Source organism: Callithrix jacchus, chromosome 8 (assembly GCF_049354715.1).
Source record: "Callithrix jacchus isolate 240 chromosome 8, calJac240_pri, whole genome shotgun sequence".
In the NCBI taxonomy this organism is placed as follows: Eukaryota; Metazoa; Chordata; class Mammalia; order Primates; family Cebidae; genus Callithrix; species Callithrix jacchus.
In genome coordinates this window covers 58,341,110-58,589,220 of record NC_133509.1, presented here as the reverse complement: position 1 = coordinate 58,589,220, position 248,111 = coordinate 58,341,110, and the positions used below count along the sequence as shown (strand labels likewise).

The following is a 248,111-nucleotide window of genomic DNA, read 5'->3' as shown; positions in this document are numbered from 1 at the left end:
CTGCTCACAGAAACTTTCATTTCAGCCATGGAAGATTTTAGAAGTCATCTAGACCTTCCATTTATTGAAGGCAGTGAGTGAACTGGGGCCCCAAGAATCCATAAGATGTGAAGTTAGACCTCAGTCCTGGTATCCCAAGAAACCAGAAGGAGCAGTGTTCTTCATGGCAGCCCACTGTGCTTCTCTTTGACAAGGTTTCAGTCATCTTAGAAACATAAGCCACAGAGTACACCGCCCAGGAATGGCACAGTCACTTTTGATTGAAGATAGAAGAGATTCAGAATGTGAGAAGCCTGACACTGGAGAGTACTAGGACATTTTGAGGAATCAACACTCATTCAAAAACATTTGTTTTTTGAAACTGTCCAGCACCATGCAAGATACCATGGAACACTAGTTGAATTGGTGAGATGGGCGCTACAGTAAGGTTTACCCAGAGTGCCCTGAGGATACAGGAGGAAGGAGGCAACACCCCTGGAGAAGTGAGGAAGGGGCGAGACTAAGCAGACTTGTAAAGGATGGGCATGGGGTGGGGGTGGAGGTTTTTTTTTTTTAAAGGCAGGTACTAAGACACAAAAGTGGCAGAACAGCTAGAAGTTTGATGTGGCTTACATTTAGATTCGATATGAAATACACTTCCAAATAGAGTGGAGTAAAGATATATGATTGACACTTAAATTGTGTGTGATAGGTTTCCACTGAGGATCCACCTTAGACCCTAAGTGATTTATGAAGTACTGCCAAGGGAGACCAGTAAGCAAGATTGGTAAAGCAATCACGAGCACCCTCTCAGCCTCAGAAAGCAGCTTTGGCATACTGTGAGCGAACAGCTTTGGAGTGTAAGGCCTCAGAGTAGTTCCAGCTTGGGATGAGGTTTTCCTGGGCTTTTATTCCCACCAACACAACCGACAGCACATGGTGCTCAGTGACCATGGAGCAGTCACCGGGTACACTGCCACCCAGGGCAAAGCAGTCCTCCAAGAAGGGCTGCAGCTGCCAGCCTTGAAAGCATAGAGTGGGAAACTGGCACAGTGGGTCATGCCTGTAATCCCAGCACTTTGGGAGGCTGAGGCAGGTGGATCACTTGAGGTCAGGAGTTAAAGACCAGCCTGGCCAACGTGGTGAAACCCCATCTAGCCTGTGTGGTGGTGCACACCTGTAATCCCAGCTACTCAGGAAGCTGAGGCAGGAGGATCACTTGAACCTGGGCGGCACAGGTTGCAGTGAGCCGAGATCACACCACTACACTTGAGCGAGCCTGGGCGACAGAGTGAGACTCCATCTCAAAAAAAAAAAAAAATTAAAAATAAAAGAAAGCACAGAGTGGGGTGTCATGCACAAAAAATGGAAAAAGCCCAGGGGGGATCTGGGCAGAGCATTAACACTGTCAGCTGCAGGAGGATTTAAGCAGAAAATTATCAGATTTGAATTTTGGAAGTTCACTGGGGCTGAAGTGTGGGGAGGATGCACCAGAGGGAGGAGAGAGGCAGGCACAGAGGAGTGACCAGAAGGCTGGCCCAGTATCAGTATCCCTAGGATGTGATGTAGTGAAAACGCGGGCAGATGAGAGATTGTAGGAGGCAGATTCAACAGGGACCTGGGACTAGCGTGGGACTAGCGTGGGACTGCAGTGGTGTTATCCCTGGCTTGAGGGATGACATGAAACCAGCAACAGGCACTGAGAAAGAATGTGCCTGAGCAGTGAAGGAGAAGCCGTTCTACCAGACGTAGCGCTGGTGGGGCACTGAGGGCCTGACCAAGATCCAGCCTGCCCCCTCTGGAGCAAGTCAAGCTTCTTGGCTGGCCCCTGAGGATGCTTAATTCCTCAAAGGAGCCCAGGGAGAGAAGAGATTTTTGTTTTGCACCGTTACTTTTTTTTTTTTTTTAACAGTTTCACTTTGTTGCCCAGGCTGGAGTGCAGTGGCGTGATCTTGGTTCACAGCCACCTCAACCTCCCGGGTTCAAGCAATTCTTGTTTCTTGGCCTCCTGAGTAGCTGGGATTATAGGCACCTGCCACCACGCCCAGCTGATTTTTTGTATTAGTAGAGACGGGGTTTCACCATCCTGCCCAGGCTGGTCTCGAACTCCTGAACTTAGGTAATCTGCCTGTCTCAGCCTCCCAAACTGCTAGGATTACAGGCATAAACTACTGCGCCCAGCCTGTTAATTTATATTTTTCAGAGGTAACACAGTCGCGTGGCTTAGAATCCAAAAGGTATTGAAGGATGTACAGTGAAAAGTCTCCTTTTCATCCCTGCCCTTAGCCCACAGGCAGCCAGTGCTACCACATTCTTGGGTGGCCACAGAGAGAGCCCATGCCTTATAAGCAAACATCTAAGATACTCAGAGAAGAGATTTGCTGCATGCAAATCTGGGCCTCTGTCTCCAGCAGAGGGGTCATACGTTCCAGTCTGAGGCCCACTCTGGCCCTTGTTTCCCACACTTCTAAGTGGGCCCAATGCCCCCACCGCTTCCCAGGTCCTAATGCAGCTGCTCCCATCACCAGAAACTTCCCTACCACACCAGCAGGGAGGGTAAGAGAAAAGTGTGAAGGCTTAAATAGAGACTAATGACAGCAGAGAAGCAGTGAGAATGCCTAGAAGAGACCAGCCTGAGTGGCCCAGCCCAGCCCCACTCTCCTCCAAGGAAGTGGACTCAAACGTGGCTGTGAGATGCATGTCACACGGAGATTCCTCTTTGTAGAACAACTACCCAAGCATTATGGGGTGTCAAAATGAGGCTGTGGAGCCTCTGTCCCCAGGTGTCCCTACTGATGTGAGTTTTGACCAACTGGCCTACATTAAACAGGAAAGGGATAGGTGCAGGGGTGGGTTGAGGAGGGATCAGTGACTCCAGGGTTATGGATAAGTCACTGAGGAGGAGTTTCCACCAGTTCCTAAAGGCCCCTTTGGGCCCATAAGTAGGATGGGAGGTCTCTGGCAGGCCAGAGAAATGAGGAGGCGATGTGAGTGACAGTGGGGTGTGATCCAGACACGTAGAGTGAGGAGCATCCATGAGGGCCCCACGGAAGCCTAGGCCCCATGGACAAACCCAGGCAGGCGGCTGGGCTCAGGGCTGCCCTTTCCCTTCCTCACCCTGTCTCCTAACACCCATGCCAAAGGCCTTGGCACTGTCTCAGAGGCATCTGTCTCCTACTACCCACACCAAAGGCATTGGCATTGTCTCTGAGGCATCTGGTCCCTTAAGCTTTTGGCCTCCACATCCTTGGGGAGAGCCCCACCCATGGCCTCAGAAGTCCTTTGCCGAAGTCCCTCCCTGTCACCTCCAGTCCCTGGTGTTCCCCTCCTTGTTTGGCCCATCCCCTCCACCAAGCACAATCCCCTGGGCCTTGCTGCCTCCACCTTCTCAGGCTTCCCCTCCTTGCACTGCTCCTCCCAACCCCTCAGCCCCATCACCTGCCTGTCCTCACCAGCCCCTGTGCTCCAATCTCCTCTTTAATCCTCCATCTCCTGGTCAGCTGTGTTTGTGCAGCCTCCTGTGTGCCCAGCCCTGGGCAGGGCAGGGTGACGGGTACAGGCAAGCCTTATAAGACAAAGTTCCAGCTCTCAAAAGTGCTTGCAGTTAGCGTCATGAAAACATTAGGCAACCATTGCAAGACCCAGGGTGGGGACTCAAAGGATCGGGAGGGGTCGCCACAGCCAGGCACCGCCCTAGGTTGGACACAACCCTCATTCCATTCAGGTTTCACCTTCCTGGGGGTGATAGAACATTCTTATCCTTGCCTTTCTCTGTCAAGCCTCACCTCTGTCTCAGCTCCTGCCTGCAGGAAACCAAGGGCATCCTTCCCCACTCAGTGTGTCCTGATTCCCTGCCTGACACCCCACTCAGTTCCTCCAACACACATGCCCATGGGTGCTCTGGCCTAGGGTCCTCCCCAGAGTCCCATGGCTGCTGGCTTGAGCAGGCTGATGGGCCTCATGTTGAGCAGCAGAGGAGGCAGGAGCCACCTCAGGACTGAGCAGGGGCTAAGAAGAAGCATGGGATGGGTCTTCTGCAGGTGGTGTCAAAGAGAAACAGCAAATGTTAGTTAAAGCAGTGAAAGCAGGCTTTATTCAGTAAATACTGACAGTAGGGGAAAGAGCCAAGCTCCATTCTGTGCACAGGTGATCTGGGAGCTTTAAAGGAGGCAGAGGGTTAGCAGAGCCTCGTAGAGTGAATGGAATGAGGCCAGCTTTCTCTCTGGCTGCTGTACTGAGTGTGTGTGCGTGTGTGTGTGTGTGTGTGTGTGTGTGTGTGAGAGAGAGACAGGGTTTTGCCATGCTGCCCAAGCTGGTTTGAACTCCTGGTCTCAAGTGATCCGCTGCCTCAGCCTCCCAAAATGCTGGAATTACGGGTGTCCACTACCATGCCTAGCCTTGATGAGTATATTTTAAGGGAAAACCTGATGCTTCTGAGTTGCAAGAGATACATATTTACAATTGCAAGCCCTTTTGAGTAAATGCTCTAAGAAAGTGAGGTCAGGGGCCTATCATCAGGTGTTGGCTAGAACAAATAATAAAATTTTCTGGCAGCGCTGAGCTTCCTCAAGGTGGCACTTTACAAGGGGCTGGGGTCATCCTAGGGATACAGCCTTGTGATGCTGAAAGCTGATCTAGAGTCTGTTCAAGTCTCTTAATTCAGAGGCTTGGACAGAGTTGTCATGCACTGCGAGTTCTGCAGTTCTCAGTGGGATGCCGCTGCCCACTGCCCTGCGCCCCAAACTTTTCAGGGAACTCAGCAGTGGGCCAGCTGTGGGAGTGAACAGTTTTCCCAGCCTGGGTCTAGGGGCAGGCTCAGGCTCCGCTTGAAGCAAGGCCAAGGGATCACCAGCCGCCAGGACTTGAATGCCAGCAGTGGAGAGGAACTGGGAGCTGCCTGTGCTTAACTTGACAGTGGCGAATCTGGAGGATACGAGGACCCTTCCTTAGACCCTTGAGAATGGAGAAGCCCATGAGGAATGCTGGGAAGGAGGCAAAGGCACGAAGTGGGCTCAGTTTTGTGCAATTTCTGTTAGCAAGTACCAACACATATGCCCCCTACTGGTGAGTAGGGAGGTCTTGGCAACCTCCTCATAGGAGAGGCAGTTCCAGAAGAAATGAGCAAAGCCAGAACAGACACAGCCTGAGCATCCCTAGAGAGGCTCGTGCAAGAGGGAGCAAAGGTGCCTTGGCTTTGGCCCTTCACTGTCACATTAACACCCTATCATCAGAAACCTCTGTTCTTGTAGGGGCTGAGAGAATTCAGGTTTATTGGGCACCTGCAATGCCCAAACACTCTACCTAGGTCCTACTCTTTTCATCTGCCACATGAGGTAAGTACTCTTTTACAGCTGAGGAAACTGAGGCTCAGAAATGCTAAGAAACTTGTCCAGGATTGCAAGTCTTTACAGCGAGAGTCTGGATTCAACTAAATCTGTATAACTCTGTATAAAAGTGTGAGCTCTTTCCCCTGCATCATAATACCTCTGCTGCCTTGTATCTGGTTTGGTTTTGATTTTTCTTGTGGTTGGTTGTTTTTTTTTTTTTTGAGATGGAGTCTCGCTCTGTCACCCAAGCTGGAGTGCAGTGGCACTATCTCGGCTCACTGCAACCTCTGCCTCCTGGGTTCAAGTGATTCTCCTACCTCAGCCTCCTAAGTAGCTGGGCTTACAGGGGTGTGCCATCATGCCCAGCTAATTTTTATATTTTTAGTAGAGACGGGGGTTTTGCCATGTTGTCCAGTCTGGTCTCAAACTCTTGGCCTCAAGTGGTCCACCCGCCTCAGCCTCCCAAAGTGCTGGGATTACAGGTGTGAGCCACTGCACCTGGCCTCTGGTTTGATTTTGACTTGGAGGCCTTCTACTTTGGGTAGAGGAAGGGTTGGGCACTGGGCAGAATGGCGAAAGCATTTCCAAGTTCACCAAGCCTAAGTACCTCCTGGCCAAGTTCAGCCTTATTCCTCCCTGAACTTGACTACACTCCCTTTCTTCTGCACCTTTGCTCCAGCTGTTCTGATCTCTGGATTACCACTCATTCTTCTTTCACCCAGCCCCCAGCCCCATTTTGCCTGCCAGAATTCATCTAGCCAGGACCATCTCAAGGTCCTGGGACGCCATCTCCTAGAAGCTTCTCATGGCATCTTCTACCCTTGCTTTGCCCCCTTCCAGAGAACCTCTTCCTATGAAATTCACTTCACTTTTGACTAGTGTCAGAGCCATAGATGTCCTCATCCATTTCCTGGATAAGGATGGCACCTTCCCAAAGTTAGGGATTAGGTCTTGGACCCTTCATCCTCCCTTCCCCTTCTCCTGCTGTCTCCTTCCCCATGCCCAGAAATTTTGAAACCTTCAGCACAGAACTGCACAGTACCTGGGGCAAACCCAAGGTGTGGCTGAGGTCACAGGCCCAGTGGTGAGAGCCTCACCCTTCCTCCCTGCGGGGAGGTACACTGGGCCAGCCGTGGCAGCGTCTGTATCCCAGGACTGACCCTCTGAGGACTCACTTCTCTTTAGTGTCCATCAATCCTTGGTCTTGGCCCCACATACCACACCTCAGCCTCAAAACCCCTGCTCAGGGACCTGAGAGAGAATTTCCCAACAGTGCTGCACAGTGGGAGCCTCAGGTGCCTCTGCAGGGCTACTCCAGGTCCTCCCTGCCCCTCTTCCCCTCAGTGTCCTTTGCCAGGCACAGAGCTCAAGTCTGAGTCATGATTGGGCCCACAGAGGGCTCGGGAACACAGCATTGCTCCTGTCAGCAGTTTCCGGCATACTCCTTCACACTGAATTCTGAGCTTCAGAACCACTCCCTGTCCACTCCCTCCCAATGCTGCAATGCCAGGCCCTATGGCCTGGAGTGCAGCCACCCCAGACCAGGCTCCCTGCCCTGGGCTCGAAGATCCCCAACTCCTCCTCCTAAGCTCCCACCCCAGCGCAGTGGGTGCCTCCACGGCTCACCATTTATTCATTCATTCATTCTTTCCCAACTAGTCTCAATACCCTGTTTTATTTCCCTCATGGGCACTTAAGATTCCCTGAAGTTGTCTTTTGTGTATATTTACTCCTATCGGGACTGTCTCCCCAACTATAATATAAGCCCTATGGCAGTAGGGACCTTGTCTGCCTTGGTCACTGCTGTATATTGAGCTGTACTGGTGCTCAATAATTGTTGGTTGATAACTGACTGGCTAAATTATGTTAATGTTTGTTGTGCAACCACCATGGTGCAGGCACCTTGCTAGGTGAGAGGAAATGCAGTCAAATGAGTTCCCTTGGGTAGGCAGTTCACAGCAGGAGCACAAGTGAGGTGCCAGCACCCCATGTGATGAGCTATAATGCAGGCCCCACAGGACCTAGTGCTGAGAGGCACAAACGAGGCACTCGATGGAGCCCCACGTCAGGGTTCCCGCTCACTGACAGCTCCTGCTCACACTCGCCTCCTCTAGGAAGCCTACCCCCATCCCCAGACAGGGCAGCTCCTCGCCAGGTGCTCACCCACCACCACATGCCTCTCCATAAGGGCAGAGCAGTTGACAGAGTTGTACTTCTACATTTGCTTATATAATTATTTCCATCGTTTGGAAAGTTTGACTAAACAGCCCAGGGCTAGCTTGTATGCTCCGTGAGACAGAGACTGTGTCTGTGCTCTGCTTACTGCCATAGCCCCTGCCCTAGCGTGGATCAGGCACAGAGGGCCCTCAGTCGTTATTTGTCGACAGATGAATGGGACAGGGAAAGGGTGACGGCCAAGTCCACCCCCAAAATAGCAGTTCCTCTTTCCTCCCCTAGAGGAGCCCGTCCTTCATCCCCTGTGTTCATCTACCAGTGACAGTATCCCGTCCTTCCCCAGGACCCCACATCTCACCTAGCTCCATGGCTTCTGTTTCTCATCTGACATAGAACGTCAGGGCTTCTGCCTTCTGGTACCACTCACATATATGCCCAAAACAGAATGCGATTGTACCCCCTGCAGTTGGGCAGTGGTCTTGCCAGGCAGCAAGCTTCTTGGCTACGTTCCCACCTCCACCAGTATTCTGGGCAATTTTTAGCCAACATGTCATCATCATCACCAGTCACCATGCAGTGCCTGGCTCCTGTCACAGAGGCTTCAGTTCTGGCTGGCTCAGGAAGTTTTTCCAGCTTTTCAGCACCATTTCTTGATTGCTCTTCCTTCAACTCTTCACCAAGAGATGCCAACCTGACTCAGCACCAACCACACCCTGGGAGAGTCAGAATGGTCTTGTGGGGACTTTCCCTTTGGGGCCCTTCTGTCTTTTAGGGCAGCCTTGGGAACCTACCCTCCCTTTTCACTGGCTAACCTGTTCCGTCTTCTTCTTCAGCCAGGAAGTGTGCTACATGCACATGGCTACCCCCATGGGCCATCAAGGAATTTCTCCAGCCTGACTCAGAAGGAACTGGGGAGCAGGGAGAAGAAAAAGAATGTAAGCCTTTAAGCCAAGTATCCAAGGGATGGGCAGTGTAGGGGAATGGGCAGTGGAGAGGATCTTGTTGGGCTCTGAGTTACTCTAGTCCCCTAGTCCATCCCAGGGATCAGAATGTTTCAGGACTTCAGAGGGGAGAGACTCTGGCCTCTGAATGTCCGCTACTACATTCTCACAAAGTGGTTGACCATCACATGCTTGATTACCTCTCACACTGGCGAGCTCACCACCTCTCACTGAGGCCCATTCTACCTTTGGGCAGCTTTAATTATTAGAAAGTCCTTTCCTCATAAAGAATCTACATCCACTCTCTGGTCTTTCTTCTTTGCTCTCAAGATACACAGAATCAATTAGGTTTCTATTCCAGGAGTTGGAAGACCATTATCATCTGTCCCTTGAGTCTTCTCTCCCAGTTCAATGTCTTCATGTCCTCCCTCTGGTCATGGGCTCCTCTTACCATCCTCATTTCTACCTCTAGACTCTACAGTTTGTCTCTGTCCCTCTCAAAATGGGCCACACACTCCTAACAGGGTTTGACTCTCACAGAGTCTGGGGCCTATAAGCCCCATTGTTGTGGATACTAAAGCTTTCATCGTGCATCCCAAAGTCATGGTAGTGCTTTTGGCAAGCAGATCACAGTCAACTCTTTCCAATCCCATATAACCAGAGTCTTCCTGTCTTGATATACTATTGTTCTTCCAACCCCTCACATATCTTACTCCTATACAGCTGATTATCCGAAGACCAAAGAACCAGACTGTACTCCTGTCCCTATTCAATTCCAGGTGACAAATCTGGCCCAACGATCTTGCCAGATGCCATCATCCAGTATTCCTCCCAATTACATGCCAGTGACCTTCGATTATGAGAATGGCATCTGTGCTTATCCCACATGTCACTGAAAAAGTGCCACCACTAGGGAACTTCCTCCAGGTTGACAAAGACACATTAATTCATATTATTCAGTGATGGATGTCCTACCCATTACAACCATATCTACTATCCTATCACCCCACCCACAGTTCACCGTTTCGTTGTTCAACATATCCTATGATAGTACTGGTGGGTGCAAAAGCACTAAGACAGTCATTTGAAAACCTAGTTTCCAAACCTGGCCACACCTCCAGATGCGTGACTTCACTGAGTATCTCTGGGCTGCTGGAGACCTGTCAAGCCCTGTCTCGCTCTGATGTTCTGTACTGTGATGGTCAGAGTTATAAAAAATCAGGAAGCTGGGGACGGAGAAAGGTCCCTGTTCCAAGAGATAAGAATCAGGCACTTCTTCTTGTGCCGTGGGTAAGCTTTACTCTGCTGTCAATGACACACACCAAGCGCCCAGCACGTCTCTTCCCGTTTCATTTTCTTGACCCCAACTTGTGCTGGAACTCAGACTTCCCTATTTCATTTCCTCTGGATCCCAAGAAGATCCAGACCATCTGGCCCGAGCTGCCTCCCCTTTCTGGCCCCTTCTCCACAAGGCCAGCATCCATCACCCCCATCCCAGCTTCCCAGAGGTCTCTGGACACCTCCTTCCACCCTCCTCCCACACTCCTGGCCCTGGCTGTGGCTCCAGCAAAGCATGGTGGGTGAGGCAAGCCTGGAGGAAAAGCCAGAAATAGAGCATATTCTGGAATCCACCTGAGCATGAGGCCTTGCACTTATCACTTCTGGCCTTGCAGCATTGGGCAGAGCTTCAGTTTCTTGCCATCATGGCTATAAAGTATTCAGTCATTATAATCTCTCATTAAGTATAGCTTCAAGAGCACAGAAGCTCTCCTCCTCTCTTCACTGTCCATTTCTTCTTTTGCTCTCCACTGAGGCTTCTCCGCCCCGCATCCTCAGCCCTCAGCCCTGCCCTCACTACACTCTACCAAAGCTTGTTTGTGGGTTCCCTCACCTCCCCTCTCCCCAGAGCACCCATTCTCTGCTGGGGTGTAATTACTACCTGCACACACCTGACGCCCACGCTGACCTCTTCTGCCTTGACCTCTCATCCTCTCTCCAGGCAAGGATTTCTTGCTGCCTCAGGACATCTCCACATCAAAACTGAACATGTGAGTAGTTTTCCTCTTTTCACACAACCATCCCTCCCTGCACCCGTGTCCTAGGACCTCTGTAGACACCACAAATTCTCAAGTCCTTGACTTTACAACTCACATGTCTTCCTCCAAGTTGCCTTCATCCCTGCATCTCAGTCTCACCTGCCACCAAATCCTTCCTACTTGTCCTCAAAAACAGTCTTTCACCATCCCATTCTCAATGCCCACTGCAACCCACAGCCACAGGGACATTGATGTGGATTCTAGGTTCTGCCAAAGTATCCCTGAGGTGGGGTTTTCTAACCTCCTTCCCCACATTTACCTCCACTCTGTGTCTCCCATCCCCCACCAAACCTCTTACCCATACCTGTGTCTGGGACAGTTTTAAAATACGAGGATCAGAGCTGTACATTCATGATTTGTGCACTTTCAGTATAACACGTTATGCCCCATTGACAAGTTTTACAGGAAGAATAGAATAAGCATCAAAAGTTAAAGAGAAAAAATGTAAACCATTACATATCACCAGATCTAAAACAAGTTCCTCTTAACCTGAGTCTGCGTGAGGTGTCCCTTCTGTGGGCCCTATGCGCACCTGTCCTCCTACTCCAGCTTACATGTTTCACCCAAGAGACGTGCTCTGTCCAATACTAACCACTAACCCCATGCACTTATTTACATTTAAATTAGGCTGGGTGTAGTGGCTCACAACTATAGTCCCAGCCCTTTGGGAGGCTGAGGCAGGATGATTGCTTGGAGGCCAGGAGTTGGAGAACAGCCTGGGCAATATAGAAAGACCCTGTGTCTAAAAAAAAATTTTTTTAATTAGCCAGGCATGGGCTAATTTTTAAAAACTGGCTGAGTGTGTGCCTGTAGTCCTAGCTACTTGGAAGCCTGAGGCAGGAGGATCACTTGAGCCCAGGAGTTGGAGGCTGCAGAGAGATATGATTGCACCACTGTACTCTAGCCTGGGCAACAGAGCAAGACCCTATGGCTGGAGTGCAGTGGCACAACCTCTGCTCACTGCAACCTCTGCCTCTTGGGCTCAAGCAATTCTTGGCCTCAGCCTCCGTGTAGCTGGGACTACAGGCACGCGCCACCATGCCTGGCTAAGTTTTGTATTTTCAGCTGAGACAAGGTTTCACCATGTTGGCCAGGCTAGTTTCAAATTCCTGACATCAAGTGATCCACTCTCCTTGGGCTCCCAAAGTGCTGGGATTACAGCACTACGGCTGGAACCTGGCAAAAAAAAAAAAAAATGTTAATTAAAATAAAACAAAACTAAAAATTCAGTTCCTCAATTGCACTAGCCACATTTCAAGTGCTTAGTAGTTCCATGGGGCTACTGTCAACCGTGTTGGAAAGCACAGCCACCAAACACGTCCATTGTCCCAGAAAGTTCTATTGGACAGTGCTACACCCCACCATAAGCTCTGGAAGACAAAGACTTGTCTTTGTGGTCCAGTACTGGCTCCCTGGCACCGACATGCTGTGAGGCCCAGCACAGATGCTGAACATCAGAGAAGTGAATGAGCACACTGCCGCACACCGCACATGGCCCGGCGGCAGCTCCATGACCTTTCTCCCATTTGCTTCCCCTGCCTCCAGACTTCCCCTGCTTCTAGCCAAGCTTTGACCCAAGGTCCTAACCCAGGGCTCATAGCCCCTTCCCTCCCTCTAAACTATCTCTGATCTGTGACAGGCTTAGGGTCCTGGAGCCATTATATGTGAGTATGTGTGTGTGCTTGTGTGTACGTATGTTGGGAGCAGGAGTAAAGACTGAATTGGCAGGGGTGAAAAGATGCCAGGGTTCCAAGTCTCAAGAAGCTCAAGTTCAGGCCTCTGGCAATGGCCACTGTCACCTATGCAGCTGACTGGATTCTGAATCTCCCAGATGTGTGACTCTGGACAAGAAACTACCCTCTGTGAACCCACTGTATTCCCTGATGCTTCACTGTAAAATATGGATAGTAATACCTACTTCATATAGGTAGTGAGTGCAATAAATAAGATGTCTGGGGCTCTGTTGATACTCAATCATTGTTTGTTTGTTTCTATACAGAGAGGGTGGTAAAATCTCTTCTTCGAGCATCATTTAGATTGTGGCTCTCAGACACCTGCATGGTTCCCACTTATCCCACAAAGGAGGCCAAGTATAACTCCTGACAGCTCCTTTTGCCTTCAAGCAAGAGGCTTGTCATCAGTTCCATTGCTCTTATCTCCAAAGGCACCTGGCTCGGCCTCTCTCTGCCAGCCAGCTACGCTTGTTTGGCTTTCTCTCCCTCACCTTCACGTCATATTACATACCTGAAATACCCTTCCTGCCTGTGCTTTCCAAAACCCAGGCCCTGCCTTCCCTGACGCAGAGTTTTTCATAAGACTCACTTCCTCTCTTAAGCTTGCTTGACTTAACCTTCTCAGTTTCAAGATTGCTAATCACTAGAAAATATTTCTTCCCTATCTCAGCCTCCAACCACCCCCCTTCCTCCTCTCTTAGTGACTACAAAGCAAGGCTGTACCTGGCAAATCTGCACCTGAGGGCATCTGTGTTCCCAGGTGTCTAGTTGCGCCTGTGAGTGTGTGCAGAGCAGGAAGCAAGACAAGGTGATGACCAACAACTGAAAAAGGCTGGTGGTGAGGTGGGAGGGCTGCCCGACTAGATACAGGTCCCATTTGGCCACTTATTACATGGTGGCCCTCAACAAGTTACTTCATCTTTCTGAGCCTCAGTTTACTATTACTATACTGAGCCCTTACTTAGGACAGACACTATTCTAAGTACTTTACACAGATTCTTTTATTTCAGCTTAACTTCAACAGATTAACTTCAACTGCAGCAGGTAGATAATATTATTTTTCCTATGTTACTGTTGAAGAAAGAGACACAGAGGAAGCTCAACACAGAAGTTGAGTAACTTGCCCCAGGTCACCCTGGGACAAGTAAGTGGCAAAGCTAGGATTTGTAGCCAGGCAGTTTGGCACCAGCATCCACGTTCTTAATTACTCTGCTAACTACCTCCCACCTGTAATTCTGTGTATGTGCACATACATATATACCTCATATATATGCAAAGCTCCCATCACAGTGGCTGGCACAAAGAGAACCAATAAATGGTTTAACTCTTTCCTCGCTGGGATGGCAAATACACAAGGATAGAAAAAAAAGTCTCTTTTCCTCTGTAATTTGTTATAGGAGCTAGGAAAGAAGTATATAATGGGCACTTTACATACATTTCTAGGGGCTGAGAGAAGTGTGAAGGATTTATAAAGATTTAAAGCACTGGCTGGGCATGTGACTCATGCCAGTAATCCCAGCACTTTGGGAGGCTAAGGCAGGCCAATAACCTGAGGTCAGGAGTCTGAGACCAGCCTGGCCAATGTGGTGAAACCCCCTCTCTATTAAGAATACAGAAACTAGCTGGGTGTGGTGGCACATGCCTGTAGTCCCAGCTACTTGGGAGGCTGAGGCAAGAGAATCGCTTGAACCCGGGAGGCAGAGGTTGCAGTGAGCCAAGATCGTGCCACTGCACTCTTGGCGTGTGTGATAAAGTGAGACCCTGTCTCAAAGAAAAAAAAAAACAAAAAAACGATTTAAAGCACTACCTTCTTAACCAGGTGTGAGTGCCACATGGACACACTATTCACAAAGACATCACACACATATACATGAGGTGCACACACACTCACTAGACACCTTGAACCCCATAAAGATTCCACCAGAAAACCTTCCTGAGCTGCTCCAGGCCATGCAGATCTCTCCTATTCCTGAATGCCAACAGAACTCATTGTTAGGCCCAACCAAGCCAGCCCTCACTATGTGATATTTTGTTTGTTCATTCAAATTGCTAGTGAATACCTACTGAGAATCAGGACTAGGTATCAAAGAGGCAAGATCAAAAAAGTATGGTTCCGGTCCTCCAGGAACTTTCAGTATGACAGAAGATACTGGCACACAAATCAAGACTTCTGGGGAAAGAAGATTTACAGTAGGCACAGGGGAAAAAAGCACTGCCTTTGAAAGTACTTGTAAAGGTCTATCAGATTGAACAAGGGCATTTTAGAGAACTTCTGAGGTGCCACTTGAGTTAAATATTTTTTCTTTGTTCTGTGGAGTTCAAAAAGTTAAATCTTAGAGATAAACAGGAGTTACTGTGGCAAAGGAGGGGCACAGAGAAAGGAGAGTGAAGAAGAGGGAAGAGGCTAACATTTAGGGAACTGCATGTATTTCTGTAGGCTGTCATGAAGAGTTTTTAGCAGGGTCAGCAGGACGTAGGACCAGAGAGTAGGCAGAGCCCAAACGCCAAAAGGTCTGATGTGCTAGGCTGAGAGATTACAATTCTGTCCTGAAAAGGAGCCACTCAGGGCTTTTAGGCAGAGATATAACATCAAATCTGCATTTTAGAAAGACTGATTCAGCAGCACAGAGGAGGTACTGATAACACAAGGGACGCAGTGGAAGACACTGAAAAGACCTTCAACAATCTGGAAAAGAAATTTGAAGTTTGAACTCTTAAAGGCAGTGGAAATAGAGAGTATTTAAGCGAGTTTAAGAAGTGGGGAGGAAATAGTGCCATTCGCTACAATAGAAAACATAAAGGCCAATGTTGAGACAGGATGGATGAGAGACAATTTATACCTTTTGGCTTTTGGAGTTTGAGGTGTCTCTGGAACACTCAGGTGAAATGCAATAGGTGTTTGAATATGTATGTGCATGTATATTATTTATTGTTATTTAAGCTTCCAAGACATCTGGGCTGGAGATATAATTTTGGGTGTCATCAACTTATAGGTAGTAATTAAAACAATGAGTGTGGATGATGTCACCCAGAGAAAGTGTGATGCCAGATTTGTGGGCCAAAAGAGAGAGCTCTGCAGAACTCCAACTCTAAGCAGTTGAAGACTTAGATTTAAACATTCTCCCAGTAACAGTGTATGCAGTGGAAAAGGGGTGAGGAAAGGGCCCTGGAGATCACCACATTTAGGGGAGCAGGTGAACAGATGAGAAGAGAGAGGCAGACGTGCGGGATGAGAAGCCAGAATGGGAGTGCCAAGTGTAAAGAAGTGGGTAGGGTCAAATGCTTCAGAGGTAAGAGAAAATGACAGGGAGTTCAACTCCACCTGTTAGATTTAACTTCTAGAAGGTTGTCGGTGTGGCCAGGGTAAGGTCAGTGGAGTAGTGAAGGTGTGGGTTTCCAGCCATTGGAAAACCTTTTCCACTAACTACACTGCACTTTGAGTTACCAACCAGCATGGTCCGCCCCCATTTCACATGCACGCTACAGTCGCACGAGCGCACTCGTACACACCAGGTGGCTAATAGGTACAAGCGTGTCCTGACACCGAGCGCAGAGCCCCCGCGCACGCGCCTCCGAGCCGCCTCCTCCGCCGCAGGCCCTTCCCCAAGCCTGCAGAGGGCGCTGCGCTTCGGTGAGCCGGGACGTGGCGCCGCTCTAGCCAGCTCCTGGGCTCTGTAGCGGGCGCCGCAGCTCTGCGTCCCCCGCGCCTCCTCCCAGCGCAGGTGGGTCCGCCCGCGGGGGGCGGGGGTGCCCGGGAGCCGTGGGATGGGCGGGTAGCGGCAACCTTTGGGGCGCAGAGTGGTCTCCATCGCCTAGGTGTCCCGGCTGGGGCTTTGGCCGTGGCGAATCCAGCTATGGGAAGGGCCACACGGATGGAAGTCCTAGTCCGGGTATTCGCCTCTTCCTGAATGTGCAACACCTGTCCCAGGACCTCTTTACACCCTCGGGGTCTCTGCCCAGGCACGCTTGCTGCTTCCGGGACACAGCTGAGGGCGGAGCTAGTAGGGGCGGGGCTACGTGATTGACACCTCTCTCCTCAGACTTCCAAGGGCTGCTACTGGACCCTTACCCTGTCTTGAACCCTGAGCCGGCACCATGGTGAGAACCCTGAGCCCCGCCCTTCACCTCCGCAGGCCCGTGCCCTCACCCCGAGTGGCTGTGCCTTGGTTGCCCCGCATGAACCTGGGGCTCCACAGTGTGGAGTTTTTGCAGGTCAGCTCCTGCAAGGCAAACTGCACTCTTCCAACCCGTTCATCCTTGTAGCACGGACGCCTGAAGGTGAAGACGTCAGAAGAGCAGGCGGAGGCCAAAAGGCTAGAGCGAGAGCAGAAGCTGAAGCTGTACCAGTCAGCCACCCAAGCCGTATTCCAGAAGGTGGGGCCCTCAGAGGTAGCCCCAACCCCAGGAGGCTACCTCAGTATAGTACACAGGTCAAGAGCTGGTCCCTAGAGTCAGACTGCCTGGATCCAATTCTGGGTTCTCTCACTTATAACTATATGACCTTGGACAAGTTGCTGAATCGCTGGGCCTCAGTTTGCTCCTCTGTAAAATGGAGCTAATAATTGTACCTACTGCATAAGGCTGTTGTGAAAATTAAATGAGAGAATACTTGTAAAGCCATAAAGCATGGTTCATAGTACCTGTTGTATAGTGTGGGATTCACAGAATATTGGGTGGTTCTATATTTATGTTATTTAGTCCTGTAGTGGGCAAATGGTATGATCTCTGACCCTGCTACCTGTCTTCTCAGCGCCAGGCTGGTGAGCTGGATGAGTCAGTGCTGGAACTGACAAGCCAGATTCTGGGAGCCAACCCTGATTTTGCCACCCTCTGGAACTGCCGACGAGAAGTGCTCCAGCAGCTGGAGACTCAGAAGTGCGTAGGGGTTCAGGGTCTTAGAAGACTGCCCTGGCCCTGCACCTGCAGTGCCTGGGTCCAGGGGTGGAGGAGAAATGTGGCAGCCAGTGGCATAGATGGAGGACAGTAGGGGGCTGGGTACAGAAAGTGAGGGGTGAGCTGAGGTTGAGTGTAGGAAAGCCCTGACCCTGCTTCCCCTTGGGTGCAGGTCTCCTGAGGAATTGGCTGCTCTGGTGAAGGCAGAACTGGGCTTCCTGGAGAGCTGCCTACGGGTGAACCCCAAGTCTTATGGTACCTGGCACCACCGAAGCTGGCTGCTCGGCCGCCTGCCTGAGCCCAACTGGGCCCGGGAGCTGGAACTGTGTGCCCGCTTCCTGGAGGTCGATGAGCGGAACTGTACGTTCCTGTAGATTCTGTCCCCACAGTCTTCACCTGCCCACATTCTGGTGCTGGAGCCTCATTAAGGCCCAGAATGGGGATGGATATCCAGGATGGGTCCACTGAGCTGGTGCTGAAAGGGATGATGGAGTCAAATGCATCCTCTGTGAAGTGCACTGAGGTGTTTCTAGGGGTTCCAGCCAGGTAGCTCCTCTTGCCCTGCTTCTAATATACGCTGTCACCTCTCCCCTCCAGTTCACTGCTGGGACTATCGGCGTTTTGTGGCCTCACAGGCAGCAGTGCCCCCTGCAGAAGAGCTAGCCTTCACTGACAGCCTCATCACCCGAAACTTCTCCAACTACTCTTCCTGGCATTACCGTTCCTGCCTCTTGCCCCAGCTGCACCCCCAGCCAGATTCTGAACCACAGGGACGCCTCCCTGAGGATGTGCTGCTCAAAGGTAAGCAGGGTCAGGGGTGCTCGGGAGGACTCTGCAGTGCCACCCTTCCAGCCCCCATGCCTGACCCTATTCCTGAACCTGTCACTCGGATTTATTGAGCACCTACTTCATGCCTGGCTCCATGAGTGCCTAAGACTCAGTCCCTGGCTGCAGAGAGCTCAAGTGTCTGATGGGGAAGATAAAATTGACATATGCAGCCCCTGTGCAAGGACAGCATATAAGTGAGACTGGGGGTTGGAAGTACTCCAAGGAGAGAGTAGGGTGTTGAAGTGGCCAGGAGCCAACCATTGGCCTAACCACAGCCCATGCCTCCCGGAACCCCACAGAGCTGGAGCTGGTGCAGAATGCCTTCTTCACTGACCCCAATGATCAGAGTGCCTGGTTCTATCACCGTTGGCTCCTAGGCCGAGGTGAGCAATGAGGAAAGGGGCTGGGTATTTAGGGCTTGATAGGAGTGGGAGAGGGTTTAAGATCTGATGCTGTGTTTCCCCGTAGCTGACCCCCAGGATGCACTGCGCTGCCTACATGTGAGCCGGGATGAGGCCTGTCTGACTGTCTCCTTCTCTCGGCCCCTCCTAGTGAGTCCTGCAGCTTTTGTCAAGAGCACTGTGGGATTGTGGGCCTGGTGCTGTTGGGGCTGAAGTCTCTCTTTGTCCCTTGTACCAGGTAGGCTCCAGAACGGAGACCTTGCTGCTCATGGTTGATGAGTCTCCCCTGATTGTGGAGTGGAGGACCCCAGATGGCAGGAACCGGCCCAACCATGTCTGGGTATCCCAGGATTGGTGGGGCAGAACTGGGGGTCTGAGGCAGAGCTGGGTGGGGAAGTCAAAAAAGTGGTTATTAGGCCCGGGCATTTCCTTGACCCAGCACTCCAAGCTCTGTGACCTGCCTGCCGCCTCCCTCAACAACCAGTCGCCCCAGCACACGTTTCGCGTCATTTGGACAGAAGGTGATGTCCAGAAAGAATGCGTGCTTTTAAAAGGTGATGGAACTTGCAGCCTCCACCCCTTGCAGCAGCCCCCATCCCTTTCTTCCTCTGGTGGGTGCACCCCACAACCACCTACTCTTTCCCCAGGCCGCCAGGAGGGCTGGTGTCGGGACTCCACCACAGATGAGCAGCTATTCAGGTGGTGACAGGGAAACACAAAACAAGGAGAGGGGCTCTGGGCTCTGGGCAGCAGGCAGCTAGGACAGGAGCCGGCATCTCGGGAAGATGTTTCAGGGTAGATTCTGGGGATTTGACCAGTACTGCAGGGCTGCTGGCCTCAACACCTCCCCACCCTGCCCACCCTCAGGTGTGAGCTGTCAGTGGAAAAGTCCACAGTGCTACAGTCTGAGCTGGAATCCTGTAAGGAGCTGCAGGAGCTGGAGCCTGAGAATAAATGTGAGGCCCCATTCTGTGAGAGCCTGCTCCCAGAGCCCACTGAGGAAGCCCCTTTCCAGTGTGGCCCTGAGAGGAAAGCAGGAGGGCCTCAGGTGGATGGGAGCAGAGGAGGATCCAGGAGAAAGCCTCCTTTTCCCCGCCCTTTCCTCAGGGTGCCTGCTCACCATCATCCTGCTGATGCGGGCACTGGACCCCCTGCTGTATGAGAAGGAAACCCTGCAGTACTTCCAGACCCTGAAGGCAAGTTGTGCCTGCAGAACAGGCCAGGGGGAGGCCCAGCAGGCAGGAGGCAGGCAGCTGACATGCATACCCTGCCCACCCCATCCACTCCAGGCCGTGGACCCCATGCGGGCAGCATATCTGGATGACCTGCGCAGCAAGTTCTTGCTGGAGAATAGCGTGCTCAAGATGGAGTATGCCGAGGTGCGCGTGCTGCACCTGGCTCACAAGGTATGGGTGCTGCATGTGCCTTCCCCTGGCCCTCATCCTGCTGGCCTCCCCATGTCCCTGATGTTGCCCCAGTCTCAGATGCTTTGGTGGACTTCCTCCCAGTCAAGATGGAGTTCATTCCTTCCTCCCAGCTTGCTCCTCTTCCAGTCTTGCTTTCTGTCACTCAGCCCATTTTTCTTTTTGTCACTCACTTTCAAATCCCGAGTCACCAGGACCTCCCTGTGCTGCTCCTTCCCCAGTCTGCTCACAGCTTCATCTTCCTTCACAGTGACACCTACCCCGCCCCTCGTACACATTCCAGCACGTCTGACCTTGGAGCAACCCCCAACACCTGAAAGTCAAATAGTTTCCAGAGATTCCTGAGAAGCTGTCCAGGCTCCACTTTTCCTAGTCCTTCCCAACACATCAGTTTCATCACATCACTACAACGTACCTCCGTTCCTGCCAAAGTCATCTCCTGCCTCATCAGAATCCAGTCCCTATGGTGTCTTTCTTTGCCCAGCACCCTCCATTGGTCCTTGTAGCTCCAAGCTCCAGGCCTCCTCCTCCTTGCCCACTCCACTGGTCACTCCACTCGCAGCACTCACTGTCTGTCCCACGTCTGTGACATGTAGCATGTACTACTGTGGGCTATAAGGTCAACTTCCCACCTGCTCCCATCCTCTCCTTGGCTGGGATCCCCAAGGGCTTGTGGGGCACAGAGGGCATGTGCCTAATAAACACCGGCTGAGGACCCTCTCCCAGGTCTCCTAGGAAACCCATCACTTCCTTCCTCCCTTCACCCCCAGGATCTGACAGTGCTCTGCCATCTGGAGCAGCTGCTCTTGGTCACCCATCTTGACCTGTCACACAATCGTCTCCGAACCCTGCCACCTGCCCTGGCTGCCCTGCGCTGCCTTGAGGTAAAGTACCCATGTCTCCATTGCTGTCATGGGTGGTTCTTTTCCCCTTCCTTTACCTCAGAAGTCTGCTTATCTTACAAAGAGATGTCCAGGACCTTCCACCCCTAACAGATGACTGTGTGCCTTCTGCCTCCATCACCCAGCCTGAGCTCCTCTGTGTGCTATGGGCCCATCAGCCTGAGCTTCTCAGTTGCTGAACCATCCCTGGCTGATGGCGCCCACCCTGCCTTGTGCCTTCCTACCCCCAGGTGCTGCAGGCCAACGATAATGCCATAGAGTCCCTGGACGGCGTCACCAACCTACCCCGGCTACAGGAGCTGCTATTGTGCAACAACCGTATCCTTCCTTCTGGGTGCCTTTCAGACAGTGGGTAAGGTGAAGTGCCACCCTGGGAGGGACAGACAGCAGGCAAGGTACATGCCACCCTCTGGCAGGTCAGGAGACAGGGACTCTATAGTGTGAGTTGAAGAGGGAGAGCCTGGGGCTCTTGGGCTATCACTGACTTGCACTGGTGGAGTTTTGCAGTGTAAGTGACTTCCTCAAGTCAGAGTTCACAAATGGGCAGCCTGCAGATGTTCTTCAGGACCATGTAGTTTTTTAAAAATCAGGAAGTTTCATACTTAAAAAAAAATCTGAGTTCTGATTCCTCTCTTGGAAGTTAGAGCAACCTTTCACTAGTATTTTCATGCAGCAGCCCTGCCCTGGATCATTGCTGAATAGTAAATGTCTCTTTGGACCAGGCTAGATTTCCACCTTACCATCCCCTCCACCACTCCTCTCATGCTATACCAGCCTGCGTGGGGTGCTGCGGCTCATTCTTTTCTGTCTAACCCTGTGCGCAGGCATTTGCAGTCCCTGCCTAGAGCCTGACTCCCTCCAGGGAGCATATGAGATGCCCATCAAACATACTTCCAGGCAGCAGTCCCCAGCTCTTGAGGGCACACAGGAGCAAATGGATTGGGAGGAACCTGCCAAGCTTTCCTTGACTCTCCTGCACAAGGCCTCCAGCAGCCTGCAGCACTCCAGCCTCTTGCCTCCTGCCCCAGGCTGGTCCTCCTCAACCTGCAGGGTAACCCGCTGTGCCAATCAGTGGGCATCTTGGAGCACCTGGCTGAACTGCTGCCTTCAGTGAGCGCTATCCTCACCTAAGAGGCCCTGCGGCCTCCCCTTGCCCTCTAATTTATTGGGACTGAATAAAGAATGGAAAGGCGTCCTCAGGCTACCAAGCTGTTATTGTGGCTACCACTTCACCATTGCCTTCATCACTACGGCCATTTATTTTGGCCTTGGTTGCCCCATATGAACCTGGGCCTCCACAGTGTGGGGTTTCTGCAGGTCAAAAATCTTGGGAAAAGAAAGGGAAGAGACATGGGGAGACGTGCGGTGTTCCTGGCTCATTCTTTCTGCACCATCCTGCTGTTTCCTCTCAGGGACAGCCAAGACCTCAGTGTTTGGGCAGAATTCAGGATGGGGGCTGAGCTTGAGTTTACCTTCTGGTTTAGGGTGGGACCTGGATCTGGGTCTAGATTCCAAGCAGGAATAGGGCTTGGGATCAGGTTCTGGTTCTGGCTGAGCTGCAGAGCAGCTGTGAGTTTCTCCAGCTGGAAGCATCATACAAGATTTTCCTGTGACCCCTGCACTTTTCAGATGTCCTCTCTGCCCTGGCCCCATTCACCACAGCCAGGGAGGTTCAGGGGCTTCGTGTTCCCAGGAGTGGGCCAGTGTGCCCTTGCTCTGCCCTGCCTTAACAACTGTATCAGTCCCCGTGAGTAGCATTCTATGGTTGAAGTACCCTTGAGCATACTTGATACCATTTGATTCTCACAGGCTTTCAGGGATCGGATGATTAGGCCCAGTGTACTGATGAGGAAACTGCCATTGAGACTTACCCAAGCTTGCTGAACAAATCAGCACTGAAACCAAAGTTGTCTCTACCCTTGGTCTAGGACTCTAGACTCACGTTCTTGCTTCTGTATTGCTAAGGAATGATTGGGCAGCAGCCTGGCCTCGGCTCCTTCAGGTCCTGAGCTGAGTGTCTACTCCCATGGTGTCCCCCCACACATACCATGTACACACCTTGTCCTGACCTAGAGAGGCCTGAGTGTTGGTGGGGGAGGGGACTGGCTCAGGGGTTAGGGCACTAACTCAAATATGGCTGGGTGGGGAGAGAAAGACTAATTTTAGCTAGAGAGAGTGTGACAAAGGCATCTTCCTGGTTGTCTGGGATCCACCTGGGCCCACATGTGTTCACACACATCCGGACAACCAGGGCCCTGCCCCTTCCCGTATCTGCAGTGATGCACAAACACCCAGCCCCAGCACGAAGCCCTCTGGCTGACCTGCCTGGAAGTTTGATTTCCCCTGGTGTGCCAACTGAGGGTGTTGGAAGTGGGGCAGACCTGTTCCCCCCCACCTCCCTCCGGGCAGGTTCTGGTGCTGGAAGCTGGACAAGAAAAGGCAGTGTGGGTGTGGAGGGCTCCCTGCCAGTTCCTGGGGCCTCTTTGTCCCCAGTCCCCATGGCACCGCCCTGCCTGATGCATGACCAAACAGCCCCTCCTGTATTCTGCTTCCTTGTGTCTTTTTATCAACCTATTTTCACTGTCTTCTGCTCGGCGGCCCATGGGCAGAGCTGGGATACCAATGGGAAGGAAGGAAAGAAGGAAGAAGCCCTTGGCTGATGAGCCCAAGAACAAGACCCGAGGAGAGCCTCCCTGAAGATGGATAGCCTCCTCCTCTCTGCCCTGGGATTGCCTCAGTGCCATCCTTGGTGTTTCCCCAGTTCTGGGGTGGAGTTAGGATGCACACAGGACAGGGGCCTGAGCCGGTTGGTCTGGATTCCCAGGAAGAATTCCAGGTTGGAAAAAGGAATCCTCAAGTCCAGCTGAGCAGAGACTCCTCGCAGTGAGAGAAGGGGGTAATCTGCACCCCTGGAAGGGGGACTCAATTTCCACCCAAGCCTAAGTGGAAAGACCTAAGCCTCCCTCAAGCCCCCAGGCTACAGCGGGTGTGGGGGTGTAAAGTGAGATTGCTCCTACTCTGATCCCCCTAATCCAAAACTTGGGGGTCAGCTCACTCATGCCTGGGGCTGTAAAGCAACTGAGGAAGAAGGGACAGACTTAGGGGTTGGGGAAGTCAGAATATCTGGTAGAGCCAGCAGGTTAGGGGTTAGCTGGTGGAGCCAGTCTGAGGGCCTGGCTGCTGATGTCACCAGTCTGCAGCCTGGGATTCTGGGACCTCCCTGGGCAGGATGAGTTCCAGGACCAGGCCCCTGGGCCAGTTTCACAGGGCTGAGCCTGGCCTGGGTTGTGTGGAGCTCGGCAGCAGGAGCCTGTGAGAGCCAAGGTAGGCAGCCTGTGCATGGGACCAGAAGGTCGGCCAGATGGGGCTGTGGGTGGAAGGGCCTGCCTGCCCCACTGTCCTTGCAGCTTCTTCATTTGGGAGAAGGGGCTCCTCACATGCCCCGTCTGGTAGTTATCAGCCTGGTGCCAGGAGTCATCACACCCTGGTGGATCCCACTAAAGCCCAGCCTAAGCCAGACAGATCTCACCCCCGTTTCCTCTCTAGCATCTTCTCCCTGTTCCCCGCCCAGAGGCCTGGCCTCTTTCCTCCACCCCCCACAGCAGTTTGGCCCCTCCCTCTCACAAAGTCACTTACCAGGCCTGTCCCGGCAGCATCCAGTCCATAGGTCCCGTCCCATCCATCCTGACCTGTTCCATCTTGACCCCAGGACCCAGCGCTGTGGTTGCCAACACTGCTGCCAGGTGAGGGACTCCCATGGGCAGCAAGGTGCTGAACCCAGGCAGCCCATACTATCAGGGGCCATGCTGGGATCCAGCAAGGTGGGGTGTGGGCCAGCCGTATACCTGTCAGCCCCAGCTAGGCTGTTCCCCAATACCAAGACTCTGCTTTCCCTGGGGGGCACAGGCTCCAGGCACCTGCCATGCCCTACTCTTCCTGGCAGCCCCAAATGAAGTCTTCCCAGACTTGGGAATGCCAAGGACCCCAGGCCTTGGGGCCCCATCTGTCTTCTGAGAAGCCTTGAGTTGGGGGATTTCTGCTAAGAAATGAGTCCTAGAGGCTGTGAGCGTTGTGCACCTCTACCTTTAAACTGTGGAGCCAGCAGGTGGAGGGACCAGGCCCAGGGATGCTGGAGCACTCTGATGTGTGTGCAGCTGGGTCTTGAGGCTGTGACATGCGTCCATGTAGGGAACTGTGCATTTCCTGGGACAGATCTTTGAGTGGGTTTCTCCACTGGGGAGTTTTTTGGATGTGGTTTGGTGGGGTTGAGGGGAAGGCTTTTCTCTGCAATGTGAGAAGCTTCTCTGGGTGTCTAAATGGTCTTCAGGGAAGGTCTCTGGATGTGTCTGGGGAATCTCTGGGCCATGGTGGGACTGTCTCAGTCATCAGGCTGCGACTGAATCAGCTGCCTGGATGGAGGGTTTCTGGGTCGGCCGGCTGGGGCTACCTGGGTTAAAAAGCCACCTCTGCCTCTTCCTAACAGGCATGATGGACAGGCCACGTTCCGACGTGGGCCGTTGGGGTGGGAACCCCTGGCATCCCCCTAGCACGCCTTCGCCTTCGCCAGAGCCAGAGCCAGAGAGACGCTCTCGCAGAGGAGGCCGTTCCTTCTGGGCTCGCTGCTGTGGCTGCTGTTCGTGCCGAAATGCAGCAGATGATGACTGGGGACCTGAACCCTCTGACTCCAGGGATCGAGGGTCCAGCTCTGGGACCCGAAGGCCTGGCTCCCGGGGCTCAGACTCCCGCCGGCCTATCTCCCGGGGCAGTGGTGTCAATGCAGCTGGAGATGGCACCATCCGAGGTGAGACCAGTCTGTCCTCAGCTGAGAGCTGAAAGGCTTTAATGGGACCAGAGACTCATTCTGGCATTTCTGGGGGGATCGGAGGCTAAAGATGAGGGCCTGGGTTCCCATGGGGCTTCACTGACCCGAAGCTGTGCCCTTGCAGAGGGGATGCTAGTAGTGACTGGTGTGGACTTGATGAGCTTGCGCTCAGACCGGAACCGCAGAGAGCACCACACAGACGAGTATGAGTACGACGAGCTGATAGTGCGCCGCGGGCAGCCTTTCCACGTTCTCCTCCTCCTGTCCCGGACCTATGAATCCTCTGATCGCATCACCCTTGAGTTACTCATCGGTCAGTGGGGCCTGGAGTGGGAAGGCCCTATATTTGGTGGGGAGAGGCTGGCATTAGGGTCAGAGAGGTCTTTAGGATCCTCCCTGCCCCACTCCTCACCTCTGCCAGATAAGGCAGGTGCAAGTGTGTGGGTGTGCCCCTGGGGGCGTGTCTCAGAGAGGGTCTTGGTGTTTCCCTGTTTTCCAAGCCCACCCTCCTTAAGCCTCCTGCGGCATCCGTCTCAGAGTACTCCTCTTCAAGGCCTGCCTTGGTGCCTTCTTTGGCATTGCTGCTCTGTCCTTTCGGTGTCTGTTCTCTCTTCTCTCTGTCTCTCCCTCTCTCCTTTGATGCCCCTCATCTCTGCCAATTTTCTCTCTCTGTCTCTGTCCCTCTGTCCCTCTGTCCCCATGACCCAGGGCAGGTGCCTCCCTCACTGCGTTGCTTGGTGGAGCTTGACTTCTCAGGCTGGTGATTATGCTGCTGCCTGGGGCAGGCGACTCCTTTTACCCTTTGATTAGGGCTTAACCTTGCCCACCTCAGCCTCTAATTTCCCTACCAGGGATGCCCTGGGCTCTGGAAACTGCAGCCCCAGGGAACAGGCAGGGTTGGCCTTCAGGATCTGGACTGCCCTTTCTTTTTTTTTGAGACAGAGTCTTGTTCTGTCGCCCAAGCTGGAGTCCAGTGGTGCAGTCTCGGCTCACTGCAACCTCCTCCTCCTGGATTCAAGTGATTCTCCTGCCTCAGCCTTCCAAGTAGCTGGAACTACAGTCACATACCACCACGCCTGGCTAATTTTTTGTATTTTTAGTAGAGATGGGGTTTCACCATGTTAGCCAGGATGGTCTTGATCTCCTGACCTCATGATCTGCCCTCCTTGGCCTCACAAAGTGCTGGGATTACAGGCATAAGCCACTGTGCCCAGCCTGGACTGCCCTTTCATATGGGGCAGGTGGATCTGCACCCAGCCAGGATGGCTCTGCCCCTCCAGCCCAGGCACTGCAATAGTCAGGCAGGCAGAAGGTGACAAGAGCCCTGATCTCTCCTCCCCACCTCAGAGTTCAGTGTCAGGGGAACAGGTTTGGGATGTTGGACTAGAGCCCTGCCCTAACATGTGGGCAAACATCAGGTGGGAACAGAGCTCCTCTGAGGAAGATTGTCAGAGAATAAGGCGATGGCCTAAAGCAGGGACATACACAGTGGCTCATACACATTTTGGGTGGGGCCAGAGAAGTCCCAGGCTCCATCCCTTCTCCTTAGGGAGGCCTCACCAGCTAATTGCCGATTCCCTACTCTAGGAAACAATCCCGAGGTGGGCAAGGGCACACACGTGATCATCCCAGTGGGCAAGGGGGGCAGTGGCGGCTGGAAGGCCCAGGTGGTGAAGGCCAATGGACAGAATCTGAACCTGCGGGTCCACACCTCCCCCAGTGCCATCATCGGCAAGTTTCAGTTCACAGTCCGTACACAATCAGATGCTGGGGAGTTCCAGTTACCCTTTGACCCCCGCAACGAGATCTACATCCTCTTCAACCCCTGGTGCCCAGGTGAGCAGCTGGGGTTTGGAGCAGAGGGTAGGTGGGAGGGAAGGACAGGGCAGGGCTTCCTGCCCTCCGATGCAGCAGGGTGCCTAGGTGGCTGACCCCAGGAGAAGCCAGCCTCCCATCGTGCAGATGAGAGGACCGAGGCCTGATGCAGAAAGGTGGCCAGCCCAGGGTCCCACAGCCAACCATACCGCTCCTGGTGAAGGCCTCGGCTATGGCCAATCTCCTCCACCATCTGTCATGCTCCCCCTGTCCTCACGCTGCAGTCCTGTCAGGCTAGGAGCATCCCCACCTTTTTTCTGTGGACGCAAGTCCTGTAGAACTGGCCAAGGAGTAGGTGAGGCCCAGGGAGAGAACTGGAGGGAACCAATTTTGTATGTTCTGGGGACACAGAGGACATTGTGTATGTGGACCATGAGGATTGGCGGCAGGAGTATGTGCTTAATGAGTCTGGGAGAATTTACTACGGGACCGAAGCACAGATTGGCGAGCGGACCTGGAACTATGGCCAGGTATGGTGTAGCTGGCCAGGGTCACATGCAACCAGGGGAACAGGGGTGGATGTGGGGGCTGTGGTATTGGAGCAGGGTGCTAGCCTAGGGTTCAGGCTGTCACCTCTGCCCTCTGTCCCTCCTACCAGTTTGACCATGGAGTGCTGGATGCCTGCTTGTACATCCTGGACCGGCGGGGGATGCCATATGGAGGCCGTGGAGACCCAGTCAGTGTCTCCCGGGTCATCTCTGCCATGGTGAGCACCCTCACGTCTCTGAGCCCTACTGTGTGTCTGCCTGCTCCCTCACCACACCCCCACCCTCATCCTGCCCTTTCTGGATTCCTCCAGGACCTCCAGCCCTTCCCCTGCACTTGCAAAGGATACCTCAGGAAGGGGTCTCGCCTCCTCTTCTCTCCCTTGACTGCCCCCTACCCTGCCTTTCCTGGCTCCTGTCCCAGCTTCTGTGGAATGTAGGGCCAAACCCAAAACTTGGCACACCCAGGATTCACATTCCTGTGTCAGAGCCTGGGTGGGAGGGAGGGGGCAGATGGCTCAGGGAAGGGCTGGGTGGCGCTCAGGCTGATGTCTGGATTATGAGGCATTTAGGGGCGAGGGGTGGTTGCAGGGTCGGGGCTGGGCCAGGGATCATATGGCAGGTCCTGAGCCCCTCCTCCACATCAGCCCCGTCTCATCCTGTCCTGGGCAGGTGAACTCCCTGGATGACAATGGAGTCCTGATTGGGAACTGGTCTGGTGATTACTCCCGAGGCACCAACCCATCAGCGTGGGTGGGCAGCGTGGAGATCCTGCTTAGCTACCTACGCACCGGCTATTCTGTCCCCTATGGCCAGTGCTGGGTCTTTGCTGGCGTGACCACTACAGGTAGTAGAAGGACTGGGACAGGAGTGGCCTGGGCCCTACAGGGAGAAGGGAGGAAAGCCGGGCTCCACTGTCACCCAGCCCTGCCCGGCTGTGGCTACAGTGTAGGACGAGGCAGGTAGATGATAGGCTGGCCTTAATTATCATTAATTACTGTTAACACAGAGAGAGGGAGAGGGGACAAGCAGGGACTGAGCCAGGCAGGTGGCCTAGCTTCCCCTGACCCCAAGTGCTTTGTGGCCCAAAGGCCTTCTGACCCCAGTTACCCTGAACCTGGCAGTCCGTGCCCAGCGTGGCAATCCCAGTTTCCCTTCTCCCCCGATATTCCTGACACAATACATCACTTGCCCTCACCCATGCCTTGAACGCCAACCTTGGCTCCTCCACAGTGCTGCGCTGCCTGGGTCTGGCCACCCGTACTGTCACCAACTTCAACTCCGCCCATGACACAGACACATCGCTTACCATGGACATCTACTTTGATGAGAATATGAAGCCTCTGGAGCACCTGAACCATGATTCTGTCTGGTGAGCTGGGATGGACTGCCCGTCTCTGCTAAAGAACGATGACCTGAGCCTTAGAGGTGGAGGGTGGGCAGGGCCAGGGCGCTGGGGAAACCCTGGACTCCTGACCCCGGGGCTCAGACCCAGCCCTCCCTCCATGTCTATCCAGGAACTTCCATGTATGGAATGACTGCTGGATGAAGAGGCCCGATCTGCCCTCGGGCTTTGACGGGTGGCAGGTGGTGGATGCCACGCCCCAGGAGACTAGCAGTGGTGAGGCAGCCCCCGCCCCCTGACTCCCCACCGTGCCCCTGCTCATCTTCCCCTCCTGAGTAACATAGTCCAGAGTGTCAGTGCTGGGCTAGGAGAGAGTCAAGCCCTGCAACCCCATGGCTTCTTAAACAGGTTTATCAGCTGAGCCACCAGGTGGCCGTTAGTTTTTACCTTTCTATATAACTCTCTATTTGCCTAAATTTTACTTATTTATAATGGTTTATTTTATTAATCATGGTTAATATAGAAGGGAGTTTCGAAATTCAAAAGATGTAAGAGTATTCAGTGAAAGAGAATCCATATTCACTATTCTTACTTGCTTTTTAACTTACATATCCTGGAGATAATTAATTGAAGGACCCTTTAAAGTTATTTTTATAAGTAATACATGTTTGGAAGGAAAATAGTATAGAATTGAATAACACAAAATGTAAAGGTTCCCTATTCTCTCTCAGGAGGTATTTGGGTTTTTTTTTTCAAAAATATTTTTAAAGTACATTTCTAGGTTCTACCCCAAACCTGATATATTAGACTTTCCAAGGATAGATGCTAATAATGTATATTTTTGAAAGTTCTTCTGGTGATTCTGAAGATCAACCAGATTTGGGACCCACTCCAAAGGGTGGCCAGAGAGGTGGAGTGATCTCCTCCAGGGCACAGGGCAGTAGGTCAGCAACAGAGCAAGTCTAGTCTCACATATACTCTTGCTTTCACCAACTTCCTTCCTATCTGTTCCATTGCTCACTGGGAGTTATATATACAGTATCGAAAAAAATCAGGGCTTAGATAGGTTTAAAGAAGAAAACAGCCCTTATGACCCAGCCTTAATATATAATCACTGTTGATATAACCCACAGGTCTCTCTTCTGTGTCCATATACACATGTTTCTGCAGAAATTAGAACTATTGTACCCTCTGTTCTCAAACAAACCCCCACCCCTTCCTACTGTGATACTCCAGCCCCAGGCCACCAGGCCCGCCCTGCCAGCTGCCTTGTGTCCAGCCTCTCCCTTATTCACCCTAGGTCAGAGAGCCCTCCCCAGCCTACATTCCTCCCCTGGCCTCTTCCCAGTGCACTGCCTCTCACTCATCTATATGAACGCTGCCCCCTGAGCTGTGCAACCCAGTGATGCCTGTGATGCTGAAACGGCCTGGCCCAGACATTGGCAGATCTGAGCTCTTGCCCCCATCTCTGGGAGGAAGTGTGGTGGACATCAGGCAGGGAGCTCAGGGACAGCCAGACGGGGGCTTGATCCCAGCCTGATCACTTCTCAGATGTGTGCTCTTGGGCTAGGACCTCACACTTTTAGGCTTTGGTGGTTTGGATGCAATTTGGGGATAGTATATACCATATAGGGTGATTGGGAGGATTAAATGAGGACTCCTGTATCTGAAGGGACCAGCAGCATGTCGGGAGCATAGTAGCTACTCAAAAAGTCTTAGCTCCTTTCATTCTCCCTGCACCGCCTGTCTTGTGGAATCCTGGCATGCACTTCGGCTTGCTTTCCCTGTCTTTAAAGGAGTGTGTAGTGTTAGGTGTTGTCTAAGATTCTTTCCTGTTGGATGGTACTAACTTCCCACTCCGCCCTCCCCTGCCAGGCCTCCTCCTGTCAGCCTGTCTCTTCTAGGCAGCCTCCTGAGTATGATAAAGGCAGACTCTATTTCCCACCAGCTCCCCCAAGTAGAGAAGGCAGCAGGCTGCAGAGCTGTGGGTTGTTCTGAATCTTTCTGGAGTGGTGGTGGCGGCGGTGTCCTTGCACTCCCAGCCAGCAGGCAGGGCCGCTGGGGACTGGGTTGGTTATAATAAAGGATGGGGGGGTCCTGTCCTCCGGGGATCACAGATAGTGGACATCCAGTGTCAGCCAGCCATGAAAGAGTATACCCAGGACTTGGTTATCAGGCAGGCTAGTCCGCACATCTGTACCCTGCCCCTGTCCTCCAGCAGAGCAGCCTGGGCTGAGGAAAGTGGACTGAGAGCCAAATGGAGCTGCTCTCTCTTTGTTTTCCATCCCTGTGTTGCACTAGCTGTCAACTGACTTCCAAGCGCTTGGGTGAGGGCCTATGACCTTGTTCCAGAGGCCACCAGGCAGTGGGACCAGGCCTGGGGCCCTGTATGGACCTTACCCAAGGTCTGAAGGTCCCTCCCGGCCTTCTCAGATCTCTCACCTGTGTCCTCACTCCCTAGGCATTTTCTGCTGTGGCCCCTGCTCTGTGGAATCCATCAAGAATGGCCTGGTCTACATGAAGTATGACACACCTTTCATTTTTGCTGAGGTGAGGGCTGGGCTCTGGGTACTTTCTTGGGCTTCAGTCCTGGGTTCTCTGGTCCCGACTTCACCGCTGACTGACCAGCTGTGCAATCCTGGGCAAGTCACTCATTATACAAGTCAGTTTCCTCACCTGTAAAATGGGATAATCAAGGCTGCCTTGCTTCCTGTACTCAGGATCAAAAGAGATAATGGGTATGAAACTGCTTCACTAGTCATAAAGTCAGCCAATGAGCGTGAAGTTTGACTGTTATTATTACCAAAGTACACTGCAAGGAGCCTCCCAGACCAGCTTCTTCCCTGCACTATGGCCTCGTCTGGCTCATCTTGGAAAGTTGCCCCTTGGCTCTGCCGGGAAGCTCCCATCCTTGGGACCATGCCCTGTCCCCAGCTCCAGGGATCAGGGGAAGGAGGCCAGGAATCAGGCATCCTCAGTCTCTCTGGCTCACTCATTCCTGCTCACTCCCACCCCCCCACCCCCGCCACAGGTGAATAGTGACAAGGTGTACTGGCAGCGGCAGGATGATGGCAGCTTCAAGATTGTGTATGTGGAGGAGAAGGCCATTGGCACACTCGTTGTCACCAAGGCCATTGGCTCCAACATGCGGGAGGACATCACCTACCTCTATAAGCATCCAGAAGGTACCATTCCCCCAACCCAGCCAGCTCTGGGCCCCATGACAAGTGTTCCTGCTGAGTGCTCACCCACCCAAGTGGGAATTGGAACCTCACCCTTGACCCTCAACCCCCAGGCTCAGACGCGGAGCGGAAGGCAGTAGAGACAGCAGCAGCCCATGGAAGCAAACCCAATGTGTACGCTAACCGGGGCTCAGCTGAGGATGTGGCCATGCAGGTGGAGGCACAGGACGCAGTGATGGGGCAGGATCTGAACGTCTCCGTGATGCTGACCAATCAAAGCAGCAGTCGTCGCACAGTGAAACTGCACCTCTACCTCTCAGTCACCTACTATACTGGTGTCACTGGGACCATCTTCAAGGAGACAAAGAAGGAAGTGGCGCTGGCACCGGGGGCCTGTAAGTGTTCCTTACCCAACCCTACCCACTGGATGGCTGGGCACCCCAGGGCTGTGGAAATGGAGACCCCAGGAGCAGCGGGGAGTCCCTGCGGGAGGCAGTGTGTAGGAAAACGGGCCTCAGTGATGCCATGCCTCTTCTCCCCAGCGGACCATGTGACCATGCCTGTGGCCTACAAGGAATACCGGCCCCACCTTGTGGACCAGGGGGCCATGCTGCTCAATGTCTCAGGCCATGTCAAGGAGAGCGGGCAGGTGCTGGCCAAGCAGCACACCTTCCGTCTGCGCACCCCAGATCTCTCCCTCACGGTGAATGCGTGTTGCCGGGGCGTGAGGGGTGATTAAGGAGTGAAGGCCAGGGGATAAGGACATCAGAGGAGGGCGCTAAGCCAGGAGCAGGCTGGCCTGATGAGCCTTTGTAGGAGAAAATCAAGGACTGGCTCTGGGGCCTCAGTTTCCTCATCTGCAGCATGGGATCTTATGTCTCTGGTTATGGGACAGCCTTTGTTGGGGAGTAGGTTGGAGTTTCTTCTCTGACTTTCATTCTCTTAGGAGGATAAATGTGGGGTTCAGGAGGAGATTTTGCTTCTAAGCAGCTTCTCCTCTGGTGCAGTATATGGTCCCCATGTGTTTGGCCAGAGTCTCTGATGTGGGGGATGGGCCTATTTTTCTCTCAGTTACTGGGAGCAGCAGTGGTTGGCCAGGAGTGTGAAGTACAGATTGTCTTCAAGAACCCCCTGCCCGTCACCCTCACCAATGTTGTCTTCCGGCTTGAGGGCTCCGGGTTACAGAGACCCAAGATCCTCAACGTTGGGTGAGTCTGGCCTCTCCCCTGCCCCTGTTGCCACTCTGGCATTCCCTGCAGGCTGCCCTGGCTCCCAGCTTTGCTTCCTCTCTGTCTGGATAAGTATGTTCTGTCAGGGCCCAACCAAGCATCTTGGGGCCAGCTGGCAATACCTCCCAGCTCAGTCCCACCAGCCTTTAGGGAGACCTCCTAGGCACCTGGTGCTGTGCTGTGTCCCTGCCCTGCCTCACTATCTAATTAGGGAGCTAAAGCCCCACATAGGAATGGTTAGTAACTCATTGCTAATATAGTTGCCCAGTGCTGAATTGACCAGGCACTTTCAGGAATATTATCTCCTTTGGACAAAAAACTCTTTAAAGTACATTAAAAGGTCAGGTGAGGTGGCTCATACCTGTAATCCCAGCACTTTGGCAGGCTGAAGTGAGTGGATCTCTTGAGCCCAGGAGTTGGAGACCAGCCTGGGCAACATGGTGAAACCCTGTCTCTGTAAAAAAATTTTTAAAAATTAACCAGGGGCCAGGCATGGTGGTTCATGCCTGTAATCCTAGCACTTTGGGAGGGTGAGGCGGAGACCATGGTGAAGCCCCATCTCTACTAAAAAGTACAAAAATTAGCTGGGTGCGTGGTGGCACGTGCCTGTGGCCCCAGCTACTTGGGAGGCTGAGGCAGGAGAATTGCTTGAACCCAGGAGGCGGAGATTGCAGCGAGCCGAGATTACACCACTGCACTCCAGCCTGGCACCTGGCGACAAAACAAGGCTCTGTCCCAAAAACAAACAAACAAACAAACAAATTAACCAGGTATGGTGGTGTGTGCCTGTTGTCCCAGCTACTTGGGAGGCTAAGGTGGGAGGATCACCTGAGCCCGGGGAGGTTGAGGCTGCAGTGAGCCATGTTTGTGACACTGTACTCCAGCTTGGGAGACAAAAGTGAGACCCCACCTCTCTCTCTCTCTCTCTCTCTCTCTCTCTCTCTCTCTCACACACACACACACACACACACACACACACACAAAGTTTTGGAACCCTAAAGATGTGGGTCAGGTCCCAGCTCTGGCACTTACCGGCTATATGCCTTTGGGCAAGCAGCTTCTCTCCTTCGAGGCTGAGTGTTCTCATCTGTAAAGCAGGGATAGCAATCGCCCCTGGACCTAGGGTCTTCTTGGCACAAAGTTAGTACTCCATTGGTAGTTGTTATTTTTATTATTGCCATTATCACCCCCACTCACAGATGGGAAAGCCGGCGGCCATGTCACACACAGTCTCACAGTTTGTAGAAAAACTGTTCTTCCCACTGTGGTGTACACCATGCACAGGCTCTCAAAGCTCATTGCTTATTTTGTGCCATGAGGGCCAAGTAGCAGTTCCAGAGAAGAGAACCCCATCCCTCAGGCTCTTACTGAGCCTATCTGGGCCTGATCCCCAGCTGGGCAAGCCCCTGGGTGCAGTGAGGACACACACATGCTGTGTTCCTGGGCCTGTAGCTGTCATCTCTGGTTCAGACTCACACATGGTCCCCTGTCCCTTCCTAAGAAAAACACAGAGAGAAAGCAGAGCAAGCCAGAGCCTGGCCTTCTAGATCAGCCTTCTGGGACATGGGCAGGCTTCGTCTTCATATAGAGGACTCCTGAGAAAGAGCAATGGCTTGGGGCGGGAAACTGAGGAGAGGAAGCAGAGGATCCTCTGCACATTCTGCCCACCCCTCCCTTACACATAGCAGCTCTCATGGTGGTGGCCACCACCTTCGCCATTAGGCCAAAGCTGAGAAGGCAGCTATGTTGATCTTTGCCCCAGCCTGGGCCCTTGGAAATACTTTGATGTGTCACAAAGGAGGGCTTTCCTCATGTCACCCTACCAGGGTCTCTGGCAGCTCAGCAAGGGGAGTCTCTGACGCCCCCCCGGATAGCCTGCTCTGCTAGTCTTGCCTAGCAGACATCTCTTACCCACACCCTCACCATGGTAGGGAGAGGTTCCTTGTCCTAAGGGATCCCCAGAGCTGGACTTGCCTCAGCAGCCCCACCAGGCCTTTGCTTCTTGCCCCTGCCTGGAAGTAAGGAAAGGGCCGCTGTGTTGAGTGTTGGGGGACCTGTCCCATCTTTAGCTATAGGGCTTATATGAGTCTCCCTATAGTAAAAGACAGGGTTGGATAATAGTTTCTCAAGGCAGGTCCTCCCTGGACAGTCTGTGGCTCCATAGCTGCTGTGAGCCCAGACCAGAGCCTCTAGAACAACTGGGAGCCTCCAGGGGGACATCTCTGAGCTGCTGGTTCAGATACCTAAGATTCCAAGATGGGTGTACTTTGCCTCTCATTTGCACATCAAAGGCTGTGGCATGGAACCCCATTATAGCATAAGGTGTGCCACCCCAGCGTGGTGACTGGCCACTTAATAAACATTCTAGAACTCACTCCTCCAGATGGCTGTTGTCACCACCAAAAGCAGTCACCAGGGAGGCTAGAAGTCTATTCCAAACCCTTTCTGGGAATTTCCCTCAGAGCCTGAATCATATCCTCTAGAATGTCATCAGAGTGGTCACTCTGCCTTAGAGAATAGATCTAACTTTGGGGACAAACCTGAAGTCATTTAGAGCTAAGACAATAAGACAAGTGAACAGGTGGGTAACTGCCCTTTTCCATCAGAACCAAGGCACACTGTGAAGGAAGGACAGGCTGACTGTTTCATCACTGTGTGTGTGTGTGTGTGTGTGTGTGTGTGTGTGTGTGTTTTAATGGCCCTGAGGAAGAGTCCAGGAGGAGTTTTTTAAATTTTCGAGCCCAGGGAATATGATTGAACAAGTACACAATTGGATTTTCATTTCAATGAAAATCTCATTTCAATGTTTAAGTTCTGGTGTCCATGTTGGGGAGTTGGTTTCATGACCAACTCAGTTCCAGGAACATCCCAGTTTTAGTAGATAGCTTGTACTCAGCTTCAACTCACAAAAGAGGTGTGGTAAAGTTCCCACCTCACAATGAGACCAGAGCAGGGAGAGATCTTGACATTTCCACCTAGAAAACAGTTTCTCTTGGAAATAGTTATTGCAATGTAAAGGTTACTTTCTGAAATATTACAGTTCAATTTATGGTATAGATTAAATAGACTTCTGAAGGCTAGTTGAGCTTGAACAACCTTGAATCTTTTATGTATGAAAAAGTGAGCAAAAATTAAGAATGCAAATTTGTAAGCAGTCAGGACATAGCCTATCCATTAAGTTATAGACTTACTATCATACTACATTCTATTATATATCCCTACTTCCCTCCTTCACGGAGCTCAGAAGTACCTTCAGGACAATCAGATCCCACTCCTCCTTTTACTTTCATTTCCATTTTATGACCCAGAAAGTGAGGATCAGAGAAGTTAAGTAGCTTCTCCTAAACCTCACAGCTAACAAGTGGTAGAAGAGGGAACAGAGTGGTCCAGGGAAACTGCTCAGAACCAGACTCCAAATGCTTTTTTTTTTTTTTTTTTTTTTTGAGACAGAGTTTCCCGCTTGTTATCCAGGCTGGAGTGCAATGGCGCAATCTCGGCTCACGGCAACCTCCGCCTCCTGGGTTCAGGCAATTCTCCTGCCTCAGCCTCCTGAGTAGCTGGGATTACAGGCACGCGCCACCATGCCCAGCTAATTTTTTGTATATTTTTTAGTAGAGACGGGGTTTCACCATGTTGACCAGGATGGTCTCGATCTCTTGACCTTGTGATCCACCCGCCTCGACCTCCCAAAATGCTGGGATTACAGGCTTGAGCCACCGCGTCCGGCCCAAGCCAAATGCTTTGCCCTGAAAAGAACTCATCCTTGGAGTTAGGGATGTTAGCTCATTCTCTTAGAGGACAACAGTGACTGTACAAGTTCTATGTCTGGAGACGGTCCCCAAGGGCAGGCTTGGGTTAATAGAGGGCCAGAGGTAAGGTTTAGGCAAAGGCAGGAAGGACAGATTCCCACAGGCATAAGCAAATGCAATAAATGCAATAATGTTCAGTGCATAAAGTGAAACATGCAGATTGCTGGAGGAGCTCAGAGAAGGGTGAGATTCCTTTTCCTAGAGGCAGGAGGTGCTCAGGGGAGCCCTCACTGAGAAGTGGTATGTCAGGCCTTGGAGGAAAAGTAGGCCTTCACAAGTCCACCCAGGGTGGGGAGGCAGAGCTGGATGCTCATTCAACACAAGACAGACTGCAAAGCATGACTGTGGAGGTGAGTCTGGTTTGTCTGGGGAAGAAGGCATTAGGTTGCTCAGCAGGAGGAATGGTGGGGGATGATGAGGCTGTGCTCATAGCAGCGGCTGAGTCACAGTGAGCCTGTGTGTCAGGTTAGAGAGCCGGGATCTCATGCCACAAGCACCAAAGGAGCCAAGCCCTTGAAGGATTTAGTTCACCTCTGAGTGGTTAGCAGAACAGAATACAATAGTAGGATGGGAGTGAGGGGTCCCATTAGAGGACTAGTGAAATCATGATTCCCAGGGAAGGTCTGGGAATCAAGTTTTCAGAGGCCCATGTGGAAAGGAGAAAATGAAAACACTGTAGTAGAGTATGTGTGTGTGTTGTGGTTTATGCACCCGCCTGTCACACACACACACACACACAAGGGTTTATGTCCATTTAAAGATGTCTGTTGTCTGTTCTTGGGAAGGGTTTTTCTTGGAACAATGATCATAGCAAAGAATAATTATGTTTCTTCAACCTATGCTCTTGTCAAAACTGAAAGTATTTGGAAATATTGTATTGGGTTCCCAAAGTCTCATTTTGAAGTTTTCTTCGTTTTGGAAACCCCAGGTGAGATGAGGATATTCTGTTTAGGGCAGGAGCAGTAGTGATGGAGGGGATGGCATGAGAGGCCTCTGGGGTGGCGTCAGCAGTCTTTGTCCAGGTGGATGTGGGGGCAGGGAGGGAGGAGTCCCAGATGATGGGGAGAGTTCCAGCCCAGGCAGCTGGTGGGTGGCTGCTGATCTGGCTATGCAGAGGCAGCCCTGGGGCTCCTGGTCTTGGGTGTGGAAATTCCAGGTGAGCCTGGAAATGTCTGAATGGTTCCACCTCCTGCTTCTTCCTCCTGACTGCCCTGGATCAGTTCTTACTCCCCACTCCACCCCCAATTACTCCAGGCCCATGACCTTGTCTCTCCCCACAGGGACATCGGGGGCAATGAGACAGTGACACTGCGCCAGACGTTTGTGCCTGTGCGGCCAGGCCCCCGCCAGCTCATTGCCAGCTTGGACAGCCCGCAGCTCTCCCAGGTGCACGGTGTTATCCAGGTGGATGTGGCCCCAGCCTCTGGGGACAGAGGCCTCTTGTCAGATGCTGGAGGTGACAGTCACCTGGGAGAGACCATCCCTATGGCATCTCGAGGTGGAGCTTAGCCCTGTGCCAAGAGCAATGGGACTGGAGTCAGATAAGCAAGGACACTGCCCCAAGATGGGGGCCCACTGCAGAGCAGCTCACCAGAGCCTAGGTGGGGAGTCCAGGGCTCCTGGAGAGGGAGTCAGTCTTCACTTGCACTGGGGACACAGGTGCTAATAAAATATTTTTTAATGAAGCTGCTGTTCTGTCCATCTTTCAGTCCATGCCACACCAAGACAGATGAAGCCATGGTCTGCCCCAGGGCAGCACATGGCCTTTCAATATCAACTACTGATAGGGGCTGGTGTCCCTCACCAGAGAGGGGGACCACGAAGGAAGTTGAGGCTCAGAGAAACAGAGTCAGGACTCTTTGTATAACTCTCTTCTACCTGGAAATTTTCCTGTGGATGTGTTTTGGAGGATTTTGGCTTTGGTTTGAATGAAACTGTTCCCTTACCTCAGGGTTCTTCAAATGTAGTCTCTAGACCACTTCTATTACAATCATCTGAATGTGTATTAATAATCCAGATATATGGGCCCTAGGACAGACTCTGTGTATCAGAATCCCTGTAGCAGAAGCCCAGAACAAACTCACCAAGAATTTGACTCCTGTGCACACTAAAGATCAAGAACAACACCCTTTCATTTTTCTTCTCAGCTGTTCTTTCTGCATTCCCACTGCCTATATTATTCCTGGGCCAGCAATAGCCATGAGATCGTGCACCTGATATTCTGGTCCTGAATTCACATGTCTTCTTGAACCTTTGAGTTTAGAAGGCTTTCAAGACAAAGGGCTCATGGGGCAGAAAAAAGAGAACTAAAGTTGAGCCGTAAACAGATGAACAAGGTGCACACCTTGAGGCATCAGTAGCATAACATGCACAAGGAAGAAACAAGCCTTTCCCGTAAGGTGCTCCTGCCAGTGGGGGTGACAGAACATTCTAAATACAGTAAATGCATATATCACACTTACGAGGAGCCAGGTTCCAAGCACTTTATGAATTCATTGAATCCTTACAATAGCCTTATGAGATAGGGTCTGCATGGTAGTAGAGGGATGTTCAGGATGCTGAGGGGCCCAGAGAAGGGTGACTCTGCCTGGACTGATGCAGAAAGGCTTCATGAAGGTGATTACCAGATGACCCATGAAAGATGAGAAAAAGTCAAGTCCAAGAGGCAGAGGACAGAGGAATCATCCAACATGTGTGAAGTACAGAAATACGAGATGACACAGTATATTTGAAAAATGCAGACAGCTGGATGAGGACTGGCATATGGGTGCATGATGAGTACAAAGTGGCAACAGATGTGCTTGAAGAAGTAAGCTTGGGCAAGGTCACTAAAAATCCTTTTGCCATATTTAGGAGTCTGGACTTTCTTCTGAAAGTAAGGAGGAGCTTTCAATTAGGGATGATATGATCAGTTTTGCATTTCACAAGATTCATGATGAAAGCAACATAGAAAAGAAATTAGGCCAGGCGCGGTGGCTCAAGCCTGTAATCCCAGCACTTTGGGAGGCCGAGGCGGGTGGATCACAAAGTCAAGAGATCGAGACCATCCTGGTCAACATGGTGAAACCCCATCTCTACTAAAAATACAAAAAATTAGCTGGGCATGGTGGTGCATGCCTGTAATCCCTGCTACTGAGGAGGCTGAGGCGGGAGAATTGCCTGAACCCAGGAGGCGGAGGTTGCCATGAGCCGAGATCACGCCATTGCACTCCAGCCTGCGTAACAAGAGTGAAAGTGTCTCAAAAAAAGAAAGAAAGAAAGAAATTAGAGGGGTTGGGCTGGAGGTAGGAGGACTAGAGTCCTCTCAGGATGAGAGACAGGAGAACCTGAAATGGGATAGAGGCAGTATGAATGAAAAAAAGGGGGGTGAGTTTGAAGGCTGTAGAACTAATTAGACTTGGTAACAGATTCAATTTGGAGAGGAGGGAGGACAGAGAGAAGGGTGGTGGTCCGGGTTTCTGACTCATGGGTGCCACGCACAGAAATATGAAACCCAGGAGGAAGATCATATTGTAAAAGGAAAGATAATGAGCTCTGGTCTTTAGTCTGGCCCCTAACAAGGTTGGGAGTCCTTACTCCTGCCCTCATAAGAAGCTGAACAGACTGAAAGTCAGTAACCTGTTAGATCTATCAGAGAATTGAGGGCACAGAGAAAACTGCTGCCCCTAAAACTGGAGAGACAAAAAGGCAGATACAGAGAATCACGACTTCATAGCAGAAGCCCAGAAACAGAAACTTCTGGGAAACGAGTACCAGGGTAGGAAAACTTAAAGTGTAATTGACTCATGGCTGGAGGTTTAGGGTGGACAAATTTGAAGGCCAAAAAATCTACAGGCATGGTGGCTCAGGCCTGTAATCCCAGCACTTTGTGAAGCTGAGGCAGGCAGATCACTTGAGCTCAAGCGTTCAAGACCAGCTTGGGCAACATGGCAAAACTCCATCTCTACAAAAAAGACAAACAGTAGCTGGGTTTGGTGGCACATGCCTGTAATCCAGCTACTTGGGAGGCTGAGGTGGATCACCTGAGCCTGGGGAGGTTAAGGCTGCAGTGAGCCAAGATCATGACACTGCACTCCAGCCTGAGTGACAGAGTGAGATGGTCTTAAAAAAAAAAAAAAAAAGATTATAGAGGTCCCATTCTTAAGTGGGCACCCCACACTTTTTTGTTTTGTTTTTTGTTTTTTCTTTCTTATTTTTGTTTTGCCCAGGCTAGAATGCAGTGGCACAATCACAGCTCACTACAGCCTCCAATTCCTGGGCTCAAGCGATCTTCCTGCCTCAGCCCAAGTAGCTAGGACTACAAGTGCATACCACCATTTGCCTGGCAAAATTTTTAAATTTTTTTGTAGAGACAAGGCCTCGCTATGTTGCCCAGATTGGTCTTGAACTCCTAGCCTCATGTAATCCTAGGTGTGAGCCATGGCACATGGCCATAAGTTTTACCAGGATCCCACAGTGAAAACCGAAGCCTCTCCTGTGAGTCTGGCAGAGGGGAGGAGGAAAGTAGCCATTTTGAAATACATCCATTGCATTCTGTTCTTGCTCTGTCACCAAGGCTGGATTACAGCTCACTACAACCTCGACCTCCTGGGCTCAGGCAATCCTCCCACCTCAGCCTCCTGAGTAACTGGGGCTACAGGTGTATGCATCCAAGCCTGGTTGGTTTTTAAAATTTTTTTGTAGAGACAGGGCTCTCGCCATTTTGCCCAGGTTGGTCTCAAACTCCTGGGCTCAAGCAATCCACCTGTCTTGGACTCCCAAATTTCTGGGATTATGGGAGTGAGCCACACTTGGCCCTGTATTCCATTCTTAACAATGCCTGCCCTCAGGAGAAACTAACTCTATTCATTAAGAGAGCCTGCCTGATCTGGAAAAGGAACATGTCCAGCTCCAGCCAGGATAGCATATTTCTAGCATTTTACATGGGGGAAGAAAAATACCCAACTCTTGTTTTCCCTGCATGTGAGGAGACAAAGGAGGGAGGGAGCAGGGTCTAGAAGCACTTACGAAAGTCACAGCTTCCAGCACAGGCTTACTGAAAGACAGAGACGTAATTACAGTACTACAGAATGCTTTCCCTTACTACTAACAGAGTTCTCATATATTAACAGGGAATACAACTGAAATAACTGCACATCTTAGACCTTATTTCAGAAGTCTCTAGGGAACACCGAAGATGACAGGGGAGACGGTAACAAGGACACCAGAGAAAATTTTAGCTGATACCTACAGCTACATCAAGCAATAAACACAGCCTAACCCCTAGCCAGATAAACCTCACACTAAAGGTTTATTTGCTTGTTTCTTTTATCCATATATAACAACAACAAAAATCACATGGCACACTAAAAGACAAAAATACACAGTTTGAAGAAAGAGAAGGTGTCAGAACCAAATTCTGATGTGGCAGCGACACTAGAATTATCAGACCAGGAATGAAAAACAACTATGGCCAATATGCTAAGGGCTCTAAAGGAAAAAGGGGACAACATGAAAGATAATCATAAGCATTATGTTTGGTGGATAATGTAAGCAGAGAGAGGAAAACTCTAATGAAAAAACAGAAATTCAGAAATAAAAAACACTGGGCCAGGTGCGATGGCTCACGCCTGTAATCCCAACACTTTGGGAGGCCGAGGCAGGTGGATCGCTTGAGGCCAGCAGTTCAAGACCAGCCTGGGCAACATGGCAAAACTCCATCGCTACTAAAACAAAAATTAGCCAGGCATGGTGGCGCACGATCTGTAGTCCCAGCTACTTGGGAGGCTGAAGCACCAGAATCGGTTGTACTCGGGAGGTGCAGTTTGCAGTGAGCTGATATTGAGCCACTGCACTCCAGCCTGAGCAACAGAGTGAGACACTGTGTCAAAAAAAAAAAAAAAAAAAAAAAAAGTACTGTAACAGAAATGAAGAATGCCTGTGATGGGCTCATCAACAGACTGGACATGGCCAAAGAACATGGTGTACTTGAAGGAGTATCAGTAGAAATTTCCAAAGTTGGGGCTTCCAGCCTCATCGAAAAAAAAAAAAAAAAAAAAGGAAAAGCTGAAATGCAAAGAGGAAAAAAAAAATGAAAAAGAACAGAATATCTGACAATTATAGAAGCTGTAGCATACACATAGTCAGAATGGCAGAGAAGAAAATAAAGAAACAGAAGAAATGAGGTGATAATGACTGAGAATTTCCCCAGATTAATGATAGACACCAAACACAGATCCAGGAAGCTCAGAGAATACCAAGCAGGATAAATATCAAAAACAAAAAAATATAGACCGGCCTGGGCAACACAGCGAGACCCCTTCTCTACAAAACACATTTTTCTTTTTTCTTTTTGTAGAGTCTGGGTCTCACTGTGTTGCCCAGGGTGGTCTCAAACTCCTGGCCTCAAGTGATCCTCCCAGTTGAGCCTCCCAAAGTGCTGGAATTACAGGCATGAACCACCACACCCACCAATTTTTTTTTTTTTGAGATGGAGTTTTGCTCGTTGTCCAGTCTGGAATGCAATGACGCGATTCGGCTCACCACAACCTCTGCCTCCCGAGTTCAAGCGATTCTCCTGCCAAGTAGCTGGGATTAATTACAGGCATGTGCCACCACATCCTGCTAATTTTGAATTTTTAGTAGAGACGGGGTTTCTCCATGTTGGTAAGGCTGGTCTCGAACTCCCGACCTCAAGTGATCCACACCCCCCACCCCCAGCCTCCCAAAGTGTTAAGATCACAGGCACGAGCCACTGCGCCCTGCCTAAATTTTTTTTTTTTTTTTAATTAGTCAGGGACTGGGTGCAGTGGCTCACTCCTGTGCTCCCAACACTTTGGGAGGCCGAGGTGGGAAGATGACTTGAACAGGCACCTGCTCCCCACCCAGCTAATTTTTGTATTTTTAGCAGACACGGCGTTTCACCATGTCGCCTACGCTGGTCTGGGATCAAGTTATCCTCCTGTCTCGGCCTCCCAAAACGCTAGGATTAGACCCGAGCCACCGCGCATGGTCCGTATTTTATTTTTTAAGGGCGGGACGCCCTCTTCTGTTTTATAAAAGAAACTCCTACTGGAGGCGATGCGCGCCAGGGAAGGCTCTGTAGACGCCGGCTCAAGGGACATAAGGAACCGAATTTCGATGGGTGAAGACAGTGGGAAGAAGCGGTGGCATGATCCTCGTTTTACAGACTAGGAAGTCGAGCTTCAGGGGAGTGACGTGGCTTCTCCGCTGGCTCCACGAAGAAAGCGGGATAGGGAAGACCAAGACCATCGGGCCCACACAGACTCAGCGGCCAACTCAACTCAGCCGGTAGAGGGCGCAAGGCGCTGAACGCGCCTGCTCCGCCGCGGCGTGGCCTTCTGACGCGCCGTCACACTTCCCTCTGTGGCTGCCCATTGGCCGCCTCTTACCGCCCTTTTCCGGGGCAAGAGTAGCTAGTCACGGAGCCGGAAATAAGGCACCGTCGGGCTCGAGACAGCGGCGGCGTTTAAAGCTGGGCGACCCGGTGCCGTTGGAGACAGCCAGCTTCGCCACTCAGGCTCCTCCAGCTCGAGCAGAATCCCCCCGCGCAGAACTCTGGGTGCCTACGGAAGGGAGCCGAGCCAAATCGCAAACTACCCAGAGCCGACTGATCCGTACCACAGAGCGTTGCCAGAAGCCCCGCCCCTAGGAGTGATCGGGAAGCCTCACTCATCCGGGTGAGGGACCGCCTCAGGGCGGAGCCCGCCGGCCATGGCTACGCCCCCGGGGACCGGTCCTGCAGCTCTGCGCTTCGCCGCCGCAGCTAGCTGGCGGGTAGTGCGCGGCCGCTGTGTGGAGCATTTTCCGCGAGTACTGGAGTTTCTGCAATCTCTGCGCGCTGTTGCCCCTGGCTTGGTTCGCTACCGGCACCACGAACGCCTTTGTATGGGCCTAAAGGCCAAGGTATTGGAGCAAGTAGGACCTGGAAGGGGAAAGAAAGGGGCGGGATGCGAGGACCTGACAAGGGCACACAAATTGGGGATGAGACTAGTTGGAAAAAGTCACCTTGCCCCGAGGTGGGGATTCTGAATTCAGTACCGTACAGGTGGTGGTGGAGCTGATCCTGCAGGGCCGGCCTTGGGCCCAAGTCCTGACTGCCCTGAATCACCACTTTCCAGAATCTGGACCTGTAGTGCGGGACCCCAAGGCTGTGAGTAATCCCTGGAACAAGCCCTGACCCCAGTTACACTTGGTGCAATAAAGTTGCTCCTCCTGTCTACCGGATTTTGGTGCTGACTTGTCTGATATCCTCAACAGACAAAGCAGGATCTGAGGAAGATTTTGGAGGCACGGGAAACTTTTTGTCAGCAGGTGAAGCAGCTGTCAGACGATCCTGTGGATTTGGCCTCGAAGCTGCAGGTGAGACTGGTTGAAGGCTGTTAGGTGGCTCCTATTTTCTCTAACCCCCCCCCTTTTTTTTTTTTTTTTGAGTCTCACTCTCCCCCAGGCTGGAGTGCAGTGCCGCTATCTCAGCTCACTACAACCTCTGCCTCCCAGGTTCAAGCAATTCTCTTGCCTCAGCCTCCAGAGTAGCTGGGATTGTAGATGCCCAGCTAATTTTTATATTTTAGTAGAGATGGGGTTTCACTATGTTGGCCGGGCTAGTCCTTGAACTCCTGACCTCAAGTGATCCGCCTGCCTTAGGCTCCCAAAGTGCCGGAATTACAGGCATGAGCCACCATGCCTGGCCACTAACCCACTTTTGACCTCCTACTCTCCCTGCTGCAGGAACTTGAACAAGAGTATGGGGAACCCTTTCTGGCTGCCATGGAAAAGCTGCTATTTGAATACTTGTGTCAGCTAGAGAAAGCACTGCCTACACCGCAGGCACAGCAGGTTTTGTTGGGGCAAAACATGTAAGGGCAGAGTGTGGGGTGGTTGTATCAAGGACGGTGGTCTTCATACCTCTATCCCTGCCCACAGCTTCAGGATGTGTTGAGTTGGATGCAGCCTGGAGTCTCTAGCACCTCTTCTCTTGCCTGGAGCCAATATGGCGTGGACATGGGGTGGCCGCTTCCAGGTACTAGGAATTTGGAGGTGTAGTGTTAAGCATGAGATCTTTTGAGGCAGCCTATTGGAATAGTTTCATGGGCTCCAGGCATAAGAAACCAGTTACTCTTGTTACTTTCTGTTCTCTTTATAAGGGGCCTCATTTTCTTTTTCAGAGTGCTCTATTACTGACTCAATGAACCTGGCTGAGCCCATGGAACAGAATCCTCCTCTGCAACAAAGACTAGCACTCCACAATCCTCTGCCCAAAGCCAAGCCTGGCCCATATCTTCCTCAGGGACCATCTTCAAGGACACACCCAGAACCTCTAGCTGGCCACCACTTCAATCTGGCCCCTCTAGGCCAACGAAGAGTACACTCCCAGTGGGTGTCTGCTAGGGGAGGCCATAAGGAGCGCCCCACAGTCATGCTGTTTCCCTTTAGGAATCTGGGCTCAGCAACCCAGCACACATCTAAGCCTGAGAGCAAGAAAGAACATGCGATATGCACAGCAGACCTAGCCATGAGCACAAGAGCAGCCCCCACTGGGAAGTCTAAGAGTCCAAGCCAGACCCTGAGGGGAAGGGCTCTGAAGGAGAACCCAGTTGACTTGCCTGCCACAGAGCAAAAGGAGTGAGTGGAACAGAGTTAATTCTCCTTACTAGGAGCACATTCTTTGCCTGCCTTCCTTTCACCCTATTCTCTTTGCTTGCTCTCACCTCAGGAATTGCTTGGATTGCTACATGGACCCCCTGAGATTATCATTATTACCTCCTAGGGCCAGGAAGCCAGGTAGGTAGTCTGAGTCAGGATTGGATAACAGCCTCCTCTCTTGGGGACTCTCAAGAGCCTGTGTTCATCTAGAGGTAGTAGTTTGATTCTGGTTTCCCTCCTACAGTGTGTACTCCATCTCTGTGCAGCAACGTCATTACCATAGGGGACTTGGTTTTAGACTCTGATGAGGAAGAAAATGGCCAGGGGGAAGGAAAGGTGAGTAGGAAGGAGCAGAAAGCTGGGGAAGTGGATGGGCAGAACAGGACTGAGAAATCCATATGCTTCAGAATTCAGAGGGCTCAGGCAATGGTTTCATTTGGTGGGATTTGCCTGCTCCCTTCTCTACAGGAGTCTCTGGAAAACTATCAGAAGACAAAGTTTGACACCCTGATCCCCACTTTGTATGAATACCTCCCCTCTTCTGGCTATAGTACCATGCCTTTCTATGACTGGAGAGATAGCTCTAAACCCCTGTGATAGAACTAAAGTGCCCTCTGTATTCTGCCTGTCTCCTGCCTCCTCGGTTCTGCAAGTAGTTTAGTAGGAATGAAGTGGAAGTCCAGGCTTGGATTGCCTGACTCCACTGCTAAAAATACTTTGTAATGCTTAATAATTAAACTTCAGATTTGTTAAAATACTGCCTTGATGTGAGGGAGGGGAATTAAGGTTTCCATAAGGTCAGCATAAGGCATGCCTTAGAAACAGCTGGCCCTTCCAGACTGGAAGGATCCCTTTGCCTTTTTTACTTCCCTTGGTAAGTGTTGTTCAGCTGTGCCCAGAAGGGTTAACAAGGTTGAGAGCCAGGAAGAGATCCTTTTGCTATTCCGGAAATATGTGTCCTAATGCCAGAATATACTTTGTAAATTCTCATGCTTTCAGATTATCTGGGGGTGGTGGCACTAGAATGGAGATACTTCATGGGAATAATACTCATTGTCCTTGAACCCACTGGGTCACTGACCCTACCGCCACCCACTCTGGAGCAGCAGCCAGATGCTAGCCTTGTACAGAAAGCCCCAGCATCTATTTACAGTCAATGAGCTCTTTCTTTATTGAGGTATTTCAAATATACTTCTGAGCTTTTTAGATATGTGAAGGTCCCATTTAGTGAAGCTGATTAACAAAACATGATTCTAAAAGCCTGCCTCCTCTAAACCAAAGCCATGTAAAAAATTTATGTATCAATCAGCATCTTTTCCTTTTAATAATCTTCAGGTGTCGGATCCCCAGATTCCCATTTGATTATCTTGCGTCATTTTCTCAGACTTTTCTTCCTTGCTTCCTCCCCAGTGAGTGCCTTGGGCATTTTGTGTGTGCAGATAGCGAAGTACAGAGTTACTGCAGGAGCCCTCAGGAGTGAGCCAACAGGAAATGACAAGGTAGTACAGAGCTGCTGTAGCTGGGATAGGTGAGGAGCCCACTTGGGATGCCCCATGGTAGAACACTGGTGTCTTGGGAGGGCAGAACTGCTCAGATCTAGCTCACATCACTGAAGATTGGATTCACCTGCTGGGTGACTCGGATGAATGTAGTTCTCCTGCTCAACTCTTTGAGCTTAGCTGCTCCCACATAGGTACACGTAGAGCGGATCCCTCCTAGGATGTCTCGGATGGTATGTTCTACATCGCCTTTAAAAGGAACTTCCACTGTCTTTCCCTCTGAGGCTCTTAAAGTAAAAAAAAAAAAAAAAAAAAAAACTTCTGGATTCTGTGAGCCCAGGGACTTTTCCCCAGACCCTGGCATTGAGCCCCAGTTCACCATCCTTCTCAGAGAACTGTACCATCTCCCTCCCAACAGCCATGAGTTCTGCCTCCATACTATTACCAAGTTCCTGAGCTACCACACATACCTGTACTCAGCCACACCCCCAGAATACTTCTTCATGGCCATTTCAGAACTCATTCCATAGAAGAGCTTGTACTTCTTGCCATCCCTCTCGATAAGCTCACCACCTGACTCACTATGCCCAGCCAGCATGCCACCCAGCATCACGAAGTCAGCTCCTGCACCTGCCACCATCATGGAGGAGGGAAAGAGATTATTAATATGGCCAAGGTGCCCGCATGGCCACCCTCAAAAGCAACTCACACCACATTCTCAGTCCTGACAGATTCCAGCCTCTTCCTGGTTGTGATTCCCTAGCTGACCCACAATCCATGCAGGCCTCATCTGCTCTGGCTTCTATTCCTTAGTGAGTATGATTTCCCCAAGATTTAAAAAAGAGGCTCTGGAGAGTCCCTGCCTGGCACTTGCTTTCTCCTTTTGCTGTTTTCACCATCATCATCTGGTCATTTCATTTTACTGTGCCCAGCTAAACAAGACTCATTTCATGTGTGCCAAGAGCAAAGATCTCCAACTTTAATGGGAGTAATTATCTCCTGGGAAGCTGTACAAAATAAAAAATGCAGATTTGCTGCCCTATTCCTCAGAGCCTAGTATTTTTTTAGGTCTGGGTGGGGCTCAGGAGTCTGCACTGTGCAACAATCTAGGAGATGATCAGATGGCCATTGCCCACACTTGGAGAGTTTCAGATGTCCCCTGCTGGCCACCCCAGGTGATACCATAGACTTCAGAGTCACTAATTCATATTATGAAAGAATCTGAATGACTTTCTGAGCCTCTCTTACCCTGACCCTAGACCCTCAGAGGAGACTCATCCTCTTATAAAGAATAATCCTTCTGTGCCCTCAGGCTTCTTACCAAAAGCCTTGGCCACATCCCCAGGACAGCTGCAACCTCCATCCTGCAAAGTAAGGAGCATTATGAACACACAGCATTGATTTTCTAAGCCCTCAGTGATGTCCCAACAACCCAACTCAAAGCCAACAAGAACCCAGGAATTCTAGTCCATCTCTGCCACCTCCATACCCTGCAGAAAACCCAGTTCATACCCTACCCTGTCCTTGGGCCTTACTGAAATGATGTGGCCTTTGAGGCCATGGGCAGCATCTGCACACTCCATCACAGCACTGAGCTGTGGATAACCCACTCCAGTTTTCTTCCGAGTAGTACATACAGAGCCTAGGAAGAACATGACAAGGGTGAGAATAATGTGCTCCATAGGTATTTGCCACTGAAGGGGTCACCAGTGGCCCAGGTGAACCAGCTTACCTGGCCCAATTCCCACTTTGATGATGTCAGCCCCAGAGAGGATTAGCTCTTCTACCATCTCTCCTGTTACCACATTCCCTGCCTGAGACAGAGCAATTGAAATACAGCATCCTTAGGGCCAGAAACAGGTCATGTATTGTCATATACCATATGCCTGGATCATGACTTTCCAACATTATTTCTAAGAAAGGATACTTCAGTCCCCTCTACTGGGCCTTCTGAGGGCTTTTACACTAGCCACTTTAGAGAACCCTGCTCCCTACCCATTCCCCCAACACCAAGCCAAAGTAGGGAGTGAGTGGCCAATGTCACCACTGAACCTAGGGTAAAGCCAACATCCAGGATGCACTTTTCCTAAGACAACAAGGTGCTATGATCAACAGGGACACGTGAAGTGGCATGGAGGAGCATTCAGTGAGGCAAAGGGAACTACTGGACCAGGCTCACATCTGATTTAAAGTAGATTTATCTCCCATTCCTCAAGAGACCAAACATACTCTGTTAAGCCATTCTGTCATAGAACCTGTCTGTCTTCAGGAAAAGGGAGAAGGCATGGTACTGTAGGCTGAAGACCCATTTGACCAGTTGTACTGGCTTCTGATGGTCAGTAGACACACCCCTCAATGAAGAAAATGGGGGCCTGCCATCACTCTGCTAAGGTTGTAAGAAAATAAATCATTGTTGGCTGGGTGCGGTGGCTCAATGCCTATAATCCCAGCACTTTGGGAGGCCGAGGCGGGTGGATCACAAGGTCAAGAGATTGAGACCATCCTGGTCAACAAGGACAAAAATTAGCTGGGCATGGTGGTACGCACCTGTAGTCCCAGCTACTCGGGAGGCTGAGGCAGGAGAATTGCTTGAACCCAGAAGGCGGAGATTGCAGTGAGCCGAGATCGTGCCATTGCACTCCAGTCTGGGTAACAACAGCGAAACTCCGTCTCAAAAAAAAAAAGAAATAATTGTTTATGTGACCCCTTTTATGTGATTGTAGTATGTGTCCATTTCAGTGGGCAGATGTCTATGTGCCACAGGTATGTACAGTGCATAGATGTTCCATCATGGTTTGGTGAGTGATGTCAGGGACACTAGATTTACAAAGACTATGAACCAAGCATTAGAGATACTGCACTGGCCAAATAAATGGACATTTTAAGCTTAGAACTATGGATAATCATCCAGCATCATGATTAAATGGACTAGGAATATCGTAATGCAGCAGAGAACTGGACTGATGTAGCAAAACGGAAAGGCAGTAAAGTGGAAAGATAAAAAGCACCGACTATAATAGAAACATACCATGATGGTGTGCTGGGGGAAGCGCTTCCGTACATCTTTTACAAATTCAACGAAGTGTTCAGAGTAGCCATTTGCCACATCCAGGCATATATAGTTCACCTGGGGAATAGCATCCAGGATCTGTTCCAGCTGCTCAAAGTCAGAAGAGCCTGTGCCAGAGCTGGCAGCCAGATACTATGGGATAAACAGGACCATTGGCCTATCAGAGATGATCTGGTGAGCAGCCAATGGGTCAGTGATGAGGGTTTGTCCCTAGAAAGCCAAAATATAATTGCTGGAAAACTAGGATAAGGAAGGGAGCAGGGTAGGCCCAGTGTTACCTCAAGACAGTCAGGATTCTGGCTAGCAAATTCTTGCCACTGATCGAGGCTGTAGTGCTTATGGACAGCAGTGAAGAGAGAGAACTGGGGAAAAGAAAAAGAAGCATCAAAAGAAAGAAAACTTCATTAAGGTCTCTTTCTAGAAACAGACCTATTCTCTCTGAGAGAGGAAATAATTGAAGCTGGGGAGGAAACAACTGGAAGAAGTCAGGTTGAATTGGGATTTGAGTTCAAACTTTCTTCTCCCTACAAATACTGGTAGGGCTTTTTACCATAAGCTAGTACTTGTCAGATATTCCCACCAAAGTACTGAGTGATCTATGATTTCATCTGCCAGCACATTTACTGCTTCTGACTTTAAAGGTGACAAGCTGTTGGTGCAGTGGGACAGGCAGTAGACATGAAAGAACCATGAAGAAGTTGGATGGAGCCTGTGCTTCTCTGCTGTGACTCAGCCCCTCCTCCTACGGTAACCCAGGACTAAACTATTTTTGGTTAGGTTCTCATTCATTTACCAGCAGTAATTCAGCAGGTCTGGATGCCCACAAAAGGCAATGCCTTAAGGTTGATAAGAGCGGATAAGGTGCTACCCTATCTCCATCTCTAGTGGAAAAAAGGACAGATTTCCTAGTTGAGGACATGGATCAAGCTAAAAAATGTTTCATTCAATCAATTTTAATAAAGTTCAAGGATATAATGACTCATCAAGTTCATATTCTCTAGCTCAACAAATGGCGAACAATATCTCAATAGCTGGAGAAAGGCATTCAAAAGCTATTATGAATGCTGGTGTTTGTGCTTTACATGTCTACATGCAAACAGACAAGAGACAGCAGTTGGCTGAGACAGCACAAAGACATCTGACAGAAAATGCAAGGAAGACATGTATTAGCAATAAGCAAGTGCCCTACATATGTACTCAGAGATCAACACTAGCTCAAGCTGATACTGAATTCTGCTTTCTCAACATTCTACCATCAACATACTGGTAAGCAGAGAAAAATCCCTATAGGATAGAAGTCAGCAGACATTAGAGATACACTGGCATAGTGTGGCATGATGAGCACATCAAATTACATACCAAGCTTAGAAAAAGAAGTTTGCTTGCATCCAACCTTTTTATTACTATGAGACTTGGCTCTATCTCTAAAATCTGATTTCTTTACCTCTCATCAGCAACACTGAAAGCCAGGCTCAACATAAAGCATCAAGACAATCCCCAAAAAGGTTCATGTATTACAGCATGTCGGCTGACTGTGCAGTCAGAGTCGCCATTTCTGAACTCTGCTGGTCAGGGCAGATGGACAATGGGCAACACCAAGATTCCTAAGCAGTTACTGAATGGCAATAAAAATAAAGTAAAAATAAAACTGCATAACTATCAACCTCAAAGAAATGACAAGACATTCCACAAAGACACAGCAATCAAAAATAGAAAAAAGGATATGAACTCCTTAAGACTAACGAGCCACAAACAGTAGCAGAATCAACCAGGGCTACACAGATCAACCAGCAGAGTGCGTATATTCTTAAAGTGCCCAGATAACTTTCTACCTTCTCGGCAACAAGCATAGAGGCAGGTATTAGTACTGACAGGAGCAGCATCTTCCATTTCAAAGTGAACAACTTGTATATAAGAAAAACACATCCCATTTGGGGTACATCCCAGAAATTCCTAGGAACCTAGGACTTAAAGAAGAGGAAGATTAAAAAAAGAAAAAAGAATGGCAGAATTATTCTTTTATTAATGAATTGTTCTTATTAAAGAATAATCAAAAGAAAATAAGTTCCTTCTCCTAGGATCTTCTAGTTAGGAATTTTGAATGCTTAAACTGTGGTTTCTGGACTAAAACAGTGAATGCTTAATGTGGACAACTGTGTAACTGAAGAGATGCATGTGACTGGGAAGGGGTGACCTGGGTGGTGGGAAAGTTGGCAAGGTGTACAAACTGCTAGACAGGACAAAAGGGAAAATTCTATTCATGTATCAGAAAAATGGGGCAAAACGTAGCTCTGAATCTCACTAATTCAGATGGCCTTTTGAACTGAAAGGGATTTAGTAGTGGGAAAAAACTAAATTAGAGCATCCTGACTGCTAACTGCCAGAGAGCTGACTGGGCATGGGGGTGGGGATGCAAACACCTCTGCAGTCAGCTGGGATAACGACACCAATAGGGATGGGGCACGAGGAAAGCCCTACCTTACAGAGAACCCTGGCCATCTCAAAGGTGCCCACAGTATCCATATTGGCAGCAATGATGGGAACGCCAGTGTACGTCTGCTTTGAGTTCCGAAATGAAAAGGATCTTGTGAGATCCACCTGCAGATATGAAGAGGAAACTGAGCATTTCATTAATCCAAAAAACGTACCGTATTAGGGCAAGGGCAGGCGTCTTTCTTGGTTGTGGCCCACCAGGAGCATGGAGTCAAGAAACAGCAAGTAGAGAGGCTTGCTCACCTCACTTCGAGACTTAAGGGTACTGCGTTTGGGCCTCAAAAGGACGTCCTTGAAGTCCAGTTTCACATCATTGTCGATATGAGGCATGGCGCCTAGCCTCGGGGTAGCGATGAATCTGAGGGCTGGAAGGCAGGAGGTCATAAGGACCAATCTTCCGCTGGGGTTTAACGCCCCGTTACGGCTGGCAGCCTCTGCTTTCTTAAGTCGTGGAAGGTCGGGCAAACGCCGAAGTGTGGTTCCTGAAGCCTGTCACCTCGACCCATCCCGTGGCTGCGATTACCCTAGGGGTCTCCATCCCAGGTACTGTTTGTTGGAAAGAAGAGCTGGGAAAGGGTTGTGAGAGACCCTGACGGTGCATTCCTTACCCCGCTACACTTCCTTCTTCTATCCCTGCAAAGAGCAATGAGACAAGAGGCTGATTTAGGGGGACGAACGAACGTGGGCGACGGGGGGCGGGGAGGGTTCATAACCAGCTTCTGGAATAGGGGTACTCACTTCCTGTTGCCTTGGTCCCGGTGGCAGTTGACCAAAGACCACCTTGCTTAGCGACTAGCCTCGTGCAATACCGCTGAGCCTTCTGGGCCACGCCAACAGGCCCCTCTAGCTACCGGCAAGAACTACTAGGCGACGAATTCCAGCTTCGGCGACGGCCGGGCGAGGCCTTCTGGGTAACAGAGTTCACGCACTGAGGTCGCTGTTGGATCCGAGGTAAGGGAGACTACAACTCCCACAGTGAAATGGGAGGGACCGCCCCTTGGCACGATGGGAGATGTAGTTCGTTCTGCCCCAGCTTTTCGCTAACTCGGGCTCGCTAGGGACTCTCAGAATCGCAGAGTTCTCGTCTCCGCTGTAGCTAAACTGGATGCCTCGTTTTTATTTACAACGTCACGGAACCGAAACACAGGAGCACTCCTGAGCCTTTCCGGAACCCAGTGGAAAGCGGGGGGCGGGGTGGGGGGAGGGAGAGGGTGGAGCCAGACAGTGACCCGGAAGCAGAAGTGGCCCTCGCAGGCAGAGTGCTGGAAAGCGGCAGCGGCGACCTGAGTGATAGGAGCAGCAATTTATCCGTGTGCAGTCCCAAACTGGAAAGAAGATGCTAATTAAAGTGAAGGTGGGAGCACCTCCAGCCTCGCCAGGACGCAGTAGTGCTGGGCTGGTAGCTGTGCCTTACGGGAGACGTGGGGAAGGAAAACCACGCCTTTCCAGAGCCTGGAGGGCGCTGACAGCATTAGGGCTCCGCGCGAGGGGTGATGGGAAATAGGGGGACCTAGAAGGGCTTTGAGAGCGGGGCCCAGGTCCCACCTACCGACCCTGGGGTCTTTTGCCGTCCCTGCTTTTTTTGCCAGAACTCTGTTGTCACCCAGAAGGGATTAACTTTTGTAGGATCTCACTATTCGAACCACCGCAGTCATAGAGAAGGCCTAGCAGCGGCTTGACTCCCCCTTCTCTCAGATTCTGGGAATAAGCGTTGCTCTCCATTCTTCATTCCCAGGTTACCTGCTTCTCCCAGTCCCTAACGTAGGCTGCCTCCGAGCACAGCCCTAAAACGTTAGGCCGGGGAAACCGGGGCCTCCCAGGGGCTAGACTATGAGCCTTTACTGGTGGTTGCCAAGGTGTGGTATCTCAGCCGTCCTACAGGAGCCAAAGAGGGGAGTGTGTTCAGTCAGCACCTGCCTTTCTGAGCCTGGCATCCTGGACCAGCCTCACTTCCTTGACAGAGGCAGGTTAGTTACTGCTGCCCTAGTTCTTGGTACTAGCCTTGGTTTCCTTCATCTGCATCTCTCAACTCCCATGGTGGCTCTTCACCAGTTTCCAGCCCTTACTAGTCCTAGTGCTGTTTCCTCTTTTGTGCCTTCAGACGGACAGACGCCCTGACCTCCCCCACTCCAAAAGAAACAACTGCTGACAAATGATGAAGTCCAATGCTAGTTGGGCCTTTTTGTAGCTAAGTAAATCTGTCGTTATTTCATCAGCTTCTTAGTATATTTTCCGTACTTAACAGTCATTCTTAACCTTCTCTTCTCCAGTCCTTCCAAACTATTTCTCAACCTTCTCTTCCCCAGTCCTTCCCAGCTACTTCTTAGCTAAGGTGTGAGGCCAAGTATTAAAATAGTATGTTAAAGATGATTGTTTTTCAAACTTTGAGTAGCGACCTATGTAAGAGTCGTGACATCAATTTAATAGGTGAATGGATCACTGCCACCATTAATAAAAGAAAATAGGCTGGGCTCGGTGGCTAACGCCTGAAACCCCAGCACTTTGGGAGGCCAAGGCAGGCCGGTCACTTGAGCCCAGGAGTTCGAGACCATCCTGGGCAACATGGCGAAACTCCGTCTCTACAATAAATACCAAAAATTAGCCGAGGGTGTGGGTGCACGCCTGTAGGTCCAGCTATTTGGGAGGCTGAGATGGGAGGATTGATTGAGCCTGGGATGTCAAGGCCCTGGTGAGCAGTGATGGCACCACTGCACTCCAGACCCTGTCTCAAAATAAAAGGCCAGGTGCGGTGGCTCACACCTGTAATCACAGCGCTTTGGGAGGCCGCGCGGTGGACCGATCACCTGAGGTCAGAAGTTCAAGACCAAGCTGGCCAACATGGTGAAATCCTGTCTCTACTAATAATACAAAAATTAGCCAGGTGTGGTGACGGGTGCCTGAAATCCCAGTTACTCGGCAGGCTGAGGCAGGAGAATTGCTTGAACCTGAGAGGTGGGGGTTGCAGTGAGCCCAGATTGAGTCATGGAACTCCAGCCTGGGCAACGAGAGTGAAACACCTTCTCCAAAAAAAAAGAAAAGAGAGAGAAGAAAGGGAAATATCAGTATAGTGCTAGGTAAGGATATTGTTTTGTGAATTTTTTTTTTTTTTTTTGAGTTGGAGTCTCGCCCTGTGGCCAGGCTGGAGTGCAGTGGCACAATCTCAGCTCACTACAACCTCCGCCTTCCTGGATTCAAGCTGTTCTGCTTCAGCCTTCCAAGTAGCTGAGACTACAGGCACACACCACCATGCCCAGCTAATTTTTGTATTTTTAGCAGAGACAGGATTTCACCATGTTTGTGTTAGACACATGAAAAATTTGCTATTTGTGATATGCTCTGAAACTTCAATTCTAAGTTGATTTCATAACCCACTGATGGGTTAAGACCTGCAGTTTAAAAAATAGTGTTGGAAAAAAAATCAATGCTGTGTGTGGAAACTTGAAAAAAGAAATACGGTGTCCTATCACCTGTGGTCTTGCTAAAATGCTGATTATGATTCTGTGGGTCTAGGATGGGGCACAAGTTTCTGCATTTCTCACAAACACCCAGGTCATGTTGAATGTCTGAGAACTACACTTTGAATAGCAAGATTCTAGATTTTGGCTGTTTCTTTGAATCCATATTTATCTAATACTTCTCCAAAATTTGAGACAGGTTCTCACTGTCACCCAGGCTTAAAGTGCAGCTTTTTTGTTTGTTTGTTTTTGGGTTTGTTTTTTTTCAAGTTGGAGTCTCACTCTGCCACCCAGGCTAGAGTGCAGTGGCGTGATCTCGGCTTACTGCAACCTCCGCCTCCTGGATTCAAGTGTTTCTCCTGCCTCAGCCTCCTAAGTAGCTGGAACTACAGGCACCCGCCACCACACCTGGCTAACTTTTGTATTTTTAGTAGAGATGGGGTTTCATCATGTTGGCTAGGCTGGTATTGAATGCCTGACCTCAGGTGATTTGCCCACCTCGGCCTCCCAAAGTGCTGAAATTACAGGCATGAGCCACCGCACCCAGTCTTACTTGTTTTTGTTTTGAGACATTCTCACTGTCTCACTACTCAGGCTGGATTGTAGTGGTGTGATCTCAGCTCACTGCAGCCTCCATCTCTCAGGCTCAAGGGATCCTCCCAACTCAGCCTCCCCAGTAGCTGGGCTTACAGGTGTATGCCACTGCACCTGGCTGATTTTCTGTATTTTTAGTAGAGACGGGGTTTCACCACATTGCCCAGGCTGGTCTCAAACTCCTGAGCTCAAGCTATCCGCCTGCCTTGGCCTCCCAAAGTGCTGGGATTACAGGCATGAGCTACCACGCCTGGCCAAATTATTCATTTTCAACTGCTGTCTCTGTATAGCTGACTTCTTCCATATTTTTCTGTAAGATTTTACAATTTGTCCTAATTTAAATCTTCTCTTGTCACCTTGTCTCTGTGGTACTAAAATTAAGTATATAATCTTCTGTCATAAACCATATCCCAATACCAGTCTCATATGTTAATCCCATCAATCGCTCAGGTGTCTGGAATACAATTCTTTAGAGTGATGTAAAATTACATGGTCCTTTTATAGGACCTAATTTTTCAGTTAAAAACCTCTTTGTTTCATTTTTCTTTCCATTTTCATTACCCTTATTCTGGTCTGGGGTCTTATTTATATCTTTATTTCTCCAATACTTTCAATCAGGTTGTCCTACTGTCATAAAGTAGAGAGTCTAAACTAAGAGATGATGTACAAAACCATAATGTACAGGTCTTCCTTGAGCTTCTTTTTCATTATATAATGTCCTAACCCCAGATCCTTCATTGATTTCCTCATTGCAGATTACTTTGGCAACTGTCTTTACTATGTGAACCAGTTTTCTCATTCATGTTTTTTAACATACAATAAGATGTACAGTTCTTGAGGGTTTAGTTCAGTGAGTTTGTTGTTGTTGTTGTTGTTGTTGTTGTTGTCGTCGTCGTCGTCGTCGTCGTCGTTGTGGTCGTCGTTGTTTTGAGATGGTATTTCCCTCTGCCGCCCAGGCTGGAGTGCAATGGGGTGGTCTTGGCTCACTGCAACCTCCGCCACCTGGGTTCAAGTGATTCTCCTGCATCGGCCTTTTGAGTAGCTGACACTACAAGCATGTGCCACCATACCCAGCTAATTTTTATATTTTTAGTAGAAACGGGGTTTCACCATGTTGGCCAGGATGGTCTCTATCTCTTAAACTTGTGATCCGCCCGCCTCGATCTCCCAAAGTGCTGAGATTACTACAGGCGTGAGCCACTGTACCCGACTAGTTCAGTGCCTTTTTAACAATAGCATACATTCATGTAATTACAAAATATAAACATTTGTATTCCTACCCCTCAAGAGTTTCATAGATTAGTTTTACTTGTTTTAGAATTTTATATAAATGGAAGTATACAATGTACAGTTTTTGTATCTGGCTCCTTTCAGTCAGTGTAATGTCTGTTGTATGTATCTGTGGTTTATTCCTTTTTTTTTTTTTTTGAGACAGTGTTTCACTTTTGTTGCCCAGTTTGGAGTGCAATGGTGCTATCTCAGCTCACTGCAATCTCTGCCTCCTGGGTTCAAGCGATTCTACTGCCTCAGCCTCCCAGGTAGCTGGGATTACAGGCATGTGCCATGCCCGGCTAATTTTTTGTATTTTTAGTAGAGACGGGGTTTCTCCATATTGGTCAGGCTGGTCTTGAACTCCCGGCCTCAGGTGATCTACCCACCTCGGCCTCCCAAAGTGCTGGGATTACAGGCATAAGCTACCGCACCGGGCTGGTTTATTCCTTCTTATTACTGAATAATACTCATTGAATGGAATACTATTGATGGATAATTTGTTTAGCCATTCTTCTGTTGATGGGAGTTTGAGTTATCTCCAGTTTCTGGCTATTATGAATAAGGCTTCTATAAACATTGTTATGCAAGTCTTTCTGTGAACATATGTTTCAGTCCCTTTGGATAAATACCTAAGCACAAAATAGCGAGGTCATATGGTAGATATATGTAACTTTAAAAGGAAACCAACATGTTTTACCATTTTATATTCCCACTTGCAGTGTATGAGCATTCCAGTTGCTCTGTACCCTTACTAGCTAGTACCCTTGCAGCACCATAAAAATCCTGATGTCAGTCATTTTTATTTTGGCTATTAGTGTTATAATGCTGCATAATATAAATTAAAACACTATATATATAGTGTTATATAATGTTATCTCATTCCAGGCTTAAATTGATGACACTGATTTTCATTCACCATAGCACTTTGTTATTACCCCTTGGTGTTTGCACAATAGCGCACTTCCTTATTTTTTTATATTTAATTTATTTTTATTTTATTTTATTTTTATTTTTGAGACAGTCTCCCTCTGTTGCCCAGACTGGAGTGCGGTGGCACAGTCTCGGCTCACTGTAACTTCCAGCTTCATTCAAGCGATTCTCCTGTCTCAGCCTCCTGAGTAGCTGGAACTACAGGCATGTGCCACCACTCCCAGCTAATTTTTTGTACTTTTGGTAGAGACAGAATTTTGCCCTGTTGGCCAGGCTGGTCTCAAGCTCCTGACCTCAAGTGATCCATCTGCCTCAGCCTCCCAAAGTGCTGGGATTACAGGCATGTACCACCACACCCAGGTAATTTTTTTTGTATTTTTAGTAGAGACTGGGTTTCACCATGTTAGCCAGTCTGATCTTGAACTCCTGACCTCATATGGTGTGCCCACCTCGGCCTCCCAAAATGCTGGAATGATAAGTGTGAGCCACCGCACCCAGCTTAGGTTCATCTTATACTTGTTAAAATAGCATTGAATATGTCAGATCACAGTGTGATACATCAAGAATGTCTTCTAAAATTGTTCAGTTACTTTAAAACAGCTTTAATTATGGACAGGTTCAAACACAACAGCAAAGAGAAGGGTGTATGTTTGGAACAAGTTCAATGTATAAATCTTCTTTTTCAATTACAAATTATGAAATGTAAATATAGGTCTAGTATTTATTTGGGATGAAAATTTACCATTTGATTTTTTTTTTTTTTTCTGAGATAGGGCCTCACGCTGTCCCCCAAGCTGGAATGCAGTGGCACAGTCACCCCACTACAGCCTTGAACTCCTGGGCTTGGGCAGTCCTGCCTCAGCCTTCTGAGTACTCTGTTGCTAGGACTACAGGCTTGTGCCACTGCGCCTGGCTGATTTTATGGTAGAGATGGGGATCTCACCATGTTCCCAGGCTGGTTTCAAAACTCCAGGGCACAAGCACTATTCCCACTTCCCCCTCCCAAAGTGCTGAGGTGGGAGGGTTGTTTGAGCCCAGGAGGTCAAGGCTGCAGTAAGCCAGGATCACCACTGTACTCCTGCCTGGGTGACAGAGTGAGACCCTGTCTCTTAAAAAATACTCAATGACTGCTTATGTGTCAAACACTGGGAAAGTTTAACACTTAAACAATTAGCTGTAATTGGTATATTAATATTGGAAGTATTAATAAAGTATACTGGGAACTGGTCTACACATTATACAGGAGGAGATCTTATATGAAAGGGGTCTTGAAGTTTGGAGAAGGAGCAGGGGAGGATATTGCAACAAGGAAAACAGTAGAAGCAAAGAAATGCCTGTAAATTAGATGAGTATGGTGTTCGTGGCCTGGATCATTGTAGACTAATGCAGATAGAGCTTTAAGAGCAGGAGGAATGGGAGATGAGAATGCGTGGAACACAGCATTTGTGATGGCATAATCAGTATAATTATTGTGTTTGGGTATCACAAGCCCTTAACCTATGGCAGAAGTCAAGAAGATAAGAACCGCAGGCAGGCAAGGTGGCTCAAGCCTGTAATCCCAGCACTTTGGGAGGCCAAGGCGGGTGGATCACGAGGTCAAGAGATCGAGACCATCCTGGTCAACATGGTGAAACCCCGTCTCTACTAAAAATACAAAAAATTAGCTGGTGGCACGTGCCTGTAATCCCAGCTACTCAGGAGGCTGAGGCAGGAGAATTGCCTGAACCCAGGAGGCGGAGGTTGCAGTGAGCCGAGATCACGCCATTGCACTCCAGCCTGGGTAACAAGAGCGAAACTCCGTCTCAAAAAAAAAAAAAAAGAGCTGTAATTTAGGATTTAGGTAGACATCTATAAAGATATGGGGATGCGATGTTGACTTCTAGTCTTTTTTTCTTTTTTTTTTTCCAGGGAGTGGGGGGTTTGACAGTGTCTTCCCCTGTTACCCAGGCTGGAGTACAGTGGCACAATCATGGCTTACTGTTGCTGCCTCTAACTTCTGGACTCAAGTGATCCTCCCACCTCAGCCTCCTAAGTATCTGGTACTACAGGCATACACCACTGTACTCAGCTATTTTTTTTTTTTTTTTTTTTTTTTTTTTTTTTTTTGGTCCAGACTGGTCTGGAACTCCTAGGCTCAAGTGATCCTCCCACCTTGGTCTCCCAAAGCCTTAGGATTACAGGTGTGAGCCACCATGCCCAGCCAATTCTAGTGTTTTTGAAAAATTGCTTAGAGGTGATTTCTGGTGTCCTCAAGAATTATTTGAATTATCTTAATATTAATTTTTAGCACTGATATTTATAACAGAACAAGGTCCTTCTGGCTTTTTTTAGATGCCTTTCCAGCCACAGTCGCTCATGCCTGTAATCCCATCACTTTGGGGGGCTGAGGAGGGCAGATCACCTGAGGTCAGAAGTTCGAGACCAGCCTGACCAACATGGAGAAAACCCATGTCTACTAAAAATACAAAATTAGCTGGGTTTAGTGGTGCATGCCTGTAATCCCACCTACTCAGGAGGCTGAGGCAAGAGAATCGCTTGAACCCGGGAGGCAGAGGTTGTAGAGAGCTGAGATCACACTGTTGCACTCCATCCTGGGCAACAAGAATGAAACTCTGTCTCAAAATAAGTAAATAAAAGATACCTTTCATTGCCATATCATCCAAAAGAATGCCAATATTCTCACTGATTTTGGGGGACGGGAGAGGCAATGGAAGATGACTCACGGGATTATGGGAATCAGATGATTCAATGAATCTTGCTCTATCAAAGTTGTTTACAGCCTAAAAATATTTGATGAATGTAGGTATGTTCAAAGCCTTCTAATTCTCCAAAGCAGTGCTGCTGAGAATATGCATCTCTCAGAAGGCAGTGGATCCCAAAGACCAAGATAGGATGTTTTACCTAAAAGACACATTGTACATTGGGCTTTAGGACTCATGAAAGAAACCCTTGCCTGTTTCAGACGCTGACCGGAAAGGAAATTGAGATTGACATTGAACCTACAGATAAGGTGATGCATGCCCAACTTCTTTTCGTATACTTCTTGACGTGTATATTTGTTTGCGTATGCTTATGAATTTGGTCCTTTTGATCTCATGCTGTCTGCATAGCCCTTGTTCTTTCCATTTCCATGGTCCTACCCCTGAGCAGCTCCTGACTACTTGTCTCTCTAAAGGTGGAGCGAATCAAGGAGCGTGTGGAGGAGAAGGAGGGAATCCCTCCACAACAGCAGAGACTCATCTACAGTGGCAAACAGATGTGAGTTTGGAGTGAGAATGACAGCATGGCGATCTTCTGTGAAGATGAGAGGGGCCACATACTGAGGTGGATCAGGCCTGCCTTTTGTTTTTGGTGCCTTAGACCCTTTGGCAATCTGGTGAAACCTCTAAGCCCCTTCTCAGAATAAGATTTTTTCAGGCATAAAACAAAATATATAGAATTACAAAGAAAACTAATTATATTGAAATACAATTATCAAAATACTAAAACAAATTTGCAATATAGTGAATATAGTGATATATGTGATTTTTTATTAATACATGAGATCTAATAGCAGGTCTAATATGGCCATAATTTTGAAATATTTTCAAGATACCTACAAACAATTATGATATGAAAATAGCTAATTTCTATTGTTAACAAGTTAATGTACTGCTAATATTGCTGTAGTTCTTGGCCTATGTTTAAAGTTAGAAGAAATGTTAAATTTTAGTTGTGGGTTAGTAAAAATAAAGATGGGATTTTTTTTTTCCTTATTCAAGTTCACAGACTCCAAAAGAGATCCATGAAATTTAGGTTAAGAACTCCTGTTCTGGCTAGGCGCAGTGGCTCATGCCTGTAATCCTAGCACTTTGGGAGGCTGATGAGGGCGGATCACCTGAGGTCAGGAATTTGAGATCAGCCTGGCCAACATGGTGAAACCCTGTCTCTACTAAAAATAGAAAAATTCGCCGAGTGTAATGGTGGGTGTCTGTAATCCTAGATACTCAGGAGGCTGAGGCAGGAGAATCACTTGAACCCAGGAGGCAGAGGCTGTAGTGAGCCAAGACTGCACCACTGCACTCCAGCCTAGGTGACAGAGACTGTCTCAAATACAAAATAAAACAAAATAACTGTTCTAAGGCTTTTTTTTTTTTTTTGGCTTCCTTTTCCTGCAGGAATGATGAGAAAACAGCAGCTGATTACAAGATTTTAGGTGGTTCAGTCCTCCACCTCGTGTTGGCTCTGAGAGGAGGAGGTGGTGGTCTAAGGCAGTGATGGACCCTCCATTTTACCTTCTTACCCTGTCGCTCATAATGAGGCATCATATATCCTCTCACTCTCTGGGACACCAGAGCCACTGCCCCCTCCCCTGGATACCCAGTAATGTATGTCTACTGGTGGGAGACTATGAGGACCCCAGGATGCAGTATTCCTGGCCCAGAGGGACCTTGCTGGCTATTGGGTGTTAGTTTGCAGTACTGTGTGCTTCCCTCTCTTATGGCTGTGTCCCTGATTGTCAATAAAATATTTCCTGGCCTCCTGGAATCTTTCTTCTGTTGTATAAGCTGACTGAAATAAAAATGTACCTAATGCTTACTCAGTTAGAACAGGCTGAAGGAGCAGGACAATGGAAGGGATGGTGTTCCCCCACCACCCCCGCGAGACGGAGTTTCACTGTTGTTACCCAGACTGGAGTGCCATGGCACGATCTCGGCTCACCGCAACCTCTGCCCTCTGGATTCAAGCAATTCTCCTGCCTCAGCCTCCCGAGTAACTGGGACTACAGGTGCACACCACCATGCCCAGCTAATTTTTTTTTGTATTTTTAGTAGAGATGGGGTTTCACCTTGTTGACCAGGATGGTCTCGATCTCTTGACCTCGTGATCCACCCACCTCGGCCTCCCAAAGTGCTGGGATTATAGGCATGAGCCACCACACCCTGCCGGGATGGTGTTCTTAGAAGGATTCTGAGACTCTAGGAAAGCCTACTTAGTGGTTTGCTGGAGCCAGTTCCTAGTGGTTCATGAGAGCCAATTATTGGCCCCTCTTTCCAACTCAATAAGCAACTTCATGATGATAGCTTGAAGTTGGCCATGGTAGGATTATTTACAGAAATTGGCAAACAATACAGGTCAGTTCCTCCCCACAAACATCTACCAGTGTAGTGGTGACATGGATGGTGGAAACCTTAGGAGAGTGAATTCTCTGACTGTGGCTTTAGTGGACATTTAGGCCTGGTTGGAGAAAGCCCTCAAGGGTTTGGCTGACACTACACTCTGGACAGAATATTACTGAGGGCTTTGGGTTCTACGCTATGGAAAGGTTGATAATGGAGAAAGACTGAGTGGCAAGCTGTGATTTATCACTTGGTCTCGAGAAGAGGCAGATGCTAGAAAATGCTTCTCTTCTTCCCTGGCTTCTTTTTTTTTTTTTTTTTTGATATGGAGTTTCGCTCTTGTTACCCAGGCTGGAGTGCAATGGCACGATCTCGGCTCACCGCAACCTCCGCCTCCTGGGTTCAGGCAATTCTCCTGCCTCAGCCTCCTGAGTAGCTGGGATTACAGGCACGTGCCACCATGCCCAGCTAATTTTTTGTATTTTTAGTAGAGACGGGGTTTCACCATGTTGACTAGGATGGTCTGGATCTCTTGACCTCGTGATCCACCTGCCTCGGCCTCCCAAAGTGCTAGGATCACAGGCTTGAGCCACTGCGCCTGGCCTTCCCTGGCTTCTTTATAGAATCCAGCAAGGCTGGATGGAGTGGGGAAGTAGGGAGGATGCCTGTGGCCAAATGCCTTGGAGAGACTTGACTGCTACAGTCGTGTTGGTACCTCACTGCAATCCTCATCCCCGCCCAGCATCAGACGGCGCTCTTGCGCTGTCTCCAGGCCGACGACGCTCTGAGTGGCGACGCTCTAGTCGCCATTTGTCTATGGCAGGCCAGTGGCTGTGTTAGCTGCTGGAGTTGCCGCTCTCTCTACGGCCCTGGGTGAAGCCCCACCTCTGCACAGCACCGGCGGTGCGGGTCATGGCGCGGCTACCGAAGCTGGCAGTCTTTGATTTGGGTGAGGGACAGGAAGGGGAGAAGTTCGTAAGGCGCTGTCCTTTTCCACATTCCCTAACTGCAGCTCTCGAGTCCCTGCGCCCCCGCCCCCAGGCTGAACCTCCCTCTCCGTCCTCTCGCAGATTACACTCTATGGCCTTTCTGGGTCGACACGCACGTAGACCCCCCGTTTCACAAGAGCAGGTGAGGTAGGGACGTGGAGGACTGGGGCGAGGTGGGGCCTGGCCAGGGCTGAGTGCACTCTTGCCCTCTCCAGTAATGGAACTGTACGAGATAGGCGGGGCCAAGACGTCCGACTGTACCCAGAAGTGCCTGAGGTCCTAAAACGATTGCAGAGCCTTGGGGTGCCCAGTGCAGCTGCTTCACGGTAAGAAAAGCAACTGACAAAAACTGATAGTTTAATGCCGAAGGGTGCATGCATGAGACTTATGGTGAAACCCCTGGGCTACAAAAATAGGGGCGGTGCAAGTTTGCAAGTATTTGCATATTTTTTCTCTTTGTATGCTCTCCTGTGCCTTTTAATTATTAAAAAGTGGGGCCGGGTGCAGTGACTCACACCTGTAATCTCAGCACTTTGGGAGGCCTAGGCGGGAGGATCACTTGAGCCCAGGAATTTGAGACCAGCCTAGGCATTAGAGGGAGACCCATCTTTACTAAAAACGAAATTGTGGTGGCATGCACCTGTAGTCCCAGCTACTTGGGAGGCTGAGGTGGGAGGTTCGCTTGAGCCCAGGAGGTTGTGACAGCAGTGAGCCACGATTGGGCCACTGCACTCCAGTCTGGGTGACAGAGCTAGACCCTGTCTCAAAACAAAAACTAAAACATTGGCCCAGCACCAGCCGTGTCAAACAGGAAGGCAATGGAGTTAAACAGAGGCTGAGGATGCCTGTCCATCCTGGAAAAACAGCAAGTTGATTTCCCCCACTTATACTTATTAACTTTGCTTAACAAGTTAACGTAGCCCTGGCCCTTCACTTTGCTAATCCCATCTTTCACACCGTTTTGCAGGACAGGTGAGATAGAAGGGGCCAACCAGCTACTGGAGCTCTTTGACCTCATCAGGTACTTTGTTCATCGGGAAATCTATCCAGGCAGCAAAGTCACACACTTTGAGAGGTATGTGGAGATAAGGGAGGAACAGGGTGAGAAAGTACCAGAGAGGCTTGGGAACCAAGATACTAGCTTGGTTACCCCTGCTCTATCTTGCACAGGTTACAGCAGAAGACTGGAATTCCTTTCTCCCAGATGATCTTCTTTGATGATGAGAGGCGGAATATTGTAGACGTCAGCAAACTGGGTACTGAGCCATGAGGACAGCCATTTGGGGTCCCTAGGAGGGATTAGATACATACAGGATGGATAGTTTGCCCTATAGGTGGCACCCCCAAAGGTCAGAGTAATAATGGGGAGCCCTGAAAGCCCGATGAAATGTGACTTCTTATCTTTCTAGGTGTTACCTGCATTCACATCCAGAATGGAATGAATCTTCAAACTCTAAGTCAAGGGTTAGAGACATTTGCAAAGGCCCAAACTGGGCCTTGAGGATGAGCCTCATTTTAGGCCTAAACTGAAAGGAAATCAAGAAGGCATTTTCAGGTGCATTTGTAATTTATTAAAGTTCATCTGTGTGTGATAGAAGAGATTTTGCCAACAGTGTGGGTAGTTTCTATTTTTCTAGCCTGTGAACTGGGGTTGGTTGTCCTGAGGTGCAGAGACCAGAATGTGAGTGAGGTATTAGACAGCATCAGGTTTGCCATCTAAACTTAGGGCAACCCCAAGTGCTTGAACCCATCCCATACCATTTTCCTGAGCTCTGTAAAGAGCATGAAGAGTCTTCCCACTGACCCCACACATTGAGGTGCCATCACACTGTACATTTCCCTCAGGAGAATAAGCACATACTCTGGGGTGGAGACAGGACTGCCTTTTTATGTAATAGTAAATGATGCGGCCGCTTTAAGAGGAGCATGTAGGTCTGGGGCTGGCGGCTTGGGTCACGTGACAGCGGTGGTCTGGTTTGCGCTTCTTGATGATGTCGCCGCGGCGCCCTAAGGCGGGATTGGGCAAGGCTGGTCCCTGTGTGATGAAACATCACCCTCCCAGGAGCAAGGCAGAAGTCTGGAGGACGCCGAGTGGCGAAGGCGGGAGAGGCGATGAGTGGTCTCGGCAGGCTCTTTGGGAAGGGTGAGCCGGGGTGGCACTGGCCAGCCAGGACGCGCTGGCTGGTGCTGGGGAAGAGGAGACCCCGGCGAAATTCGGCCAGACTGCTGCACCGGACAGGGGTTAGAAACTCGGGAGACAGGCTGGAAAACCCCGGCCGATGGCAGAGCAAGGCTCATCACAGGTGGCAGAAGGCACACCTTGTCAGGGCACCTTGTCCCCATCCGCCATCCTTCCCCGCTCTCAGAGGGGAGAACTCAAGATCCGGGAGGGGACTTGAGGGCGTGGCAGTCGTGCTGGCTCCCACTGTTCAGGCTTGAAGACGAGTTTCCTGCTGTCTTCAGCCGGCTCCAAAACCTTGTTCTAAAGTACTTTGTGCTGGGCAAGAGGGATCTAAGGTGAAAAAGAAATACTGCCTTATTGCTTGGACGTGGTAGCTCCTTGTAATCCCAGCACTTTGGGAGGCTGAGGCGGGTGGATCATGAGGTTAGGAGTTCGAGATCAGCCTGGCCAATATGATGAAACCCCATCTCTACTAAAAATACAAAAATTAGCCGGGCATGGTGGTGTGTGCCTGTAGACTCAGCTAATCGGGAGGCTGAGGCAGGAGAATCACTTGAACCTGGGAGGCAGAGGTTTCGGTGAGCCGAGATTGCCCCACTGCACTCTGGCCTGGGCAACCGAGCAGGACTTCATCTCAGAAAAAAAAAAAAAAAGAAAGAAAGAAAAGGCAGCTAGGAATAGCAAAAAGAATATTGGTTTTAGAACTCCTACTGCCACATTTTGATTCCTGCACAATCTCTTACTAGTTGCCATTTTTAACATCTTTGTGGTTGTTTTCACATTTGGAAGTGAAGAGATGGCACATTCATTGTAGAGATTTGGGGATTAGCAGTAACACAGTCAGGTGCCTAGCACATACTATGCATTCAATGCTTGGTGGCTAATATTTTTCCTTCACAAAATTTGGGCCTACTTCATTGGACTCTTCAGGGAAGAAGGAGAAGGGGCCAACCCCTGAAGAAGCAATACAGAAACTGAAGGAGACAGAGAAGATACTGATCAAGAAACAGGAATTTCTGGAGCAGAAGATTCAGCAGGAGCTACAAACAGCCAAGAAGTATGGGACCAAGAATAAGAGAGGTAATGAGGGAAAGGAGCCTATGGGGAGGGCACAGATGGGAAGCAGGTGCTTCTGACTCTTGATGTTCAGGGTGTGGGCTGGGTCAGCTGCCCTACAGGCTTTGCGGAGAAAGAAAAGATTGGAACAGCAGCTGGCACAAACTGATGGGACGTTATCCACCCTGGAGTTTCAGCGTGAGGCCATTGAGAATGCCACCACCAATGCAGAAGTTCTTCGTACCATGGAGCTTGCTGCCCGAGGCATGAAGAAGGCCTACCAGGACATGTGGGTACGGGGGGGGCGGGGAGGGACCCAGGCACTGGGAAGAGTGGCTTGCTACCACACTTTAAAGCCTCTCAGAATGTGGATTTACAGTACGGATGTTTGTGATGGCTAGACCTCTGTCTGCCTCCTTGTTTCCTATAAGATTCTTTCACTGGCTGGGGCATTCTAGGGAGGAAAGATGCCTCCTCTAATTCTTTTTTTGTTTCGTTTCTTTTTTTTTTTTTTGGAGATGGGAGTTTCGCTTTGTTGCCCCAGGCTGGAGTGCAATGGCACGATCTTGGCTCACTGCAACCTCCACCTCCGGGGCTCAAGTGTTTCTCCTGCCTTACCCTCCTGAGTAGCTGGGATTACATGTGGGGGCCACCATGCCCAGCTCATTTTTATATTTTTAGTAGAAATGGGGTTTTGTTATTTTGGCCAGACTGGTCTTGAACTCCTGACCTCAGGTGATCCACCTGCCTGGGGCTTCCAAAATTCTGGAATTACAAGCAGGAGCCACCGTGCCCAGCCACTTTCTCTAATTATTTCTTTCTTTCTTTTGTTTTCACATCTGCAACATTTATTTTTTAAAGGAATGGATTTTGAGAGAAAACTATGTGGCACAGAAATATGGAACAGAAAACAAATGCAAACATAGGCTATTTTGCTAATTGTTTTTATAACCACAACGAACTAGTACAGAGAATGCCCTGTACAAAACACAAAGGTTCAAACATCAAGGCATTCCCTTAGCAAGGCTGAAAATTTCAGTCTCTGGTATTTGGAATTTAGGCTGCAGTCCTTGTTTTTGGATGGATCACTGGCTATGTGGCACAGTCCATGTTTCTTTTTTTTTTTTAATGAGACAGAGTCTCACTCTGTTGCCCAGGCTGGGGTACAGTGGCCTGATCTCAGCTCACTGCAACCTCCATCTTCCAGGTTCAAGTGATTCTCCTGACTCAGCCTCCCGAGTAGCTGGGATTACAGGTGCACACAACCACTCCTGGCTAATTTTTATATTTTTAGTAGGTTTCACCATGTTGGCTAGGCTTGTCTCGAACTCCTGACCTTAGGTGATCCGCCTGCCTTGGCCTACCAGAGTGCTGGGATTACAGGTATCAGCCACCACGCCCCGCTGCCTTCTCTGATTCTTAAAGATCCTTCAGGAAAGAGAATGCAGCCTGTCCTCTCCAGGGTGGCTCCTTGCTATTTCTTAGCCCAGATTTGTGTCTTTGCAATTTTCCAGGGATCTCTTCTACTTGATAGCTATGGGCTTATCAGTGTGACCCTACAAGGCAGGAGGGGTTTCATTCATGTGAGATGAAAAAGTCAAGGGGGCATCATTTCCTGATTTCTTAGCTGTCTATCTCATTCTCAGGGACATTGACAAAGTAGATGAACTGATGGCTGACATCACAGAACAACAGGAGGTGGCCCAGCAGATCTCAGATGCCATATCTCAGCCTGTGGGCTTTGGAGATGATGTGGATGAGGTGATTGGGGGTGAGGGGTAGGGGAATGTTGGAGTAAGGATGGGACTGGCCAGAAGGAACACCCAAGAGAGGCTCTTGGAGCAAGTTTTGGAGAGAACTTCAAAAGTGGTATGTTTTTAGAGGTAGAAGTTTTTTTCTTCATCTTGAATGGTCTTGTTTTCCCCATCCAGGATGAACTGCTGGAGGAACTAGAGGAGCTGGAGCAGGAGAAATTGGCTCAGGAGTTGCTAAATGTGGGCGACAAGGAGGAAGAACCCCCAGTCAAATTGCCGAGTATACCTTCTACACATCTGCCAGCAGGACCAGGTATGCAGGGTTGTTCTGTTGTCTTGAGGACTTAGAGCATGGGAGAGTGACCACATCTTTAGGGTTTTTGCTGGGGAGAGAGAATTCAGCAGACTCTGAATGTCATAGCAGGGGATGGTTGGAATTGCTGAGACCTTAATGCTTCTTCTTTCTTTTCTCTGGGCATCTCTGTCCTCAAAGCTCCCAAAGCGGATGAAGATGAAGAAGCACTAAAGCAGTTGGCTGAGTGGGTATCCTGATAAGTCTGGGCTTGTCTTCCTAACGCTACCTTTGTTGGTCCTTTTTCCTTAAGTGCCAAGTACTGAGCTAAAGGAGGATAAGTTTTTGGGGAAGTCCTGCTAAGGGTGGCAGTGTGATCCTGCCTGAAAAAAGGGTCTCTTGCCCTCCCAGCCCTGGCTCAAATCTGAAGAAGGATCTTGCTCCAGGAGGAGCCCTTGGGCTCCCTCCTTTTTGATAGCAATTATAATGTCCTTGTTCCCAATAAAATTGGACAGACAGAATCTTCGTGTCTATACTGCCTTGTTTACCCCTGAAGCTCTCCCCCTGGCCCTTGTCCTCAAGAGCCTTATTTCAAGCAGTGAATAATTAGAGCAAAGAAAGGGGTTTGAAACAGAACAAATGGGCATTCCTAATATCTCAACTTATGTCCCAGGCAAGCACTGTTTCGTCTTTCAAGTTGGTTTGTCCTAGAGTTGCCCAGTTGCTGAGATTGAAGAAACTGCTGTCCTGTCTACCACTTATCTTAGAACCATGTGGAGGCATCTCTGAGTCTCCCCTCCTCATTGCTTTCCACTCGTCGTGCCTCTGCCAAGACAGTCCCACATTTCTTTTACAAAGCCCATTTTCAAGAAAAAGGAGGGAGAATACCATGGAAGGAGCAAGTAGCTTTACTACTTGGAATGGAAGGAGCAAGTAGCTTTCCTTTATCCAGAGTCCATAGTTAGTAGCTTTCACTACTAGAAGGGTTCATTTGAATTGAGTCTGGGAACAATAGTGTGAGGAGCCTTGTCTCCCTGCTATTGTTTCAGTAGTGGTTAAGGTGACACTGGAAGAGGGAAAAGGAACCAAAGTACTTCATACACCTGAATGCCCATTTCTTTTCTGTTTTTTCATTTTTTGAGACAGAGGTTCATTTTGTCACCTAGGCTGGACTGCAGTGGTGCGATCTCGGCTCACTGCAACCTCCGCCTCCCAGGTTCAAGAGATTCCTGTGCCTCAGCTGGGCACCACCATGCCCGGCTGGTTTTTGTATTTTTAGTGCAGCCATGTTGAACAGACTGGTCTTCAACTCTTGACCTCAAGTAATCTGCCCGCCTCGCCCTCCCAAAGTGCTGGGATTAGAGGTGTGGGCCACCACACCCAGCTCGAATATCCATTTCAAAAAGAACTAACAGTGCCATCACTTTGGACTATAGACAGGCAGAACCATAATCAAAGTGGAGCAACCAGGGCTTTTGCCCCACCACTTAAGCATTTAAACAGCACAAAGGCGTAAAATAATGAGCATATACTGAGTTGAATAATAAAGCGTCCCAAAATAGTGTTAATCTGAGCACCCCATCCCCTCTGAGCCACATCAGTAATTACACTATTGATTTAACACAGTGTCAAGATTATTGGTTACAGGCTCTGGGCAGAAATCCCTCTCCTATCTCAGCAGTGTTCCTTGCTATAAGATTCCCTTGAGAAAAGAATGTCTTTGATCCTAGTTGATGAAACTAAATCAGACTTAGATTTATTTTTGGTATAAAAGGTTTTTAGCCCAAGACTCTCCTGCTTTGCTCCTCTCTCAGCCCCCTTCTTCAGCCATTTTCAGGTCGTAATTCTAAGGATTGGTGACGATTAGTGGTGGCATGGGGCTGGCACATGGCCTCAAGCAGCCTGATCTCATGGGTGGGTTGCTCAGGCTGGAACTTGAGCACCCAGGGATCCTTAATGATATCCAGAATGGTGACACGCTTAGCAGCTTGGCACAGCATCTGAAGGACCAGGTTCTAGAGCAGGGGAGAGAGAGGAGGTCTTGCCTGAGTTTTTCTCCATTGTGCCACGCAGGCAATGAGCAGCTCGACCTAAGAAAGAAGCAGGATAGCCTATCATACCACTCTTGTCAAACGGGGTGTGGCTCTGATTTTATCTTGGAGAGCCAGGCAATTAACTCCCTGGAGGGGGAGTGAAAAGTTCCTTGGGAGGAATGCTTTCCATAATCCCCTTCTGGCCTAAAGAGGCAGAAGCTGGAACCTGCATATCAAGCAAGGTTTGGAGCCTACTGGTTGGCCCTTTATGCCTTCCATACTTTTTTTTTTTTTTTTTTTTTGAGATGGAGTCACTCTGTCACCCAGGCTGGAGTGCAGTGGTACCATCTCAGCTCACTGCAACCCCCACTTCTTGGTTCAAGCGATTCTCTGCCTCAGCCTCCTGAGTAGCTGGGATTACAGATAGGCACCCACCACCACACCCAGCTAATTTTTGTATTTTTATTAGAGACAGGGTTTCACCATACTGGTCAGGCTGGTCTCGAACTCCTGATCTCGTGGTCCACCCACCTTGGCCTCCCAAAGTGTTAGGGATTACAGGCGTGAGCCTCCACACCTGCTGGCTCCATTCTATTATAGGGCAGGAGCTAGTGTGTGAAATGGCTCTGGTGTGGGAAGAGCCTTACCCCAGGGTTGGGAGGCCTAGGTTGGGTGACCTAGGATGGATATTCACCCCTCCCTGTGGGTCATCCCTGAGGCCTCAGCCCTCCTGCAGTAGCCAGTACCTTGCACTCCTGGGAGACGGTGAGGTTAGGTGGGAAAGTGACCTCCTTCTGAGTCTCTCTCAGCAGCTTTTTGAGATTGGTGTCGTCAAAGGGCAGATGAGCAACCACTAGAGTGTAAAGGATGACGCCCATGCTCCAGGTGTCAGACAGGAAAGGGTTGTAGGGCAAACCTAGTAAGATCTCTGGGCAGGCATAAGCAAAGCTGCCACAGTAAGTCTGGCTAAGGTGGGAAAAGCAGTTCACTTGGCGGTAAGAAGCGCTATGACCCACATGGTTGTTAGAAGGCACCATCTTGGCAAAGCCAAAGTCCGATATCTTCACACTCTCCCACTTGTCCAGCAACAGGTTCTCCAACTTTAAGTCCCTACCAGCAGCAGAAAGGCTGGGCGTCAGGCTGGGGAGAGGGCTTAGTTTTAGACTGGGAGCTGAAGGGCCAGGGGTCAGAGGGTAAGGAGAGTCCAAAGTGAGGAGAGAGAGAGGATCGTATCTGAAGACCACTGGGAGCTCACCATCGTATTTCATAAAATGCTCTCCAGGATGGGCGTGGTGGCTCATGCCTGTAATCCCAGCACTTTGGGAGGCCCAGGCAGGCGGATCACGAGATCAGGAGTTCAAGACCAGCCTGATCAACACGGTGAAACCCCATCTCTACTAAAAATATAGACATTAGCTGGGCATGATGGCATGCGGCTGTAACCCCAGCTACTTAAGAGGCTGAGGCAAGAGAATTGCTTGAACCCAGGAGGCGGAGGTTGTGGTGAGCTGAGATCACACCAGCATGGGGGCGACAGAGCAAGTCTCCATCTCGAAAAAAACAAAAGCTCTCCATAGAGTGAGTACTTTATTAGTATCCTTAACCACATGATTATAATAGAGTGCATGAATAGGCCTAGATATTAAGGAGGGAGTTTGAGAGAGGAAAAAAGGGAAGGAAATGAGAGATGTGCATAAAACCCCCTTGAGAGCAAAGGCCCCAGTCTGGGTGGCAGCGACCTCACCGGTGCACGATGCCCTTGCTGTGCAGGTAGGCAATGCCCAGGGTCAGCTGGGAGAACCACTTGCCAGCAAGGGGCTCAGAGCAGGCCCCGTAGCGCTGGATCCGTTCAAGGACGTCACCACCCTGAGCCAGCTCCAGAATGATGTATACTCGAGATGTGGTCTCAATGGCCTGATAGAAGTTGATGAGGTACTTGTGCCGCAAGACTTTCATTACCTGACCCCAGAATAAAGACCCATCAAACCTGGGAAGGGAGAACCCTGACTCCATTCCCAGCCATCTCCTACCCTTAGCTACTTACTTAGAACTTTGCAAAAGGATCAACCCCTGAACCCCAGAGAACTAGTGGCCTGTGGGCAAACCCTATGTTTTACACTTTTACTTTTTGTGGGGCTAGAGGTGAGTGGGTGGATGGGAAAGAGGTTTAATTTACATAAATCTTCCTAGCTGCTTAGTGAGACATTCAGTTCTGGTTTAGGGGTTTCTGGCCCCACCCCTCCTGGCCATACCCCTTCTGAGAAACCTCAAGCAGCTTAGTACCAAGCTTCAGTTCCCTCTTCCAGCCCCCTTTCTAACCTGTATCTCACGGGTCATGAACTTGTTAAGATAGTCATCAGAGGCCTTTTTCTTTGAGATGATCTTGACTGCCACCATGATCTTCTGCTTTGTGTAGAAAGCCTCATATACTGTCCCATAGGAGCCATTGCCAATGACCTTGCCCAGCTCATAACCATATTCATCCATGATGGAGTGGTAGGCTGTGGCTGTGGTGGTTGGTGCTGCCTCTGAGACATCTCCCTTCCCCATGGTGTTGGGTTTGCTAAGAGCAGGGAGCTTTACTACTTGGAAGCCTCCTATTCAAAGCCAACACCTTGAGCCGCTGAAGGCTAGGGTATCAAAGTGAAATAGGTCTCCAAATGCTTGCCTATATAGTCACACGAGTCTGGGATGCTTGGCTCAGCCCTCCACTAGGAACTTGGAGGGGGAAAGAAAGAGAAGCAGTTTTTGTCTCTACTGGCTGTTGTTACTTCCTCCTTTTGGTTACGGAACTCCTCAAGGTCCCATGTTCCAAATACATCACAATCCACCTCCTATCCGTTTTTGGCCACAAAACTTAAGAATGAACTACAGTGTGAAACATACTCATTCCCAGAGGTATCTTCCAGTCTGGTGACACTCCTCCTAAAGATCAGCCCCATCATTAATATATGAGAACCGACTAAGTAACAGTGTGCTGAGTACTTGGATAAAATGTCACCCAAATGTCATGCCAGACCCTTCCTTCTTCCTCAATCCCTACATACAATCTATCATCAAATCCTGTCTCTGCTACCTCCTACTTATCTCTTTAATGATACACTCAAGACTTTCTGAGCCTACTGCAGCCCCTTAGTTCAATAAGGCCAATAGAGACACAATAATCCTAGAATTTATAATGCAGCATGAGAAATATGAGTGTGAAAGTATTATAATTGTAAGGTGTTGAACATGTTCTAGGAAAATCTAACCTTGAAATGCATGCTTATCATGACCCAGAACTCTCTAGTTTTCCTCCACATCCTTCTGGTCATTCCTCAGCCTTCACTAAAGCTAAATCTTTCTCCATTCAATCCTGAATCATATCCCAAGTGTTCTATCATAAGTTTTATTTTCTCAAACCTTCACATCCTCCCTTAATGATCTTGTCCATACCCATGAAGTCAATACTACATTTATGCTGACTGCTCCTAATTTCATCTCCATCCCATGTGTCTCTGGAGTTTAGATAGAGCAGCCAATATTATATGGCCATGTCCGTCCCAGGCATGGAACTTACCATTATCTGCCTCGAACTTAGCCATATCAAAAATTGAACTTATTTTCTTCTTACAGACCTTTCTGTAAGTTGTACATTAATCACCCTTAATTTAGACACTCAAATGTCATCCCAAACCCTCCTGCCTCAGCCCCTACATACAATCTATCACCAAATCCTATCTCTTCTACCTCTTGATTATCTGTTTAATAATACTCGTATGGCTTTCTGAGCCCACTGCCACTTCCTTAGTTTACACCTCTATCAGTGAACAGATTGCCCCAGCCAGCCTTCTGCTCCCCTCCAGTCTGTCCATCCTTAAGACTAAAGCATAAATCTGATTTTATTTCCATTTGAAACAATTAAATACCTCCTCATTCTCCTCTGGATCAAGTCCATCCAAATTGTTTCATGCAGCTTTAAGTCTGATCCTGCTTGCCTCCCCAATTTTATTTTTTAACACACAAATATAGAAAAAAAATTTTTTTTTAACACACAAATACAGAAAAAAATTTTTTTTCTGTATTTGTTTGCCACCAATACAGAACAATATTTGTTTGCCACACATACAGAAAAGGAGTTGTTTGGTTTGCTTCATCCAAATAACTGCTTTTCTGTATTTGTGGCAAACTTGTACTCTTCTTGAGAACTTGGCATAGGAGCTGTTTTAAAGAAGACTTTACTGACTGCTCAAACTTCATTTAGATATTCCTTCTTCCTGGGTGCTCCAATACTTTGTCACAGCACCTAACACAGTGTCTGCAATTGCTTCTCTTGCTTGCATCTCCCACTAACCTATATAGGGAGGTCAACTGATCAGAAGAGACAGATGAATTATGGAGAACAGAAAAGAGCTGGTTTGGAAAATAAGCAGCATTGAGGGCCCAACTGAGGTTGGAGAACACAGCTTGTCCAAAGACACATATTATAGTGTTGTGATTCTTTTTAGCATCTTGGTTATAGGTACTTGAATGCTGATGGATGATTTAGGGTTTTGCTTGGCAGCTGCAATGAAACAACGGGAGATGGGCATCAAGAACATATGCAAGAATGTGGCTGAAGCCTTCCCCCGCCCACCTAGCGCTGCTGGGCCTGCAGGTCTCTGTCGAGCCACGGATGCGGGTCTCTATTCCGCAGGATGGGGTTTGTTAAAGTTGTTAAGAATAAGGCCTACTTCAAGAGATACCAAGTGAAATTTAGAAGACGACGAGAGGGTAAAACTGATTACTATGCTCGGAAACGCTTGGTGATACAGGATAAAAATAAATACAACACACCCAAATACCGGATGATAGTTCGTGTAACAAACTGAGATATCATTTGTCAGATTGCTTATGCCCGCATAGAGGGGGATATGATAGTCTGCGCAGCATATGCACACGAACTGCCAAAATATGGTGTGAAGGTTGGCCTGACAAATTACGCTGCAGCGTATTGTACTGGCCTGCTGCTGGCCCGCAGGCTTCTCAATAGGTTTGGCATGGACAAGATCTATGAAGGCCAAGTGGAGGTGACTGGTGATGAATACAATGTGGAAAGCATTGATGATCAGCCAGGTGCCTTTACCTGCTATTTGGATGCAGGCCTTGCCAGAACTACCACTGGCAATAAAGTTTTTGGTGCCCTGAAGGGAGCTGTGGATGGAGGCTTGTCTATCCCTCATAGTACCAAGCGATTCCCTGGTTATGATTCTGAAAGCAAGGAATTTAATGCAGAAGTACACCGGAAGCACATCATGGGCCAGAATGTTGCAGATTACATGCGCTACTTAATGGAAGAAGATGAAGATGCTTACAAGAAACAGTTCTCTCAATACATAAAGAACAGCGTAACTCCAGACATGATGGAGGAGATGTATAAGAAAGTTCATGCTGCTATACGAGAGAATCCAGTCTATGAAAAGAAGCCCAAGAAAGAAGTTAAGAAGAAGAGGTGGAACCGCCCCAAAATGTCCCTTGCTCAGAAGAAAGATCGGGTAGCTCAAAAGAAGGCAAGCTTCCTCAGAGCTCAGGAGCGGGCTGCTGAGAGCTAAACCAGTTTTCTATAAGGATTTTTCAGATAAAGACAATAAACTTATGGACAGCAATTAAAAAAAAAAAAAAAGAATGTGGCTGAAATGATGGAATGCAGACTCTAAGCTGCATGGGTGAAGAAGATTATATGAGGCTGGGCACAGTGGCTCAAGCCTGTAATCCCAGCACTTTGGGAGGCCAAGGTGGGTGGATCACGAGGTCAAGAGATGAGACCATCCTGGTCAACATGGTGAAACCCCGTCTCTACTAAAAATACAAAAAATTAGCTGGGCATGGTGGCGTGTGCCTGTAATCCCAGCTACTCAGGAGGCTGAGGCAGGAGAATTGCCTGAACCCAGGAGGCGGAGGTTGCGGTGAGCCGAGATCGCGCCATTGCACTCCAGCCTGGCTAACAAGAGCGAAACTCTGTCTCAAAAAAAAAAAAAGATTATATGGATCATGGAGGTGGATTTCTCATGAATGGTTTAGCACTGTCCCTCTTGGTACTGTCCTCAGAATAGTGAGTTCTCATGAGATGTGGTCATTTAAAAAAAATGGATAGCACCTTCCTCTTTGGCCTCTTGTTCCTACTCCTACCATGTGAGATGCCTGCTCCCCCTTCGCCTTCTGTCATGATTGTAAGCTTCCTGAGGCCTCCCCAGAAGCAGATGCCAGCATTATGCTTCCTGTACAACCTGCAGAACCAGAAACCAATTAAAGCTCTTTTCGGCAGAGCACGGTGGCTCACGCCTATAATCCCAGCACTTTGGGAGGCCAAGGTGGGTGGATCATGAGGTCAAGAGATAGAGACTATCCTGGTCAACAAGGTGAGACCCTGTCTCTACTAAAAAATACAAAAATTAGCTGGGCATGGTGGTACGCGCCTGTAGTCCCAGCTACTCGGGAGGCTGAGGCAGGAGAATTGCTTGAACTCAGGAGGCGGAGGTTGCGGTGAGCTAAGATCGTGCCATTGCACTCCAGCCTGGGTAACAAGAGGGAAACTCCGTCTCAAAAAAAAAAAAAAAAAAAAAAGGTCTTATAAATTACTTAGTCTCAGGTATTTATTTATAGCTGTGCAACTGACACAGAAGACAAGCTAGAAACTGGCCAAACAGGTGGGTGGTGGGTGGAAATTGCAGGTCTCTGTGGAATGGGAAAACAAGTTTGGTCACAGAGGAGTTATTTAGATTTAAGATTCTGTAGCCAGGTGCAGAGCCTTATGCCTGTGGTGATCCCAGCACTTTGGGAGGCCAAGGGGGGTGGATTGCTTAAGGTTAGGAATTCAAGACCAGCCTGACCAACATGGTGAAACCCCATCTCTACTAAAAATACAAATATTAGCTGAGTACGGTGACAGGTGCCTGTAATCCCAGCTACCTGGGAGGCTGAAGCAGGAGAATTGCTTGAAGCAAGAAGATGGAGGCTGCAGTGAGCCAAGATCACACCACTGCACTCCAGCCTGGGCAACAGAGTGAGACTCTGTCTCAAAAAAAATAAAAAGATTTTGTGTGCTGGGTGTATTAGGCCATTCTTGCATTGCAATAAAGAAATACCTGAGGCTGGGTACTCTTGCTCATGCCTGTAATCCCAACACTTTGGAAAGCCAAAACAGGTGGATTACCTGAGTCCAGGAGTTCAAGACCAGCCTAGGCAACATATCAAAAACCCATTTCTATTAAAAATACAAATATTAGCCAGGTGTGGTAGTGTGTACCTATAGTCTCAGCTACTCAGGAGGATCACTTGAGCCTGGGAGGGGAAGATTGCAGTGAACCAAGATAGCATCACTGCACTCCAGTGTGGGTGACAAAGTGAGAATCGTATCAAAAACAAACAAAAACTTGAGACTGGGTAGCTTGTAAAGAAAAGAGGTTTAGGCCAGGCATGGCGGCTCACACCTGTAATCCCAGCACTTTGGGAGGCTGAGGTGGGCCGATCAAGAGGTCAAGAGATTGAGATAATCCTGACCAACATGGTGAAAACCCCTCTCTACTAATAATACAAAAATTATCTGGGCATGGTGGTAGGTACCTGTAGTCCCAGCTACTCGGGAGGTTGAGGCAGAAGAATCGCTTGAACCCAGCGGGTGGTGGTTGCAGTGAGCCAAAATATACTGCACTCCAGCCTGGTGACAGAGCAAGACTCCGTCTCACACACACAAAAAAGAGGTTTCATTGGCTTACAACTCACCGTTCTGCAGGCTGTATAGGAAGCATGGTGGTGCTCAGCTTCTGGGGAGGCCTCAGGAAACCTACAATCATAACGGAAAGTGAAGGGGAAGCAGGGACATCACATGGTGAGAACGAGAGTAAGAGAGTTGTAGGGGAGGTGGCGCACACTTTTAAACAACCAGGTCTTGTGAGAACTCATATGGTGAAGACTACACCAAACCATGAGGGTTCTGCGCCCATGATCCAAACACCTCCCACCAGGACCCACCTCCAGCATTGGGGATTACATTTCAACATGAAATGAAATCCAGCCAGGGATAAATATCTAAACTATCAGTGGGGGACAGAGGGGCAGAGGAGAGAACATAGGAAGAATCCAAATTCTTATATCTTCCATCCTCCAAAACAGAACAAATACTCTAAGAATAGAATATGCCATAGGCTAGCAGTAAATTCCCATTTATTGACAGTCTGACCTTACTGGCAGGATGCTTCCAAAGTTCTGTTGGAAGCCAGCTCTACATCCTCAATCTAGCAAGATGAGCAGTTTTCCAGGGCACATCATGGTAAGGGGGGCCCACCCACTCCTGTCCATCTGATCCCACAGGCTAGCCCCCGGATAGGTAACTTGATGGCAATTCTAGTCTCTCATCATGTACAGGGGGTAAACCAGTTCATGCAATGATCATATATTAAGCTGCCTGATATAAACAAAAAGACTGCTAAGTGCTGAGGAAACAGAGTTGAATAAATTACAGTCTTCCTGTGAGGAGTCTGAAATTAGCAAGGGAGACAGACACATAAGCAAAATAACAGTACAGTGAGATATACTATAAACAAACCTGGAAGGAGAAATAAGAGAAGGCTTTACAGAGAAGGTAACATTTGAAATGTTCAAAAAAAAAAAAAAGGATAAATAGGAAATAGAAAATTGGGTGGGTGAGGCAAAAGGAACAATATGAGGCTTACAGGCTTGAGAGAACATGATATTCAGTATTTCTATTTGAAAAGAGGATAGGGTTCCAGAAAGGGAATGCCCCTGGAGAAGCGATTAGGATCCAGGTCTGAGAGGTCTCATATGCCAGGCTATTTTGACTCTACCCTGTATATTCATATAATTTGGGTATACCTAAAATTGAGGTGCTTGCTTTAACTTTTTTTGAGATAGAGTTTAGTTCTTCTTTCCTGGGCTGGAGTGCAATGGTGCAGTCTTGGCTCACTGCAAGCTCTGCCTCCCAGGTTCAAGCAATTCTCCTGCTTCAGCCTCCCAAGTAGCTGAGATTACAGACATGAGCCACCATACTTGGCTCTTTTTTTTTTTTGAGAAGGAGTTTCACTATTGTTACCCAGGCTGGAGTGCAATGGCATAATCTCGGCTCACCATGACCTCCGCCTCCTGGGTTCAAGCAATTCTCCCACCTCAGCCTCCCGAGTAGCTGGGACTACAGGCGTGTACCACCATGCCCAGCTAATTTTTGTATTTTTAGTAGAGACGGGGTTTCACCATGTTGACCAGGATGGTCTCGATCTCTTGACCTCGTGATCCACCTGCCTCAGCCTCCCAAAGTGCTGGGATTATAGGCATGAGCCACCGTGCTTGGCCATTTTTTTTTGTATTTTTAGTAGAATTGGGGTTTCACCATGTTGGTCAAGCTGGTCTTGAACTCCTGACCTCAGGTGATCCACCTGCCTCGGCCTCCCAAAGTGCTGGGACTATAGGTGTGAGCCACCATGCCTGGCCTCAGTGCTTGCCTTAAAAAAAAAAAAATACTGATGGCCAGGTACCCCTTCCCCCTGAAAATCCTGATTTAAAAAAAAAAGAAAATCTTTCCAGTAGCAGTGTGAAAAATGACCCAGGGGGAAAGTGATTAAGAGACTAGTAAGATGGCTGTCATGGTAACTTAGGTGAGAGAAGATGGAGCCTGAACCAAAGAAATGGAGGCAAGCATCAGTAAGATATTCAGGAAGTAAGTGGAGAGGGCATGGAGACACTGATATCTGAGGGGGAAGATACTGAGAAAGAGGCCCAAGTTTCTGGCTTTAGAGACCAGGCGGTTGTCAATTAAAGATTATTTCTTTATTATTTTATTTTATTTTGAGATGGAGTCTCGCTCTCTGTCGCCCAGGCTGGAGTGCAAGAGCAGGAACTCAGCTGACTGCAACCTCCACCTCCTGGGTTCAAGCAATTCTCCTGCCTCAGACTCCTGAGTAGCTGGGATTACAGGTGTGCACCACCACGTCCGGCTAATAGTTAAAGATGATTTCTAAACCACTCCCAAGTTCTTTTTCTTTTATTTTTTTTTTTGGGGAGGGTGGGGAGGGACAGAGTCTAAAAAAAAAAAAAAAAAAAAAAGATCGCACTATTTCACCAGGCTGGGTACAATGGCGCGACCTCGGCTCACTGTAACCTCTGCCTCCTGAGTTCAAGCGATTCTCCTGCCTCAGCCTCCCAAGTAGCTGGGATTACAGGCACCCGCCACCACGTCCACCTAATTGTTTTGTATCTTTAGTAGAGATGGGGTTGGCCAGGCTTGTCTTGAACTCCTGACCTCAGGTAATCCGCCCACCTCGGTCTCCCAAAATGCTGAGATTAGGGCGTGGGTCACCGTGCCCAGCCATTAGTTCTTTTTCTAACTACAAAATTCACCGATGGTCTAAACACTCCATCTACTTCTTTGAACCTCATCTATGTCTGCCGGGAAAAGGACTGGGTCAGAAAGGGCAATAATCATGGAAGCAGGTAAATGAAGAGCTTTTCAGGCCGGAAGTCACTTGTGATTTTCCACTGTGCTTCTTACCCTGGGGAGAGAGAACCTTAAATCCATTTCCTTACACGTTGCTACCAGGTGGCAAAACGGAAGTCACTGCCCAAACGTCTGATTTCCAAGGGGAACTAACTCCCTAGATGGCAGATCCCCTTTGAAATAGCTGGGACACAAGGGTAAACTTTTTCAAAATCTGTCCCTACAAAGTTAAGAGAAGCCCAAAGATATATACAGTGATAAATAAGAGCAAAAACATAATAGAGACTAACGGACCACAGATTCTTTACCATCAATTAACAATAACCGTGTCAGGCTGCCCAATTCACGGAGTGAAAAGACAAGACATCCTCTCTCCTTGGGTGCCTCCGCCAGACCTGACTTCGGCTTGCTTAACGTGGGGCACTAAACGATCACTGTGCGGCCAGGGAAGTCTCCAGTATAACTCTGGGAAGACATTCCTGTTATATATTTGTTACTTTGGCGCGGGCCATTCGTGACACGTGGCAGAGCAGTGAGGTGAGATTCAGACAGTGGGACGGACCCTTGCATGGGAGAGACGCGCAAAGCCTCACCCCTAACCCGGCTGGGGGACCACGAACCGCCTCTCAGGGCTCGGCCTCAGCAGCCGGTGGTTTAACCCGCAAGTGCTACGGACTCAGCAGCCGGTGGTTTAACCCGCAAGTGCTACGGACTCAGAAGCCGCCCCTCCTCCATCGATCTCCCTGGCCCTCGCTAGGCTAGTGCCGCGGGCACAGCTCTCGGGTCTCGGCCAGCGCTAGCCTCCTGGGCAAGAGCTCTCCAGCCCCAGATCATTCCAGGAACCAGCAAGTGGCCTAGTGGCCACTCTTATCCTGAAGGGGCATCAGCGTCCTCGCCATCAGGCCTCAGCCCCTTCCCCGGGAAGCCGTCGCGAAGGGTCCCCAGGGGCTGCAGCAGCCGGGGCCCTCTAGGGCCCAGGCCAGGAACTTTCCGCCAGGCTGAGGTCCCCGCCGGTGAGGGCGGAAGTGGTAAGACTGACGTGTCCTGGGCCGCGTTGCTGATCGCCGGGAGGACCCCCGCCTCGCCTAGGACGGGCGGGGCGAGCCGAGCCTCACGGGGTCCTCGGAGCTGGGCCGAGCCTCCAGCTGGAATAGGCGCAGCGAGGAGTTCTTGAGTAAGCCAGTGCGGTGTCCAGCGCGGTGCAGCCGCAGCCGCCACCGTCAGGCGCAGCGGCGGGCAACCCCGTGGAGGTCGGTCGGCAGGTCCTCTCCAACCCGCCGCTACCGCACCGCTCTGGGGGAGACCCCGGCAGGAACCCACGGGTAGCTACGGGGCCGCGGAGGCCGCTGGCGCCGGCTCGGTCAGCCCTTCCCGCGCGGTGAGGACCCCAGGGCTGTGGCGGGAAGGGACCCGAGGTGCGAGACCGCGCGGCGTTGCCATGGAAACGGTCAAGGGCGCGTAGTAGAGACTCCGGGGCGGACGGGCTGCGGGAGGGAGACCAGGTTGGGAGAATGAGAGAGCAGAGGCGGGGCTGGGTCTTTGGGATAGAGAGACGTGGGGTGGGGTGAGGTGGAGCAGTGGGCCAATAGGGGCAAGTGGAGCCAGAGGACCTCAGTTCGAGGCAACCGACCTGGGGTTTCTGTAACCTCCCTGGTTTCTATAACTGTAGGATTCCCTGAAACAGGTTCCACTGCCTTAAGGATGACAGTCGTAGGGAACCCTCGAAGTTGGAGCTGCCAGTGGTTGCCAATCCTGATACTGTTGCTGGGCACAGACCATGGGCCAGGGGTGGAAGGCGTGACGCACTACAAGGCCGGCGACCCTGTTATTCTATATGTCAACAAAGTGGGACCTTACCATAACCCTCAGGAAACTTACCACTACTATCAGCTTCCAGTCTGCTGCCCTGAGAAGATACGTCACAAAAGCCTTAGCCTGGGTGAAGTGCTGGATGGGGACCGGATGGCTGAGTCTTTGTATGAGATCCGTTTTCGGAAAAACGTGGAGAAGAGAATTCTGTGCCACATGCAGCTCAGTTCTGCACAGGTCAGCCTCTCCACATTGGCTATCCCATAGCCCTCCTTCCCAGAGACTAACAGTGCCTTACATTTATGGTTCAGAGTACCTTGATGGAAACTGTCTGATTTGATTCCAACTACAATACAACCCAGTATGGCAGGCAGGGCATGCAATGCTATTATAATTAAGTGGACTAAGATACGTGCTTGCTCAGAAGTGACTTTTCTCAAGATTACATGGACAGTGAATTGCAGAACTGATATCAGAGCCCAGGATTTCTTACTGCAAGCTTCTCTGTTGGCCATAAGGTCTCAACTATCAGTCCTACATAGCTCTGTTGCCTTCCCTACCTACCTCTTGGCTGTTTCTTAAACTGTCTCCTGTAGTCTCTACCTAACCGTCCTTGTCATGCTTTTTCTTTAGTGAATCCTGGTACTTCTTAGTCCACTCCAGACTTCCTTACACTACACCACTCTTCTTTTTCTAGGCCCTAACCCTGTCAAGTCATACTTGCCCTTTTAGGGAGGACCTCAACATTCTAGAGTCTAACCCAGTGATTCTCAAGGGAACAGTTTTGTCCCCCAGGGGAGATTTAGCAAGTCTGAAGATATCTATCTATCTATCTATCTATTTATTTATTTATTTCTCTTTCTTTTTTATAATTTTCTGCTTACTAGCCTATATGGAGACATTTTTTGTTGTTACTACTGTGGGGTGCTATTGGCATGTAGTGGGAAGAGGCCAGGAAGGCTACATCCTGCAGTGCACAGGACAGCCCCACTATGACAAAAAATTATCTACCCCAGGCCGGGTGTGGTGGCTCATGCCTGTAATCCCAGCACTTTGGGACGCCGAGGCAGGTGGATCATGAGGTCAGGAGTTTGAGCCAGCCTGGCCAACATGGTGAAACCCTCTCTCTACTAAAAATACAAAAATTATTGGATGTAGTGGTGGGTGCCTATAATCTCAGCTACTTGGGAGGCTGAGGCAGGAGAATTGCTGGAACCCAGGAGGTGGAGTGAGCCAAGATTGCACCACTGCACTCCAGCCTGGGTGACAGAGCAAGACACCGTATGGGGTGGTGGGGGAGGGAAGGAATTATCTACCCCAAAATATCAGTAGTGCTGAAGGTGAGAAACTTTGCTCTAATTCTGTGACTGGGGAGGTCTTGTGTGACCAACTCCTGATTTGCTCTTTATAGGTGGAGCAGCTGCGCCAGGCCATCGAAGAACTGTACTACTTTGAATTTGTGGTAGATGACTTGCCAATCCGGGGCTTTGTGGGCTACATGGAGGAGAGCGGCTTCCTGCCACACAGCCACAAGATAGGACTCTGGACTCATTTGGATTTCCACCTAGAATTCCATGGAGACCGAATTATATTTGCCAATGTTTCAGTGCGGGATGTCAAGCCCCACAGCTTGGATGGGTTACGACCTGACGAGTTCCTAGGCCTTACCCACACTTACAGCGTGCGCTGGTCTGAGACTTCAGTGGAGCGTCGGAGTGACAGGCGCCGTGGCGATGATGGTTTCTTTCCTCGAACACTGGAAATCCACTGGTTGTCCATCATCAACTCCATGGTGCTTGTGTTTTTACTGGTGGGTTTTGTGGCTGTCATTCTAATGCGTGTGCTTCGGAATGACCTGGCTCGGTACAACTTAGATGAGGAGATGACCTCTGCAGGTTCTGGTGATGACTTTGACCAGGGTGACAATGGCTGGAAAATTATCCATACAGATGTCTTCCGCTTTCCCCCATACCGTGGTCTGCTCTGTGCTGTGCTTGGTGTGGGCGCCCAGTTCCTGGCCCTTGGCACTGGTGAGGTGATAACAATGAATTGGGGATTTCTCTTATGGGATAGAACTAGGTAGGGAGTTTGTTCAGAAAAGGTCTGTGGATCTTCTCTTCTATCCAGAGGGGCAGACCTAAGGAACAGGGTGGCTCTAGCAAGGATGCATGTATTCTGTTGTAGATTTTCTGGATAGTAAAACTGGGGGAGATTGTTTTGCTGGAGGACCTTAGTCTGGGAGAAGGGGGGCTTATTCCTCTGAAATTGCTAGGAGAGAGACAGGTGAGGCCTAACATGGGCTTTCCACTACCGTCCTGCAGGCATTATTGTCATGGCACTGCTGGGCATGTTCAATGTACACCGTCATGGGGCCATTAACTCGGCAGCCATCTTGTTGTATGCCCTGACCTGCTGCATCTCTGGCTATGTGTCCAGCCACTTCTACCGGCAGATCGGAGGCGAGCGTTGGGTGTGGAACATCATTCTCACCACCAGTCTCTTCTCTGGTGAGGACTTCCCTTTCCCTGGTGGGCCTTTCTGGACTTAGGAATTAAGAACACACTGTGGCTGGGCACAGTGGCTCACACCTGTAATCCTAGCACTTTGGGATTAAATGTCCTAGGCAGCGTGGTAAGCACTCAGCAATACCTGTGTGAAATAGGTAATATTTCCATTGCACAGATGAGGAACTGAACTAAAGCTGCTTAAGTAACTTGTCTGAGATTACACTCCTAAAAAGTAATGAACCAGGTTTCAGACCCAAGCAGTCTGACTTGTATTCTCACCCATTACAGTAAAATAATACCCCTGAATTGTTATTTTGAAGGTGGGCCCACTCTAGGCTTTCAAACTGGATTGCCCTTTCAAAGGCAGTACTAGTCTCTGTTCTGAACCCTTCTTGTTCCCAATCCTATGTGTCTTATTTATATCCCATCACATTTATATTTGAACCAAGGCTTTCTGAAAACAGGGCCTTAATCCAAAGGAATGTCTCATGCGAAGAATTACCAATTCCAGGGCAAGATGGGCCTCAGGAGGCAGGTGGATTTCTAATACTCCCAGATTATGTAGTAGCTACCTTGATCCTTAATGACACAGAGTTGGGGGGTAGTGTTGGTAAGAAAAAGAGCAAAGAATAATGGGATCTGAAAGGGTGGCGGTGAAGGCATTTGATTCTGCAGAGACATCCAGGAGCATAAGTCTGCTGTTAGAGTGGCAGGCTGCTTTACCCCCCTCCCCTTTTGGTCCTGGATGTAAGTGGGTGCCCTTAGAGATGTAGCTCCTAGTGTTGACCCTCCCTCTGGGGGCCCATCCCTGCAGTGCCTTTCTTCCTGACGTGGAGTGTGGTGAACTCAGTGCATTGGGCCAATGGTTCGACACAGGCTCTGCCAGCCACAACCATCCTGCTGCTTCTGACGGTTTGGCTGCTGGTGGGCTTTCCCCTCACTGTCATTGGAGGCATCTTCGGGAAGAACAACGCCAGCCCCTTTGATGCACCCTGTCGCACCAAGAACATCGCCCGGGAGATCCCACCCCAGCCCTGGTACAAGTCTACTGGCATCCACATGACTGTTGGAGGCTTCCTGCCTTTCAGGTATCCTCCCTTTATTCCAGTACTATCACTCTCAAGTTCCTGACCTCACCTTTTCCTATCCCTACTTATCCAGTACCCTAACCCAACTTCGGTGATGATGTGTTGTTCAGCAGTACCATTCAGAGATCATTAAATGGTTCCTCCTATCCCCAAGCAGGACTGAGCTTGAATCAGTTCAGATATGAGAGTATCTCACTTATAAAGCTCTCTAGAGACATCTCCCTCTTCACCTTCCTGGTTTCCAACCTTAGTGTCTATGGCCATCATGTGAGACTTAAAGCCTATTTGATTACTCATTTACTTTGTTGAATACCTCTTTGTGCCAAGCAGAGAATGAAGTGGAAAGTAAAATGGACAACATCCCTGCCCTTAACCTATCAGGGAAGATACTCTTGAAGTGAGAGCAGTTAATCATAGGCAAAAAATTCCCATGAAGCTAGGAGTTCTGGGGCAGAGAGTGGAGTGAACTCACTTTTCACAATGACCCAGCAACATGGGAGAGGGTGGGGGCTGGATTTTGGCCCAGCCACCGTGCTGACAGTGCACAGCCCTTTAATGCTGTGTATCATCTCTTTTCTTCACAGTGCCATCTCTGTGGAGCTGTACTACATCTTTGCCACAGTATGGGGTCGGGAGCAGTACACTTTGTATGGCATCCTCTTCTTTGTCTTCGCTATCCTGCTGAGTGTGGGGGCTTGCATCTCCATTGCACTCACCTACTTCCAGTTATCTGGGGAGGATTACCGCTGGTGGTGGCGATCTGTGCTAAGTGTTGGCTCCACCGGCCTCTTCATCTTCCTCTACTCAGTTTTCTATTATGCCCGGCGCTCCAACATGTCTGGGGCAGTACAGACAGTAGAGTTCTTTGGCTACTCCTTACTCACTGGTTATGTCTTCTTCCTCATGCTGGGCACCATCTCCTTTTTTTCTTCCCTCAAGTTCATCCGTTATATCTATGTTAACCTCAAAATGGACTGAGTTCTGAATGGCAGAACTACTGCTGTTCTCTCCCTTTCTTCACGCCCCGTTGAGCTGTCCTACCAGCTTCTCTTTTGATTGAGTGACTGAACTGTGTGATGGCATTGTTGCCTTCCCCTTTGCCCTTTGGGTCTTCCTTCCCCAGAGAGGGCCTGGAAATTATAAATCTCTATTATATTAAGGAATATATATTTGAACTTTTTAAGTTGCCTTTAGTTTTGGTCCTGATTTTTCTTTTTACAATTATCAAAATAAAATTTATTAAGAAAAAGGATCATGTAGTTGGAGGTTTTGGTCTGGATATAGAAACGCGAGCCCTGCTGTTAACGGCACGGCCCTTTAGAAAGCGGAGCTGGCCACGGAATAACCGAATTTCGAGTTCTCCAACCCAGCTTGGGAACTCTCAGCGTGGGGAACCTATATTGCCAGAGCACGGTTTCCGCGACTCAGCCGGTGCTCAGCCTAACGGAAGTGGAGGAGCCGGACGTCTTTGTGGGAAGTGAATTGAATCACCTTGGCGACCCGCGGGGCGTGCGGCAACGCCCTTTCCGCCGGAAGTGGCTGTCAGCCTCCACGTGCTGTCCCTCCCCCTCCCCCTCCCCCTTTCAGCCCAATAGCGGCGGCTCAGCTGCTGCCATGGAGCCCGCCAGTCTGGAGCAGCTCTTACGGGAACTGCTGCTGCCGGACACCGAGCGCATCCTTCGGGTATGGAGCGGGCGTAACCGACCAGGGCGAGCGGGAGGTTGCGGGAAAGGCCCGACTCTCACTCCTAGCTTTCCCCTAGGCCACGGAACAGCTCCACATCGCTCTGCGGGCCCCCGCCGCCTTGCCGGCTCTCTGCGACCTGCTCACCTCGGCAGCCGACCCCCAGGTGAGACCCCTGCACTGGCCAAGCCCCAGTAAACGCCCCGTGCGGTCCCCTCAGCACCTTCCTTACCGGACCCCCACATGCCTACTTCCTCGTCCCAGATCCGCCAGTTTGCGGCCGTGCTGACCCGCAGACGATTGAACACCCGCTGGCGACGGCTGGCGGCGGAGCAACGGGAGAGGTGGGCTGGGCCTGGGGCGGGGCGGGGCCAGGTGGAAGCTTTTCTTGGGCAGGCCGGGTACCAAACACCTGCCATCTGTGTTCTAGCCTCAAGTCCCTGATCTTGACGGCCCTGCAGAGAGAAACAGAGTGAGTATCTACTCCCTTCTCTCGGGATCTTGACGACCTTCTTTGGGTTTCTGCCTTCCCCTTCAGCTGCAGGCTGGGACTTGGGGGGCAAGGACTTCCGTTCTAGACCAAAGTGAAGATTTTAAGGCTGTTTCGAAGACTGAAGTTCTTGAGAAAGGGTGATGATGATCTGGCAAACCAAAGTCAGAAGAATGAGACTGAAATTCAGGCTAAGTAAGACTGAGCTTACCAGATTACATGCCCGCAGTGCAGCTGGGCTCCCTCTGAGCTTCTATCTCATGTGTCCCAACTTGGCAAAGACCCTGTGCCCACCACTCCTGAAAGTTTCCCTCCTGGCTGCCCCAATGAGTCTGGCCACTCAAGAGGAAGGCATTGGAGGGTGACTGGAGATCTCTCCTGTTTGCAGGCACTGTGTGATCCTCAGCTTGGCCCAGCTTTCAGGCACCATTTTTCGAAAGGAAGGCCTGGAGGCCTGGCCTCAGCTTTTGCAGCTTCTTCAGCACAGTACCCACAGCCCCCACAGCCCAGAGAGAGAGGTACCATTACATAGTTGGCAGGAGGAGGGAGGGCCCAAGAGGCCGGATAGACCATGTAAGCTCGCCCTCCCATCCTCTACTCTTGGACAGATGGGGCTTTTGCTGCTGAGTGTGGTGGTGACCTCCTGGCCCGAGGCCTTCCAACCCCACCATAGGGAGCTTCTTCAGCTTCTGAATGAGACTCTTGGTGAGGTGGGCTCTCCTGGGCTGCTCTTCTACTCCCTGCGTACTCTGACCACCATGGCCCCCTACCTCAGCACTGAAGATGTGGTGAGATGTGGGCCCACTCATATCACTGACTGCCTTTCCTCAGGCCTTCATGTCCTCACCCTTAAAAGTTACAAAGCTGTGCCAGACATGGTGGCTCATGCCTGTAATCTCAGCACTTTCAGAGGCAAAGGCACGCAGATCACAAGGTCAAGAGATCGAGACCATCCTGGACAACATGGTGAAACCCTGTCTCTACTAAAAGTACAATAAATTAGCCAGGTGTGGTGGTGTGTGCCTATAGTCCCAGCTGCTCGGTAGGCTGAGGCAGGAGAATCACTTGAACCAGGGAGGCAGAGGTTATGTGAGCTGAGATCGCACCTCTGCACTCTAGCTTGGCAACAGAACGAGACTCTGTTTCAAAACACACAAACACACACCCTACAAAACTGCTTTGGATTCTTTACCTGCCTTTGGCCCCTACACACACACACACACACACACACACCCAAAGCTGCTTTGGATTCTTTACCTGCCTTTGGCCCTTCCTGACAATTGAGAGGGGATGCTGTAGGTGGGCCTGGCTTGTTCCTGGGCTCCTCCTCACAATTCAGGCTGTGAGGAAGCTGCCAGCTGTTGGGTTGTAAGATTAGGCTGCATCATGCTCTCTGTGATGTGTCTTTTAGCCTCTCGCTCAGATGTTGGTGCCTAAGCTGATTGTGGCAGTGCAGACCCTGATCCCCATAGACGAGGTGAGGACAGGTGGGCAGGAGCTCTGTTGGAAGGAGAGTGCAGAAGTGTCAGCTGGGCCCACTGAAGAAGAGCATGGTCACCCTGTGCCTTGTTTTGTCTGTCAGGCAAAGGCCTGTGAGGCCCTTGAGGCTTTGGATGAACTGTTGGAGTCAGAGGTACCCATCATCACTCCCCACCTCTCTAAGGTCCTCACATTCTGCCTGGAGGTGAGCCTGGAATGGACATGGCACCGGCTACATGCCCTGCTGGGACTTTGCTTGCCTGGCTCTGATTCTTATTATTCTCTGGACAGGTGGCTAGAAATGTGGCCCTGGGCAATGCGATACGTGTACGTATCCTTTGCTCCCTCACTTTCTTGGTCAAAGTCAAAAGCAAGGTGAGTTACCATTGACACATCACCAACTGTCCATCTCCACCCTTAATCTCACTTTTGGGGCTTTCTGTCCATCTCAGGGTATCTAAAGTACTATGGGGGTTCAAGCCTTGCCCTGGCCTCACCCCAACTCCTGCCTCGGATATTGGGAATCTTCTGTCAGACCCCTATGGCCTGGAAGACTGTTTTTTTTTGAGATAAGAGTTTTGCTCTTGTTGCCCAGGCTGGAGTGCAATGGTGCAATCTCAGCTCACCACAACCCCTGCCTCCTGGGTTCAAGTGATTCTCCTGCCTCAGCCTCCCAGTAGCTGGGATTACAGGCATGTGCCACCATGCCTAGCTAATTTTGTGTTTTTAGTAGAGATGTGGTTTCTCCATGTTGGTCAGGCTGGTCTTCAACTCCCCGCCTCAGGTGATCTGTCTGCCTTGGCCTGCCAAAGTGCTAGGATTGCAGGCATGAGCCACCATGCCTGGCCAAGACTGGAATTTTTAATGTGAGCCCATCCTGGGAGCAGATTCTTAGGGACACTGTTGCATGTTCTCCATCAAGGCCTTACTAAAGAATCGTCTCCTGCCACCCTTGCTGCACACCCTTTTCCCCATTATGGCTGCTGAGCCCCCACCAGGCCAGTTGGATCCTGAAGACCAGGATTCAGAAGAGGAAGAGTGGGAGATTGAGCTGATGGGGGAGACTCCCAAGCATTTTGCTGTACAAGTGAGATGTGGGGCAGGACGGGGGGAAAGGTGTTAGGTGGCTGTGGGAGGTTGGTGAGGCAGAGATGGAGTCGAGCAAAGTAAGTCTCCCCATCCCATCTCAGGTTGTGGACATGCTGGCGCTACACCTGCCCCCTGAGAAGCTCTGTCCCCAGTTGGTAAGTATGGCTCTGTCCTTCTGGTGTCCCTACCTCCAGATGTGCCTAGTCCCCTGAGGCCAAGGACGTTTAGATCCTGGGAGGTGTGAAGGCCTATTGCCACAGGAATGGGCAGGCTCTTGCTGGGGTTTCAGGAGAGTACCACATGCTTCCCTAGATGCCCATGCTACAAGAGGCCTTGCGGAATGAGAGCCCATACCAGCGCAAGGCTGGACTCCTGGTGCTGGCCGTGCTGTCTGATGGAGCTGGCGACCACATCAGGCAGAGGTATCTGTTCCCCTGTCCCAGGGTGAGGGTTGCCCACAGGGAGGACCATGGCTGTCCTGGTTTACGCTTGTTGTTCAAGCTTATTTATCAACAGCATTTCCTCCCATTCTCAAAAGTGTCCTGGCTTGGAAGATAAATGACTGGGCTTCTCAGCTATAGGGACCAGGGGCTGCTGCCCACCCTCTGGTGACAGGAAAAGCCTTGGTTTTTCCAGGAGAAATGAAGAGAACAGGTCAGCCTAGGGTTCTCAAGTGTAGCTCCTCAGCCTGTGTCTTCTTGTGCTGCCCCATCCAGACTGCTGCCCCCACTACTGCAGATCGTGTGTAAGGGCTTAGAGGACCCCTCGCAAGTTGTACACAATGCTGCGCTGTTTGCCCTGGGCCAGTTCTCAGAAAACCTACAGGTGAGCCAGGCCGAGTGTGGGAACCACCACTTCAGTGTCTCCTTCCCCTCACCTTTCATCTCTTCTAGCATTCCTGCTGCCATTAGCACTCTGGTGTGTGCCCTGCAGGTGAACCTGACTCAGGCCCTGCTTGCTCCTTCCTCCAGCCCCATATCAGCAGCTATTCAAAGGAGGTGATGCCGCTGCTGCTGGCCTACCTGAAGTCGGTGCCTCTCGGACACACTGTTCACCTAGCCAAGGCCTGCTATGCCCTGGAGAATTTCGTGGAGAACCTGGGTAGTGATGGCAGTGGGGAGCTCAGGGGAGGGGAGTGAGGCTGTGGCTTTGGCTGAATGTACAGGTTGTGCGTCTCCCTGAATTGCTGCCTGGGGGGAAGGGGTGTGATGGCACCACAAAGAGGTTCCCACCTGGAGGGAGGTGGGCATGCAGCAGGTAGGAGACCTGGGTTGGTTGGTAGAGGAGCATCCTTTCCCACAGGGCCCAAAGTGCAGCCCTACCTTCCGGAGCTTATGGAATGCATGCTGCATCCCCTGAGGAACCCCAGCAGTCCCCGGGTCAAGGAGCTGGCTGTGAGCGCCCTGGGAGCTATTGGTGAGGAGAGAGGCAGGAGGCAGGGATGTGGGGCTCACCCAAAGCCCTGCGGTAGGTGGTTCTTGCCCTCTCCAGCTCTGATTCTGTCCTTCCAACCTGCAGCCACGGCTGCCCAGGCCTCACTGCTGCCCTACTTCCCCGCCATCATGGAGCACCTTCGGGAATTCCTGTTGACAGGCCATGAGGACCTTCGGCCTGTGCAGATCCAGAGCCTGGGTGAGTAAGAGGCTCCCAGGTGGGGGTCCCAGTGCCAGCAAAAGGCTGATGCTCACCTGGTGTTCACAGAGACTGCCCCCCCTGGAGCACGGGTGTCTCCTTTCTCATGAAAGGGGGTATTCTTCACGATGTACCAAGGGGTGGGGCGGGATTTCTGAATTCCTCCTAGCTACCACATGTGGTCCCATAGCCCACCTCCACCGCCTGGGTGCTAATGGAGCCCTTGCCCTGACAGAGACACTGGGGGTTCTGGCACGAGCGGTGGGGGAGCCCATGAGACCCCTGGCTGAGGAATGCTGCCAGCTGGGTCTGGGCCTCTGTGACCAGGTAGACGACCCTGACTTGCGGCGCTGCACGTGAGTGACCCTCACACTGCCCCTGCCCGTGTCCCCACCCCTCCTGTTTGCCCACTGAACCCACTGGAGTCCCCACCCTAGACTCTAGTCCTCTGGTTTGGACCATAGCCAGGTGTTCCTGGGCTCCCTCATCCTGTCTGGCTGTAGCAGGCAGGACCATACAGTTTCTTCTTCGTGCTTTGACCAGGTACAGCCTATTTGCGGCCTTATCAGGTCTGATGGGTGAGGGCCTGGCACCCCACTTGGAACGGATCACCACGCTCATGCTGTTGTCACTGCGTTCCACTGAGGGCATTGTGGTGAGCAGACGGTGGGTGGGCTGGGCCAGGCCAACCCTGCGATGGGATTTATCTCCTGGGCCCAGCTGAGCCCAAGTCGTGCCGTGCCTCCACTCCAGCCTCAGTATGACGGGAGCAGCTCCTTCCTTCTGTTTGATGATGAGAGTGATGGGGAAGAAGAGGAGGAGCTCATGGATGAGGACGTGGAAGAAGAGGATGACTCAGAGATCTCAGGGTGCAGAGTGGTGCTTTTCTGGTCAGGAGTCTAGACTTTGGTTTTAGACAAGGGCTTAGTGCCTGATCACCACTCCCTCCCCATCCTACTATAGGTACAGCATAGAGAACGCCTTCTTCAATGAGAAGGAAGATGCCTGTGCTGCCCTGGGGGAGATCTCTGTGAACACCAGGTGAGCATTTGTCTTTCCCTGGCACTGAAAACCCTGCCTGGGAGCCCCTTACCCATGGCCATGTCTTTCTCTCTAGTGTAGCCTTTCTTCCGTACATGGAAAGTGTCTTTGAAGAAGTCTTTAAACTGCTGAAGGTGAGTGGACTGATGGGTGGGGTTCTCAGTCTGTGTTCACAGTGCAGACAGTAGGCACATCCTGCCCCTCCTCATCCTGCAGTGCCCTTACCTGAATGTGCGGAAGGCAGCCCATGAGGCGCTGGGTCAGTTTTGCTGTGCACTGCACAAGGCCTGTCAAAGCTGCCCCTCGGAACCCAACTCTGCTGGTGAGAAAGAGAGGCTGGGCCAGGCTGGGGGTTCTCGGTGAGGGACAGGGCCTGACAGGGGCTTCAGCCAATAATATCCCCAGCTTTGCAGGCCGCCCTGGCCCGAGTGGTGCCATCTTACGTGCAGGCAGTGAACGGGGAGCGGGAGCGCCAGGTGGTGATGGCTGTGCTGGAGGCCCTGACTGGGGTGCTCCGCAGCTGTGGGACCCTCGCACTGCAGCCCCCTGGGCGCCTCGCTGAGCTCTGTAGCATGCTCAAGGCCGTGCTGCAGAGGAAGGTGAGCAGGGCAGGTGGGCTTTGGGAAGGAGAGGTGCTGGGCCCAGGTTGGGGACTGGCTACAAGTCCACCCCCAGACCTTCATAAAAAGGGAACAGGCATGAAAGCTCTGGCTAAGTTGAGCTACTTCTTGTAGACAGCCTGTCAGGATACTGACGACGAGGAGGAAGAAGATGATGATCAGGTGAGAGCGAGGGATGAAAACTGGGACCAGGTAGTCTAGGGAGTCTCCATAGAGACAGAGGTGGACAGTGTATTCGGGCTTGGACTGGGACAGCCAGGGCCACTAAAAGAGATTGGTAATGGCCAGAGGGACAAAACTGATACCACTATGCCAGTGGGAGTTCAGTGGACTGGGGTGTGCTTGGAGCAATAGGAGCAGGAGAGCCAGGAGAAAAAGCTGGGCCATGGAAACACCCAGCCTGCAAGGGGTCAGCCCTGTCAACCAAGGGCAGTCCCAGGGACCCCTGCAGCCGGTGGCAGAGTGTGGTGGGGAGATCTGCAGTCACTGAGCTGGCCCTGGTGCTCCAGCCCCTGACCTATCTCCACAGGCTGAATACGACGCCATGTTGCTGGAGCATGCTGGAGAGGCCATCCCTGCCCTGGCAGCCGCGGCTGGGGGAGACTCCTTTGCTCCATTCTTTGCTGGCTTCCTGCCATTATTGCTGTGCAAGACAGTGAGTGTCCATCCTCTGGCTTCAAGCCCTAAACCAGTCACGCACCTGGTGCCCACCCCAGCCTTTATCCTTGGCCCAGGCTAATTGTACTCCCTTTCTGTCCTCCCCCATCAGAAACAGGGGTGTACAGTGGCAGAGAAGTCCTTTGCGGTGGGGACCTTGGCAGAGTCCATTCAGGGCCTGGGTGCTGCCTCAGCCCAGTTTGTGTCTCGACTGCTCCCTGTGTTGTTGAGCACTGCCCGAGAGGCAGACCCTGAGGTGCGAAGCAATGCCATCTTTGGGATGGGCGTTCTGGCAGAGCATGGGGGCTGCCCTGCCCAGGAGTATCCTTGGCTCATAGGAGGGGAGGGACAAGGGGTTGGGAGAGTGTCCTCAGGGCTTCCAGGTGGGCAAGTTATACCTGAGTGTGTGGGCCATTCCTTGACTGTGGACCAGACACTTCCCCAAGCTGCTGGGGCTCCTTTTTCCCCTCCTGGCGCGGGAGCGACACGATCGTGTCCGTGACAACATCTGTGGGGCACTCGCTCGCCTGCTGATGGCCAGTCCCATGAGGAAACCAGAACCTCAGGTGAGGGAGGGAGACATCAGGCAGGGCCTGGAAGGTGAGGAGGGTGGTGGAGGGCAGGGCAAGTTGGCCTGAGATACTTGTGTGTCCAGGTGCTGGCTGCCCTACTGCACGCCCTGCCACTAAAGGAAGACTTAGAGGAGTGGGTCACCATCGGGCGCCTCTTCAGCTTCCTGTACCAGAGCAGCCCTGACCAGGTAACCTTGCTGCTGGCAGCCCTCAGAGGGGAGCATGCCACTCCACTCAGTGATAGGCACTGTCTGCTGATGAGGCTCAGGAGCCCCAGGCTGTCAGTTGCACCTGAGGCAAGGTGACAGTTGTAGCTGTTCTTTGATACATGATGGCACAGGTGGGACTTAGCATTTTTCCTGAGGAAGCTCAATTTGTACCCTTTGGTCTGAGCAAGAAGTTGTAGTTTTCCTAAGCTGGTTTCCTAAGCCAGGGCTCTTTCAAACTGCTCTGTGGAGCCCTGGGTGCCTCTGGGCCACCACGCCATCTGTTTCAATTACATCAGCTCTCTGAAGAGATTTTGCCTGTACCAAGTAGCTAGGTTTGGAGTCATGTTGGAGTGTTTGTGTCACCCTTGTTTTACACCTTTAGAGACTGTTGTGTAGGTGTCTGGGTTTCTTCTTGAGACAGAGTCTCGCTCTGTCACCCAGGCTGAAGTGCAGTGGCATGGCCTTGGCTCACTGCAACCTCCGCCTCCCAGATTTGAGCGATTCTCCTGCCTCAGCCTCCCAAGTAGCTGGGATTACAGGCATCAGCCACCACGCCTGGCTAAGTTTTTTTTTTTTTTAGTGGAGACGGGGTTTCACCATGTTGGCCAGGCTGATCTCGAACTCCTGACCTCAGGTGATCCAGCTGCCATAGCCTCCCAAATTGCTGGGATTATAGGTGTGAGCCACCGTGCCCAGCCGGGTGTCTGGGTTTGTTTTGGTCTTGAGGTTATGACTCTAATCATCTTGTCACATATCCCCCATCCCCTCCAAAAAAAGTCATTACCACCAAGTTTCATTGGTCCTTCTCATGTCTTGGATGCCTATGAATCAGTACCAAGCAAAATCACCCCTTATAAGACACTCTGCCACTCCTTGGTCTCGACTACTCCGCCTAGCCCTGGGGTCCAGGGCTGCTGCCCTGAGTCAGCCACTCTTTCCTCACAGGTTATAGATGTGGCTCCCGAGCTCTTGCGTATCTGCAGCCTCATTCTGGATGACAACAAGATCCCACCAGGTGAGGGTAGGAGTCATGGGCAGGGGCTTGGGGTAGGCAGGGAGTAGTAGGGCGCAGAGGGCCTGGGGCAGCGAGGCTTTAGGAGCTCAGACCTTTCTCCCTTTCTCTCCACCCAGACACCAAGGCCGCACTGTTGCTGCTCCTGACATTCCTGGCCAAAGAGCATGCCGACAGCTTCCAAGCAGCTCTGGGCTCACTGCCTGTTGACAAGGCTCAGGAGCTCCAGGCTGTACTGGGCCTCTCCTAGACTGCAGGCTGCAGCCAGGCCAGAGAGAAGGAGCCTGCCCAGGCCTTACCACCACCTCTCAGCCCAGTTCAGTTCTGCCTTACCAAAGATTCTGGACCTCATACCCATTTGGCGCCAGCCCTGCCTACTGCCTTACAGGGCTGTCCCTGAGGCTGGATCTGTTACAAATGAGTTATGACATCATATTGTAATAAAAGCAGTTTGTTTTCTGCTTGAACAATAGCTCTGAGAGCAAGAAGGCTAGACATGCACATTCAGAAATGAGATTCACTGGGCAGGGCCCAGTGAAGCACGGCATGGTTACTGGAAGTGGCCGGTTTCCTGACAGCTTAAATGTACTCTAACCTCGGTGGAATCTGGGCCCCGGCTGGATCAGGAGGCGACCATATGGCTTTTCTTGTTCCACATGAAGAATCTGCTGCGCTGAGAGCACTGGTCAAGAGGGGAGGAAGAGGGCAGGTTGGGGGAGTCCGCGTATGGGCCTTTGGTTTGTGTGTCTCTGCCCCGTATACACACGACGCACACACTTACCCAGGAGCAGGTAGAAGACCCGGGCGGCCATCCTGCGGGGGCTGAGAGGTGACACCAGGCTGCTGAAGTCGGCCTCCCTGTTGGCCTGCAGCTCCAGTGCCACTGCCCTGTAGGGATCAAGAACCATTAGCTGAGGCTTCAGCCCCAGTCCACCCCCCCATCAAGGTACTGCCTCCCTGGTACCTGTGCACAGCTTCCAGTGAGAGCAGCTCAAGCTCTGGGGGTAGCACTAAAGGCATCTCCACAGGCACTTCGGGGAGTTCAGGCACCACAGGCAATGCAGGAGCCTCTGGCTGCTCCATCTCAGCCAAGGCCCTAGAAGAACATAGAAGTCAGAGCAGGGAAGATGGCAGCTGTGACAGTGACAAGGGGTTTACCCATCCTAGCAGCCATTTCCACCATCTGGCCCTGGCTTTCAAAAAGACTGGCTGCTTACCACCGTTCTTCTGGTGGGATGAGGCTGATACGGGACTTCTCCTCTTCAGCTGCCTCCAGGGAGAGCTCTGTTGAGGAAGGAAAGGCACTGGGGGGTATCTGCTTGGGTGGTAGTTAAAACCTTGTGGCCACCTGGCATAAGTGGATGCCAGAGCTGTGCAGTGACTTGTTTTTTTTTTTTATAAGACGGAGTTTTGCTCTTGTTACCCAGGCTGGAGTGCAATGGCGCGATCTTGGCTCACCGCAACCTCCGCCTCCTGGGTTGTTAAAAGCACACAGATGGGGAGCTGAGGAGGACCAGTCTGCATTTATGTCACGTACATACGCCTTCACTCATGATACAGCTTCAGCAGTTCGGGTACTAGTTTCCTGGGGCAGTGATTAGGGTAGTGGTCCCACTTCCCCTCTTTTCTAGGTGCTTACCTGCAGACACCATAAGGGGACCACTGGGCTCCCAGGCCTCCCTCGGGACCTGTGGATGGCAGAAGCAGAAATAAGATCCCAAGCATCTGGGACTTGGGCCCCAGAAGGCCCAAGGCCAGTGAGCCTGTGCTATTGGCTCTTGTGGCAGAAGGCAGCCAACTGGGTCAGGCAGAGCCCAGCCCTGGGACAATGCAGAAAACAGGTGGTACAGTTACCTCAATCTCACTTGGAACTTCAATCCTTTCTTCCTCAGCAGCTGCCTCCCTCTCAGCAGCCTCCTCGGGCAGCTCTCGCCTGAGTGCTCTTGGGGGTGGCTGGGCACAGGAAGTCCAGAGGCCCAGTAGTTCAGGGGGTAGCCAGCCAGCTGTGGACAAGCGGGCAACAGGCACAGGGTTTGAGGTATGAGCAGCACCAGGAATGAGGAATTGGTTTTGAGGATCCTTCTTGCCCAACCCCTGCCATTCTTACATAGAGTTGGGGTTCTGAACAACTCCTCAGGGCTTGTGATGGTCCTCTCAGGAGGCTGCACCATGGGCTGTGTCGTGAGGGAAGGTCAGAAGCCCCATTATGAAGCAGCCACTCCTCAGTGTCCCTTTGTCTCTTTGCAATACGTTGTTCCAGTGCCTCTGGACTTCCCCAGCTTTTGGGCTCATGACCCTGCTTGCCCTGTTCATTACTAAATGGGGTCACTAAAGGAGCACGAAGAGTTGTGTATGTGCAAACCCACATCACATGCATTTTCTGGGGAATGGAGGAGATTTTTCATCAAGTTCCCAGTCCTCCCCATACCCACCTGAGAAGCTTAGAAGGCCTAGCCTCCATCTGCCCCTGGTCATCCCTGCCTCCTTCCCTCCCCCAGCAAAGCCTGGGCTGCACTCACACATTCCCGGCAGTGGGCTCTGGTTTGTAGTTGTTTCCGGAATTTCTCACGGGAGATCTGTGTCTCCTTATCCCAGAACAGTAACTCACGACGACGACCGCGGCGGCGAGGAGGTGGGGGGACCGGGGGCCTCCGCTGAGTGGGGAGGGCAGGTAGGGGCAAGGCTGCCCATTATTCCTTTTCCTATTATTCCAGTGGACTGCTAACAGGGCCCCACACCCTGCCCCTAGAGGAACCTGGGGAAAGGGCTTAAGCGGGGTCTTCATGCACTTGTGCAGCTCATACCTTGCATGAGGGTACCCATCTGGGAAGTAAGTGCAGGCCAGATATGACGGGGCGTAGAAAGGGGCATCTTTTATGATCTGCACTAAGGCTCCCTGTAAGCTAGCAGTGCCCAGGGCTTGAGGAGGCAGCCTGGGAGGGGAGGGCAAACGAAGAGGATAGGAAGGGATGCTACTCACCTCTGGGCTGGGTGGGGCTGGCAGACGAAGTTCCTCTGGGGGGGTCACCTCTGCAACAACACCCAAGGTTGTGGCTCTGTCCCATAAGCCCCTTACCGCTTGCAGACACCAGGGCAAGAAACTGCAGGGTCCTCCCTTCAGCAAGTTGGGATATAGAGCCCTTCTCTGCAGCAGTATCCAGGTCCTCCCAGGTAAGCACCCAGGGCACGGTGGACACTCACCCATGAGCGGGGCCCCAGGCTCCCAGCCTGTCGGCCTCAGCTCCTCAGGGACCAGGACCTGGACTGGAAGTGGCTCTCCTATTCCTTCTACCCTGAGGGGAAATGGGCAAGATAAATGAGGTGACCCTTCCCAGCAGTGACCCCCTACCTGGTCTAGGAATTCCTCCCTTACTCTGCAGGAGCTGGAGGTGAGATCCGGGGGACTATGATTTCGCCCTCTGGGGCCCGGGGCTCCTCCTTTGCCTCTGTGGAGAGAGAATCAGAGTTCAGAGGACAGAAAAGGAGAAATTAAAGCATTGCCCAGTCCCAGACTGCCCATGCCAGGGGTCTGACCTTCCAGTGCCAGGCGTTCCTTAAGCTGCTGGAGACGCCTGGCTTCTAGCAAGATAGCTTCATCTTCCTCTGCAATCAGTAGGTCCAAGTCTCGGCGGCTGACCTCTGGGATATCCCGTTCACCCTGTCCAGAGAGGAAGTGCAAGGGGAGGGGACTCAATAACATTTCTGAAAAGGCAAGTGGATTCAGGAGAGTGGATCAGAGAGGCACACCATAGGGCTGAGTTCAAGGAAGCCACTGGGTGCTCAAGTGCAGGGACAGAGAATAAGGAAATGGAGATGGAAAAGGCAGGGCTCTGGGGGCAGAGAGAAGTAGATGCAAGGGGGCTGGACCTCAGGCCCGTGTACAGGGGACAACTCACCTCAATCTGCAGCATCCGTATGGGCTCTGCCTCCTGGATTGTGATGGCCTCAGGGGGAAGTGCAGTGACCAGAATCCTGTCTGGAGGGGCAGGGGAGTCACCAGCCTCTCTGCTTCTTTCCAAATTCCCACAGCCATGCAGTGAGCCAAAAGCATGGACTCAAGTCAAGGTAACCTGGGTTCTAATCAGACCCAGGCTAGACCCTGGCATTCTGACCCTGGGTACACTGCTTAATCACTGTGAGCCTCACTTTCCTCATCTGTAAAGTGGGGAGGCCAGGCGAAGTGGCTCACACCTGTAATCCTAAGACTTTGGCTCATTCGAGCCCAGGAGTTTGAGACCAGCCTGGGCAACATAGTGAGACCCTGTTTCTACAAAAAACTTAAAAACTAGCCAGCTGTGGTGGCTCATTCCTGTGGTCCTGGCTACAATGAGGTAGGCTGAGGTATGCAGATTGCTTGAGCCCTGGAGGTCAATGCTGCAGTGACCTATGATCATACCACTGCACTCCAGCCTGGGGAAAAAAAGAAAAAACAAAAAGCCAGGCATGGTGGCTCACGCTAGCACATGAGAGGCCAGCACTTTGGGAGGCTGAAGTGGGTGGATCACCTGAGGTCAGAAGTTTGAGACCAGCCTGGCCAACATGGCAAAAACTCATCTCTACTAAAAATACAAAAATTAGCTGGGTGTGGTGGTACACACCTATAATCCCAGCTACCTGGGAAGAGAATCACTTGAACCCGGGAGGCGGAGATTGCAGTGAGCCTAAAGTACACCACTGCACTCCAGCCTGGACAACAGAATGAGACTTTGTCTCAAAAAAAAAAAAAAAAAAAGATAAGAAATCTGACCTCAGAGCATGTAGATCACTGAGGTCAGGAGTTTGAGACCAACCTGACCAACATGGAGAAACATCTCTACTAAAAAATACAAAAATTAGCAGGGCATGGTGGCGCATGCCTGTAATCTCAGCTACTTGGGAGGTTAAGTCTAGAGAATCAATCACTTGAACAAGGGAGGCAGAGGTTGTGGTGAACCAAGATCGAGCCATTGTACTCCAGCCTGAGCAACAAGAGCAAAACTCCATCTCAAAAAAAAAAAAAATCTGACCTCAGAGGACTCTTGTAAGGTATTGATGAGGTTACATACATAAAGTGCCCCTCATCAGACGCATTAGCTTGTCTGTAATTCTAGCACTTTGGGAGGCCAAGGTGGGCAGATCACCTGAGATCAGGAGTTTGAGACCAGCTTGGCCAACATGGCAAAACCCAATCTCTACTAAAAATACAAAAATTAGCCAGGCATGGTAGTTCATGCTTGTAGTCCCAGTTACTAGGGAGGCTGAGACAGGAGAATTGCTTGAACCCAGGAGGCGGAGGTTGCATGAGCCAAGATTGTGACATTGCATTCCAGCCTGGGCGAGAGGGAGACATCATCTCAAAAAAATATAAATAAATAAATAAATAACTGCCCGTCACATGGCCTGGCTCTTACGCTCAAAAATGGTCATTTCTACAGCTCTTGGGCCTGCCTATGCCTCTCACCAGAAAGAAGGTTCTCTCTGCTGACCTGGCTTCCTGGGTTCTGTAGGCACTTCAGGAGGGATCTCTTCAACTCTCTCTGGGGGCGCAGCCTCTAAGAGGTGTCGAATCTTTGGGAAGGGATTACAAACAAAATATAGGATTCAGCTTCAGCCCTCTGCTTTCCCACTTTCACAGTCTTCTTCAACAATGCACAGTAATCTCCTTTTATGCCTAATTCTTGTTGCATTGACATCAGTTTGCAGTAAACTCACCCGCCATCTAGTCATTCCTCAGTTCCTGCTCTCATCTCCCTCCCCAACCTGCACCCCGGTTATCTAGCCCTTATCAATTTGTGCAAGAAGCAGTGCATCCTTATCCTTGTCAAATGTTATGGTTGACAGAGGTGAACAGAAAAGATTCTTGATCTTAAGGTCTAGTGGGGAGACAACGTTGTATGTAACCCCACAAGAGTCAAGGCAAAGGGTAAAACAAGGCCTTAGCAAAGTGCTAAGTTCCCAAACTGCATTTGGTTCTGGCTGGACTGGGATAAATATTTCATAGAGAAGGGTAGCATTTGAGTCAAGAATATGTAGAAACTGACTCAGAGGATGAGGAGTGACCATTATGGTCTAGGGAAACAGCACAAGCAAAGATGTGAATGTGGCATCGAGGAACAAGGACCAAACTGGTGTTTAGGAGCCACAGATGCACCAGGGGAATGAGAGAAGTCTGGGGATGACTAGCTCTAAACTGGGGCATGTGCCAGCTGTGGTGGCCTGTAATCCGAGGTGGACGGATCGCTTGGGGTCAGGAGTTCAAAACCAGCCTGAGCAACATGGTGAAACCCCATCTCTACTCAAAACTACAAAAATTAGCTGGTGTGGTGGTGGGCATCTGTAATCCCAGCTACTCCGGAGGCTGAGGCAGGAAAATTGCTTGAACAGGGGAAACAGAGGTTGCAATGAGCCAAGATCGTGCCACTGCACTCCAGCCTGGGTGACAGAGTGAGACCCTGTCTCAAAAAGTAGTAATAGGCCCAGCAAAGTGACTCATGTCTGTAATCCCAGCACTTTGGAAGGCCAAGGCGGGTGATCACCTGAGGTCAGGAGTTCGAGACTACCTGCCTGTCCAATATGGCAAAACTCCATGTATACCAAAACTACAAAAATTGGGCTGGTCGCGGTGGCTCATGCCTGTAATCTCAGCACTTTGGGAGGACAAGGCAGGTGGATCATGAGGTCAGGAGTTCGAAACCAGCCTGGCCAGCATGGTGAAACCCCATCTCTATTAAAATTCAAAAATTAGCCAGGCATGTGCCTGTAGTCCCAGCTACTCAAGAGGCTGAGGCAGGAGAATTGCTTGAACCTGGGAGGCAGAGGTTGTGGTGAGCAGAGATCATGCCACTGACCTCCAGCCTGGGTGACAGAGCGAGACTCCTGTCTCAAAAAATATAAAAATAATTAGCAGGGTGTGGTGCCACGCACCTGTAATCCCAGCTACTCCGGAGGCTGAGGCAGGAAAATCACTTGGACTGGGGAGGCAGAGGTTGCAGTGAGCTGAGATCATGCCACTGCACTCCAGCCTGGGTCAAAGAGCAAGATCCTGTCTCCAAAATAATAACAAAATAAAAAAATAAACTGGGGCATGGAGAGCCCTAAATGCTAGTATTCTGTTTGCAGCAGGAGCCACTATTCAAATGGGGAAACAAGGAAGGGGGTGACATTAAGCTGTAGGAATACTGGGAATAGATGGAGGAGGACACAGGTAAGGAAGCCCAATGCAGAGAGATGAGAGCCTGGATTAGGGCCGTGACAGTGAGAACAGTGTGGAGACAAGTGGGGACAAAAGCTGCCTCACTTGGGGAAACCATCTGATCAGACTGGCCCTGAGTAAAGTATAGGGGGCTTCGCCCAGATGGGTCCACCATGGCAGTCCCCCTGCACCATCTCCTGTGGGAGAGAGCTGTGGCAAGCTTCCTTCCCCAACCCCAATATCAGAGTGACACAGGGACAGCACTCCCCTTCTGCATTGTCAATTTGTGATTCTGGGGGAATTAGCCCTACCTGAGGGATATCGAAAGGACTAGGAAGTCTGGGATCCACAGACATCATCCCAAAAAAGGGATCTGGAGCATCTTCCAGGGTCTCCATCATGGCCAGGTGGTTAGGAAGCAGCAAGCTGGGTCTGGGAGAGAATGTAGGCTGTCAAGGACTGAGACTGAGCTAGGTGAGGCCAAGCTAGCAGGTGTTCCATCAAAGGCCCAGGGGACACTCACAGCTCAGTCTCCATATCTATTCGGACCTGCAGCTGGGCACGGTGGATGCGCTCCAAGATGTGCTGGATGTCCTCTGTGGGCAGAGAGGGCAAGGTAAGGAGCCAGCTTAGCAGACAGCTCCTCAGTCGGCCCCACCTGAGGGTTCCCAGCCTTACCCACGAGGTACTGGCATTGTTGAGAATAGACACGGATCACACCGATCTGAAGTTGGGCTGAGAGATAGAGGGAGAAGCGGGGCCGCGGCAGGCCGGGCTGCAGGGGTTGCACTCGTACCAGCACATAATTGAGGATTTCCTCGCTGGGGAACAACGCGCCCAGATCACTGCTGTGCCCATGACTGAGCCCACAGCCTTGCCCACTCTATCCCCTAACCCACACCCTGCACCAGGTCCTCCTTCCCTTTTCTGGGCCTTACCAGGTCTTCACCACATTCACCCTCAAGTATTCGCGCTTCACCAACCGGCTGCCGCGCGTCGCTGCCAGCCTGAAGTGGGTGGGGAAGGTGGGAGAATGGGAATGGAGGGGACGCTGTCAGGCTGGGATCCCGGGCAGTGCCCCCTATCACACGCCCATGGGCCTTGCCCTTACCAGATGGTGGCAAAGCAGCCGGTGTGGCGCTGAAGCACATTGGGATAGTAGAACATGGTCCCTCCAGCCTTTTACCCTCGATTCCACCAGATCCCTGTTCGGATCTGAGTTGGAATTCTTTAGGGCACAGAATTCCCAACACTTTGAAGAGAAGTCAGGTTTGGACAGGTGAGGAGGTGGGTGTACCCAGAAAGCCAAGTTAATGAGGCAATTAACAATTGGTGGATACACGATTACCGGGATAACTAAGAGACGCAGGAGATGGGCACACCTCTCTGGATCTACCCTCAGTGGATCCGCACGCCAAGTGGGCGCGTCGAACTTGAGCCTTCTGGGCTGGGTTCCAGGTTGGAGATGCGAAGCTCCGAGGATCCAGAGCAGGTCCCAAGGGAGCACAGTGTCCTCCACAGCAGGCCTTGGTTCTCAAGCACTAGAAGTGATGTCAGGCCCTTGGGCCTTGCACTGGTTTGAGCGGCTGCGGTACAGCCTGGGCTGCCTCCCACAGGACTAGATGGCAAGGCAGAAAGCCTGCGTTCCGGAGCCCCGCACTTCGCTGCTTATTAGATGGCGGCTTTTGCCAGGCCAATGGGGAACAGGGGTCGGGTTGAGAGCGCCAAGTATCCTGAGCTCCAGGCAACGGGGTCTCTTGAGACAGGCGGCAAACCAATCATAAGGACTCTGCGCGTTGCTGGGGTTCATTGTGAGGTGTCCCGACCAATGGGGCTCTGGTTCTCGCCTCTGGTGACAGGCGTTCCTTCTTGGCCAATGAGCGCATCCACGCGACTTGCCTGGCAACAAGGGTGCCTCAACTGGTGGGGGAGGTAGGGTCACCTCAGGGGCAAACGTGCTAGGCCTCTTCCGGGTGCCAAGATGTACCTTGCACCACGTCTGACCTGTTTGACCCCGCCCTTCCCCCAAATTCCACAAACTCTGACTTTGTTGCCAACTAAGGCGTGTTGTGTGCTGCGGAGGTAGAAAGATGTGAGATGATGGCCTTGGAGCGGCCACAGGTCAATAAGGAAGAAGTCATTTTTTTTTTCTTTAAGACAGAGTCGTGTCTGCTGTCCAGGCTGGAGTGCAGTGGCACTATCTCAGCGATCTCGGCTCACTGCAACCTCCTCCCTTCATCCCAGCCAGATTCAAGCGATTCTAGTGTCTCGGCCTCCTGAGTAGCGGGGATTACAGGTGCCTGCCACCACACCCAGCTAACTTTTGGATTTTTAGAAGAGATGGGGTTTCACCATGTTTGCCAGGCTGGTTTCTTTGCTTTTTGAGATGGAGTTTCAATCTGTCACACAGGCTAGAGCACAGTCTCAGCTCACTGCAACCTCTGCCTCCTGGGTGCAAGAGATTCTCCTGCCTCAGCCTCCCGAGGAGCTGGGATTACAGGGGCCCGATAGCACACTATTTTTTGTATTTTTTAGTAGACAGGGGTTTCACCATGTTGGCCAAACCGGTCTCAAACTCCTGGCCTCCCAAAGTGTTGGGATTACAGGCATGAGCCACTGTGCCTGGCCAAAGAAGTCAATCTTACATGAAACTCCAAGAGGACTTACTGGGATCACTTCCTCAACCTGAACAACTTAGGTTATGAGCATGCCACATGTGGTCCTTTCTCAGCTGTCAGTGTCCTCCCAGCTGAAACAGACTTTAGCTTTGTTGGAATCAGCACATACTTTTCAGCCTGGAAAAGCCATATTCTCAAACAATTATTTGTGTAAATTTAAGTTGTATGGTTGTAATAACAAATAACCCTTGTCCCTATGCCTCCTACATTTGCATAGCCATTTCTTTGGCCTAGAATGCCCTTTCTCTGCCTTGACTCTAGGGCATGCTTCTTCCTAAGACTTACCTTACTGTAGCTGAGCTGCCCTATCTTCTTAGTCTCCTTCAATTTGGGAGCTCTTGAGGTTGGGGTCTTCTCAGTGAGTGCCTTGCATCTAACTCAGTAAATATTTGCCAAATGAATGTGCAGTTGCACTATATTTACAACCAAAATGTGAAAGCTGAAAGGGATTTAGAGATCTAGTCCAGTCCTGGCTTTACCAATGAGGAAACAGAAGTCCATATAGACTGTTTCTCCCAGACCACACAGCTCCTTTGTCCAAGCCTGCTTGGGAACTCTGTACTCTTGAATTCCAGTATTCCCAATCCCTATCCTATTTTGCTCAGCTAAATTGGTTTTGCATGATGCTTACAAACTGTTTCAATTACTATACATAAGTTATCAATTTTATTTATTTATTTTTTAATAGACAAGATCTCGCTCTGTCACCCAGGCTGGAGTACAGTGATGTGATCATAGCTCATTGCAGCCTCAAACTCCTGGGCACAAGCAATCCTTCTGCCTTGGCCTTCCAAAAGTTGTCAGTATTTATAAATGCTCCCTTTGGGGCTCAAAGACAATAAAGTAGGGCATCTGCCCTGACAGTCCCTGGAACCCAGTTTAGGAGAAAAGCTGTCACAGATTGGAACATAGAATAATTTGTTCATTAATTCATCCATTCGTTCAACAAGTATTTATTGCATGTCTGTTATATGCCAAGCACTCCCTAGGGAACTGAGGATACAGGAAGGAACAGAAGTTCCTATTCTCATGAGGTAGAGAAGGAGAGATGATAAATAAGCAGATAAATAGAAATGTGTGGCCAGGCGTGGTGGCTCACACCTGCAATCCCAGCACTTTGGGAGGCCCAGGTGGCTGGATCACTTAAGCCCAGGAGTTTGAGACCAGCCTGGGTAACACTGGCAAAACCCTGTCTCTACAAAAATACAAAAATTAGCTGGGTGTGGTGGTACATGCCTGTAGTCACAGCTACTCAGAAGGGTGAGATAGGAGGATCGATTGAGCTAGAAATTCAAGGATGCAGTGAGCCATGATTGCACCACTGTGCTCCAGTGTGGGCAACTCTGTCTTAAAAAAAAAAAAAGAAAAAGAAATACATGAAGTGGCCATCAGTGCTATGAAGAAAATGAGGTAGCACAGGAGGATAGAGTAATGACAGCTGCTTTTTAGGGAGGGTACTCAGGGAAGTCTTACCCGCTCCTAAGAGATGAAATTTGAAGAAAGTGGGTAACTCATGTACCTACCTGAAGGAAGAGTAATTTAGACAAAAGAACCAGCAAATGCAAAGACCCTGAGGTAGAAATGTGTTTAGTGGGTTCAAAGAGCCTGGAGCAAAGTGACAGGGGAAGAATGGCAAGGGGTGAGAGAGAGGAGGGGGAGGGTCACATCACAGGACCTCAGAGGTTGTTATGGGGATTTGGGCTTTTACTCTGGGTGATTTGGGATCCAGTGGAAGGTTCTGAGCAGAGGAGTGACATGATCAGAATTATGTGTGAAAAGGATCTTTACTGTGTTGAGAATAGCTTAAGGTAGACACAAGTGGAAACCAATGTGAAGGAAGCAGAGGAGGAGATATGAGAGATGGTGGTGGTTTGTTCCAAGTGTTGTTGATGGAAACAGAGAGATGTGGTCAGACCCTGGATACATATTGAAGGAATAGCGATGGGATTTTTGATGAATTGGATGTGGGGTATGATAGAAAGTAGAAGTCAAGGAGGCCAGGTATGGCAGCTCACTCCTGTGATCCCAGCACTTTGGGAGGTCAACCAGCTGGGACTATGGGCACACATCACCATATCTGGCTTTTTTTTTTTTTTTTGAGATGGAGTTTTGCTCTTGTTGCCCAGGCTGGAATGCAATGGCACAATCTTGGCTCACCGCAACCCCTGCCTCCTGAGTTCAAGCAATTCTCTTGCCTCAGCCTCCCGAGCAGCTGGGATTACAGGCATGCGCCACCATACCCAGCTAATTTTTTTTTGTATTTTTAGTAGAGTCGGGGTTTCACCATGTTGGTCAGGCTGGTCTCAGACTGCTGACCTCAAGTGATCCACCCACCTCGGCTTTCCAAAGTGCTAGGATTACAGGTGTGAGTCACTGTGCCTGGCCTCATCTGGCTAATTTTTAAGAATTTTGGGAGGCCAGGCACAGTGACTCATGCCTATAATCCCAGCACTTTGGGAGGCCGAGGTGGGAGGATTACCTGAGATCAGGAGTTTGAGACCAGCCTGGCCAACATGGTGAAACCCTGTCTCTACTAAAAATGCAAAAATTAGCTGGGCATGGTGGTATGCGCCTGTAATCCCAGCTACTTGGGAGGCTGAGGGAGATGGATCACTGGAACCCGGAAGGTAGAGGTTGCAGCAGTGAACCAAGATTGTACAACCACAACTGTACTCCAGCCTGAGTGACAGACTCTGTCTCAAAAAAAAAAAAAAAAAAAAAATTTTTTTTTTTGTAGAGATAGAGTCTCACTATGTCACCCAGGCTAGTCTCAAACTAGCCAATAGGCTAGTCCTCACACTTTGATCTTCCAACGTGCTGGGATTACAGGCATAAACCACTGTGCCCAGCCAAAAAAAAAAAAAATTTTTTTTTTTTTTGAGATGGAGTTTTACTCTTGTCACCCAGGCTGGAGTGCAGTGGTGCAATCTCAGCTTACTGCAACCTCTGCCTCCCAGGTTCAAGCAATTTTCCTGCCTCAGGCTCCTGAGTAGCTGGAATTACAGGTATCTGCCACCACGCCTGGCTAATTTTTTGTATTTTTAGTAGAGACAGGGTTTTACCATGTTGGCCAGGCTAGTCTTGAACTCCTGACCTCAAGTGATCCACCTGCCTCAGCCTCCCAAAGTTCTGGGATTACAGGCATGAGCCACTATACCCAGCCAATTTTTTTTTTAAATTAAAAGAATTAAAAGAAAAATAAAGGTAGTCAAGGAGGTAATTTAGACCTTGTACAAAGGTCTAGGAGGAATTTCATCAAATTGAGAGCACAAGGTTGCACGCCTCTACACTCAGTACCTGATTTCTTCACTGCTAGTGCAGAGCCTGTATAGGTGCTTGGCTTCCCAGGATGATGGACAAGACTGAAGAGAAGAAGGGAGGTCCATGGAAGAAGGGAGGCTCAAAGGCAGTACTGAAGCTTGTCAAAAGAGGCAGGAGGAGGGTCATAGGAGGACTTAGGCATCCAGATTTGATTGTGTGTGAGCCATTGAGGGCTGATGAGTGAAATCACAGGAGGAAGTCTAGAAAGCTAAGCTGGTGTTGGATGCAGGAAGACAGAGGCTGAAGGCTGTGGCCTGGGTTGGAACTAGTTTGCTGGAAGTTAATATACAAAAAAGTAGGTGACAAGTGGCCTTGTGAAGGAAAAACTTCCAGTTTGGTAGTAAAATGAACACAGAGGAAAGGGAAGGGAGTGTAAGTCGATTTGGAGCCCTCAAGTCTCATGAAAAGCATGTTGGACATGGCAGTCTAGGCTGGAGTATCTTTTATGGGACTTAGAGCAAGGAATCCAGTTTGGGAGTACCCTGCTGGGGTGACAGCACAATTTGTGCTGGGGGAAGGGGTGCCAGGAACAGCAGGTACAGGTTTAGCAACTCTTCTGACTCCTCTATTCTCAGGCCCCAGGGCCTCTAGAACAGTTTTGGGTCACCCTCAAGTGTCTCCTCTTCAGACTTCTAGTCTAACCCCAGGCCCGATGTTGGTGCTCTTAGCAAGAACTGTGGAGCCCAGACTACCATGAGAAGTTGGTGGCTATAGTGCCTGGCTGAAGGCTCGGTGCCCTTTCAATGGCCAATCCCAACCCTCTCCCTAATCATGGCTGCCTAGAGAGTACCTCTGCAGAGTGCCAGGCCCAGGACCCACAGGGCCCAGACAGCATCTTAGCCAGAACCTGTGGGCAGAGGAGAGGAAAGAGCTTTGAAGATGTCAGAAGGAAGAAAACCCCAGTGTCCTGCTCATAAGTTTACATCTCTGTCTCCCAGAAAAATCAGATACTGATTCCTCTTTCAATAAAATTTTATTTTAAATCCTTAGTGAATAACTAAGAGGAAAATATAAAGTGCTTGGCTTTAGAGTTGGGAGGTCAGGAAAGAGGGAAAGATCCCTGGGTTCACACCGTTTGAATTTCTCAGTCCCTTACACATGAAAGAAGGTGTGTATCTCAAAATCCAAAAAATAAAAAATTTAAAAAAAGAAAGGACAAAATATTAGCCTTGAGTTCTCCACCAGCCAGTGTGTGCGAGGATTTTAAGGACACAACTATCACAGACAACCACTGAGAATTATCACGAGGAGGACAGGTCAATCATGTGAAGAATGAGTCTATTTCAAAGGAGACAGGCAGAACAAAGAAGTGAGGTGGAAGATGGGCTCCCCAGGCTCTACACCAGGGACAGAATGGCTGCCTGCTGCTCTGGAGTCTCCTCCAGTAAGTGTCGGGCAAAAGCCTGCTCCATCTGTATTGGAAGAGATGGAGAAGAGCGTCTCAGTGAGTGCATCAGGGACAGACACCACCCCCAGGAGCTCCTTCCCCACTGGGAGACCCCCTTCACCTCCTGGACCACCACTGCCCCTACTCTCATTAGATAGGCTACTCTGCCCCTGCTCTGAGCTCACCTTCACTGTGATAAGATTCTGTGGAGTATGGCTGGGGCCACAGCTCTCCTCCCAGAAATTCAGTGTTACCTGGAACTTGGGTGGGGGGCCCAGGCCCTGGAAGTACCTGGCCAAGTCTGAAAGAGAAAGGGTCAAGGGTTGGAAGGAGAAAAACAAGAGAGAGGGCCACAGGTTGGGAGGCAATAGTGAGGAACCCATGATGGAGATAGTTAGGAGGGGGGGTCCACATGGAGCCCCAGGCCAGAGCAGGAGCTGCAAGGTCAGGAGAAGTGCTCGGAACTAAATGCTACTCACCCATGTGCAAACGGGAAAGGGTGCCCCTGCCTCAAATAAGTGTTAGAAGTAGCAGATCACTGCACAACCTGAAAAGCTCTCTCTGCTGAGAGAGTTTAAGAGTCCTCCCAGGCCGCAGCCCTGGCTGCTAACACAGATGTGCCCAGACTTTTGCTGCTTGCTCATACCCTCTCAGTGCTAGGGTACCCATGGCCCTGGGAACACCCACACTCTATACCCCCTGTACTCCTGGCCCCACTCTTAAGTCAGATTTAGAATTGAGTAGGAACTGGAACTGGATAGGAGAGGGGGGCAACCCTAGGGCATTCCTGGAGTATAGTAGAGATGATGCAGCCAGAGCCAGAGGTATGATGTGTGCCAGCTCTCCCAAATGTGTGTACATAGGACAAGGCCATGAGGCTCACTCTGTGCCAATTCTTCTGTGCACCTTCACATAATGACTGCACGCTTCAGTGTGATGGTGTTCCCCAAGATGTGACACTCTTGTGCTGAGCTCTACCTGAACCTCCTCTTCCACTGTCTTGGCTGGAGAAGAGCTGCCATATAGCTGCCAGGCTGGGCATATGGCCAAACACGATGTGCACCACACAAGTGCAGGAGTGCCATGCATAGGCTACATGGAAGATCTGCTGGCAAACAGGGTGGTGGCAGGACCCACCAAGTTGGGCCCGGGGGGTACTAAGATAGGAGCTCAGGTGCCCAGTGAGAGCATCCTCACCTCTGCAGAAGTAGGCAGTTCTGAAGAGCTCCACACACTCGTTGCTGGGCAGCAGATGTGGGCCTGGCCCAGGTGGAGCCTGGGGTGCATTCCAGGAGATGGGGATGGGGCAAAGGCGCTGCACGAAGAGGCCTCGGGGGTTGCTGGCCACCAGGATGCCCCTCTCAAGCTGACTCAGTAGGCGCTGCGTGGGCTCCAGTGGGCCAGGCTTGGGGAATAACACCTGCTCCATGCTGCTCTCAGAGCCTGAGGGCTCAGCCACGAGGCGGCAGTCCAGGCTTTGCACCTGGGCCTCGCCCACCACGCGCCCGTTGTAGATGAAGGTGAGCAGCAGTGAGTAGTCTGGGGATAGAACAGTCTAGCTGTACCTGGTGCTGGAGGAGCATGCAGGCTGGTGGTAGCCCCTCCCCAGGGGAACATCTCCACTCCCCTCCCCTCACTGGCCAGGGGGCTTCCCCTCAGGTTTTCCCATCACTCAGGCAAGTAGCTAGTACTACTGAGTGATTCACCATGAGGCCTCAGGGCTTAATGCCCAGGGTCCTGTCATTTACAAGAAGGTCCCTTGAGACTGGGGCTCTGTTTGGCCCAAAGAAATTAGTGTCTCAGTGTGGATTTCCAGGAGAGTGTATAGGGTGGTATTTTTGGGAAGCAAGCTTTTTAGAGTCTGGCCAGGTATGTGGAATCTCACCACCTAGAAACAAGTGCCTTGGGCTATGATAAGATGGTCACAGTTTCCTGTAAGCCCTGACTGACTAGATAATGCATGTACGATCAAAGGAGGAAGGCCTCAGGAACACAGGAGAAAGTTAGAAATGTCACGTACCTGGCTCTGGAGGAAGTAGAAACTCCAGGGACACCTGATCCCCTTGTAAGGGGGCCTCAGTTGTATCTGTACCTGGAAGGGAAGCAAAGGCACTGGTCATTCAGAGTGGGGCTGGGGAGTCTTGGGCCAGAGTGTGTGACATGGTGGATGACACAAGAGGCAAGCAGGTGGTACCTTCCTGTGGTTCAGGGCTGCTGCTGCTGCTGCTGCTTCCGATGTCTGAATGGACTGCTCCCCCACTGGCTCCCTCCTCTTCCTGCAGACACAGTGTTTTTTCGCTTTTTTTTTTGAGACGGAGTCTCACTCTGTCACCCAGGCTGCAGTGCAATAGCGCAATCTCGGCTCATGGCAACCTCCACATCCCAGGTTCAAGCTATTCTCCTGCCTCAGTCTCCCGAGTAGCTGTGATTACAGGCAGCTGTCACTATGACCAGCTAATTTTTGGATTTTTAGTAGAGACAAGGTTTCACCATGTTGGTCAAGGCTGGTTTTGAACTCCTGACCTCAGACGATGTGCCCACCTTGGCCTCTGAAGATGCTTTCATTGGCCCACCTCTCCCTCTAGTTACTGTCCTGCTCTCAGGCCTGCCCAATTCCCTCTCCATCGCTCACATTATTGAGGGAGTCCTGGAGCACAGAGGGACTGAGTGTACAGTTCTGCATGGCACCCTCTTCCTCCTTCCTCTCAGAAGACACAGAACTGTGCTGTTGCTTTGATGGTGATTTCTGAGTCCCTCCTATAGAATTGTTGAGGGAGAGAGAAAGGTCAGAGTCTTGAGCAGGGACAGAGGGTAAAGGAGAGGTCTGAGGCAGTGAAGGATGGGCAGGGCTAGGAAGGGAAATCTGGGTAGCAGCCTCCCCAGGGCATGAAGAGGGCAGAGCTGTGAGAAGCCTGGTAGAGGCCCACAGGTCTACCCTTCCTCCCCAGTCTGCTGAGTCTAGGAGTGGTTGGGCAAGGGGACACTCACCAGAGAGGGTTCCTGGTGGCAGCAGGCGATACACCTTGTAGGGCTCAGCAACATCCATGCGGCCCCTCTCAGGAACTTCCTCAAATTCAGGACTCTTGTTGAGTGCACAGCGTAGGCGAGTCTTCCAGGCAGCGGGGCCTCCTGTGTCCCCCTCCTTATACTTTCCCTTAAATATTGCCCAGGCCTAGGAAAGAAAGCAAGGGAAGAGAGGCAATGTGTTACAGGCTCCAGCTGCCCCTCTAACAGGACTGGCTTCACAGGCATGCAGCTCTGAGCTCAGATGGCATTATGAAGGGTTTATGCTCTGTGTTGCTATCTTGAAATCCCTAGTAATTTTTGAACAAGGCCTCCGCATTTTCATTTTGTACTGGACTCTGCAAATGATGCAGCTTGTTTTCCTCTCCAATCTGTCCCTTATCTGAAACCCAGGCAGCCGCAAGTACAGAGGGTGAGTATACACAATCCCTCACACAGAGAAACAGTGGTTTCCAGGTCCTTTCACCTTGAAGAAGGCAGCATCCTGGTCCTCCCGGAAGTCCTGCTTGCCTGCATGCTTCCAGGGAATCCGGAACATGGTCTTAGCTGCATCATCCCAGCACACTCCGGGGAACTGCCCGCTCTCCACTTGCTCCACCACCCAGTTCCGGAGTTTTCGGGTACAGCGTGCCCTGCCTGATGCCATCCTGGGGGATAAGAAGAGCAGGAAACATTAAAACTGACACTTTGGGAGGGAACATCTCCTGAAACCCTGGCCATTGGAACTAGATTCTAGCAACAGGCCCTAGAGATCCCATCCATCTTCTTTTAGCTCTAGACATATTTCAAAACTCTGTAAGACAGAATTGTTTCCTTTCTGCCATCACTAGCAATGATGAAAAAAAAAAAAAAAAAAAACTACCCCAAAAACATTAACATTCTAAACTGTGCTACCTGGAAGGAAACCATAGGCATTGGTCTTAATTTTAGGACTTTTCAGAAATGTATTGATTAGGAAAGAATTCCTTTGGTGATCTGTTCCTGGTCAGAGCCCCTGTCTAGATTCCCGAGTGTCTGCAGAGGCAGGCTCTGCTAAGATGCATCAGGCTCTTCACCCACGGCCCCACAGCCTATATAACCTAGCCTCTGACCCCCACCCCCATGCTGGCCGCAAGGGTAGGTGGGGCAGGAAGTTGGGGTGGGGGTGGAGCTGCAGCTGAAGTGGGCAGGGACAGACAGCAAGGAAACAAAGAGTCAACTGAGGCTGGGGCAGTAAGCCTTCGTCCCTGAACCATCTGGCATCAGGTCCTCCTGATCTTTGCCTACAGGGATCTGGGGTGCTGGCCCTCGTCAGTTGCACTCTCAGGCTGAATCTCCCACTTCCTGACTTACAGGTCTTCTGTCTAGCCCTTGGTCTAAAAAAAGGGTCCCTAAGACCCCCTACCCCCAATCTGGCTGGACTTTCTAGCCCTAGAGCTTGGACTGACCCCCATCCTTACCTGATCTTACCTGACTTGCTGTCCAGGCTGTCTCAGGGCTCAGACAACCTCAGCTTAACTCCTGGCTAGGCGGCTGATCTCTCCGCCCCTTTCTACAGTCCCCACCCTAAGTTTCATTTCTCCTCCAGGAACGGCTTTTTCCCAGAAATCACGTGGCCTCGAGTTGCAGGGCACCGGTGGCCACCAGAGGGCAGCAGCATCTGAACATCTCACTGTCAGGATGCCACTGTCACAGCAGGGGGGCCCTGCTCTGCCAGTTCAGCTCAACCCTGGCTCATTCCCCTTCCTCCCTCAGATAGTCTTGCTTGTATCTAACCTTCTCTGAGTGACACTGTGGCTTCCCCAGGGAGGCCAGTTTCCTAGAGTCAGGTCTGGGACCTCTGGATTGCTGTGTAGACCTCTGCATCTGTGATCCCCCACAATGCCTGCTTGGTACACACTGGGTGACTTCTAATACCAGTCAAATTCAGTGAAAGGAGAAAAGGAGGCAGGGAGGAGGAAGCCCAGGCCAGGTGGTTGGATGGGGAGGGCCTCTCTTGACTATCCAGGGTGTCAACTCCTTCCTGGTCCTGAGTCCAGGGAGGGTTAGGCACTAGGTTGCAGGGGGCCCTTTTCAGCAAAGCTCTGTTCATCCTGCTCTTTCCCTGGTGCCTCTAGATGGTGGCATCAGGAAGAAGGACTGCCAAAAAGCCTGGGTGGTAAGATGCCTCTTTATTGGTGCTGGAGCTGTTCCTGAGGGAGCAGGCCATGGGACCCTCATGGGACCCTTGCTCTCAGCTACTTCCTCCGGCGGGGGATACTCTGTCCCAAGGGCACCTCTTCTGTCAGCTTCTGCAGAAGGAGAGAGAAGGTAATGATACTGGAAGCCTGGGGCTCAGACACAGGCTGGGCCAGGTGACTTCTGTAGGGTGGGTCAGAGGTGAGGCTGTACCTGTAACAAGCGGGCCTGGTAGGCAGGGGGATCCTCTCCAGCCAAAGGCTGGGGGCGTACATGTAGGTAGCGCTCAGTGGCCGTCTCCAGCTCTTCCATCTCATACAGGGTGGCTGGGTCCAGTGAGTGGGCATTGATGAGGCTCACAAGATACTCTTTGTAGTGTGCCCTGGGGAGAAAAGGGAGCAGAATATTTGTTCTGTTGGCTAATAATAACTGAGTATGTCTAACATGCAGCCGGGCTCTGAGACACTTGGATGAACAAGACTGACAACCCCTGCCCGTGCCCACATGGCCTGCTACTATCTATCCATGCCCTTGGCCAGAAAGCCACCTCCCTCCCAACCATTGCAGGACCTACTGCTCCCAGGGACCCACTTTACTGCCTGGGCATGCCCACACCACTTCTACCCGCTGCCCAACACCATGCCCGTGTCCTGCTGGCACTCACTGGCACAGGCCGGCATAGCCAGCTGGAGTTTCCTTGCCACAAGCTTCGTCCCTGAGCCCATTGGGAACCTCTTTCTGCTCCATCACTCGGCAGCCACCTAAAAAGGTGAGGGAAGAAGGGAGCCTCTGTTGAGAGGTCAGTGACTACAAAGCTCCAGAACTGGGATATCCACAAAGCAGGGAAGGCAGCCTCCAAGGAGGAGACTGAGTACAGCAACTCCTACTTTTCCCAGTGGTGCTGGTGGGTACTTAGAGGTGCCGTCAGTGGGAGACCATCTGATAGAGAGGGGACCATCTGATACAGAGGCAGGGAACTTGTCCCTACTTTTATCCAAGCTGGCTTTTGGCTCATAAACACACCCTCTTGAGACAGTTTTTTTTTTTTTTTTTTTTGTGGGGGTTGTTATTTATCTCTTGCCTAGTTAACTTATTCTGTGAAGGTCTTACCTTTAAAAAAATATATATATAGAGAGAGACAGGGTCTCACTATGTTGTTCAGGCTGGTCTCAAATTCCTGGGCTCAAGTAATTCTCTTGCCTCAGCCTCCCAAAGTGCTGGGATTACAGGTGTGAGCTGGCTACTTCTGTGTGTGTGTTTTTTTTTTTTGAGATGGAATTTTGCTCTTGTTGCCCAGGCTGGAGTGCAATGGTGCAATCTCAGCTCACTGCAACCTCCCGGGTTCAAGTGATTCTCCTGCCTCAGTCTCTCAAGTAGCTGAGATTACAGGTGCCCAGCACCACACCCAGCTAATATTTTTGTATTTTTAGTAGAGATGGGGTTTCACCTTGTTGGCCAGGCTAGTCTTCAACTCCTGACCTCTGATGATCTACCCATCTCAGCCTCCCAAAGTGCTAGGATGACAGGTGTGAGCCACCAAGTCCGACTACCTCTATTTCTTAAAAAATAAATTTAAAGCCTTTGTACAAATAGGGGAGCCAAAAATAAATAAATAAAAATAAATTAATTTAAAGCCTACAGCATCTGGTATTCCCAGGCAATCTCTCACCCAAGTACAAACCAGGCCCAACCTTGCTTAGCCTCCAAGATCAGTCACATTCAGGATGGTATGGACTGTAGACTTACCTCTGTCTACGCTGTAAGAAGTGAAAGAGGTTAGAACCGTATGTAACACCTTTCTGTTGCCCTCATGGAACCTAAAACAGTGCCCTGCAACTAGCAGGTCTCACTAAACACTCGTTGAGTTAATTAATGAATTATGATCATTTGGGAATGGGAGAAGAAAATTAGTATTAATACCTTCCTGGGTACCAGGTCCTTTAAAGATGTCTTATGTAAAATGGCTTAGCTGCAAGGTGGGTATTACCCCCATTTTACAGAGGAAGAAACAAGGCCAGAGGTCTCAATGAACTTGCCAAAGGGCATGCAACAAGTGACGCTACTCCCAAGCCTCCCCTTTACCCATCGCAGAGTGGGAGGCCCAGCACATCATTTCCCCTCTCAAAGGCTTGTCCTAACACTTACCTCCAGGGACTGCCCGGGCCCCAGCTGGAGGCTCTGTATTAAACATGACGTTATTGTCCTGAGGAGAGACAGATGGGTGTTACGTTCCCCTTGATGCCAATCCCTGTTGCACTTCCTAGCATGAAGCCTTTTCCATTCTTGCCCACCCTGGGCCCTGCCTTCTCTCCTGGCCACGTCTGACCTGTAGCAGCTTTTGGAGCCGAAGAGCAGTCCAGTCCCGCAGGTAGAAGAGGCAGTCTCGAGGGTGGTGGCCGTGCAGGGACTTTTTCACCCTGCAGTTAGGCTCTGGACATTTCTGATAGAAACCCAGATGGGAGAGAGGAAGTTGGAGACTGTTGGGGTCCTGGCCTCTCAGGAACCCCTGCATGAAGGATGTAAGGGTGAAGGGAGACGGAGACATTGGAGGGTCTAGAGCAAGCAAAGGGTAAGGGGATAGAGAGTTGTGCTTTACATCCCACTGACCACCTCTTCTCTTCCCTGGGGCCATTCTTCAATGGCCTCTGCCTCTCAAACCCAATGGGAGCCCCCCATCCTTCCATCCCTCCTCCCACTCTCTGGGCTCACATTCTTGGCATAAAAGGCATTGTAGCAGCCGCTGCAGAACTGGTGGCGGCACTGGGTGCAGTGAAAGTGCATGCAGCCTCCCCGGGCCAGGGCATACGAGAACTTGCATTTGGGGCAGTCTGCAAAGGACAAGAGGTCAGGGCTGGGGCTGCCATTGCAACTTAAGGCCCTCAAGAACAGAGCTACTGACAATAACAGGCTTCTGAGCCAACAAGCCAAGTGGGACAGCCTTACCAATGCCATTTTCCTGAAGATACATTGCTAGGCCCTGGGCCTGGTATTCTGGGTCGTTCATGCGTTTCCAATTCTGGAAATCCTCACAGCTCCGACCTCGGTGCTGTTCCTCCCACTGCCAGAGGGAAAGGAGGTTTCACATGGGAGCTCTATCCCATACCCTGGCCCTTCTTGCTGGCCCATCCACTGATGTCTAGTGGTCCCCAGCTTGGTTTATGTCACTGCCACCTACCATTTGCTCAAATCTCAAAATGAGGGGCCATCCTTGGTTCTTTCATTTTCTCATACCACCTTACATTCATTTTGCCTTGTTTCTTTTTTTTTTTGAGACGGAGTTTCGCTGTTTTTACCCAGACTGGAGTGCAATGGCACGATCTCGGCTCACCGCAACCTCCACCTCCTGGGTTCAAGCAATTCTCCTGCCTCAGCCTCCCGAGTAGCTGGGACTACAGGCGCGCACCACCATGCCCAGCTAATTTTTGTATTTTTAGTAGAGACGGGGTTTCACCTTGTTGACCAGGATGGTCTCGATCTCTTGACCTCGTGATCCACCCACCTCGGCCTCCCAAAGTGCTGGGATTATAGACGTGAGCCACCATGCCCGGCCCACATTTTGCCTTGTTTCTACCCCACAAGCCCATCTCAATCCTGCCTCCTTTTCCCTCAACCCTATTGCTACGACTTTACTGCAGGCCACCAACAGATCTTGCCTCAATTGCTTGCCCCGGATACTACTATCTCTGTTTCCCATTCCTGCTCCTCTATGGTTAATTTTCCCCATGGCTGCCAAAATGCCTTCAAAACTGTAAGCAAGGTAGCTTCCACAGTATTAGTGGTCTAGTTTTGTGGTTTGGTGGTAGTCTTAGGTGTTCACTTTGTTTCATACATGATGCAGATAAAATTTTTTTGGTATCAAACATCACACTTTTTTTTTTTGAGATGGATTCTCACTCTGTCACCAGTGCAGTGGTGTGATCTCAGCTCATGAAGCCTCCACCTCCTGGGTTCAAGTAATTCTCTCGCCTCAGCCTGCAGAGTAGCTGGGAATACAGGCACATGCCACCATGCCCAGCTAATTTTTGTATTTTTAGTAGATACAGGGTTTCGTGATATTGGGCAGGCTGGTCTTGAACTCCTGACCTCAAGTGATCCACCCACCATGGCCTCCCAAAGTGCTGGGATTAGAAGCAGGAGCCATTGTGCCAGCCAGGACTTGGAGGCTGCAGTGAGCTGTGACTCCACCAGTGCACCCTAGCCTGGGTGACAGTGAGACCTTGTCTCTAAAAATAAATAAATAAATAAATAAATAAATGAAAGATGATTGAGATAGTATCACCCCTTGTTTTATTTCAGAATGAAGGCACCTGCCTCACTTGGCCTCCAGGGCTCTCCAGACCTGGCAGCTGGCTTCTCTCTGACTACCTGCCACTCCCACCTTGCTTTCCAGGCTCCAGCCATACAACACCTTTTTCTGACTCTGGCCTTTCCATGTGTTGTTCCTTCTATTCCAAATACTCTTTGCATGGCTGGCTTCTTTTTAACTTTTAGGCCTGAGTTTAAACCATTTTAGAGAAGACTTGTGTGACCTTTCTACCCTAAGTATGTCCACTCTGCTACTCTGATCTCAGGTTCCTGTCTGTTTTCTTCATAGAACTTATGTCTATACATAATTAGTTCCTCTCTGGCTGACTTTCTTTCCTTCCTTCCTTTTCCCCTTTCCTTTCCCTCCCTCCCTCTGCTTTCTTCCCTTTCTCCTTATGCCTGTCTTTCTGACAGAGCTTAGTCTGTAAGCTCTTTTGAGCTCAGAGCTCATGTCTACTTTGCTCTCCAGTACACAAACTCCCCTGAGTCTAACACAGTACCTGGCAGTAGCTCAGCAAGTATTTCTGAAAGGATGAATGTGCCTCACCTGGCGCTTGCAGCGCACACAGAAGGTCTGGTGACACTGGGGACACGTGGCCTCTAGCTGCTCTCGCTCATATATAAAGCCAAAGGAGCACTGTATGTGCAAGAGCATAAAGTTATCAAAGGCCTGACCTGGAACCATTTCCAGCCCCTTCATAGTAGCTCCCCTGGGCAGGCCACTTACCTGGGCACACCACAAGAACTTGGGGTCCCGCATCAGCACACCCTCGGTCAGCTTCTTATGGAACAATGCATAGGCATCTGGCTCTAGGCTCTCTCGAAGCTGGGGACAGGATGCAGAGGTGGTGGGTGGGAGAGTTCCTGTTCAAAGTTCAGGGTACCTGAGTCCTAGGGGCTGCAGTACCTGGATGTCAAGGGTAGAGAAGTAGCTGAGCAACTGTGTGTCATCAGTGAGGTCAGGGCGGCCACAGGCAGGGCACACCATGTCTGTGATGTGCTTCTCCTTCAAGGCGATGGTGAAGTGCTGGCGGAAGCACTCAGGACAGATGGTACACTCACAGGAAGTCAGGGCCTGCATCTGGAGGGTGAGGGGTTGGAGGGGAGGGGTCAGAAGCCACAGCTGCCAGCCTGGGGAAAAGGCAGTAGCCAGGTGTCCACTAAGAAATCAGGGTCTAATTAACAACTGGGCAGGGCTGACAACTTTAAGTGCCAGTAGGGGACAGGCAGGCAACCAAAACATCTGAAGACAGTAAGGTGGAGGAAAACAGACAATGGTGACCCCTAAGGTAAAGGCAAAAGTGCCTCTAAAGGCATTAGCATTCCATTAAAAATAAATATACAAATAACATCCTCGAAATGACAAAACTATAGAGGTGGAGAACAGATTCATGGTTGCCAGGTGACTGGACGTGGGGGCAGAAGGGTATGACTAAAGGGGTAAAAGAGGGAGTTGCTTTGTGGTGATGAAACAATCTGTATCTTGATTATAGTGTTGGTTATATGCATCTATATGTGGGACACAACTGTATAGAACCACACATACACACACACAGGTACATCCATGTGAAAAATAAAATCTGTAGGATAGCTAAAACTGTGACAATGTCTTTTTCTTGGTCTTGATATTGTACTATAATTATATAAGGTGTCACCACTAGGGGCTGGGCGTGGTGGCTCACACCTGTATTTCCAGTACTTTGGGAAGCCAAGGAAGGCGGATCACTTGAGGTCAGGAGTTTGAGACCAGCCTGGCCAACATCATGGAACGTTGTCTCTACTAAAAATACAAAAATTAGGCTGGGCATGATGGTTCACACCTGTAATCCCAACACTTTGGGAGACTGAGGCAGGCAGATCATCTGTGGTCAGAAGTTGGAGACCAGCCTGACCAATGGAGAAACCCTGTCTCTACTAAAAATCCAAAACTAGCAAGGTGTGGTGGCGCATGCCTGTAATCCCAGGAACTCGAGAGGCTGAGGCAGCAGAATCGCTTGAATCCAGGAGGTGGAGGTTGCACCATTGCACTCCAGCCTGGGCAATAACAGCGAAAACTCCATTTCAAAAAAAAAGAAAAAAAGTTGCTGGGCGCGGTGGCTCATGCCTGTAATCCCAGCACTTTGGGAGGCTGAGGTGGGCGGATCACCTGAGGTCAGGGGTTCGAGACCAGCCTGACCAATATGGTGAAACCCCATCTTAAAAAAAATAAAAAAATAAAAAATTAGCCAGGTGTAGTTGCAGGTGCTTGTAAATCACAGTTACTTGGGAGGCTAAGACAGGAGAATTGCTTGAATCCAGGAGGTGGAGGTTGCAGTGAGCTGAGATTGCACCACTGCACTCCAGCCTGAGTGACAGAGCAAGCCTGTTTCAAAAACAAGTCATCAGTGGGTGAAGGTGAGTGAAAAGTATATAGAACTCTATGTACTATTTTTGAAACTTGCCGTAGATTCTACAATAATTATTATTATTTTTTTTGAGATGGAGTCTCATTTTGTTGCTCAGACTGGAGGGCCATGGCACAATCTTGGCTCACTGCAACCTCTGCCTCCCAGGTTCAAGAGATTCTCCTGCCTCAGCTTCCCAAGTAGCTGGAATTGCAGGTACCAGCCACCACACCCGGCTAATTTTTTTTTTTTTTTTGAAACTGGGTTTTACCATGTTGGCCAGGCTGGTCTCAAACTCCTGACCTCAGGTGATTCAACCACCTCTGCCTCCCAAAGTGCTGGGATTACTGATGTGAGCCACCATGACCGGCTGATTCTACAATTATTTTAAAATACAGTGTAAAACAAAAATAAAACACATATAGAGCCAGTCTGACTAGTCTGACCTAGAGTTCGTGGAGGCTCAGGAGTTAAGAAGGGCTTGTTCCTATAAACTGGATATTTGCTGCTATTAAAGAATTACTGTTCATTTTTTTGGTGTGACAATAGTAGTATAGCTATGTTTTCATGAAGAATTTTGTTGTATATGATGCCTCATGCCTGTAATCCTAGATATTTTGGAGGCTAAGGCAGGAGAGTTGCTTGAAGCCAGGAGTTAGAGACCAGCCTGGGCAACACAGCAAGACTCCTATCTCTAGAAAAATAAAGTTGGCCGGGCACTGTGGATCACGCCTGTAATCCTGTTGGGAGGCCGAGACGGGTGGATCACCTGAGGTCAGGAGTTTAACACCAGCCTGGCCAACATGGTAAAACCTGTCTCTACTAAAAGCATAAAAACTAGCCGGGTGTGGTGGCACATGCCTGTAATCCCAGCTATTCAGGAGGCTGAGGCAGGAAAATCGCTTAAACCCAGGAGGCGGAGGTCGCAGTGAGCCAAGATTGCGCCACTGCACTCCAGCTTGGGGGACAAGAGTAAAAGTCTGTCTCAAAAAAAATAAAGTTTTACATTTTAGAGATACATACTGAAGCGTTTATAGATAAGCTATTATTATTCCTGGTATTTGCTTCAAAATAACCATCTGTGTATATAAGTGAAATAAAGACTGTTTGTTGAATTGCTGAAGCTTGGTGATGAATACACTGGGAGTGGAGGGGTTGTGGGGGAGTATGGGAATTTGTTACACAGTGTAGTAAAATTTTTCTACTATTTCGTGTTTGAAAATTTCCATAATAGAACATTTTTTTTTTTTAAAAAGGAAGGAGGTTGCCTCTTCCTGCCCTCCGCCTGCCAGAAACCTTCAGGGGTACACAGGCAACTGCAGAGCAGAAGACAGGATCAGAGATGGGACTGGGGTAGGGTGGGGGTCCAAAAGAATACTTCTCTTAACCAGGTACTGTGGGGAGGGACTTACCCGGTTGTGGGGCAGGGCCCAGCCACACACAGCACACTCCTGGGCAAGCAAGCGGCGCAGGAAGGCCCGGTCCTGGCTGTGCCTCACAGCTTCTACCACGTCCCCCAACTCATAGTTCCTTGGTGTCTCCTGCAGCAGCGACAGTGCCAGCTCTGCCCGGCCCCAGCTGGGGAGTGTGTAGACTGCCAAAAGCCGCCTGACCAGGCTCTGCAATGTGATTCAGGTGGAAGGGGGAATTGGCTGTCAGACTCCAGGGACCCTTCCCCTCTTGTTCCTCTAGGTGGACACTTGGGCTTCTCGCCTCCCTCTTGCTTCTCTAGGTGGACATTTGGGCTTCTCGCCTCCCCCCACCTGCTTGTCCGGCCCATCCCAGGAGGGGGTGGGCTCAGGGCCACTGTCCCAGAGGCGCTGGCGGAAGGGCTCCAGGCGTTGGCGCTGTAGCTCAGTCAGGGCCCGTGACACATCACCTCCATGTTGGAACAATGCCTGGAGAGACCCCTCCTCAGGCCCAAAGCCTAGAGACTGAAGCTCCTGCACCTGTAAGTTGGGAGTGGCAAAAGGGAGTGAAGTGGGAAAGCAAGCAAGGGAGGGAATGAGAGATGCAGATTCTCAACACTATCCCATATCTAGCAGAGCTGATACCTTCCTTCGCCTGGTCCTCACACACTCCTCCACAGCTTCATCAAGGTTGCCATGACGATCCAGCCAGGCTTTCCGGGCCTCCTGACAGGAAAAGGCACCCAGCCCAGGGTCCTGCTGTCCAGCCAGCTCAGCCACCATCTCCAGCACGTAGGGCAGTTCTGAGCGCAACCACTGCAGAGGCACCTCAGTGCCTGAGTACTGCAGAGCCGAGAAGATCTCCTCTGGACAGGCACCTGCGGCTTCCCCTTCCTAAGGCACAGTCCCACCCATCAGGCCCATCAGCAGGGGTACCCTTCACCCACCCTCAGCCTGAACTAAGATGGTGACAGTGGATGAGCTCAGACATATGGATCATGTGACCAGTGCACAGTATATTAACTGCCTCAGTAAGAGGCAGCTGTTGCTAACAATGACAAGATTTATAGAAACCATTAACCACCTGTAGCATCTCCTTTCCCACACCAGCTCAGCCCTACCTCAACCCAGGCCCAGTCCTTACCCGGATCATGCTCACTAGCTGGAGGCCTTCCTCCCGCATCTTGTCTTGGCGCTGCTTCTCAGGGTCTCCACAGGAACTGGGCAGAGGGGCACTAAGGCGTCGTGGGGGCCCAGGCTTGGGGAGTCCCTTTTCCAAAGAGCTGGCATGGGGCTGGGGGGCATGTTGTACTGGGATGGGGTTACTTGTCCGGTTGCACATAACACACACCCAGCCAGGGCTTGAGTTGCAGAAGGTACAGTGAATACAGTACCAGACTTGAGTCTGGGCAGAGGCCAGCAAAGTATCCCCCTGCTGGGAAGGCAGAGAGAATTATCCCTTTGACTGGCTGGCTGAGGTTCACAACAGAAATACAGGGAGTTGGGAGGAATTGAAGGAAAACATGGGATAGGGAAGAAGAGAATGACCTGAGGTAACATGCAACAGGGAGCTGGGAAGGCCAGGAACAGGTTACCTGAAGGGGTTGCAGGCAAATGCCAGCATCTCGGGAATCCACCACCAAGCTGGGAGGCTGGGCCAGCCGAGGTCGCTCACATATGGAACAGAGCACAGCCGCTGCCTCATTCTCAAAGGTACAGCTCTGGCAGGCCCACCGACCCCGTGTAAGCTCAAGTTCTAGGCCTCCAGTTCCAAGGGGAACCTCAGTTCCCAACCCCAACCCCTTACAGCCTCGGGGCCGATCACAGGCCACACAGAGCACTGCCCAAGGCTCATTTAGCATGGCACAGGCAGCACAGTGCCAGGGCAAACGAGCACTTGCAGGATTAGGGGAAGAAAGAGAGCTGTCTCCTAGGGCCAGTAGGGAGGTCGACTGGGGCCGTGGTTGGGCTGAGGCAGGTAAACTGTAATGGAAAAGCAGACGTGGCCTGCTGAAGTGGCACCTGGTTCCTGGATCCGATCCCTCATCTCTAAGCATTCCCCATTTCCTTGGTAATGACCCATGTCACTGGTCTTTGCACACAGTCTCTGTCTCGAACACTCCTATACCCGTAGCCTGTGCAACATTTAAGTGACAGCTTAAAGCTCACTTCTTCCTAGTAGATACTATTAATATATGGCCTGACCTACACTAGGTGTTTAAAATGTTGCCAGCTGATTCAGCTGACCCTTCAGATCAGGTTCCAGCCACCTATTACCATGATAACCTGGGTTATTGCAATTGCTACTTGCTTGATGTGTATGTCTATTTTTTTATTTTTTTAATTTTTTTTTTGAGACAGAGTTTCGCTCTTGTTACCCAGGCTGGAGTGCAATGGCGTGATCTCGGCTCACCGCAACCTCTGCCCCCTGGGTTCAGGCAATTCTCCTGCCTCAACCTCCTGAGTAGCTGGGATTACAGGCACGCGCCACCGTGCCCAGCTAATTTTTTGTAATTTTTAGTAGAGACGGGGTTTCACCATGTTGACCAGGATGGTCTTGATCTGTTGACCTCGTGATCCACCCGCCTCGGCCTCCCAAAGTGCTGGGATTACAGGCTTGAGCCACTGCGCCCAGCCCTATGTGTACATTTATTATCTCCTCCAGGGTTCTGACTGGCTGCTTATCCTCTATTAAACAGTCTTCAGCACAGAACCTGGCATGTAGTAGTCCATAATCAAGTGATCTTAAGTTCTCTAAATTTCACTCCCACCCAGAAGAGAAGGCCTCTCACCTGGGGCTCAGGTGGGTACCCTGGAGGACTCCAGGCAGGGTCTGGCGGAGGTGATGAGCACGGGATGGGTGTCCATGGAATAGGTGGTCACAGGCTGGACAGAGGGCATGTTTACAGGATGGGCAGTGCAGTGTGCCTGGGGCAGAACCACAGAGGAAGCAGCGACCAAGAGCGGAGCCTGGAGAGCAGGAGAGAGAGAATGGAACATCTTTCCAAGAAAGAACAGGTTACATCTGAATCTGCTGTGGATGGGGGCAAATTACAAGACTATTTTTCAACACATCTGGACCCAAGGAAACAATTTTAATCTCTTTTAAAAAACAAAGGGAGCTGGGCGGGCCGGCTCATGCCTGTAATCACTTGGGAGGCCAATGTGAGTGAATCACGAAGTCAAGAGATTGAGACCATCCTGGCCAACATGGCAAAACCCCTTCTCTACCCAAAATACAAAAATTAGTGTGGTGTGGTGGCACGCGCCTGCGGTCCCAGCTACTCGGGAGGCTGAGGCAGGAGAATCGCTTAAATGCGGGAGGCGGAGGTTGCAGTGAGCCGAGATCACGCCACTTGCACTCCAGCTTGGCGAGAGAGCAAGACTCTGTCTCAAAACAAAACCAAAAAAAAAAACCCAAAGCAGCTGGGCACAATGGCTCACACCTGTAAGTAATCCCAGCACTTTGGGAGGCTGAGGCAGGCAGAACACCTGAGGCAGGGAGTATGAGACCAGCCTAACCAACACAGAGAAACCCCATCTCTACTAAAAATACAAAATTAGCTGGGCATGGTGGCACACGCCTGTACTCCCAGCTACTCAGGAGGCTGAGGCTGAAGAATTGCTTGAACCCCAGGAGGTGGAGATTGCCTTGAGCTGAGATGGTGCCATTACACTCCAGCCTGTGCACCAAGAGCAAAACTCCATCTCAAAAAACAAAAAGGAAGATAACGAAGAGGATAGAGGAGCATCCCAAATTTCCATCAGTATAGCTTTCTACTTGGTCCCCAATTTAGGACCAATAATACCTGGGGCAGAAGGTGTGGTGAGGGGGCCAGGAGCAATCTCTCTCAATAGGGGGTCAAGTTCTGAAAGCTGCAGCATCTGAAAAAGAAAGGGCAAGCAATGAACAAGGGTTTAGGAACACAGAGTCCACAATTCCTGTTCCCTTTGGTACACCAGCCCCTTTCCTGCCTTCCTTACATCATCTTCAATCTTGTCTTCCAACAGCTGCTCCAGTGCCTGCTGTCGTGGATGAGTATTCTGCAATAATACAGATAAAAACGGTTTACAGGCTGGGCGTGGTGGCTCACGCCTGTAATCCCAGCACTTTGGGAGGTCGAGGCGGGTGGATCACGAGGTCAACAGATCGAGACCATCCTGGTCAACAGGGTGAAACCCCGTCTCCACTATAAATACAAAAAATTAGCTGGGCATGGCGGCGCGTGCCTGTAATCCCAGCTACTCAGGAGGCTGAGGCAGGAGAATTGCCTGAACCCAGGAGGCAGAGGTTGCAGTGAGCCGAGATTGCGCCATTGCACTCCAGCCTGGGTAACAAGAGCCAAACTCTGTCTCAAAAAAAAAAAAAAAAAAAAAAAAACAAAAACAAAAAAAAAAACGGTTTACACCAAGACCTCTAGAACAAAGCCCTCCCGCTAGGCCCTCCCTAGTCCCTTAACATTCACAGAGGGAAAATCGGTACCCGGAGCTCCCAGAATGCTGAACTATGCCCATAGTTCAGCAGCACGGGGGTCCTCAGACTTACTAGAGTTAGGCTGAGCTCCCCGGCCCTGGTGCATTAAGTCCATCAAGACTAGAGGAGCATCTCACCTGCAACAGCAGGCTGAGCTCTGTCCGAAGCAGCAGTACTTCCAATGTGACTGTAGCAACCTGGTGCTCATCTGGCTCCTCCTGCCCTTCGGGGAAGCTCAACCCATCTGGCTGCTCCTCGGTGTAGCCATATAACCGCAGCACATCTCGGCCCCCCTGCCACACACATTCACAACCAGTCACCACCCAGGCTTCCTGTCCAGAAGGGCTGAACACCTCCCCATTCAGCCCAGCCTTAGGCCTTTTCTAGCCAAACACCAGCCCACTCTACCATAATGCCCAGGGGATTCACCTGCACAGCATCCACCGTGCTGCAAAAGACAGGGTTATTAAACTTGACGCCACGCCAGTACCGGGGTCGCTGAGGGCTGAGAAGATTGCGGCCATATTTCTCCAGGATGTTCAGGGCCGTGGACAGGGTGTTGAGGTAGTTTCGGGGCTGGAAGCAGTCAGAGCAGAGTTGTGAGCATGGTCCGGGCCTCAGGCCCTGTGTTCCCCTTCCAAGCGGGGCCCAGCCTCACCTCCCCATGAGCGTTGCAGCGAACCAGGCGTGCGGCGTCCAGCTGCAGGTAGCGGGCGGCTGGCGGCAGAGAGCTGACTAGGAGCGGCCGGAGCTGCTCTAGGGAAAACACCTGCGCGGAATCCCTCCTCAGGGCGCTGGCCAGCTCCTCGCGGGCCGCCAGGAAGGCCCGCTCCTCCTCCTCCCCCGGCATCCTGAGGCAGTAGTCAGCCCCAGCCTCGCCGCCCGCCGGGACCCGGCGCGGGCAGCGCGCGGCCCGAGCGCCGCCCCTCGCGTCTGGTGCCCGGCTTTGAGGCCCACCCCGGGCCGCGCAGCCGCCCCAGGTCACTAAGACCACGGTCACTCGCCAGCCCCCGGCCCAGCGCCAGGGTTAGCCAAGAACAGGAAATACTAGGAAAGAGGGCGGGACTGAGACCCAATTTCAGAGGAACGGGCGGGGCTTAACGTTAAGGTTGGAGCCGGGGTTGGGAAAGTAGGGGGCGTGGCCAAGAGGGAGGGCCAGATCCTAACCAATCAGTAGGCAAGTGGCTCCTGGCTCCTCCCTCAGCGCGCCCCAACTTCTTTCCTCAGTGAGGTGTTCTTCTCCGCCTTCCTTTAGTCTGGTTCCACCTCTTCCGGATAGCCCCAGGCGTGGGGTTACCCTATTCAGCTCAAAACCTTCCTCTTTCTAGCTGGACCAGTCCGCTACGCTCCGGGCCTTACCGGGGAAGTCCCACCCAGCAGGGGACCCGACTCTGGCCGGTCCTATCCCCTCTCGAGCGAGTCTCGCCCCATCTCCGGTCTGTCCTAAAGGCAGCGGGAAGACCCTCACTCAGCCTCCGCCGGCTCCCTTCCACCGGCAGCTAGGCCTTCTCCACCCTAGGTGCTTTCTCTGGCTGCTCCTCCCACTCCCTCTGATCTCTCTCCGTCCACTACTTGAGGTCGAGACTTCTCGGGGGAGCCCCGCCACTGGAGACCCGCTTTTCCAACTCCTACTTCTTTTACCCCAACCCTGGACTTCCCGTTGGCCCTAGCTATAAGCCCCGCCCCTCTCCGAGAGACAGCCCCCACTCCGGTCTTCGCGGTCCCACTCACCCTAGCCCCTCCCTCGGACAGCCCCTGGGCTTGTGACCCAGCCAGCACCGCCTCTCCTAATTGGCAACTAGCTGGGAATGGCTGAGGGGCTACCTACTGCTTGCTGCTTGCCAGGGGGAGGAGGGGGGCGGAAAGAAGAAAGGGGGCGGGGTGGAGGGGGGCGGGCCTGGACCTGGGGAGCGAAAGCGAAAGCCCGGGCGACTCGCCCGGAGACCAGAGATCTAGCGACTTGAAGCAGCATGGCCAAGCCGTGTGGGGTGCGCCTGAGCGGGGAGGCCCGCAAACAGGTAATGGAGAATCGGAGGCCAGGAAGGCGTCGGGGAACCCTTTTGGGTGGAGGCCAAGCTGGGTGGTTCAGGGGACCAAAGCAGTGCCAGAGAACTCCCCCAGTCTCTCTAGTGCTTTCACTTCTCGGGGATTCCCAGGTTCCAGCCCTCTGACTCTGCACTGAGCAGGAGCTTCCAGGGAAAACTGGCTTGTGGTGGGAAAGGCCTGAGCCGCAGTTGGATGGCACCCTATTGGGGGTGGAAGCTTTTGACAACCCAGACCCTTAACCAACATCCGGGTACTGCTCTCTGTAGGTGGAGGTCTTCAGGCAGAATCTTTTCCAGGAGGTAAGTGTCTGGATTTAAGAGATTTGACCCAGAATTTTAGAACAATACTTGAGGATAAAAACCTCTCAGAATGACCCCCCAAGTCACCCTAGACTTAGCCCTATTTCCCTTACCAAGCCTTCACCCGAAGTAACCCCGGAACTATTGATAACTACCTTTACTCTGACCTTTCTTAGGACTCTCCCCACTTCTGGCACTTCTCCCCTCTTTTGAGGTAGAGGAAAAAACGCCATGGCTCCCAAAGCAGGAATATCACAGTTGTAACCTTGGTTCTGCCACTTACCAGCTTGGGCAAGTCCCTTCATTTTCAGGTCTTAAGTTTCCTCATTTACAAGTCTTGGACCCGGTGATTTCCAAAGGCCCCTCCAGTTCCATTTGCCACACATCTCATTGAGCATATTATGTGATTCCCCTCCCTTGCAATGTAACCCACAGGCTGAGGAATTCCTCTACAGATTCTTGCCACAGAAAATCATATACCTGAATCAGCTCTTGCAAGTGAGTAGTGTGGGCCCCTCCTGCCCCATCCCATGTCCTCTCTCCCCTTTGCCCACCCTCTCTAGCTAACAACTGGATTCAGCATGCAGAGAATTATTTCAAACAGTGGATTGGGGATGTTAGGATGGTGTGAGACCTGAGCCTAGGTGGGGAGGCAGAAAGCAAGTAGGATGTGTGGAGGGAAGTCTGTGACCCAGGAAGAAGGGAAGAGGTTGGGTAGCCCCTGACAGTGAGCTCTGTGCAGGAGGACTCCCTCAATGTGGCTGACCTGACTTCCCTCCGGGCCACACTGGACATCCCCATCCCAGATCCTCCACCTAAGGATGATGAGGTGAGACACTCAGGGTGCAGGACTTGGACTATAAACCCAATGGAGATGATAGCCCTTCAACCTCTGTAACTTTTCTAAAGCTACTTTCCCCCTTTTTGTCTTAGATGGAAACAGATAAGCAGGAGAAGAAAGAAGGTAAGAGAGATAAGAGGTGACTAGGAAAGGGGAGATGGCACATTGACTGCTGGATGAGAAAGGACCTGAATCCTCTCTTTCTCACAGTCCCTAAGTGTGGATTTCTCCCTGGGAATGAGAAGGTCCTGTCCCTGCTTGCCCTGGTTAAGCCAGAAGTCTGGACTCTCAAAGAGAAATGCATTCTGGTAAGCCGGGGAGCTGAGGGAAGTGGAAAGAAAAGACAAACAAGGTGAGGCACTGGACTCCGCCATAGATAGCAGTCCTTCATACAGAGACCTAGTCCTGAAAAAGAAGATGTCCTTCTGTGCCTTGGGCTTAGATCCTCTTAGTTCTCCTCATTCTGTTAGACCTCTCATATCATAATGGTACCCCCCAAATTAGAGACTGTACAGTATCCACTCTGTAACCTCAGAACCTACTGCTGTATCAGGTTTATAGTAGAGGTGGTATGATATAGTGAGTAAATTGGTTTAAAAGATTGAACCCTGGACAGAGACTGCTTGGGTTCAAATCATGATTTTATCAGTTACCTTGCTGGTAACCTTAAGTAAGTCACTTACACATTCTGTGATTCAATTTTTTCATCTGTTAAATGGGTATAATAAGAATGTGTATCTCGGGCCAGGCGTGGTGGCTCACACCTGTAATCCCAGCACTTTGAGAGGCTGAGGCGGGTGGATCATGAGGTCAGGAGTTCGAGACTGACCTGACCAATATGGTAAACCCCATATCTACTAAAAATACAAAAAAAAAAAAATACCAGGTGTGGTGGCACGTGCCTGTAATCCCAGCTACTCTGGAGGCTGAGGCAGGAGAATCGCTTGAACCTGGGAGGCAGAGGTTGCAGTGAACGAAGATCAAGCCATTGCACTCCAGCCTGGGTGACAGAGCAAGACTCCGTCTCAAAAAAGAAAAAAAAAAAATATCTCGGAAGGTTGCTATGATGATTAAATGAGATGAGTATATGGCACAGTGCCTAGTACATAATAAGTAACCAACTAAATATAACTACTTTTTAGGAAGTGACAGTATGCAACCCAGTATGTTTTTTGAAAGATTCTTACATGATACCTCTTAACACAGTTAATCACGTGGATCCAGCACCTGATCCCCAAGATTGAAGATGGAAATGATTTTGGAGTAGCAATCCAGGTAATAAAAGGGTAGCTGAAGACACTGGGAGTGGGGAGAGACTTGGAGGATGAGAGTTAGGATCTGGACATGAACCAGAAGGAGGAGGAAGATAGTGTTTGAAGGGGGAAGAACATGAAGTGTTGTCTTTGCCTCCCATGTCACCATAGGAGAAGGTACTGGAGAGGGTGAATGCCGTCAAGACCAAAGTGGAAGCTTTCCAGACAACCATTTCCAAGTGAGGGGAGCTGGAGGACCAGTATAGGGGGGCAGTAGGGGCATTTCTTTGGGACCTCCAAAGCTGGGTAGCCCCATCACGATGATGGGAGACTTTGGGGAGGGTCTGAGGGAGTACATCTCCCTCAACACTCATTCCTGTGGTATTCCCTTGCTTCTGGCAGGTACTTCTCAGAACGTGGGGATGCTGTGGCCAAGGCCTCCAAGGAGACTCATGTGGTGAGTGGATAGTCCACCTGCCTTTTATCTGGGGGTGGGAAGAGGGGTGTGGAGGAAGAGGTCCTCCTTGTCTTGTTTGTGACCTTCCCAATAGTAAGCTAAAAGCATTGCCTAGAAAAACTGATTTGGGCTTCAACAACCTTGATCCTTTTCTCTGCTCAGTCCTTTGGGATCCTATTTCTTGGTGCTAAGAAGGGGTTCATTCTCAAGTTAACCTATTTCCTATAAAAGGAAACCATACTCATGTCCCAACATCCCATGGGACTGACTCAGCTTTGCCTCCCACATTGCAGATGGATTACCGGGCCTTGGTGCACGAGCGAGATGAGGCAGCCTATGGGGAACTCAGGGCCATGGTGCTGGACCTGAGGGCCTTCTATGTGAGTGTGGAGTAAGCCCTTAGGGCAGGGGTGGGCAGGGGATTGACCAAGAACCTCACTCTTGCTCCTTGGCCTTCTCCCAGGCTGAGCTTTATCATATCATAAGCAGCAACCTGGAGAAAATTGTCAACCCAAAGGGTGAAGAGAAGCCATCTATGTACTGAACCCAGGACTAGAAGGAAAATAAATGACCCAAATAAAAGACCTTCCTGTGTGTGTTATTCATTCAAAAAACATTTATTGAGTGGCACCTATGTCCAGACTGAAGATGAATCGTGGGAAGGGGTGGGTGTCATGAAGACAAAGATGAATTAGATGTCCATGGTAATCTTAAGAGGCCCTCCAAAGGAACAGGATGGGGATTGTTACATGCCATGACAAACATGCAGATAACCTATATTTTGAAATTTCACAATATTATTTTCATTCAAAGGTCTCATGAATTAGTGGAAGAGGTGGCATTTGCACAGAGCCCTTACAGGAATAATCAGGCTTTAGCTAGACATGGGGACATCAGGAATGAAGAAAGAATCCTCATTAGTTTAGGAGAAGCCTAGGAGAATGAGGTTTCACTGGGAGAACTATGGATGAATGATTGGACTCCTTTTTTTTTTTTGAGACGGAGTTTCACTCTTGTTACCCATGCTGGAGTGCAATGGCATGATCTCGGCTCACCGCAACCTCCGCCTTCTGGGTTCAAGCAATTCTCCTGCCTCAGCCTCCCGAGTAGCTGGGACTACAGGCGCGCACCACCATGCCCAGCTAATTTTTGTATTTTTAGTAGAGACGGGGTTTCACCTTGTTGACCAGGATGGTCTGGATCTCTTGACCTCGTGATCCACCTGTCTCGGCCTCCCAAAGTTCTGGGATTATAGGCGTGAGCCACTGCGCCCTGCCGATTGGACTCCTTCTTAAGGGCTGGGAGGGAAAAAAATTATGCTCCCAAGGCATTGTGACGAAGGAAATACACCGCAGGACATTATGGGAAGGATGAATCTAAGTTTTTCTTACTTGCCTCCCCCACACCCCTTTCAGCCAATCACTGTCTTTATCTCTGCTTTTCGTAATTCAGCCCTGGGCTGGTGGTAGAGACAAGGGTTCCTTTGCTGTGATCTTTGCTATAAATTCCATGGGCTTGTTCTTTAATTCAAGGCCTTACCTTGTTATAAAATATGAGATAAGAATGTGCTGTGAAGCACTGGACAGTCTGGAAGCCTGCCCCCATACAGATATCATTAAATCCTTAAAGGACCATGGGCAAAAGATGAGAAACCAAGGGCAAGAAAGCCTGCAGTCGCGAAGGTAACACGGCTCATTTAGTAAGTGACAGAGCCGATCTAGCGTACAGGTCCAGTCATCCCATAATAGGTGCAAGGCAGTCTGCTTTATCCACAGCGCTCCGGGACACCCGACTGCGGGCTAGCGCACCATCCCCGGGGCTCGGCCGGGTAGTGGTGGGGGTAATACGGGTGGCAAGCAAATCAACTAGCAACCGAGAACAGAAGTCGGAGAACCTAGCCAGAGTGCGGGCAATTTTCTTTGCTTTACAATTGTGGGTTCTTTCCAGTCCGCTAGAGACAAAGGCGGGGCAAGGTTGGGACGCGGCCGCTCATTGGACAAAATGAAAGCCTTTAGCCCTATCAAGGAGCAGCACGTGGGCGGGACTTCAGGAGCCAGTTCTGCGCCCAGCTGCAGCTTGCTCTGTCTCCCCGGCAGGCGCTGAGTCGCGACCGCCCGCTAGGGGCGCGGGAGGCTGGGCTCGGTGCGGAGGGATGCAATCGGGACCGCCTCCTGGGCCGGGCCGGGGGCGGGCTCCTGCACCCAGGGCGCTGGGAGCCGGCGAATTACCGCGACTCGAGTTAGCATCGTCCCGGAACCGAAGTGAGAGGACACGGGGAAGGATCAAAGAGGGTGCCGAAGCGCTGGTGAGAGCTTCACGGACGCGAGCTGGGCACCGGCTTGCCTGGGCGGGGTGGGGAACCGGCTTTAATCCGGCTTGCTGTTTCCCGGGCAGGCCCTGCTCGCCATGGGGGAGGTGGAGATCTCGGCCCGGGCCTACGTGAAGATGTGTCTCCACGCTGCCCGGTACCCACACGCAGCAGTCAACGGGCTGTTGCTGGCTCCACCGCCACGGTCCGGAGAATGCCTGTGCCTCACCGATTGTGTGCCCCTCTTTCACAGCCACCTGGCCCTGTCCGTCATGTTGGAGGTCGCACTCAACCAGGTGCCTCAGTTGGATGCCCATCCCCCACCGCGAACCCACCCAGCATCCCAGCCCAAGTTCATCCCCGGTCCCTTGGTGGCAGTGCGCATCCACAAAGCCAGCGGCACGATTTAATTACTGATGGGCCCCTTTCCCACGACAGGTGGATGTGTGGGGCGCACAGGCCGGTCTGGTGGTGGCTGGATACTACCATGCCAATGCAGCTGTGGACGACCAGAGGTGAGTGGCGTAGCCAGAGGCAGAAGGAAAGGGTTATGAGGGGAGGGATGGGGGGGAGTGGCGCGCAAGAGAACCAAGGTCATTCCTTTAATCTTTCCTTTATCAAACGTAGGAGCAGGGGCTTTACATGAGGTACTATGCTAGGTGCTGGAGTGAGGAAATACAGAGATGAATAGGACAGAGGTCTGCCCTGGAGTGGTGGGGCGGTGAGGACAACTGTATATCAACAGACTGATTTTTTTTTTTTTGAGACGGAGTCTCACTCTGTTGCCCAGGCTGGAGTAAAGTGGCACAATCTCGGCTTACTGCAACCTCTGCCTCCTGGGTTCAAGCGATTCTCCAGCCTCAGCCTCCCGAGTAGCTGGGATCACAGACGAGGGCCACCACGCCTGGCAATTTTTTTTTTTTTTTTTTTTGTATTTTTAGTAGAGGCAGGGTTTTGCCATGTTGGCCAGGCTGGTCTAGAACTCTGGACCTCAGGTGATCCACCTGCTTCAGTCTCCCAAAGTGCTGGGATTACAGGCATGAGCCACCGCGCCAGGCCAACAGACTGATCTTGTTTTAACTGAGGTGTCCCCCAGCTGCTGAAAGAATAGAGAAAGTCCAATCAGCAACTTCCAAAATAGGGAAGTTTCCTTATATATATAGGAAGAGACAATTATATACATAATATATGTAAAATATATATGTAATATATATATATAAATCATATACATGAAGCAAGTTAGATACTGTTTTGTAAATTTGTGTTTCTTCCTCACTTAATAAATATTTGACATAATTCCATTTCCACACCAAGATCTACCTTTCCCTAACAGCTGTATAGTCTGAATATGGATATACCATAATTTATGTCATGCTTTACATTAAATATTGAAGTTTCCAATGTTTTATTACAGTCACTGTCCTATTATTACTGTAACTTCTTTATAAGTAGAATTTCTGGGTCAGCATATGTATAGTATGTATATAGTTTCAATTTGGATGGTTTTGCCGTTACCTTTCAAAAAGACCACCTTTGGAGGTCGGGCACAGTGGCTCAAGCCTGTAATCCCAGCACTTTGGGAGGCCAAGGCGGGTGGATCACGAGGTTGAGATCAAGACAATCCTGGTCAACATGGTGAAACCCCGTCTCTACTAAAAATACAAAAAATTAGCTGGGCATGGCGGCGTGTGCCTGTAATCCCAGCTACTCAGGAGGCTGAGGCAGGAGAATTGCCTGAACCCAGGAGGCGGAGGTTGCAGTGAGCCAAGATCACGCCATTGCACTCCAGCCTGGGTAACAAGAGCGAAACTCCATCTCAAAAAATAAATAAAATAAAGACCACCTTTGGTTTCCACTCTCACCAGCAATATCTGAGCACTTGTTTCCCACAGCACTCAAGCATCAAGCAGTCGTGCATCAAGCATCCAGCAGGCCCGATCCCCGCAGGCCAGCTACAGGGAAAGGCCACAGCTGCGCTCACATCTATGAGACCTGGGAGGCCCAGCTCAAATGGATGGGTTTTTCCCACAGTTGGCTCCTCACTCTGATCTTCCCTCTACACAGCCCTGGGCCCCTGGCCTTGAAAATTGCTGGGCGAATTGCAGAATTCTTCCCTGATGCAGTACTTATTATGGTGAGGCTTGGGTTACCAGATAGGGAGGTAAAGATAAAAGTGGGGCGGGGGACCCTTGAAACTCTAACTTGCCCTTCTTTCTCCATTCAGTTGGATAATCAGAAACTAGTGCCTCAGCCTCGTGTCCCCCCAGTCATCGTCCTGGAGAACCAAGGTCTCCACTGGGTCCCTAAGGACAAGAACTTGTGAGTACCTCACTTCCTCTACCTCTTCTCAGAAGCTCAAGGCTCCTGGGTCTCTCCTGTCCTTGGCCCTGCCCCAAAGATCTTTCTCTAGACTCAATCTGTGTTAAGTCTGTGTCTGGCCCCACTACTTGCTGTTTGACCTCCATGGGGGTTACTATTACAGAGTGATGTGGAGGGACTGGGAAGAGTCAAGGCAGATGGTGGGAGCTCTACTGGAGGATCGGGCCCACCGGCACCTTGTAGACTTCGACTGCCACCTTGAGGACATCCGGCAGGACTGGACCAACCAGCAAGTCAACACTCAAATCATCCAGTGGGTTGATCCCACGAATGGAAATGGAAATGCCTGAGCCAGGGTGGTCCAGATCCAATAAAGAGACTTGGGCTGATGGGCAATGGTATAACTGTATTTATTGTGCCTGGGAGGCAAGGTGAAGGAAAAATCTCAACAGGAGCAAGTTTGGGGAAAGTGTGGAGTCCCTAGTATAAAACAGGAAGGTCTCTGCTGTACCCCTCACAGAATGGGAGAGATCTCAATAGATCATTCCCTTTGTTTCTCCCCTGGGCTTCTTGAGCTTCTCGAAGTTCTTCAGGATGATGTCATATAACACAGCCTACAGGGCCAGGGAGGAGTGGAGGTCAGTCAGAGGCCTCCAGTGGCTCTGTGCCCCATTTCTAGCCTTGTAGAGACACTGAGCTTTGTCACCCTTAACCCCCAGCCTGCAGGGTCAGGGAGTGGGTGGCCTGGGAAAGCTGCCTCTGCCCACCCCTGCCCTGCCCTCGCCTCCTCACATAAGCATTACGGATCTCCATGACCATCAGCCGGATGTCGCGGTACTCTGCCTCATCCAGCTCGTGCACCAGCTGCCGATAATCACCCTGTGGGAAGCTCAGGTCAGGCCTGACTTGACGTGTCCTTCCCCGATGCACCCTGACCTGGGCCTCACCTACCACGTGGGGCTGCTTGGCTGCTTTAGTCACTGCATCACCACGCTCAGAGAAATACCTGTGGAAGGAGAAGTGTGTATGGAGTAGGAGATGAAGAAGGTCTCTGTCCAAAACAAAGCTGTATGCATGTGGGTGGTCACTTACTTAGAGATTTGAGTGTGGAAGCCTTCTAGCTTGGTGTGGAGGCTGGTCATCAGCTCAAATACCTTCTCCTAGGGAAAAAAAAAAAGCAAGGGGGAAAGTGGAAGGAAGCATGGCCTAGAAAGAAGAGTGGGGAAGTGGGGCAGCAGCACTCTCACCTGGACAGCCACTCCAAAATTGTTCCCATCCTCAATCCGCGGTATCTGCAGCTGCAACCAGGTGGTGACCTGGGAAGAGGGAATGGCATCATGCCACATCAGCCCTCTACTCAATTCCCAGTTTCATATCCTCCCTTGCTTCCCTCCCCTCACTGGGTAGAGGCATGCCAGGTCTATCCTGAGCCCCAGGGCCTGGACTTCTGGTTTCACTTGCTGTGCCCTCTCTTGCTAAAACCTGTCAAGACCCTAACTAGAAGGGACCAAGAGGACAAGGGTCTGACTTGAAGCTTTAGAGTTGAAACAGGAGGGCTTGCCAGGTTGAGATGCTCAATGACATCCTTGATCTCAGGCTTCAAGCGCTGCAGAAGGACCACAATCTTTTCATTGCAGTTCACTGGGCCACAGGGAGGACCTAGAGAGTGAGCAATGGGTCAGTCACATGATTAAGCCTATGTGAGAGGTGAAGGGGAGAGTGAAAAGAAATCCTTAGGAGGACCTCCTGGGGGTGGGACTCAAGTCTCTTCCCACCGTCATAGTTTTACCTTTGTCTTCATCTTCCCCTTTCTTCTTTTCATCCTTGTCTTCCTTCTGCAGGGAAAGAGGGGCTCATGGGAGTCAGGACTGAGGCTGATTTCCCCCATGGTTGGATCCCTCCTCCCAGGTCTTCCCAGCTTGCCTCCTGCTGTTTCTTCCGCTCCTCTTTTTCTTTCTCCTTGACTGGATCAGGCACTGGAATGTCCAACGGGGCCTTCAGATTGCTCAGGTTGGCTTCATTGAGAGCTGGCTCCTGGTGTAGGGTGGGAGGAAGGATGGAGGTGAGGGTCTTCCTCTCACCTCACTCTCACAACACCCCAGAGTCTTCTCTTGGCCTTTACTCCTTAGCTCCCTGCCCAGCCACGGTACCTTTAAAAATGCATCCAGCTCAGAAATCTTCTTGGGGAAATAGCTCCCGAGCAGGTTCTCTGTCTGTGTGTAAGGTGGGGGTGGAGGAGGATGGGAGTCAGCATCAAATGCCTGTCCTAGGAGGTGAGGCAGGGTTGAGCAGTAGGAGTTGGGTCGGGGTGGGGCTGCTGATGGGACAGGTCTTACCTTGGTACAGAGGTCTTCACGAAACACATCCACCTGTGGGGCACAGACATCCCTTCAGAAACCTGGCTTTAAGGCCAGTTCATTTGAGGACAATTCCCTTAGGGTTATGCAGGGCCTGACCTGGGGAAGGGTGGAGTGGATCCCTCTAAGGCTAGACCTGAAGAAAGCGAGATAGATGCTTGTAGAGGAGGTTGGGGTGGTGGAGAAGTGGATCTCTGCAGACCTGGATCTGGATCTGGGAAGGGTGGAGTGGGCATCCCTGGGACTGGATATGGGGGATGAGAACGTTCCTGGCGGTGAAGGGCCAGTGGTTCATGTGAGAACGGATCCCTGGGGTCGGCTGGTGGTGTAAGGAGGGGTGCTGAAAGGCCTCTGCGAGTGGGACAGGAACAGAGTGGGCCCCGGGATCCTCCCTGACGGAAAGGCCAGGAAGTAGCTGGGGCAGTCCCGCACCAGGTCTGTGGGTGGCCCCGGCCCCAGGCCAGAAGAGTTCCTCTCCATGCCAGCTCTCCGCTTCACCTCACCCCGCCGACCACAACCGCCTCGCCTCCCCCGCAGGTAGCCGTCGCCGCTTTCTCCGGAGCGCAGGTGCTTCGGGCGCCCCGGCTCGGCCGGCTGCCCCCGACCCGCGTGGGAGCTTGGGGGGCGGGTCGGGGATGCCCCTGGCCGTTGAGCCACGCCTCCCCAGTGGGCCCTTCTTAGACCCCGTGGCTCTCACCTTGGCTTGGGCCTCGGGATGGACCCTGAGTGTGGTCATGGCCGGGGTGGGGGTCTTAGCGCCGCACGAGGAACGGAGTGGGTACCGCGAAGGGAAAGCGAAAGCAGCGCCAGCACCCAGCTCGGCCTTCCTGGGTAGGGGGGCGGGGAGGGCTGGAGGAGGCGGGGTCAGCCCTGGGAGAGGGGCGGCACCGCAAAGGAGGGCGGAGGGCGCGGCTCCCCCTACACGCACAGGCGCTCTTCGCCCACCTTCCCCGTGCCGCCTCGAGAGAGGCAGCTTCCAGCCTCCCTACCTCCGCCGGCCGGGTCCCCGCCTCCCGCCGCCAGCCGCCGGAGGACCCTGGTCCTCCCATCGCCCCGCCCAAAGCCGTCTCTCCGCGCCCCGCCCTCCTCCTCCCACCTCCCCTCCCCCTCCCACCTCCCCTCTCCCTTCCCCCCTCCCCCTTCCCTTTCCGCTCCCATACCCTTCCCGCCTCCCCACTGACTCCCCACCTGCTGCTCTTCTTCCCTTGTTCGGCCTGGGACAGATAAGCCCTATTTAGGGCTCTTCCGTCTTTCCCAGAAATGGAACAAGATCTGGCCTCTCTTTTCCTGACCTTGCCAGAGTGGGCCTCTGGCTCTGCCGACATCCTCCGCACCTGCAGCAACACCCGCACCAGAGCAGGCACCATCCCGGACCAGCTCTCTCCTGGACCAGGGCTGCAGATGTCATTCTTCTATAACCCATCTCACGGAGCAGGGGGTTCATGCCTCTCTGGCTTAAAACCCTTTCTCTGCTGCCTGTTGACCTTAGAATGAAATCCAAAAGGCTATCCTTCGTGGCCTGCCTGGCACCTGTCTCCCCTTAAAGTTCACTTTCTACTGCTTGCCCCCTCATTCATTACGCTTGCAAATACTTGGGCTATTTCTCAAATGTGTCATATTCATTCCTGCCTCAGAGCCTTTGCCCTTGTTAATAATCCCTTTGCCCTAAAACACCCTTGCCCTGGGTGTTGTGATTCGGTTCTCAATTTAGATGTCATCTCTTCAGAGAGAACTATTTTCATCATCCTCTATAAAGAACCTCCCTCCAAATCCGTTACAAATCAGCCTGTTTTAGTAGATTCATAGCATTTATTTCTGATATTAGCCAGTTTTTGTTTTTTTACAGGATAGTGATTTAAACCAGGTTTTGGGCAAACTTTATTTTTGAGACGGAGTTTCGCTGTTGTTACCCATACTGGAGTGCAATGGCGCAATCTCGGCTCACTGCAACCTCCGCCTCCTGGGTTCAAGCAATTCTCCTGCCTCAGCCTCCCGAGTAGCTGGGACTGCAGGTGCGCACCACCATGCCCAGCTAATTTTTGTACTTTTAGTAGAGACGGGGTTTCACCTTGTTGACCAGGATGGTCTTGATCTCTTGACCTCGTCTCCACCCGCCTCGTGATCCACCCGCCTCAGCCTCCCAAAGTGCTGGGATTATAGGCATGAGCCACCACGCCCGGCTACTTTCTTTTTTAAAAATTTTTTTAAGATGGGGTTTCACCATATGGGTCAGGCTGGTCTTGAACTCCTGACCTCAGGTGATCCGCCCACTTCAGCCTCCCAAAGTGCTGGGATTACAGGTGTGAGCCACTGCACCTGGCTGCAAACTTTATTTCTATAAAGGGCCAGAGAGTAAATATTTTAGGCTTTATGGGCCTTACACTGTCTTATCTACTCAACTCTGCCATTGTAGCAGGAAAGCTGCCATATGTAAATGAATTAGTGTGGTGAAATGCAATAAAACTTTACAGACACTGGAATTTGAATTTCATGTAATTTTCTCCTGTAATAAAATTTTCGTCTTCTTTTGCCTTTTCAACCATTAAAAAATGTAAAAATGGCTGGGCACAGTGGCTCACGCCTGTAATCCCAGCACTTAGGGAGGCCAAGGCAGGTTGATCACTTGAGGTTAGGAGTTTGAGACCAGCCTGGCCAACATGGTGAAACTTGTCCCTACTAAAAATACAAAAATTAGACTGGTGAGTGGTGGGGGCCTGAAATACCAGCTGCTTGGGAAGCTGAGATGGGAGAACTGCTTGACCCTGGGAGGCAGAGGTTACAGTGAGTCAAAACTGCACCACTGCACTGCAGCCTGGGCAACAGAGTGAGACTCTATCTCAAAAAATAATAAAAAAATAAAAAATAAAAATGTAGGCCGGGTATAGTGGCTCACACCTGTAATCCCAGCACTTTGGGAGGCCGAGGTGGGCAGATCACCTGAGGTCGGGAATTCAAGACCAGCCTGACCAACATGGAGAAACCCTGTCTCTACTAAAAATAGAAAAATTAGCCAGATGTGGTGGCACATGCCTATAATCCCAGCCACTCAGAAGGCTGAGACAGGAGAATCACTTGAACCTGGGAAGAAGAGGTTGCAGTGAGCCGAGAATGCGCCATTGTACTCGAGCCTGGGCAACAAGAATGAGACTCCATCTCAAATAATAATAAAATGTAAAAAACGTTCTACCTTTTTCTTTTTAAAATTTTTTTTGTAGAGACAGGGTCTCACCATCTTGTCCAGGCTAGTCTCAAACTCCTGGGCTCAAGTGATCCTCTTGCCTAAGCCTCCCAAAGTGCTGGGATTACAGGTATGAACCATCACTGCCAGGACTGTGCCTAAAAAAAAAAATTATAAAAACTATTCTTAGCTTGCAGGTCATACAAAAACTGGCCGCAGGAGGGCCAAAGTTTGCTAATTCCTGGTTTAGAGATAGAAGATACACCATATTGCCTAGCTTTGTAATCATGGCTCCTCTGTTTATTAGTTGTGAACAAGTTACTTAACCTCTGTCTCAGTTTTTTCAACTGTACAATGGGAACACTACTACCTCAATTTTTTTTTTTTTTTTGCCAATCAAGATCAGTACAACCTACCTCATACTTTTACCAAATGTATTAACTTTTGTAAAGAACTTATAGACACTTAGAACAGTACCTGGTACACAATAAACAGAGTGCAAGTGTCTGCTACTATTTGTGTGTCTATTATCTGCATTCCCCATTAGTTCATAAGCCTCCAAACAGCAGAAATCTTGTCTTATTTACCTGGCATAGAATTCTGCTCAGCTCAATAAACATTTGTTAAATAGATGAGCACATACACACTCCTATGGGGAAGACAGGGTAGGAAGGGTAGAGTGGAGTACCCAGATATGTAGGCCCCTGAAGAGAGCAGAGTGGAGATTCAGTGGAGAAGGCAGGAAAAACCACCAACCTGGCTCCTGGAGATGGAGCAACTGCTCAGCAAGAATGATGCCCACATCTAAGGGCACCACTACCTGGCTTAGAAGCACCATTCCTGGATGTCTCAGTCCCCAGATAGCTTGAAGTCTGCAAAAACTAGGAGGCTGAAAGGACAGTTGGAGGGATGGAGATCAAGCATAAGGAAGGACATTTAAGGTTGATGAGGGTAAGGAATGGCTGAGGAACTCTAGTGACTACCAAACCTCTTCCCACCTTTTCAAGTACCCAACCAAATGATGAGAGGAGGCAGAGCCAGGCCCAATGGCTTTTATTCCTTTCAGTTATGTTTGCGGCTGGAGTGGGAATGGGGGAAGAGCCCATGGCCTGGGCTCCCTGGAGACCAGGGCTGATGATACCAGCTGCCATAGGTGAGGTACCAGGCGAAGGTGCCCACTGCGGCGCCCACCACCTTGTGAGTATACTGGTGGAAATAGATGACGGTACAGATCAGCAAGAAGTTCCAGAGGCCCAGCAGCAGCACGTTGAGCAGGAAGACAAGGCGCAGGGGGGCGCCTGCAGGCAGCCCGTGGGCCAGGTACTTGGCAAACACGGCCGCTTCCTCTGCCATAAGCAGGCAGCAGAAGGTGAGCAGGAAGGTGTGTGAGGAGACCGTGTAGCCTCGCCACTGGTGGCCAGCTGCCAGGCAGCTGCGGCGGTCAGGAAGCTCGTGGAGCAGCAGACCCTGGGGCAGCGGCTCAAAGCAGGAGCCAGTCAGGTCCTCGATGAGCAGGAAGGCCCGGCCGGCTCCCCGCCACACAGCTGCCCCCACCACCAGTCGGCTCAGGTGTCTGGCAGTTACTGCCACACGCCGTGTAGCCAGGAACACCACCAGCAACACAAAGCCCCCCAGGAAGGTGCATGTCCAGCCCCAGGCTGAATTCACAAATTTTCTGTGGGTAGAAAAGAGGGGAGACTACTGAGACCCCAAGCTCCATCTCCCACCTTGATCTGTGTTCCCATTACTACCCTCTCCCCAATGCTACACATCATCATCCGTTCTCTCCTTGCCGTACCCTTTATAGCCCTTAGTCATTTAAACTTTGCCATTTCCTTGGAGGACCATTCGGCATGCCAGGATCCACATTTCCTCTTCAGTCCTGTTCCTGACTTCCCCTGTACCCCACAGCTCTGTTCCCTTCCCCTTCACCCGACCTTCTCCTCAACCTCCTGGCCTATTTTTAGTGTTCAGACTGGCAGGAGGACAGAAGCCTAGAGAAGGGAGCTAGGATCCCAGAATGCAGGGACCCGACTCCCACAGCCTTGAGTGGACTCACATGTTGAAGAAGTTGCCGTGGCTGGCGAAGATAGTCCGAGGGTTGACATGGAACTGCAGAAGGGGCCCAAAGATGACCACTGCTGCTAGCCAGGCATGGTAGAGGCGCCGTAAGCAGGGGCTGCCCAGAAGGCGGGCGGCCTGTTCGCTTCCAAAGTACAGCAAGACAGAGGCCACCCAGAGCAGCACCTTGACCAGGCAGCCCAGGAGTGCCCGGATTCGGGCCCCAGCCCCCAGCCCTGCCCCCACCACCGCCCCCCGCTCCATGTTCCCTCCCCTCCCCAGTAACTGCTTGCTCTGCTGGGCAGCTGAGGAGGGGCTGATGGGCCCCCCCGGACAAGGACAGGCAGTGACAGGTGTGGCAGACACAAGGCAGAGCCTTGTTGGCAGCTGGCAGGCGGGGGAGAGGGGCCGGGGGCAGTAAGGGGCCAGGGTGGAGGTCTGCCACGTCAGCAGGGTCCTGGCCTTGGGTGTGTGATAGAATGTGTCCTGACAGCAGTCTGTGTCCTCTCCTGTTAGTCCTGTGTTCCAGGCTCCAACCATGTTCCAGTTCATGTCTCAGGGCCAGCTATTCAGGGCTGTCCTTGTCCACAGGCTGCTGGGGTCTGTCCCTCTCTGCCTACCCCTACTTTACCATTTGCTCCACAGGGAAATCAGAGGTCATGAAGACAAAATTAACCAAACCTTGAAAGTTATTTTAAAAAAAAGCTGTCAGTCTTCTCATCAGTGTGATCTAGCACTTTTCCTAGGGTCTAAGTACAAGAGCTTACCACTGCAGTATGCAGCAAGGTGGCTGTGCAGAGCTCTGTGACCATCTTAGGTCTTCAGAGGCAGATCAGCAGGGTTCTCCACTTCAGTGATCTGTGACCTCAGCAGCTTGGCTCTGCCCTAGTTCCTATCTGGATTGAGGTGCTCTAAGGGGCTAGTTTGGCCCAGCGCTGCTGTGTAAACTGGTGGTTTCATCTGTTGATCGTGTTGACCCTCAGATCCCTAAAGATTAGTTTGCTCCCAGGTGATGGGGTGGAGGAGACTCTAAAAGGGCAATCACCAGACAGGAGTCAATTGAAACTTTAAGTCTATCCTCCAACCAACTACCCTGGGCCTCTGGGCTCTCCCTACAAGCCTGCCCTCCCAGTCTGATTGCTGAGGCTGTAACAGCAGGGCAGAAGAGAGCCACTTACCCACAGAGAGAGCCTGTTAGTAACTGTTTCAAGATCACTTTTTTTTCTTCCTCATTCCTCAAAACTGGTAAGATTTCAGAGCACAGAAGAATTAGTGAAAGGAATGAGCAAGCAAAGACACCCATGTTCTGGGCCCAACTGTGTGACTTCAGGAAAATCAATGAACCCTCTTTGGTCCTCAGTAAATCAATTTCCTCTATAAATTGATCAAGACAGATTGGATAATCAATCAGATTCCTTCTAGATCCTAAAGCCCATACCTAGTAACAGTGGCCTGTCATGAACCCTATAAAATAATTTTGAACTAGGCTGGGTGTGGTGGCTCATGTCTGTAATTCCAGCACTTTGGGAGGGTGAATCGGGCAGATGGCCTGAGGTCAGGAGTTCAAGACCAGCCTGGCCAACATGGTGAAACCCCGTCTCTACTAAAAATACAAAAAAAAAATTAGCCGGTGTGGTAGCAGCTGCCTGTAATCCTAGCTACTTGGGAGGCTGAGGCAGGAGAATCCCTTGAACCTGAAAGGCAGAGGTTGTAGTGAGCCAAGATCATGCCACAGCACTCCAGCCTGGGCGAGAGTGAGACTCTGTCTTAAAAAAAAAGTTTGAAGACCTACAGACTCTCTATACATTTTTTTATTTGGCATAAAATCTTTCATTGTAGTTTTTAAATTTTTCTAATTAAAAAAAATTTCCTGGCTGGGCACGGTGGCTCACGCCTGTAATCTCAGCACTTTAGGAGGCCGAGGTGGGCAGATCACCTGAGGTCAAGAGATGGAGCTATCCTGGCCAACATGGTGAAACCGTCTCTACTAAAAATACAAAAATTAGCTGGGTGTGGTGGCGTGTATCTGTAGTCCTAGCTACTTGGGAGGGTGAGGCAGGAGAATCGCTTAAACCTGGGAGGTGGAGACTGCAGTGAGCCCAGATCACGCCACTCAAGCCTGGTGACAGAGCAAGACTTTGTCTTAAGAAAAAAAAATTCCCCCCATTTGTATTTATTAAATTTTTATTATTTATTTTTTTGAGACAGGGTCTCACTCTGTTGCGCAGACTGGAATGCAGTTTGTTATCATGGCTCAATGCAGCCTCCAACTCCTGGGGTCAAGTGATCATCTGCCTTAGCCTTCTGAGTGAGTAGTTGGGACTATAGCAATGTACCAGCATGCCTGGTTAGTTTATTTTTAATTTTCTGGCCAGGTGCAGTAGCTCATGCCTATAATCCCAGCACTTTGGGACCAGCCTGAGGAGCCACAGGAGTTGGGTACCAGCCTGAGCTGGTCTCACATAGGGAGACCTCGTCTCTTCAAAAAAAAAAAAAAAATTAGCTAGGCATAGTGGCATGTGCCCATAATCCCAGCTACTTGGGAGGCTGAAATGGGAGGATTACTTGGGCCCAGGAGGTTGATACTGCAATGAGCTGTGATTGCACCACTGTGCTCCAAGCCTAAGCAACAGAGAGAGACCTTGTTTCAAAATAAATAAATAAATAAATAATTTATTTTTTTTGTAGAGACAAAGTCTCACTAAGTTGACTGGGGTGGTCGTGAACTCCTGGCCTCAGGTGATCTTCCTGCCTTGGCCTCCCAAAGTGGTGGGATTATAGGCATGAGTCACCATGCCTGGTCTCATAGTGGTTTTAAGTAGTTCTAGTGTATTATATACTGACATTTCAAAGTAAAACCATTATATCACTCTTTCAAATGTATCCAATGAAATTTAAATACTACAGTGCTTAGATACTTCACCATTATCCACTAAAACACGTGACAAGATTTTACATTAAAAATTATATTTCAGCCAGACGAGGTGGCTCACGCCTGTAATCCCAGCACCCTGGGAGGCCTAGGCAGGCAGATCACCTAAGGTCAGGAGTTCGAGACCAACCTGAACAACATGGAAAAACTCTGTCTCTACTAAAAATACAAAATCAGCTGGGCGTGGTGGCACGTGCCTGTAATCCCAGCTACTCAGGAGGCTGAGGCAGGAGACTGCTTGAACCCATGAGTTGGAGGTTGTGGAGAGCCAAGATCATGCCACTGCCCTCCAGCCTGGGCAACAAGAGTGAAACTCCATCTCAAAAAAAAAAAAAAAAAAAAAAGAAATTATATTTCCATTCTACTCCCTCATAAAATTTATCCTAATATGATTTTATGCCTGAAAGTCTTTCATTGAGCATTTATCACATTTCTCTGCCAAAAAAAGAAAACAAGTATATAACTTAAAAAATTTAACTTTTTAAAATTTCTGGGCCGAGTGTGGTAGATCACACCTGCAATTCTGGTCCTTTGGGAGACTGTGGCAGGAGGATCACTTGAGCCCAGGAGTTTGAAACCAGCCTGAGCCACATGGTGAAACCCTGTCCATACAAAAATAAACACAAATTAGTCAAGCATAGTGGCACCCACCCAGCTACTCAGGAAGGCTGAGATGGGAAGATCGCCTGAGGCTAGGAATTTGAGGTTCCAGTGAGCAGTGATCACACCACTGCACGCCAGCCTGGGCGGCAGAGCAAGACTGTATCAAAAAATAAAAATAACAACAACAAAAAAATTTTCCTGTGACCATAAGGCCCTAAGAGTTATTTTTTTCCCTATGGATTCTATTTTCATTATAACTGTTAGTAGTCTAAAATGTATTATTAGTACATGAATACCTTGGTTTTTGGGGGTTTTTTGAAACAGGGTCACTTTGTCACAAAAGTGAAACAGTCTCATTACTGACATGAGAAAGTTTAGTGGTCTGGGTAGAAGATTAAAGCAGACACAACATTCTCTTAAACCAAAGCCTAATCCAGTGGCGTGATCACAGCTCACTGCAGCCTTGACCTCCCCCGTCATTTCAAGCGATCCTCCTCTCATGGAGCTCGGACTATAGGTACATGCTACCACATTCAGCTGTTTTAAATTTTTTGTAGAGACAGGGGTCTCACTATGTTGCCCAGGCTGGTCTTAAACTCCTGGGCTCAAGTGATCCTCCTGCCTTTGCCTAAAGTGCTGGGATTACAGAAGTGAGCCACTGCACCTGTCCAGGAAAAGTTCTTGAAGGAAATTAAGTTACTACTTCAGTGAACACATGAATGACACAAAAGTGAAACAGCTTTATTGTTGATATGGAGAAAGTTTCAGAGGTCCGGAGAGAAGATCAAAGCAGCCACAAAACATTCCCTTAAACCAAAGTCTAATCCAGAACCAGGCCCTCTCTTCTTCTCCTTTTTTTTTTAAAATAGGGTTGGGCTGGGTGCAGTGGCTCATGCCTGTAATGCCAGCACTTTGGGAGGCCGAGGTAGGCGGATTACCTGAGGTCAGGAGTTCCGAGACCAGCCTGGCCAAAATGGAGAAACCCCATCTCTTAAAAAAAAAAAAAAAAAAGAGAGACAGGGTCTTGCTTGGTTGCTGAGCCTGGAGTGGGGTGGCATGATCATGTCTTATTGCAGCCTCCAACTCCTGAACTTAAGCAATAATCCTCCTGCTCTGCCTCCTAAGTAGCTGGGACTACATGTGCATGTCTCCACTCACCATGTTGCCCAAATTGGTCTCCAACTCTTGGCCTCAAGTGATCCTTCCATCTTGGCCTCCCAAAGTGCTGGGATCACAGGTGTGAACTACTGAGCCCAGCCTATTCTCTTCAGTTCTGTTAAGACTGAGAGTGGTGAGGAAGCTAGCAGAGGTTGGTTCATAACGCTCAAAGAAAGAAGCCATCTCTATAACATAAAAATACAAGGTGAAGCAGCGAGTGCTGATGTAGAAGCTGCAGCAAGTTATCCACAGGATCTAGCTAAGATCACTGATAAAGGTAGTTACACTAAATAACAGATTTTCAAAGCAAACAAAACAGCTTTCTATTGGAAGATGCCATATAGGAGTTTCACAGCTAGACAGAAGTCAAGGCTGGGCTACAGAGCTTCAAAGGACAGACTAACTCTTGTTAGGAGATAATGCACCTGGTGACTTTAAGTTGAAACCAATGCTCGTTTACCATTCTGAAAATCCTAGGGCCTTAGGAATTATGCTAAATGTATTCTGCTGTGCTCTATAAATAAAACAACAAAATCTACACGATGGCAAATATGTTTGCAGCATGGGTTACAAAATATTTTAAGCTCACTCCTCAGTTAAGATCCACTCCTCAGAAATAAAGCTTCCTTTCAAAATATTACTGCTCATTAACAATGCATCTGGTCACCTACAAACTCTGGAGATATAAAGGGAGATTAATATTTTCATGTCTGCTAACACAACATCCATTCTGCAGCTCATAGATCAAGGAATGATTGTGACTTGCAAGTCTTATTGTTTAAAAAATACATTTCAAAACCCATCTCTACAAAAAATTAACAAAAACAAGCCAAGTGTGCTGGTATGTGCTGGTTGTCCCAGCTACTTGGGAGGCTGAGGCGGGAGGATCGCTTGAGTTCAGGGTGAGGCAGAGGTTGCAGTGAGCCAAGATTGCATCACTGTACTCCAGCCTGAGTGACAGAGCAAGACCCTGTCTCAAAAGAAAAAAAAAAATTCATTTCATAAGACTATAGCTACCACAGTGACTCCTCTGATAGCTATAGACGAAGTCAATTGAAAACCTTCTGGAAAGGATTCACTATTCTAGATGCCATTAAAACCATTCATGGCTAGCTGGGCGTGGTGGTATGCGCCTGCGGTCCCAGCTACACGGGGGGCTGAGGTGGCAGAACCGCTTGAATCCAGGAGACGGAGGTTGCAATGAGCCGAGATTGCGCCACTGCACTCCAGCCTGGTGACAGAGCAAGACTCCGTCTCAAAAAAATAAAAAAAAAAGCCATTCATGGCCAGGCACAGTGACTCATGCCTATAATCCCAGCATTTGGGAGGCTGAAGTGGAGGATCACTTGAGCCCAGGAGTCTGAGAGCAGCTTTTTTTTTTTTTGAGAGCGAGTCTCACTCTGTCACCCAGGCTAGAGTGCAGTGGCACAATCTCGGCTCACCACAACCTCTGCCTCCTGGGTATTACCAGGCTGTAATGGAGAGTGCGCTCTCTTGCTGTCTACTTGCAGGGAAGCTTCTAAAGTTGGTGAGGGAGCACCTGCTGCAAGGCTCAGTGAAAAAATGGTTTTGATATTTCCCTTTATCATGGGGCAACAGAAGGGTATTTTCTCCAACACAGGATTGCAGCTAAAGACTCTGTTGAGGCTGGGCGCGGTGGCTTATGCCTGTAATCCCAGCACTTTGGGAGGCCGGGGTAGGGGGATCACGAGGTCAGGAGATGGAGACCATCTGGCCATGGTGAAACCCTATTTCTTGATACAAAAAAAAATTAGCCAGGTGTGGTGGACCATGCCTGTAGTCCCAGCTACTCAGGAGGCTGAGGCAGGGGGATCGCTTGAACCCAGGAGATGGAGGTTGCAGTGAGCTGAGATCATGCCACTGTACTCCAGCCTGGCAACAAAGCAAGACTCCGTTCCCCCACCAAAAAAAAAAAAAGGCTCTGTTGAAACTGTTTTCCTGAAGTGAGAGGATGAAAGACCTCAAATAGGAAAGGGAGAGAGTGTGAGAGAGAGACAGACACTGAGCCAGGTTCCCACACAGAGTTTATTGAGGGAGCCAAAGCCGGTGAGAGGACAAAGGAGTCCTACTTCAACCTACTTCCTTAAAGCTGCGTGCCTCCAGCATGATGGGACCTTCTCAGAGGGCAGGGCCTGCCCTATGAGGGGCCACAAGGAGCCTTTTGGAGACTCCCACCTCTCATACCACAGCCTGTCCTACCCCAAAGACCCAGACACGAAAGCAGTCACAATCCCCACCTTCCCCCACCCTAGGAAGGTGTGGAGGAAACACCCTTATCCATGCCCCTCCCCTAGAGACCTCAGGAAGAAAGGCCAGGACACCTGCCCTGTGATTGGCCAGTTGAATCCTCAACGTGATTCAGGCAACAGGCCTGGCTGACAGGTCTGTTCAGATGTGGCCTCAGGGGTCTACTCTACGAGCCAACCCCTAACATTCAAACATGATTAAAAACACCCAGGATACTTCCCTTGCTGGCAGAGACCACACCCCAGATAATGGCACTCCTGCCAAACTCTGGCCAGAGATAGGGACCCAATCTGACTGGGTGTGAGCATGTGAGGAGACCACTCTGCCCCATAGGGAGGATCTTCTAGGGCTCAGCTGAGGCTCAGAGCCTGGGCTTCTCTTTCTCCCCATCCAATGCCAGTGATTCCTCCAAACATTCCCCACAAGGGAGAAAGGGAGGAGGAGGCAGAGAGCTTATCAAGAGGTTCACCCTATATGGGGCTGGAGGTCGGATCTACTGGGGTGAGGAAAAGGCTGTAGAGGAGTGGGGCACTGGGGCAGGGGTGCTGGCACATTCCTCAGACTCTGGCATGTCATCCCGGAAGTACTCAGCCTGGCGGTACTGCCATAGACGCAGGTTCCCGTCCCACTGCAGGGCAGAGGGTGGCAAGTAGTCAGGACATGCTGCCCCCCAACCAAGTCCAAGCCCCAGATATGTGTCAGCCCCCTCAACCCTTGCAACCTCACCGAACTGCTGACAATCTTCTCTTCAAAGGGGTGCCAACTGACGTCACGCACACAGGCCTTGTGGTTGGTCAGCTTCTTCACAATGTGGCCACTGAGAAGGTCGTACACTGTGCAGGACACGCAAGAGTGGAGAGGGACCACCCTAAGACTCTAAACTATCCCTCACCTCCCTGTGAGTAGCACCACTGACCTGCTTCTCAGGCAACTTCCCATGTTCCCATGGGAGCAGAGTCCACACCAGAAGACTGTTATTTCTGCTTCTATCCCTGTTCCTTTCCCTACCTTGGTTTGAGGGTATGGTTTAGTGGTGTGGGTATTTCTGGCCCTTAGCTAAATTTTATAGGGGCTACAGTTAAGAAAATGCAAGTGGCTTTAAAGCTTTTAGTAAAATGTGGAAGTCACCACAAAAGTGAAAACTGAGCTGTCTGGGGCGTGTGCACCTTGCCTGGACAGAGTACATCTTTTGTCATGGGTCTGTGAGTGTCTCCCTAGGGACAGCACTGCCCTGCCTTAGGCTCCTTATATCTGTAGCTGTGCGTGTGCTTCTTTCCTTTTTTTTTTGAGATGGAGTCTCGCTCTTCTTGCCAGGCTGGAGTGCAGTGGCGCGATCTTGGCTCACTGCAACCTCTGCCTCCCGGGTTCAAGCAATTATCCTGCCTCAGTCTTCCAAGTAGCTGGGATTACAGGCACCTGCCACCATGCCTGGCTAATTTTTGTCTTTTTAGTAGAGATGGGATTTCACCATGTTGGCCAGGCTGGTCTCAAACCCCCTAACATTAGGTGATCAGCTCGCCTTGGCCTCCCGAAGTGCTGGGATTACAGATGTGAGCTACTGCACCAGCCCTCTTTTTTTTTTTGAGACAGTTTCTCACTCTTGCCCAGGCTGAAGTGCGGTGGCACAATCATGGCTCACTGCAGTCTCGATTTCCCGGGCTCAGGTGATTCTCCCACCCTAGCCTCCCAAATAGCTGGGACTACAGGCCTGCGCCACCACATCCAGCCATTTTTTGTAGAAACGAGGTTTTTTCCATGTTGCCCTGGCTGGTCTAAAACTCCTGGGCTCAAGCAATCTGCCCACATCAGCCTCCTGAAGCACTGGGATTACAGGCGTGAGCCACTGCGCCCAGGTTCTTCTTTCTTTCTGCTTCAGCGACTGCATGTCCTCTACTACTTGCTACCATCTTCCTGTATCATTTTATCTCTGTTCCCTCCTACCTTTCATCTGCAACCTCTTTCCTTGACTGGCTGAAAAACAGAACCAACTATATTTTTGGCAGTCTATTATATTTACTGACTAGAGTTCTACGTTCCTTTTCTTAATTTAAAATGCTGAAGAATAGAATGTTTTCTATTTCTCTGTTTAAGCCGCCAAGCTAAATTATATTTTACCTATAGCTGTCACTGGGCTTTTTAAGGTGGTCACTGGTGGTTATAGGAAGAATGGGAAAGTCATTCCTGCCCTTCCTGAGGCCTCCTGTTCTGACACAATCCTTACCAACCACTTTGCCAGTGGAGCAGCCACTGTAGATGAACTGCTGGCCGGTACTATGAGTGGGGGAAAACCGGCAGCGGATGAGGGTGTGCAGCACTCCATGGCCCCGGTAGGTCATCAAGGAGCTGTCTCCCGGGAGCTTCAGCTTCCGCCAGGCTGGGTAGGGACACAGGATAAGAGCCCTAGGTTAGGGAATCTGCTTTGGGATTTTTTTTTTTTTTTGAGACGGAGTTTCGCTCTTGTTACCCAGGCTGGAGTGCAATGGCATGATCTCGGCTCACCGCAACCTCCGCCTCCTGGGTTCAGGCAATTCTCCTGCCTCGGCCTCCTGAGTAGCTGGGATTACAGGCACACGCCACCATGCCCAGCTAATTTTTTTGTATTTTTAGTAGAGACAGGGTTTCACCATGTTGACCAGGATGGTCTCGATCTCTTGATCTCGTGATCCGCCTGCCTCGGCCCTCCCAAAGTGCTGGGATTACAGGCTTGAGCCACTGTGCCCGGACTTGGGATTGTTTTGTACCACCAGTCCTGAGCAAGCATGTATGCCCAGAGACAACTGTCTTTCTAACCTTCAAGTGGTGGCTTTTTAAATTTTTTTTTTTAAAGACGGGGTTTCACCATGTTGGTCAAGCTGGTCTTGAACTCCTGACCTGAAGTGATCCGCCCACCTTGGCCTCCAAAGTGCTTGGATTACAGGCGTGAGCCACCACGCCCAGCCCAAGTGGTGGCTCTTTCTCCACCTAATCGTCAGTGGACAGTCTCCAATATGGCCCTGCTCGCTAATCATACTCAAATACTTTTGTATTGGGGGCCACAGTGGCTCCGGCCAGTTGTCCTGGCACTTGAGGAGGCGAGGCCATGAGTTCAAGGCCAACCTGAGCAACACAACAAAGCTCTCATTGATTAACAACAACAACAAAAAAATACTTTTGTATTGGTTGATTCTGAGTGACCCCCACCCAGGCCCCAATCCTAGGAACCTCTGGCCATCCCATCCATGATTTAGCAAATAAAGCGTTAATGCCTGGCAAAGAGGGCTGACAGGGAGGGCTCCAGGGTTCCCAGGCTACAGACAAACCCACTGTGCCTGTACTTCCAGTCTCACCTTTTTTGGGCACTTGCTGCCAGCGATAGTCCCAGTTTTGCTGTGTGGCAGCCTGGCGTGAGGCTTCCATGCCTTCCCGCGTGGAAAAGCGTCGGATATCCCAGAGCTTGATGGTCTGGTCTTTGGAGTTGGAGATGAGATACCGGGCATCACCCTATGAATCCAAATGTGGATAGTGAAGCATCAGAGCTTACAAATGTCAGCGCCTGTCAGTCTAGTTCTCATTCTCTAGTTGAGCAGAACTCCAGCCTTTGGCTTTGCTTGCCTCTTTCTTTATCCAGGTGAACTCATTTTCATTGTTCTGCCTCAGATCTTACCACCTGGCTGGGTTTTCCTTTCCGTGTCCAGGTTACTGGCTGGCTTTCCTATTCTATCCTGGATCAGACTGTCTTCCATTTTCCTTTTTAAAAAATATTTAATAAAAAAAAAAATAGAGACAAAGGCTCATTAGGTTTCCCAGGCTGTTCTCAAACTCTTGAGCTCAAGCGATCTTCCCACCTTTGCCTCCCAAAGTGATAGGATTACCGGTATGAGCCACCTACCTGGCTGGTCTTCCATTTTTATTGTACAGAAAGCCCCACCCTACTCCTTGAGGACTGGTGAGTCCAGATGGAATTCATGTTCCCTAGATTGAGCCCCTTCCCTGAACTCCAACCCTTATAAACCTTGGCTAATAAGGAACTGTCGCCAGGCACGGTGGTTCAAGCCTGTAATCCCAGCACTTTGGGAGGCCAAGGCAGGTAGATCACGAGGTCAAGAAATTGAGACCATCCTGGTCAACAAGGTGAAACCCCGTCTCTACTAAAAATACAAAAAAATTAGCTGGGCATGGTGGCGGGTGCCTGTAATCCCAGCTACTCAGGAGGCCGAGGCAGGAGAATTGCCTGAACCCAGGAGGCGGAGGTTGCAGTGAGCCGAGATCGTGCCATTACACTCCAGCCTGGGTAACAAGAGCGAAACTCCGTCTCAAAAAAAAAAAATAAGCAACTGTCAAATTCCCACACCAGTCCATTTTCATGCCCTCCTGAGCAACCAGAACCTTAGTAGCCTGGCTGTGCAGTCCTGTTTCCTGGCCCACCTTGCTGTCAATGAAGGTGATGCCATCCTGGTGTCCAGCGAGTGCACCCACAGGCTTGGGGTCATCCTCTCGCATGGTGCGTCGATCCCACACTTTGCAGATGGCATCATCACCCCCAGAGAACAGGATTTGTGAGCTTATATCAGCAAAGGCCACTGCATTCACATCATCCTCATGGGACTCAATCTAGGTGAAAAGGAGGCCAGAATATAAGATCTCTTTCTAGGTCTTATAATAAGCGAAAGACCAGGAAGCAGAGGCTCTGTCTCAGGAGCCATACCTGAAGGGTGCGCTGGTTCTGCTCTCGGTCAAAGACATACAGGCAGCCATCATTGGCCCTGAAAGGGAAGCAATAAAGGAGGGTTCTGGAGCAACAATCTTGAGGATCAATGTGGTATGTACTCTAGAGAGTCCCACTGAGAAATCCTGCTCTGGGTCATGGGGGAAGAGTTAGCTGTGTTTTTAAGGAGGCTCTTGTGCAGGGGAAATGGAGAGCAAGAGGTGAACCAACTTGTAAATCCTGACCTTGGAGAAAATCTGGTTCTTCTCTGCAGCTGCCGGTGCCATCTGTGTACAGCAGAGCTCATCTCTGGGGAAACCCCCATCTTGTTAATTAAGGGAAACATATCCCACAAACACTCACCCTCCTAGTACTTCTCGTCCATCTGAGGAGACAGCAATGGAGAAGACAGCAAAGCGACGCTCATCTGGCCTGAAAGCAAGAAGTAACTGGATTAAGTGGACATCCCTTCAGCTTTTGCTAATCTACATAGAATCTGACAATGGTTGTAAGACATATACCCAGGGGAAAAAAGAAGTCCGGTTAACATGCACCACCATGCAGATCCTCAGTGAGAACCCAGAAATAATCCTGCAACCAACCATTTACCCAATCCTCTGGCTGACAGGATGCTGCTTCCCTCCCAGGAATCCACACAGACCCACCAGCATACATTTCCCCCTAAGCAGAACTTCCAACTCAAAGGTTTGCTCCTGAAGATCTTCCCTTGAGAAGTTTCTGATGAGTCTGACCAGAAAGGGAAGCCAGTACCTGAGATCCAGCGCAGTGTGTGTATCTCCCTCACCATAGATATTGCAGATATGAACTAAAAGAGCAAGAAAAACAAGAATCTTTCAGGCATGGGGGAAGGAGAGTGGATGTGAAGCTAGGGAAGAGATCAAACAAAGGACAAGGATGTTGGAGCACTTTGGGAGTGATCTTCCCTGTATAAAGTGAGGAATCCTGGTTCAGAGGGGATGAGCACCTCAGGTCCCAGGGTGGAGAGACAGTGGAGGCCTGGTACATACTCACTGTAATCAGACCAGCTGGAATAGAGGAAGTGGTTCCCATCAGGGGTAAAGGCCACATCCAAGATGCTCCAGCCTACATCGCGGGCCTTGATGCTCTTGAATTTATGGAAACGGCCATACTGGCAGTCATACAGTCGGATTGTCTGGTCTGTAAAAGTAGAGATCAGGCAGAATTGTGGAACACTTTCCTTATAACTTTCCTAGATTAGAGGTCTGCCACTCAGTATACCTATGGAATCTTCGCTTAATAATGGGAAACATGCTCTGGGTATGCATCCCTAAGCCAGGTCTGAGCTCCCTGTCTGTGGCTTTCTAGCCTCAGTCAGAGGGTACATTCCATGTTCCAGGAAAAGACAGTTGACAGGACGAGGGTCTGGTACCTTGGCAAGCAGACATGAATATTTGACCATCTTTGCTGTAGATGCCACAGAAAGCCTTCTGAGAGTAGCTATCAGTGAAGCCCAGATCATTGGGCAAGAAGCTAGGGAAGGAGAGAGAAAGTAAGGATAAGGGGTGCTCAGGATAAGGAGTATCCCAATTTGCAGAATCCTAACAGAGCTAGAATATCAGTACAAAATCATTCTCTTTTGGTTGTGAGTGCAATCCCCTGTCTTTCAACCATTCCACCATCCTTTAAATTTCTTTTTTTTTCTGAGACGGAGTTTCGCTCGTTACCCAGGCTGGAGTGCAATGGCGTGATCTCGGCTCACCGCAACCTCCGCCTCCTGGGTTCAGGCAATTCTCCTGCCTCAGCCTCCCAAGTAGCTGGGACTACAGGCATGCACCACCATGCCAAGCTAATTTTTGTATTTTTAGTAGAGACGGGGTTTCACCTTGCTGACCAGGATGGTCTCGATCTCTTGACCTCGTGATCCACCCACCTCGGCCTCCCAAAGTGCTGGGATTATAGGCGTGAGCCACCGCGCCCGGCATCCTTTACATTTCTATACTTTTCCAGTTTGTTTACTCTCAAAGTTTCAACCCCATTTAACCTAAACTTTAATATCTTCAAGGCTCTTTTAACACCAACCCCTTCAAACTTTAGGAGATAAGACTTATCTGGCCCTTAGAGTCTCTTCACCAAGCCCCATACTCACTGAGATATCACTCGAGACTGTTCTCCAAGGGAGAAGCTTCCCCGGTGGCAGAGGCCCCGTTCTCTCTAAATGGAAGGGATTAGGGAATATTGCTAGCAGAAACAGAGGGCCACTTCAGCCGTATCAAGCCCCCTCCACCAAGGATATTGCTCTTGTTATAGAAATAGACACAACACACCATGGTCTGTCCCATAGAACTCTGATGGAAGCTAGTTAACTCTCCAGCACTAGCCCTTGAGACTTCCTTGAAAAGTTTACTTTCTTTTTCTCTGGGGCTGGCAGAGCTTCTGGCTGCTTTGGTAGTCCTGCTGCCAGGCTGGGAGGTGGAGAGGCCTACCTGGTGCAACATTCGAGGGAAGCTGTGTTCCTGGGCTGCCCGCCTAAGCCCCAGCTGCCCTGTGGCCAATTCCACTTGTGTCTTGATCTCATTGCATTCCAGCTCCCGGGTGTCAGGGGTGGCATCCACTGTGAGTACCAAGAAGTTTCATCCTAGGTCTTTCAGCCTCAGAGGATAGTTAGCAGAACTGTACCCAAGCCCACCCCTGTGGCTGAATATACCGGGGTTATAAGGACTTCCTTATTCCCTAAATTATTGCACCTTCTTTTAATGTAATCTATTATTCAAAGTATCACTAATAGGTTTTCTAGTAAAAGTCTTCCAACATTAGGGCCTTTTCCTCTTACCAGGTGGGTTGTATCGGTCCCCAAGACGACCATCCCAAGCTCTGTCATTCTCTTCCTCTGAGTCCAAGAGGGCCTGAATGAATTGTAAATTTGCTGCACCTCCTCCCTGCACCAACCTCACTTGGCCTCTGTGGAGAGACCCCCAGTATAAAGGAGGGGACTTCTTCCCCCAAACCAACAAATTCAGAGTCAATGGCTATCTAGCTCTTAGACCACTTGGTACTCATTTTGAGGTTTCAGGCTGACTAGACCTTGGCTATTATTTTCAGTTTCCTATAAAACACAGTAAGAAAGTGAGTCTTACTTTTAGAACAAGAGCAAAAGCAACACGCTGTGGACATTACCTACTAAGTTGACCTCCCAACGAGCTAAACATTCTCACAGTGTTTCCTTCTGAGCCTCTGCCTGAGAAGTCCACCACAGAACACAATATTCTAAGCTGGGAGCAGTGGCGTGTGCAACTGTAGTCTTAGCTACCTGGGAGGCAAGGAATGCTTGAGCCCAGGATGTGGTGTGCACTGTGATCACACCTGTGAATAGCCTGCTCTCCAGACTGGGGAACACAGTGAGATCCTGTCTATGTCTACTGAAAACAAAACAAAACACAAACAAACAAAAAAGACTACAATATTCAGAAGGGACCCCCATGCTCATCTTCTCCCCAAATAGCCATAAGGAAAGAAACAAAGCTAGCTGCACTCTTCCAGTCAATTCCAGGTGGTCGCTCCCTTCAAGGTACTCTTTCCTCAAGAACAGGTCAGGGCAATTTAAACTTGTTTTTCAAGTAATCAAAGTGGCCTCACATCACGCGTCAATGCCTTACTAAAAAGTTCAACACTCCCTTCCCATCTCTTCACCCCTTACATCACTCCTTTCCCTCCAGGCCCCATTTTGTTTTAAACTTACTTGGAAAATAGATTATATTTGTTTAGTCACAGCGAGAGAGGCTCCCTTGAATAGTCCCTCAAACACATGAGCAGGTCCTCTTGGTGACCCTCCTTAGGTAAGACCCACTCTTACTGGATATGGAGCTGTGTGCCATGGGTGCCCAATAGGGAAAGGCTGTTCTGCTCAAACAGAACGGCTGTTCTGGGCAAATCCCATTTCCTAACCTCTGTAATTTTCCTGCCTGGAGTTGGGATCAAGGGACCGTGGTAGCACCTGGTGAGGTCACACCAGAGGGTAAGTTACCTGCGGAGGAGATAGGCCAGTACCTGGGCCAGATCCACATCTTCATCCTCTTCTTCCTCTTCCTCACTCCGACGAAGGCCAGCCCCTCTTCGGGACAAACCCTCGGAGGGGTCTCCGGACCCGGATCCCGCACTGCTGCTGTTCCGTGATCCCATCTTTTGGTCACAGCATTCTTAGGTTCTGTGCGGGGGCTCCTCCTGTCACCTCCTTGGGTTTGGTGAAAGCAAAGCGTGCTCTAGAAATACCAGGGTCTCCTGAGATGGGGTAGCTATCTCCAGGAGGGTGACCCTTCCTCGGGGCTGAGATCCCTTTTCTTTAGCCTATGCCAACTACCAAGGCGTCGGGAACACAAACCTTCTCCAATCCTGTGAAGCAAAGAAAGAGAGAGTGAAGCGAAGGGCGTCACCCTACCTCACCAATTTGAGAAAGATTTCTCAGTTTTCTACACCAAACTCACCTATTAAAGTCCCAGGACTGGGGAGCGGAAGGGTTGTTGGGCGGTGTTGGATTCCCAGGTAACCTCTCTGACAGACCAATCGAAGCCCCTCGAGAAAGAATGAGCACCACTAGCTTATCTCATCTAACCAATTAGAAGCCTTAAGACTTAAAGACCCTCGACGCCCCCTCTTACCGACCAATCAGAGCGCTTCCTTAGGAAAGCCGGCAGCAGTGACAGCCAATGAAAATAAAATTTGGCCTACCCCCCCTTCTTCCTTGCCTCACGCCCACGTGGTGCGCCGGGGGTGTGTAAGCCAAGAGGGGTAGGAAGCCGAGAAGCACCTCCCACTGAAGCCGGCAGTTACCGCCCCCCGGGAGACCACCCACCAGCCAGGAGCGGTCGCAGGACCCGCAGTGGCGCGAGGCCTTGTTTACACCAACTGCCGCCGCTGCGTTGGCCAACCGCTCCTCCGTCACGAGCCTACCTCGTCACACATCTCGCGGCTTCCTGGCCGGCGGGCTGCAAACGTCACACGACGGTCCCGCCCCCTTGGCCAGCCAACTGGACAGCGGAGCGCCGTGATTGATAGATAGGCGAGAGAATGCGCCAGGGGCCTGAGGGGAGGAGAAAGTGCGCACCGGAGGCGGGCCTTTCGCCCTTGTTGGGGAGGAGTAAGTGGGAACTGGCAGCTTCTTGGATCAGAGACAGCCGAACTAGACGTAATAGCTGAAAGGCAGGGGTTAAAAAAATTGGTGGTTCACTACCGAGAGATATTTTAGCAAGGGATACAACTTACTGTCTGTCCCTAAAAATCATTTGGGCACTTTTCAGACAGTGCCCAAGGCCTCCCCTCCTTTCTCCCCACTTTTTCCTCCGTCCAGCTAGAGCCGTTCTCCTGTCGTCGGCTGCAGCTCCAGTCCTGTCCTCAGGGGTGCTCGGCGTCCCAGTAGGCTTCCACACCTTCCTTCCTGGCTTAGCTTTTGGAAGCCTTGTTCTTGGGACTGCCCCATTTTAGACCTCCCTTTAACCGCTCCGGCAACTTTTTAGACAATCCCTGGCTTTCCGCTGCGGTCTTTGCAGACGCTCCCTAGTATTCGCGTTGTTCTCTCACAGCTTTTCCGGTTCCGGCAGTCCCCTTAGACGCTTCCTTGGCCCTCCGCGAGTTGCAGACCTTCCCTAGACCCTGTGTCCTTGCGGTGCCTCTCCGCCCCCGGCCGCGGGTCCAGGGTGCTCGCGCTGCCTCCTGTCCCCACCCGCCGGTGGTTGAGTAACAAGCCTGAGTCCAAGGCCGGGAATTGCCACATCTGTGATCCTCGGCCACGCTGGGTGGGGAGGCATGTGGGTTGAACGACCTTGTTGTCCCGCGCTCAGAGGCTCAGGATCCGAGCTGAACTTCAGTCCCCGCAGCCTGCACTCCCTTGGGAAAGCTGCGAGCGTCCCTCCGCCCGCTCCTGAGGGCATCGATGGGCTCTTTGCCTTCTTGGTCCCTTCTGGGGCCTCTCTCAGTGAGGGCGAGGGTTTGGCCAGCTTTCGAGCGACGTCTCCTGGTCTCCAGACCCCGAGACCTGAGCCTGTCACCAGGACTAGCCTTGATGGACTCTGCATCCGTATGCTTGGAAGCATCTATAATGCTTGGTTTAATGTTCTACTGTTAACGGTCTTGAAATTCTTAATAATTTTAAAGCAAGTGCCGGGCATTTTCATCTTGCGCTTGGCCCCACTGATTATGTAGGCGGGCGCCCATCACGTATTGCCGGATAACTCACTTTCCGTGCCTTAAGGTTTATTGAGACTTTAGGATACCGTGGTTTCTGGGTTATCCAGCCTGGAAAATCGGAATCTTTATTTATTGATTGATTTCACTTCCATTCTCTCAGAATGTGACAGAATCATCTTTTAAAAAATTGGCCAGGCGTGGTGACTCTCACGCCTGTAATCACAGCATTTTGGGAGGTCGAAACGGGTGATTCGCCTGAGGTCAGGGGTTCGAGACCAGACCAGCCTGACCGGCCCGTCTCTACTTTAAAAAAAAAAAAAAAAAAAAAAAGCAGGGAGTGGTGGCGCACTCCTGTAATCCCACCTCCTCGGGAGGCTGAGGCAGAAGAATCGAACCCAGCAGGCAGGCGGAGGTGAGCCGAGATCATGCAACTGCATTCCAGCCGGCTCTACAAGAGCGAAACTGTCTAAAACAACAACAACAACAACAACAAACCTTTCTCAATTTTTTGTCTTTTAAATTAAGGCCTTCAAATCTTATAGATTCTTTAGCTGATTGAGGTTATTTTCTCAGTCATCATCTAAAATTTTATTACTTCATGCCTCTTCCACTAGTTGATCTGCTGAAGAATCCTCCTCTAACAGCATTTAGTGCTTAAGAACCCACAAGTATCCCAGCTACTCAGGAGGCTGAGGCAGGAGAATTGCCTGAACCCAGGAAGCGGAGGTTGCGGTGAGCTGAGATCGCGCCATTGCACTCCAGCCTGGGTAAATAAGAGCGAAACTCAGTCTCAAAAAAAAAAAAAAGAGCCCACAAGTAAGCTGTGCGCGGTGGCTCACGACTGTTAATTCCAGCACTATGGGAGGCCTAGGAGCAAAATCATTTGAGGCTGGGAGTTCAAGGCCAGCTTGGGCAACATAGTGAGACCCAGTCTACAAAAAAGAAAAAAAAAAATAGGCTGAGTGCAGTGGTTCATGCCTGTAATCCCAACACTTTGGGAAGTTGAGGTGGGTGGATTACAAGGTCAGGGGATTGAGACCGTCCTGGCTAACACAGTGAAACCCCGTCTGTACTAAAAATACAAAAAATTAGGCAGGGTGTGGTGGCTCAAGCCTGTAATCCCAGCACTTTGGGAGGCCAAGGCGGGCAGATCACGAGGTCAAGAGATTGAGACCATCCTGGCCAATGTGGAGTGCCACTGCACTCCAGCCTGGTGCCTGGCGACAGAGTGAGACTGTCTCAAAAAAAAATTAGCTGGGGGTGGTGGCACACACCTGTAATCCCAGCTACTTGGGAGGCTGAGGCAGGAGAATCGCTTGAACCCGGGAGTCGGAGGTTGCAGTGAGCCAAGATCTTGCCACTGTACTCTAGCCTGGGCAACAGAGCTAGACTCAGGCTCAAAAAAAAAAAAAAAAAAGAAAAAAGAAAAAAGCCAGCCATCATGGCATGTGCCTGTGATCCCAACTTACTTAGGAAGACTGAAGGAGGGAATCTGGAGCCCAGGAGGTAGAGGCTGCAGTGAGCCATGATTGCTCCACTGCACTCCAGCCTAGGCACAGAGCTAAACCTTGTCTCTAAAAAATGAAAAATAGTTCACCATTGTTCGTTGTTTCAAATACAGACTTCCAAACCTGGTTATTTTTAGTAACCTCATTTTTTGATACTCCTGCCAAGCAAATATGCCCATAAATACCTTGTTTATTTTGACGTCTGCACCTTCCCAGGAGAATTTCTTATCAGAGGGAAGCTGTCTCTACCAAACTTCCCTCCTCGCAGCCTTGCACTTTGACCCAGTAATACTGCCGCCAGAAATCTAGCCTGGACCTGCATAAAGATTGATGTTCTCCTTTCTCTATGCAGCCATCAGGTAAGCCAAGATGGGTGCACACAAGTACATCCAGGAGCTATGGAGAAAGAATTGCAGTCTGATGTCATGCACTTTCTTCTGAGGGTCTGCTGCTGGCAGTACTGCCAGCTCTCTGCTCTCCACAGGGCCCCCGTCTCACCTGGCCTGATAAAGCGCACCAACTGGGCTACAAGGCCAAGCAAGGTTACATTATATATAGGATTCGTGTTCACTGTGGTGGCCAAAAATGCCCAGTTCCTAAGGGTGCAACTTAGAGCAAGCCTGTCCATTGTGGTGTTAACCAATTAAATTTGCTTGAAGCCTTCAGTCCGTTGCAGAGGAGTGAGCTGGACGTCACTGTGGGGCTCTAAGAGTCCTGAATTCTCACTGGGTTGGTGAAGATTCCACATACAAATTTTTTGAGGTTATTCTCATTGATCCATTCCGAAAGCTATCAGAAGAAATCCTGACACCCAATGGATCACCAAACCAGTCCACAAGCACAGGGAGATGTGTGGGCTGACATCTGCAGGCTGAAGAGCCTTGGAAAGGGCCATAAATTCCACGGTTCCACCACACTATTGGTGGTTCTCACCTGGCAGCTTGGAGAAGGCGCAATATTCCCCTCCTCCACCATTACCACTAATCTAAGTAAAGTTTGTAAAATTTATACCTAATAAACAATTCAGGACAAAGAAAGATGTATGTTCTACATAGCAATTGTTGATAAAAGTGGAACACTGGAAACAAAGATCTAAATATCTTACAATATGGGATTGGTTAAAGAAATTATGGTCCATATGGCACAGACATAGAAATACCAGGTAGCTATTAAAATGGTGTTGTAGTCTTCTTTTTTTTTTTTTTTTTGAGATGGAGTTTCACTCTTGTTGCCGAGGCTGGAGTGCAATGGCACAATCTCGGCTCACTGCAACCTCTGCCTCCTGGGTTCAAGCGATTCTCCTGCCTCAGCCCCCTGAGTAGCTGGGATTACAGGCATGTGCCACCACACCCAGCTAATTTTGTCTCTTTAGTAGAGATGAGGTTTCTCCATGTTGCTCAGGCTGGTCTCAAACTCCTGACATCAGGTGATCCACCTACCTTAGCCTCCCAAAGTGCAGGGATTACAGATGTGAACCACTGCGCCTGGCCTTCAATTTTTTTTTTTTAAAGTACCTATTCCTGGTATAGGTTTGTTGTAGCCTTTTATTTTTATACCATGGGAAATTGTGCAAACTACATGTTAAGTTTTTTAATAAATGATAGTCATTTCTTCTGGTGATATGATAAATGCAAAAACAACGTGGTTTCACTTTTTTTATTAAAAGGTATAATAGGCATGGTAGCTCACACCTATAATCCCAGTACCTTGGGAGGCTAGGTGGGCAGATTGCTTGACCCCAGGAGTTTGAGACCAGCCTGGGCAACATGATGAAACCCCATCTCTACAAAAACGACAAAAAAAAAAAAAAAAAAAAAAAAAAGTAGCTGTACCTGTAGTCCCAGCTACGCGGGATGCTGAGGTGGAAGGATCACCTGAGTCTGGTTGAGGCTGCAGTGAGACATGATCAGCCACTGTAATTCATCCAGTCTGGGTGAGAATGAGACCCTGTCTCAAAGGGAAAATAAAAGTATAATAATACCTACCTCATACCATTAAACAAAATGGGAAGGCTTGCATGAACCAGTGACAAAGGTGTGGCTTGTACAAAGGATTCTGATTAATACAATTACAGCATCTGAGGTCCAGAAAAACAAAAAACTTCTGTTAAGCGTGTCTTTTTAACCATTCATTTTTTGATTCTCTTTTTCTCCTTCTTACAAGTTAGTTTAAACCTGAATAAAATCTTTTAATTCAAGCTTTTGTAACATGGAACTTGTACATTACTAAATAAAACATTTAAAAGTCATGGTAAATGTTAAAAAATCTGAGGTTTTATGACCAAAATGAGTCCTCCTTCACATTACATCAAATGGGAAAAATATAGGATTAATCACTGGATCCACTGATTTTTTTTTTTTACGTTAAAAAGATTTTTAGGCCTATGAACTTATCTCACTATGACCTGTAATGTTTTTCAAAATGTATAAGAGCATTTATATCTTAGGGTATACTATGTGTCTATTGAAAGAAAGAAAATGGCATATCTTTAAAAATAATTATAGTGAAGTCATTTTGATAACACTCAGTTTTGCCTTTCCTCTCTTGATTTTGAAATTTGGTATGTTGCTTGGTTCCAGTTTGTGAAACACATTTCATTTGGGTAACCTCTACTCTCTCCAGCTGCACTTAAAGTCACTTAAAGCCACAGAGAGGTTTTCTACCTTCAGCATGCATTTTAAGACCATTTCTGATAATTGCTAAGTAAATGTCAGCTGTTGACTTCCTGCCTGACCTGCCTTGGCCTGTTTCCTGTGCTCTTTAGCATCTCCACTAGAGGGCAGGCTGGGCTGGTGAGGAGAGAAGGAAAGGAGGGTTTTCATTCTCTTGCTAACGCTGTGCTCCTCTCCTTTACCGCAGCCCCCAGCCTAGTGACCACACAGAGCTCCTGGGACAGTTCCATTTTTGGAAGTGGCTGATGCTCATACATATGTTTAAACATTGCCTTGTAGCACTCTCTGTGTCGATGGAAGTGGAGAGTGTGCTATATTTACCTAGGGACTTAAAATGTGTTAACTAGAAAGCAACTAAGTAATTGTGGGATATTCTAATACTCTCATGTCTTGTGTCCGTAAGAACCAGATTTTTCTGCTTGTAGGGTAGGAGCTACAGATGTAATACAAGTAAATACCCTTTGGTGGCCTGGGTGGTGGCTCACACCTGTAAACCCAGCACTTTGGGAGGCTGAGGGAGATGGATTGCTTGAAACCAGGGGTTCAAGACCAGCCTGGGCAACATAGTGAGACCCCATTTCTACCAAAAAAAAAAAAATTAGCCAGGCATGGTGGCTTGCACCTGTAGCTACTCTGGGGACTGAGGCAAGAGGATCATTTGAGTCCAGGAATTTGAGGCTGCAGTGAGCTGTGATCACGCTACTCCATTACAGCCTGGGCAACAAAGCAAGACTGTATCTCAAAAAATGAAAACACCAAAAAAACCCTTTAGCCCTGATTTTGAATAGCACATATCAGTATGAGCTCTTGAGGTTTTATCTTCTGTCTGTATCCACCAAAAAGATCTAGAAACAATGACCAATCCAATATCAATGAACCCTAGCATCCAGATTGTGGTCTTAAAATGCCGTTTCCCACTGAAAGAAGCCAGAGATTTTTAGAGAAATGGCTGATTCTAGGTTTGGGGAAGGAACTGAACAAGATGAGCATGGAACAACTTATACCAGAGAGCCAGGAAGCAAGCAGTATGTATCATGTCAAAAGGAGTCAGCTCCTTTTGGTCTAGCTTCCATGGCCAAATATGGGACAATTTGAGCATTTAATAAGGTCAATTTAATAAATGCTAAATATGTTTAAATCCATGAGTTCATAATATGTAACCAACTGGTTACCTTTTCGAAGGATGATAGGAAATCAAATCATTATTTTTAATATGGTGAAGGTAATTAAGCAGTTATCTTGCTGTTCCTATATAAAGGATACCACAGGATAATGAAATAGAAGTGTCCATTTAATAAAATTATTGCAACTGTTATGACAACTCAGACATGGCTATTTTGCAATCCCTAGTGAATTAATGCATCTAGACACTGAGCATCTGGTTCTGGATTCTTCAATAGCTAAATTGAAGGAAAGGAAAGGAACAGAGGGGGAATCTGTAGACTGATAGAGACTTAAAAGACATAGGAAAATTTTTAGAAAATGGGAGCAAAGCTAAACTACAGTGTTTAAGGATCTAATTTAGGTGATCAAACTATAAAAAAAATGGAAAGAAGTGATTATTACCCACCACAGTGTATCTACTATGGCTGGAAGGGGTGGCTGTGATAGAGATGGACAACAGGTTGGGGCAGGGCAGGGTTGGTGTCTGGCAAAGTTCTGCTTCTTTCCCTGAGTGGGGTTCCAAAGGTGTTCACTTCATGATAGTTTATTCAGCCATACCTTTGTTTTGTATGGTTTTCTGTATCTGTGTTTTATTTTTAAATAAAATGATTAATTATAATGTGTTAACTATATATTATCAGTTATCTGGAGCTGAAGGGCATGCAGCCCAATTTTATTTTAATTAATAAAAATCCTTTTTTTTTTTTTGAGATAGTGTCTCACTCTGTCACCGAGGCTGGAGTGCAGTGGCGCGATCTTGGCTCACTGCAACCTCCACCTCCTAGGTTCAAGCAATTCTCCTGCCTCAGCCTCCCGAGTAGCTGGGACTACAGGCACATGCCACCATGCCTGGCTAATTTGGGGGGTTTCACCATATTGGGCAGGCTGGTCTCAAACTCTTGACCTTGTGATCCACCTGCCTCAGCCTCCCAAAGTGCTGGGATTACAGGCCTGAGCCACTGCGCCCAGCTAAATAAAAATCATTCTTAAAGCTGACACTTTCTTGTCCCTGTGCATCTAGATACCAGAAAGGTATCTGCCTCTTAGCTGGAGGGATTTATTTTTAAATCTATTTTGTTTCCCTCCTAAATTTTATTTATATTGCCCATATTCCTCTCAAACTGTAGAGTCAGCAATATATAATATATGCTTGCAGGGCCTACTCTAATCATTATAAACTGGAAAGGTCATGATAGCTAGCATGTATTAAATGGTTATTCAGTGCCAGGCGTAGTTCTGAGCGCTTTATTCCATTGACTCTTTTAATCTTCGCAACAAGACTGTAAGGTTAGGCATTTCCATTTTACAGATGAAGCATCTGAGAGGCAGCTCTGGCTTGAGTCTACTATGTGCTTAATACCTGTGCTATGCTTCTTCTGATGGTATTCAGTTATCACATGCTATTTATGAAGCTAAGGATTTGGCTGTGTTTTATTATTATTATTTTTTTAACTTTCAAATTTTAAATATTTATTTATTCTGAGATGGAGTCTCTGTTGGTGCCCAGGCTGGAGTGCAGTGGCGTGATCTCACCTCACTGCAACCTCTGCCTCCTAGGTTCAAATGATTCTCCTGCCTCAGCCTCCTGGGGAGCTGGGATTACAGGCATATGCCACCAGTCCAGGCTGATTTTTGTATTTTTAGTAGAGATGGGGTCTCACCATGTTGTCCTGGCTGGTCTCAAACTCCTGACCTCAGGTGATCTGCCTATCTCAGCCTTCCAAAGTGTGAGCCACCATGGCTGGCAGCTGTGTTTTAAAGTACAGTATACTCCATTGCTAACTTTGTTCTAACCTCTATTCCACTATAACCTTTAGATTTTTACACGTTCTAGCTAGTCACTGGCATTTCCTATGAGAACATTTGGTGTTTCCTCTTCCAGTTTTTTCTTTTGAGGGAGTGGAATTCCAATAATTCAATTTTATTGTTTAAGTTTATTCTCTTTTTCTGGGTAAAGACTCCCATCCTGTCCACCTTAGTTTATACATTCACTCAGCCTGATCCAGATTGCACAGAAGTTATTCTAAGCTGAATCCACTGATTCATGTGGGACCATTGCACTCTCTTTTCCTGATTACTTTCCAAAGTTGATTTCAGATTAGTTTAGGCTAAGACCTTGCTACTCAACTGTAGTCCCCAGGCTGGCAGCATAAGCATCACCCAGGAGCTTGTAAGACAGACAAAATCTCCAGGCTACCACGGACTTGTTGGGTGACAATCTACATTTTAACAAGATCTACAGGTGATTCAAAGGCACTTTAAAGTTTGAGAAACATGGAATAGGTGACTTATTTTTTTCTTTTTTCGAGACAGAGTTTCGCTGTTGTTACCCAGACTGGAGTGCAATGGCACAATCTCAGCTCACCGCAACCTCCGCCTCCTGGGTTCAAGCAATTCTCCTGCCTCAGCCTCCCGAGGAGCTGAGACTACAGGCGCGCACCACCATGCCCAGCTAATCTTTGTATTTTTAGTAGAGACGGGGTTTCACCTTGTTGACCAGGATGGTCTCGATCTCTTGACCTTGTGATCCACCCACCGGCCTCCCAAAGTGCTGGGATTATAGGCGTGAGCCACTGCGCCCGGCCTCTTTTTTTTTTTGAGATGGAGTCTCACTCTGCCACCTAGGCTGGAGTGCAATGGCATGATCTCGGCTCACTGCAGCCTCTGCCTCCCAGGTTCAAGTGAATCTCCAGCCTCAGCCTCCCGAGTAGCTGGAATTACAGGCACCTTCCATCATGCCTGGCTAATTTTTGTATTTTTGTAGAGAGGGTTTCACCATGTTGGCCAGGCTAGACTTAAACTTCTGACCTCAGATGATCTGCCCACCTCGGCCTTCCAAAGTGCTGGGATTACAGGCATGAGCCACTGTGCCCGGCAGAATAGGTGACTTCTAAGGTCCCTGCAGTTCTAGATGGCTATACTACCATGAAAGATATGTCTGTGCAGTTATCACTTTAACCCTGAGCTCTATTGTTTATTAACTGTGAAGCTTTGGACAAATTACTTGACCTCTCTGTGCCTTTGTTACTTCATCTGTAAAATGGTACCTCCCACAAAGGGTTGTTATGTACGTGCTTAGAACAGTGCCTGGCACACAGAAGGTGCTACAGACGTGTTAGCTGTCCTAATATTGAACATGTTTCTGTGAATACAATGTGACCCCCAGTGCCAGGTCAGGCAGGGGGAAGAACAAATTTGAGAACTGATAATGAAGCCACTTCACTGGTGAATGGGGTCATAAAGGCTTCTGCAATCTAAATGGGAGATCAGGAATTCTGGGCTTGGGGTCTATACTGAGCAGCTTGCTGAGGCCCTCACCATTTTTTAAAACCTCAGGATATAGAGTGGATAGTGCCTTCTCCCAGCAGTTTCTAGTCTGTGACCCAGTGCTAGAGCTGCCTGTAAAACAGATCTTTGATTGTGCTGGGCTGTGCTTCCAGGGGCTGGAAGAAGATTGTGAGATTGGTGTTAGAGGGAAGACTGTGAGGATAGATGGGAAATGAAAACAGCACAAATCTTGTGTAAAATAGATAAGCATCTCTTATTATTGGATGGTCTTTGTGGGAAGGTCTGTGGCACACAGAGGATGTTAGTGAATATCAAATTGCTCGTATTTTCTGCAAGCCTGGTGGCTACCCTATTCCCAGAAAGGGGTACTACGTTTTCTTGCTAGACTACAGCCTCAGGTCACATTTTGTGCACACGTCTCTCTAGGGCCTCAAGCTCAGCCAACACCTCTTTGGGCAGATCCTGGTTGACCTGCTCTGTCAGGTAGCTCCGAATGTCACGAACCTCCTGTTCCCAGAAGTCCTTGGGGAGGGAGAACAGCTGAGTGGTGTCTATAGCTCCGAGGCCACTGAGATCCAAGGCTTCTTCCTTTGGCACCAGCCCAATGGGTGTCTCTCGGGCACTGTCCTCCCCTTCTAACCGCCGGCATATCCAGTCTAGCACCCGAGCATTCTCCCCAAAGCCTGGCCACAGGAAGCGGCCTGCCTCATCACGCCGGAACCAGTTGACATGGAAGATACGAGGCAGCTGGGCCCCCTTGCGACACTCCATGCTCAGCCAGTGTTCCAGGTAGTGCCCGAAGTTGTAGCCAAAAAAGGGCCGCATGGCAAATGGGTCGTGCATGATGATCTTCCCTAGGGAGGGGAGCAGGATGGGTAAGGAATCTTCCTCCTCACTGGGGAAGGGAAGGGCACCCTGCATCCAGTTGGAGGAAGCTGTGAAAGGCTCATGGTTCTGGAATATCATCAGGGATGGGGAAAAGATAGAGGTGGGAAGAGGTAGGGCCATATCAGACTCCAGGGGTGGGCAAAAGGAAGGTCTGGCTCAGGGAGGGAGAGAGGAGGTGCTGTGTGCACACAGAGGAGAGAGAGGAATGGGGTAGGTGCTCACCTTTGTGTTCTGCTGCAGCAGTGGACTCAGAGCGCATAGCACTGCCCACAAACACCCCATGACGCCAGTTGAAGGCCTCGTATACCAGGGGTACCCCTAGATCACCAATGAACAGTCACAGACAGTCCTTTTCTTTGGACCCTCACTCCAGCCCTTCTGGTGAGCTTGACTGATACTCTCTCTCCTAGGACCTTGGCTATCCCATTTTCAAACCCTTTGCCTTCTTCCAGGTTTGCATTCACCAGGGGAGAACCCTGGAGACAGACAGCTACAAGTGAGATCCTGGCTGAGGCTCTGGATCAGAGGCAGGTAGGCCCTAATACAGAGAGAGCCCTTTTGCCAAGAACATGGAGCTCACGTGTTGTTTACCTTTGGGTCTGCGGCCACCAAAGATGATGGCATCAATGGGGACACCCTCTGGGGCCTCCCAGGCTGGGTCCATGATGGGGCACTGGCGAGCTGGGGCACAAAATCGAGAGTTGGGATGTGCACAGGGCTCCTTGTCACCTGGCAGAAGAAATACAAACACTATTGTTTCCAAGGTCATGTCAACCCCCAACATATACATATATGGGCACACATTCTTGCTTTTTTTTTTTTTCTTTCCCCTCATCAGCTGCCTAGAACCTTTTGTAATAAGGAGCAGAGAAAAGGGAGCCAGGACATCTCCAAAAGCTCAGGTTATTCAGCCACAAAGGTGCTGCCAGCTGAGCTATGTGAGAAAAGAGTGGGAGAGGAATTGGGGTTTGGCAGTGCACTAATGTTCATGCTACACTCCAGGCACTTGGCACTGACCAGGGCTCAAGGGAATGGAGTTAGATATGGGCATAAGGTTATAATAACCTTTCCCCCAGACACTATTTCCTTATTTGAAAGATTATTATTTACATAAATACTCAAACCTAAAGCAAAAATGGAGAATGTCGGCTCAGTACTTCAGACAACCGACAAACTGGGGAAGACAGGCTCTCCTAAGTTATCAAAATGGAAACAGGAATTTATTTTATTTTATTGTTTTGGGACGGAGTCTCACTCTGTTGCCCAGGCTGGAGTGCAGCGGCACAATCTTGGCTCACTGCAATCTCTGACTCCCAGATTCAAGCAATTCTCCTGCCTCAGCCTCCCAAGTAGCTGGGATTACAGGCGCTCAATACCACACTTGGCTGATTTTTTTTTTTTGCATTTTTAGTAGAGATGGCGTTTCACCATGTTGGCCAGGCTGGTTTCGAACCCCTGACCTTAGGTGATCCACCTGCCTCAGCCTCCCAAAGTGCTAGGATTACAGATGTGAGACACCATGATTTTATTTTATTTTATTAATTAATTATTTATTTTTGAGACAGAGTCTCGCACTGTTACTCATGCTGGAGTGTAGTGGCCCAATCACGTCTTACTACAACCTCCGCCTCCTGGGATCAAGCGATTCTCTTGCCTCAGCCTCCTGAGTAGCTGGGATTACAGGCATGCGCCACCATGCCCAGCTAATTTTTTTTTTTTTTGTATTTTTAGTAGAGACGGGGTTTCACCATGTTGACCAGGATGGTCTTGATCTCTTGACCTCATGATCCACCCGCCTTGGCCTCCCAAAGTGCTGGGATTACAGGCTTGAGCCACTGCGGCCGGCCCAGCTAATTTTTGTTTTTTTTTAGTAGAGACGGGGTTTCACCATGTTGGCCAGACTAGTCTCGAACTCCTAACCTCAGGTGATCTACCCGCCTCGGCCTCCCAAAGTGCTGGGATTACAGGTGTGAGCCACTGCACCCAGCCAGAAATTGATTTTAAAACTAACAAAATGCTGGTGATTTCCCAGGCCTGCTTAGACCCTGATGAAGTGATAGGGCCTGAAGAACACAGACAGGGATATCACATGGGTAGGCATAACCTCAGGAGCCCAGGTCACACTTGGCACCTTCAGGTGTCCTGGAGAGGGGTTGGGATTAGTCAGTGGCACATGTATGAAGCACCACTGTGGGGCCCCTGAGTGGCACCTTCTCTGCTGGAGGTCGATGGTCAGACCTGGAGGGTGGGAAAACCATGGAGTCTAAATCCCCACCTTCTCCCATCCCCCAGTTTCTGCCTCCCCTCACAGATAAGAGCCATCTTTCATCAGCACCCAGTGCAGGACCCTAACACAGGGTATTATTCTGGGAATTGAAGCTGGGCACAAGATGCCCTAGGTATGCCCCTGAATCTGGAGATGATGAAAGGGTTGGGGAACTAGTCTGTGGGGAAAGATTAAAGTTTCTCGGATTTCTCAGTTGGGTGGGAAGGCTGAGGGGGGCTTAATGATGGTGTTAGAGAAAATAAAGGGTGATTAGATGAGGCAAAGAGGGTGACTGCTAGGCCAGCCTGGCAAACCTGAATATAGGCTGCAGTGACCATAAGGCCACCCTCCCCTTCCATGCTCTTCTTTGCTCATGCCCCCTTGGTGTCTGGACTGCCTGACTACAGATGGCCATGGAAAGAATGTTGAAGAGTGCAGGGCTGAGGGAGAGGTGGGACTTCCAGGCACCCAGGGTAATGACAGGATTCAGAAATCGGCTTCAGGGAAAGACTCAAGCACTGACCTAATTTTGTTTGTAGGAAGGATTGGGGTGAATGATTTGGAGGAACAGGGGAAGGGGAAGGGTAACAATACTGATGTTTAGACAGTGGTTATTACACAGGGGGAGCCAAGTGGCAGGAAGAGAGTTGGAGCAGAGGAGGCGGGTTTTCTTTCTTCCTAATGGGTCAAACTTTATAGATTGTGCTTGTAGTCCAATACCTTCTGTAACAATTTACAAAAGTCCTTCCTTTTCCTTTCATTAAAAAAGTCCAGCCTGTATTTATTATTGAGAATTTAGTATGTATTTGTCAGTGTGTTAAACCCTTTCTATGCACTATTTAATCCTCCGACAACCTCATGAGATAGGTAGTATCATAACTACCCTCATTCAACGGATGTGGAAACTAAAGTTTAAGGATGTTGAGCAACTTAGCCAGATCACAAAACCAGTGACTGGTGGAGTTAGGACACAAACTGAGATTTTGCCTGGGACTGGAAACTGCAAATATTCATGACTTCCTGCACCTCCTGGCAGTCCTAGAAGATGGTTGGAGGTTGTGGAGAAGGCTTTTCCACCATTAGGGTGCTGAGCCCTGGAGGTTGTGCCAGAACTTCCCCATCACACATACCAGGTTTCCAGGGTTTGCCCAGCCAGGAGGTCACAGTAACACCATGTGAAAGAGGCTGGTCGATGCCCTCCCAGTACACGCCGCCATCGCTGGTCTCAGCCACGTTGGTAAAAAGAGTGTTACTCTGGATTGTAGCCATGGCGTTGGGATTGGTCGTAGCCGAAGTACCAGGGGCAACCCCAAAGAAGCCATTCTCAGGGTTGATGGCCCGGAGTCGACCTTTTAGGAGAAGTGAAAGAAAGGAGGGACCAAACAAGGAAAAATTAAGATGTAAGACCAACGAAGGTCCTGCTCCACCACCCTCGCCACCGTCCTGAGATGGACCCAAGATCTGATGAGGAAAGGCTATCTCTAGGGTGGCTGTGCTGCCAGAGGAATGGGGCAGGGTGGGCTGTTCAGGAAAAGTTCTCACTCACAAAGTCACTGTGGACACTGGAGAAGAGACCCTGAGGCTCTGACAAGAGCCAGAACTAAGAGTTTGATCCAAGGGTCCCTCACCTTCACTGTCAAACCTCATCCAAGCAATGTCATCCCCCACACACTCCACTTTCCAGCCTGGCAGTGCGGGCCGCATCATGGCCAGGTTGGTCTTGCCACAGGCACTGGGGAAGGCAGCTGCCACATAGCGCTTCTTCCCTGCAGGGTTGGTGATGCCCAGGATCTGCACATTGAGGAGAGAGGGAATAGGAAAGAGGTAATCAAAGGTGAGGGCATGGTCTGCATGGGGAAGGACAACTAGAGTTTAACAGGGAGAATGAATGTTTATTCGCTACATAGGTGATTGCCCTGCCATCAGGCCTGGGGTAGTAGCAGGGGAAGCCCCAACATTCAGCAGCCTGGGGCCAAAGCTTTGGGCCTTCAAGTGGAGTCCCTGTCCACCAGCCTGGCACCTGGCAAGAGGGAGGTGAGGCTAAGGCAGACTGGCCAGGCCCCACCCCTGCCCCATCCCCGGCAGCTGCCCTGCTTCTCACCAGGCCCTCACCAGCATGTGCTCTGCCAGCCAGCCCTCATCCCGGGCCAGCCGAGAGGCGATGCGCAGGGCAAAGCACTTCTTGCCCAGCAGGGAGTTGCCACCATAGCCGCTGCCGAAGGAGACGATCTCCCGCTGGTCAGGCACGTGGCCAATCAGGGTTTTCTCTGGGTTGCACGGCCACTGGCTCACTGGCTCCCCTGGGGACAATGGGGTCATGGGGTGGCTGGCAGTGGCATCAGGAACGGGGGTGTCAGGGGTTGGCAGAAGAGACACTTGGGAGCAGTGGCAGCACCAAGAGGTGGCTGAGGCCCCCCACCTCATAATAGCCATCAGCTTCCATGCCCCTATTCTTGGACATGGACTTTTCTCAATCTTGTGCAAAGTCCTCTGCAAACATAGCTTCAGCCCCGCTGGGGATGCTGCTCTGGATCTTGGGAATTAGGCTGCCAGAAAGCACAGCTTCTTAGAGTCTGTGGAGAGCTAAGATTTGGGATTTCTTCCGAGTGCAAGAAGGCCTCCGTGTCCTTCCTGGGGCAGAGCAGGTGCTTACCTTGTCCTGTCAGGGGCTGGCCCACGGAGTGTAGACACTTGACAAAGTCACCATCTCCCAGGGCCTGAAGCACAGGTGTCCCCAGTCGGGTCATAATACGCATGCTTGCCACCACATAGGCTGAGTCAGTGAGCTGTACCCCGATGCGGGACAGTGGGGAGCCCACAGGACCCATGCTGAATGGAAGCACATACATGGTGCGGCCTGTGGAGGAAAGCATCCCCTGGATGAAGGTTCCAAATCTGTTCATGTCTTCCATGCCCCTGCCACTGTGTCCCTGTCCTGGTTACCCTGCATGCAGCCTGGAAACCTCTCATCCACAGCTCGCTGGAAATCAGCTGGGGACATCCAGTTGCCCAGCTGCCCACGGGCCCCACCAGCTGGGAGAGGTACTGTGTCCCGCTGAGAAGGAGTTACAATCACCGTCTTGCTCTCTACTCGTGCCACGTCCTTGGGGTCTGTGCGGGCCAGCCAGCTGGGGGAGAGGGGATTGTTAGGAAGATGATGGCCAGCAGCTTTCCTTTGTCCCTAGACCCACTATTTCAAGTACAACTTTGACTCCAGGTCTTCTGTTGGCCTTATTTTTCTCCATCCAATCACATCTCAGTCCCTTCCTCTGGGCTTTGTGCCATCTAAGGGGTGTTCCCCAAGGTCCCAGCCCTCTGGAGGTCTCTGCCCTTGGCAAAAGCTCCCTCAACTGGTGAGAGAGAGAGGAAAAAAAAAAAAAGCAAAGGATCTTATTTGTATCAGCTTCTTCATTTAACATTAAAATACAAGCCAGGCAGGTACAGTGGCTCACGCCTATAATTCCAATATTTTGGGAGGCTGAGATGGGTGGATCACTTGAGGTCAGGCGTTTGAGAACAGCCTGGCCAACATGGTGAAACCTTGTCTTTAGTAAAAATACAAAAATTAGCCGGGCATGGTGGTGCATGCCTGTAATCATAGCTATTCACAAGGCTGAGGCAGGAGAATTGCTTAAACCTGGGAGGCAGAAGCTGCAGTGAGCCAAGATTGCGCCACTGCACTCCATCCTGGACTACAAAGCGAGACTCCATCTCAAAAAAAAAAAAAAAATCCCAGTTTCTGAGTCTGTTTCCCTCAAAGCTCTCATTCTTGTTCATTCCATTGGGATGGTCTAGTTAAGTCGATTTTGCTTTGGTGAACCCAAAGTGGCCTGAGAGCACCTATCTTGCAGGTTGTGGAGCCCAAGGCTTACCAGTTATTGTACTTGGGGAGCTTTCGGATGAGACCGTGCTGCTCCAGCAGGGTCAGTGTGGCAGTATTCTCAGCCTCAGTTCCATCACAGATGTGGATGCCCTCTGGTTGGCACAGGCGGGCGCTGCGTTCTACAAAATCTTGAACACTGGCAGGAAGCTGGCCCAGATCTCCACTAAGTACTCGCAGGGTCTGGATGCTACGGCATAATGGCCAGCCCAAGGGCCTCAGCCCATGCCAGCTATGCCTGCAGGAGAAACAGGGAGGCCATGAGCTAGCTGCTGTCATGTAGGGTGGATAAGGCAGGTGGTGGGGAGACAGAAAGTTTGGGCTGCTGCAACCTGCTAAAACATGTCTGTGTGCAGGGACCATGAAGAGTAGTTTGCAGTTGGTGTGTGGGATCTGTTCAGGACACAGGTATCTTGTAGCCTTTATGAGGCTTAAGGAGGGTGTCTCTTGGTCAGCAAGGGACAGACATGGCCAAATGAGCAAAAAAGGCACATGTCTGGCTGTGCAGAAGTGTCTATGAAGGCATGCTGATGTTATTGCCTGTGTAGCCCATACCCATGTTTAACTGTCTAATCAATGTTTAGAAATAAGAAGGGGCCTTTGGCACAAGTGTCAAGAAGCTAGGCCCAGGTGACAACTTCATATGTCTGGTGTGTGAAGCCTTATCCATTTTATTTCCATTTTCAAGTATCATTTTTTTATGAGTTAAAATGGCAGCTGTTTTTATTTTTTTTCCTTTTGGTGTGTATGCTGTAAGACTATGAAAGCCCCGAGCAAAGATCCCAGTCTTTGAGGTAGTATAACGTCTTTCCAGTGCCAGGTTTCTAGATGTGGGCTCTCACACAGAGAATAGGTGGCTGGATGCTGAGCTTCCAGGACCTGGATCTGCTGCTGCCCATTTGGACCAACAATGATTGCATAAAATGTTGCTCTCAGGTAAGTATTTTTCAACTGTGTGGAAGGTTGACCACTGGGGAATGAGTGTCACTGGCTGGGGTTCATGAGCTTAATTCTCAGGAGGTCAGTGTCCTGTTGTCTGTCCTCTCATGGCCCTGGGAGGGAGAGAAGCAAGGTCTGCTCTGATTGGCCTGGACCCAAGGTGAAGTAAGCCCAAGAGAGCAAAGGCCATGAGAGGGATGTTACTCTCCTCCTCTACCAAGGCTTCATCCATCAGAAACTGCCCCCCCCACACCCAGGACCATGTGATCCTGTGCTTCCCTTGGCTCTCCTTCCTAGAGGTCATATGCTCAGAGAGCCTTGGTGTTGGTGGGAGGGTGGAACAGCAGCCTGCCAGCAGCTTGGACTCAGAGGGTGTTAGCCTGAGGAAGGGAGAAAACTCAGAGCATGGATGTGGATGCGGAAGCTTGAGTCTGGCTGGGCTAGAGGCTGGGATCTTTCCACCAAAGCAGGATAGATGATCACTGTGGCCCAGGGGCAGGGGAGAGGGCTACTGGGTCCTGGGTCTGTTCCTGCCTCAGAGGGAAGTTCTCCTTGAGCATTAATTTTCAAGACACGCAGTCTTGGCTGGGTATGGTGGCTCACGCCTGTAATCCCAGCACTTTGGGAGGTCGAGGTGGGCGGATCATTTGAGGTCAGGAGTTCAAGACCAGCCTGGCCAACATGGTGAAACCCCGTCTCTATAAAAACAAAACAAAACAAAAGGACACACAGTCTTGAGAAGAGCCTCTCTGCAGCTAGAGCCTGGCTCAGGTTATCTCTTGTGAAGCCCCCACACCCTCCTCCAGGCCCCTAAGTGGGCCCTTTCCTCCAGAGACCACCCACAAGGGCTAGCCAAGTGGAACGGGCTGTGGGAGGGATGTGGGTCACTTCCGACTCTGGGACAAAAGCCAAGGAGAAGAGAGGTCTCAGAGAACAGAAAGGAGTCTAAGAGGACGAGCAGACAAGCAGGAGGAGCCTAGGGGTTTCAGGTCTGGGCAGAGGAAGAAGCCAAGCTACGTAAGAAATGTACTGGGACCTGGGTTCCACCACAAGGCAAGGTGGCGCCCACCTCCCACCTTGCTTGCCTCCCTCCCCTGGCCCCAGGTCCCTCGGGCTGCGCTGGACTTCCGCTAGGTTCCAGTCCTTCCAGTCCGGGAATGGATGTTTAACCTTCCACCTTCTTTTGGGGCTTTGAGCTCAGTCTCCTGGGGCTCACGTACCCTTGTCCCCAGGGCCCTGAACCCTCTGGAAGCACCCTGGGGCGTGGGCTGGGAGCCCGTTAGAGGTCCAAGGAAGGTATCTGGGAAGGAAAGGAGGATTTGCGGTGACCCGGCTTAGCAGAGACGAGTGAGGAGGGGGAGGAAGTTCTGAGAGTGGCAGAGAGAGACCGCGCTGTCGGAGGCGAGCGAGGCAGAGAAGAGGAGGTGCGGGCGGAAACGAGGAGCCCCGGCCGGCTGCCCTCCCGAGAAACCGCACGGAGCTGGAGGCCAAACCGTAGCAATCGCCCCTGCCCGCCTCCGCCTAGGATGGGAAACCTGGCCGAGGCTGAGAGCAGGAGAGCGCCACTGTCAGCCCCAAGGGGGCGAGCGCCGCGGAAGGTGCGGCTGGGCCCCGGAAGGTGCGGCTGGGCCCCGGGCCGGGGGTCACTCACCGCAGGCCGGGGCGGTACAAAGCGGCCATAGCACCTGCGGGGTAGCCACGGAACCGAGCGGAGCCGGGGAGGTATGGAAGGCGGGGAAAGAGGGAGCGCGACGAAGCGAGCCACAGCCGAGGCTGGCGGGAGGCGCTTAAAAAGGAGGCGGGCATCCCGGGGGCGGAACCCGGCCGGGCGGCGCGAGCTTTCCTCCGCCCTCCCGGCAGGCCGGCTCCCTAGGCCGCCGCGGGGCTCCGGCCCCAGGACAACCCAGCCTCCACCCCAACCTCTGCCTCCCTACCGCCAAACCCACCTCTCCCATTGGAGGACTGGGTCCGCTCTTCGGCCCAGGACTTCGAGGCCCCGCCCCTTATCCTCCACCGCCCTCCCCGCCGCACATGATGTAACTTTGAGAACTCTTGCTCTCGGGAGAGACACTAGGTGGCAAACAAGCTAGGGATGAGGGGCGAGGTTAGGGGTGGGAACCCATAGGGGCCAGACGTCTAGAAGTTAGGGGGTTGGGCATTGCCTTTCCAGTTCCTCCTGGGGACCCGACACCCTGAGCCTTGGGCCTTTCTGTAGTCCAAGTCCCCAGTGGTAAGGTCTACATAGTCCCCAACTCCTAAATCCCCGTTTCTCCTCCTGAACAGGGCTCCTTTCTGCCTTACCATGAAATGGAGGCTCTCCATCCCTGGGTCTCTTTCTTGGTTTTCTGATCTGGTCATCCCCCTCCCCCGCCATGGAGTCTTGCTCATCACCCAGGCTGGAGTGCAGTGGCACCATCTCGGCTCACTGCAACCTTCGCCTCCCAGGTTCAAGCAATTCTCCTGCCTCAGCCCCCCAGGTAGCTGGGATTACAGGCACCAGCTACCACACTGGCTTAATTTTTGAGACGGCGTTTCACCATGTTGGCCAGGCTGGTCTCGAACTCCTGACCTCATGATCTGCTCGCCTTGGCCTACTAAAGTGCTGGGATTACAGGCGTGAGTCACCGCGCCCGTCCTGGTCATTCTTTCTCTCCACAATCCAATGAGGAAACACATCTGCCCACCCAAATACCACCATAAAGTCAGGTGATTTCTCAAGCTATATCTCCATTCGGACATCTCTCTCTCGACAACCTGAGACCACTGGATATCACCCACAATGCTATCTGGCACCTCAAACTCAGCATATCTATATGGGTGTCTGCTCAGCATCCACTCCCCCTTTCTGGTAATAGCAACCTGATTTTCTTTTGGGGGACCTCAGTCTGTATTGTCATGTGGGTCTGACATCACCGCTCCTGGGGGTAGGCTTGCAATTTGGCCAACTTTTGTATTCCTCACTCTCACTCTGGCCACAGCAATCAGGGATGTTCAAGGATGGGCATGTTCAAGGAGAGATCCCTCTTTAGGACTTTTTCTGAAAACTTTGGAAGTGAGCTCTCTTTTTCGTAGGTTGCTGAGCTGGTAGAATATAAGCCTGGAACTGCTGGGTCTTAGCTTGGCACTGCAAAGCAGGAATCTGAGACAGAAGCTAGCTAGAGGAAGCAGAGCAGGGAGATGGAGAGCAATGGATTCCTGATTTCAGTCGTAGGAATCGATGCATTTCTTTTCTTGCTCAAGCTAATTTTAATTGGAGTTCTGCCACTGGCAATAGAAATAATCTTGATTCTCAGATTTCTTAGAGTTCTATGCTGGAACATATTGGGATAAGGAGAGCTGGTCTCCAGCCATAGGTTTACTGCTGGTCCTCGTCTCTTGCCCCTCAGGCTCCAGCCTACACTCACCCTCAGGTATATATATTTGGGTCTCTTTCCCCCCAGTCTGTAGATCCAAACTCTGTCCATACTTACCCAGCTTAAAACGGATGCCTTTTGGCCAAACTTTGGACTTAAAGGCGTCACACTGGTGGCAGCATGGTGCACCTGAACGTCATCATCTTCTCCATAATCCTGCACCTGCTCTCATGGTTTCCTACCTCAGCAAATGGCACCATCATCTGGCCAATTGCCCCAGAGGGAATCAGTCTATTCTTATCCTCCATAGCCAATCGGATGCCAGGACCTTTGGATTTGTACTTCTCAATTAGCCCTTAAGTCTGCAACAATCCCCATGGCCACTGCCTTAGTTCAGGGCTTATCTCTCACCTGGCTTCAGGTGATAGCTTCTAAGGCACTTCTTGGACTCCTGCCTCTCCAAACACCAACCCCTCTCCCTATCAAGCCACTCCCCACACTGTGCATGCAAATCCACCATGGAGAGTTAAGAGAGAAGAATAATGTTTATGGTATGGACAGTAGGTGCCAGGCTCCATGTCAGTAACTCTGCATGCATAATTTCATTCCATTTCACAACTATATTTTATAGATGTGGACACTGAGGCTTAAAGAGTCATTTGCTCAAAGTCACACAACTGGTTAGCAGGAGAAATGGAATCTGAATCCAAATCTTTCTGACTCTAATTACCAAGTCTCCCTGCTCCTTGCAAATCCTATACTGTCCCCTCGATTTACCATTAAAAATTAGATCATATCACTCTTAGGCTTAAAAGCTCTTCAAGGCTCATTCTATCACATGGTGTCTGATGTCCTTCATAATCAGACTCTAATTTATCCAATGTTGTCACCCCCGCATCCCCACTTACCTCCTTTTCTCCTACGTTCTGAACTCTGAAGATTCCAGAGCACTTCTGTGAACTTTTTCTGCCCATCTGCACTCAAACACACATGAGCCTTTTCTGTTCATCCCTTAGAATGAACATCTCTTTCATCTGTGTTGGTACTATCCCATGTACATACCTATATTTTTGTACTTATCACACTTTACCATACTGTAGTTATTTTTATATGTCTGTAATCCTCCCTAGAGTGAGGATTTCAATCTTGTCTTCCTCCTAGCTCCTAGCATTACCTGGCCTATAGGGCTGAGGGCCCCACAGGGTCATGGGGTGAGCCTTATGCTGTGGTGAGGTGCAGGATTTGAGAAATAGAGAGACAGGACACAGAAGTACAAAGAAAATGCAGCTGGGCTCGGGGGGCCACGCCACCTATGAGTGGAGTCAGGCGAGGCCCTGAATGTCCAGAAGCATGAATATTTATTGTGTATAGGTTGGGGGCAGGGCAGTGAGTGAAATCATCTTTAAGGATAGTGATAGGGTCGTGAGCAATAAAACATGGGGTTCACCCCCATTAGGCCACCTAGGCCAGGAGGTGGACAGTGTGCAGCAAGGGGCCCATTCCCATGAAGGCAAGGGCTGTGTGCAGTAAGGGGTCCACCCCCATTAGGTCACCGAGGCTTGAAGGTGGGCCGTGCACAGTGAAGAGGGTGCAATGTGCAATACGTCTATCTATGGGCAAACTACTTCTAAGAAGATTTATACAAGGATGCTTTAAGTCACATAGCAGTGACAGAGCTATCAAGGTTACCGCCACCTTCTGGCAGCTTCCAATGGGTTCTATGGGAAGATGCTTTTCAAGCAGCACAGTAGCAAGAGCTGATAAAGTTCACAGTCACCAAGGTGGATTGCCATTCTGAGGGCAGCCTTCCACAAGAACTGGAGCAAGGTCCTACAACTCCTTTATCAGGAGGAGTGGCTCTCACCCCAAGCCTGCCATACAGCAGATAGCTTTATGATACTGAACGTTGCCGCCTGGACCATGGATTCTTGTCCTGGTATAACTGTTTTTCCCTTAAATCATGCTCTCCACTGTTCTGCTCTATGCATTCCTCTGATTATAAGCTGCTTATTCCTTAATTCATGCTCTGTACTGTGTCCACTCTAGGCATTCCTCCAATTATGAACTAAGATATAATTATAGGTATATATGTAGGGAAATATTCTTTAGGCACTCATATTAGCAATTATTATATGATTATATATAGAGGATTAGATAAAGGGATTCTTCAAACCCTAATTCTATAAACTAATATATGATTATAAAAGGAAATAGCTGAGTAGTAACACTATAAAGTGAGATATTCTTCAAGCCCTAACTGTGCCAGGGTTCTGCTTAGCTCTCATTCCTTGGTGCCTATATGGGGGGTTACCCACACTGGCCTAGAATAGGCACTTAATAAAAATTGGTTGAATGAATGAGTGCCACATTTCTGAATCATTCTTTCCCACCATTACTTCCTTCTCTAGCTTTAGGCAGACTGAGCAAGGGGATCATATGTGGATTTCCTTGCACTGTTCATGTCTCCTTATCTGCCACACGCTTTTCTTTAGTTTAGCTGCTGGGGAGCCTGACCCACCAGCTGGCCCCATGTCCAAGAAGTACCACCAGGGGGCAGAGTGTGACCAGCCTTGCCCTGATCTGCATTGTACTCCCAGGGGCTTCTGGGTTCATTCTGGAAGTCTCACAGCCCCCAAGTCGGGGATGCTGTAGTGTGCAGCCCAGAATCCCTCTTCAGGATCATGGTGCTCATTGTTCCAGCTGCTGAGTGTTGGCTGCTAATGACTCACAGCTGAATACTTCCTTGAGCACTATTTGTGGCCAAAGGAAGCTGTCTCAACAAATGCAATGCCTGCTTCCTGGGGGCAGTATGTATCCAATGACTGGTTGTTATAGCGTACAGAGGCCTAGCCCTTCGCCTCCGTTTGGGAAAACTCTGAAGATCCTTCCAAGCCCCAGAGCTCTTTATGCTCAGCTGATTACAACTGCAGTGCCGTTCAACTTTTCCCTTTCTCAGGTCCTGCTACTCTCACCTTCTTTGAAAGGCCCCCCTGAATAAACCACTTGCACTCAAGGTTCTATACCTGTGCTTCCAGCTGCAGGTATTCCCCAGGCTCAACTTGGTTATGGCATTAGCCCTCTAATACATTAGACTCTGATTTCCTTGTTGCCTTCCTCCACAAACACAAAGTGCTGACATACGTGATCTTTTTGTACACAAATCTGATCGCGTCATGTCTCTACTGAAAACCCTTCAGTAGCTTCTCCCTGCTTTTAGGATAAAGCCCAAACCCAGTGATCTCCCAGGCTCTGCATGATCGCCCCTGCCGACTTCTCCAGCCTCACTTATCACCATTCTACTCTCCGGCTACATGGATCTTTTCTCAGTTTTGTGAACATGTCTACCTCTTTCCTGCCTCAGAGCCTTTGCATATGTTGTTTCTGCAGCTTGGAACTCCCACCCTGTCCACACCTCCAGGCAGGGTCACTTCTTATGCACCTCATAAGACCAGTGTCTTATGACCAGTCTTGGTTTAATATGACTTTCTTAGGCAACCTGTCCCTGTGATGCATCCCCTCTGCCCTTGTATTACATAATGTCTTCATGAAAGAAAATTTCATAGCACATTCATCTTCGTTTAAATGACTTGTTTTTATGTAGACACATCTCTAACATATGTAGAACCTGGGGAAAGAGTACAAATAGAGGTTCTCAAACCTTGTGTTTAAATATTTAAAATAGGCTGGGTGTGGTGGCTCATGCCTTGTAATCCTAGCACTTTGGGAGGCAGAGGCTAGAGGATCGCTTGAGCCCAAGAGTTTAAGACCAGGCTGAACAACATAGTAAGACTTATCTACAAAAAATAAAAAATTAGCCAGGCATGGTGGTATGCACCTATAGTCCCAACCGCAGCTGTGATTGTACCACTGTACTCCAGCCTGGGTGACAGAATGAGACACTGTTTAAAAAAAAAAGTTAAAATGTATAACTCAGGGTCGGGTGCAGTGGCTCATGCCTGTAATCCCAGTGCTTTGGGAGGCTGAGGTGCACGGATCACTTGAGGTCAGGAGTTTGAGACCAGCCTGGCCAACATGAAACCCTGTCTCTACTAAAAATAGAAAAATTAGCCGGGCGTGATGGTGTGTGTCTGTAGTCCCAGCTACTCGGAAGGCTGAGCAAGGAGAATCACTTGAACCCAGGAGGCAGAAGTTGCAGTGAGCCGAGATCACACCACTGCACTCCAGCCAGGGTGACACAGCTATCTCAAAAAAAAAAAAAAAAAAAAGTATAATTCAGGCTAACAAACTGTTACACAAAATATATTCCATTCTTCTACCTTGACAAATACTTCACAATGGCCTGGAAGGCCAAGTTCAAAATTGTATTTTATTTGAAATCCTCAGGGTTCTGCACCAGAATATGGTGGTGTAGGGGAGGTGGTTTTGGCCACTGACCCTCAGCTGGGCCCACTTCGCCTCCCACCCGACACATCTTGGCTGCAAGCAGCCTTGTGTGGAACCATGTGGACCTCCCATCAGGCCATCCCAACTCTGTCCACAGACTCTTGCAAGCAACTACCCTTTGTCTACCCTTTGACCTTGGAATGTGTGAACCAGTCACGTGGTCCAGCCATGGGAAGGCAAACTCAGGGAAGTGGTCCATGTGGGTCTCAGGAGTGGGTTAAACCTTTTGGATAGGGAATGCTTTTTTTTTTTTTTTGACAGAGTTTTGCTCTTGTTGCCCGGGCTGGATTGTAATAGTGCCATCTGGGCTCACCACAACCTCTGCCTCCCAGGTTCAAGCAGTTTTCCTGTCTCAGCCTCCTGAGTAGCTGGGATTACAGGTGCCCACCACCATACCCAGCTAAGTTTTTTGTATTTTTAGTAGAGACAGGGTTTCACCATGTTGGTCAGGCTGGTCTCAACTCCTGACCTCAGGTGATCTGCCAGCCTTGGCCTCCCAAAGTGATGAGATTACAGGCATCAGCCACTGCGCCCAGCCTGGACAGGGAATGCTTAGCTATCTGGAGCATGGTCCTGAGAGGATTAGGGTATGGGCAGAGGAGAGTTAGACTCTTCACCCATGTGGTGGGATATAGCCAGAGGAGGGCCAGGATAGAGCCTTCTAAAGCACAGGGCCCAGTGCAGGGACCACTCCTGCCTGTGCTTAAGGGCAATAATTTTATTTTTTTGAGATGGTGTTTCTTTCTGTTGCCAAAGCTAGAGTGCGGTGGTGCCAACATGGCCCATTGCAGCCTCTATCTCCCCAGGCTCAGGTGATCCTCCCACCTCAATTTTTTTTATTTTTAGTAGGGACAGGGTTTTGCTGTGTTGCCCAGGCTGGTGTCAAACTTCTGGGCAATCCACCTGTCTTGGCCTTCCAAAGTGCTAGGATTACAGGTGTGAGACACTGCACCCAGCCAAAGGGCAATAATCTGATGTTTCCCTGTTTCATCAGTCTGTAAGTTTCATGAAGTCAGGGCTGGTATCAGTCTAAGTTACTGAGGTGTTGCCAATACCTTACACAGGGCCTGGTGCAGAATAGGTGTTTAATATGCATTTGTCAAATGAATGTAGGAGGTACACCAAGAAGAGGTTGAGGATTTGGATCCATTACTAAAGATCTAGATACAATGATACAGAACTGGGAAAGAGAACCAGGCTTTCAGGGTTCCAAAAATAAGAGTACAGGACAGGGGAGAGGAGGGTAGCATCCTGGAATGCTGACTGTCTCATCTTCTTTCCTTTCTCTTCATTTTCTACCCCACTCCTGCAGGCCCTTTGCCTGCCTGGCCCTCTTTCTCCATGGTCCAATATCAGTCCAGCCATATCTTTCTATCTTTCTGTCCTTTGGCCATTGCTCTTCCTCTGAGGCCTACGTATGTGTCTGTTTCTTTGAATTGGTGTCTAGGTCTTCGTGCCCAATCTTATGTCCTGTCCCTTCCTGCTACCACTCCTACTGTTCTAGTCCTTGTTCCTCTCCACCCCTCCTGTTGTCCCCTACTCCTTTCATGGTCCTCTCCTGGAAGACCTCTTCTCTTCACCCCTCTCTTCCATGTGCCTACATCTCTGTGTCTCCTTTAATCCAAATCCCTGTGGAGCCCCTGACTTGTCCTGTCCTCTATCCCATGTCTACACCTACTGCCTCCTGTCTTCTTCTTCTGTTCTATTATTCCTGGAGTCACTCTGGCTTCATCTTTTTCATCCCTATTTTCTTGTCTCCAGATATCCTTGAGCCTGTCTGTGTCAGTATTCATTTCCCAGTCTCCAGTGCATATGGGAGATGGGGTCTGCTTTCTGGGTCCCCACTGACTGCCACAGACTCTCCTCTCTGTGCCCTTGGTCCTTTCCTCTGGTGCAGACTGGGTCCAGCCTGAGCCCAACCCTCACTCCCCCAGCTCCTTTCCCTGGTTTAGTGGTGCCTGGTCTGAGCCCCCAGCGGCTCAACTTGCCTGAGCTTGTTTAGTCTGACTCCCTTAGCCTGTTAGCAGCTTAGCCCTCCCACCTCTCCTTTGAGCCCTCCAGTAAACAAGAGGATCAGTGCAGACCTGACAGCTGCTGGTTGGGGGCAAGTGTCTGGCCAGGCCAAAGCAGGCATGAAAAAGGGGCCGCACTCAACATTTCCCATTCTTCCTTCAACCAGGGAAATTGTAGAGTCTCTTTCCTGGGTGTCCACTTTAGAGAGCTATATTCCATGGGCATGTATGTGAGGTCCTCTCTCTCCATGATCCTCATTCCCATTTTGTGTTTGGTTCCTAGGCCTTAGGCTTTTTGATTCTTTTAAGAAAACAGCAGTAGATCCTGGCAGTCACACAGAGAAGCTTGGATGGTGATGATGGTTTCTGTTCCTTAAAACAGAGACCCAGGTGTGGGAAGAGCATGATGTCATCTGATCTAGGTTTTCTAACATGTGTGTGGAAAGCATGGTAGGAGAGACCACATACAAACACACAGACAGACACATACACATACACATGGCCCCTGCCCCCTCAAGGGAAGCTGGGTAGACTCTAGGTATTCTGCGCAGTTCTCAAACTTTTTTTTTTGAGATGGAGTTTCTCTCTGTTGCCTAAGCTGGAGTGTACTGGCGCTATGTCGGTTCACTGCAACCTCCGCCTCCCAGGTCCAAGTGATTCTCCTGCCTCAGCCTCCTGAGTAGCTGGCATTACAGACGCCCACCACCATACCTGACTAACTTTTGTATTTTTAGTAGAGACGAGGTTTCACCATGTTGGCCAGGTTGTTCTTGAACTCTCAAAGTACTGAGATTACAGGCCTGTGCCACTGTGCCTGGCCTTCAAACTTTCAAGCGTGACAGACTTGCTGAAAGGGCCTTAAAACACAGACTTCTGGGCTCCACTCCCAGAGTTTCTGACTCAATTGATTTGAGGTGAGACCAGACAACATGTATTTCTAACAAGCTCCCAGGTGATACGAATGCTGCGGCTCCCAGGACCACACTTCAAAAATGACCATCTTAGATAATCAATATCTGCCAGCTCTTCCCCAATGTCTAAAGCTGGGACCAGGTTAAGTTGCACAAGTGATGACCTTTGGGGGCTGATGGACACCCAGGTCTCTGTGTTGAGAAAGAGGACCTGTTAACTCCATGGGAGTATTTGGGTGGCCTCAGAAGGTAGGGAGTGGCCTTTAACTCCACAGACCCTATTTAAACAGCTTCGGATAGGTTTAAACATCTCCTTGGATAATTCCTAGTATCCCTGTTCCAACTCCTACTCGGGGATGATAGCTGTAAGAGGTGTTAGGGGATTAGGCTGAAAATGTAGGTCACCCCCCAGCCATCTGGGAATTAGAAGAGTGAGGAGGAGAGAGGGGCAGAGACACACAGGGAAGAGGTGAGAGGAAGCAGAGGGCACTCGAGGGCAGTTACAAAAGTGTCTCCTATGGATGGTGGTTATTAGATTTCAATGTCCCTTGAGGCCCAGAAGCAAGGAACAGAGTTCCCTGCTCTCTTTTCACCTGCTCCTTCTCCCAAGCTGGGCTGCCTGTACTGGGGCTGGGATCAGCAAGAGTGGGAGATGCAAAATATGGGATGGTCAAGTCCTGGAGATCCCCTGTGGGAAAAGTTGCTTTCCTTTCTGATGCAGTGGATATGAGGGGCATAAGACCAGTCAGTCAGCATGAAGGTGGGGCAGAGGCAGAAATGTGAGGATTCTTCAAATTAGGAATCAGACCCAATAGGCCAGGTGAGAGTGGGCCTGGGAGAGCTTATAGTCTCCAAAGACACTGATGAGGGGCTGCAGGGCCTTGGAAGTTGGGGGTGCTGGGAGCTTGTCTGGCTCTCTTTTCCAGTCCCAGGCTACCCATGACTAGGGCTGAGGGTTGTGTTCATGTCAAGGGGTGGTGGTTGAGGCCCATGTGGCTGTCTGAACTGAGAAACTGAGCACTCAGGAGTTGGATCATCAGTGAGGAGCTTTGTTGGGGAAGATGCCCCCTTTCCTTCTTTGAGAACAAGCATACTTGGACTCTCCTCTCTCTCCATTTCCCCCAACCCCAGGCCAATAAGATATGCAAATGATCTCCTTACCCCATTGGTTAAGGGCCTCAGGACCATAGATGACCTCAGAGAGCTGGCCCTTTAAGAATGCCCTTTGGGCTCTGTGCCCACAGCCCCCTGGAGCTGAGCAGAGAGGCACCAGACCCTGCTCCATGGAGCCTTCAGTCTCTCGGGAAGCTGTGCCTGCCTGGCTCTGGAACTGACCATATCCTCTCTGGTATCCCTAAAGTGAGTATTTCCAGGACCTACCTGGGTGCCAGGCTGCTCGCCTAGAGCCCCTCTTTCAACACCTGCTCTTTGTTTTGTGTTTCTAAAAATCCTCACACTTTGGTACCCTACTCTATTCCCACCCTGGCTGGCCTGTGTCTCTCACTGCTATCACATCAGAAAGAGAAACAACCTTCCCCACTACCCCTTCTGTACATTCAATTCTTTTTGGATACCTCTCTCAGTGTCTCACCATCACCTCTGCCAAGGCCCAGTTCCTTTAATCTGTGTCTGTTTCCATCCCCTCTGTCCTCTCAAGGGTGACAGATTTAATGAAGAGGGCTGCAACCCTGCCCTGGAACAGGAAGAGAGAGGCCTGGGTCTTCCTCTTGCCTCTCTGGGTAAAGCCTGGGGTTCGGAGATGTGATTGGAAAGAGGGCTACCTAGGCAAGAAGGAGTGGAAGTCTGGCCGGGAGCGGTGGCTCATGCCTGTAATCCCAGCCCTTTGGGAGGCCTAGGTGGATGGATCACGAGGTTATGAGTTCGAGACCATCCTGGCCAACGCGGTGAAACCCTGTCTCTACTAAAACTACAAAAATTAGCTGGGCGTGGTGGCATGAGCCTGTAGTCCCAGCTACTCGGGAGGCTGAAGCAGAACTGCTTGAACCTGGGATGCGGAGGTTGCAGTGAGCTGAGATCACGCCACTGCACTCCAGTTTGGTAACAGAACGAGACTCCGTCTCAAAAAAAAGAAAAAAGAAGGAGTGGAAGTCTAAGCCCTGGGGATGAGCACTCCTTGCCGTGCCCCTTCTGGGGATGGTGTGGGAGTTACTGGAATTGGGAGCTTGACTAGAGCTTGGACATCCAGACTGGGGAGGATATCTGAGGTCCCCCAGCCAGAAGATCCTCAGGTGACCATGTGCCCCATGGTTGATAACAGACAGAGAGTTCCTTGATGACATAAGTTTAGGACACTTTGTGCTGAATTTGAACAGATGGTTTACTAAAGGATAGCTCAGGTTAATATGCTCTTGTGCTATGTGAATATGTAAGAGGTGGGGAAAGGAGGCAACATTTCTCAAAATTCTCTGAGTACAGACCTCTTCATGAGTATTCCTCAGAATCAGTGTCCCAGAGAACACTCTTTGGTATATGTTACACAGTCTAACTTCCCTCATTGAACAGAGGGAGAAAAGGAAAATAGGTTGGAAGGGTGAAGGTGATCTGCTTGAGTTCACACAACATAGTAAGTTCTGAATAGAAGAAGGAAAATCAGTCTTGGTTGATTCGCCTTGGAGAGAGTGGCCTTGAGGAAAGATGGTGGCCAGTTGATCCTGATCTTTCTAGAACTAATTCTAGGACCTTTCTTTTTTTTTCTATACAAAGCCTCTTGCTCCTACAAAAGGGATTCATTGATTGATTAATCCATGGAACAAAAGTACACTGAGGGTCTTCTAGAGGCAAGGTACTTCCCCGAGTGCTTTGAGAGACAGAGAAGTGTAACAGCACATTATCCTTGTATCTTAAAATTCACAGCATACATGTCTTCCCACTGTCCTAAAATATACACTTACTCTGTCACATTTAATTAAGCAATTTAAAAAAAAATGGCTTGGAGATGGAATGATGCCTCTTGAGATGACAGACCTCTTGGCATGTCTCAGCACCAGGGTTGGGAGCACTGCCATACTGCTCTCGTTTTTCACAGATCCTGAAGCATCAGTGAGGTGAGAGGCTGTGCTGTCCTCTTCCTCCTTCATGCCTTCAGCTGCTTGTCTCCTATCAGGAGCCCCTGCCCCTGAAAGGTTGCTCTGCAGCCTGTTGGGGGACTGTGAAGTGGACAGAGCTGCACCATCCCTCTGGCTCTTTCCCGAACTCTTGCTCCAGGGCACTTAGGCTTTGAGGGAAGAGGGACTTGGTGAAGAGGGAATGGCAGGTGGTCTCTATGTGCTCCAGACCTCTCCTCCTCTTTGCAGGTGCACTCCTCCCAGCCCAGCTCCAGAATGGCCCTGCCCCCCAGCCCCCTGGCCATGGAATATGTCAATGACTTTGACTTGATGAAGTTTGAGGTAAAGCGGGAGCCCTCTGAGGGGCGACCTGGCCCCCCTACAGCCTCACTAGGCTCCACACCTTACAGCTCAGTGCCTCCTTCACCCACCTTCAGTGAACCAGGCATGGTGGGGGCAACCGAGGGCTCCCGGCCAGGCCTGGAGGAGCTGTACTGGCTGGCTACCCTGCAGCAGCAGCTGGGGGCTGGGGAGGCACTGGGGCTGAGTCCTGAAGAGGCCTTGGAGCTGCTGCAGGGTCAGGGCCCAGTCCCTATTGATGGGCCCCATGGCTACTACCCAGGGAGCCCAGAGGAGACAGGAGCCCAGCACATCCAGGTGAGGGGTCAGCAAGCTGGCCTGAGGGGAGGGAGGCCGAGGGAGGAGGACTGCCCGAGAGGAGGGGGAGCTCCCGGAGAGGGTATGGACTGGGGCAACGGACAGAGAGCAGGAGAAGGGAAGAAGGTCCCTTGAAAGGAATCAGTTGGAGAAAACTACATTCTGTTTCTCCCCCTTTTCTCAAAATGGAGAGAAATGAGTAGGCTGAACCAGGAGGAGCAGGGAGAAGATAAGAGTAGCAGAGGACCAAAAAAAAAAAGAGTAGCAGAGGACCTAAAGGGAAGAATTGAGCTGGGGAGTGGGCGACTCCGGGAGGTAAACAGACACACGGTGTGTGGAAACCAGGGAAAGGGTTACCTGTGGAATGGAGCCGGGTTAAGACTGGTTTAGATTGGCCTTTTCAAGACTTCGGGCTTCCCAGCCCCCAACCTTCTCAGGAAGGATTGGGACTCATCCTATTAATTACAGACACAGGTGGGGGTGTTGAGGGCATTAGGATCTAATCCAAATCCTGTGAGGGTCACCGGGTTGCGGGTTTTAGGACAGGGAAACCCTCAGGTCCCCGCATCCCGCTCCAGGCCCGGGTGTGTCCAGTGGACCCGCACCCAGACACCCCCCAACCCTCGAGCGTTGGAGGGTTGCGGGGTGTCTGGGTGCGGGTCCACTGGACACACCCGGGCCTGGAGCGGGATGCGGGGACCTGAGAGAGGGGCCCGGGGTTCAGGTGCGCGATGGGCTCGCCTCACCGTGGCCGTGCACCGTGGGGCGCCCGCCCGGCTCAAGGAACGCTCAGCTGGAGGGACAGGGGAGCGTCGGGGCCTGGGGCGGGGTCTGCACCGAAACGGACTGCGTGGAAGCGCGAGCATTCCGGTGAAGGTGGGAGCCGGGGCGGGGCGGGGCGGGGCGGTGCTGTCCCGGGGCGGGGCCACGCAGCGTCGTGTCCCAGGGCCCAGCCGGTGCAACCCGGCGCTGACCCCGTCCCTGCACTCTCCCTCCGCAGCTGGCCGAGCGGTTTTCCGACGCGGCGCTGGTCTCGATGTCTGTGCGGGAGCTAAACCGGCAGCTGCGGGGCTGCGGGCGCGACGAGGCGCTGCGGCTGAAGCAGAGGCGCCGCACGCTGAAGAATCGCGGCTACGCGCAGGCCTGTCGCTCCAAGCGGCTGCAGCAGCGGCGCGGGCTGGAGGCCGAGCGCGCCCGCCTGGCCGCCCAGCTGGACGCGCTGCGGGCCGAAGTGGCCCGCTTGGCCCGGGAACGCGATCTCTACAAGGCTCGCTGTGACCGGCTAACCTCGAGCGGCCCCGAGTCAGGGGACCCCTCCCACCTCTTCCTCTGAGCCGTTCAGGGCACCCTGTGGTGTAGTGAGGGCTGGATGGGATGGCACCGCCCTGGATGCGGCTGCACGGTTCTCTGCATCGTTATCAGAGCGCCTTCTGGTCCAAGCCACGCCCTGTGTGACCACACAAATATCCCCAAAGCTTTTGGGTTCTCGAGTCATGCCCGAGTTTAGATGCTAGACATTTTTTGGAGAGGGGTCCCCTCCCCTTACGCAGGTCGTACACAGAAACCCGGCCCACATGACTAGCAAGCTGAGCTCTGCAGGGACCAGTGCCAGGCTCGGGGGAGTGGGGGGTGGAAGTGTGGTGACACAGTGAATGGGAGGTGGGGGAGGGATGCACCTCCCACCACAGTTTAGTTTCTAATTCAAGGTTTTCAACCTGTAACACATTAAAGCTGTAATTAGCAATGAGGCTGTATTTTCATTCTGAAGCTTGTAACCTCCCCATTTTAGCACTAAGGCATTTCAAGATTTCGATGCCCAGCAACTAGACAAACTAGGAACTTCTACCTAAGATGCTTTTCCCCTGCCCAACTCTGTGGCCTCCAGGGCCCAGAGTGGCACAGGCCTGAAGAATGAGCTCTGGGGGTTGTTGATGTGGGCTTGGAGAGAGCCCTGTGCAGAAGTCTGGAAACCTCGGTGCTAGTCCCAGCTCTTCCATGGGATCCCCCTGTCACCTTGAGCAAATTAATTGCTTCCTGAGCCTGTGTTACTTCATCTAATTCTCATTTGGATTGGATAATTTCTGATACTTTTCCATTTCTGGCATCTCCCCAGTATGGAAGTCCTAGTGGTCTCCCCAAGAAGTCCCCAAGACAGTCTCGCCAATGGCACCTCCTATCCTGCTCGTTTCCCACTGCAGCCTAGGCAGGATGTGCAGCCCAGGCGAGGGAGCCTAGCTTCTCTGTGAGCACATACATGGGTTCTCTGCAGCTCCCTCCAGGCTGCCTGGTTCTCTAGACCTGCACAGGGTGCTCCTGCCACCTTCCGCCTCCCTCTCTAAGTGCTGAGGCAAGACTTCTCCTGGGATGACAAGGAGCTGAGAGAGTGCAGCTTTTGTGAATTAAACTTGAAGTCCAGGCAGAATTCTAATGCAATCAGCTAAATGTTCTTGCAATTTAAGAAGTGTTCATTCTTTATCCTTGCTTCAGGCTACTGTTTTGTGTGTCTGTGTGTGGGAGAGGGAGAGAGAGAGTGAGAGAAAGGGAAGTCCCCACCTGGAGCTGAGTGGCACATCTGTTGTGGGGAGCCAATGGAAATTGGGTGGATGGGCAGGCATTGGAACAGATGGATCCTCCCCTCTCATGACCACCACCAAATTCAGAAGCCGCAGTGGCCCAGCTTGCCCTTGTCTGTGGCTATCCAGGTCTCATGGTTGCCATGGTAACCCAGCCCTCCAGTTCAGCAGCCTAAGGAGGGGCAGGTGTGGCCTCTGGGCAGAGCACAGGCATTGTGCTGGGAGCAGCCACCTCACCGGTTACTGTCATCTGTCATCTACTGGACATAATAAATGGGAGAAGTGTTCGGGCATGGGGGAAGAGGCTCCCATATGTCCCTCTTCCTTTCTACCCCCTCTCTCCACCCCCTCCCCAGCTGTCTCTTCTCTTCCCATCACAGTTCTTGCTCCCTCTTCCCCTCCTCTATCCCAGCTCGTCCCTCCTCCACTTAGGAGCCTGCAATGGGAGTCCTCTCCTCCATCGCTCTCAGAATTTCTGTCTCCACTCCTTTCCCCACCATTGGCCACTGGCTCTCTGGCTCCGGATTCTCTCTCTGATGGGCTCACAGACCTTTAGCTTCTCTTTCTTCATCTCCTTCCACACTCATTGTTGAAGGGAGAGGATGGGGCAGGGAGGGACCTTTCAGGAACCCAGCTCTTTTTCTCTCACTCTAAATTTCACCTGTGTCTATCCTTGCCTGCCCTGGAGCTGTAATTCAGAGCCACTGCTTTCTTGTCCACTTTTCTCACCTGCATGGCACACAAAGGCAGACAGACCCATCTATAGACATCTGAGCATACAACTAGGCCACATATATAGTACACATACCTGGGTCTCAGAATGATACTCCTAGGTCACCTGAATATACTTAAAAAAAAAATTGCAGCCGGATGCAGTGGCTCACACACACCTGTAATCCCAGCACTTTGGGAGGCCCAGGTGGGCAGATCACCTGAGGTCAGGAGTTCAAGACCAGGCTGACCAACATGGAGAAACCGTGTCTCTACTAAAAATACAAAATTAGCTGGGCATGGTGGCCCATGCCTGTAATCCCAGCTACTCGGGAGGCTGAGGCAGGAAAATTGCTCGAACCCAGGAGGCGGAGGTTGCAGTGAGCCGAGATTGCGCCACTGCACTCCAGCCTGGGTGGCAGAGTAAGATCCTGTTTCAAGTTGTAGTTCTACCAGTTCTTTGATGCTGGGTGGGTTAAACTCAAGCCTCACCTAATTGTCAGAAAAATGGTGAAAATAATGGTAACTACCTACTGAGAATAAATGCATTTAAATAAGCACTTAACATAAAGTTGACATGTTAAACAATAATATTGGCTGTTGTTGCTGATGTGATCATTAAGTGTGTGAATGTGTGTGTGTGTTCACCCATGGCACATCCCTGAGTCCATGAGTGTGACCCATTAAGGCCATGAACAGACACACACACCGACGCACCCAGGCAACCAGGCTGTACAGGTCTTAGATGCCCCACTATGTTCCCAACTCACTAGCAGACCTGCTGCCCTCCTTCAGTACCCCCAGCACCCATTCTTGGCCCGCCCCACAGCTGTGTGGGGGCTGGGGTTCAGCTCCTGGGGGACTCAGCAGGGCCTCTCTGGAGACAGCTATAAGAAAGCATCAGCCTACCTCCGTGACAGCCCCTAATTATCCCCCTAGCTTCTGTAATTAACCCCCATGATGCCCAGACCCCCTGGGGTTGGGAGGTGAGCGTGGGGGCTCCTCAGACCCCACTGGAACATAGTTGGGGTAAGACTGCAGAGACAGCAGCCTGCCTGGGCAGCACTGGCTCAGATTTTGAAATGTGCTGGTCCTCATTTCTTATGGTGTGTCGGGGGGTGCTGCAGGCTGCCCAGTGGGCATCTGAGGCATGATGGTTAGAGGCTGAGGTGCTAGGAGCGGTTCTCTTTATTAACGGCCAGAAAGTCAGGATCACCCAAGGAAGTCACTGAGGGGCCACAGCATTGAAGGGTATGGGGTTTGGAGAGATGGGAGCAGGGCCCACCACTCACGTCCAGGACCCAAGGGGCACAGCTGGTCCAAGAGGTGGAGGCATTGGTCACTGGAGTCAGGAGGGTCAGGACAGGCACCTGGGAGGGGGTGGGAGAGTCACAAGCACTCTCTTCTACACTACACCCAGCGTAGATGGGCTCTACCAAGCCCCACTTTGCACCCTCTATGTCCACTCCTTTGGGCCCCCCAGGACTCACTGAGAGGCTGAGGGAGTGTTGGTCCGGTGGGTGGCAGTCACGGGCTAGGGCTGGGAGTCGTGGCCAGTGTGCAGGGCCTCGGAGCCCCGGGGCTGATGCCCTGGCTGGCGTAGTACTCCACCACCTGCCGAGGCACCTCCGCCAGGACACACTTGGCGAGTGCAGAGGGGGCAGCCTGGGGGTGGGGACAGCTATGTGGTTAGGGGTGGGAGGAAGAGTAGGGGAGGCAGGATCAGCTGAGTTAGGGGTGGGGCTTCAGGGTGGCCAGCTGGGCTCCATCCTCCTTAGCAGGACATCAAATGGTGGAAGATGAAGGTCAGATTTGGGGACATGAGAAACCAGGGAGTCCTTCAGCCAGAAGGGGCCCAGGGGACTTACATCCTTGAAATCTCGGAAGGGCACGAACTGGACAATGTCTCGGGCTGCAGGCACCCCTCGGGGGCAGCGCAAGGGTCCGTCATCACCATCCAGCAGTCTCATGTCAGTGAAGTCAGCATTGCCCACGCCCACGATGATGATGGACATGGGCAGGCGGGAGGCACGCACGATGGCAGCACGGGTCTCGGCCATGTCACTCACCACACCGTCAGTGAGCACCAGCAGCACCGAGTACTTCTGAGGGGCAGCAGAGAAAGGTTGGCTTTGTGTGCAAGGGTGTTGACACCATTTCCACCAAGGTGCAGGCCCTGGCCCGGCACCACTTGAAGACACATGGGGCAGCTCCTCTTACTGTGGCTTGGCCGGTGCTCTGCTCCCGCTGGGCCGGCTCAGCCACACGGTTGATGATGGGGGCCACGTTGGTGGGGCCATAGAGTTGGATCTGGGGCAGGCAACGACGGTAGGAGGCTATGACCCCTGAGATCTCTGTGGGTGAAGAGAAGTGGTGAAGCTGGTAAAAATGAGCAAGGGACCCTCCTGACACTCTTCAAAGCAAGGAAGTGCATCCAGGTCTGAGGACTGCCCTCACTCATGAGTTACTTCATTGAGCAGTGGGAGAGTTGGATAGTCCCTTGGTGGGGAGAGCTTGGGGGCCAGATGCTGGGCCTCGGCCCTGGAAGCCTCACCTGATGCAGGCAGATCTGGGATGGGTGGAAGGGACAGGGAGCTGGACTCCTGGAAATGGAGTCTGTGCCCCTGTATGGGCTGTGTCTAGGGGGAGACGGGGCAGGTAAAAATCTCCCCTCTTACCTTCACATTCAGGATTTTCCGGGTCAAAGTTGATAGCAAAGTCATGGGACACCTGCACAGGCAAGGCGGGAGCAGTGAGGGCCTGCCTTTCCTTCCTGTCTGACAAGCCCCACCCCCATCTCCTTCCTTCTCTCACATCAGCCTACCTCAAAGTTGGGGGGGATTCGAGCCCCAAAGCCAAAAGCTGGGAACCGCTTATCACTAAGGAGAAGAAAAGGCTGTGGGGTCCGTCAAAACACCTCTCTGCCTGTTCCCTCCTGCCCCACTTCCTCCTACCTGTCATAGTCCTGGCAGATGCCTCCCACAGCACGCAGGGCCTGCAGGTAGTGGTTGGGCTGTCGAGGGCTGAGGCAGTGCAGGGACTGGCTGCTCCTCGGGTCTCCATTGGAGGCGGTGAAGTCAATGGCCACCTGGGTGGGGTGGGGATAGGAAAAAGGCCATGCTGCAGCCCTGAGAGCCACCAGGGAGCCTAGGCTGGAGCTGGATCTAGATAGAGGACTAGGATGAGTGTGGGGGAGGTTACAGGTGGCTGTCTCGTGATCCGGGGGCATAAGCTGACAATGCCGAGGCTCCTGAGCAGCCCAAGTGGAGGCAGTGGAGATTCTCCTTCCATTCTCTATGCACTCAGCCCCTCCCTCTTGCCTGTGTGCCCACCCTCTGGGTCTTTACCGTGAAGCTGATCTGGCAGCCACCCATGATGTAATCCAGGAAGGTGTGCACTTTCTCCACCTGGAGGTAGGGAGAAGGGTAAGGCGAGGGGATAGGGTGGTCCTTTGAGGAGGGAACTTGGGTAGGACTTCAGTGGGGAACATGGGGGAGGCAGAGTTTTTTGGGTTGCAGTTGGGGGTGAGATAGGGCAAGGATTTCCAGTTCCCAGAAGCAGAGAAACTGGTCTTTGAAACAAAGGAAGGGTTGAATCTGAGAGTATGGTAGGGGCAGGGGCTGAGGTAAGGGTTGAAGCAGGAAGTGAAATTTACCACGCACTGGGCCAGCACTACCGTCCCTGAGCTCTTGTAATTCTTCTTCTTGTCCCGATACTTGGGGTTGATACAGTCCCACTGCATCTAGACCCCACCCCACAAGCTCAGGGTCACAAGTCCATTAGGTGACCCCTCTTTCCCCCTTCCAGCAGAGCCTCCCAGAGCAAGATCCCCATGGCTCCATCCTCTAGCTGAGGCCAGGTGCTTTCCACCCTCTCCACCTACTATCACCTATAGTGATCTCTTTAGAATCACCCTCAGGATTCTCCCAGAGATCTGGGTGGGATTCTGGGGGTGGGAAAGTTGTGGCACCTCCTGCCCAGGGTTTGCCGTCCCTTCCTGCATCTCCTGGAAAGTGCTGGTGAACTCGCCAATGAAGTCATGCTTCCCACTGGAATCATAGTCATACACCAGGAACTGAGAAGACAGGGTGAGGGGTGGAGTCAGGTTGGAGATGCTCTGCGGTGTTCATGGAGGGTAGGGGGACTCAGGGAGGTAGGGGCCTCACAGTCTCGAGGTCCAAACAGACATCCTCAACTTGCCCAGAGAGGCCACCTGCTGAACTTTGCTCTTTGGCTCAATCTGCCATGGACTTTGGCCACTAATAACAGGCACACATGTGGGAAGTTTAACTTTGAGCTGTGACCTGTTATTTATCCCACAGTGGGATGTGCTTATCACATGGGGGAGAGGAGGGAGGCTTGCCGCACACAGGGGAAAGGTCTTAGACAGCAGGTTGGCTGCTCTAAGTAGGCTGTGCTGGCTTGGTTGGGATTTCACCTTGAGAGGTCGGTGGACATCACAGCTGCATAGGGAATGCAGGGACAGGCGGAACGGCTCCCAGCTGGGGTTCAGGTTGTTCTTCACCACCTTGGAGAGGCACCAAGCGGCTGGTCAGCTCCCGTCTGGGTTTTCTTATTTTGCTCTCCCTCCCTTCATCCTCATAGCCCCAGGCACCAACCTCAGTTCTCCAGACCAGCTGATCACTTTGGTCCCCGTTGGTCTTATAGATTTCCATGAAAGGGTCAGACTTGCTGAACAGATCCTGAAAATACAGGAGAAAGGGCTCCTGAGGCTGGTGAGAGTTGAAAGGAGGGCGGGGGAGGGACTCACACTGGGAAGGGAGCAGGCCTGGGCTCCTGGGATCCGTCTTGAGCGGGAGGCCTAGGATGGACAGGGGAGTTGGGGGCCTCCAACTGGACTCTGGGGTTCCAACCTTGTTGTCCAGCTTGTGGGCTCTGAAGGTGAGTTGCACATAGTCATTTGTGCCAGATACCTCCTCGGCCACGATCTGCAAGGGATATACAAGTGGCAGGACTCCCCTGTCCCCACCACAAGGGCCACCCATCCCCTTTCCCTTAGGTGGGGGTGGTCCTGGGCATGATGTCACCATGGGTGACATGCAGGGGCATTGAATACCAGGACCAAGAGTACGGGTGATCTTGCCTACCGTGATGGTGGACTTGCCCGCAGTCTTCCCATTCTTCAGCAGTAATGGCTTAGTGACCTTGGTTTGGGATACAATCTAAGGATGGAGGTGGAGGGAGACCCAGCTGTGACATCCCCATGTACCTCTGCCGTGTACAGGGATGGAATAATAAACGTTCTCTGAGTGTCCGCAAGGATTGGCATTTTAACCTGGGCTAGAGTTGGGCTCAATTTTTACAACAGCCTGAAGAGGGGAGCACTCTGACTACTCCCCCATTTTTTAGATAGGAAAACTAAGATTCAGAGAGGTTAAGTATCTTTCCTGAGGCTGCACAGCTAGTGAGTGGCAGAAATGTGGGAGCCACGGCTGGGTTGAACTAGCTGTAGAGCTCATACTGTCTCTTATTTTGGCTTCCAGAGGCAACAGCTGATGGAGGTAGGTTGGGGTGGGGTGGGGAGACCGGGAATGCAGACCTGGCCCAAGGTGCACTCCGTAGAGCCGAGGAAGGTATCATTTCTGGGGCTGGTGGCTCCATCCTCGGCATCAAACACATGGAACTGCAGGGGCTGCTTCTCCTCAAAAAAATACTCGAGGGCCAGCACCCGGGAGAAGACAGGGCTGGAACAGGAGCGAAGCACCTCCGTACGCTCCACCTGTGGTGGTGGTTGAGGGGAGGCGAGGGCTGTTTGGGAACCATAGATACTTTTCCCTGCCCTCGACTGCCCTAGTCATGCCAGCTCTTCTTAGACCCCCGCGTTCCCACAACCAGCTCTTCTCTTTTAAGCTGATCCCTGAGCTTGGGGTACTGCCTGACCACTGGACCCTCCGTGTCTGTCCTCCCCTGAAGTGGTATGTCCATTTCCAGGAGGGTGTGACAGTTCCTGTACCTCCCTCAGAACTGGGAACTTTCTCTGGTTGGGTATTCTCTGTGCTATCATGAGGCCTTTGGGAGCAACCCCACTGCCTCTGGGGCAATCTCAGGACCCTCTGGGACTCCATCTCCAAGGTTACCCAAACAGCCTGGAAAAGGTGCCCAGGAGTCCATACATTTCCCTGCAAGGCTTTCACTGGTCCCACCCAGCCTCCCTCCTTCCCAAGCTTAACCCAGGTTAGTTAAGGAGAAACCTGAGCTGCTCTCACCTCCACCCACTGCTCATCAGAGTAGAGCTTGAGCAGCACGCAGGGGTGGGGTTTGGTGAGTGTGTCCCGGTCCAGGAGGCCATGGCAGGACACCCGCAGCTCAACCCGAGAGGCTCCCAGTGTCATGGTTGGGGGCTCAGGCACCCATCCCATCTCAGGGTCCGACATGTCACTGTGGGGGCAGAGCAGGTGGCCTGGACCCTGGAAAGGGAACACCTGCCAGCAGGGGGGTCTATCCTCTGGCGTCCCTGGGCCCCGCCCCTTAACCTCCTTCCCTAGACCCTGGGGTCTCACGGACTTCCTGCTTCCCCTGCCCTCTGCTTGGCTTCACCAGAGCTCTGAGCAGGGGAGGGCAGAGGACCTGAGCCTCCCACTCCTGCACAGAAGCTCTGTGCTGCTGGCCTGGGTATGTGTGGATGGGGTTGGAGAGGGCTGAAGGATTGGGGTGGGGATGTTCCTGGCAGTCTTGGCTCGTAGGCCATCGATTGATCTACACTTTCTGCTGCCTCAGCACCTTCTGCTATTTCCCGACTGGTGTTGGAGCCAGCACCGCACTCAGTCTTGGCACGAGGGACCTAAACTAGGGCAAGGGGGTGGGGTAGGGGGTGAAGAGGCCCTTGGGATCTGAAGAGGACGGGCCTCTGGAGTGGAGTCTGCAGTGGGCAGGAGACAGGTTGGAAGGTCCCCTGCTGGGCTATCCCTATCCACTCCCCACCCCCACTCCCCTTCTGGCTAGCTGATGGAAAAGGAGGGGTGGTGGGCTGGGGAGGCAGGACCAGTGTTCTGCTGAAAGCTCCTTCAGCTCCTGGCAGCAGCTCCAACTATGACAAGCCTCACATCCCTCCCCACCTCCCCTGTTTTCACACTTCTTGGCAGCACTGGAACTGTCTCTTAGCGACAGGATTTTTGGGGAGTCGAGGCTCCCTCCATGCTGCCCGTGGGATGCATGCATGCTACCTTCCCCCAGCAGTGGTTCCAAGCCTTGGGCTGAAGCAGGCAGGGGTATGCCGGCCCGAGTTCGTGGCCGGTCAGTCCATCTATCTGTGTCTGTACAGATCTCAGGGTGAGGCTGTCTGATCCCATGTCATGCTTCCCCGAGTGAGTGTGCATTGGTGTGTTTGAGTGCCCCACCCTCTGTGTCTGTCTTCCCCGGATGTCGTGTGTCCGTCTCAAGGAGGGTGTGACAGTTCCTGTACCTCCCTCAGAATTGGGACCTTTCTCTGGCTCGGCATCGACCTCCCCACAATGTGTGGCTTTCTGGATATGTGAGGGAGGGTCTGGGCTGGGGGAGGGGGGTCTCTGCTTTCCAGCGACAAGTCTCCCAGTTCTTGGGGATCCCCTGAAATAAGCAGGAGCTTGTGGTGGCGAAGGGATTGGGCAGGGCTAGAATCTCTCTGGGGGCTCCAGGAGATGTTGTTATGGAGACGGGCAAGCTGGGCTGGGCTGGGGCTGGGCTGGGGCTGGGCTGGGGAGGAAGGGTGGGCTCACCTGGGCTCTCGGTCAGGGGCTCCTCTCTCCAGCTCTCTGGCCCTGGCCCTGACTCCCTTGCTGCTCCAGCCGCTGGCGCCAGCTCCGGCTCCGGCTCTGCTGCTATTTATGGGGCCTGGATGGGGAGGGGTGGGGGGGGCGCAGCACCGGCTCCCCCCCGCACAGATGGATTGGGAGGGAGAAGAGGGAAGGGGCAGGGCCACAGCCTGGGAGGGAGCCACAGAACTGGGGGAGGAGGGCGGGCTGGGGGTGGCTCAGAGGCAGGACCCCCATAGACACAGTGACACACATCTTCCCCTTCACACCACACCCACACCCAGGATCACAGAGATGCCACATTGCGGTGGTGCGTGCACATACACATTCACACAGAGGAACGATGGCGACACATGCACCCACGGCTCACAGGTTCACACATATCTTGACACACACAGGCGCTAATACATAAACTCACTGTGACACCATGACGGTTACAGCCCCTCGCAGATACACATTGGGAAACATACCCTTTCTCACATCACTTTCAACATTGTCACACTAGCTAAGGATATCTGCAGTCACATATACAGGAATGCTGGGCTGTCCTTGTCACACATGTACTCACATTAACCCGGAATACAGCCGAACGTAGATCTTCCCGGGCTTCTTAAAAACCCTCACGTACCTTACTGGACGTCATCGCTTTGAGAATGGTGTCCAGTTCCCTAGCCACCATTTTATAAGGAGACACAGGAAATGGACATAATTGCTTAAGGATACCCAACCTCATATCCTGGTCACATGAGAGCATGTGCTGAAGGACTGACTCCCAAGGCTTCTTCCCGGTGCCACAATGTACCCAACACCCCCTGAGATTCAACCCATATGGCCTTATCCTTGTGGGAGGGGCTGTGCCATGCACAGATCTTAAGGAAACAAAATAAGTAATTCCTGGTGAAATCAGTAAGGAAGGGAAGTAAGCAGTTGCCTGGGGAGCTGCAAACCACACGTGAAGACATTTGGGCACATTGTGGTCTGTGATGAGTATGCAAGAGCATTTACCTTCACCCTCTATCCCCTTAAGCTGTTCGTGTATTAATGCACCAGCCCTTTACTGAGCATCTCCCGGGTGTCAGGCACTGTGCCAGCTGCTGGGGCTACACGGGTGATTAAGACACAGCCTCTGCCCTTAGGGGAGGCAGATGTATATGGAACAGTGAGACAGAGATGGGATAAGCCAATACACCCCCAATGCAATAAAGTGTGACAAGTGCAATGTTATGGACCTGCTCAGGATACAGTGGGAGCTCATTAAGGGAGGGTGCAATATGGATGAGTGGGGAAGGCGTCAGGAAGGGCTTCACAGAGGAAGAGGCTTTTGAGTAGGGTCTTGAATAGTATTTGCTAGGACACCATGGGAGACAGCTACTTTAGTTGTTGACCTTCTCATGCCACAGAAACTTCTGTTCACCTTCAAGCCACTCTGTTATTGAGAATTCTGACTAGTGAGGGTGCCCCCAGGACGACACAACATCATATAATTCCATTAGTGTGCATGCACATGTACACACACACACACACACACACACACACACACACACTGCTCCTCAGTGTCCTTCTGGTACACCGGGGCTTCCAATCCCATTACACCTCCAAAAGCTGGACAGACACTGGTGCTGGTTTCTGTCCTTTTGGTTTCTTCTCCAGACGGCTCAGCCCTGACCCTGTGTATAACACTCACTTTGTGGTGGCTTGGAGACTTAGTCCCCTTCCCTTGGCAGTTACATTTTTTAATCCTGTTCCTCTCAGAACCCCAGGTCTATCCCTGGGGTTAGATGTTTCTCACTTTTCCCCACTGTGGCCAAGCTCTGAGGGTTTGTGGGAAGGAAGCAGATGGTGGAGGCTGTGAATGGGGAAGATAGCAGAGACTTGAGACAGGCAGTGATTTTGTTTTTTTATTCCATACAAGTGGGGAGAGAGTCCCTGGGGATAGAGGGACAGAGATCCGCCCTCCCGGGGGAGGAGACAGACCCCTACCCAGAAGCTCTCTGCAGAGAGAGGAACTGAGGCAGGTATTGAGAGCCTCTATCTCTCCAAGTGGCTCCCTCTCTTCTAGTCCCTGCCTCCAGCTCCCCCATGCCTGGTCCTGCCATCTTGCTCCTGTAGGACAAGGGCTGGCAGGGGGCCCTGGGGGGCTGTGGGTGGATAGGGGTCCGAGTCCTTGTGAGGCACATGTTGAGGGCTGAGGAGGGTGTTGTGGCAGCTGTCAGTCTGTTCCTGGCTCACTGGTTCCTGCTGGGGACAAATCCAGGAGTCCTGTTTCCTGGGCAGGGACAAGTGGCCACATGGCATTGGGGGTAGGGGGTTGTTGGACAGATAGGTGGGAAGGCGGAACTGCCCTCTCACCACCAGCACCTGTGGGGTCAGGGGGCCGTCTTCTATCAGGTTCCAGCTTGTCACAGGACTGTGCCCGCCGTGTCCTCTTGGGCTTCAGGGGGGCAGTCCGCCGGCCTGGATCAGGGGGCCCTGAAATAACAGTCAAAGCAGGCCTAGCACAGGAGTGGGGCTCAGGCTGGGATGCTCATCCAGGCTGTGAGTCCTGGTTGTCACTCATTCCATGCTCTGGAAGAGGACCTGACATGGGCAGCAAAGTCCTAGATGTGCCCCGAGCCCCCCACTCAGCCCGGGTGGCCGACCTTGGACTTCAGGCTCCTCTTGGTCTTGCTGTGAGCCCAGCCTTAGCCGGGGTTTGTTGACTGCTGGAGCTGCACCCCCAGCCTCAGCTTCCTCCCTGACCCCTGGCTCCTGGGGATGCCGGCGGCCCCTGGACACAGCCACTGGCTTGGGAGGCTGTGGAGCTAGGGGGGGGTCCTGTAGCTGGTGGAGGAAGGAAGATGCTGGCTCAGTTAGTCCCTTTGCCTCATCAAAGTGCCTCCCCTGCCCACCTTGTCGGCCCTCACCTTGGTATTCCTAGCTGGAACTGTCCTCTCTGGGCAGAGGGTCCCTTCCTTCTCCTCTTCCCCATCTTGGGAGGCTGGGCTGGGGCTCTGGCAGCTGTGGTTGGGGGCATTCTCTTCAGCTGGGGATGGGAGAGAGGAGAAGCTGCAGGAAAAGGCATTCTTGCATAGCCCTTCCCTGTCTCAATCCAGTGAAGCCCTGGAGGCCAGGACTTTCTCCCTCCAAGCCCACTTTCTCCTATGTCTCTGCCTTTCATGTGCCTTTCTATGCCCATGTTCCTTAGCCCTTGTTTCCCAGGATCATCCTGAGGCCATCACTTCTGGAAGGGACTCTGGCCTAGCTGTTCCTCTTGCAGAGAAGTGCCCGAGCCCTTTCCTCCTGGGGCAGAGCCAGGGCCCAGGGCTTGCTGGGTCCACTGGCATGGCTGCTCATCCAGGCTGCAGTGCCCTGGGGGCTCTGCCAAGGCTGCAGCCTGGCATTCCCAGAACTCTGTCTGAAAGTCTGATTTAGATGGAGAGGTGCCCTGGCACACTTGTCTCCTGCCCCTGTGGCCTTTACGCAATATGAGCCTGTGGGTCTGACACTGGAAAATGTGTCTATATGTGGATCTGTGAGGTGTGTGTGCAGTGGGGCTACTGACTATTGTGGTTTCCTTAATGAAAGATGGAGCCCTACTTTGGGTGCTTTAATTAGCCTGTGTGTGGGATGGAAAAAATCAGCCAAGATGCCTCCAGTCCTGGGTTGGCCTTGTAGGAGGAGGCAAGGGCATGGGCACTTCAAGTTTCAGGATGGCCTTGTTCTGCACTACAGGGGAGAGAGGGGCAGATGCAGAATGGGTGGGATGGGACAGTGGGGAGCATGTGGCCTGAGCCAGACCAGCCTGCTTAGCTCTTAGCTCTTTCTGGCCCTTATGCCCTAGGCTGGTGGTGGAAGTGGAAGAGGCTGAGGGGGTGTCTCCATCTATAGGGAGGTTTTGTCTATGTCAGGATTGCTGGAGGGTCGCAGCCCAGGCCTTTGACAAGTGAAATTGATGCTGAGCTGACAGTCTTTTCTTTAGTGGCTCCCTAAATGGAAGGTGCTCTGAAGCCAGCAGAAGGGAAGTGTCATGCCTGGGGTAATCCCCAGTCCCCTCCCTTTTATTCCTCCAGTCACAGAACCAGAAAGTAAATGATTTGTTTAAGATTGTGGAAGGCTGAGGAAGACTAATACCATAGGTTTCTGACCTCCGAGGCAGAGCTCTTGCCCATGTTTGGGGCACCTTTCTGGGTGAGCTGAGGGTGAGTTGATGAGTGACATCTAGAGGAGGCTGGGATGTGTGAGGTGGGCCTGGCATAGCTGATACTTGCTGGCAGTTTGACTTGCCCACCCTCTTCCCAGCAAGGTAGAGAGAGAAGCCTTCTCTACAGAGGGTACCACTGTGTTGATGGTGACCAGAGGCTGCAGCTGCCCTAGAGAATTCACCAGAGCCATCCTGCCTGCTAACACCGGAGAAGCCACTTTTGTTCTGTAGAAGCTTTGTTTGGATTGGGTTATCTCTTTTGGATGTAGCTTTTTACATATCCTTAAACATTTTCAGTGTGCTGACTTCACACTGCCCCACCTTGGCCATAAATTCTCCAGCACAGAAGCCATGGCTTCTGTTTCTTTGGATACACCCTGGGCTTTCAGTACTGCTGCCTGAAAGAGGCTTTCCATACCTATGTGCCACGTAGCCTCTGCTCGGCGCATGGCGCTGAAGCTTGGTTTGGTGCTTTGGGGTGGTGGAGGGGGCTTCCAGGCTCCAGGCCCTGGAGTAGAGAGAGGGGATGAGAAAGAGGGAAGGAGAAATGAATAAGGTAGATTAGGAGGGTCCCTGAGAAGAGGGGTCAAAGGAAGGGCTTGAATATGACCATTCTTACCTGCATCATCCGAAGAGCGCCGTTTCTGCCAGGTCTGGGTGCTGCCCTCCTGGTCTGGGCCTGGGCCCTGAAAGAACAGTGGATCAGGCCGTAAGAAAGTCTCCTCCATGGCAGGACTGCAGCTGACAAAGGGCTTCTGCTCTAGCATCTCCGTGTCATCCTCATGTCATTAGTCCCTAGACACTTAAACTGTTTCCCAAAGAGTGGCACGCATACCTCCCCAGGGGCACAAGAAATGCTTACACGAATAAGTATACTTCCATCTTTATAGTTACATGTTTATTTTATGTGTAGTAGAAAAAAACATGACTCATTCAAAAAGCCTGTGATTTTAAAGATGATAATGCCTAGGTCTAGCCTAAGTTAAAAAAAGGTGAGTTAATTTAAATAAAAATATTATGTAAGTAATAATTCAGGTAAAAATCAGTCACAAAGGTTATAGTCCAGTCAACATTGCTTGGGAAACAGAGCTCTAGAGCTATTTTTATAACTCATTTTACAGTAAAGAAGGAGAGGCTCCAAGAGGTTAAGTGACCAGTCCAGGATTCCACAGCAAGTATGTGGTGGGGGCTCTACAGCAGCTAACGTTTTCTAATTCCAAAGCATCTGCTTTCCCTACTGAGCCACCAGGGATGAGGGAATGGGGAGGAGAGGGTGGTGGACAGGTACCCTCAGGATCCACAGTTTGTTGTCCCAGGCTCCACTCACTTCTCTTTTTCCATCGAAGCTCCAACCCTTGGCTCTTTCCAACCCGGGAAGGGCGACACCATGAACCCTTGGCTGCTGTGCTGTCCCAGGGGCTGGGCCGTCCTCCCCTGGCTCTGACCCCTCAGTGCCCTAGAACAAGGTCTCTTATTAACAGTTCCTGGTGGAAGGGGGCTCCCCAGGCTGCAAGGGAGTTGTCAGGAGGACCCCTTCCTCACAGAGCCCCTAGCCATAGGGAAGCCCTGCTGAGACCCTCTAAAGAGTCCTTCCAATGCTTGCATTCACATACAGAACTCCCAGCATGCTCTTGGCTATGGTCTTAGTCCACTCTCAAGGAAAGGAGAATAGATATGACCAACATTCCCAAGAACCCCGGGTCCTAGCATTCCTCCATTAAACTTGGGGTGGGGTAGGAGACTGGGATATGTGTGGGGTAGGAAAAGGTGAAGACACAGCATCCCCTGCCTCACTTACCATCTTTCTGCGGAATGAAGGCCCCCGGCCCCCACCAAATCCAGGGAGGAGGCTGCTCTCCTCCTCTGGGCTCCAGCAGGGAGAGGAGTTATTGCTGAGGCTTGGGGGGTCTGGGCTGGGGGGGCTCTCCTGAGTTGGGGGAGGGGGTGGGGGTGGAGGGAGGAGGAGTCCAGTGGTGGGGGATCCTGGCCCCCTGTCCCCCTTGAAGCTCCGGGGCCGGCGAAAGTGAAACAGGCCCCGGCGCCTCTTCTTCTGAAGTGGAGGCAGTGGTGGCTCCGAGAGTCCTGGCCGCATGGTCCTCAGAGTCCGGGGGTAGCTGGTAGTTGGGGTAAGTTAGTGACAAATGCCAGATGCAAGCTCAATCCTGGGTTTGCTGAACCTGCTTTCCTTTCATCTGGTCTCTCCTGCTGCACTACAGCCCTTCCCACTTAGTTTTGAGGGGAGATGATGCCCTCGCCTTCCCTGTCCCATTGTAATCCTCCGGCAGCCTTTCCCCCAGACTGACTGTTTCTTCCCCGTCTCCCCTACCTCCCCCACATCTCCTCTCAGCTTCTCCAATGACCTGGTTCCTCATGGACAGACACTGGGCAGTCAGCTGGACAGTGCAGGGAGCACTACCCCCTGGACCTGTTGCCACTAATGGTATCCTGTCCCAGGGCTGCTGCCCCATGCCTCCCTCTCATCCCTACCTGCCCCTGACCCCACTGTGGTGGTTCACTCTGGCCCCATTCTTCCTAGCTGTCCTGAGAAGATGCAGAGGCCATGGAACCTAAGGGCTGGGTGGGGAAGGATGAGAATGTGGGGAAATGTCCCCCAGAGACTGGCTTTGGGCACCATTGTTATAGAGACTCCTACGGGAACTGGGAGGACACGGAGCCCTTCTAGGGCCTTGGGCCCTGCTGAAAATGGGAGTGTGTTTAGGCATCACACCTGGAACTTTCATCCATGACCCTTCGGCTGAAGAAGTCCTCCAGCCCCTCATCTAGGCGGGTGGCCATCCCATTCTCCTGACGAGTCCCAGGTGCTGACATCTGCTGGGAGGAAAGTCCTGTGGGACATCTCATCTAGGTCCGGAAGCCCCACCTCCCATCCACTCAGGGCATTCCCCTTTGGGCTTGGATATTTATGGAAATTTACACGTCAGTTCACCCGGTGTTTCCTAAGCTTGGTGTCTCTTGGTGTTCTTGGTGGCTCTATCTTTCACCAAAATAAGAATGGCACTGCCTGGCAGACAAAGATTTCTTATGTGTGACAAGGTCTAACTCCCATACAAACTGGATAATCTCTCATCTGTTCACTGGCATGCCTGGGCTCCTGCCTGTCTCTGGCATTTGGGTCCTAAAAGTAAAACCCCTGGCTCTGGCATCACACTACGTGAAGGTAATCATCTTGTGAGGCCTTAGGGACTCACGCTGGGCCGACTAGGTCCTGGAGGTGTGGTCCTGGGTGGGCGGGGCCTCCCTTGTGTTTGATGCCTTAGTTTGTAGCCATGAGTGGGCAGCTCAGATAGACCTTCCCAGGAGCCACTAGCTGTGGGCTGGCTGCCCCCAAGTCCTGAGAACCAGCCAGGGGGGATCCCCAGGTTCCCCAGTTGGCTTTCCATGTCCTGAGGGCTCCCACCTGCAAGGATAGCAGCATTAGAGGGACTAGCAGAGGAATGGGGAGAAATCAGGATGGGGAGACAGAGAAAAATTCAGGGGAAAGAGGGGCTATGGAAGGTGCCCAGGAGAACAGAGGCTGGGAGACTCACTGATGAAGGCAGATACCGGTCGGATCTTGCGGCAGCGTTTCTGCTTTTTGATGGCCATAGTGTCCTGCGGAAATGAAGACAAGTGGCAGGGCCAGGGATCACACCCAGAGCTACCCACTCCTCATAAAGCCTTCTCATTTGAATCCATTCTGCCCATCACTCCTCAGGGGGTTGAGCCATTGGGATGAAAGAAGAGATTGGGCTGGATTGGGGTTGGGGGCAGAAGGCCAGGCACAGTGAGGTGGCCAGGGGAGTCCAGAGCAGTAGAAGGGGACAGTGTTGTGCAGGTTCAAGGGCAAGGCCCAGGTTATTAAGGAGGGGAGCAAGGAGTGGGGGGCTCACAATGTTGGTCCCAAGTTCATCATCTGTGGTCTCCTCATGGTCATGGTTCCGGCCTCGGCCCCGGGAGGACAGATCCTGCCCTTGTCCTGGGCCCCCTGGTGGATCTGACAGCGTCCTTAGCTGGGTCAGATGCCGGGCCTGGGGAAGGGCAGGTATGAACAGGATTCCAAGGAAGCTGCCCACCTCCCAGAGCCTTGGGGGGAGGGTGATTAGGGAGACAGGCTGATGTGGGGTGGAGGGCATGCCCGAGCTAGGCCAGGCTGCAGAAGCCTTACCAGGCTCTTGTGGGAATGGTAGAGCTCTTGCAGGATCTCATCCACTATGGAATTGGTTAGGTAGGTGACGACTGAGAGCTTCACTTCACTGTGGGCACAGGTGCCGCTGCTCAGAACAGTAGCACCTAAGCCCCCGACATGGCCCCTGAGCCACTCCCTCCCTTAGAGCCTGAGAAAATGGCCAGCTGGCCTGGCCTGGTTGCCCATGGAGGGCATGTGGCTGCGAAAGGAGGCAGCCTAGGCTCAAGACACACTGTTCTCCATAAGCACACATCTAGTCCCACCCTGGAGCCCCCAGCCTGACTATGTGTGGGGACATAGGAATTAGAGAAGAAGGAACAAGGAGACCCTAGGTCAGACCCCTGGAGCCCCAGTGGAACACAGCAAGGTCACTGGGGTGCTGAGTAACTAAATCCTGCTAGTTGCTACTGTGAGGGTAGAAAAGACCCCTTCTTGAACCTGGCTGTTTCATGGGTATGTGTACAAGTTTTCCTTTGCTTTGGTGAGTGGTGGCACCCAGACCCATAATGAAAGAACTCTAGGGGCAATGAAAACTGGGAGGAAGACAGAGCTTCCATGAACCTAACTCAGGGTCCTTTCTTTGTCCACGCTTCCAAGGGAGCATTGGTGTATTTCTCATTCCTGGTGTATGTGTGTGAGTGTGTGTGTGTACACCTGTGTTTAGGAGCCACAGGTGGGGTTTAGGCACCACCTTGGCTCTTAAACCCCAGCTCACCACTTAGATTTCTAGGGCAAAGACCAGTCAGATCCTGAATAGCAAGGTTGCATTTGGTTAAAGATTGATCCTTGCAATGGAGATTGTGCCATTCATTATTCATCGCTGATAGCTCTCCAGTCCCAAGTCCCTAAGTGATCTGGGCCAAATCCAGCCCAGCCCCCAGCCCTGCCCTTTGCCTCTCACTCCAGCTTGTTCTGAATGTCCTGTCCCGCTTGCTCCAGTAGTGCCCCTCGGATGAAGTTCCGGGGTACAGTGACACGCTCTGCCACGTTGCTCAGCATCTTGTTGTGCCCCTCTGCCACCCGCATGGCCACAGGACATAACTCCTGTGTCAGGCTGACCATGGACTCCAGGATCACCTAGTATGGGGGAAAGGGAGGCCAGAGGCCCAAGGCGAGCAGGATCAGGGCTGGCACCACAGCAGAAGTGACTTTCTCTATTCCAGCCCCTCATGCTGAGACTGAGGATCCCACCTACAGTCACAAAACCATTAATGGCAGAGCCTTGGACACTCAGGCTTCCCCACTTTCTGGTCAGTGCTCCTTCCACCCTACCATATAGACAGGGGGAGTCAGTCCAAGGATCAAAACCCAGAGGGGAGCCAGGCACAGTGGCTCACGCCTGTAATCCCAGCACTTTGAGAGGCTGAGGTGGGTGGATTGCTTGAGGTCAGGAGTTCAAGACCAGTCTGGCCAACATGGTGAAACTCCATCTCTACTAAAAATACAATAGCCAGGCACTGTGGCATGAGCCTGTAATCCCAGCTACTTGGGACACTGAGGCAGGAGAATCGCTTGAAACCGGGAGGTAGAAGTTGCAGTGAGCTGAGATCGCACCACTGCACTCCAGCCTGGACGACAGAGTGAGACTGTCTCAAAAAAAAAAAAAAAAAAAAAAAGAAATATCCAAAGGGTGGCAGTCAGAGTTCAGGGACAAAGCTAGCAGAAAAAAATCCCTGCGTGCCTGTAATCCCAGCTACTCAGGAGGCTGAGGCAGGAGAATTGCCTGAACCCAGGAGGCGGAGGTTGCGGTGAGCCGAGATCGTGCCATTGCACTTCAGCCTGGGTAACAAGGGGAGAAACTCTGTCTCAAAAAAAAAAAAAAAAAAAAATCCCAAGCTCATATTGCAGCAATGCCTTGGCACAGTGGGACTGTGGGTGGTCTCGACTCTGTGCCTGTCTTCCTGGCCCTCCAGCAGTCTCCCCAGTTTGACTTCAGCTCTTAGCTTAGGACCTCAGTCAACACTGGGCTCCCACTATGGCTTCCTCCTTCCTCCAGGACTTGCCTGCAGTTCCTTGTCCACAGCTTTGGACACCTCACTTGCTACTGATTCCAGCCTCTGCCGCACAGGCCCATCATTGGCCAGCACGTGGCCCAGCTCATAGAGACTGGGAAACAGCTGGAGAAGGAAGGGGTTATAATTAGCAGGCCAGAACCAGGCCTTGCTGGGTCTCTGGGGGGCCTAGGCTAGGAAGGCAGATGCACAGGGTAGGGCTGGCATGGCTTAGCATGGTCGGCCTTCTTGGGTTCTCTAGACTGTGGGGGAAGGGTGGGCTGTGGAGGGCTCACCGCCCGGGAGTTCTTGGCATCCTTGATGAGGTCCCGAGCGTAGAGTAGCTCATCCTGCACGGGCTCTAGGGGGCACAGCCTCAGGGCCCGAACCTCCTCCTGCACTCGTCCACACAGCCGCTGCAGCATCTGGAGCACAGTGGCAGGGGTGTCAAGGGGAACCCTGCTTCCACATCTTCGCAGGTGGGACCCCTTAGGTGGTGCTACTGGTGCTGGCACCGACAGTGGTGGAGATGATGTGTCTGGCTGGCCTGTCTCTTGCTATGGCCTTCTTGAACGCCCAGGTGAGCTCCTGGAGTCCTGTGCACTCCTGTGTTCGCCCACATATATTTGAAACGCATATCCTGCATGTCCTCTCTTTATGCTTCCCCACATGCTCAGTCCAGTGATAAGGACCACCATGCAGTGCCTCTTCATGCTCCCCTACTCAATTTTCTCTCACATCACACCTGTGCCCTGCATGCCCCAGGTGTGCCCCCTGTGTCCCAGAGGGAAACGTTTACTTGCTCGGCGCTGCTGGTCACCAGGCCCTGCTGCAGCCTGAAGGCGTGCTCCTGGGGGCATGTCTGGGAGTGGTTGTTCCTCACTAAGCACCATTGGATCTGGAGATGATGGGGGTGGTGGGTCAGGGCCTAGGGATGTGGGCTGCCCGCTGCCCCTTGCTGTCCCACCCTGCTTAGGACAGCATCCTGCACCTTCTGCCAGACGTCCTCGGTGCGCTCAGGGGCGCTGCGGTAGGCTTGGGAGATGTCACTCACGGGGAAGGACATGAAGCGCAACGTGTGGTTGCTGTGAGACACAGGGGCACAGCTGGGTGGGAACAGGTGGGGATGGGAGGCCCCCGCCTCCGCTGTTGGTGAGCCACCCTCCAGCCCCCTTGCTCATCATTTCTCTCTTTCATGGCCCTTCCTAAAATTTCTGTGCAAATAGGCCAAAGGGGCTGGGGTGGGGCAAGGGTTGCTCAGGCCTGGTCCAGGCACAGGGAGGCTGGGGACTTGGATCAGGGCAGGACCATGGTCTACTCACCTCTCCAGGGCCCTTGCGATGTCCAGGAAGCCCAGGGCAGATGTATTGTTCCGATCCCATAGGATAGTTCTGGGGGCAGGGTAAGCACCAGTTTGGCCCCCCTCCCCCTGGGTCCCTACTAGGGGCCAGGGACATAATCCTTTTGGTCAGAGATGGTTCTGGGGCTGGGGGTCTTCTGGAAGCTGGGGTCCAGAGCATCAAGGCAAGCAGGGAGATTGTGTATGTATAGGGAGGGGCTGGGGCTCCAGGTCAGGGAGTCCCAGTGTGGGCCCCACCTGAGGGAGGAGTTTATCTGCAGGGCCTTAGACAGCATCTTGGCCCCGATGTCCTCCATGCCATTGCCGCTCAGATCCACCTTGGCCAGGCAGGTGTTGCTGCCCAGGGCATTGATGAGGATGCTGGTGCGAAGCTTCAGCCGGGAGTCTGCCACTGACAGGGACTGCAGGGACTGTGTGGGCAAAGTGGGGTTGGGCCCAGTCCCAGAAGCCTCCTCCAGCTGCAGGTCCCTCCCAGGCCCAGGCACTTACACAGTCCTCTTCCTGGATCAGCTGCACCAGCTTGTGGAGGATCTCCTCCAGGGTCCTGCAGGGAGGCGGAGCTCAGAGTAGGAGGGGAGGGGCTGGGGTCATGCTATTGGAGGAGGAGAGAGGTGGCCAGAGGTAATGTGGTGAGCCAAGAGGATGGGTGAATGATGGGACGAGGGTCTGTGGGCATGGAAAGGGGGCCTCACTTGGCCTTGACATTGAAGTTCTTGCCCAGAAACAGGTGCTTGAGGGACTTGTTCTTGCCAAGTGCGGGCACCAGTGTCAGGAGGTCTGAGTCGAACCCTGGTAAGCAGACGGGAGAGGCCTGGCCTTGAGGCCTGAGGCTGACTGGTCCCTTCAGGGCTGCTTCTGCATGCCCCAGTCCCCTGTTCTCTTCTGGCTTCAGGGAAGGGAGGCACTGCTACTCACCATTGTCTGATAGATCCAGGCTGCCTACACAGGTGACAGCTCCCAGTTGTTCCTGCAACGCTTGGGCTCCCGCTGAGCGGAGCTGCAGGGACAAGGTGAGGTGGAGAAGGCAGGGATTGGGGTGGGGGATATGGTACCTTTAATACTTAAAGATCAGAGATGTCACACCAGGACTCAAGGTCATGCCAGGATCTGGGTATAAGATCAGGGAGGCTCTTTCCCTACACCAGATCCTTCCCTAGGGCTCACTTCCCTCCCTTTGGACAGAAAGGCTGCTATTCCTGAAACAGCTTGCTCCTGCCCTCTGGTGGAAAAGTCTGGTATCTCCCACCCCAAAGCTTGAAGGACTGAGATACTAGAAACTGAAAATGAATGGCCTCTGGAAAACAGGGCCACACCCCAGACTGACAGGGGAACATAGTGGTGTGGCCAGGTCAGGGGGTTGCAGAGGGTCAGCACAGAGACTAGATGGGCCATGGTTTGACTTAGGTCCGAGAAATGCACATGGGTGGGGGGCAGGCAGAGGGGCTGGGGACTGGGGGCTCACCTCACAGCTGCTGAGATCCAGGTGCAGGTCACTGAGGTGACTGTTGAGGGAGAGGCCCTGAAGCAGCGCCCTGTGGGGGAAGGTCAGCAGGCCCTCCTTTACCCCTCCCTGCTCCCTGTGGCTCCCTTGGATGCCCCCCCAACCCTGCACCCACCCGACCTGAGGGCCTCCAGGGGCAGCTTCGTGGCTGACAGGTTGACGTGGCTCAGTGTGTAGGCACTGCTGAAGAACTGCTTGAAGGCCGGTGGGGCCTCTCGACTCTTCCTGTGGAGAGACCCCTGGAGTCAGCAAGGGAGGGGGTTGGCCATGGCTTGCCCTGTCCTCCCTTCCCCCTCCTTCCCACCTGTGGGAGCAGCTGTTGCGAGCCAGGTTGAGGTAGGTGAGGTGGGAGCAGCAGCCGTGGAGCAGGGCACCAAGAAGCTGTGGGGGAGACGTGGTGGGTCTCAGGGGAGCTGGAAGGGGTCGGGGAGCGGCAGGAAAGGACTCCTCTTCCCTCCCCATTGAGGTTTCTGGCTCTTCACTTTCTGGTTGGCCTGTGTGAGGTCCACTGTTGATGCCCACTCAGATTCTTGAAGCCTCTGTTTTCTCCCCTGTGGAATGTGGGGCTACTCCCTGTCTGGCTTCCAGGGGCATGGAGCTGCTCACAGGCAGTGGATGTGTAAAGCCAGGGCCACCATTGACTCCTAAGACAGCTTGTTCAAGTTAGGAAAAGCATCCATTCCCCCAGGACACACTCCTGCGCCAGGGCACACAGCTGGGGAATGGAGCAACGGCTGGCCTTTAGGCACAGCCAGCACATAAAGTGCTACATTGTATGAACTACGGACATTACTTTATACTTCAGCTGAACCTGAAGTCATCCAGACAGCTCTGCCCACCTGTGTACTCAGGGATGGGGTATGAGACAGAGACCCACCGTGGTCTCCCCAAATCACCTTGGATGGGATTCCCGCACCAACTTCTCACCAAATCTATGGCGCAGTCAGTCCCTGACAGGTCCAGGTGCACCAGGGCATTGGGTTGGGCCAGAAAACTGTAGAGGGCCTAGAGCAGGAAGGATAGAGGAGCTGCAGGGGAAGGGATGATAGAGTCTCGCCACCCCCGGGGATTCTGGGGCAGAAGGCCTCCCAGCTCCTGAAGCTTGAGCATGCTTCCTCTAGGGGGCTGAGGCTGTACCGAGGACTCACATTGGCCTCGTCCGTGGCGAGGAGCCCAGGGTTCTTGCTCAGGTCCAGGTATCGAAGGGAGCTGGCAAAGGCTGGGTTGGCACCAAAGGTCTGGCCGAGTGCCTGGAGCCCTGAGCACAGCGGGCACTGGGCTGGGTTGGCCCCCAGCCCCACCTTTTCCCCTCAGTACATAACTCTTTCCCACTCCCCAAACATGGCTCCTTTTCACTCCTCCGTCCCTGAGGTGGTGTGTGAGTGTGTGGGTGTACCTCTGGAGCTCAAAACCCCAGGTAGGGTCAGAGGTCAGGGGTCCTGGCGCAAGTACCTCGAGGGGAAATGGCAGTCTTGACCAGGCACAGTTTGGTGAGGCCAGTGGGGAAGCAGAGGAGCTGCTGGCTCAGACTGAGGAATCCTGGGGAGTGGAGAGAGAAACGGGCCCAGTGAGAGGCAGGGCCATGGGCGCAGGTGGCACAAAGTCAGGTTGGGGGCTCAAGTAGGGTACAGGCCTGGGGACAGGGATGGAGGTGTCAGGGCAGGGGGCGCTGGAGAGCCCCTGTTCAGACCAGGTTGGGCTTTGGGCTAGGACAGTGGTCTGCATTGTAATGGGGACAGGATTCAGGGCTGGGGCTCACCCTTGTCCTCGATGGGGTTGTGGGACAGAGTGAGGGCATGCAGCACACAGCTCCCGTTCTCCCCAAACACCCCGGCCAGCTTCTGGACAAAGTCCCTTCAGGGAAGGGGAGGAAGGATTTGTCCTGAGCTGAGCCCCATGTCCCAGCCCTTGGGCTTCCCCTCCTCCTCTACCTGCCTGCCTGGCTGGGGCTGCAATGGTCAGAGGCCCCCACAACAGGGGAACAGCTCAGGGCCTGCCAGGGAGCTTGTCACCACTCCGGAGTACCTGGGGGCATTCCACACCTTAGGAAGTTGTGCTGAGACAAAGGTCAGCTTCGGGTTCTCAAGACTGGAGCAGCCCACCCTGCTTGGTAGTTAATGGAAAAAGAGGATGGGGCATGGAACACCCTGGGGAAAGGCCATGGAGCTGGGGGTCAGAGGCCTGGGTCTGAGTCCTAGCTTGACCTCCGACTTGCTTTGTGCCCTCTTTTGGCCTTGGTCTCCTCTTCTGTAAAGAGAGGCACTGGATAAGACAGTCCAGAGGCCTATATCATACTCTGAGGTTCTGGGACCCTAAAACTATATCAAGGACACACTACTGCCCAAGGAGGAGGCTGGCCTCACGTCTTAAGCCCGGCGTTGTCCAGAACCAGCTCTTCGAGGCTCCCCGACTTGCTCAGCGTGTGTAGCACCTGTTCTAGCACTTCAGAGCCCTGAGAACAGAGGGGGTCTTGCGATCAGGGGCCAAAAGGGGCACTGCTCCTCCCACCTCGCCAGTCCCTCCTAGTTCCTACCAGCCGCAAGTCCTTGCAGTAGAGTTTGGTGAACCACTGATTGTAGGCTAGGGCTGCTACCATTAGGGCCAAGTCTCTGTGGGGATATGGAAGGGGCAGAAAAGTAGTGAGCAGATAGCTGGGTCAGAAAAGAAGAGACCAAGGATGGGGTGGTTGGGCTGGGGAAGGCCTAGATGGTTAGATGGGGATGGGATGGAGTTGGAGAAATAGAGCTGGGGCTGTGGGACCAGAAGGGAGCTCCTGGGAAAGGCTGGGATTGGGCTGAAGCTAGGAATTTGAGGGTAGAGTCTCTGCCCCATCTGCTTACCGGCTCTCCAAGTGGCTGAAATCCAAAAGATTGAACTCCCGGTTATCTTCAGCATGGTAGATGGTGTCCACATCCTTGGAGAGGTGGAACTGGCTCACACCTGTTCCCCACTTCCTCCTTGGCCCCCTCCCTCCAGGCCCCACCTGTCCCCTACGGGGCCCCTGCCCAACGTACCCATTGAACCTCCTCACGGCAGTGTAGCCCATTGTAGTCACACAGAGCAGCATAGGTCTCAGAGAAGCCACCTGTGGGGCAGGAGATAGGCTGGCTCCATGAAGGTAAGGAGATGGGGAATAGGCTTGGGGTTCAAGAACAGTCAAGGTCACTTTATGGGCCAGTGCTCTTTGTTTTTGTTATGCCATGAACTTCCTTAGGTCTGGGAGCTACGGAGTCCTCAGGGCAGGCAAAGCTCCTCCTCGCCTGCCCAGGCAACACTCCATGCACAAAGGGCTCCGGACATGGGGCAAGATGGTTTAGGGCCTACTTTCCTCACATCTGCCCCTGCTCACCACAGACACTGTGGGTGGTAGATGTTGAAGTCTCAGAGTTGGGGGATGTGTCTCGGGGCCCCTCTGGGGTGTCTGCATTTCCACGCCGGATCAAACACCTGGAAAAGAAACAAGTCATCCCAGAGAGGGCTGGAAAGAGGCTCTTAATTCTCGCATTACAGCTCCTGCATCCCAGGAAAAAGCAGGAGTGGGGACATGAGAGCTCTCCTTCTCCTCGGCCCTGGTCCAGGGGAAGGAGGAAGGGAAGGAGAAGTCTCCCTCTCATCTAATCCCTTAAGTGACCCCTCGTTTGCCACTCACCCAGGGCCAGGGCAGACCTTGGACAGGGCAGAGCTCACATGTCGCGTCACCTGGTCCACACTTTCAGCTGATGGCAGCCGCATGCTCACCGTGCCACGCTCTGTCTCCACCAGGATCTGGGGGAGAGGAAGTTTCAGAGCCTCAGACTCCCTCCTCTCTGCTCCCTCCTCTGGCTGGCCCAGTAGTGGGGCCCAGAGCCCTGGTACTCACCTGGTTCTGACTGAGCGTGTTGAAGGCACGGATCTCCAGGACATTGAAGGAGCTCTCCACCTAGGAGGGATGGAGATGCTCAGCTCCTGGTAAGGACCGGGATTGCCAGGCTTGGGAGGTAGGGAGCATGCCAGGTGCTCTGCTGCTCCTCAGCCCAACTCACCTTGGCTGGGACTTTGAGGGGGAAGAGGTGGAGGCGCCAGGAGGTCAGGGCCTGTAGAGAGGAAAATAATATCAGCAACTCGTGGTGGCTGCTGGGCCTTGGTGCTTCTGCCCTCCTTAAGCCCTTCATCTCTGCTCTTGGAGTACCCCCCAAGCTGATGCCCTATCCTAGACTTCTTCTGGACATCAACCCAGTCCAGCTCTGCTTCCTCCCCCCAGGTTTCATCTCTTCAGTGACCACCCACTTCTGTCTCCTCTGCCCTACCAGCTCCCTGCCCTCTACTGGCCAGCTGCCCTCACCAGCCATCTCCTCACTCCCCACATGCCCAGTGCCCTCACCAGCACTCGGTCCTCAAACTTCTTGGGCTTTGTTTCCAACTTCACACGATGTTGTTGGAGCACAGCCCCTTGGCTCAGGCACCTCCGGATGCTGTCTGCGGGTGGGTGGGGGCCTGCTCAGAGCTTCCTCTTACCCTGGCCACCCCCACCTCCCAGGGCTCTCCAGATAGAGGCAGAGTCAGGGTCAAATGGGAAGAGAGTGAAACAGAGAGACAAAGAAAGGATAGGGACAGAGGCCTTTCCTTCTTGGTTGACTTTTCATACTCTCTCTTTGGGAGTAGGGTGTGGAGAAAACTCTGGCTCCTGATATCCCTGAGTCAGGGGACAGTTGCTGACTGTCTGTGGGAGGGTGTGTCTTACACTTCTGAGGCTGTGAAGAATTTTTCCAACCCATGCACTACAACAGCCATTGACACATACACAGTGAGTCAGTGTGTGGGGGTGTGGGGTATCCCTTTGACTATATTCTAGGTGGTCTGGGTGTGAGTGTCTGTCTTTACTATGAGTGTGCATGCCTCCTGGAGATGTCAGGGAGCCTGAGTGTGGCATTGGTGGGGACAGGTAAGTGTGGATGAGTATGCTGTGGAAAGGGCACAGAGCCAGACAGTTCTTCTGTGTGTGTGTTGGGCAGGGAGAGGAATTAATGTTTAAATGAGCCCCATACCCATCTGCTGGCTGAGCCACCCAGATATAGTGTGTGTTTGTGTATGTGTGCACACATGTGCTGGGGTGTCGTCTCTGTGAAGAGGTGTTTACACACATATCATGATTGTGCTGTGTGTGTGTGCAGGTGTGGGAGATCACCACAGTGCAGCATGCCTCTGAGTATCCATGAGCATCCTGAGCTCTGCGTGGGCTAGCCTGTGCTCCTGTCTCTGGGGGTCAGGGTTCTGGCAATGCTGGGTGGTTCTGAGAGCCATGCAAACGGGAGAGGCCTTGACGTGTGGGTGGTGGGTAGCAAGAAGGGGGTAGACTGGGACAGGGGCTGTGGGAGGCGAGCCGCAGAGACTCTCCTGCTCTTGGTGTTAGCTCCGATCCAGGGCCTCTTCCCTGACCCCCTTCTTTGCCCCACTGGCCCGGGTGCTGCCCAGAGCCTAAGGGGCCCTTCAGGGCCAGTTCCGGGGCGGGGCCGGGAGGAGGAGGGTGTTAAGCCACGCAGTGGTCAGGACCAGGGGCAGCTCCCATCACCGGGTGGGGCGGGCCTGGCCCCGCCCGGCAGGGGAAGCGGGGACTCGCTGGAGGGGAGACTGGACGCTTCGCCGAGGGTGGGTCAGGAACGCCAAGAGTCAGTCCCAGGGAGCGCCAGGGAACTGCACCTGTCACTGAAGGGCGGGACGGGTGGCTCCGGGACAGGAAGGTCCTGACCCGGTGAGGCAAGGCGGGTAGCGGAGGATACTCCGGGGACAGCGATGCCCGGACTGGGATTCAGGGGCTGCCTTGGAGCCGGGGTGCATGGGGTGGGGTGGGTAGGGGGGTGAGGCACCAGGCTGGGGTGCACCGCGGGGAGGAACGCGCTGGGTCTGGGATGCTCCCGGACAGGGCGTCCCAGAGACCGAGGCAGCCTCGTACCTTGCAACTCGCGGGTGAGCTCCACGCTGCCCTTGGCCATGGCGGCCGCTGCTAATGAGGCTGCTGCAGAGGAGCCGCCGCCGCCGCCGCCGCCGCCGCGGGGAAGCCGCGGCACATGCTAGACCCGGCTTCGGCAGGGCCCGGGAGCTGAGCGCTGCGGCAGCGGCCAAGCCCGCTCCAGTCAGGGGAGGCTGCGTGAGCGCTCCTCCCCCCGCCTCGGAGCGCTGGCTCCCCCGCCCCGCCCGTAGAGCTACCAGACTGAGCATGCGCGCCGCGCTGCCAAGCCGCGTGAGACCCCGCGCGCGCTCGCGCCTACCCTCACACCGGTTCCAGCGTGAGAGGTCCGGTGCGCGTCGCCCGGTGTCCCGGCCTTTGGGGCGGGGGACAGCGTCCCCGCTTTCCGTCTACTCAATCTTCGGGCCCCGTGGGCAGAATCCATTTCTTTTGTTTGTAGGCCTAGGTACCTCGCAGGGCCTTTCCCTGTTCCCCACCAGCTCAGGACCCGTCCAGCTTGTCCTTGCTGACTCGGGAGGGAACTCGAGAGCTAGGGCGATGCCGGGAAAGGACCTGGCCAGATCTGGGAGGTGTTAGAGAGTTCATCCTTCCCCACCCTCACCCGGCTTGGCCTGCCTCGGGGATCCCCGTGGCGTCCTGGGAGTTCTCGTGCCACCTTCCTTCCAGCTGGCAGCTCTGCAGACACCTCCACCCCTGAACATCACGCTCAGGTCCTGGAGACAGGGAGGAGGGCTAGGAGATCCAGAGATCCAGCCTGGCCAGACTTCTGCTCTCTGCTCAGCTAAGCACCCCACACTGAGAAATGAACACATCGATTCAAAGCAGTGTAATCATCTGCATTTTATTTGAACCTCATTTGCAAGTTGTTAATTTCTAACTCTGCTCCTTCCACTCTAGGTTCCCTCTCTCGCATCTCCCCTCAAATTCCCGAGTGGCCCGGGCAAAAAATAGCTGTTGGTTTTTGCCAAGGTAGACTCAGCCTTCTCAGCAGGCCTGTCCTGTGTTCTCAGGGGAGACCTTTATCCAAGGCCACAGCAACAGCAGGAATCCCGAGTAAGATGCCACCTTGATGGCAGGGAAGGCTGGATCTTGTCACAGGCAGAACTGATTTTGTGAGGTGAACAGTAAGGTGGGTAGAGGTGGGAAAAGCCAGTGATGAATGCAGGAACAGCACCAGAAGCTAGAGCCCAGCTCTGCCCTGGGGGGCTGTCTTTGGGTCCTCAGAGGCGGGACAGGGCTCCTCCACCCACCACCACTGTCTCCCCAGTAATGTAGCTGGCATCTTCAGAGCACAGGAAAGACACGATGCCCGCACAGTCCTCTGGCTCACCGATCCTGGGAAATAGGGGAAACAAGGAAGGGAGTAAAAATTTCAAACAGTTCTGGCCCCCTCACCTGGCCCATGGGGAATGAAATTTGCTTAATCAAGAATTATTAGATGACTTTTCAGGATCAGTGTACAAGCTTTCTGTCTATCAAATAGGGTTACCACAAGGATATGCTGTTATAATTTAGTATAAGCATACTGTAGTCTATAAAACCCATCATTACTTATAATACCCAAATACTGTAGGAACACATTGTTTTTTTTTTTTTTAGAGAGCTTAAGACACCAAAATCCAAAGTTATATAGATAAAATGGTTAGCAATTATTTCGTACTTCAAAAAAATTGTTTCCCATGTGCACATACCAAAGTATTAGGGAGTCTGTGTGACAGTAAATGGTGTGTTTAAAATGATTCCATTTGTACAGGTTCAACTTCAGACAACTTTTTTGGGAATCTATAGTTGTTCCTTAAAGTCAGTTTCATTTGGTGAGAATATGCCAATTTTAATTTTATAGTTAGGGGACACTTTAATCTGCCTGCCATAGAATGCTCTAGAGGTGGGCAGAGTGAGTAACTAAAACCTAGAAGGGCTGAATTAGTGGTTCTCCACTCTAGCTGTACCTTGCAGTCATTTGAGAGGCTTAAACCAAAAAAGAAAAAAGAAAAGACAAAAACAAAAGCCCAGATGGTCAAGTCCTACCTTGGGCCAATTAAGAATCCCTGGGAGTGGGCGAGTTTAAATCTGCAGTTTAAAAAGCTCCCCAGGTGATTCTAATGTGCATCCAGGATTGAGCTACATGGGCTTGATATAGGAGCTCTAGGATGACAGTCCTCTAACTTATTAATGAGTTATGAACTAGGCCTGCAGCTCATGTATTGGAATGGCTTTGGGAAGATTTGGGATGTCTGGACCAGTACAGAGTTAGGCATCGCTGGCATTTGTCCTTGAGGGGCAAAATGGAGAAACTAGATAGTGCCCAGAAGCCAGAAGGTAGAGAGAAGCAGGCAACTTAGAGGAAAGGGAGCCTGACCAAGGTGCCTGAACAGTTCACCCAGCTCATCGGGGAGGAGAGTAATTCCTTAGGCAAGGGAGTTTGGGGCTTAGTGAAGCTCTTCATTCCTTTCATTTGGATTGTACATCATCAACCTGAGTTTTGTAAACATGTCTCATTCAAGGGAACTAAAAAAGCAGGTTTTGGTCCCTGGTCTCCATGGATGCCCGGAGGTGGAGGCAATCCCCAAGGTGGAGAGAGGACTCAGGGCTTCTCCCAGAGCTCTGCACTGCTGAAACCCCAAGGTCTCTGTTTACCTTTTGAAAGGGAAGCTGACTTCTTGCTTAGGCCACTGCAGTGACAGTGTTTATGAATTTGTGGTCTGTGAGGCAGAGGAGAGCATGTCTGTGTTATGTGTGGGACTGAGACAGCAGGCTATGGGCTGCTAGGGACCAGAACTTTCCATCTTCATGCCTCTTGGGGCCTTTGCCCCCATGACAGTCTTACCTTCTTATCTTCAGGGTTTGTTTTGTCCTTTTCTCTTGTTCCTTGTCTGTCCAGAACTGCAGGAAGAAGGGAAATCTCTTTTATGTTCAAGAAGAGGAAAGTGAGGAACAGAAAGGGAAGAAACTGCCTGTTCTCTTAGCAACTGAGAGGAAAGATCGAGAGAGACACTTGCCTCCTTCACTTCCTATTTTTTTCTAGCTCCCAGCTCTCCCCACTGCCCTCATCTGTTTCATTTGTTTCAGGTTCTAGTGATGTATTTTGCTGCATCTCTCCAATTCTCATCCACTTAAGGAGAGAGGAAACAGTGTGAGCAGAGTCTGAATACCTCAGTCTCCATTTTACTCAGGAAAGGTGTGGTAGGAGTCTGGCTTGGATAGGACAGCTGGTATAGAGAGGGAATATGGAAAAGTCCCAGGAAGGAGAATGGAGTGGTTGAGAGCTTAGGACTCAGGAACTGGGCTTCCCTGTCCAAGAAGATGGATGCCCTTCAAGAGTTCCAGTGGGCTGCAGAGCTCCACTTCCTCACCATCTTGCTGAAGCTAGTCTTGATAAGTCCAGGTGCTAGGCAGTTCACCCGAATGTTCCTTGGGGCCAGCTCTTGGGCCAGGCACTTGGTGAGGCCCAGTAAGGCTGTTTTACTGACACTGTAAGAGCAGAGGCCCTGCAGAAAGAAGAGAATGGGTTAGACTCATAGTTTCCAGGTCATTCTTCGTTCTAATGATCAGACATAAAGGGCAGTGTTCAGCAGGGATCTCCTGTAAGGAAGGGGCACAGTTAGGAAATTGTCTTGTGGCTAAACCTCCCCTAGGTTGGGGTTTGTGGAGGCAAGGCAACTATTTTGTGGGCAGGGACTTGGTGGTGTGATTCTAAAAGGGGACACAAACTTCTCTGGGTAACAGGAGGGGTGGAAAGATGTGGAGTTTAGGATGGTGTGGAAGGGGCATACAAAAGAATTCTTACGGGAAATGGATGGAAGGCTCCTATGGAGGATATGATCACCACTGAGCCGCCTCTGGAAAAAGAAGAGAGCTGACCCTCTTCCCAGTATAGGCCACCACCCTCAGCCCGTGAGGGGTCCCATCTCACTCAGGCTCTCTCTCACTCTCTGTACCCTCGTTTCTCCATTTCTGGCACCACTGCCTTTGTCATCATGGCTGTGGCCTTCACATTAATATGCAGAACCTGAAGCCAAGGGAAGAAGAGGAAACAGTATGAGTGAAGAGCATTAGAGGAGGCATGGCTATGAGGAGTTAGAGTGGGTTCCTAGGATATTTGTCAGAGATGACAAAGATCTCAGGATGATACACCTGCATCTTACACATGAAGAAACTGAGGTTCAGGGAGAAGTAGCTCTCACCAGCTGCTCCACTAGATAATGATATATTAGGTTCAGGTGAGAAAAAAATGGAGCCTGGTTCAGCTTGTTTCATAACCAGCCAAGTATGATTTGGCCCAGAAGGGACCTAAATCCTCAGGGCTCCTTCGGTTTTCAGCTGTGTTTTCTGTGTTTCTTCAAAGTAGATAGAGCCTGGAATTGTCATCCTTCTGGACCTGCCCTAGAGTGGGCCATGCTTCTCAGGGAAAATGTGGCCTGACCTTGGATACCTGGGGTTGTTCTAGCACTTCTCTGGCTTCTAAGCGTAGGGAGTGAGATGCACTTGCTCCTCTAGGGTGGACTGTCTGACTAGACGTGATTAGAAAGTAGGATCATGAGGAGGCACCTTCTGGGGAAGTGGGGGACAGGCTATAATCAGAATCCCCACATCATAATCTAAAACAAATGTATGACCCCTGTTTACATTGTTCTACACAACTGCTTATATTAAAATATTTCAATCTTTCAGAAAAATTGGAAATAGAAATCCAACATATTCTTCACTTAGATTCACCAGTTGTTCACATTTTGTCTCATTTGTCCTCTCTATAGATCTGTACTGTTTTTTAAATGAACCACTGAAACTCAGTTGCAACTTTTCTGAAAGATTTTATGTAACAAAATGAAAAATTATTAAGAACAAAAATAAAAAAGACAATAAAAAAGTAAATTAAAAAAAGAAACTCAGGGCTGGGCATAGCAGTTGATGCCTGTAATCCCATCAATTTGGGAGGCAGAGGTGGATGGATCACTTTGCGGTCAGGAGTTTGATAACAGCCTCAGCAACATGGCGAAACCTTGTCTCTACTAAAAATACAAGCATTAGCAGGGCATGGTGGCATGTGCCTGTAGTCCCAGCTGCTCAGGAAAGTGAGACAGAATAGCTTGAACCCAGGAGGTAGAGATTGCAGTGAGCCAAGATTGCACCACTGCTCTCCAGCCTGGGCAATAGAGGAGACTCCATCTCAAAAAAAAAGTAACTAAATAAAATAAATAAACTCAGTTGCAGATATTACAATGCTCTCTCCCTAAATACTTATCATACATTTCCAAAGAGTAAGGATGTTCTTCTACACAACCATAATCCATTATCATACCCAAGAAGTTTGACATTGATGATGATTTTCTCTAATATATTGGCCCCAATTGTGTCTCGTGTGTGTGTGTGTGTGTGTGTTTTAAAGTCCAGAGTTCAATCAAGGATCAGTCATTGTGTTTGGATTTGATGTACTGTGATATTTTAAAAAACATATAAACTAAAAGTTATAGGCACACCTCATTTTATTATGCTTTGCAGATACTGTGTTTTTTACAGATTGAAGGTTCATGGCAACCCTATGTTAACTGCAGCCATTTTCCCAACAGCATGTGCTCACTTTGTCTCTGGGTGATATTTTGGTAATTCTTGTAATATTTCAGACTTTTTCATTATTATTATATCTGTTACGGTGATCTGTGATCTTTCATGGTTTAATTATATTTATTTGGGGGTACCATAAAACACACCCATAAAAGGTGAACTTAATCGATGAATGTGTGTGTTCTGACTGCTCCGCCCTTCTCCCATCTCTCTCCTTCTCTGTGGGCCTCCATATTACCTGAGACATGTTGATATTGAAATTAGAGCAATTAATAACCCCTACAATGGCCTCTAAGTGTGCAAGTGAAAGAAAGAGTCACACATATTTCACCTTAATTCAAAAGCTAGAAATAATTAAGCTTAATGAGGAAGGCATGTTGAAAGCAGAGGCAGGCTGGAAGCTAGGCCTTGTGCACCCGTTAGCCAAGTTGTGAATGCAAAGGAAAAATTATCGAAGGAATTAAAAGTGCCACTTCTGTGAACACATAAATGATAAGAAAGCAAAACAGCTTTATTGTTGATATGAAGAAAGTTCTAGAGTTCTGGATAGAAGATCAAACTAGCCACAACATTCCCTTAAGCCAAAGCCTAATTAGAAAAAGGCCCTAACTTTTTAATTCTATGAAGGCCAAGAGAGGTGAGTAAGCTGCAGAAGAAAAGTTGAAAGCTAGCAGAGGTTGGTTTAAGAAAAGAAGCCATTTCTATAACATAAAAGTGCAAGGTGAAGCAGCAAGTGCTGATGTGGAAATTACAGCAAGTTATCCAGAAGATCTAGCTAAGAGCATTGATGAAGGCGGCTACACCAAACAACAGACTTTCAATGTAGATGAAACAACCTTCTAGTGGAAGAAGATATCATGTAGGGCTTTCATAGCTAGAGAGAAGTCAATGCTTGGCTTCAAAGCTTCAAAGAACATGCTTATTCTCTTGTTAGGGGCTAATGCAGCTGGTGACTTTAAGATGAAGCCAATGCTCATTTATCATTCTGAAAATTCTAGGGCTCTCAAGAATTATGCTAAATCTACTCTGCCTGTGCTCTATAAATGGAACAACAAAGCCTGAATAACAGTACATCTGTTTATAGCATGGTTTACTGAATATCTTAAGCTCACCATTAATAGCTACTGCTCAGAAAAAAGATTCCTTTCAAAATATTACTTTTCATTGACAATGCACCTGGTCACTCAAAAGCTCTGATGGAGATGTACAAGGATATTAATGTTGTTTTCATGCCTGCTAACACAACATCCATTCTGCAGCCCATGGATCAGTGGGTAATTCTGATTTGCAAACAAGTCTTTTATTTAAGAAATACATTTTGTAAGGCTATAGCTGCCATAGATAGTGATTCCTCTGATGGATCTGGGCAAAGTCAACTGAAAACCTTCTGAAAAGGATTAACCATTTTAGATGCCACTAAGAATATTTGTGGGCTGGGTGTGGTGGCTCATGCCTGTAATCCCAGCACTTTGGGAGGCTGAAGCAGGCAGATCATGAGGTCAGGAGCTCAATACCAGCCTGACCAACATGGTGAAACCTGGTCTCTACTAAAAATACAAAAATTTGCTGGGCATGATGGCACATGCCTGTAATTCCAACTACTCAGGAGGCTGAGGCAGGAGAATCATTTGAACCCAGAAGGCAGAGGTTGCAGTGAGCCAAGATTGCGCCACTGCACTCCAGCCTGGGTGACAGAGTGAGACTCCATCTAAGAAAAAGAAAAAAAAAGAATATTTGTGATTCATAGGGGGAGGACAAAATATCTACATTAACATGAGTCTGGAAGAAGTTGATTCCAACCCTCATGGATGACTTGGAGGGGTTCAAGACCTCATCAGAGGAAGGAACTGCAGATGTGGTGGAAAGAGCAAGAGAACTAGAGTGGAGCCTGAAGATGTGACTGAATTGTTGCAATCTCATGATAAAATGTAAACAGCGGAGGAGATGCTTCTTATGGATAAGCAAAGAAAGTGGTTTCTTGGCATGGAATCTATTTCTGATGAAGATGCTATGAACATTGTTGAAATTACAACATGAGATTTAGAATATTACATGAACTTAGTTGATTAAGCAGTGGCAGTTTGATAGGACTGACTCCAATTTTAAGGAAGTTCTACTGTGGGTAAATGTTATCAAACAGCATACAGGCTACAGAGAAATCTTCTGTGAAAGGAAGTGTCAATTGATGTGGCAAACTTCACTGCTGTCTTATTTAAAGAAATTGCCAGGCCGGGCGCGGTGGCTCACGCCTGTAATCCCAGCACTTTGGGAGGCCGAGGCGGGTGGATCACAAAGTCAAGAGATTGAGCCCATACTGGTCAACATGGTGAAACCCCGTCTCTACTAAAGATACAAAAAATTAGCTGAGCATGGTGGCGCGTGCCTGTAATCCCAGCTACTCAGGAGGCGAGGCAGGAGAATTGCCTGAACCCAGGAGGTGGAGGTTGCGGTGAGCTGAGATTGTGCCATTGCACTCCAGCCTGGGGAACAAGAGCAAAACTCCGTCTCAAAAAAAAAAAAGAAATTGCCACAGCCATCCTAGCCTTCAGCAACACCACTCTAAGTCAGCCACTATCAATACTGAGGCAAGCTGACTTGCCTCCACCAGCAAAAAGATTATAACTTCTAAGGGCTTGGATGATTGTTAGCATTTTTTAGCAATAAAATGTTTTAAAATTAAGATGTATATATATTTTAAGACATAATAATGCTATTGCTCATTTAATAGGCTACATTAGATGACCATTTTAGTGTAAACATAACTTTTATATGCACTGGGAAACCAAAAAATTAATGTGGTTCATTTTATTACAATATTCACTTTATTGTGTGGTGGCCTGGAACCAAACCCACAATATCTCCAAGGTGTGCTTGTACTTAGTTTAAAACTGACTTTCATATGGTCTCTATTCAAACTGTTCATGAAAGATGTTCCTCTATTTTAAAGACTATCAGAATCTGGCTGGGTGTGGTGGCTCATGCCTGTAATCCTAACACTTTGGGATGCCGAAGTGGGTGGATTGGCCAGGAATTTGAGACCAACCTGGGCTACATAGTGAAACCCTGTCTCTACCAAAAAAAAAAAAAAAAATTAGCTGGTCATGATGGCACATGCCTGAAATACCAGGTACTTGGGAGGCTGAGGCACAGGAATTGCTTGAACCTGGGAGGCTGAGCTTGCAGTGAGCTGAGATCGTACCACTGCACTCTAGCCTGGGTAATACAGCAAGGAAAAAAAAAAAAAAGAAAGAGGGAAAAAGACTATCAGAATCGGGAACTAACTCACTGAAGAACATTTTGGCATTCTGGTCTTTATGTGTATGAAACACTGGTAAGTAAATCATAGTATTTTCACATCCTGAAACTTCAGTGTTAGGAAACTCTTGATGACATCTGATGTAGTTGGTATGTTTGTCCCCTCTAAATCTCATGTTGAAATGTGATCACCAATGTTCAAGGTAGGGCCTGATATGAGGTGTTTTGGCCACGGGGGTGGATCCCTTATGAATGGCTTGGTGCCCTCCCTGTGGCAATGAGTGAGTTCTCACTCTGTTAGTTCATGCAAGAGCTAGTTGTTTAAAAGAGCCTGGTATCTCACTCTTGCTTCCTCTCTTGCCATGTGCATGCCTGTTCCCTTTTGCCTTCTGCCATGATTGTAAGCTTCCTGAGGCCTCATCAGGAGCAGATACTGGCACCATGCTTCTTGTACAATCTGCAGAACTGTGAGCCAAAACAAAGCTCTTTTCTTTATAAATTGCCCAGCTCAGGTATTCCTTTATAGCAATGCAAAACAGACTAATACAACATCAGAGTAAAAAGCAAAACCATGGGAGATCATAAAAAATTAGCATTTCCAAATCGTGTGGGAATATTAACCTTAGTAAACAAAGACAAATATTTTAATTAAAGCTTTGTAATTAAAGAATGTATGTGAACTCTATTATGAATATAATGTAATTATATACTTTTCACATAAAACCCAGTATTCTAGCACTTGAATTTAGACATCTGGATCTCAGATTTTCTTGACATTGCAGTTAAAAAGAAAATAATATAGGTTTTTATTTTTATTTTTTACAAGATTGTATGTTATAAAGTGGCAACTGGTCATTTCACCAGAATTAGTATTTTTCTTAACTAGCAGCTTTTAATATTTCCCAACTAATGAAAAATGATTCCTTTCTGGTGGCTGGGTGGGTGTGTAAGTTTAAGTATTGTGGTTGTTGGCATATTAGCTGCCACATATCTGTTGGAAATCAACCAGGCAGAAGAGCATGCTGGGGAAGAAGGCTGGGGAGGGGAGCAGACGGCAGCTAGCAAAGAGCAGATGGAAGCAGACAGAACCAGGAGCAGCAGAAATGAACGAGAAGGGCAGAGACAGAGGAAGCCACCCCCACCCGCCCTTTACCAGGTGCACGCCAGGTGTGTGGCATGTGGCAAAGAGTCCTCACATTAACATTACACTTGACAAATGCATTCTAAAAGCAGAAGAAGTTTGTGTTGAATGTGTTCTGAGGCCCACCCCCTGCTGCTTTAATCCCCTTACCTTGTCCCACACCTCCTCAGTGGTATCCATTACGGTTTCAAAGGAAGGGTTGACGGCAGCATTGGAGACTAGGATATCGATACCTCCATGAAGCTTCACAGCCTAGAGAGACAGGTAAGGTTAGAATCAGGGCTGCAGTAAGTAAAGGGGGTGCATTTATCCATGTTGATAAAAACTTCCTTCTGGGCTAGGCGAGGTGGCTCATGCCTATAATCATGGCACTTTGGGAGGCCAAGGTGGGAGGCTTACTTGAGCTCAGGAGTTTGAGAGAAGCCTGGGCAACATAGCGAGACCTTATCTCTATATTAAAAACAACAACGACAACAAAACCTTCCTTCTTAGGAACTAGCGTCAAAATAACTTCTCTTTCTTAAAACATCTTTTCTTCAAAATCATCCTAAGATCTACTGCTAACCATTTAAGGTTGATTTTTTTCTTTTTTTTAGATAGAGTCTTGCTCTGTCACCCAGGCTGGACTGCAGTGGCATGATCTCAGCTCACTGCAGCGCTAACCTGCTGGGTTCAAGCCATCTCTCTGCCTCAGCCATCCAAGTAGCTGGGACTAGAGGTGTGTAGAGACAAGGTCTTGCCATGTTGCCCAGGCTGGTCTTGAACTCCTGAGCTTAAGCCATCCGCCTGCCTCAGCCTCCCAAAGTGTTACAGGCATGAGCCACCAGGAAATTGGCCTTACTTCTTCTGCCGTCTTTTCTTCCCACCTCCCATTCTTCTAAGGCTGCCTCTGACCCTTTGCTCTTTTCTTTACACTTTCCCTTTGGGGAGCTCCTTCATTCTCATGATTTCAAGTCTCATCTCAAAATCTATTTCCAGACCCCCCCGTCCTTTCACACTGAGTTCTACCCCCATTTCTCCAAGTGCTTACTGTCCAGTTCTCCTTGACTAAGTTACCATTAACTCAAAGTCAGTCTGTTCACACTTACCCGAATGGAAAAACGGGCTTATATAGAGCTGTAGAAAGTTACCACTGGAGGGGCCTTTGAGATAATCAATTCCAGTGTCCTCAAGGTAGAGGTGATAAAACAGGTTCAGGGAATTTTCTCAAGATCACATAGTTCAGTAATGACACACTGGGGCTAGCTAAGAACAGGAGGCCTGCTTATTCTGTTTTTGGGAGAGGTGAAGTGATTTGCTCAGGGTACAAAGCTAGTTAGTGGTGGAAGAAGCGATGTCACTCTTCCACTTTGTAGCACAGAGCTAATTCATAAGAACCCTTTGAAAGTGAGTTGGGTCATTACGAAACTGGCTGCCCAGGAGAGCCATGATGGGAGAAGATACCAGTCTGAATTTAAAGCAATTCCATATTTGGTTATGATGTCATTTTCTGTCTCTCTCTCTCTCTATTTTGACCTGGAGGCATGAAAGATTCAAGGCAGAAACTGAGATTTAAACTGAGAAAGCCAAGAAAGGCAACATCTCACCTCCTTAGTAAGTTATAAGTAGGTAGTGAGGCATGTGCTAGAGTAATGAATGGCCAAGCAGAATCTGCCAAAAAGGTTTTCAGTAAAAAGCCACCCTGAAACCAGGCTGTGCATTTGCCCAGAGCTAGCAATTTTGATGCCTTGGGCAAGTAGCACTAAATGGGCCCTCAATCAACTTTGTGCCTCAGATTTGGCACACAGAGGGGTGTTATTAACAATGTACACCATCTGCTAGCTTCCCGTTTTAACTAATTATTCTTGTTAACTAGGTGCTAAGCTCAGTTGTTTCTACATGGTTGAAGGAATGCCTGGGCTGTCAACATGTAAATCTAACAAGATTTAAAGTCACATAATCTTTTAAAACCAGTATTAATACTTTCTTGCACCCTTCAAATTTTGGTATTCTGGCACAAAGGCCAGTCACCTGCCTTGGCTCTGTATAAGTCTCACCAATGGACTTGTTACTAGGGAGGTGCAGAATAAGTTGGAAAATGATGTGTGCTGTGCTCAGTGCATGTGTGTTTGGGATGGGAGAAGACAGTGGATGGCTCCAGAATCACCTGGAGACATTTCTACTCTGCTGTATACCTCATGCCCCTCTCCTTCCAGGTCTGTCAGCACAGAGATGGGAGGAGATGGGTTTGACTAAACAGACAGCAAAACATAAAAGATCAATGAGGCTGGCTGTGGTGGCTCACACCTACAATTCTAGCAGTTTGGTATGCCCAGTGGGGAGGATTGCTTGAGGCCAGGAGTTCAAAACAAGCCTGGACAATGTAGCCCCAGCTCTACAAAAAGTTTAAAAGATGAACTGGCATGGTGGTGCATGCCTATAGTTTTAGCCACTTGGGAGGCTAAGGCGGGAGGATTGCTTGAGCTCAGGAGTTCGAGGTTACAGTGAGCTGTGATCATGCTACTGCACTCCAGCCTGGGCAACAGAGGAGTCTTCTAAGTCTTGTTCTCAATTGTGTGATCACTATACTAAAGCGGTTAGGAGCTGTTTGCTCTGTGTTCTGATAGTGACACATTTTTGAGAAAAAATATAATCAAGCAGATAAGCAGCTAATTTGGTTTCTTCTTACCACACCACTGAGAAGTTTCGTGGTGCAAATTAGGAGGCCACTGGGTAGTAACCATCCTCAGGACAGTGGTTTTTCTCAAGGCAGAGTAACATGTGGCAATTGGCAGAACAAATTTTGTTTTTGTTTTTGTTTCTGTAATTTTTTTGAGACAGAGTTTTGCTCTTGTTGCTCAGGCTAGAGTGCAATGGTGCCATCTCAGCTCACTGCAACCTCTGCCTCCCTGGTTCAAGCGATTCTCCTGCCTCAGCATCCCAGGTAGCTGGGATTATAGGCATGCACCAGCACGCCAGGCTAATTTTGTATTTTTAGTAGAGATGGGGTTTCTCCATGTTGGTCGGGCTGGTCCTCCAACTCCCAACCTCAGGTGATCCACCCGCCTCAGCCTCCCAGAGTGCTGGCATTACAGGCAGGAACCACCATGCCTGGCCTGGCAGAACACATTTTAAACTGCTGACAAGTATTCTATCATTCTCCTCTATGACAATGGTCATACAAACTACCTGAGAGTTGTTTTTGACTCCTCTCCTATTTCCCATTTTTTGACATGGGGTTGGAAAATCTTGGTTGGTTCCCACTTAATGTGTCTTAGGCACATCTGTTCCAGACCCACCACTACTGCTCTAAACCTGGATGACAGCAACAGCTTCCTCACTGATGCCCTGGATTCAGTGTCTGCTCTGTATATCCTTTCTACAAGAGCCAGATTACCTTTCTTAATAGCCATCTTTCTCTTGCTCAAAACCTCACAAGGCTTCTTATTTCCTATAAGAATGTCTAAACATATCCTTTTAAGAGGACGTATCCGTTTAAGATCCTTAACATACCCTTTTAAGAGGCTATGGCCCGGCATGGTGGCTCACGCCTATAATCCTAGAACTTTGGGAGGCTGAGGTGGGTGGATCCCCTGAGATCAGGAGTTTGAGACCAGCCTGGCTACTTTTTAGTAGAAACCCTGTCTCTACTAAAAATACAAAAATTAGCTGGGCATGTTGGTACATGCCTGTAATCCCAGCTACTCAGAAGGCTGAGGCATGAGAATTGCTTGAACCTGGGAGGCGGAGGTTGCAGCGAGCCGAGATAGTGCCACTGCACTCCAGCCTGGGGAGGGGGGATCTCCATCACGGGGGAGGTGGGAAGAGGATATGGAGGCTCATGGCCTCTATCTTTCCAATGCAGCCCCTTTTCTACCAGTACTCCTAAGCCTGTGCTCCACTGTGGACTGACAGTGCCCCTCTCTTTCCTTCAGTTCCTCTTTGGCTGTCTGCTGGTATTGCAGAGTTATCTGGAACCTCATTGCTATTCCATCTGTCCATTCCCATCCATTCCTCAAAGTTTAGCTCAAGCACCACTTCTGGGGCAGGCCTGCAGGACCTGTTAAGTGAAGCTGATGGGGCCACAGGATGTTTTCCCAGCAGGATTTTGACATTAAATTGCTACATACATGTCATATGGTTAGTCACTAATTGACCCAGACTCCCAAATGGCTCCTTCCACCATCAGGATCAAGGCCCCAATCTTGGGCTCTGTCCAGTGGTCTAGGCCAGGCAAGGTGACTTTCTTGTACTCACATTTGGCTCTTTCCAATGCACATTTGAACATTTGCTAGAATTATCTTATACTGTCTACCATGCCACTGTCTACTATTGCTTAAGGTCCTCCTCTTCTAAGAAGATTTCCAAATTATTTCTGCCAGCCTTCTGATCTGTTAGCACATCCTGTACTTTCCATTTTTCGGTAGATTCTCCCTTCCACTATGGGGAATAAAGTGTGTGCCCTTATCCTCAAGGGGTGTGCCCTTATCCTCAAGGGAAGAGGAGCTTCCTTTGCTGGATGGTTCATATTTTCTTGTGGAGCTGGAAGGTTGGTGTCCACTACTAACTGTGACACTGAAGTTACTTTCTTTGAAACTAAAATCCAGTACCTAATAGTCCACAGGCAGCCAAAAACAGAAGTGAGCTTGGGAGGAATGGGTTGAATTACAGCTCTTTCCTTACTAGCTATGGGACCTTGGGAAGTTGCTCTAGCTATCTGAGCCAGTCTCTGCAGACTGAGAGAATAGTCCTTGCCTTGCTTGGGTTGTTGTCAGGTCTAGAAATAACCTGTGTAAGACTATGAACACAGGAAATGGCACATAGTAGGTGGTTGAAACATGGTGGGCTGCTTCCTGAGGTTCCCAGAGACTTGACTCTATAAGCTGAATAATAGGGGATTATTTATTAGCTCTCATGGGTGGGAACATCTATTTCACGATTGTATTTACCCTTCTCATCTGTCCAATTAGATTGGAAATTACTAGAGAACCAGTACCAGTTGTTTCTCTGGGATATGCAAGGGATGATGCAGGGCTGAGGCAGGAGAATGTTTTAAAATTTTCTGACTGGGATGGGATGATTCTCAGATGTTAGTATATAGACATAATAGAAAGGCACACAATCAAAATGTGCTGGTGGGCTGGTGTGAGTATGCAGAACTCACCATGTTTTAGTTAACAGCACTGCATTGGATCTCACCAATGCTGTCCAGGAAAGCAGGGAAGGAGGCTCAGGCTGGCTCCCTTTACCACCTCCTGGCTCTGTGCCCATTTCTTTGTAGCTTACCGTGGCCACCAGCCGCTCCCGGTCCTCGGCCTTTCCCACGTGGCACACGGTGCCTGTCACGCTCAACCCCTCCCCCTGCAGCGTGGCCACTGCCTGATCCACGTTCTGCTGCTTCCGGCTGCTGACGACCACGTGGGCCCCATCCTGGGCCAGACGCCGGGCGATGGCGAAGCCGATCCTGTGAGCAGAAAGAGACAAAGACTGCCAAGGCCTGTGCAGGGGAAGAGGTTGATAGCATGGGCTGTGAAGTTAGACTGCCCAGGTTTGAATTCTGGCTCTTTCTCTATATGACCTCCACATGTCTCTACTATGTGTAAAACAGGCTTAATGGTACGGCCATTTTTGGCATTCATTTGCTTATTTTTCTTATGATCTTAGACCGCAGCCTCAGTTCCCAAGAACGACATCACTTTCTACAGTTCCCACGGTGACAGGCTTCATCCCCTGTTGGGACTGAGAAGTGAGAAATGAGCTAGGTGCGCAGCAGCCACTTCCATGATTTAAGGGTCTCACTCAGAACAGCCCTGCCTCCAGGTTTCTCCCTTACTAGTCTATATCATTCTTAAAATTCTATCCTTTTTTTTTTTTGAGACAGTTTTGCTCTTGTTGCCCAGGCTGGAGTGCAATGGTGCAATCTTGGCTCACTGCAACTTCTGTCTCCTGGGATCAAATGATTCTCCTGCCTCAGCCTCCCGAGTAGCTGGGATTACGGGCATGTGCCACCACACCCAACTAATTTTCTGTTTTTAGTAGACACAGGATTTCTCCATGTTGGTCAGGCTGGTCTTGTTCACGACCTCAGGTGATCTGCCTGCCTCGGTCTCCCAAAGTGCTGGGATTACAGGCGTGAGCCACCATGCCCAGCCAATTCTATCATGAGTTATTTTTTGGGGTGCGGTGCATATGAAAGGATGGTCTTTGGTCAAAAATGTAAATATTCCTTTGGGAGGAAGAGTTACACATTTTGCAATTGTCAGCCATTAGCATTTTACCTACATTTGTATTTTAGTTTTGTGAAGAGCTGGCATCTAGCAAAGTAGAAATGAAAAATAGGGGCCGGGCGCTGTGGCTCAAGCCTGTAATCCCAGCACTTTGGGAGGCCGAGGCGGGTGGATCACGAGGTCAACAGATCGAGACCATCCTGGTCAACATGGTGAAACCCGGTCTCTACTAAAAATACAAAAAATTAGCTGGGCATGGTGGCGCGTGCCTGTAATCCCAGCTACTCAGGAGGCTGAGGTAGGAGAATTGCCTGAACCCAGGAGGCGGAGGTTGCGGTGAGCCGAGATCGCGCCATTACTCCAGCCTGGGTAACAAGAGTGAAACTCCGTCTCAAAAAAAAAAAAAAAAAAAAAAAAAAAGAAATGAAAAATAGGATAGACAAGAGGGGTGGGTGAGAAATAGGCTGGGCAAGGTAGGCCCAGACATACTGACCTAAACAAAAATCTTGACACATGGCTCTTGAGTCCCATCTAGGTAAGGAGGAGGGGTTCCGGGAGACTTTTCAGTGCCCAAATAGAGTGTCTGGAACATTTTTCAGTGTGCTGGAGGCCGTGGGATAGGATTTTGAAATCCAGATTCCCTTGGATTTCTGGTTTCTGGTCTTCCCGGACGCTAGGTGGGGCTGGTTGACTGGGGCAGCCCAGAGCACTGGGGGGCTGGATCGATGGGGCGCCACAGAGGTGGCACACTTGTGCCAGAGGCAGCCGGGATATGAGGGCTGGCAAGGGAGGGCCCAGGGCCAGGGGATTCGAAGGAGATTCAGGTGGACCACATGGCTCCTTTTTTCCAGGGCCAGACTTTGGCGGCGCGTGAGGTCTGAAGACAGGGGCACCAGAGGCAAAGGACGAGAGGCCACTGCCCGTTTCCAGGCATCCAGCGCCTCAGAAACTCCCGCCCGAGCACTCACCCGTCAGTGGAGGCCGTTACGAGGGCCACTTTATTCGCGAGCGGGTCCCGGCGGGTCATCCCGGAGCTGGCCATCCGCACGGACTTCCAAGCCAGGGCCCAGGGACCTAGCGGCGCCACCTTGTGCATGACTCAGACCTGCAAGTCTGGCTTTCACCCCTCCCAGGGGAGGTGACTGATAATAGGGCGAGGGGCAGGACGAAGGGCGGGCCGCCCCCCTGCCTGACCCGCGGCCCTCGGCGCCGCGGAGCTGGCTGTGGCGGTGGGCACCCCCGCCCCCCGCTAGCCACCGCACCACGCAGCCGACTATCTTCGGCGGGACTTTGGCTTGCCTTCCCAGGCTGGCGGGTGATCAAAGCGCTCTCTGTCCAAAGTTTCCTGTAGGGCTCGCCCCTCCCCTGACCCCGACAGGAACCCGCAGACTTTCTCTGCTGCCCTTCTGCATTTGCTTGCCCACGTTTTCTTCTGGAGGAAGTGGGGTTTTTAGTTGGCTGCTTTTGCTTCTTCAAAGCTAAAGATGGAATTCTCTTTCCAAGAAAGTCTGGGTCTATGTATGTGACATCCCACAGGAGGGCAAACGTTTTGAGACTGCCCATGGAGGTGAGGCCTATGGTCCTTATTGAGTCCACCAGGTGAGGCTGGAGGAGCCTGGGAGACAGACCTGATAAGGAGCGGCTGCACTAGGCCTGGCACAGCCCTTCACTCTGCTCAAGGTCTCCTCCATCTTCACGGGCCCTGGAGGGTAGACTATGGTCATTAACCAAACAGGATCTGTTATATCCCTTGCCAAAGGGACTTCCTCCTTTACAGGAGCTAAGTGCCAGGGAGGAGGCTAGAGAGTCCCTCAAGCAGTGGTGGAAATGCAAAAAACTTGGAGCACTCAGGTTCTCCCTAACCACTCTGTCCCCGGGTCTTAGCCTCCATCCTAGTTCAGTAAATATTTGTTGAATGCAAAATCACTTTATGAACTGTAAACTACTAAGCACATAGTAGTTACTGCCACCATGTAGTGATTATTATTGGTGTCCTGAGCCAGACTCTTCATCTGTAAATTACTGAGGGTATGGAATGGATGATGAATAAAGTCCTTGCCAGCTATAAATTCTGTGTCCAAGACTTCAGCCTCCACTTCTGCCAAGTGGGCTGAAATGATCTCCCTCCTGGGTTTCTGGGAGAATGAATAAATCTGGATGGCTTATGGTACACTGCAGAATGGCCCCAACAGACCCAAATGCAAGCATCTGAATTGGCTTAACCCACTGGCCTCCAAATGTCAGACTGAGAAGCAGTGCTGGTCCATGGCAACGTTTTCACTAGTTCAAGGCAGAATGAGAAAATTAAAGACATTACAGTGAGTTTCGTAAAGCTAAGTGTATTTAATAGTCCTTTATTGTGGAGTATATGTTTGCTTCCTTTTCCTTTTTTTTTTTTTTGGTGTTAGTCTTTTCTTTCAGAAAAGATGATGAAAGCAGATGGGTAGGTTTAGAAATGTGTTGGTGAAATCACCAGTTTGGCAGCCTTATGCCAGTCCCTACAATTAGAGGGGAAAGAATCCTGGTTTGTGAAATCCAGTTCAGGGGCAACTTTTTAATAGAATTCATGCTTGTTCAAGATTCATTTAGTATATATGTAGGTCAGCTGAGCAGTTGAAAAAGGATTTCAGCATTCAAAAGTGGGTGAATGGCTAGCAAGTAATAGAACAGGCCTGCGCTGGATTTATAGTGTCTTCCTCAGCCAAGAAGTTGCAGCTGCAGTACTCAGCTTTGGTACTCAGCACATCCCGATGAGATAAGGGAGCTTAAGTATTATTTTCTTCATGTCCAGGGAAAACTGACTCTGACTGGTGCCCCTCAGTCTGAGTCTCATGAATTATTGACAGAGGCTGGAGGGCACCACACTCCTTGTCCTCTTGCACTGTTTGGAGCTAATGCACTGTGGGAACTCTTCCCAGGGCTCCCCATCTGTGTGGGGGCCTGTGGGAGGGTACACAGGAGGACTGCTGCAGGGGTTCTTAGGGCTTGGTTCAAAGGGACAGGGCTACAGGGCACGTTTGACTCTCTCTTCACCTTCTTTTTAGAGGTAGACAGCCAGACAGCCAAAGGATTCTGGGAAAAGAGAATTCTGGCTTGGGAGCTTGGTGAACATCACACAGCCCTTTCTTTCATGGGCAGGGTTGCTATTTGGCCTCCAGCACTATTTCTTTTGCAGAGAGCACAGGGGAGCTTAGGGAGGGGGCCTGTGAGTAGAAAAGGATAGAAGGCAGTCAAGAAGTATGGATATCTCTAGCACTACTCCTCATCAAGCTGGCTTATTGGAGATAAGAACAGGAAATCTTGGGCCAGGTGCAGTGGCTCATGCCTGTAATCCCAGCACTTTAGGAG

General features: G+C 50.7%; 23 protein-coding genes, 1 long non-coding RNA gene and 1 pseudogene across 87 annotated transcripts; 12 read left to right on the top strand and 13 right to left on the bottom strand.

Annotated features, from left to right (window-relative positions):
- Positions 1–15,918: 15,918 nt before the first annotated feature.
- RABGGTA (Rab geranylgeranyltransferase subunit alpha) lies at positions 15,919–21,894 on the top strand. Of its 4 annotated transcripts, none has more exons than XM_002753674.4 (17): positions 15,919–15,973; positions 16,292–16,349; positions 16,515–16,625; positions 17,002–17,126; positions 17,317–17,504; positions 17,742–17,945; positions 18,272–18,355; positions 18,441–18,523; positions 18,612–18,713; positions 18,822–18,927; positions 19,021–19,072; positions 19,241–19,329; positions 19,481–19,569; positions 19,663–19,779; positions 20,568–20,681; positions 20,930–21,017; positions 21,682–21,894. In XM_002753674.4, exons 2-17 carry the CDS (start codon positions 16,347–16,349, stop codon positions 21,828–21,830), a joined length of 1,704 nt encoding a protein of 567 aa, XP_002753720.1. In that variant the 5' UTR covers positions 15,919–15,973; positions 16,292–16,346; the 3' UTR covers positions 21,831–21,894. The 4 variants fall into 4 exon arrangements, with proteins under 4 accessions (XP_002753720.1, XP_035116113.1, XP_078190732.1 ...); XM_035260222.3 differs by having other exon boundaries at positions 16,212–16,349; XM_078334606.1 differs by having other exon boundaries at positions 15,919–16,349.
- Positions 21,895–24,357: 2,463 nt separating this feature from the next.
- TGM1 (transglutaminase 1) lies at positions 24,358–39,131 on the top strand. Of its 2 annotated transcripts, XM_035260220.3 has the most exons (15): positions 24,358–24,442; positions 25,183–25,500; positions 25,646–25,834; positions 27,109–27,357; positions 27,748–27,866; positions 27,995–28,102; positions 28,554–28,728; positions 29,115–29,253; positions 29,399–29,502; positions 31,688–31,776; positions 32,258–32,411; positions 32,522–32,803; positions 32,951–33,111; positions 33,480–33,616; positions 38,727–39,131. In XM_035260220.3, the coding sequence occupies exons 2-15, from the start codon at positions 25,185–25,187 to the stop codon at positions 38,953–38,955; spliced, it is 2,451 nt and encodes an 816-aa protein (XP_035116111.3). In that variant the 5' UTR covers positions 24,358–24,442; positions 25,183–25,184; the 3' UTR covers positions 38,956–39,131. The 2 variants fall into 2 exon arrangements, with proteins under 2 accessions (XP_035116111.3, XP_035116112.3); XM_035260221.3 differs by lacking the exon at positions 24,358–24,442 and having other exon boundaries at positions 25,180–25,500.
- Positions 39,132–44,889: 5,758 nt separating this feature from the next.
- On the top strand, positions 44,890–52,636 carry TINF2 (TERF1 interacting nuclear factor 2). 3 transcript variants are annotated; one of them, XM_035260209.3, is made up of 9 exons: positions 44,890–45,351; positions 45,494–45,598; positions 45,706–45,807; positions 46,177–46,284; positions 46,372–46,468; positions 46,614–47,070; positions 47,162–47,229; positions 47,336–47,427; positions 52,302–52,636. In XM_035260209.3, the coding sequence occupies exons 1-9, from the start codon at positions 45,160–45,162 to the stop codon at positions 52,386–52,388; spliced, it is 1,308 nt and encodes a 435-aa protein (XP_035116100.1). In that variant the 5' UTR covers positions 44,890–45,159; the 3' UTR covers positions 52,389–52,636. The 3 variants fall into 3 exon arrangements, with proteins under 3 accessions (XP_035116100.1, XP_002807259.1, XP_035116101.1); XM_002807213.6 differs by lacking the exon at positions 52,302–52,636 and adding an exon at positions 47,560–47,846; XM_035260210.3 differs by lacking the exon at positions 47,336–47,427.
- Positions 48,238–55,062, bottom strand: GMPR2 (guanosine monophosphate reductase 2). Of its 8 annotated transcripts, none has more exons than XM_002753669.5 (11): positions 54,892–55,062; positions 54,762–54,786; positions 54,397–54,518; positions 54,139–54,258; positions 51,939–52,022; positions 51,619–51,792; positions 50,323–50,404; positions 50,126–50,232; positions 49,912–49,954; positions 49,061–49,220; positions 48,238–48,877 (listed from the first exon to the last, which is right to left on the bottom strand). In XM_002753669.5, the coding sequence occupies exons 3-11, from the start codon at positions 54,481–54,483 to the stop codon at positions 48,688–48,690; spliced, it is 1,047 nt and encodes a 348-aa protein (XP_002753715.1). In that variant the 5' UTR covers positions 54,484–54,518; positions 54,762–54,786; positions 54,892–55,062; the 3' UTR covers positions 48,238–48,687. The 8 variants fall into 8 exon arrangements, with proteins under 8 accessions (XP_002753715.1, XP_078190747.1, XP_009004070.1 ...); XM_078334621.1 differs by having other exon boundaries at positions 51,619–51,717; XM_009005822.3 differs by having other exon boundaries at positions 54,397–54,786.
- A 328-nt stretch (positions 55,063–55,390) lies between these two features.
- NEDD8 (NEDD8 ubiquitin like modifier) lies at positions 55,391–64,931 on the top strand. Its single transcript, XM_009005821.5, has 4 exons — positions 55,391–55,507; positions 63,367–63,414; positions 63,580–63,662; positions 64,562–64,931. The coding sequence occupies exons 1-4, from the start codon at positions 55,490–55,492 to the stop codon at positions 64,659–64,661; spliced, it is 249 nt and encodes an 82-aa protein (XP_009004069.1). The 5' UTR covers positions 55,391–55,489; the 3' UTR covers positions 64,662–64,931.
- A 1,384-nt stretch (positions 64,932–66,315) lies between these two features.
- MDP1 (magnesium dependent phosphatase 1) lies at positions 66,316–69,739 on the top strand. Of its 2 annotated transcripts, XM_078334626.1 has the most exons (7): positions 66,316–66,452; positions 66,574–66,634; positions 66,708–66,818; positions 67,460–67,567; positions 67,663–67,748; positions 67,902–68,047; positions 69,605–69,739. In XM_078334626.1, the coding sequence occupies exons 1-6, from the start codon at positions 66,416–66,418 to the stop codon at positions 67,991–67,993; spliced, it is 495 nt and encodes a 164-aa protein (XP_078190752.1). In that variant the 5' UTR covers positions 66,316–66,415; the 3' UTR covers positions 67,994–68,047; positions 69,605–69,739. The 2 variants fall into 2 exon arrangements, with proteins under 2 accessions (XP_078190752.1, XP_054095794.1); XM_054239819.2 differs by lacking the exons at positions 67,663–67,748; positions 69,605–69,739 and having other exon boundaries at positions 67,460–67,513.
- Positions 68,564–72,297, top strand: CHMP4A (charged multivesicular body protein 4A). Its single transcript, XM_009005817.4, has 6 exons — positions 68,564–68,635; positions 69,605–69,754; positions 69,842–70,019; positions 71,377–71,491; positions 71,662–71,797; positions 71,978–72,297. The coding sequence occupies exons 1-6, from the start codon at positions 68,605–68,607 to the stop codon at positions 72,034–72,036; spliced, it is 669 nt and encodes a 222-aa protein (XP_009004065.3). The 5' UTR covers positions 68,564–68,604; the 3' UTR covers positions 72,037–72,297.
- Positions 72,298–72,955: 658 nt separating this feature from the next.
- Positions 72,956–76,584, bottom strand: TSSK4 (testis specific serine kinase 4). Of its 4 annotated transcripts, none has more exons than XM_035260214.3 (4): positions 76,129–76,584; positions 75,554–75,768; positions 74,556–74,949; positions 72,956–73,866 (listed from the first exon to the last, which is right to left on the bottom strand). In XM_035260214.3, exons 1-4 carry the CDS (start codon positions 76,357–76,359, stop codon positions 73,792–73,794), a joined length of 915 nt encoding a protein of 304 aa, XP_035116105.1. In that variant the 5' UTR covers positions 76,360–76,584; the 3' UTR covers positions 72,956–73,791. The 4 variants fall into 4 exon arrangements, with proteins under 4 accessions (XP_035116105.1, XP_035116106.1, XP_009004063.1 ...); XM_035260215.3 differs by having other exon boundaries at positions 74,556–74,919; XM_009005815.6 differs by having other exon boundaries at positions 73,484–73,791.
- A 1,883-nt stretch (positions 76,585–78,467) lies between these two features.
- LOC103795690 (large ribosomal subunit protein uL18 pseudogene) lies at positions 78,468–79,458 on the top strand (annotated as a pseudogene). Its single transcript, XR_013521117.1, has one exon. The product of XR_013521117.1 is annotated as a large ribosomal subunit protein uL18 pseudogene (transcript).
- Positions 79,459–84,820: 5,362 nt separating this feature from the next.
- Positions 84,821–90,927, top strand: TM9SF1 (transmembrane 9 superfamily member 1). Of its 6 annotated transcripts, none has more exons than XM_035260201.3 (6): positions 84,821–85,302; positions 85,959–86,320; positions 87,495–88,113; positions 88,405–88,590; positions 89,405–89,678; positions 90,263–90,927. In XM_035260201.3, the coding sequence occupies exons 2-6, from the start codon at positions 85,976–85,978 to the stop codon at positions 90,654–90,656; spliced, it is 1,818 nt and encodes a 605-aa protein (XP_035116092.2). In that variant the 5' UTR covers positions 84,821–85,302; positions 85,959–85,975; the 3' UTR covers positions 90,657–90,927. The 6 variants fall into 6 exon arrangements, with proteins under 6 accessions (XP_035116092.2, XP_035116093.2, XP_009004051.2 ...); XM_035260202.2 differs by lacking the exon at positions 84,821–85,302 and adding an exon at positions 85,311–85,448; XM_009005803.5 differs by lacking the exon at positions 84,821–85,302 and adding an exon at positions 85,311–85,652.
- Positions 87,641–91,698, bottom strand: LOC144577373 (uncharacterized). The gene is made up of 2 exons (XR_013521118.1): positions 91,594–91,698; positions 87,641–90,808 (listed from the first exon to the last, which is right to left on the bottom strand). It is a non-coding gene; the product is annotated as an uncharacterized LOC144577373 (long non-coding RNA).
- On the top strand, positions 91,264–100,629 carry IPO4 (importin 4). Of its 4 annotated transcripts, XM_002753663.7 has the most exons (30): positions 91,264–91,361; positions 91,441–91,527; positions 91,626–91,705; positions 91,792–91,833; positions 92,240–92,369; positions 92,460–92,639; positions 93,263–93,328; positions 93,434–93,535; positions 93,622–93,705; positions 94,253–94,417; positions 94,521–94,574; positions 94,732–94,841; positions 95,136–95,244; positions 95,391–95,520; positions 95,722–95,835; positions 95,938–96,051; positions 96,287–96,407; positions 96,595–96,706; positions 96,805–96,920; positions 97,015–97,092; positions 97,169–97,226; positions 97,309–97,414; positions 97,498–97,691; positions 97,827–97,874; positions 98,242–98,367; positions 98,482–98,690; positions 98,803–98,935; positions 99,025–99,129; positions 100,096–100,165; positions 100,282–100,629. In XM_002753663.7, the coding sequence occupies exons 1-30, from the start codon at positions 91,293–91,295 to the stop codon at positions 100,410–100,412; spliced, it is 3,243 nt and encodes a 1,080-aa protein (XP_002753709.5). In that variant the 5' UTR covers positions 91,264–91,292; the 3' UTR covers positions 100,413–100,629. The 4 variants fall into 4 exon arrangements, with proteins under 4 accessions (XP_002753709.5, XP_035116087.3, XP_035116091.3 ...); XM_035260196.3 differs by lacking the exon at positions 95,722–95,835; XM_035260200.3 differs by lacking the exons at positions 98,482–98,690; positions 98,803–98,935; positions 99,025–99,129.
- Positions 100,598–109,101, bottom strand: REC8 (REC8 meiotic recombination protein). 4 transcript variants are annotated; one of them, XM_035260206.3, is made up of 20 exons: positions 108,682–109,101; positions 108,445–108,585; positions 108,272–108,340; positions 108,012–108,154; positions 107,857–107,929; positions 107,645–107,765; positions 105,628–105,709; positions 104,059–104,138; positions 103,697–103,820; positions 103,536–103,608; positions 103,364–103,455; positions 103,143–103,192; positions 102,682–102,816; positions 102,270–102,336; positions 102,017–102,165; positions 101,802–101,850; positions 101,380–101,446; positions 101,127–101,258; positions 100,944–101,050; positions 100,598–100,844 (listed from the first exon to the last, which is right to left on the bottom strand). In XM_035260206.3, the coding sequence occupies exons 2-20, from the start codon at positions 108,498–108,500 to the stop codon at positions 100,753–100,755; spliced, it is 1,761 nt and encodes a 586-aa protein (XP_035116097.1). In that variant the 5' UTR covers positions 108,501–108,585; positions 108,682–109,101; the 3' UTR covers positions 100,598–100,752. The 4 variants fall into 4 exon arrangements, with proteins under 4 accessions (XP_035116097.1, XP_078190730.1, XP_078190729.1 ...); XM_078334604.1 differs by having other exon boundaries at positions 108,716–109,101; XM_078334603.1 differs by having other exon boundaries at positions 108,445–109,101.
- Positions 109,102–114,286: 5,185 nt separating this feature from the next.
- On the bottom strand, positions 114,287–120,282 carry IRF9 (interferon regulatory factor 9). 7 transcript variants are annotated; one of them, XM_078334613.1, is made up of 10 exons: positions 120,114–120,282; positions 119,890–120,013; positions 118,210–118,390; positions 117,708–117,891; positions 117,352–117,476; positions 116,914–116,995; positions 116,740–116,811; positions 115,917–116,258; positions 114,905–115,020; positions 114,287–114,744 (listed from the first exon to the last, which is right to left on the bottom strand). In XM_078334613.1, exons 2-10 carry the CDS (start codon positions 119,940–119,942, stop codon positions 114,670–114,672), a joined length of 1,230 nt encoding a protein of 409 aa, XP_078190739.1. In that variant the 5' UTR covers positions 119,943–120,013; positions 120,114–120,282; the 3' UTR covers positions 114,287–114,669. The 7 variants fall into 7 exon arrangements, with proteins under 7 accessions (XP_078190739.1, XP_078190745.1, XP_078190741.1 ...); XM_078334619.1 differs by lacking the exons at positions 119,890–120,013; positions 120,114–120,282 and adding an exon at positions 119,183–119,266 and having other exon boundaries at positions 116,914–117,056; XM_078334615.1 differs by lacking the exons at positions 119,890–120,013; positions 120,114–120,282 and adding an exon at positions 119,183–119,266.
- On the bottom strand, positions 119,875–133,523 carry RNF31 (ring finger protein 31). The gene is made up of 21 exons (XM_078334600.1): positions 133,131–133,523; positions 132,902–133,048; positions 132,610–132,765; positions 131,983–132,042; positions 131,808–131,883; positions 130,791–130,968; positions 129,594–129,981; positions 129,143–129,433; positions 128,644–128,892; positions 128,353–128,538; positions 128,002–128,208; positions 125,113–125,286; positions 124,933–125,031; positions 124,753–124,842; positions 122,844–122,958; positions 122,610–122,728; positions 122,227–122,340; positions 122,046–122,103; positions 120,565–120,661; positions 120,114–120,282; positions 119,875–120,013 (listed from the first exon to the last, which is right to left on the bottom strand). Exons 1-21 carry the CDS (start codon positions 133,320–133,322, stop codon positions 119,960–119,962), a joined length of 3,219 nt encoding a protein of 1,072 aa, XP_078190726.1. The 5' UTR covers positions 133,323–133,523; the 3' UTR covers positions 119,875–119,959.
- An 888-nt stretch (positions 133,524–134,411) lies between these two features.
- PSME2 (proteasome activator subunit 2) lies at positions 134,412–137,950 on the top strand. Of its 2 annotated transcripts, XM_002753660.6 has the most exons (11): positions 134,412–134,490; positions 134,785–134,817; positions 135,253–135,315; positions 135,560–135,646; positions 135,751–135,781; positions 135,869–135,966; positions 136,865–136,933; positions 137,083–137,150; positions 137,314–137,368; positions 137,662–137,748; positions 137,832–137,950. In XM_002753660.6, exons 1-11 carry the CDS (start codon positions 134,443–134,445, stop codon positions 137,910–137,912), a joined length of 720 nt encoding a protein of 239 aa, XP_002753706.1. In that variant the 5' UTR covers positions 134,412–134,442; the 3' UTR covers positions 137,913–137,950. The 2 variants fall into 2 exon arrangements, with proteins under 2 accessions (XP_002753706.1, XP_054095792.1); XM_054239817.2 differs by lacking the exon at positions 134,785–134,817.
- Positions 137,951–139,557: 1,607 nt separating this feature from the next.
- Positions 139,558–142,384, top strand: EMC9 (ER membrane protein complex subunit 9). Of its 4 annotated transcripts, none has more exons than XM_078334624.1 (6): positions 139,558–139,673; positions 139,930–139,972; positions 140,115–140,191; positions 141,569–141,810; positions 141,901–141,995; positions 142,159–142,384. In XM_078334624.1, exons 3-6 carry the CDS (start codon positions 140,119–140,121, stop codon positions 142,343–142,345), a joined length of 597 nt encoding a protein of 198 aa, XP_078190750.1. In that variant the 5' UTR covers positions 139,558–139,673; positions 139,930–139,972; positions 140,115–140,118; the 3' UTR covers positions 142,346–142,384. The 4 variants fall into 4 exon arrangements, with proteins under 4 accessions (XP_078190750.1, XP_002753705.3, XP_054095791.2 ...); XM_002753659.7 differs by having other exon boundaries at positions 139,763–139,972; positions 141,741–141,810; XM_054239816.2 differs by having other exon boundaries at positions 139,763–139,972; positions 141,708–141,810.
- Positions 142,385–142,389: 5 nt separating this feature from the next.
- On the bottom strand, positions 142,390–145,390 carry PSME1 (proteasome activator subunit 1). Of its 2 annotated transcripts, XM_035260192.3 has the most exons (11): positions 145,050–145,390; positions 144,332–144,364; positions 144,146–144,208; positions 143,919–144,029; positions 143,785–143,830; positions 143,557–143,654; positions 143,243–143,311; positions 143,088–143,155; positions 142,947–143,001; positions 142,788–142,874; positions 142,390–142,609 (listed from the first exon to the last, which is right to left on the bottom strand). In XM_035260192.3, exons 1-11 carry the CDS (start codon positions 145,086–145,088, stop codon positions 142,529–142,531), a joined length of 750 nt encoding a protein of 249 aa, XP_035116083.1. In that variant the 5' UTR covers positions 145,089–145,390; the 3' UTR covers positions 142,390–142,528. The 2 variants fall into 2 exon arrangements, with proteins under 2 accessions (XP_035116083.1, XP_035116081.1); XM_035260190.3 differs by lacking the exon at positions 142,390–142,609 and having other exon boundaries at positions 142,632–142,874.
- Positions 145,391–148,568: 3,178 nt separating this feature from the next.
- FITM1 (fat storage inducing transmembrane protein 1) lies at positions 148,569–149,887 on the bottom strand. The gene is made up of 2 exons (XM_003733969.6): positions 149,590–149,887; positions 148,569–149,205 (listed from the first exon to the last, which is right to left on the bottom strand). Exons 1-2 carry the CDS (start codon positions 149,853–149,855, stop codon positions 148,593–148,595), a joined length of 879 nt encoding a protein of 292 aa, XP_003734017.4. The 5' UTR covers positions 149,856–149,887; the 3' UTR covers positions 148,569–148,592.
- A 6,425-nt stretch (positions 149,888–156,312) lies between these two features.
- On the bottom strand, positions 156,313–166,212 carry DCAF11 (DDB1 and CUL4 associated factor 11). 11 transcript variants are annotated; one of them, XM_035260179.3, is made up of 16 exons: positions 166,163–166,212; positions 165,697–165,784; positions 165,240–165,604; positions 164,049–164,176; positions 163,702–163,829; positions 163,365–163,429; positions 162,648–162,748; positions 162,269–162,415; positions 162,008–162,062; positions 161,600–161,668; positions 161,237–161,294; positions 160,957–161,142; positions 159,879–160,032; positions 158,774–158,926; positions 157,279–157,385; positions 156,313–157,180 (listed from the first exon to the last, which is right to left on the bottom strand). In XM_035260179.3, the coding sequence occupies exons 3-16, from the start codon at positions 165,392–165,394 to the stop codon at positions 157,046–157,048; spliced, it is 1,641 nt and encodes a 546-aa protein (XP_035116070.3). In that variant the 5' UTR covers positions 165,395–165,604; positions 165,697–165,784; positions 166,163–166,212; the 3' UTR covers positions 156,313–157,045. The 11 variants fall into 11 exon arrangements, with proteins under 11 accessions (XP_035116070.3, XP_078190737.1, XP_078190735.1 ...); XM_078334611.1 differs by having other exon boundaries at positions 164,049–164,121; XM_078334609.1 differs by having other exon boundaries at positions 165,263–165,604.
- A 10,049-nt stretch (positions 166,213–176,261) lies between these two features.
- On the bottom strand, positions 176,262–186,009 carry PCK2 (phosphoenolpyruvate carboxykinase 2, mitochondrial). 3 transcript variants are annotated; one of them, XM_035260176.3, is made up of 10 exons: positions 185,947–186,009; positions 183,054–183,299; positions 182,125–182,309; positions 181,835–182,038; positions 181,294–181,481; positions 180,810–180,972; positions 180,312–180,530; positions 177,507–177,644; positions 177,138–177,233; positions 176,262–176,881 (listed from the first exon to the last, which is right to left on the bottom strand). In XM_035260176.3, the coding sequence occupies exons 3-10, from the start codon at positions 182,180–182,182 to the stop codon at positions 176,427–176,429; spliced, it is 1,521 nt and encodes a 506-aa protein (XP_035116067.3). In that variant the 5' UTR covers positions 182,183–182,309; positions 183,054–183,299; positions 185,947–186,009; the 3' UTR covers positions 176,262–176,426. The 3 variants fall into 3 exon arrangements, with proteins under 3 accessions (XP_035116067.3, XP_002753699.4, XP_078190728.1); XM_002753653.4 differs by lacking the exon at positions 185,947–186,009 and adding an exon at positions 185,652–185,765; XM_078334602.1 differs by lacking the exons at positions 177,138–177,233; positions 185,947–186,009 and adding an exon at positions 185,652–185,765.
- A 9,913-nt stretch (positions 186,010–195,922) lies between these two features.
- On the top strand, positions 195,923–200,883 carry NRL (neural retina leucine zipper). 2 transcript variants are annotated; one of them, XM_035260174.3, is made up of 3 exons: positions 195,923–196,039; positions 197,995–198,087; positions 199,403–200,883. In XM_035260174.3, the coding sequence occupies exons 2-3, from the start codon at positions 198,022–198,024 to the stop codon at positions 199,733–199,735; spliced, it is 399 nt and encodes a 132-aa protein (XP_035116065.2). In that variant the 5' UTR covers positions 195,923–196,039; positions 197,995–198,021; the 3' UTR covers positions 199,736–200,883. The 2 variants fall into 2 exon arrangements, with proteins under 2 accessions (XP_035116065.2, XP_035116064.2); XM_035260173.3 differs by having other exon boundaries at positions 197,995–198,402.
- A 1,973-nt stretch (positions 200,884–202,856) lies between these two features.
- Positions 202,857–209,481, bottom strand: CPNE6 (copine 6). Of its 4 annotated transcripts, none has more exons than XM_078334598.1 (17): positions 209,402–209,481; positions 207,914–208,129; positions 207,247–207,426; positions 206,795–206,869; positions 206,561–206,635; positions 206,306–206,389; positions 206,125–206,214; positions 205,657–205,761; positions 205,342–205,428; positions 205,034–205,093; positions 204,641–204,774; positions 204,511–204,565; positions 204,365–204,416; positions 203,907–204,040; positions 203,555–203,791; positions 203,177–203,351; positions 202,857–203,056 (listed from the first exon to the last, which is right to left on the bottom strand). In XM_078334598.1, exons 2-16 carry the CDS (start codon positions 208,079–208,081, stop codon positions 203,214–203,216), a joined length of 1,674 nt encoding a protein of 557 aa, XP_078190724.1. In that variant the 5' UTR covers positions 208,082–208,129; positions 209,402–209,481; the 3' UTR covers positions 202,857–203,056; positions 203,177–203,213. The 4 variants fall into 4 exon arrangements, with proteins under 4 accessions (XP_078190724.1, XP_035116059.1, XP_035116061.1 ...); XM_035260168.3 differs by having other exon boundaries at positions 207,914–208,114; XM_035260170.3 differs by having other exon boundaries at positions 207,914–208,107.
- A 1,840-nt stretch (positions 209,482–211,321) lies between these two features.
- Positions 211,322–228,774, bottom strand: CARMIL3 (capping protein regulator and myosin 1 linker 3). 8 transcript variants are annotated; one of them, XM_009005794.5, is made up of 40 exons: positions 228,585–228,774; positions 227,016–227,110; positions 226,678–226,728; positions 226,515–226,574; positions 226,305–226,420; positions 226,005–226,102; positions 225,670–225,740; positions 225,496–225,569; positions 225,189–225,264; positions 225,019–225,107; positions 224,415–224,509; positions 224,108–224,194; positions 223,804–223,913; positions 223,583–223,660; positions 222,960–223,036; positions 222,776–222,880; positions 222,617–222,686; positions 222,070–222,151; positions 221,847–221,943; positions 221,644–221,698; positions 221,392–221,564; positions 221,117–221,185; positions 220,786–220,879; positions 220,594–220,692; positions 220,091–220,219; positions 219,807–219,920; positions 218,705–218,880; positions 217,783–217,870; positions 217,508–217,645; positions 217,166–217,229; positions 216,827–217,035; positions 216,346–216,449; positions 215,416–215,731; positions 214,906–215,073; positions 214,237–214,303; positions 214,036–214,125; positions 212,341–212,459; positions 212,077–212,257; positions 211,796–211,906; positions 211,322–211,675 (listed from the first exon to the last, which is right to left on the bottom strand). In XM_009005794.5, the coding sequence occupies exons 1-40, from the start codon at positions 228,622–228,624 to the stop codon at positions 211,647–211,649; spliced, it is 4,164 nt and encodes a 1,387-aa protein (XP_009004042.1). In that variant the 5' UTR covers positions 228,625–228,774; the 3' UTR covers positions 211,322–211,646. The 8 variants fall into 8 exon arrangements, with proteins under 8 accessions (XP_009004042.1, XP_017832498.1, XP_009004043.1 ...); XM_017977009.4 differs by having other exon boundaries at positions 211,322–211,672; XM_009005795.5 differs by having other exon boundaries at positions 214,945–215,073.
- A 650-nt stretch (positions 228,775–229,424) lies between these two features.
- Positions 229,425–245,878, bottom strand: LOC100402504 (dehydrogenase/reductase SDR family member 4). The gene is made up of 8 exons (XM_002753648.6): positions 245,732–245,878; positions 243,823–244,000; positions 238,708–238,809; positions 232,538–232,608; positions 232,387–232,438; positions 231,953–232,087; positions 231,427–231,482; positions 229,425–229,934 (listed from the first exon to the last, which is right to left on the bottom strand). The coding sequence occupies exons 1-8, from the start codon at positions 245,857–245,859 to the stop codon at positions 229,820–229,822; spliced, it is 837 nt and encodes a 278-aa protein (XP_002753694.1). The 5' UTR covers positions 245,860–245,878; the 3' UTR covers positions 229,425–229,819.
- Positions 245,879–248,111: the final 2,233 nt, after the last annotated feature.

Bases quoted from the DNA above. Each gene is read 5' to 3' on its own strand.
- RABGGTA (XM_002753674.4), top strand. The intron at 18,524-18,611 runs GTGAGTCCTGCA...CCCTTGTACCAG, and splicing joins CCTTCTCTCGGCCCCTCCTA to GTAGGCTCCAGAACGGAGAC. The intron at 18,928-19,020 runs GTGATGGAACTT...CTCTTTCCCCAG, and splicing joins AGAATGCGTGCTTTTAAAAG to GCCGCCAGGAGGGCTGGTGT.
- TGM1 (XM_035260220.3), top strand. From the start codon at position 25,185: ATGATGGACAGGCCACGTTCCGACGTGGGCCGTTGGGGTGGGAACCCC. The intron at 29,254-29,398 runs GTGAGCTGGGAT...ATGTCTATCCAG, and splicing joins CTGAACCATGATTCTGTCTG to GAACTTCCATGTATGGAATG. The intron at 31,777-32,257 runs GTGAGGGCTGGG...CCCCCGCCACAG, and splicing joins CACCTTTCATTTTTGCTGAG to GTGAATAGTGACAAGGTGTA.
- TINF2 (XM_002807213.6), top strand. From the start codon at position 45,160: ATGGCTACGCCCCCGGGGACCGGTCCTGCAGCTCTGCGCTTCGCCGCC. The intron at 45,352-45,493 runs GTATTGGAGCAA...AGTACCGTACAG, and splicing joins GTATGGGCCTAAAGGCCAAG to GTGGTGGTGGAGCTGATCCT. The intron at 47,230-47,335 runs GTAGGTAGTCTG...TCCCTCCTACAG, and splicing joins TCCTAGGGCCAGGAAGCCAG to TGTGTACTCCATCTCTGTGC.
- GMPR2 (XM_009005822.3), bottom strand. From the start codon at position 54,537: ATGACCTCCTGCCTTCCAGCCCTCAGATTCATCGCTACCCCGAGGCTA. The intron at 50,233-50,322 runs GTAAGCTGGTTC...TGTTCTTCCTAG, and splicing joins CAAAGTGGGAATTGGGCCAG to GCTCTGTATGTACTACTCGG. The intron at 48,878-49,060 runs GTATGTGTGGTA...TTTTACTTTAAG, and splicing joins GGGGGTGTGGCTGAGTACAG to AGCCTCAGAGGGAAAGACAG.
- NEDD8 (XM_009005821.5), top strand. The intron at 63,415-63,579 runs GTGATGCATGCC...GTCTCTCTAAAG, and splicing joins ACATTGAACCTACAGATAAG to GTGGAGCGAATCAAGGAGCG. The intron at 63,663-64,561 runs GTGAGTTTGGAG...CTTTTCCTGCAG, and splicing joins ATCTACAGTGGCAAACAGAT to GAATGATGAGAAAACAGCAG.
- MDP1 (XM_078334626.1), top strand. From the start codon at position 66,416: ATGGCGCGGCTACCGAAGCTGGCAGTCTTTGATTTGG. The intron at 66,453-66,573 runs GTGAGGGACAGG...GTCCTCTCGCAG, and splicing joins GCTGGCAGTCTTTGATTTGG to ATTACACTCTATGGCCTTTC. The intron at 67,568-67,662 runs GTATGTGGAGAT...TATCTTGCACAG, and splicing joins AAAGTCACACACTTTGAGAG to GTTACAGCAGAAGACTGGAA.
- CHMP4A (XM_009005817.4), top strand. From the start codon at position 68,605: ATGAGTGGTCTCGGCAGGCTCTTTGGGAAGG. The intron at 68,636-69,604 runs GTGAGCCGGGGT...TGGACTCTTCAG, and splicing joins CGGCAGGCTCTTTGGGAAGG to GGAAGAAGGAGAAGGGGCCA. The intron at 71,492-71,661 runs GTGATTGGGGGT...TTCCCCATCCAG, and splicing joins TTGGAGATGATGTGGATGAG to GATGAACTGCTGGAGGAACT.
- TSSK4 (XM_009005815.6), bottom strand. From the start codon at position 76,359: ATGGGGAAGGGAGATGTCTCAGAGGCAGCACCAACCACCACAGCCACA. The intron at 75,769-76,128 runs GTTAGAAAGGGG...TTCTGGGGTCAG, and splicing joins TCATGACCCGTGAGATACAG to GTAATGAAAGTCTTGCGGCA. The intron at 73,792-74,555 runs GTACTGGCTACT...CCCCTGCTCTAG, and splicing joins CCGTCTCCCAGGAGTGCAAG to AACCTGGTCCTTCAGATGCT.
- TM9SF1 (XM_035260201.3), top strand. From the start codon at position 85,976: ATGACAGTCGTAGGGAACCCTCGAAGTTGGAGCTGCCAGTGGTTGCCA. The intron at 88,591-89,404 runs GTGAGGACTTCC...CCATCCCTGCAG, and splicing joins CACCACCAGTCTCTTCTCTG to TGCCTTTCTTCCTGACGTGG. The intron at 89,679-90,262 runs GTATCCTCCCTT...TTTTCTTCACAG, and splicing joins GGAGGCTTCCTGCCTTTCAG to TGCCATCTCTGTGGAGCTGT.
- IPO4 (XM_002753663.7), top strand. From the start codon at position 91,293: ATGGAGCCCGCCAGTCTGGAGCAGCTCTTACGGGAACTGCTGCTGCCG. The intron at 94,575-94,731 runs GTAAGTATGGCT...ATGCTTCCCTAG, and splicing joins AGAAGCTCTGTCCCCAGTTG to ATGCCCATGCTACAAGAGGC. The intron at 98,691-98,802 runs GTATCCTTGGCT...ACTGTGGACCAG, and splicing joins GGGGGCTGCCCTGCCCAGGA to ACACTTCCCCAAGCTGCTGG.
- REC8 (XM_078334603.1), bottom strand. From the start codon at position 108,500: ATGTTCTACTATCCCAATGTGCTTCAGCGCCACACCGGCTGCTTTGCC. The intron at 108,341-108,444 runs GTAAGGGCAAGG...CACCCACTTCAG, and splicing joins GGCTGCTTTGCCACCATCTG to GCTGGCAGCGACGCGCGGCA. The intron at 103,193-103,363 runs GTGAGTGTCCAC...GTGTTGTTGCAG, and splicing joins GCCTGGGGCCCCGCTCATGG to AGGTGACCCCCCCAGAGGAA.
- IRF9 (XM_078334613.1), bottom strand. From the start codon at position 119,942: ATGAGGGTCCCATGGCCTGCTCCCTCAGGAACAGCTCCAGCACCAATA. The intron at 117,892-118,209 runs GTGAAAGGACCT...TTTCTTTCCTAG, and splicing joins AGGATGCTGCCTTCTTCAAG to GCCTGGGCAATATTTAAGGG. The intron at 117,477-117,707 runs GTGAGTGTCCCC...ACAATTCTATAG, and splicing joins GCCACCAGGAACCCTCTCTG to GAGGGACTCAGAAATCACCA.
- RNF31 (XM_078334600.1), bottom strand. From the start codon at position 133,322: ATGCCGGGGGAGGAGGAGGAGCGGGCCTTCCTGGCGGCCCGCGAGGAG. The intron at 130,969-131,807 runs GTATTATTGGTC...CCTGCTCTCCAG, and splicing joins CACCACACCTTCTGCCCCAG to GCTCCGCTCTTGGTCGCTGC. The intron at 129,434-129,593 runs GTAACCTGTTCC...CTGCCTTCCCAG, and splicing joins TTTGCCTGCAACCCCTTCAG to CAGGGGGATACTTTGCTGGC.
- PSME2 (XM_002753660.6), top strand. From the start codon at position 134,443: ATGGCCAAGCCGTGTGGGGTGCGCCTGAGCGGGGAGGCCCGCAAACAG. The intron at 134,818-135,252 runs GTAAGTGTCTGG...TGTAACCCACAG, and splicing joins GGCAGAATCTTTTCCAGGAG to GCTGAGGAATTCCTCTACAG. The intron at 135,316-135,559 runs GTGAGTAGTGTG...AGCTCTGTGCAG, and splicing joins ACCTGAATCAGCTCTTGCAA to GAGGACTCCCTCAATGTGGC.
- EMC9 (XM_054239816.2), top strand. From the start codon at position 139,775: ATGGGGGAGGTGGAGATCTCGGCCCGGGCCTACGTGAAGATGTGTCTC. The intron at 139,973-140,114 runs GTGCCTCAGTTG...TTCCCACGACAG, and splicing joins TGGAGGTCGCACTCAACCAG to GTGGATGTGTGGGGCGCACA. The intron at 141,996-142,158 runs GTGAGTACCTCA...TTACTATTACAG, and splicing joins GTCCCTAAGGACAAGAACTT to AGTGATGTGGAGGGACTGGG.
- PSME1 (XM_035260190.3), bottom strand. From the start codon at position 145,088: ATGACCACACTCAGGGTCCATCCCGAGGCCCAAGCCAAG. The intron at 143,655-143,784 runs GTAAAACTATGA...CTCACTCTCTAG, and splicing joins AGGGGAAGATGAAGACAAAG to GTCCTCCCTGTGGCCCAGTG. The intron at 143,002-143,087 runs GTAAGTGACCAC...CTCCTTCCACAG, and splicing joins TTCCACACTCAAATCTCTAA to GTATTTCTCTGAGCGTGGTG.
- FITM1 (XM_003733969.6), bottom strand. From the start codon at position 149,855: ATGGAGCGGGGGGCGGTGGTGGGGGCAGGGCTGGGGGCTGGGGCCCGA. The intron at 149,206-149,589 runs GTGAGTCCACTC...TTCTACCCACAG, and splicing joins CACGGCAACTTCTTCAACAT to AAAATTTGTGAATTCAGCCT.
- DCAF11 (XM_035260179.3), bottom strand. From the start codon at position 165,394: ATGGGATCACGGAACAGCAGCAGTGCGGGATCCGGGTCCGGAGACCCC. The intron at 164,177-165,239 runs GTAACTTACCCT...GTCTCTCCACAG, and splicing joins CTGGCCTATCTCCTCCGCAG to AGGCCAAGTGAGGTTGGTGC. The intron at 161,669-162,007 runs GTACTGGCTTCC...TCTTGCTTTCAG, and splicing joins CACACTGCGCTGGATCTCAG to GCCAGATGAGCGTCGCTTTG.
- PCK2 (XM_002753653.4), bottom strand. From the start codon at position 185,680: ATGGCCGCTTTGTACCGCCCCGGCCTGCG. The intron at 180,973-181,293 runs GTGAGGGCCTGG...CTCAATGTGCAG, and splicing joins GGCTGGCAGAGCACATGCTG to ATCCTGGGCATCACCAACCC. The intron at 177,645-180,311 runs GTATGTGTGATG...TTCTTCTGCCAG, and splicing joins GGGCAAACCCTGGAAACCTG to GTGACAAGGAGCCCTGTGCA.
- NRL (XM_035260173.3), top strand. From the start codon at position 198,022: ATGGCCCTGCCCCCCAGCCCCCTGGCCATGGAATATGTCAATGACTTT. The intron at 198,403-199,402 runs GTGAGGGGTCAG...CTCCCTCCGCAG, and splicing joins CAGGAGCCCAGCACATCCAG to CTGGCCGAGCGGTTTTCCGA.
- CPNE6 (XM_078334598.1), bottom strand. From the start codon at position 208,081: ATGTCGGACCCTGAGATGGGATGGGTGCCTGAGCCCCCAACCATGACA. The intron at 206,636-206,794 runs GTAGGCAAGATC...TATCCCTTGCAG, and splicing joins CGGGCAAGTCCACCATCACG to ATCGTGGCCGAGGAGGTATC. The intron at 205,094-205,341 runs GTAAATTTCACT...CCCTACCTCCAG, and splicing joins TAGTGCTGGCCCAGTGCGTG to GTGGAGAAAGTGCACACCTT.
- CARMIL3 (XM_009005794.5), bottom strand. From the start codon at position 228,624: ATGGCCAAGGGCAGCGTGGAGCTCACCCGCGAGTTGCAAG. The intron at 217,646-217,782 runs GTAAGGCTTCTG...GCCCTTCCCCAG, and splicing joins ACCATTCCCACAAGAGCCTG to GCCCGGCATCTGACCCAGCT. The intron at 216,450-216,826 runs GTGAGTCCCTAA...CTTTCCTCCCAG, and splicing joins CAGGACCTAGTCGGCCCAGC to CAGATGTCAGCACCTGGGAC.
- LOC100402504 (XM_002753648.6), bottom strand. From the start codon at position 245,859: ATGCACAAGGTGGCGCCGCTAGGTCCCTGGGCCCTGGCTTGGAAGTCC. The intron at 232,609-238,707 runs GTAAGGGGATTA...CCTTGGCTTCAG, and splicing joins CTGAGGAGGTGTGGGACAAG to GTTCTGCATATTAATGTGAA. The intron at 232,439-232,537 runs GTACAGAGAGTG...TTCTTTTTCCAG, and splicing joins CCAGAAATGGAGAAACGAGG to AGGCGGCTCAGTGGTGATCA.